At 43.8% G+C, this 288,358-nt stretch overlaps 8 protein-coding genes, 1 long non-coding RNA gene, 19 other non-coding genes and 2 pseudogenes across 34 annotated transcripts in view; 16 read left to right on the top strand and 14 right to left on the bottom strand.

Annotated features, from left to right (window-relative positions):
• The window catches only part of LOC117252939 (zinc finger MIZ domain-containing protein 2-like), a 27,710-nt pseudogene extending 4,385 nt beyond the window's left edge, over nt 1-23,325 (top strand). Inside the window, exons 2-21 of the transcript XR_013492103.1 lie at nt 5,835-5,937; nt 6,071-6,185; nt 6,291-6,499; nt 7,368-7,527; nt 8,047-8,289; nt 8,584-8,743; nt 9,620-9,738; nt 9,888-9,980; nt 10,662-10,851; nt 11,129-11,270; nt 11,632-11,710; nt 12,820-12,951; nt 13,074-13,179; nt 13,497-13,654; nt 13,897-13,964; nt 15,337-15,405; nt 16,496-16,776; nt 17,492-17,668; nt 18,338-18,535; nt 18,666-23,325. The product of XR_013492103.1 is annotated as a zinc finger MIZ domain-containing protein 2-like (transcript). The remainder of the gene's footprint in view (nt 1-5,834; nt 5,938-6,070; nt 6,186-6,290; nt 6,500-7,367; nt 7,528-8,046; nt 8,290-8,583; nt 8,744-9,619; nt 9,739-9,887; nt 9,981-10,661; nt 10,852-11,128; nt 11,271-11,631; nt 11,711-12,819; nt 12,952-13,073; nt 13,180-13,496; nt 13,655-13,896; nt 13,965-15,336; nt 15,406-16,495; nt 16,777-17,491; nt 17,669-18,337; nt 18,536-18,665) is intronic.
• Nucleotides 23,326-31,176: 7,851 nt separating this feature from the next.
• ppiaa (peptidylprolyl isomerase Aa (cyclophilin A)) lies at nt 31,177-36,339 on the top strand. Its single transcript, XM_033620237.2, has 4 exons — nt 31,177-31,338; nt 34,285-34,404; nt 34,509-34,681; nt 35,874-36,339. Exons 1-4 carry the CDS (start codon nt 31,270-31,272, stop codon nt 36,004-36,006), a joined length of 495 nt encoding a protein of 164 aa, XP_033476128.2. The 5' UTR covers nt 31,177-31,269; the 3' UTR covers nt 36,007-36,339.
• Nucleotides 36,340-40,642: 4,303 nt separating this feature from the next.
• On the top strand, nt 40,643-50,159 carry LOC144464381 (uncharacterized). The gene is made up of 4 exons (XR_013492104.1): nt 40,643-40,697; nt 46,165-46,304; nt 48,955-49,103; nt 49,369-50,159. It is a non-coding gene; the product is annotated as an uncharacterized LOC144464381 (long non-coding RNA).
• On the bottom strand, nt 41,109-50,937 carry LOC117252565 (uncharacterized). Its single transcript, XM_033619588.2, has 5 exons — nt 50,883-50,937; nt 48,949-49,140; nt 46,160-46,276; nt 45,662-45,794; nt 41,109-42,216 (listed from the first exon to the last, which is right to left on the bottom strand). The coding sequence occupies exons 2-5, from the start codon at nt 49,057-49,059 to the stop codon at nt 41,918-41,920; spliced, it is 660 nt and encodes a 219-aa protein (XP_033475479.2). The 5' UTR covers nt 49,060-49,140; nt 50,883-50,937; the 3' UTR covers nt 41,109-41,917.
• Nucleotides 50,938-54,590: 3,653 nt separating this feature from the next.
• On the top strand, nt 54,591-70,089 carry slc18a1 (solute carrier family 18 member A1). Its single transcript, XM_078171152.1, has 17 exons — nt 54,591-54,636; nt 59,177-59,275; nt 60,668-61,041; nt 61,127-61,251; nt 62,539-62,597; nt 62,746-62,829; nt 63,164-63,256; nt 64,132-64,221; nt 64,789-64,832; nt 64,957-65,017; nt 65,150-65,245; nt 65,559-65,637; nt 66,072-66,123; nt 67,148-67,211; nt 67,385-67,504; nt 67,690-67,823; nt 69,400-70,089. The coding sequence occupies exons 2-17, from the start codon at nt 59,179-59,181 to the stop codon at nt 69,508-69,510; spliced, it is 1,683 nt and encodes a 560-aa protein (XP_078027278.1). The 5' UTR covers nt 54,591-54,636; nt 59,177-59,178; the 3' UTR covers nt 69,511-70,089.
• Nucleotides 70,090-83,193: 13,104 nt separating this feature from the next.
• tti2 (TELO2 interacting protein 2) lies at nt 83,194-95,787 on the top strand. Its single transcript, XM_078171154.1, is given in 13 exon segments — nt 83,194-83,271; nt 83,274-83,675; nt 83,884-83,995; nt 84,036-84,081; nt 84,193-84,250; nt 84,596-84,724; nt 84,837-84,929; nt 85,141-85,340; nt 85,442-85,585; nt 87,961-88,120; nt 88,225-88,422; nt 91,673-91,804; nt 94,943-95,787. Coding segments are annotated over 11 exon segments (1,509 nt in total). The 3' UTR covers nt 88,312-88,422; nt 91,673-91,804; nt 94,943-95,787.
• Nucleotides 90,880-145,078, bottom strand: cntrl (centriolin). 2 transcript variants are annotated; one of them, XM_033620226.2, is made up of 40 exons: nt 144,866-145,078; nt 142,412-142,490; nt 142,210-142,316; nt 141,081-141,211; nt 140,038-140,179; nt 139,688-139,874; nt 139,425-139,597; nt 136,696-136,815; nt 136,180-136,378; nt 129,538-129,629; nt 129,169-129,345; nt 120,388-120,541; nt 120,093-120,181; nt 119,322-119,444; nt 118,607-118,762; nt 118,387-118,482; nt 116,441-116,673; nt 110,994-111,315; nt 110,763-110,834; nt 108,296-108,475; nt 107,602-107,856; nt 107,278-107,428; nt 106,956-107,173; nt 106,665-106,777; nt 106,327-106,456; nt 106,110-106,198; nt 105,878-106,018; nt 105,572-105,635; nt 105,351-105,461; nt 104,632-104,749; nt 103,851-104,236; nt 102,373-102,467; nt 102,162-102,277; nt 95,569-95,642; nt 95,372-95,452; nt 95,107-95,206; nt 94,784-94,992; nt 94,604-94,690; nt 94,082-94,144; nt 90,880-91,783 (listed from the first exon to the last, which is right to left on the bottom strand). In XM_033620226.2, the coding sequence occupies exons 2-40, from the start codon at nt 142,464-142,466 to the stop codon at nt 91,625-91,627; spliced, it is 5,568 nt and encodes a 1,855-aa protein (XP_033476117.2). In that variant the 5' UTR covers nt 142,467-142,490; nt 144,866-145,078; the 3' UTR covers nt 90,880-91,624. The 2 variants fall into 2 exon arrangements, with proteins under 2 accessions (XP_033476117.2, XP_078027274.1); XM_078171148.1 differs by having other exon boundaries at nt 106,956-107,170.
• Nucleotides 111,980-112,052, top strand: trnaa-agc (transfer RNA alanine (anticodon AGC)). The gene has a single exon. It is a non-coding gene; the product is annotated as a tRNA-Ala (tRNA).
• Nucleotides 112,648-112,720, bottom strand: trnaa-agc (transfer RNA alanine (anticodon AGC)). Its single transcript has one exon. It is a non-coding gene; the product is annotated as a tRNA-Ala (tRNA).
• Nucleotides 113,001-113,073, bottom strand: trnam-cau (transfer RNA methionine (anticodon CAU)). Its single transcript has one exon. It is a non-coding gene; the product is annotated as a tRNA-Met (tRNA).
• Nucleotides 113,923-113,995, bottom strand: trnam-cau (transfer RNA methionine (anticodon CAU)). The gene has a single exon. It is a non-coding gene; the product is annotated as a tRNA-Met (tRNA).
• trnas-gcu (transfer RNA serine (anticodon GCU)) lies at nt 114,495-114,576 on the top strand. The gene has a single exon. It is a non-coding gene; the product is annotated as a tRNA-Ser (tRNA).
• Nucleotides 115,353-115,434, top strand: trnas-gcu (transfer RNA serine (anticodon GCU)). The gene has a single exon. It is a non-coding gene; the product is annotated as a tRNA-Ser (tRNA).
• On the top strand, nt 119,649-119,720 carry trnae-cuc (transfer RNA glutamic acid (anticodon CUC)). The gene has a single exon. It is a non-coding gene; the product is annotated as a tRNA-Glu (tRNA).
• trnaa-agc (transfer RNA alanine (anticodon AGC)) lies at nt 121,912-121,984 on the top strand. Its single transcript has one exon. It is a non-coding gene; the product is annotated as a tRNA-Ala (tRNA).
• On the bottom strand, nt 124,077-124,149 carry trnaa-agc (transfer RNA alanine (anticodon AGC)). Its single transcript has one exon. It is a non-coding gene; the product is annotated as a tRNA-Ala (tRNA).
• Nucleotides 125,713-125,785, top strand: trnaa-agc (transfer RNA alanine (anticodon AGC)). Its single transcript has one exon. It is a non-coding gene; the product is annotated as a tRNA-Ala (tRNA).
• On the top strand, nt 127,566-127,638 carry trnaa-agc (transfer RNA alanine (anticodon AGC)). The gene has a single exon. It is a non-coding gene; the product is annotated as a tRNA-Ala (tRNA).
• Nucleotides 130,254-130,335, top strand: trnas-gcu (transfer RNA serine (anticodon GCU)). The gene has a single exon. It is a non-coding gene; the product is annotated as a tRNA-Ser (tRNA).
• On the bottom strand, nt 131,588-131,669 carry trnas-gcu (transfer RNA serine (anticodon GCU)). Its single transcript has one exon. It is a non-coding gene; the product is annotated as a tRNA-Ser (tRNA).
• Nucleotides 134,144-134,225, bottom strand: trnas-gcu (transfer RNA serine (anticodon GCU)). Its single transcript has one exon. It is a non-coding gene; the product is annotated as a tRNA-Ser (tRNA).
• Nucleotides 140,262-140,333, top strand: trnae-cuc (transfer RNA glutamic acid (anticodon CUC)). Its single transcript has one exon. It is a non-coding gene; the product is annotated as a tRNA-Glu (tRNA).
• Nucleotides 145,079-146,535: 1,457 nt separating the features above from the next.
• On the bottom strand, nt 146,536-175,618 carry c5 (complement component 5). The gene is made up of 42 exons (XM_078171149.1): nt 175,463-175,618; nt 170,623-170,818; nt 170,385-170,538; nt 170,144-170,214; nt 169,935-170,032; nt 166,945-167,027; nt 166,746-166,836; nt 166,546-166,654; nt 166,294-166,426; nt 166,084-166,199; nt 165,816-166,004; nt 165,506-165,709; nt 165,207-165,419; nt 164,415-164,564; nt 164,194-164,320; nt 164,009-164,074; nt 163,475-163,666; nt 163,209-163,293; nt 162,986-163,068; nt 162,299-162,438; nt 161,956-162,189; nt 160,087-160,147; nt 159,895-159,984; nt 159,033-159,245; nt 158,866-158,941; nt 158,543-158,702; nt 158,342-158,446; nt 157,959-158,130; nt 157,715-157,839; nt 157,239-157,319; nt 156,988-157,140; nt 156,128-156,190; nt 155,958-156,042; nt 155,738-155,777; nt 154,232-154,334; nt 153,225-153,299; nt 152,766-152,871; nt 151,667-151,750; nt 150,809-150,898; nt 150,452-150,544; nt 146,888-147,026; nt 146,536-146,805 (listed from the first exon to the last, which is right to left on the bottom strand). Exons 1-42 carry the CDS (start codon nt 175,528-175,530, stop codon nt 146,664-146,666), a joined length of 5,058 nt encoding a protein of 1,685 aa, XP_078027275.1. The 5' UTR covers nt 175,531-175,618; the 3' UTR covers nt 146,536-146,663.
• On the top strand, nt 154,534-155,464 carry LOC144464325 (heterogeneous nuclear ribonucleoproteins A2/B1 pseudogene; annotated as a pseudogene).
• trnat-cgu (transfer RNA threonine (anticodon CGU)) lies at nt 171,253-171,324 on the bottom strand. Its single transcript has one exon. It is a non-coding gene; the product is annotated as a tRNA-Thr (tRNA).
• Nucleotides 175,619-179,691: 4,073 nt separating the features above from the next.
• LOC117252323 (PR domain zinc finger protein 12) lies at nt 179,692-193,606 on the bottom strand. The gene is made up of 6 exons (XM_033619121.2): nt 193,022-193,606; nt 189,293-189,358; nt 187,501-187,625; nt 186,017-186,172; nt 183,994-184,108; nt 179,692-183,140 (listed from the first exon to the last, which is right to left on the bottom strand). Exons 1-6 carry the CDS (start codon nt 193,275-193,277, stop codon nt 182,683-182,685), a joined length of 1,176 nt encoding a protein of 391 aa, XP_033475012.2. The 5' UTR covers nt 193,278-193,606; the 3' UTR covers nt 179,692-182,682.
• Nucleotides 193,607-208,498: 14,892 nt separating this feature from the next.
• On the bottom strand, nt 208,499-240,341 carry LOC117252567 (far upstream element-binding protein 3-like). 5 transcript variants are annotated; one of them, XM_078171141.1, is made up of 19 exons: nt 240,183-240,341; nt 230,961-231,069; nt 228,357-228,390; nt 227,950-227,996; nt 226,019-226,090; nt 225,733-225,790; nt 225,466-225,628; nt 225,275-225,373; nt 224,866-224,967; nt 224,644-224,761; nt 222,420-222,520; nt 222,169-222,307; nt 215,768-215,928; nt 215,222-215,292; nt 214,810-214,895; nt 213,821-213,889; nt 213,528-213,599; nt 212,839-212,936; nt 208,499-212,212 (listed from the first exon to the last, which is right to left on the bottom strand). In XM_078171141.1, the coding sequence occupies exons 1-19, from the start codon at nt 240,273-240,275 to the stop codon at nt 212,204-212,206; spliced, it is 1,701 nt and encodes a 566-aa protein (XP_078027267.1). In that variant the 5' UTR covers nt 240,276-240,341; the 3' UTR covers nt 208,499-212,203. The 5 variants fall into 5 exon arrangements, with proteins under 5 accessions (XP_078027267.1, XP_078027269.1, XP_078027268.1 ...); XM_078171143.1 differs by having other exon boundaries at nt 224,644-224,746; XM_078171142.1 differs by having other exon boundaries at nt 228,357-228,387.
• Nucleotides 240,342-249,859: 9,518 nt separating this feature from the next.
• On the top strand, nt 249,860-249,941 carry trnas-gcu (transfer RNA serine (anticodon GCU)). Its single transcript has one exon. It is a non-coding gene; the product is annotated as a tRNA-Ser (tRNA).
• An 8,480-nt stretch (nt 249,942-258,421) lies between these two features.
• Nucleotides 258,422-258,503, bottom strand: trnas-gcu (transfer RNA serine (anticodon GCU)). The gene has a single exon. It is a non-coding gene; the product is annotated as a tRNA-Ser (tRNA).
• A 1,061-nt stretch (nt 258,504-259,564) lies between these two features.
• Nucleotides 259,565-259,646, bottom strand: trnas-gcu (transfer RNA serine (anticodon GCU)). Its single transcript has one exon. It is a non-coding gene; the product is annotated as a tRNA-Ser (tRNA).
• Nucleotides 259,647-288,358: the final 28,712 nt, after the last annotated feature.

Raw genomic sequence — 288,358 nt, 5'->3', positions numbered from 1 at the left:
TTAGCGGCTATCATAGTGTCTACATTTACTCATCTACGATATCGTATGAAAGATGTAACTAGACGGAGAAGCTCACCTTCCTTTAGTCATTTTCTAAGGGGAGACTTTTTACACAAACTTCCAACAAAATTGTTTCAAGTTTTAGTGACAGTAAAACATTTCCCTCTCTGTGTTCAGTCCTTTAAGGGTCAGTGTAACTGATAGCAATAATAATTCTGTAATGTCGCAACATCAAAATATTTTCACATTATTTTCACTGTTAATCAATTAATAGTCTTAAATACATCCCACTTTCTCTGAGTTTTGTTCAACCAACAGTCCAAACTGATTCAGTTTACTGTGATTTAAACCAGCCATTAGTTTCATTATTCATTAATCTGCTCATTCTTTTCTTGATTAATCATTTTGTCAGTAACATGTTAGACCATAGTGAAACATATCCTGCTGTGTCTGAGGTGACGTCTGCACATGGTTTATATATCTGACCAACAGTCGAAGAATCCCAGACTGTTCAGTTTATTATCATGTGCCACAACGACAAGCATCAAATTGACAAATCATTGGAGTCATTGTTTCAGCTGCACTCACATCAGAATCAGGATAGTTGCTGATTAATTGATCGGCTAATTGTCAGAGCTCTGAGACAAAGTCATTTTTACTGCAGTTATTCAGTGTTTCACAAGAAAAAAGCAAACATTAGAGAAAAGTTGTTAAAACGCACCAAAATTTTCTGCAACAAAAAATAAATATATTTAATTGTCTTGTAACCCTCCAGATTTAATTCAGGAACCCATGAGGAGAACTGCACCTGATTGGCTTTAATTTTCTGATACTAACATAATGATATTGATGGGTGTATCTGGTATTAATAAGATATATATATATATATATATGTATATATATATGTATATATATATATATATATATATATATATATATATATATATATATATATATATATATATATAAAGTCTTAAAAACAAGTGTTCAGACTTGAGTTTCCCTGAAAGAATCCTGCTGTATATTTCCTGTTTTTCTGTCCGTGTGTGTTACTGTCGCCCAGCGAGCATCGTGCCAAAGTCCATTCAGAAATCTGGTAATTAAATGTGACCTTTATCAGCAGCTACACGCCCAGTAAAAGTGTCTCCAGACATGTTTGTGTCGTCAGTTGTTGTTGTTGTTGTGCGGAGGCAGACAGATGAAGACTTTTATTTGAGTGGCTGAAGTTAATCAGCTGCAGTTAATTAATACTGTCAGCTGGTCAGTTGTCTGTGTTCTGGTTAATGTGCTCTGTGTCAGCTGCTGTCTGCTTGTGATCAGCTGAAGATGGTTTATCAGAGGAGGAAGCATCACTCTGGATTATTTTAACATTTCAAACAAGAAAAACAAGCAGAGCAGTGAGTTATTACACTGAACTGAATGTTGAAATTATTTAGAGACAGTGTCAAACACAAATCAGCTTCACTATAACTCGCAGCATTCACAGACAAACATTTGTCTTTATCTGGACACGTTTTCCCCACAAATACAACATGCTAACGTTATTAGCACAAGCCTATGGCATTTTACATTGTATAAATTAGCCTAGCAGCTAGCAGAGATTTGCTCTGCTCATATTTCAGCCAGGATAAATCACACACAGTGTGTGGAGGCTTTATTGTCTTCACAATTTATTGTTTCTTATCTGTGAAATTAAAGTGTAGCTACATTTCTGTGGAGCTGCACGTCAGGCTACAGCGTAGGGTCTTTGCCTCGATGTGGAGCCCACGCAGTCGGTACGGCGTCGATTCAATGTAGAAGTATAAATTGTGAACACGTTAATGTCTCTATCTAGAGTCAGTGTTTGGTTTGTCCGTTCTGGGCTACTGTAGAAACATGGCGGTGCAACATGGTGATCTCTGTAGACGAGGACCTGCTCCCTGTGGAGATATAAACGCAACCAGAACACAACCATTAGATTAGATTCACACACTGCAGCTTTAATCAATCACCAGTTATTTGCAACTTTTCCTCTTTGTGTATTTCTGTGTCAGATTATTCATCTTCTCACTTTATGTCGTGATACATCAGGTTTTTCTCTGTCTTTAAATACTACAACACCCATGAGCCTCAGCTGCTGCTGCTGTGAAGGAGAAGAAAGAGAATAGGAGTGGGAGTGGATTCAGAGAGTTTCATTGTTAAATTTGAGAGGATAAACACATTGGCGCCCAGTGGCTCAGCAGGTGGAACGGGCGCCGTGTGTACCGAGACTGTGTCCTCGCTACAGCGACCACAGGTTCGATTTCAGCCCGTGGTCCTACACTGCATGTCTCTGCCCCCTTTTACTCTGAGTCTGTCCTGTCTGTTAAAGGCAAAAAGAAAAAACCCACATTGCCATTGTTACTGAATTTGTACCAGAAGTGATGCACAGTTCAAAAGTAAGTTATTTCAGCTGCAGGTTGTGAAGTCAGTGATCTTTACCCTCCACCTGCAGTGAACCACTGACACAGGAAGCGTTCAGTAACACTGCAGTGCTGTGACGTCTCTGCAGTGATGTTTCATCGTTCTATCAAACCTGAGCAGAGTTTCAGTCGTGACTCATTCAGAGGAAATCCAAACATCAGAGTGATGGTGAAGGTGATGATGCATTTAATGACACAGTAACATCCAGGAATGTTGAATCATCCTGAAGCTGAGTGAGTCACCAGACTGCAGCTGCTGCTGGTTCATTACAGAGGAGAAGAATGAATGAATTACAGTTTTAGTTATTTGAACTGTTTATTCATTCAGTTTTTATTCATTGGTAAAAGTTATATACAGTTTGATACCTGAGCAGGTAGAGGACAGTGTACCTGAGCAGGTAGAGGACAATGTACCTGAGCAGGTAGAGGACAGAGTACCTGAGCAGGTAGAGGACAGAGTACCTGAGCAGGTAGAGGACAGAGTACCTGAGCAGGTAGAGGACAGAGTACCTGAGCAGGTAGAGGACAGAGTACCTGAGCAGGTAGAGGACAGAGTACCTGAGCAGGTAGAGGACAATGTACCTGAGCAGGTAGAGGACAGAGTACCTGAGCAGGTAGAGGACAGAGTACCTGAGCAGGTAGAGGACAGAGTACCTGAGCAGGTAGAGGACAGAGTACCTGAGCAGGTAGAGGACAGTGTACCTGAGCAGGTAGAGGACAGAGTACCTGAGCAGGTAGAGGACAGAGTACCTGAGCAGGTAGAGGACAGTGTACCTGAGCAGGTAGAGGACAGAGTACCTGAGCAGGTAGAGGACAGTGTACCTGAGCAGGTAGAGTACAGAATACCTGAGCAGGTAGAGGACAGTGTACCTGAGCAGGTAGAGGACAGTGTACCTGAGCAGGTAGAGTACAGAATACCTGAGCAGGTAGAGGACAGAATACCTGAGCAGGTAGAGGACAGTGTACCTGAGCAGGTAGAGGACAGTGTACCTGAGCAGGTAGAGGACAGTGTACCTGAGCAGGTAGAGTACAGAATACCTGAGCAGGTAGAGGACAGAATACTGAGCAGGTAGAGGACAGTGTACCTGAGCAGGTAGAGGACAGAGTACCTGAGCAGGTAGAGGACAGTGTACCTGAGCAGGTAGAGGACAGAGTACCTGAGCAGGTAGAGGACAGAGTACCTGAGCAGGTAGAGGACAGTGTACCTGAGCAGGTAGAGGACAGAGTACCTGAGCAGGTAGAGGACAGTGTACCTGAGCAGGTAGAGGACAGAGTACCTGAGCAGGTAGAGGACAGAGTACCTGAGCAGGTAGAGGACAGTGTACCTGAGCAGGTAGAGGACAGAGTACCTGAGCAGGTAGAGGACAGTGTACCTGAGCAGGTAGAGTACAGAATACCTGAGCAGGTAGAGGACAGTGTACCTGAGCAGGTAGAGGACAGAGTACCTGAGCAGGTAGAGTACAGAATACCTGAGCAGGTAGAGGACAGTGTACCTGAGCAGGTAGAGGACAGAGTACCTGAGCAGGTAGAGTACAGAATACCTGAGCAGGTAGAGGACAGTGTACCTGAGCAGGTAGAGGACAGAGTACCTGAGCAGGTAGAGTACAGAATACCTGAGCAGGTAGAGGACAGTGTACCTGAGCAGGTAGAGGACAGAGTACCTGAGCAGGTAGAGTACAGTGTACCTGAGCAGGTAGAGGACAGAGTACCTGAGCAGGTAGAGGACAGAGTACCTGAGCAGGTAGAGTACAGTGTACCTGAGCAGGTAGAGGACAGAGTACCTGAGCAGGTAGAGTACAGTGTACCTGAGCAGGTAGAGTACAGTGTACCTGAGCAGGTAGAGTACACAGTACCTGAGCAGGTAGAGGACAGTGTACCTGAGCAGGTAGAGGACAGAATACCTGAGCAGGTAGAGTACAGTGTACCTGAGCAGGTAGAGGACAGAGTACCTGAGCAGGTAGAGGACAGAGTGGTGATACCCAGCCCTGATCATATCTGAGGTTAATTTCTAGTTTATCGGTCTAATATTGCCGTATTGAATTGTTAATGCACCATAACAGCACCGCCTGCAGTGTGTTTGGAGTCTGAAACGTTTGGTCTCCTCAGACTGGAGCTCAGGAGCAGAGGCTCTGATGGTGCAGTGATAAATGATGAACTACACCTGATTAAAACAGTTCACCGGGAGAAATAACAGTGTTTTTGATTTACGTGGAAAGTTGGAGGTCAGATCCAGGTATGACGTCACACCTGAGCTGATTGCACTCCAGGTTAATTCAGTGAACTGAGATGATGTTAGCAACACCATTTCAAACCAGGTTAGCCACCGTTAGCAATATGAACACATTATGTTGTGTATACAAACACATGTTCTGAGACAGACGTTGGACAGGACTGTGTGACCGTTTAGTGAGACACATCTGAGACAGTTACTGTTGATGGGCAGAGCAGCCATATTGGATTTTTACGTCAGGGTTGGTGAGGTTCCTCTGACTTCAGACTTCAGGTGACATAACACCAGTATCATTTTTAATATGATATGAAAAATTCATATCATGATACTCGCAATATTTCCACTTGTTGACACATTGATGTCATACAGTTACCCACGGCAACAACAAGCATGGCTGACAGTGAGATGATGATGGACTCTGTGGCGATTCCAAAAAGAGGAGGAGCTTCAGTAGTGTGGGATAAAGTGTGGCGTCAGCTCAGAGGGAACTCATTCAGCAGCTCCTCTGGCAGCAGCACAGTGATTCTGTCTCCTGACAGCCTGATGACTGGAGATGAGTTATATATATACATATAGGTCCCAGAGGACATTTGTTTAATGTGTGATTAGTTGAACTATTAATATTGTGACAGAATCTGACTCTGACTCTGAGTTACTGTTGTTGTTCGCAAACTAAAGAAATGACATCATCATTTTTATTTAATTTTTACTGAAGATTTGAAGCAAACTGTGAAACTGCATCACTGACTCTGTGGCAGTTTTATCCTCTTAAATTCATAATAGCATTTTTTTTGCTAATTTGTCATCAAGAACATCGTTATCGCAAAGATACCCTGAAATATCACAATATTATTGTAGGGCCATGTCGTCCATGTCTAGTATAAATATACCAAGTGGGTAGAAAACCAGTCAGAGAACTGAAGCAACTGGTTGAGATGGTTAGTGAACCAGTCTGAGTGACTGAAGTTTAACAGGAAGTAAGAACTCTGCATTTTCTAGTTTCAGTAGTTTTTCTGTCAAGTTTGTCAGAAACCAAAAGAACAAACGAGATTAATGGATCACTCACACATCTGTGCTGTGGAGGCATGATGGGAAATGTAGTTTGTAACTGAGTTTGTACACTGGAGATAATGACTCTGTCTGTCTGTCTGTCTGTCCTCCAGGAGTTTGTCTGTCTGTCTGATTGGACCCCGGTGGACCACCAGCCCCTCCCATCATGAACCCGCTGAATCAGATGAAGGCTGGACTGGCCAACAACCCACACAGGTAAATACACACACACACACACACACACACACACACACACACACACCCCTCTGACACTGATCAACCTCACAGTATTGATCTGTTAAATGGTCGTAGTGCATCACTGAGCTGACGCCTCTGTGTGTGTCTGCAGCGAGGGTTCGTACCCCTACGACCCCTCCAGCTGGCAGCAGCCCAACAACCAGCCCACAGGATCCCTCTCCGTGGTAACCACCGTCTGGGGAGTGACCAATCCCTCGGCCAGCCAGGTATGACATCACCAAACAGGAAGTAAAAGAAGAAGACGGAGATTGATTTATAAACCTTTAATGAAGTGGTGTGTAAGAAGCTGTGTGTGTCTCTGTGTCTGTCAGGGTATGGGTGGAGGGGTGATGGGGCCCGGGGCCAACCCAGGAGGGGGGCCCATGATGCAGGGCCCTGGGGGTCCGGGCATGGCCGGTGGTCCCGGAGGCTACATGGGTCAGCAGGGCTACGGAGAGCCCAGCAAAGGCTACATGAACCAGGGCATGTACGGCCGGACGACTGGGGGCTACGCTGGAGGACCAGGAGGCTACACTGGGAGGTGGGTTTGTTTGTTTGTTTGATTGTTTGTTTGTTTTTGTGTGATTTTGTAAATTTTTGTGGGTTTTTTTTTTATGTGTTTTTATTATTATTATTATTTTGTTGTTGTTTTGTTGTTGTTTTTTTGATTTTTGTTTGTGTGTTTCTTTTGTTTTTTTGTGATTTGTTGTTCTTTGGGGAGTTTTTTTGTTGTTTTTTGTGGGTATTTTTAAATATGTTTCTTTTTTTTGTTTATTTTGTTTATGGTGATTTTTTTCCTTTTTAAAATTCTTGTTTTATTTTTTATTATTATATTTGGGTTTTTGTGGTTTATTTTGTTTTGTTTTTTTGTAATTTTCTTTTTTAGGATTGGTGTTTTCTTTTAGTTTTGTGAGTGACAGGTTAAAATAAGTCTGTAAAACTTTATCTAACAGCCTCCTAGTTTGCAATAATTCCTAAAATGAACAGAAGTGGAACTTCTTGAGAAAATTCTTGAGAACATTTTATGCTTCAAACTAAAGGAAGAAACAAAGATAAATTAAATCGAGTTATTTCCAAGTATAAAAAGAGGCTTTTTGTCATTTAAGTTCATCACATGTTAGTAGTAGTAAATTGAGTTCTGTCAGTTTCTCAACATGAAGAATTGTTCTGCTGAGGGACAAAATATCAGAGAGCTTATGATAAATAAAGATACAGAATATTGTTTTGACTGTATGTAGACTAAACTTTATCACAGGCTACTTCTCATAAATAATAAATCAATAATGAAATCAAATAATTTTAGTATTTTCTATCATCATATAAAAACACCACGTCACATTGTTACTGTGCAGAAAATAAAACAAAGTGATTAAAATCTGAAACTGACCCTCCTCTCTCTCCGTCTTCAGTTACCCATCAAACCCCGGCGGCTCCAGAGGTTCAGCTGACTTCACTCAGGCCGCTGCAGCCGCCGCCGTCGCTGCTGCCGCTGCCACGGCAACCGCCACGGCCACGGCAACTGTCGCCGCCATCCAGGAGAAACAAAACCAGGAAATGAACTATGGACAGGTGAGGAGGAGGAGGAGGGAGTTAGTGCTCCCTCTGCTGGAGACTTCAGGTGTCATCGTGGTTATTTTAATTAATCATGTTCCTGCGACCTGACCTGGAGGTCATGTTGGAGCGTCTCTACGTGTAACGACACAGGATCCGTACGTCCACATAAATGAGTCTGATGATGTGAAGTCACTTCCTGTGGTGTGTGGAGGTTTTAAAGCTACAGTCAGGACGATGAAACGTGAAGATAAACGAAGTGTATTCTGGTGATGTCTCACTGACATCACGTCAGTCCGTCCCTCAGTACCGTCTCACTTCCTGTCTGCGTCTCTGCTCCGAGCTCTTTGGTTCCTGCTGATACTGATCAGTATTTTCCCTCAGAACAAACACACAGGAGAGAATAGGTCACCTGTCAGGGACTATTTTCAGCGGCGGATTGATCCACATTTGGTGCTGTAGTGAGTATGTGTAAAAACAGATGATGTAATCGTGTACAGAGTAAACATGTTATTATTTGTTTGTTGTGTCAATCAGATGGGAGGTCCGGCCTACAACAACCAGTTCATGGCCCACTCTGGCCCCCGCGGCCCCCCTGGCATGGCTCCTGGAGGTATGGGCCCCGGGCCTGGACCCACCAGGGGCCCCCCCTCAATGGGCCCCATGTACGGCCCTGGTGGCGGCCCCCAGAGGGTCCCTCAGCACCCAAACTACGGCCCCGGACCACAGCAGGGCCACTTGAGGCCGCCACAGGGCCTCAAACGGCCTTACAACTCTGAGGTGAGGAGATTCAATCCGAGTCCACAGTAATCAGATTAAACCTGGTGTAATCTGATTACATTTAATGGGATTACAGTAGACTCTTATATAGAGAAAAAAATAAATAGAAAGAAATAGAAAAAATGATTTAAAACAAAAGTACCTAATGCAATTTAAAATAATAACAATAAAATAAATAAATAATTCATCATCATTATTATTATTATTATTATTATTATTATGATTATTTCAACATAATTAAAATGATGTAAATTAATATACAAGTCATTTCACATCCTTCCTTTTGTTCCTCAGTCTTTCCCAGGAATGTCTCAGCAGTACGGCGTTCCCGTTGGTCCCAGTGTGAACGTGATGTCAGGTCCTGGTGGCGCTGGTGGTTCAATCCCAGGGTCAGGCGGGGGCAGTCACGGCGGCCCCGGTCCGTACGCCGGCCCCAACATGCAGTATCATCCAGGTGGAGTTAATGTTACTGCAGGGTTAAAAGCTGCTGACTAAACTGCTGTTTTGTTTGGTTCATATCAAAATGTTTTATTGATATGTATATATTGGATTTTTTTTTTTTTTTAGATAAAAAAAAAAACATCCATTAACGTTGATTAATGTGTTTATAATGTGATGGAAGGATTGTTTTGAGTCAAAGGTGAAACAACAAAGATTTGATGGGTTATAGTTTGATTTGACGCCTCGGACACTGTCACTGATGTCATCACCTGTCATTCTGTTAAAGTTCCCTTAGCTTAGCACAAAGACTGGAAGCAGGGGGAAACTGTTAGCCTAGCTTAGCACAAAGACTGGAAGCAGGGGGAAACTGTTAGCCTAGCTTAGCACAAAGACTGGAAGCAGGGGGAAACTGTTAGCCTAGCTTAGCACAAAGACTGGAGGCAGGGGGAAACGGTTAGCCTAGCTTAGCACAAAGACTGGAAGCGGGGGAAACTGTTAGCCTAGCTTAGCACAAAGACTGGAAGCAGGGGGAAACTGTTAGCCTAGCTTAGCACAAAGACTGGAAGCAGGGGGAAACTGTTAGCCTAGCTTAGCACAAAGACTGGAGGCAGAGGGAAACTGTTAGCCTAGCTTAGCACAAAGACTGGAAGCAGGGGGAAACTGTTAGCCTAGCTTAGCACAAAGACTGGAGGCAGGGGGAAACGGTTAGCCTAGCTTAGCACAAAGACTGGAAGCGGGGGAAACTGTTAGCCTAGCTTAGCACAAAGACTGGAAGCAGGGGGAAACTGTTAGCCTAGCTTAGCACAAAGACTGGGAGCAGGGAAACCTTCATCCAGGTTCGGGTGTGTTGGTCAGTGTTTCAGGATCTTTTCTGTCTGTGTACCTGCAGGTCCTGGTGGTCCAGGTCCCGCCCCCCAGCGATCAGGCTCCTCCCCCTCCTATCAGACCCATAAGATGCCCCTCCCACAGTACCCCCCCTCTGGACCCCCCAACTCACAGTACTACAAGGTGAGGAGCTTCAACAGAGCTGGTTACAGTCAGTCAGCATCGGGAGGCTGCTTCCTGTGTGTGTGTGTCTGTGTGTGTCTGTGTGTGTGTGTGTGTGTGTGTGTTGTATATTTGAACATAAACATGTTGTTGTTTGTGTGTTGGTGCAGCAGGAGCAGTTTAACGGTCAGGGTGGAGGTTTGAACGCTCTGACAACAGGGGCCGCCGGTGGAGTCTACAACTCCTTCAACCAGCCGTCTGGGGTGAGTCTGACTCTGTGTGTGTGTGTGTGTGTGTGTGTGTGTGTGAGCAGTTTTCACATCAGATTAAATGACCAATCGTTGCAGCTCTACTTTAATGAGATTAAACTAAGTTTATAAATAAGTTTTAAAATTAGCTCCACGTGAACTGACATTAAGCTCCGCCCACATGTTGATGCATCAATTATTTTCCTGTGTTTTGAGCCTTGAAATCAGCTAATTGATCTCAGAGAGTTTATACATATTATTACTGTAATTCCTGATTCATGGTAATCTATTACATGTCCATGTTACAGAGTGGCAGGCCGTGCTGTGTAGCATGTGTGGATAATGACTCTGATGGCGGTGAACATGAGGTGGAACCACTTACATTAAATCTGTAGACCTGAACTCTCTGACCTCAGTTTGAAAATCACTCTGACGCCATGGGTCCTGATCATGTGATGATGATCTTCACAGTGACACAGTTTATGTAACGTTGTCAGACAGTTTTATAAGAGGCCGTAAAAACAGCTGACTCCTCTCTCTGAGGAAACGTCTCGGGTTTCAGAGGGTTAACACGACTCTTCATGTTCACAGAAACGACCTTTGGATAGATAATGAAAATATTTCCTGCTCCGACGGTTCTGGTGTCTGTAACAGTGACGATAATCATCTTCCTCTTCCTCTTCCTCTTCCTCTCAGCCTGGTCGAGGGTTGCCAGGTTACCCCTCCTCGCCTGTTCCTGGAAACCCGACCCCTCCCATCACCCCCAGCAGCTCCATGGCCCCGCCCTACATGTCGCCCGGCAACAGTGACGTCAAGCCGCCGCCCTCCTCTTTCCTGCCTGACATCAAACCCAACATGGGCGGACTGCCGCCGCCGCCTCCCACAGGTATGAATATACACACATAAACAAACACACAGCAGGTTATTGTCAGAAGAATAATCAGATTAAAGATGATGTCATGTGTTTGGTCGTTACGTCTTCACTTTGTTGTATTTAATATTTAGATATTTTCTGTATCTGTTTTCTGTCTCGCTCTCTGCCGTCAGTCTTCACACATTTTAATCAGTTTGAAAGATGAAATATTAATCTGACTGTATGGTGCACTACATCAGATCTGAGACACAGCCCAGGTGTCTGACCCGTGTCGACTTCCTGTTTACAGGTAACCCCAGCGACGACCTGCGGCTGACCTTCCCGGTGCGTGACGGCGTGGTCCTGGAGCCCTTCAGATTAGAGCACAACCTGGCGGTCAGCAACCACGTCTTCCAGCTGAGAGACTCTGTCTACAAAACACTCATCATGAGGTGAACACACACACACACACACACAGAGGGCCCTGACAAACCAAGCTGACAGTCGGTCGGTCGATGTCAGGCTGTCAGCGCAGTGTGTTCCTGTGAGACTTTGAACACTGGAATATTTTGTGTTTTTGTGCCTCACACACACACATGGTACGAATTGTTCACTCAGTTCACTCTTGTGAAGAAGCATGTGACACGATCACGCTGCTCACTTCACTCGTGCATCTTAATTTGTGCACTTTGTGTCATTGTGTCACCTCCATCACGTCTAATGACATCTTTACATTTACTAACTGTAACTCACTCAAGTCTGGTGTGAACACATGATGATCAATAACTCTGTGTGTGTGTGTGTGTGTGTCAGACCGGATCTGGAGCTCCAGTTTAAGTGTTACCACCACGAAGATCGACAGATGAACACTAACTGGCCCGCCTCCGTCCAGGTACCTCCTCGTCCTCCTCCTCCTCTTCATCTTCTTCTTTTGTCTCAACACTTTATTTCTTTTTTTATTTTTTTGTTTCAGAAATGATGTCTTTATGGAATATATTTTAATGGGATCATTGTTATGAAACTTTTACTTTCTGCTAAAACAGGAAAATAAATCAGAATTAAATAAGAACAATGAAATAATAACACAGTTGTTGAAAACAAACAGAACCAGAATGTTGATGAAATATGATTCACACCTCATTTCCACTTGAAACTGAACAGGAAGTTCAGTCATTCCTCATCATGGGAATCTCTCTGGTATCTGATGTGCCTGTGAAGCTCCTCCCTTCAACTTTTACGGCAGATTTCGGAGAGATCGTATGACAGTGTGCTAGCTTAGTTTAGCTTAGCTTAGCTTAGCTTAGCTTAGCTTAGCTTGATTGTCAGGTGAGTTTGTCTGATTAAATATAACTTGTTTATCTAATTTAACATATTGTGAATCTGAGTAATGTTATTCTGTTAAAATATGGTTATTCATTATAAACAGTCAGACATTCATTTGTATTTTTAATTAAATATTTTCCATATCGTGCCGTGCACCTGGCAGGTCAACATCTTTATTTATTCATGCAGTATTGGTCCTGTTTCTGTCTCGGTTATGTTCAAAGCCAATATTCCACAAGCAGACTAAATAAGCCCCGCCCCCACGGCTGCAGGTAGTTTCTATCAGGTTTCTGTCCATAAAGAAATGACAGAGGCGTCATCTGTATATTTATGGATCTACAGACACCAGTCACAGACGTAAATGGAAACGAGGCGTCACTTTGAAATTCAAGATAAAGACAAATAAACTGGCATCAAACAAACGATGGTGACACAGGTGGTGTCAGATCTGATGAAGAACATTATCCTTTAGTCCCAAAGATAAAAATAATCTCAGGAATCAACTGAAGGTGTTTTTGACACGTTGTAGAGACACTGAGAATCAGAAAATATATCTGACACAAGAAGTGACACTTTCTGGAGGCGGGGTTAATATTAGGTCCATCTGCAGAGCTGTCTTTGTGTTCTGTCTTTATTTACCTCCTCTTATCTCCTCCTGCTCCTCCTGCTCCTCCTCAGGTGAGCGTGAACGCGACTCCTCTCACCATCGAACGAGGCGACAACAAAACTTCCCACAAGCCTTTGTACCTGAAGCAGGTGTGTCAGCCGGGCAGGAACACCATCCAGATCACCGTCACCGCCTGCTGCTGCGTAAGAGCTCTCACACACACACGCATGCATGCACGCACGCACGCACGCACACATCATATCTTATACATACAAAGATGTTCACACGTGGTTATTTTAACATACCTGTCTGTGTCTCTGTGCAGTCTCACCTGTTTGTCCTCCAGCTGGTTCATCGTCCGTCAGTCCGTTCGGTGCTTCAGGGTCTGATGAAGAAGAGGCTGCTGCCTGCCGAGCATTGTGTCACTAAGAGTGAGTTTAATGACTCATTAATTTATCTCACTGTCAGTCAGCATCTTAATAACTCCACCAGCCCTCGGTGTAGGCAGTGCAGGTGAATGCTTAGGGCGCCGTCATCTATAGGGGGAGGGGTTAGGGGAGCCCCCCCACACTCGCCTAGGACACCAGATGTGTTGGGGCGCCACCTGACATCACAGCCTCTGATCAACTAGAATCCACTGAGTTGCCTGTTGTTGATTGATTCTCAAGCTTTTGTAAATATTTCACATTCCTGTATTTGACTCTGATATTTTTCATATTAACTTCAATTATTTCCGTCTGTGTCTCAGTAAAGAGGAACTTCAGCAGCGGTTCGATCCCCGGGACTCCCGGGTTAAACGGAGAGGACGGCGTGGAGCAGACGGCCATCAGAGTGTCGCTGAAATGTCCCATCACTTTCCGCCGCATCCAGCTGCCCGCCAGAGGTCACGACTGCAGACATATACAGGTCAGAGGGCCACAGCCAATCAGGACGCTCCACACTGTGATGTCGGAGCGCCAGCCCCGAATTTACCAGAGACTGTCACATTTTTCTAGAATCAGAAAAAACATTAAAATCAAGAAGCTTTAATAACATAAAGAGTGCACATGAAAAAAACACTGATCGATTACTCTGTCTGTCTGTCTGTCTGACTGTCTGATTGTCTGTCTGTCTGTCTGACCGTCTGACCGTCTGACTGTCTGTCGCAGTGCTTTGATCTGGAGTCGTACCTGCAGCTCAACTGTGAGAGAGGAACATGGAGGTGTCCTGTGTGCAAGTACGTCTCTCTCACACGAACACACTCAGTCAGGGCTGGACCATAAAACGACCTCGACAGGCGGTCGGGGTAAAATTTATGTCGATAACGATGATAAACTTTTGACATTTCCTGATATTAAAAAGACCGAACAGCCTGTCACACATCGGAAATAAACACAACAAGCAGCAGCCAGTCTGTCTGCTGCTTCTCTCTCTGCTCTGATTGGCTGCCTGTCTGCAGGAGGGCGGGGCTACGTGGACAGCAGCGAAGGCAGTGAAACAGACTTTAGGACATATTTTACTGGAGTCAGTGATCACAGAGCTCATGATCCCTCAGAGCAACAAATGTGAGACAGTGTGATCGATTAATCAAACACATGTTGAACATGAGGAACACAAACTTACAGAAATGTGGCGTCTTCGGGTTGTTGTGCTCGCAGTAACTTCCTGTCTCCTCTGAATCCACACCTGGTGTGTTTCACAGCCACAGAGCTCGATATGCTGAGGCTGTTCTCATGAACCGTTCGTACGTTTACTACAAAAAGAACCAAAAATTGGTACATACACAAACCACGTAATCATGAACCAGTCATTCGTGCATAACCTACGTATTTTGGAAAGCTATGATCACATGACCAGTGTGCTGACAGGACTGAAGAGTAAAGCAGGAAGTGGTCTGAGGCAGGATCAGGTGGTGGACGGGTCACAAAGCGCAGGACTTTCCCCAAGAGACTGCGTTCGGAACCGGACTTTGAGTTAATCATTTTTAAGTACATCGTCTCCATGTTTCCTTCCCTAACCTCCGAAACTTTATTTTGCTAACTAACCCACGTAACGTCATTCATGGGGCGCTGATTCATAGGATGTCATACTTACTGTTGTACGAGAATACGTTGTTACGCCAAAGTGCTGAAAGTGAACCGGTGTTATCGTCTAAAGTTTAGAGACTGTTGACAGAAAAGCTACAAACACTGCGTCACATATACCGAGGTCAGACGCACCAAAGCTCAGAGTAAGACGGTCTGCAAGATATTCAGTCAGTCGGTGCCGACCAAGACAGGAAACACACCTGAAAAGGTTCCAGCTCAGCGACCACACCATGAATTTATTATAAGACGAGCTAACATGTATATTATATATGCTGTTCTTCTAGTTTATATTTAAATAAAAATGTTGTAAAGTTAAACTAAAGAATCCTTCAGGCTCCAGTCATTAACAGGGACTCTTCATACTGTCGACATCATCAAGTTATATTTTGGGATAAATATTGATCTTAGTTTTTCCTCATCGTCCAGCCCTACGTTCAGAGTCTTTCTACACAATTCTTATGTCCTTTATAACTTGTAACCGTGTGTGTGTGTGTGTGTGTGTGTGTGTGTGTGCGCACGCAGTAAAACAGCTCTGTTAGAAGGTCTGGAGGTGGATCAGTACATGCTGGGAATCCTCATCTACGTTCAGAAGTAAGAAACTTTATTTCTAACTCCAGACTTTATCTTGATGTGTTCTGATGATCTGAAGCACTTAAACTGTTTGAAGGAGGCTCAGGTGGTGTACTTAGACACTTAGAAATCTCAAAGGTGTGATTTTCAATAGTCAAAAATATAATGCCTCCTCCTCCTCCTCCTCCTAACACACTGATGTAGAGATCATGTGTGGAGGTGATGTGATGTAGTGCACATCATGAGCCAGCAGAGGTCAGTCTCTTCTGGTGGAACAGGAAACTGAGCTGAGAAAGATGGCGACTGTGAGTGGTGGGGATAACGTTACAGGACTAGTCAAGTAGAAATGTGCCACATATGATTTTATCTTAAGACTTCCTCTGTCTGTAAAAGCAGTTTATTTGCCACAAGATTCAACTCAACACATCGTCTCAGCCCGCTGATGGATCGGCTTCTGCTGCGAGTCTAATTTGAAGTAACTTTGCTGCAGAGTGAATCACATCAACGTTACTTTACTGTTGATTTTTATGGGTTTTTTCCAGACATCTTCTGACCTCTGCACTGTTTTAGGTCTCATTTTTACCTGTAATGTTCTTTTTATTCATATATGCAGAGCATTGTTTGAGCAGCCTGAGATCTAACAATGATTTCTCTGATGTGAAGATGACATTAAAAAACTTTAAACTTAATTTATCATGTCTGTAAAGTGTCAGACATTCTTGAAACTTCAAGTGGCGTCGTCATGTCTTGTATTCTCCGATCAACAGTCCCAAACAGGAAGAGATTCAGGTTCATGTGATATAAAACAGATTGTTGGCACAGTTTTGCCTTTAAAATGAATCGTTTTGCTCTTTATGAGTTGAGTTGTAAAATCAAGGTGAAGAGCAGCTCAGTGAGGACGTCCCACTCTGTGAGGACAGTGACCTGGGCGCCTCAGACTGGAACCAGTTTGGAACCAGTTAGTTGGTCCCAGTCAGATAATAAACTGAAACCTGGAGGAAGAAAACGACGCTCAGTTACTGAGGAAACAAACTGTTTGCTTCATGTTTGTGATTGTTGACTTGTCACTTTCTCCTCCTCCTCCTCCTCCTCCTCCTCCTCCTCCCCTCAGCTCCGAGTACGAGGAGATCACCATTGACCCAGTGTGCAGCTGGAAGCCGGTTCCTGTGAAGCCCGACATCCACGTGAAGGAGGAGTCAGACGGCCCCGTGTTGAAGCGCTGCCGGACGCTCAGCCCGAGTCACATGGTCCTGCCCAGCGTCATGGAGATGATCGCATCACTAGGCCCCGCCCCCACCTCGGCCACCACCTCCTCCTCCTCCCCAATGCCCTACCCTCCCGTACCTGCAGGGGGCAGCAATAACAGCAACACACCGGACTACCCCGGCCCAGGTACGCAGGGTGGAGGGAGCCACAGCCATTAAAGTTTACACTTTATATCTGATAGAAGAAGACATGAGGTCACACACTGTTTGTCTGACATGTTTTTATACAGTGTGTTTTATTCAGTGTGTTTTATTCAGTGTGTTTTATTCAGTGTTCATCTGAGAATGATTTTATAAATCTGCAGCGCTGAAGCAGAAAAACATCTGTTGGTCAAATAGATAAAAACACAGAACACATAAAGTGATAAAAAGACGAAAAGTTAATGAAACACAAATAAATAAAGGTTGTAACGTCTTTTATTATTATTATTATTATTATTAACAAATTTAAAATGTCTCTTTGATAATAATTTATCTTGATACTTTATCAGTGTGTCGTTGTTGTTATTTGCTGGTGTTCAGGTTGTTTCCTGTCACAGTGTTTAATGGATTTAAAGAAAGACTTTACAGGAACGTAAACAACAACAACAACAACAACAAGTCGTCCGTCCATTACTCTCCACTGAATGATTGATTATCGGGCGTGTCCATCAGTAATCAGTGAGGTCATCTTCCTGTTGACGGAGGAGCTGATGAATCTTTAATGAGCTCATGTCTCTGTTGAAGGTTCAAATAATCTTTATTGATACAAACCATCGATCGATCAGGATCAAACTCTGAATGGATCAATCAGAGGACTGATGACTGTATCTGATCAGGTGTATTGATCCGTGTGTCCTCAGCTCCGTCCTACCCCAGCAGTCAGTCTGCAGGCTTCTCAGACTTCAGTGGTCCTGGTACTCCTGGTGTGGGGGGGGACTTCTCCTCCCCCGGCCCCCCCCCCCCTCTCCTACCAGTCTGAGCTCTCCAGCGCCCTCCTCACCCCCGACAAACCCCCGCCTCACCCGCTGGCTGGACAGGTACAGTGACATCATCACCTTCATCTTCATCATCGTCATGTTTTATTGGTTCAGAACAGAAGGTTCACCAGTTCTCCTCCTCTACCTCCTTTCTGTTCGTTCTGTCTTTCCTTGTCTCCTCTCCTTCCTCTTCCCTTCCTCTCCACTCTCCCTCCTTTCCATCCTCCTCCTCTTTTCTTTCTCTCATTTCCCTCCTTTCCTATTTCCCTTTGTCCTTCCTCTCCTCTTTACTTTCTTCCTTCCTTCCTCTCCTCCTTTCCTTCTCTCTTCTTCTTCCCTCCACTCCTACCTTCCTACCTCTCCTCTCCAATTTTCTTCCTCTCTTCCCTTTCTTCTTCTTTCTCTCCTCCTTTCCTTCCCTCCTCTCCTCTTTCTTTCTGTCCTCTCCTCCTTCCTTTGTTCCTTCCACTCCTCCTTCCTTCCTCTGATCCTTTCCTTCTGACCTTCCTCTCCTCTCCTCCTTCCTTCCTGCTCTCTTTTTCTTGCTTCCTCTTCAATATCCTTCTTCTCTTCCCTTTTGTCCCTCCTCTTCTTTTTAACTTCATCTCTCTCCTCCTTCCTTTCTTTCCTTCCTTTGTCCCTTCACTCCTCTTTCCTTCCTTCCATCCTCCCTCTCCTACCTTCCTTCTGACCTTCCTTTCCTTCCTTCCGTCCTCTCTCCTCTCTCAGATGTCAGTCTCGGGCCGTCTGGACTCCACTTCCCATGGTGCTCCTCTCTCCCAGCAGCAGTCGCAGGGTCTCCACGGCAACTCCCAAATGGGGAGCGGCAACCAGATGATGCAGCGTAGCAACCAGAATCCCCGTCTCCAAGGCGACAGCTCCTTCACTCTCGGGGGGTCGTCGGAGGTTCCTGAACCTTCTCTGGACGTGAGTACAAACCAGTAATTAGACCTCACGTTACACTGCTGCATCATGGGTAATTTGAGTTTGACTGGTGTTTTAAACTGGTTCCACTGGTTCTGTGTCTCCATCGTCTCTTCTCTGTGTGTTGCTGCAGTTGCTCCCGGAGTTGACCAACCCGGACGAGTTGCTGTCGTACCTCGGACCTCCGGACCTCCCAAACAACAACAACGACGACCTGCTGTCGCTGTTTGAGAACAACTGAACACACACACACACACACACATATACACACACACACACACATATACACACATACACACACACAGAACTTTACTGTAACATACAAACTCTTTCTCTCCTCGCCCGCCAACACGAGTGGCGGTCCAACATGGCCGCCGCCGTCTGCACAGGATGGAGTGGACGATATGAAAAAAAAATCATCTTTTAAATATGAAAACTCTTTGATGTGTGACGATGATGATGGTAACTTTATTTTATTGTTTTTTATCTTTTAAACTGTATTTTGATGCTTCATCCTTCATTCCCTGTTGGAGCCGACGGCCGCGCTGCTCACAGGAAGCTGCAGGCGATTTAAAGATGGCGACGACCACGCGGCTGCCGTGACGACAGCTGACTGTGACGTGTGGTCGATTAAATCCAGAATGTTTCTGGTCCAAATGAGTTTGAAACGACGAGCTTTAAGGAGCGTCTGTTCTCACAGACAGGATGTGAAGGTTAACGCCGTTTACACTCAGCCACGGCGCCTCAGGGAGCATCAGCGCTCCTCCTGTGATGAGTTTATTTCCCAGGATTCAAAGTTTTAAACAGAACTGCAGATGATTCATCAGAAGGTGACATTTTGCTCTGATCCTCTGATGTTGTTCACGCGTGAGGTCACATGGTCACAGTCGGTCCCTCCAGGAGGTCGTGATCACAGTTTCAGCCAATCGCTGTGAATTCTGAGCGACTTAATTTTGTCCGATCACCGGAACTCAACTGCAGATTTGACTCTTTAAAACAGGTCAAATCTGATTTTATTGCAGAGCTGCGTGCAGCGTATTGATTCACTCAGCCCGTCAGTGACAGAGCTAACTGTTAGCATCACAAAGCTAACGTTACCAAACAGTTATTAACGTGTTTAAAGACAGAGTCGAGCTTGACCTCACAATTTTTAGTGCAAAACACGCCCATAAACATCACAACATCCCAGCTGCCACCAGACATCAATATAAAATTAGAGAGGCGTTGGACTCTAACGTCGCACAGATCTTGAAAACGTTCATATTTCACGTTGCGTGGATGTTAACAATATGATGTTTTGTTCTCAGCACCTCAGCATCTCAGTTATTCTACGCCTGGACATCGTCGGCAGGAGACGTTTGGAAGACGTTGGATTTTGGTTACATAACAAGACCTGAAACCAACGAAATATCAACGTCATCTGCTGTTAGTATTCTATGTCAAACTGATGTTGGAAGCAGACGTCATCCTGACCTTGAACTTTGGTCACGTGACGTAACAACCTAAATTTAACCAAATATCAGCATCTGATGGCGGCAGCGCGGATGCTTCACAATTTTTATTTTGTTTTAGAAAAGCTGACAAATGAGACAGGCCGCAACAATCCTAAAAACAGCTCACAGAATCCTGGAGGGACCGAAGTATATGTTAGTAGAACAACAGTTCATCTGTTTTAAATCATCTGATCAGTTTCAGGACGTCTGATTGGTTCAGTCACAGCGTCAGGAAGGAAATCATCACGTTTCAGTGTTTCTAGATCTTGTGTTCACTCTAAAACTAAAATGTTCGGACTGCTGACAGAAAAATAACCAGCAACTATTTAGCCTCTGAAATTAAACAAAGTTTCCCAGAGTTCACTGTGACATGTTCAGAAGTCTCGTTCTGTCCGAGCGACGGTCCAAAACTCAAAGTGACTAAACAGAAAATCTGAGACGTTGAAATCAGAAAATGTTGATTTGTCTTTTCACTGTTTTTGATTAAAAAAAAAAAGGAGTTCAGTGTTTCACCTCAGTGTCGTCCACGTTACTGTCAAACTGCTCTCACCACACTCCTGATGAAGAAGAGGTTTTCTCCTTGGAATATTTTGTTAGGAAGTTTGTTTAAGTTCACATCTCAGAGTTTCTGTCTCTTTGGCTGCTCCTTCAGTGAGCAGCTCATGGTGCGTTTCTGAATGTCACTTCCCAGATATCCAAACAGTGTCACTCGTGTGACGTCAGTTTGTACGAGTTTTTGAAGTTTCATCTGCAGTTGTCGCTCTTTTCTGTGTTTGTTCGACCACAGTAACCATCGACTTGCAGCAGAGAACCCTGACGTTGCCAACTGTCATCGTGTAACAAGAAAAGCTTCTCGTACAGTGTTGAAAGATTCTCAGACATCCAGGTCAGGGAAGTTCTCAGTGCTTCATCGTAGGCAGCCGGACGTGTTTGAGTTTCTTGAAGACGTTTTATCTCTGAGCCATGAGATGGTTGAGAGGTGAAACCTACGATACAGCATTCAGAACTCCTCATGCAGACTCACCCTGCCGCCGTCCCTCCCTGCAGAGCAGCAGGCCGACATGTTTAGACGCAGCGTGTTAAAACCAAGACAGATCCGATCAGACGTGACCAGACGGACGACGAATCACAGTGAAATCTGAGTATGTGAGTCGGTACAAGACGAGCTGCTCTGACGCTTTGATGAACACGATGTGAACGATGTGACCGTCACGCTCACACACAACTCACAAAGGAACATCAGGACGTTCCTTTAAAGTCGCTGAGTGTGTTCTCACGCGTGTACCAACACCCTGCTGTGATCAGTTTCATCTCTGACACAAACTGATCCTGCGCCTCGTGAACACCTGATCCAGGTTTCTGATCTTTCATTCATTTACAATGACGACATTAATCAGCGTCACTGTGAGCGTGCCTGTGTTCACCAGCTGAGGTGAGACGCTCTGACACACGAGCACAGTCCATCCTCTGTTCATGAGGCCGTGCAGACATGAAGCGTCAGACAGAGCAGCAGGAAGACGTCAGCAGTCACGACGGATCTTTGTAAATGCTAAAAGAAGCAGTGAGACGTCAGTGAATCAGAGATTTGAGACGACAAACACGAGCTCAGAGCTGCTGGATCAGAAACCTGGATCCTGTCACATGATCCTGACGATCACAGAGACGTGAAGACGTACGTTTCCTCATGTTTCATTGAAACATCACGTCCTGAATGTGATCACACACACACACCACACTACAGGTGCAGTCTGAAGGTTCACAGCTTGGATCTGATCAGTTTGATCTGTGACAGGTCGTCTGTTCACAGATTAACATTTCCAACATGGCCGCTGTCAGAGGATCTGTACAAACGGTCGCCAGCCGGTTTTAATGTCACTGCTCACAGAGTGAGGCCGGACGCTCGCAGAGGAACAACTTACTGAGGAGTTTATTTGTAGAACAGCAGATTTAAAATGTTTCACACACGAGACACAAAGACGTTAAAACAAAGTTTAAATCTCTATAAAAAGACAGAAATAAACTTTAAACAAAGTCAGAGAGAAACGAACATGTTGAGTTTCACTGAACGTGTGGCTGAGTGTAAACGCACCGCGAATCAAAGCACATCTGGATTTTATCAAAGCTACGGAGGCTCGTTTGTGCCAAAGTGATGGAAACACAGATCCTGTTGGTCACTGTGATGAGAAACCTTCTAAAGATAATGAGTTACTAACTCAAAAAATACTACTATACTATATATGCATCTCATAATAAGAAACTTTATCAACATAATTACATATTTAAAAATAAAGACTTGTCTAGAAATAATGAGTCAGTAAAATTACTCAAAGTAAGTTTTCTCAAATGAATGAAAAACGTCCTTAAAATAATGATTTAGTTTCTTATTTTGAGATATTTTCTCAAGATAATCAGAAACTTTCTCAAAGTTATGAAGAATTTTTTTTTGATAATAAGTATCCAAAAATTATGAGTTTTTGTCATCATAATAAGTTGGTGTCTAAAATGATTTAGTGTCTCAAAATAACAAAGTTTCTCAAATTAATGAGAAACTTTCCTAAAATATAGATGTAGTTTATTATTTTGAATTCTTTTTTGCAAGACAAATAGAAACTTTCTCAAAATAATGGGGACGTTTGTTTTTTTTTGTGATAATGAATTATTATCTCTGAAACAAAGCTCTTAAAATAAAAATGTTAGGATCTTTATTTAAAGATATGAACTCATTATTTTGACAAAGTTTCTCGTTATGATGATAAACAGGATTTTTGTTGTTTGAATGGGCCTCTGTACATTTGAGACACCTGATGTGAAGGTCACTCGACACATGACAGACGTGTTTGTAATGTTATGAGACTTTAATGTTAAACTCTGGAGCTTTGGACGGTCGCCGCCATCGTCATCGTCTGCATTCGAGCCCTCAGTGAGGTTTAACTCAGTGCCACAGATGACGATGACGACGACCGACTCCAGGGAGCTGCGACATGAAGAACAGGAGAAGAAGACGTGTGCTGACATCACAGAGCTCCATCGACACCAGTTTGTACATGTGATAATTACAGAGGGTTCATCTTCATCCTCGTTATCCTCCTCATTACTCTGTATGTTGTAAAGTGACTAGAGTCCAGACAGTCGTGGTGTCTCCGTGTCCCGGTGAGTCTGCTGGCATCAATAAATCTGTACATGATCACACTGTGTCAATCAGTAATGATGCTAATAACAACAACAACAACAACAACAACAATAATAATAATAATAATAATAATAACCTTTGTAATTTAATAAACACACACTGGAAAGACACAGCGCACAACCTGTCATGATTTTACACACACACACACACACACACACACACACACAGTTAATGATGTATGAAGTGTTGGGTGTGACGGTGAGAGTGACAGGCTGGAGGAGGAAACATGAAGAATAATCAACACTAAATATCAGTTATTGATGTTTAGTTCTGACAACTTAATGACATCATCAGACATTCATGTAGATCATCAATAATGCACTGATGACCTGTGGAGCCTGGCTCTGAGATGATGATCTCAGGTCTGACTCTAGAGGCGACTGCTGCAACACCCTGAAATGAAGCTCTAACTTAACTCAATCAGCCTCTTGAGACGACACGTCGCACAATGAAACACGCTCCTCAACAATGTAGAAACATCACAAGTGACAGTTCCTCCGGTGATGTTAAAAACTGGATTCTGGGCCTCAGACGGCGATGGGGGTCGGCGACGTGCAGCTACAGAGCAGCATGCAGCTCTTCAGACCCTCTCCATGGGTCTCCCTGTGGCTCTGACAGAAAATGATACGGAAATGTTTAACAGTTATTTTTTAACATTCACATTTTCCTGTGTCACTGCTGGAGGCCTGAAGTGATGACTGCATTATACACCTGTGTGCAGCCTGAACATCGAGCTAAACAAAGCTGTAACGTTTCATCGACTAAATTGTGCGTCTACGTTTGTATGTGTCTGAGCTTAAGTAGCGGCGTCTGTGTGGCGTCGCTCCAGCTCAGCTCGCTGTAGATCACACATCCAAAAAGGAAAAGTCTTGTAGGATTTATTAGTGAGTGGACAGATTCATCAGCTGTCACCACCAACACTGTGAAGTTATAGCAGTAAATAATCATAAATAACTCTCTGCAGAGGAGCCGCCTCGCAGGTCAAGTCATGTTAATGAATGCTCCTATAGACCTGCTCATAATGATGGTGGGCTGTCTAATCTTTACTCAGGTGTTTCATGGCTCCAGACAATTTTTTGGCCAACACTGGCTCCTTTAAAGTAAACATTGCTGAGCCCTGGCCTGGCATTTTCCACTTGGTAATCAGTCTGATATTCAAGGGATAGTGCACCCAAAAATGTAAATTCAGCCATTATCTACTCACCCATATGTCGAGGGAGGCTCAGGTGAAGTTTTAGAGTCCTCACATCACTTGCAGAGATCCAAGGGGAGAGGAGGTAGCAACACAACTCCACCTAATGGAGGCTGACGGCGCCCCAGATTCAAACGTCCAAAAACACATCATTGAAACCACAAAATATCTCCATACTGCTCGTCCGTAGTGATCCAAGTGTCCTGAAGCCCCGACATAAAAAGCTGTTTGGAAAAACCTCATTTGAACTCTGTTTTTAGCCTCATTGTAGCCTGTAGCTCTGACTGCCTCTCTGGGCACCGAGCTTTTCCATCGACTGACTGTGGACAAAAGACTCATACAACTCCACTGCAAAACATCTGAACTGTCCCTTTAATCTGGGTTCACCCTACAGCAGTGGTTACCATGGTGATCTGACCAGGCAGCTACAATATGATCCAGTAAAGACGAAGAAGAAGAAGGAGAAGAAGAAGAAGAAGAAGACTACAAACACAGTCTGACAGCTGATTGGTTCACTGGTGCACCTCAGAGTTTCACACTGAACTTACACAGTGGTGGAAAGTAACTAAATACATTTACTCAAGTACAAATCTGAGGTCTCTGAGTATAGTTACACTTCTGCTGCTCGACTTTTACCTGACAGCTTTAGTGACATCACAGACTCAGACTGTAGCCGTGTTTCCATCAGCCTGTTTATATGCACATCTAGAAGTATCGCATCGGAAAATTATGATGGAAACCCCAAAAATCAAATTCAAATCCCCTGATTCGCACAAACTAAAATACACTCGCTTTAGCCGGGTTTTGGTTGATTCGAAAAAATGTTGATTCACAAAACGGGGGATGGAAACAGTTATGTTCGAATTAAGTCTGACGTAGCGCACCTCTCTCCATGGTGATATCCACACTCCAGGTCGGGAAGGTGATAATGCATTTACAAGCTGGTTGCCAGCACCAGAAAACGTAGAAGAAGAAGAATGCGGGACTTGTTTTGTTTCCGGTTCTGCGGAAAACTCACGCGAGTTCATAGTTTTCACCAAAGTCCGTACATTTAATGGAAACACACAGGATTCATATTTCTTTTAATGCACATTTCCCAATGATTCCAATCACTTTTGGATGGAAACACAGCTAGTGACTTTATTGTGACTTTATTGTGACTTTACTGAGACTTTATTGTGACTCTACTGAAACTTTACTGAGACTTTATTGTGACTTTACTGAGACTTTACTGAGACTATATTGTGACTTTACTGAGACTTTACTGAGACTTTATTGTGACTTTACTGAGACTTTATTGTGACTCTACTGAAACTTTACTGAGACTTTATTGTGACTTTACTGAGACTTTGCTGAGACTATATTGTGACTACTGAGACTTTATTGTGACTCTACTGAGACTTTACTGAGACTTTATTGTGACTCTACTGAGACTTTACTGAGACTTTATTGTGACTTTACTGAGACTTTACTGAGACTATATTGTGACTACTGAGACTTTATTGTGACTCTACTGAGACTTTACTGAGACTTTATTGTGACTTTATTGTGACTTTACTGAGACTTTATTGTGACTCTACTGAAACTTTACTGAGACTTTATTGTGACTTTACTGAGACTTTACTGAGACTATATTGTGACTTTACTGAGACTTTACTGAGACTTTATTGTGACTTTATTGTGACTTTACTGAGACTTTATTGTGACTCTACTGAAACTTTACTGAGACTTTATTGTGACTTTACTGAGACTTTACTGAGACTATATTGTGACTTTACTGAGACTTTACTGAGACTTTATTGTGACTTTACTGAGACTTTATTGTGACTCTACTGAAACTTTACTGAGACTTTATCGTGACTTTACTGAGACTTTACTGAGACTATATTGTGACTACTGAGACTTTATTGTGACTCTACTGAGACTTTACTGAGACTTTATTGTGACTCTACTGAGACTTTACTGAGACTTTATTGTGACTCCACTGAAACTTTACTGAGACTTTATTGTGACTTTACTGAGACTTTACTGAGACTATATTGTGACTACTGAGACTTTATTGTGACTCTACTGAGACTTTACTGAGACTTTATTGTGACTTTATTGTGACTTTACTGAGACTTTATTGTGACTCTACTGAAACTTTACTGAGACTTTATTGTGACTTTACTGAGACTTTACTGAGACTTTATTGTGACTTTACTGAGACTTTACTGAGACTTTATTGTGACTTTACTGAGACTTTATTGTGACTCTACTGAAACTTTACTGAGACTTTATTGTGACTTTACTGAGACTTTACTGAGACTATATTGTGACTACTGAGACTTTATTGTGACTCTACTGAGACTTTACTGAGACTTTATTGTGACTTTATTGTGACTACTGAGACTTTATTGTGACTCTACTGAGACTTTACTGAGACTTTATTGTGACTTTACTGAGACTTTATTGTGACTCTACTGAGACTTTACTGTGACTTTATTGTGACTTCGTTGTGACTTTACTGAGACTTTATTGTGACTTTATTGTGACTACTGAGACTTTATTGTGACGTTACTGAGACTTTATTGTGACTCTACTGAGACTTTATTGTGACGTTACTGAGACTTTATTGTGACTCTACTGAGACTTTATTGTGACGTTACTGAGACTTTATTGTGACTCCACTGAGACTTTATTGTGACTCTACTGAGACTTTATTGTGACTTTATTGTGACTCTACTGAGACTTTATTGTGACTTTATTGTGACTCTACTGAGACTTTATTGTGACTCTACTGAGACTTTATTGTGACTTTATTGTGACTTTACTGAGACTTTATTGTGACTCTACTGAAACTTTACTGAGACTTTATTGTGACTTTACTGAGACTTTACTGAGACTATATTGTGACTTTACTGAGACTTTACTGAGACTTTATTGTGACTTTACTGAGACTTTATTGTGACTCTACTGAAACTTTACTGAGACTTTATTGTGACTTTACTGAGACTTTACTGAGGCTATATTGTGACTATTGAGACTTTATTGTGACTCTACTGAGACTTTACTGAGACTTTATTGTGACTCTACTGAGACTTTACTGAGACTTTATTGTGACTCTACTGAAACTTTACTGAGACTTTGTTGTGACTTTACTGAGACTTTACTGAGACTATATTGTGACTACTGAGACTTTATTGTGACTCTACTGAGACTTTACTGAGACTTTATTGTGACTTTATTGTGACTTTATTGTGACTCTACTGAAACTTTACTGAGACTTTATTGTGATTTTACTGAGACTTTACTGAGACTATATTGTGACTTTACTGAGACTTTACTGAGACTTTATTGTGACTTTACTGAGACTTTATTGTGACTCTACTGAAACTTTACTGAGACTTTATTGTGACTTTACTGAGACTTTACTGAGACTATATTGTGACTACTGAGACTTTATTGTGACTCTACTGAGACTTTACTGAGACTTTATTGTGACTACTGAGACTTTATTGTGACTCTACTGAGACTTTACTGAGACTTTATTGTGACTTTACTGAGACTTTATTGTGACTCTACTGAGACTTTACTGTGACTTTATTGTGACTTCGTTGTGACTTTACTGAGACTTTATTGTGACTTTATTGTGACTACTGAGACTTTATTGTGACGTTACTGAGACTTTATTGTGACTCTACTGAGACTTTATTGTGACGTTACTGAGACTTTATTGTGACTCCACTGAGACTTTATTGTGACTCCACTGAGACTTTATTGTGACTCTACTGAGACTTTATTGTGACTTTATTGTGACTCTACTGAGACTTTACTGAGACTTTATTGTGACTTTATTGTGACTCTACTGAGACTTTACTGAGACTTTATTGTGACTTTACTGAGACTTTAATGTGACTCTACTGAGACTTTAATGTGACTCTACTGAGACTTTATTGTGACTTTACTGAGACTTTAATGTGACTTTACTGAGACTTTGTTGTGACTTTATTGTGACTCTACTGAGACTTTACTGAGACTTTATTGTGACTTTACTGAGACTTTATTGTGACTTTATTGTGACTCTACTGAGACTTTATTGTGACTCTGCTGAGACTTTACTGAGACTTTATTGTGACTTTACTGAGACTTTATTGTGACTTAATTGTGACTTAATTGTGACTCTACTGAGACTTTATTGTGACTTTATTGTGACTCTATTGAGACTTTATTGTGACTCTACTGAGACTTTACTGAGACTTTATTGTGACTTAATTGTGACTCTACTGAGACTTTATTGTGACTTTATTGTGACTCTATTGAGACTTTATTGTGACTCTACTGAGACTTTACTGAGACTTTATCGTGACTCTACTGAGACTTTATTGTGACTTTACTGAGACTTTATTGTGACTTTATTGTGACTCTATTGAGACTTTATTGTGACTCTACTGAGACTTTACTGAGACTTTATTGTGACTTTACTGAGACTTTATTGTGACTTTATTGTGACTCTACTGAGACTTTATTGTGACTCTGCTGAGACTTTACTGAGACTTTATTGTGACTCTACTGAGACTTTACTGAGACTTTATTGTGACTCTACTGAGACTTTACTGAGACTTTACTGTGACTTTATTGTGACTTCGTTGTGACTTTACTGAGACTTTATTGTGACTCTACTGAGACTTTACTGAGACTTTACTCTGACTTTATTGTGACTTCATTGTGACTTTACTGAGACTTTATTGTGACTTTACTGAGACTTTATTGTGACTTTATTGTGACTACTGAGACTTTATTGTGACGTTACTGAGACTTTATTGTGACTCTACTGAGACTTTATTGTGACGTTACTGAGACTTTATTGTGACTCCACTGAGACTTTATTGTGACTCCACTGAGACTTTATTGTGACTCTACTGAGACTTTATTGTGACTTTATTGTGACTTTACTGAGACTTTATTGTGACTTTATTGTGACTCTACTGAGACTTTATTGTGACTCTACTGAGACTTTACTGAGACTTTATTGTGACTTTACTGAGACTTTAATGTGACTCTACTGAGACTTTAATGTGACTCTACTGAGACTTTATTGTGACTTTACTGAGACTTTAATGTGACTTTACTGAGACTTTGTTGTGACTTTATTGTGACTCTACTGAGACTTTACTGAGACTTTATTGTGACTTTACTGAGACTTTATTGTGACTTTATTGTGACTCTACTGAGACTTTATTGTGACTCTGCTGAGACTTTACTGAGACTTTATTGTGACTTTACTGAGACTTTATTGTGACTTAATTGTGACTTAATTGTGACTCTACTGAGACTTTATTGTGACTTTATTGTGACTCTATTGAGACTTTATTGTGACTCTACTGAGACTTTACTGAGACTTTATTGTGACTTAATTGTGACTCTACTGAGACTTTATTGTGACTTTATTGTGACTCTATTGAGACTTTATTGTGACTCTACTGAGACTTTACTGAGACTTTATCGTGACTCTACTGAGACTTTATTGTGACTTTACTGAGACTTTATTGTGACTTTATTGTGACTCTATTGAGACTTTATTGTGACTCTACTGAGACTTTACTGAGACTTTATTGTGACTTTACTGAGACTTTATTGTGACTTTATTGTGACTCTACTGAGACTTTATTGTGACTCTGCTGAGACTTTACTGAGACTTTATTGTGACTCTACTGAGACTTTACTGAGACTTTATTGTGACTCTACTGAGACTTTACTGAGACTTTACTGTGACTTTATTGTGACTTCGTTGTGACTTTACTGAGACTTTATTGTGACTCTACTGAGACTTTACTGAGACTTTACTCTGACTTTATTGTGACTTCATTGTGACTTTACTGAGACTTTATTGTGACTTTACTGAGACTTTATTGTGACTACTGAGATTTTACTGAGACTTTATTGTGACTTAATTGTGACTCTACTGAGACTTTATTGTGACTCTACTGAGACTTTACTGAGACTTTATTGTGACTTTATTGTGACTCTACTGAGACTTTATTGTGACTCTGCTGAGACTTTACTGAGACTTTATTGTGACTTTACTGAGACTTTATTGTGACTCTACTGAGACTTTACTGAGACTTTATTGTGACTCTACTGAGACTTTATTGTGACTCTGCTGAGACTTTACTGAGACTTTATTGTGACTTTATTGTGAGTCTTCTGAGACTTTACTGAGACTTTATTGTGACTCCACTGAGACTTTTTTGTGACTTTACTGTGACTCTACTGAGCTCTTTGGGACAGAAACAAACTTGTCACATGAACTTTGTGTGTTAACTTTGTTCTTCATGTGGAGAACCGGACGGACCGCGCCCTGACCGCGTGACCGCGCTCTCACATTTTCCCCCTGACAGCGGGAGCGCGCGCTGACTGCGGGACTTTTATTACGTTCACTCCTCCGCGTGCGCTGCACGTATTGGACGCCTGGGTCGTCAATGATCGGTGGCGCGCGCTGCTCTGCTACTCGTGAGCTCACGCTTTTCGTACGGGGACAAAGACGCGGGGGCGGTGTCACCTGCCTCGCGCTTTCTGAGAAAACCTGAACTGGTACAGCGGTCTGCTCTGGTGACCGAATCAAACACACCGTGAAATGTCTCCGTCCATTCAGAGACCAGTCAAAACGGAGGGTCCGCTATTCTGGCGGCTGATTGGCCAAACTGGCTGCCAGTCAAACACTCCAGCGTTCCCCATTGGCTCGCTGTGTTTCCACACTGCCCACCGGCATGTTATATAAAATTAATCCACATACCTCCATCTTTTTCGGATCCTTGTGGCCGCTCGAGTCCTCTCGCCGGGAAACCCGTTCAGTCCACTCTCTGCACTTCAGCCCGCTGAAATGGCTAATACCAGAGTCTTCTTCGACATCTCCTCTGACGGTACTCCAATTGGCCGGGTGGTGATGGAGGTACGGTAACGTTACCGCCGGGAGTATTCACCGTTACACACGCTGCCTGGTGTTCGCTCCGTTAATTCGTCTCCGCCGGGATTCATCTGCCCCGCTGCTTTTTATCTATCTGTCCGTTAAGTCACTTTGTGCCGCAGAAAATAAAACCCGATCTCGGCTCAGCACCGTTTAGAGGTAGCATGCACGAGCTAGCTGTAACGGAACTATCATGAACACAATTGTCTTGAAGGGACCATGTGCACGTGTGTGTGGCTTCGAGCCAGCGCATCTAACGGGACCGCATAGCGGAATTTTATGCCCCGGTGCAGGTGTTGTAACTGCGGAGGACGGGCTCTGTAATTAAACTGTAATTAATGTGTTTTTCACGAACTGCCACGTGATGTTAACGAGCTCTAATATGATTATCTGGGCACTTTTATATGTAATAATCCGAATTTAATGACAGCCAATCACCCATCGCCTCTCACACTGAAGAGGAGCAGAGCTTAACTGCTAATTAACGTTAGCTGTCGTCACGCTGAGGCCCACAGAAGGCCCGCGGCCCATGTGTGAGCCGTGGAGGGGGCACGCTGCCCGGACAGGAGTTTGACCACAGCTAGCTAACGGTCTCTGCTAATGCTAACGGGTTTAGCTAATGCTAAGTTAGCCGCGCTGTTCTTTGTTGCAGCGTTTTACGGTCTCGTCACAAGCCCGGGAAATCCCCGCTGCTGTCAGTGAAAACCACATCCACCCTCAGGCTGTGGTTTTATTCAGTCTCTTTACAGTAATGGCGCTGCGGTGCTCTGGATGAAGTTTAATGAAAAGAAAGTAATAATAATGAGACAAAATGTACTGCCTGCGGCGGTTAGCGTGTTAGCCGCCGAAGCTAACTGCGCCGGTTTCCATTGTAGTGGACGGAGGAGCGGTTCTGGAAAGTTCCACAACGGGGGAGGGGGGGGGGGGGGCTATCTGCATGATAAAAAATGCGGGTGCAGAGAGATGGCCGCAGACACTGCCTTATAGTTCAGTTCCTTCGTGCCCACATTGAGTGGTAATAACATTACATTACACAAAATTAGGATGATCGTGGCGCCATTGTCTCACACACTATTTATACCCGCTCATGTTTTTTACGGCAGGCTAAAAGCTGCTAACACGTCCAGCCATTTTGTGCACGTAGCTGTGCCCCGTTATGGGCGTTCCCGATATATATCAACATTTGAACCCGAAGACCTCCAGATTAAATGGTGCACAGATCCAAATCTGCAGTCCTCAGGACAAATGGAAAAGATTATTTATTTATTTTTTGGCCATGTATGCGTGTAAATAACTGAAGCTAACGGTTCTCACATTAAATAGGGTCATGACTTTGTTCCCAGGGTCCTGTGTTAATGATATAAATGAACTTTGTAAGAGACTGGTTATAATGGAGATAGATTTGTGTTAATATTGTTTGTGTGAAATGATAGGAAATCTGCATGTAAATGTGTAATCTATAAACAAACACTTTCCAGTTACAAAGATTTGTGAAGCTGCAAATTCAGGATTTAAAAAATGTGAATGGACTTGTTTTACAAATAAATGAAAAACATTGTCTTTCTCACGTTTACAACATTCATAAATCGCAGTTCTACACTTGTCAATTTGCATCATATGCACTCTGAGTTTTTTTTTTTTTTTTTTTACTTTATTTTTGGAGTTTATGTTTGCAGCTAGATTTGTGTCAAAACAATTTGTATGAACAGATCAGTAATCTGTAAATATATAACACCTTTCACAATTACAAAAAGAGCCGCAAATACACAAATTACAAAATTAAAAAAAATTCAATTCTACACATTCTTTTTTGAGTTTGTGTATTTGCAGCAGCATCTTATTTTTGCAATATATTGTTGTGAGTTTATAAATCTTTTTTTCTGTATCTGTGGAAGGTGTTTAATATCACCATATGTCTTTGCAGTTTAAATTTCAAATGAATGAATGGAGCTGGACTTGGCCACTGCAGTTTGAATAGTAAATCTCCATTCAGCTGCTGTGAGATATCAGTGTCCAAAGGAGGGAGGAAACTGTCCTGCCTGCAGATTTGAGGGCACAGGTTTAAGAAGTGTAACAGCTGTTAGGTTTTAAGCATTAGATGGATGATTTAAACATATTGACCCATCGCTGAGAAAACCATTTGAAAAGTCTTGGTAACATGTCATATTAATCTGGGGAACATAGGACCTTGGGAACACATATGTTCCCGTCTTAAATTATGAATATCTGGTTTCTGTTACTGCTGAGCAGGTGGAAGGCTGCACAGAGCTGCTCTGAGATCAGCTGCAGCTCTCGCTTGTCTGCTGCTGCTGCAGCCTCCCCGTCCCTCCTCCTCCTCCGAACATACTTGCATGGTAGCGTCACTGCTGTGCAGGGCATGCAGATATCTCAGTGTGGTGCAATGCTGCATTCCTGTTTCACCATGACACAGCACAATTACCACACACTAATCACATAATAACCTGATCCATGTGTGACGGGCGAGAGCAGCTGCCCTCAGGCTACACAAAGTGCTCCTGAGATTTATTTAACTCCTTATGTTGACTTTAAATGTCAAGTAGAGTTCAGTATCTGTTGAAGCCTGTATGGAGCTAAATTTAGCTTAAATCTGCAGATGTTTTAAAATTTATTCAGATTGTGAGACGCTCCGTTTACCTCCTTACAGCTGGACTCTAAACCACGACGTGCTGATTTCTCCTGTGTAGATGGAGTTACACAATGTCTTGCTTCACAGAACAAAGTGCACAGTATCTGGTGACCTGCCTTTGGTTTTGGCTCTGTGCCTGGATGGCAACGAGCCAGATGTTACTTCACTGACTTTTACCCCCTCTTAATTTTTTATCACAGTATTAGAAACGAACACTTGACTTAACTCCCTGTTTGCACGTAATAACTCACTGACTTTGAGTGTGTTCATTTTGTGCTCTGCAGCTCCGTAACGACGTGGTGCCCAAGACCGCTGAAAACTTCCGCGCCCTCTGCACCGGCGAGAAGGGCTTTGGCTACAAGGGCTCCATCTTCCACCGCATCATCCCCGGGTTCATGTGTCAGGTAACGTAGCCTGTGTTGGGTTTTTCTTTTTCTTGCACAGTGGTGCCTTCTCTCGGACAGTTTGCTCCGTGTGGGTGTTAAATTGTTGTTTGTTTAACACGCAGGGCGGAGACTTCACCAACCATAACGGAACTGGTGGAAAGTCTATCTACGGCAACAAGTTTGCTGATGAGGACTTCACCCTGAAGCACACTGGTCCAGGTATCCTGTCCATGGCCAACGCCGGCCCAAACACGAACGGATCCCAGTTCTTCATCTGCACAGACAAAACAACATGGTAAGATCTCTCTCTCACACACACACACACACACACACACACACACACACACACACACACACACACAGGTCTGTTTCCAGCTTTTTATTTCTGTTTGTCAAAATGAGTTGAGCTCTCCTGCATAAAAATCCACATTTCTGATGTTACAAATCTTTAAACCACTGAACCTAATAGACCCTTTAGGGCCGACATCACGATGACATCATGTGATCACCTGGAGGTGCAGCTGCCTCTCCCCCACAGGGCTGTAGGCTCCATAGGAGTGTTAAAATGTGTTTGTCTTGTTGTGTTATTGGGAGCCAGAATAGAAGGAGTCATGGCTCAAAACCAGCCGCCACTGCCCGTCAACAAAAACAAAGACAACTATGGTTAAATGTGATAAGACCAAAGGACTGGACGGAGGCCATCATCAAAAATGCTCACATGTGCAGCGCACACTTCATATCAGGTTAGGGAAAAAGTATTTCCTGTTGTAGGGATGAATAAGGTTATGTGTATTAAGGGTTATCATGTCCACCTCATCAGAAACTGGGGAGGGATTAAGAGGAAGATTGGATTTCTCTGCAATGCTAACTTTTTAGCACATTAGCTAACGTTAGCTTCCATAGCAAAACAAACAAGTGTGGTCCTCCTTTGTAAGATTGGCTTCCTGTGACATCATCCATCCACTGAGTGAGAGCATACGGGTCGGCCAGTCTGGTCCCGTTGGTCAGTGTTTACAGCTAGCAGAGATTTGCTCTGCTCATATTTCAGCCAGGATAAATCACACACAGTGTGTGGAGGCTTTATTGTCTTCACAATTTATTGTTTCTTATCTGTGAAATTAAAGTAAATCAAAGCTTTGTTTCCACTGAGGGAAATGGTTTCAGCTTACAGAGACAGACAGGAGGTCTGCGTCACTGTGACGTGGAGTCAGTCTCTGGGGAGGTGCACGTCAGACAGTGGTGTAGGTTCTACGTCGATGTAGAGCCTACACCACTGGTACAGTGTCAGTTCGACACAGAAGTATAAATCCTGCATTACTTTTATATCTACAGGAAGACCTGGACACAGCCACAGGGTGGTAATTGAGTTTTTCTCTGAGCGCAGCGTGGCCCTCCTGAAGTATAGTTTGCTGGAGTCCACCTGAATCCTCAGCATGTTTGTGTGTCGGGCTGCTGGTTGTTAATGTTGATGATGCGTCTCTCCGCAGGCTCGACGGGAAGCACGTGGTGTTCGGGTCCGTGGTCGAGGGGATGGACGTGGTCAAGAAGATGGAGTCTGTCGGCTCCCAGAGCGGCAAAACCTCAACCAAGATCGCCATTGCCGACTGTGGGCAGCTCTGAGCTCCAGCACTTAACCCTTTCTGCTCGTCCTGTAGCCACACCCCTGTAGGTTCCACCACCCCCCCCCCCCCCCCCCCCCCCGCCCCTCCTCCACCTCTGCCATTCAACATTCCTATTGATGGAGATTCAACTGCCCGCTCCCCGCCCCCTCTCCCGCCCCGTCCCTCGCTCCTCGTCCCTCATTTTTTTTATTCTGTTGTTGAAATCATGTTGCTGCATTTGTGACTTTGAAAGTTTCTTTTGCATTAACGTTTTTTTCCACACATCCCAACGGTTTTTTTGTTAAGTCAAAAAAAATGAAGAATAAAACAAAAGTTGCCTTGACAATTTAAACGTGTGTTTTCTCTTTTTGATTTTAACCGAGGGTTTTCTCTAAGATCGTCTCAAATCTGTGTGAATATGATATTTAATATTTATCACCTGATCATCATCACGTCCTCATGATTAAAGTCAGGATCAGAAAGTGAAGTGAAACATGACTCAAAGTGACTATTAAATGAATAAATATTTAGAATAAATGTTGAAATAAATGAGGTAAGGATATATACATGAATAAATAAGTTATTTTTGTGTCTGGATGTTTGAACACGGTCAGACACATTTAAATAAAAACATTCTGGTGTCGTCACACTGACACAAAGAATAACACAAAACACTGGAGTAGTAAAATAAATGAATATAAAACATTTTTAAAAATCTAAAAAACATAAGAAATATATAATTCATTTTAGAAATCCATTGTTTTTTTTTTCAAGTTGTTTTTCCAAAGACTTCTGACTGATTCTCACATTAAATGGGGTTAAAAAAAAAAAAAAGAGACAAATGCAACTATTTTTATATTTTAATGAACAATTACGACGCGATGCCTGTCTGCAAACTGTATGATAGTCCTATATGTGAGGTGAAGGGTAAATCTTGCCCGATTAAGCACTATTGTGTAAAGGGCGAGGTGACGTCAGCTCGGTCACATAAACACAGTAAACCTGCTCATCAGATCAAAATCATCCACAGAGGACACACCTGAGAGGACATGTCCACACTGTCCAGATGACGTCATCTGCAATGAGCCTGCAGGTGTTTAAAGTGTCCAGCAGAGGGAGCTCTTCAGCTGCGCAGTGTTCAGGTCAACAGACATTTAACCAACAAAGATGTTGGAAGATAAAATATATTTGTTTAAATCCTGTTCAGCGTCTGAGGGTTAGAGAGGCTTCAGTGTGAAATATGAACCGAAAAGACGTGTTTTAAATTTCTACTTCACATTAACATGAATTTATCAGGACAATAAAAAGTTCAGATTGACAGGTGAACATCACTGTCAGGTTGACTCAGCTACACTTCAGGAGGAAATATTGTGTGTTTGACTCACTCAGCTACGTTTATGACATGACTCAGGTGCTTTGAGATAAACATGAAAAATAGTTTATTTGTGCTTTTGCCTTAAATGACAGGACAGCTTCATATAGACACAACATGCAGATGACGTGCTGCAAGGACTCAGCCTGTTATTGGGTGCACACCTGACCAGGTGAGCTACAGTGGTGGTTTTCAAACTTGTGGCCAAAGCACACCTGTATTTATATCTGTGCACAATAACTTCCATAAAGTGTAATATAAATGTTTTATTGACTAATATTAAATAACATCTGACAACAACCATTGCTCATGAAATATTTATTAACAATATGATTCAAGAATTCATTTTAAGCTTTGAAATTAAACCAAAGTACCAATAACGTCATTCAATCAGGAAATAATGTGATGTGTCACACACTTGATATTCCCTCGCGCAAATGTTAACAAACAGGTTCCACAGGAAGGTTTATTAAATTGAATTGAATTAAATTAAATTAAATTAAATTAAATTAAATTAAATTGAATTGAATTGAACTGAATTGAATTGAATTGAATTGAATTGATTTGACTTAATTTAATTTAAGATAAGGCAAGGCAAGGCAATTTTATTTATATAGCACCATTCATACACAAGGCAATTCAATGTGCTTTACAAGAGAAATATGTTAAAATAAAACATTAAAGGAACAATAGATCATTAAAAACAAAAGCTAAAAGAAAGAAAAACAGTGCAGAAAATGCATTTAAAAAGCAAACATAAAACAAAAGCAACAGCAGACAAATATAAAAACAATAGCTACAGATTATCCTAACAATAAGCTACATATCTAGTTCACTGGTAAGCTGCAGTAAATAGTAATGTTTTAAGCCCTGATTTAAATGAGTTGACAGTTTCAGCCGACCTCAGATATTCTGGAAGTTTGTTCCACAGGCGGGGAGCATAGAAACTAAAGGCTGCTTCACCTTGTTTGGTTTTGATCCTGGGAACACTGAGTAAACCTGTTCCAGATGATCTGAGGGGTCTGGATGCTTCATAACGTACAAGTATATCAGAGATGTATTTAGGCCCGAGACCATTTAGTGCTTTATAGACAAGTAACAAGATTTTAAAGTCTATCCTTTGACACACAGGAAGCCAGTGCAGTGACTTAAGCACTGGTGTAATGTGCTCCACTCTCTTGGTGTTGGTGAGGGCTCTGGCAGCAGCGTTCTGGACGAGCTGCAGTTGTCTGATTGATTTTTTACTCAGGCCTGTGAAGACACCGTTACAATAGTCCAGCCTGCTGAAAATGAAAGCATGAACAAGTTTTTCTGTATCTTGTTTAGACAGAAATTCTTTTATTCTTGCTATGTTTTTAAGGTGGTAGTAGGCTGATTTAGTCATTGTCTTAATGTGACTATTGAAATTTAAGTCTGAGTCCAGAACTACACCAAGATTTCTGGCTTGATTTGTAGGTTTTAGTGTCATGGCGTCAAGGTGAGCACTGACTATTGATCTTTGTTCTTTGGGACCAAAAACAACTATCTCAGTTTTTTCTGTGTTTAGTTGTAGAAAATTCTGGCACATCCACGTATTGATTTCGTCAATGCACTTATTTAGCAGATGTAGGGGACTGTAGTCATCTGGTGACACTGTTATGTAAAGTTGTGTGTCATCTGCATAAGTATGGTAGGAGATGTTATGATATTCCATAATCTGAGCAAGAGGGAGCATATAGATGTTGAACAGAATAGGCCCAAGAATGGACCCTTGAGGAACTCCACATGTAATCTTTGTTCACACAGATTCATAATTGCCAAGTGACACAAAGAAATCCCTGTCTTGTAAATGAGATTTAAACCAATTTAGCACAGTGCCAGAAAGTCCCACAAACTTTTCTAGTCTGTCGAGCAGTATGTTATGGTCAACTGTGTTGAATGCAGCACTGAGGTCCAGTAATACCAGAACCGAAATCTTTGATGCATCACTGCTCAGATGAATGTCATTTAAAACTTTTACAAGTGCAGTCTCAGTGCTGTGATGTGCTCGAAATCCAGACTGAAAGGCATCAAAGGAATTGTTTTGCTCCAAGAAGGTGTCAAGTTGCTGAAAAACAACCTTTTCAATGATCTTTCCTAAAAATGGTAGGTTTGATATGGGCCTGTAGTTATTTATTACTGAGGCATCCAGATTAGGCTTTTTTAAGAGAGGTTTAATGACTGCGGTCTTCAGGGCCGTTGGAAAAAGGCCTGACTGAAGAGAACAGTTGACTATCTGTAGTATATCTGATGCTATGCAGTTAAAAACATCTTTAAAAAAGCTTGTAGGCAGAGTGTCAAGGCAGCAGGTAGTGGACCTAAGGTTTCTAACTATGTCTGTCAAAGTAGCATAATTTAATGGGTGAAAAAGTGCCAAATTAACTGGAGTAGTCTTATGAGGCACAGGTGAATTAGCCACTGTGTTGGAGTTACAGACTGTCTGTCTTATCTTTAAAATCTTGTCTGTGAAAAAAGAAGCAAAGTCATTGCATGCCTTGGTGGATAGCAGTTCAGGAGGCACTGACGCTGATGGGTTTGTCAGTCTGTCAACAACAGTAAATAAAGTCTGTGCATTGTTGTTATTTTTATAAGATAATAGAGTTTACCTCTTTATTAGGGAATGGTTGTGCACAACATACTGAAACAGTTGATTAAAAATTCATTCCTAACTTTTTGTATCGGCCCAATTTAATATTGCAGTAATAATGTGTGGTTATCACCAAATCCCACAGCACACCTGGATTAGCATCACGGCACACCATTTAAGAGCCACTGAGGTTAACCTGTAAAAAACAGTCTCATGACATGTGACACGTCACCAAAAGCCAGCGTAGCTGCAGTATATGTTCCTGCTCGTCTGTGGTGACAACACTTTGTATTAAACAGCTCAGTGTTGTGTTGATGTTGTCAGACTGACTGTTGGTGCTTATAAAATATTTACACAAAGATATCTGATCAATAATCATCAGTCCTGATGTAATGACTCACAGATGAACAGCCATGACGTGACATCACTGTAATGCAGCGTTTAAAACCAGGAAAAGACACCGAACAAACTCTGACAGGGTGTGTGAGCTCACCTCGTGACATCGACATTGATTCTACTTTAATTAAAGATAAATACGTCGGCCAGCTCTCAGGAGAATGGACCTGAGGAAGTGTTTAACCCTTTACTTTGGGTGGTTACACCTGTAGCCCCGCCCCCACACAGGTGCACCAGATGAGCTGTCAATCAAAGCCAGTCTGTCAGTGACACACCTGAGAGCAGCTTTGATCACCTGTGTGGAGCTGTTGGATCTATTTCCAGCTGACAGATGAAGGTTTGTTCACATTGCTCTTTATGAAGGTGGAGAAAATATTTTTAAATATGATATTGAAGTGTGAGGTAATATTTAGAAGCAGGAAGACGTCCTGCGACAGGAGAGCTAAAAATATTCTGATATATTTATATATATTTTCATGATTAATCTTAAATATTTTTACTGCAGTTACATTGTCAGTGAAGGACTCTGACTGTAACAGAGTATTTACAGAGTGGTGTCAAAGGCTGTGAGCACTCCTCCACCACACACTGTGTGAATAACAGATGTAGCTCAGTCTGTAGTTCTGACGCCTCGGTGTCTCTGATGTCACACTGTTAAAGTGTTCTCGTCTTTCACTTTGTGACCCGTCTGTAATTTGATTCCAACATTAAAACAGTCAAACTCTTTATTTTCATAAAGTGACTTTTATTGACTAAACTCACAATAATGGTGGAAACATTTAATCAAAGGCGTCGCTGCAGCCTCGTCACCAGGATCCATGTTGGCATCATACGTGTCTGTAAATCATCTGTACGTCACATCACATATGTTTCAACAGTAGTTAAATTTAGATACAAAAAACATTGTGTCAGTAGACCTCAGCAGCACACACTGACGCACAGAGACACCCTTTAGCAGCCGTATACATCATCATCCTCACTGTGACCTCGTCACATGTCCACGTTTGGTCATGGACTTTCCACGTCCACATATGACGTCCAAGGTACCCTGGGTGTGTTGGTTGTTGACGTTCTGGGACGCCGTGTCAACTTCAGCCTGTTACATGCATTGTCTGTTTTCAAAATACACTTCTGTTTTCACAGGAAATGTACAGTTTGATACAGTCTCTTTCAAAATAAAAGCACTACGTCAGCGCAACACCACCAACTGATGTTTTTCCTTCAACAACACACACACGTGGTTACGTTACAGCAGGCGTTTCACCGAGGTGTCACACCATCCCTCCACCTGCTGATACAGAGTCACTGTGTCACTTTAGAAATATGTGGGAAACATACAGATGTGACATATCTGTGCTTTGCAGAGACGTACACTGCCAACATTGTGTTCTGGAGACTAGACTGAATCACTGAGGGGCCCCAGACCTCAGTGTGGGGCCACTGAGGGGCCACTGAGGGGCTCCTCTTACAAACGTTCATCACAGCAACATTTTCCTACGAACTGAACCAAACTTTAAATTAACGCAAACAGAAGCTACAGAGTTTATAAAGAACACGTCAGCAGCTCGTCTCCGCCGTCCTCCGCTTCTTCCCAGAATGCCTTGTTTGCCTCTGGCTCTGACCCTGGCGGGGCCGACACACCCCCTGGCCCTTGGCCTTCCCTGACTCGGCGGTGCAGGACAGCCCGGTGTCACAGTCGCAGCGTCCCAGCTTCCTCCTCTGCTTGGAGGAGCCTCGCAGCAGACAGGCCTCGCCCTCCACCGGGATCCTCTGACACCGTTTACCCGTCAGATAACGGACGCAGCACAGACCGGCCGCACAGTCGCCTGAGCGCACGCAGCTCGACATCTCTGGAGCTGAAACACACACAAACACACATTACTATTGATACACAGCCTGTACTCCTTGTGGTCACTATCTGTCTCCTTGTGGTCACTATCTGTCTCCTTGTGGTCACTATCTGTCTCCTTGTGGTCACTGACTGTCTCCTTGTGGTCACTATCTGTCTCCTTGTGGTCACTATCTGTCTCCTTGTGGTCACTGACTGTCTCCTTGTGGTCACTATCTGTCTCCTTGTGGTCACTATCTGTCTCCTTGTGGTCACTATCTGTCTCCTTGTGGTCACTGACTGTCTTCTTGTGGTCACTATCTGTCTCCTTGTGGTCACTGACTGTCTTCTTGTGGTCACTATCTGTCTCCTTGTGGTCACTGACTGTCTCCTTGTGGTCACTATCTGTCTCCTTGTGGTCACTATCTGTCTCCTTGTGGTCACTGACTGTCTCCTTGTGGTCACTGACTGTCTCCTTGTGGTCACTATCTGTCTCCTTGTGGTCACTGTCTGTCTCCTTGTGGTCACTATCTGTCTCCTTGTGGTCACTGACTGTCTCCTTGTGGTCACTATCTGTCTCCTTGTGGTCACTGACTGTCTCCTTGTGGTCACTATCTGTCTCCTTGTGGTCACTGACTGTCTCCTTGTGGTCACTATCTGTCTCCTTGTGGTCACTGTCTGTCTCCTTGTGGTCACTATCTGTCTCCTTGTGGTCACTGTCTGTCTTCTTGTGGTCACTGACTGTCTCCTTGTGGTCACTATCTGTCTCCTTGTGGTCACTGTCTGTCTCCTTGTGGTCACTATCTGTCTCCTTGTGGTCACTATCTGTCTTCTTGTGGTCACTGACTGTCTCCTTGTGGTCACTATCTGTCTCCTTGTGGTCACTATCTGTCTCCTTGTGGTCACTATCTGTCTTCTTGTGGTCACTGACTGTCTCCTTGTGGTCACTATCTGTCTCCTTGTGGTCACTATCTGTCTTCTTGTGGTCACTGTCTGTCTCCTTGTGGTCACTGACTGTCTCCTTGTGGTCACTATCTGTCTTCTTGTGGTCACTGTCTGTCTCCTTGTGGTCACTGACTGTCTCCTTGTGGTCACTATCTGTCTTCTTGTGGTCACTGTCTGTCTCCTTGTGGTCACTGACTGTCTCCTTGTGGTCACTATCTGTCTCCTTGTGGTCACTGACTGTCTCCTTGTGGTCACTATCTGTCTCCTTGTGGTCACTGTCTGTCTCCTTGTGGTCACTGACTGTCTTCTTGTGGTCACTATCTGTCTCCTTGTGGTCACTGTCTGTCTTCTTGTGGTCACTATCTGTCTCCTTGTGGTCACTGACTGTCTTCTTGTGGTCACTGTCTGTCTCCTTGTGGTCACTGACTGTCTTCTTGTGGTCACTATCTGTCTCCTTGTGGTCACTGACTGTCTCCTTGTGGTCACTATCTGTCTCCTTGTGGTCACTATCTGTCTCCTTGTGGTCACTGTCTGTCTCCTTGTGGTCACTATCTGTCTTCTTGTGGTCACTATCTGTCTCCTTGTGGTCACTATCTGTCTCCTTGTGGTCACTGACTGTCTTCTTGTGGTCACTATCTGTCTCCTTGTGGTCACTGACTGTCTTCTTGTGGTCACTATCTGTCTTCTTGTGGTCACTGTCTGTCTTCTTGTGGTCACTATCTGTCTCCTTGTGGTCACTGACTGTCTTCTTGTGGTCACTGTCTGTCTCCTTGTGGTCACTGACTGTCTTCTTGTGGTCACTATCTGTCTCCTTGTGGTCACTGACTGTCTCCTTGTGGTCACTATCTGTCTTCTTGTGGTCACTATCTGTCTCCTTGTGGTCACTATCTGTCTCCTTGTGGTCACTATCTGTCTTCTTGTGGTCACTATCTGTCTCCTTGTGGTCACTATCTGTCTCCTTGTGGTCACTATCTGTCTCCTTGTGGTCACTGTCTGTCTCCTTGTGGTCACTATCTGTCTTCTTGTGGTCACTATCTGTCTCCTTGTGGTCACTATCTGTCTCCTTGTGGTCACTGACTGTCTTCTTGTGGTCACTATCTGTCTCCTTGTGGTCACTGACTGTCTTCTTGTGGTCACTATCTGTCTCCTTGTGGTCACTGACTGTCTCCTTGTGGTCACTATCTGTCTCCTTGTAGTCACTGTCTGTCTTCTTGTGGTCACTGTCTGTCTCCTTGTGGTCACTATCTGTCTCCTTGTGGTCACTATCTGTCTCCTTGTGGTCACTGTCTGTCTTCTTGTGGTCACTGACTGTCTTCTTGTGGTCACTGTCTGTCTCCTTGTGGTCACTATCTGTCTTCTTGTGGTCACTGTCTGTCTTCTTGTGGTCACTGTCTGTCTCCTTGTGGTCACTATCTGTCTTCTTGTGGTCACTGTCTGTCTCCTTGTGGTCACTGTCTGTCTCCTTGTGGTCACTGTCTGTCTTCTTGTGGTCACTGTCTGTCTCCTTGTGGCCACTATCTGTCTTCTTGTGATCACTATCTGTCTTCTTTTGGTCACTATCTGTCTCCTTGTGGTCACTATCTGTCTTCTTGTGGTCACTATGTGTCTCCTTGTGGTCACTGACTGTCTTCTTGTGGTCACTATCTGTCTCCTTGTGGTCACTGACTGTCTCCTTGTGGTCACTGTCTGTCTCCTTGTGGTCACTATCTGTCTTCTTGTGGTCACTATCTGTCTCCTTGTGGTCACTGACTGTCTTCTTGTGGTCACTATCTGTCTTCTTGTGGTCACTGACTGTCTCCTTGTGGTCACTGTCTGTCTCCTTGTGGTCACTATCTGTCTCCTTGTGGTCACTATCTGTCTTCTTGTGGTCACTATCTGTCTCCTTGTGGTCACTGACTGTCTTCTTGTGGTCACTATCTGTCTTCTTGTGATCACTATCTGTCTTCTTGTGGTCACTATCTGTCTCCTTGTGGTCACTATCTGTCTCCTTGTGGTCACTATCTGTCTCCTTGTGGTCACTGTCTGTCTCCTTGTGGTCACTATCTGTCTCCTTGTGGTCACTATCTGTCTCCTTGTGGTCACTATCTGTCTTCTTGTGGTCACTGTCTGTCTCCTTGTGGTCACTGTCTGTCTCCTTGTGGTCACTATCTGTCTCCTTGTGGTCACTATCTGTCTCCTTGTGGTCACTATCTGTCTTCTTGTGGTCACTATCTGTCTCCTTGTGGTCACTATCTGTCTCCTTGTGGTCACTATCTGTCTTCTTGTGGTCACTATCTGTCTCCTTGTGGTCACTGTCTGTCTCCTTGTGGTCACTATCTGTCTCCTTGTGGTCACTGTCTGTCTCCTTGTGGTCACTATCTGTCTCCTTGTGGTCACTATCTGTCTCCTTGTGGTCACTATCTGTCTTCTTGTGGTTGCTTTGTGTCGTTTTTTTGTTGTTTGGGTCTCTTTGAGGTAATTTTGTGTCTTATTGGATGTTTCCTGCAGCAGTGCACTCTGGGACTTATACTTGACTTCCAATCACTCACCTTTTGTCCTGTTGAAGCCGTCCGTGTTAATCTGTCCATCCGTCTCTCTGTCCACCTCTCTGTCCACTTGTCTGTCCACCTGTCTGTCCTGCGAGGACGGTCTCCTCTGAGCTCTGTTACTGCAGCCTCCCGTCTGAGAGATCAATAGACAAATCGATGATTATTGGATTGACAGGATGTGAAGATCTTTGAGCGTGAGAGAAGATTTTAGTTTTTGATTAAACTTTTTAACAAGTCTATCTGAAACCATCTGAAACTGTCCGTCCATCAGTCGACTGACAGAAATTTAATATGAAACTGTTCTGATAATGATAAAAAGTCCAAATGTTATTGAGGTAAAGATAAGGCCTCATAAAGTAATCACGGTTATTGAATAAAGTGCAGCAGAAGTATAAAGTAGCTAAAAATGGAAAATTCAAATAAAGTACATTTACTCAGTATCTGAGTAAATGTGTGTGTGTGTGTGTGTGTGTGTGTGTGTGTTTCTGTCTCACTGACCGCAGGTGCGTTACAGTCCGGTGTAGAACACGCAGGTGTTTGTCCTCGGTTGGAGTTGGACGTCGTCTCTGTCCGGCGCTGTGCAGGATGCTCCACCTGGTCGCCATGGGAACGATCCTGATGGACAGGTCATGGTGATGTCACAGTTAAGACCTCAGATAATAAAGGTTGATGTTTGTAAAGTTCACCCTAAAATGAAAACTACGTATCCTCCCTCTGCCTGTGGAGCTGTTTGTCTGTGTGCATAGTTTTGGTGTGAGCTGCAGAGTGTTGGAGACACAGAGACGTCTGTCTGTCTGTCTGTCTGTCTGTCTGTCTGTCTGTCTGTCTGTCTCTCTCTCTCTCTCTCAGCTTGTGGAGCTCAGAGCGCCAAAAAACTACATTTGAAAAACTCAACATTGATGTCTCTTTGCAGAAATCATGACTCGGTTACTCCAGATACTCCACAGACCTTGTTGTGTGCAGTTTCATGTGGGAACTATTTTTGGGAACTATTTGTGTCACTGCACTGAGGGAAGCGTGCATCGACTGTTAGCTCAGCCAGCACCTCACAGCTAGCTAACGTTACAGCTCAGAGAGGAGCACCAGCCTCTCGTCCAGGAGTAGATGCACACTTCCTTCTGTGCAGTGATACGGTGAGCGGGTGAGTCAGGTCAAGGATTAAATGTTTTTGTTTTTGGCACTTTGAGCACCACAATCTGAGACTCATCTAGTTCCATGATATTAGAGCGAAGGCAGATGTCTCCAACACACACCAAAACTTTCTAAAAAAATATCTAAAGTTAAAACATGCTGCACACGGCCCTGCAGACGTCCTCATGTCCTCTGTCTCTGTCCCAAACTGAGGGGCCTCTGGGGCCACAGTTTGGGAACCTTATGTGAAATGTTAAAAAAGATCTGCAGCCGTGCGCTCTCACAGCTCTGTCTGAGGCTCCAGAGGACATCATCACTCTGACTGCAGGACAGATCACAGTCAGGGGTGAAAACATGACTGTCACAGTAAAATCCTGTGAATCTTTCCTGCTGTTATTTCTGTCTCTTCTTTGAAACACTGGCTGTTTGTATCTCTGCAGCGTCTGTGAATCGTCACCATGAAACAGTCGGACTCTTCAGTGAATCTGCTCGCAGCTCATTTTCACATCTTCAGTCACAAGACAAAAAGGTTTCAGTCCGCTGGTTTAATGTTTCATGGAGATTCCTCAGACACAGAAACCATCTGAAAACTAAGAGTTGCCCTTAGCAACAAAAACTGTAAGAAAATTCTTAGAATTATGACATTTTCTTAGAATTTCCCCTTAAAGTTAAGACTAGATCCTCGTAAAGATAAAAGTTTTTCACAGAGCATCTCAGACCTAAAAAAAGCTCCTGAGGTGAGAAACTGTTCGGAGCAGAGAGGAGGAGTTTAGAGGAGAAAATGTTGGAAACACAGAGGTCGGAGAAACATTCTCCAAAAACCTGTCAAGAGTTGAGTCTGTCTCAACCTCTGTCACAGTCTGCAGTTCATCTCATGTCCACTGGGTGTCCTCACACCTTACAGGCTCACAGAGGGGCGTGTCTCTGACAACCAATCACATCACACCTAACAACAGGGTCGACCACACCTCCTCAGTAAGGTAAAAGTTTCTCAGGATGTTTGTGAAAACGACCCTCGGCTGCAGCTGACGATTATTGTCACTGTTGATCAATCTGTCAGTTATTTTCTGATTCATCGATTAGTTGTTGGGTCAATGTCAGAAAATGTTGATGAGTGTTTCCTAAAGTCAAAGACGACATCCTCAAATATCTTGTTTGGTCCTCAACCCAAAGATTTTCAGTTTAATAATTATATTATCAAAATAGTCATTCATAAATTTGTTTGTGAAATAATTTATTAATCTATAAATTAACAGAGTAAATTACAAAGTTTACAAATTCATTTCATTTTTATTATAATGGGCGATAAAAAGAGGAATAATAAAAATATTTTCAAATTAAATAATAATCCATCAATAAATAGTTCAATTAAAAGAAGGATTTAAAAAAGCAACATAAGAGAGTTCATCATTAAATGGATGTGGATGGATTCATATTATTTGTAAATTCTTTTTATAACTGAAATTATTACCCAGTAAAATATCATATGATGAATAACTTTGTAAATTAGTCTATTTATGTATAGATTAATGAATTAATTTACAAAAAAGGATTCAGATGGTGTAATGTACGGTGTATACAGAAGTGTCAATACTACATGAATTAGTCTTTTTATTTATAGATTGATAAAAACAATATTAATGCTTATTTTCATACTACAATTATTTATTCTTTAATTAAATGCATTATAACAGTTTCCGTGACACTTGTGGTCCTCTGTAACCAGAGTGCAGTAAAAGTATGACTGTGTATTAATGTGCGTGTAGATTCATGAAGACTACATAATTTAGTCTATTTATTTATTGATTAGCACATTTACAAACAAAAAACAAACAAAATGATCAATACCTATTTCAAAATTATAATTAATCATTTTGTTTTGTTTCAATTTGTTTATAATTTAATTATTTACTTCTACCTGCTTTATACTGGGCGGCACTCTGCTGTACGGAGGACCATCAGTGTCATGAAAACTGTAATAATGCCTTTAATGAACGAACGACTATTTTAATAACACAATTATTGATTAATTTATTAATGCAATTTTACAATTTTTGTGACACTCGTGGTCCTCCATGGTCACACAGATGCAGTCAGACAGTGTTTAATGTGAATATAGAATATAAATACCACAGTAAATCATATCTGCATCTCACCTGCAGCTCGGAGCTCTGCTGCGTCGTCTCTTTGGAGGATCTGATGGTGTTGGAGTCCAGAGCCAGACCGCAGACCAGAGACACACACAGGACGCTGCGCCACACCCACATCCTCTTCCTCCGATCAATCGATCAATCAATCAGTCCTCTGTCAGGTATCGATCACTGATCCTCTGACCTGCTGCTCTCGCTCTGATCAGATGAAACCAGCTGTCAACATTTACTGCTGTAATTTCTTTTCTGGTTTTAAGTTTTAAAATAAATTTAGTTTGATTATTGATCTGATTATTAAAATAATTCCTTCCAGGATCTTTAAAAGTTTCCTTTAATTCTGTCACTAACTGCTGAGTCTGAAAATGAAATAAATTCAGTTGTGTATTTTCCTGCGTCTGAGTGTCTCTGCTCTGTTGCCTCCCTCAGGTGCGCTTGATTTTTATACCCCTCCCCTCCCTCTGATCCGTCCCGTCCCTCTGAAGTTTTGAAGGTGTGTTTGAAGCTCGACCGCATCAGTCGGTGGAGACTTCCTTCCTGGAAGCCCCGCGGGCGTCCTCAGGCGAAGGCGGGACGTTTGATACATGACACCGCAGAGACCACAGAGAGATGAAAACACACCTGGAGACACGAGACAGGTCGAGCTGTCTGTGTGTGGTGGTGCTTGATGTGGTCTGAGTGTGGGGATAAAGACTCATTAGAGCCTGAGCTGTCTCCGTCAGGAGGTGTGTGTGTCAGGATGTGTGTGTGTTTACAGGTGATTAAAGCTGATTAACAGTTTCACATGACGACACCAGGTGAAGAGTCTCACACTGATCCACCCAATCGCTCTTCCAATAAAGCCCTGTTTCAGATATGTCCAGGTGTGTTAGTGTGACGGACAGGTCGTCCCGGCCAATCACAGAGCTGTCCAGGAGAGACACCAGGACAGGTTCATATGGTGTCCTCAGGACCAAGACAGGAAGGTAAAACCAAGACCAAAGCTGTGGACGAGATCTGGGGTTAAAGTGTTAATCTGATGCTTCTCTGTGGAGGCTGAGAACAGCTGTGTTGGCAGTTGTTCTTTAAAAGGCTGTGTCAACTCAGTGTTTCGAGTTAATGAGATAATTATCACAAGAAAATGACTTTTGCGACCTCAAGTTAAAAGAAGTTCATCATCTCTACGTATCCGCCTCATGTTTTCCCAACAGTCTAAGAAATTAAACCCTTATTATGGAAAAATCAGCTTTGTTTTGTCAAAATACTGAAACGATTAACTTGTGATAACACAAAATAAATAAATAAATAATAATAATAATAATAATAATCACAACCTCGGCTGTTTTTGACTTCCGTACATTCAGACTTTGACTGACGGAAACAACTGTGTGAGAGAGAAGTTAAATCTCAGAGAGCTTTGGACTGTTAGTACGACTAAAACCTAAAGATGTGTCTCGTCTCTCTGACTTTAAAATGTTAATCAGCATTTATCACTGGACAGTAAGCTGACAGCTTTTAACTTCTCGTCAGCTGTGAGGTTCAGATTTCAGATCTTATGAGATAATAATCGATGATTCAGAGACTCTATGTTTCTGTCGTCTTTTTTCACTGAAGACATTTTGTCAAAGTGTCTGTGCAGGAGAAGCTCAGGTGGAAATAATGAAACAAACATTCAGCACTGTACTGAAGTGAAAAGGTACTTGAGTCTTTGTACTCCACTACATTTATCTGGCAGCTTTAGTTACTTTACAGATTTTACACACAAACAAGAGTTTATCAAATCTGACGTGAGCTTCAGTTGATCCAAGTTAAGATGAATCTTTACAGATTTTACTTTTAATACTTTATAAACATCTTCCTCATTTTACTGAGCTACATTTACTGACGTAACATTTTCAGTGCACTCTTACTTTCACAGTGTGGTATTAGTACTTTTACTGGAGTAATCTGAATACTTGCCCCACCTGTGATGTTGGAGCCGCAGCAGATCAGTCAGACAGATTATTACAGGAAACCACCTGCTCCCAGTGATGAGAACAAAAGACCTCACAGGTGACAGGAAGTAGCACAGGACAGGTGTCACGTGACAGAAAAAACAAATAGCACACGTCACTCACCTCGCGACCCCCAACCCTCCGCCTCCTCATGAGCCAGCAGACAGCTGTCAGAGAGAACTCAACTCACAATAAATGTTCACATGGACACGACATGAGCGTCAGTGTCATGGTCTCACTTTTTTAGTCAGTTTATTGAACATGTTAAAATCATACAAACACATAATAAAAACAAAAACAAACAGGGCCTCACAAACATATAAGAAACAAATAATATTGTCCGTGTCAGAAGAAGCTGAAAACGTCTCTGAAGAGTTACTGCTGGGGGCCCTTGAGTTACTGCTGGGGGCCTCAGAGTTACATACAGTTTCCTATGTTATGCACAGTCCAGTAGAACAGACCACTGGGTCATTGAAGGGCCCAAGATTAAAAAAAACATACAGATAAATATATATACAAAAGAAAAAAGTAAAAAGTATTTTTACATCCAATATTATAAGAATGTGTAGCCTGTTATTTTTGTTATTTGATTCGTGGAGAAAGTATGTTGAGCATTTTAAATACAATTACTCCACTCAAAAGTATTTTGTTACAAATTACATTTGCTTTTTATCGGCCTTATCAAATACAAATTACAAAATACTCAAATGTAACTGAAATGCATATTTTACACTGAACAAAAATATAAACGCAACACTTTTGTTTTTGCTCCCATTTTTCATGAGCTGAACTCAAAGATCTAAAACATTTCCTATTCACACAAAAGACCATTTCCCTCAAATACTGTTCACAAATCTGTCTAAATCTGTCTCTTTGCCGAGATAATCCATCCCACCTCACAGGTGTGGCATATCAAGATGCTGATTAGACAGCATGAATATTGCACAGGTGTGCCTTAGGCTGGCCACAATAAAAGGCCACTCTGAAATGTGCAGTTTTGCTTTACTGGGGGGGTCTGGGGGGGTCAGAAAACCAGTCAGTATCTGGTGTGACCACCATTTGCCTCACGCAGTGCAACACATCTCCTCCGCATAGAGTTGATCAGGTTGTTGATTGTGGCCTGTGGAATGTTGGTCCACTCCTCTTCAATGGCTGTGCGAAGTTGCTGGATATTGGCAGGAACTGGAACACGCTGTCGTATACGCCGATCCAGAGCATCCCAAACATGCTCAATGGGTGACATGTCCGGTGAGTATGCTGGCCATGCAAGAACTGGGATGTTTTCAGCTTCCAGGAATTGTGTACAGATCCTTGCAACATGGGGCCGTGCATCATCATGCTGCAACATGAGGTGATGGTCGTGGATGAATGGCACAACAATGGGCCTCAGGATCTCGTCACGGTATCTCTGTGCATTCAAAATGCCATCAATAAAATGCACCTGTGTTCGTTGTCCATAACATACGCCTGCCCATACCATAACCCCACCGCCACCATGGGCCACTCGATCCACAACATTGACATCAGCAAACCGCTCACCCACACGATGCCACACACGCCGTCTGCCATCTGCCCTGAACAGTGAAAACCGGGATTCATCCGTGAAGAGAACACCTCTCCAACGTGCCAGACGCCATCGAATGTGAGCATTTGCCCACTCAAGTCGGTTACGACGATGAACTGCAGTCAGGTCGAGACCCCGATGAAGACGACGAGCATGCAGATGAGCTTCCCTGAGACGGTTTCTGACAGTTTGTGCAGAAATTCTTTGGTTATGCAAACTGATTGTTGCAGCAGCTGTCCGGGTGGCTGGTCTCAGACGATCTTGGAGGTGAACATGCTGGATGTGGAGGTCCTGGGCTGGTTTGGTTACACGTGGTCTGCGGTTGTGAGGCCGGTTGGATGTACTGCCAAATTGTCTGAAACACCTTTGGAGACGGCTTATGGTAGAGAAATGAACATTCAATTCACGGGCAACAGCTCTGGTGGACATTCCTGCAGTCAGCATGCCAATTGCACGCTCTCTCAAAACTTGCAACATCTGTGGCATTGTGCTGTGTGATTAAACTGCACATTTCAGAGTGGCCTTTTATTGTGGCCAGCCTAAGGCACACCTGTGCAATAATCATGCTGTCTAATCAGCATCTTGACATGCCACACCTGTGAGGTGGGATGGATTATCTCGGCAAAGGAGAAGTGCTCACTAACACAGATTTAGACAGATTTGTGAACAATATTTGTGAGGAAATGGTCTTTTGTGTATATAGAAAATGTTTTAGATCATTGAGTTCAGCTCATGAAAAATGGGAGCAAAAACAAAAGTGTTGCGTTTATATTTTTGTTCAGTGTAAACACAAGTAATAGAAATACTGCCCGTCCCTGCTGTTCTGATTGTCTCCTCTTTTCTTTGGTATAATATTCAGCAGCAACCTGCAACAAAATATTCTCATTTTCTTTGATATTTTTGTCACATACAGGTACGCAGTGATGAATGGTGGGTAAAATGTATGTTTGTGATGTCTAATGTCAAGTCTGTGTTTGATCATGTGACAAAAGACGAGCTGAGCTCCTCTACGGTCCAGAGAGCAGTCATGACTTTGAATATAAAAGAGGCTAAAAGGATGGCTTTATTAAACATGTCCTGTGTGTGTGTGTGTGTGTATGTGTGTGTGAGCTTTATGACCAGTAACTAGCCTGCACTGGGGCCCATGGTAACCACCATACACCACTGCACTGAGCCATGCTACAACTGCTGCTATATAAATACAATAACGCTATAATGTAGCTCCGCCCCTCTGTAACTACAGGCTTCTGAACGTGATTTAAAAGAATTACACTCATAGATGATTTTGTGTGGTGTGTGTGTGTGTGTGTTTGCTGCAGGACTCATGTTTGTTTGTACTTATGCAAGTTGACCCCCCCCCCCCCCCCCCAACCACGCACATACACACCCTCCATCATCACCATCATCATCACCATCATCATCACCATCATCATCACCATCATCAGCCTGAAACGTGCAGCTGCCTGAAGGAAGGAAGTCTGTAACAACTGATGGATGATTTGGAAAAATGATCAGCAGTGACGTGGAGACAGACGGCTGGTTTCTGATTCACACACACACACACACACACACACACACACACACACACACACACACAGTTTAATTTGTGAATGTTCTTTGTTTTGTGGATTATTTGTTCATACGTGAAGTGACTTCATGTGTTCGAGGACAAACAGACATGAAACAGTCTCTTCACACAGAGCGACAGTGTAAACAGACCTGTGTGTGTGTGTGCGTGTGTGTGTGTGTGTGTGTGTGTGTAGATGTGTGTGTGTGATAAGGTCTCCAGCCTGCAGGTTGTTCCAGGCTTCAATAAAAGGACAGCAGATGCTCACAATTACTGACACACACACACACACACACACACACACACACACACAGGTCAGAGGGTCTATCATTTGCGTTGCTGGTGTGTAGATGTGTGTGTGTGTGTGTGTGTGTCTCCATATTGTCTGTTTTTATCAGAATAAAAGAGGAAACATCCACCTCCTCCCTCCTCCTTCCTTCCTTCCTTCACTCCTTCCTCTTCTCCTTGCCTCCTTGTCTCCTCTGTCCTCTCCTCTCTCCTCCCCTCAGATCAGATATATAGTCGCTCCGTCAGCAGCCTAAAGAACCAGAAGAAGAAGAAGAAGAAAAAGAAGAAGAGCATCAGAGGTTCAGGTAGGAGCCACCTGTCCGTCTGTCCGTCGTCACATCACTGACGTCTGTTCAATTTTATTTTAATTCATATGAGACTCTGTGAAAATTTAAAGTCCAAATCAGTCTCGGTTTATTTACCAGATTTATTTGAGCTTTTATTTAGCGAATGTAAATGAAATATCTGTAATATGTATTCAGTTGAAAAGAGAACAAAGAAAAAATATTTAATTTATTTTATTTAGCAGATGATCAGTTTGTTTGGCTTTTTCTTTTTCAATGATATACTTTTTTATTTCAGCTACATTTGTCAGTTTCAGAGGAACTAAACTATTAAAGTATTAATTACTCATGTTTCAGCACTATATATGGTGGTGTGATGGTATATAGGGATTTTAATTTCTTAAATGTCTGAGTTGTTAAGATGTATTTTATTTATTTTTTTGTATTATTTTAATCTATTTGATTTATTGTATTCTGATTTATATTTACTATTTATTATATTTAGTAGGTATAAATCAGATTATTTATTTATATTTATTTTCTTGAGAAAAAAAATCAAATGAGCTTTTATTGCTTGAAAGCGTAAAATTTCTTTTGTTTTATTTTTAATATTACTTATTGTTTTATTGATTTTATTAAATATATTTTAGATTTATTAACCTCTTTTCTTATTTTCCTTAATGTTTACTGTCAGCTGAGCTTCATATTCAAACAGGAAATATGAAGATTTTATTTATTTATTTTACTTTATTTCATTTTATTTCTGTTCTTATTAGTTTTGATTTATTTTTGAGTTTAGTTCAATCCATGCTGCTGTTGTATCTGCAGCTGTTTCACATGTACTGATTATATATCACATCAGCTCAGGTGTTGATCGTTGATTATCATCTGTTTCTTAGCCAGCGTCTGTCTGTGTTTATTTTATTTAACTTCCATGAAGCGACCAAGAATCGACATTAGGAGACGTTTTCACTGACATGTCTCATGCAATAATTCAGAATATAAACTGAATATAAAACAGATGATCTCAGACTGATGATGATCTGCAGGATTTTTTTTCTAAAGAAACAAAATTAAATTTCAGATCAATTTTCCATCAAACAGGAGAGGAGAGGAGAGATGGAGCGAGATAAGAGAATAAAGGGAGGTGTGTGTGTGTGTGTGTGTGTGTGTGTGTGTGTGTCTGTGTCTGTGTCTGTGTGTGTGTCTGTGTGAGAGAGGTAACTGTGTTAGTGAGGGAGGAAAGAGCCTGTAAACCAATCAGCAGTCAGAACAGACAGTCTGTCGCTCGAGTTCACGCTAACGAGGAAAAATCTAAAAAACACCTGCTGAAAAGTTTTTATGTTTCTGTGATATCACGTCGACTCATCTCTGAACTAACGACACAAACTTCACTGGAACAATAGAAAACAAACAGAAATAGGTAGAAGGTGTCATGTTTGCCATCTTAGCTTGGCATATTAGCGCATTGCTAATTAGCTATCATCACAAAGTCTAGCTGAGGCTGATGGGACGTCTTTAGTCCTGCAGGTTTTTGTCATAAATTAATAAATAAATAAAACACTGGACACATTAAAGTAAAACATTATCGGTGTCAGGACAACCCATCCTCACTGTGACCTCGTCACATGTCCACGTTTGGTCATGGACTTTCCACGTCCACATATGACGTCCAAGGTACCCTGGGTGTGTTGGTTGTTGACGTTCTGGGACACCGTGTCAACTTCAGCCTGTTACATGCATTGTCTGTTTTCAAAATACACTTCTGTTTTCACAGGAAATGTACAGTCTGATACAGTCTCTTTCAAAATAAAGGCACTACGTCGGTACAACACCACCAACTGATGTTTTTTTTCCTTAAACAACACACATTTAGCCTGTCATCATCACGTTTATGTTTAGCTGACACACACACGTGGTTACGTTTAGCCGACACACACACGAGGTTGGTTTTAGGAAAAAAGAACAGGGTTTGGCTTTACAATCTTACAGGAAGTGACCACTGGCCTCTCGAGTGAAAGTTGGTGGTTGTTGGACCCATCCACCACCCTTCCCTCCCACCTGTCCTACTGGGACTTTTGCCGCCTTAATCTACGTTGTTGTCCCACCACGTTTCCTCCGATGCTACCGGGCATCATTACAGAAGAACAGCGACTGGTCACGTATAATTCAATATGGATTCCGTCCTGGTGGTGGAGCAGTGGAGCAGCTCTTTACCCTTGCAAGGCTGCTGGAGGGGTCGTGGGAGTTTGTATATGGTACTGGGTCATTGCTACAAGCCATCCAGTCCCTGTATGACCAAAGTGAGAGCTGAGTCCGTACACTCAGCACAAAGTCAAAGATGTTCTCTCAAACATGGATCTCAGGGTGCAGCTGGAGGGAGGAAGGGGTCTGGTCTCTGCTCTTTGCAGATGATGTGGTTCTGTTGGCTTCATCACACCGTGACCTCCATCATGACCTGGGGCAGTTAGAGTGTGAGGCAGTCAGGATGAGAGTCAGCTCCTCCCAGTCTGAGGTCATGGTTCTCTACTGGTGAACACTGGATTTTTCCCTCTGGGTTGGGAGAGAGTTACTGCCTCAAGAGAAGGAGGTCAAGTATCTCTGGGTCTTTGATTATAGATCTCATCTGGTCTGGGAACGCCTTGGGGTCCTCCAGGAGGAGCTGGGAAGTGTTGCTGAGGAGAGGGATGTCTGGAGCTCAGCCTGCTGCCCCCAGACCTGGCCCTTGATAAGAGAATGAAAATAGATGGATGAATGGTCGTGTGTAATGTTGATGATAAAGGATGGCTGTGTTGTCAGTGTCTGACGCCAAAAATCACTGACCAATGACCATCTGTATTCTCAGTGTAAACATGTTGACCTGATGATAGCAAGAGGAAGTCATTACAGTTCATCCTGAGGGGAACATGAACAATGAGCCATATTTCATCACAATCCATCCAGCACTTGAAGGCGTCCAGATATTCTGCAGACTAACAGCTGGTGTCCAGTAACACCCCAATAAATGTAGTAACGCTCCAACAGCAGCAGAGGAAAAGAAGAAGAAGACAGACGGCTGGATGTAAACACTCAGTGTGTCTCCAGTCACAGTGAAGTGGAGCTCCAGTCCCAGCTGGACGAGGACATCTAACTGGCCTACTGTCCTTGTCCCAGTATACAAGCACGGGAGGGGAATCCATTTATTGAGCCAAGTATGTGCGACTCCTCTACGATAGGTGGAGATATGCCCCCTTTCAGCTTGTTAGTATTGGACCTTTTTCCTGTTGACCTATTACGTCACAGACCAAACAATGGACAAACAAGTTAGCTACGGTTAGCTAGCAGCTAACTGCTACCATGGTGGACAACTTTACAGCTCTGTACATTTGGTCCGTCCAAAAAGTCACGGCTCTGGATGTAGATTTCTCCATGTTGTTACCGGCTTCTTCTTCTCTTACACATTTAATGCTATTGGACTTCCGGGTCAAAGCCCGGGGCGGAAACTGTGGAGCATGCTCAGAGCGCCTCGGCCAGTTTGACTCTGATTGACTGTATACATGCAGGAGTCACATGATCTGGGTGTGTTAGTCCCACTGTGACACATTCACTGCAGGACCATTTCACTCACACTGACATGTTTACAGGGATTTATATAAATCAGTTTTCTCCGATGTCATGGAAACGTTCTGATTTGCAAATGTTTCATGAAGAAGAAAAATCATTCAACAGAAACAGAACAAAGACGACATGTCTGCAGGAGAATCAGTATCTACATCTGTGTGCTGTAATAAAGAAGCTCAGTGAGAGCTCCTTCATATCACGTCTGATCTTTAATAAAACAACAGGACGCTCTGTTATTATCACACACTCCAGATATTAGACTGAGCCGTGCTTTAACACGAGCTGTGGATCTGGCTGTGTTTTTGGATTCTGGACAGAGCTAGTTTGGCTGTTTGCTGCTCAGCTAACCATGATTATATATTCATGTATTCATTGACATTGGCAGTCTCCTCTCAGCTCTGTTTCAGGCAGGAATCAAACATCACCGAGCAGACGGCAGCACTAACACAGAACAAGAAGCATTTTTAGCTGCAGTCTTCCACATTCATGTTCCTCTCAGGATGAACTGTAATACAGTAGCTTTGGTGATCCTCTGACTTTTCATCCATGCAGACTGTTCTCATGCACAGCTTGCACACCAAAACCTGTACCTCCATCCATTCATCTTCATCCTCTTATCTGGGTCTCGGGGGCAGCAGGCTGAGTAAAGTACTCAGACGTCCCTCTCCTCAGCTCCGTCCTCCAGCTCCTCCTGGAGGACCCCGAGGCGTTCCCAGACCAGATGAGATCTATAATGTTCTGAGTGACTTGTTCTTCCACTGATGTTCAACCTTCAACATGTCGCTGAATAAGACACGAAGTGACTCTGATCAATCTGCAGATGTCTCTGTTCCCCAGAGGGCCGTCCTCTCATCGTCTGTCCAAGAAAACAGAGACAGGAGGTGGAGACAAAGATGCAAAAACAGAATATAAATATATGAGAAATGCTAAAACGTGTGTGTGTGTGTGTGTGTGTGTGCAGACATGGCGTGGCTCCATCAGAGTCGAGGTTCTCCAAGACTCGTCCTGGTGGTGGTTTGTGTCGCTCTGCTGCTCGACAACATGCTGCTCACTGTGGTCGGTGAGTAAACACACACACACACACACTAATGCACACACACACACACACACACACACACACACACACACACACACACACACTCCACTGTTGAGGACATTACATTGACTTCCATTCATTTCCTGGAGACTCACTCTGAACCTAACGAGGTGTTGTTGTTCTTTGACTTCAGTTCAGTTTTACTTTGTTTTAAGAGTGAACACGAGGTTTTATTGTTATGTTTTGTGAGTAATTGACTAGTTTTAGTTTAGTTTTTATTTTGTTTTAGTTTTTCAGTGAGGAAAACCTTGACTTAGTAATAACAAAACATTTGTAGCTATAGTGTTTATGCAGTTTTGGAAAACTGGTGTTTTTAGATTTTTATTTAAGGTAATGAAACACTGTCACATATATGGTCAGTCAGCCACGTACTTATGTCCATGTGTTGTATCCAGATGTGGTTCGATATCAGATGGTTCTCTAATGTTCCTCCTCAATGAAGTCTCAGCTGCTCCAAACTGATTTTGTGACGCAACTAAAAACCTGGAGGTCAAAACTGTCGTCAGCAATTAGACTCAGAGCTGCATGTAAAGGCTTCAGAGGTCACACACACACACACACACACACACACACACACACACACACTGATGACCTCCTGACCCTGAACTTTAAAGGGTTCGGTCTCAGTTCATCGTTGTCTCTTTCGGTCTCTTCTCAGATGAAATCGTTCTCGCTGCTCTTTTCTCCTCTGATGGTTTCATGTGTCGTTACAGGATCATGATTAAATAGACAGTTTTCACCTCCTAATTAATTAATCGTGATTCACTAATCAGTTTCATTTGGATGTAAAATAAAAATATTTAAAGACGTACTCTGCAGGATTTATAGAAACTAGTGCTGTGGGCTAATGGGCATGTAGCTACTTCCATGTTTCAGATGATACGTCATGTTTGTAGTCGACCAATGAAGATGAGTTTACATATCACCTTGGGTTCGTCCTTCACCTTCTCAAAATGATCCCACACTTTGGATTTCCTGCCCGACATGTTATTAACTAGCCTGTGGAATAACCGCAGGTACCAGCCCTGGAAATTAGGGGCCATGTTAGTTAGCTAGCACTAGCTAATGTTCTGTGGAGAATTGTTTTACCTCCAGCTGAGCCCCGCCCACCCAAAAACATCATACTGTTTACTAACGGTTGAGACATTTCTCTGTCAGAGCAAATTTTTGTTCTTCACTTTGTTTTCTGCCTGAGAAGGTCAGCGACCGTCAGCTGAGGTCATCTTTACATAATTTTACCTGGAACAAAGTTTAACCCCTCTGTGACTGGAACATTCAGGCTCCCAGAGACATTTATTACAAAACAAAATGACACGTTAACTTTTTCAAATCAATCAATCAATGTTTCTCTTCCAGTGCCGATCATCCCGACCTTCCTCTACGCCAAGGAGCATCCCAGTCCAGAGCCCCCGACCGCCCAGCCCTCCCTGCTCCCTCTGCCTGGCCTTGGTGCACCACATTTGGGCACAGTGCCCTCACAGCCCCCCGCCCCCAGGTCAAACCTCCAGACCTCCAGCTGGACCTCCCAGCTCCCTCTGCCCAGCCACAGTGCACCTGTCCTGGGTACACAGTCAGAGCAGAGCCCCCGGTCGTCTCCTCTGGTGTCCCTCTTTGACAACACGACCTTCAGTCTGCAGGAACTCCTGACTGAACCGACCCCGGACACCAAGCCCACAGACCAGACGAACCTGACCACAGAGCTGCAGATCAATGAGACGACTGATGCCACAGTAGGTGGAGAATGATGTTCACCTGATGGATGAGTGTTGACAGGTGAGTTCATATATTGTCCTCCCCTCTGTCTCTCTGCTGCAGGACGCCTCCTGTCTTCAGGACAGCGTGTTTCTGGAGGAGGAAAATGTTCGTGTTGGTTTGTTGTTTGCCTCTAAAGCTCTCATCCAGCTGCTCGTCAACCCCTTCGTCGGCCCACTCACCAACAGGTAACTCAGAACTTCCTGTCTAAAACACTTTGACCCGAGCTGCAACCAACGGCTGAAGGCTTCTGGTGCTGTGATTAAAGATGGACAAAAACTACAACCATTAAAACATTAAATCAGCCATCAGTCAGCTGCCATGCTTGTGTCTCTACAGTCATACTGTCAGAGACAGATGGTTCAATTTCACCTGGAAATCACAACATATCAGTGAATAAATGTGCAGTGTTTATTAAGTATCTGCCTCTTGATACAGCCTAACACTGTAATGTAGTGATTAAAACTTCAGAGACCATGGGGCGAAGGAAACAGTCATAATCTGTACTTTCGTTCGCTTTTCCCATCACAATGAGGGGAGTCAGGACCGCAAACAAGCTGGCGGCCACAGCAGTGAGGGTTGTAATGTGTGTAACTGCATCAACAGAAAGTTTGTTGATCTGACAGGCACGCAGGGTGGTTGAGCGGGCAGTCTGACATCAGACCCACAGCACTCAGTTGTGCTTTGACTGAATTCGAGTTTTTACAGGGCGCTAACTGAAGACTGTCTCTGCAAAATGTTTTCATGTATTTTTCATTGTGTTGTGGTGGGTGCCGTTTATTTGTTGACATTAGTGGACTCATTTCTTTGCTAACATTGCACAATGTTAGTGCTGTAGTGGAGCCAAAGAGAGGCAAGACATTCAAGGTAGATTTATACTTGTGCGTCAGTTCTACACTGTAGCCTACACTGTTGTGAGCATTTATACTAGTACGGTGGTGTGTCTGTGTCACTCTGCAGTTACACCTCCAAAACACTAGTTGGCAGGGGAGTTTCTGTGAAGTGCTGTAAAGTTTAGTTGATTCAAAACACACATTAAACACACATTAAACATGTCTTAATAGAGACAGTTTCAAACACAGATCAGCTTCACTATAACTCACAGCATTCACAGACAAACACTTGTCTTTATCTGGACACATTTTCCCCACAAATACAACATGCTAACGTTATTAGCTGTCAGGCTGCGGCGTAGGGTACGGCGTCGATTCAATGCAGAGGTATAAATCCTGCCTCAGGAGAACACATAATGTGACATCCTTTGGATTTTCCTGGAAAAAAAATTGTGCCGAGTTCTCTACATAGACGTCAGTTCACAGGCTGTTTGAGGTAACTAAAAGTTGGGGAAGATACAAACGTTTTTCAGCCACTGATAAATGATTTACACCTGCACAAAGTGACACACACACAGAGGACCTTTAAATATGTGAACATTTCAATAAATGAAGCATCACTGACGGTCTGTGTCTCTGCAGGGTCGGGTATCACATCCCCATGTTCGCTGGTTTCATCATCATGTTTGTGTCAACCATCAGTAAGTCATGCACACGCACACGCACACACACACACACACACACACCCACACACACACACACACAGATGACAACGTGTGTATTCTACGAAAACATGTCTTATAATTTACATGTGTGTGTGTGTGTGTGTGTGTGTGTGTGTGTGTTCAGTGTTTGCGTTCTCAGGGACATACGCTCTGCTGTTCTTCGCTCGCTCTCTGCAAGGAATCGGCTCGTCCTTCTCGTCTGTGGCAGGTCGACGCCTCAAACATCAAACATTCCCTCACACACTGTGAAGCCCCTGATCCACCTATCACACAAAATACTAACTGTAGACTCACACAGAAGTCCCAGACTGTCAACATGACATAAAAACTTTATGTTAAACTGACATCAACTTCCTGTCAGATCAGAGTCATGTGACACATTTACTTTGTGTCTGCTGAACTCAAAACTTTTATGTTACTGTGCTAAACTTAAAATTTTGATGTTTCCAAAAAAATTTAAGTTGAGAGAGCACATTGTTGTGTGATGGAGAAACTGACTCGTGTGTGTGTGTGTGTGTGTGTGTGTGTGTGTGTGTGTGTAGGTCTGGGTATGTTGGCCAGTGTGTACACTGATGACGAGGAGAGAGGCATCGCCATGGGCATCGCACTGGGAGGACTGGCTATGGGAGTCCTGAGTGAGACACACACACACACACACACACACACACACACACACACACACACAGACACGTTTATGCCTCAGCTGCTACTTTTACTCATTGTACTTTACTCAAAGAGAATTTAAGTACAGCTTTGCAGTACTTACTGTACTTGAGTATTCTCTGCTCCTTCGCTCCACCTCAGAGGGAAATGAAGGTAGCCAGTAGCTTTATAAACAACACAGCTCATACAAAGACACAGATACACATATGGATAGAAAAAATAGGTAAGAAGAATAAAAACATAAGAATAAGTTACTTTACAGATTCAGATTAAGGATGTCACTGGTTGACTGTTTACTGGTTAATCACCGAGAGTATTTCTGAGCGGTTACACATGTCAGTCTATAGATTAATTTTTCCCATATTTCAGTTTACTGCACTGTGCACCACCACGGTCTGGTGGGAGCTAACAGCAGCCAACAGCACTGCTCATTTGGGGATTACCGCTTGTGACGTCGTCCCAACCCAACAGTGTAGCTGTGAAAACATGGTGTCCACTCCACTGACCTCCCTCCAGGTCGCCACACAGAGTAAGCAGCTCAGTTTTGAGCCACAACCCCCCCTCAGCATTGTTAGCCACTGTTAGCTCTGTTAGCTCTGTTAGCCACTGTTAGCTCTGTTAGCAGTGTCAGCACAGCTAGTGGTGCTAACATTTAAAAAATGCTGAACAGGGTTTTGTAGCTCAAAATGAAGCCACTTACTCTCTGAGGCCACCTGGGGGAGATCAGAGGGTCGCCACCATGAGCCGTGTACTTTATATATATTTCAATGGTAATATTTATGCAATATTCTGGTTGCAGGACACGTATACTCAGATATTTGTATGTGTGTGTGTGTTTGTGTTTCAGTCGGAGCTCCATTCGGCAGTGTAATGTACGAGTTTGTGGGGAAGCGAGCTCCCTTCCTGATCCTCGCCTTCCTGGCTGTGTTTGATGGAGGTAAATTAAGAAGTCTGAACTACCACTAAGACTCATGGGAACTGGAGTTTTTATTTAATGCTAACAAAAGTAATTAGTGTTTTTTTATGTGAAGTCATCTTTTTATTTTATTTTATTTACATTTTATTGCTTTTGTTGTTTTTGCTCTTTTTATTTAAATTAACTGATGCAGACATTTTGCGTCCTCTTGTTTTAACATGATCAGAACTCTACCTTAGTTTAGACCGGCTCATATTTGATACGACTGTTTGTTTTATCGCCTTCTGAGTTCCTGTTTCTGCTTTTGCTTTGTTTGTCACAGCACTTTGTAAACTCTGTTTTTAAAGATGCTTTATAAATAAAGTTTTTATTATTATCATTATTATTATTATTATTATTAAACAGACAAAGTGTTCAGATTGTAGATGATATTTATTTCCATTAGAATCATCTGTGATAAACTGTGTCAATAAATGATGATGTCACTGCTGACAGGGGGGTTTGAACCTGTGACTTCCTGTGTACTTGTTGATGATGTCACACTGATCAGTAAACATGTCGTGGTGTTTGTTTGTTTGTTTGTTGCAGCGTTACAGCTTTTGATCCTGCAGCCTTCAAAGATTTCTCCTGGGGTGAGTCCACCTTAAAACCAGTAACCAGTCTGACTCTGATCTGATCCAGACTGGTCTGATACTGTCTGATCCAGACTGGTTTTGTTGTGGACCAGTATGACCAGTTTCAGTCTGTGTGTTTCAGAGTGTGGAGGGGACCCCGTTACTGACGCTCTTAAAGGATCCGTACATCCTGATCAGTGCAGGTAAGAAGACGTCTCCTCACTCTCACCTGTCTCTGCCACGTTAGTCTCAGCAGGACTCACCTGGTTACACACTGGTTAAATAAATAACCTGTCTGTCTGTCTGTCTGTCTGTCTGTCTGTGTCCATCTACAGGTTCTCTCTGTTTCGCCAACATGGGCGTGGCCATCCTGGAGCCGACGCTGCCCATCTGGATGATGCAGACCATGTGCTCCCCGAAATGGCAACTTGGTACGATCCACCGTCTGCCCTTCCTTTTTTACTTCCTTCCTTCCTGTCTTTCCTGCATGTTCCTCCTTCCCTTCCTTTCCTTCCTTCTGTTCTTCCTTCCTTCTTTATGGTCCTTTTTCTTTTCCTCCTTCTTCCTTATGTCCCGATGTTCCTTCCTCCTCTCTAACAGGTGTGTGTGTGTTACAGGTATAGCCTTCCTTCCTTCCTTCCTTCCTTCCTTCCTCCCTCCCTCCCTCCCTCCCTTCCTTCCTTCCTTCCTCCCTCCCCCTCCTCCTCTCTAACAGGTGTGTGTGTGTGTGTGTGTGTGTTACAGGTATGGCCTTCCTTCCTGCCAGTGTCTCCTACCTGATAGGAACAAACCTGTTTGGTGTTCTGGCCAACAAGATGGGACGGTCAGTGTGTGTGTGTGTGTGTGTGTGTGTGTGTGTGTGTGTGTGTTCAGACCTCGACAGTGAGGAGATTTTGTTGAGATGTTCAAAGGACTGTTTGAGGGTTCGGGACTGTCAGTTAGAGTCCTCACAAGTATAGAGGCAGAGGTGTGTGTGTGTGTGTGTGTGTGTGTGTTCTCAGAGGAAGACGTTCAGTCAGCAGATTAACAGATTAACTTTTCTGGAAACTCTGAGTCCTGTTCAGACCTGAACCTGAAGACTGCTGGGAAACCTGTAGCTGTAGGACAGACAGACAGACAGGCAGACAGACAGACAGGCAGACAGGCAGACAGACACACAGACAGGCAGACAGACACACAGACAGACGGACGGACGGACGGACGGACGGACGGACGGATGGACGGACAGGTAACTGATGGGTGTCTCTGTGTCTCCAGGTGGCTCTGCTCCATGTTAGGGATGTTTATTGTTGGCATCAGTCTGCTGTGTGTAAGTATGACATCATTCATTCACTCATGTATTCATTCATTCATTCATCACTGATCCATCCAACCAGTCACTGTGGTTTATGATGTTGCAGTTACACAAGAAATCTTTTCATAAATGTCATAAACACTCATTTACAGAGACACTGTCCTTGTCACAGTGGCCGCAGGTTCAATTCCAGCCTATGGCCCTTTGCTGCATGTCATCCCCTGTCTCTACCCCCAGTCTGAAAAAAAAGACAAAACAAAACAAAACAAAACAAAACAAAACACATTAGCCCCGTCTCCACCAAACCCTTCCAGTCCAGCACCTTTGGAACCAGCAGTAAGCCTTCAGACATGGTACCTAGACCCTCGGTGTGTTCAGACAGTCCTCTTAAATGTGGGCGGGGTTGTTGTCACTCACTGCTCCGTCCAGCACTCGCTGTATTTCCTCATCAGCGGTGACACAGATGGAAGTCTGCACCTGGTTTATCGTCCACAGAACGAGGCTGCACGCCCACATTTTCACAACAAAATAGAACAGGCTGCAGTGAGAGTCTCTCTCCATGGGATATTTAAAAATAGCAGCTTTGTGCATTTAGTCCTTCTCAGGCAAGCTCAGGGGTTTAGTGTTGCTGTAGCCCACAGGAAGTGAGGATTAGAATATATGACCTTCACATAATCCGCTCCAAATTAATCTATATTTTTAAAGTCATTACTAAAAGTGTGTGTCATATAAAAACTAAAGTGATGGTCAAAGTTGTCACAGTGAAATTTAAGGTGTGCTGATGGATTCACGTCATCAACTCATGCATTGAGTAACATTACAAGTTAACGTTCCACCTTAAAAGTTGCCGGCAGTCGGCCCAGTGAATGAAGTTATTTTTTTCTCTTTCATTTTATAGTTGTAGTTTACTGATGTATGAACAGAGGTTACATAAAACCAGAAAAACCACTGCACCTTTAACCAGGACAACCAGCAACATTATATGGTACTGTGTGTGTGTGTGTGTGTGTGTGTGTGTGTGTGTGTGTGTGTCACACAGGTTCCTTTTGCCACCAGTATCTATGGTCTGATTGGACCAAATGGAGGTCTGGGCTTCGCTATAGGTGATTATGTCATTACCTCACTGACTCTCTCTCTCTACTCACTATTAACGGTGTTTTTAGGTGAAGTGACGCAGACAAATTATTTGATGTTTTATTATATAAACTGTGAAACTATCATCCTGATCATTTACAGATGTTAAAAACTGTTGACTCGGATGATTTTTGTCCGTCAGGTATGGTGGACTCCTCCATGATGGCCATCATGGGTTACCTGGTCGATATCCGTCACGCCTCTGTCTACGGCAGTGTCTATGCCATCGCTGATGTGGCGCTGTGTATGGGGTTCGCTATCGGTAACACTCACATTAAAACAATTTAAAAAGTATAATTTTAGGAAAGTGAAATAATGATGCTGTGATCTTGAGATTATAAGATTATCATTACAAATCTTTCTCTGTGTATCTGCACATGTTTCTGTCTTTGTGTCGCTGCAACTCTGGAACAATAAAGACTTATCTTATTGTATGTGTTGTTCCAGGTCCGTCCACAGGGGGCGCTCTAGTCCAGGCAGTGGGGTTCCCCTGTCTCATGGTGTTCATTGGAGTGATCAACATCCTGTATGCTCCGCTCTGCCTCCTGTTACGTAACCCTGCCGTCAGAGAGGAGAAGATGGTAAATACACATCTGAGAACACGACAGACCAGGTCACGCTGGGTGGTGACACTAGTGTGATACATAAGTGGCTCGTTACCATGGTTACTGAGAATTCTAGATTCTGATTGGCTGGCAGGTGTCCATATATTTCTAGTAACCGGGCAGTTTAACCAAGCAACAACATCAGAGGCTGAAACACGAAGCTGAAGTGTCAAAACCTGCAGTTCCTCTAATGTCCACTAGAGGCTGGCTCCAGGAGTGAGTCAGTCCCCACTGACCTCCATGTTCACACATAGAAATAAACATGTTTACAGCCTGGCACAAAAACACTTTGATCTCTGTAGTTAATTTCAACATTCATGACGCCTGTACAGCAGTGTTAATTATGACAGCTATTTTAGATTTAGTCTCAGTCTTGGGACAAAAATGTTTCTTAGTTTTAGTTATTTTTGTCCTTCATAGTTTTAACCGACGAAAATTCAAAATGTCTTTGTTGACAAAAATTCAAACATTTTAGTCTACAAAACGCTTTAGTCAGTGAAAATTCCAAACATTTCAGTCGATGAAAGTTCAAAATGATTCAGTCAATGACTAAAAGCACGACCATTCTCAGCGTTCAGTGTCCAAAAGTCCACCATGAACATTTTCATCACATCTCGTCAACAAAAATGAAACCTGGATTTTGTCTTAGTTTTTATTATCAAGATCTATTTTTAGCTCGTCTCATTTTTGTCATGGAAAAAAAAAGGTTGTTGGTCGTTGATAAAAAAATTGTCGTCATAGATTGTATCAACGAAATTAACACCGTTTCACGGAGGCTGAATTTATATATACATATATATATATATATATATATGTGTGTGTGTATATACATATATACATATATATATATATATATACATATGTATATATATATATATATACATATGTATATATATATATATATGTATATATGTATATACATATATATATATATACATATATATGTATATATGTATATACATATATACATATATATGTATATACATATATACATATATGTATATATTTTTTTATTTCTTTTTTTTTTTTTACCTATTGCACAGCTTTTTTTGGGGTTACCTGTTGGGTACCCGTCCTGGTGCAGGACTCTGGTTTACACTGATCCAGGTCGGGGTCCCTGATGTGAAAACCTTCTTATTTACTGTCAGAAACTTGAAAACGCTGCGCTTCTGTTAAGAGGAAATACAGATGATGTCAGCGGGTTTACTTCAGAGCTGAACAGCTGCAGAGTTTAATGTGGCTGCATCCTGAACAGATTCCCCCAAACACTCTGTGTCAACACACATATACACACACACACATGGCAGGTCCTGACACAGCAGCAGGAAGTGTGTGTGATGTTGAAGCCAAAGTGTGTGTGTGTGAAGTCATTACACAGTGATTAGACTGATCACAGATCAGAAGCTGCTGCCTTCAAAGCTGCAGAGGAAACATTTCTACTTATTAAACCTCAATTACACACAGATTACTCTTCATTGATCCTGTGTGTGTGTGTGTGTGTGTGTGTGCGTGCGTGTGTGCGTGTGTGTGTGTGTGTGTGTGTGTGTTGCAGGCGATCATCGACCAGGAGTGTGTGATGCACAGGAAAAGCTACAACACACAGAAGGAGAGTCGTGAGTTTCCTCTGAGTGACTACAGCGAAGAAGAAGAGACGGAGGAGTGACACACACACACACACACACACACACACACACACACACACACACACCTGAAGATGTTCATGTTGTGATGTTGTCTTCTTCAAACACCTTCATCATCAGACTTCCTGTCATCACACAGTCAGAACAGAAACAGACACTTTTTAAAGGGACAGTGTTGGCATTAAAGCCCCATACACCTCCTTATTAATTAAATCTAATTAATCATCATTTCAGAGCGTCGTGGTTCTCTAAGACATGTTGTCATGAACTCACAGACGCTGAGGCAGTTTACAGAGTTACTAATGTGATCACATTTATGCAACTTCCATTAAAAGACACCCGATTTCCTCCTGCTGGCCGTTTGCTAGGCCCCGCCCCCCCTCAGTGTGTCTCCAGTCCCAGTAAAGTGGAGCTCCAGTTCCAGCTGGACGAGGACATCTAACTGGCCTACTGTCCTTGTCCCAGTATACAAGCACGGGAGGGGAATCCATTTATTGAGCCAAGTATGTGCGACTCCTCTACGATAGGTGGAGATATGCCCCCTTTCAGCTTGTTAGTATTGGACCTTTTTCCTGTTGACCTATTACGTCACAGACCAAACAATGGACAAACAAGTTAGCTACGGTTAGCTAGCAGCTAACTGCTACCATGGTGGACAACTTTACAGCTCTGTACATTTGGTCCGTCCAAAAAGTCACGGCTCTGGATGTAGATTTCTCCATGTTGTTACCGGCTTCTTCTTCTCTTACACATTTAATGCTATTGGACTTCCGGGTCAAAGCCCGGGGCGGAAACTGTGGAGCATGCTCAGAGCGCCTCGGCCAGTTTGGGTCTGATTGACTGTATACATGCAGGAGTCACGTGATCTGGGTGTGTTAGTCCCACTGTGACACATTCACTGCAGGAACATTTCACTCACAATAACATGTTTACAGGGATTTATATAGATGAATTCGGCGAGCGATTTGTGTATGCCGCCATCTTGCGGCGGCGCCATTGCTGCGGTGACGTGTCAGTCATCAATTCATTATGCTGTCATTGTGAACTGACTCTCTACAATGACAGCATCATGAATAGCTGGACTGATGATGTTAGACAGTGGCCTCCGGTAACTGATGAAGGTATCTTAAATGAGTACCAATATTAATTTAGAAATTAATCATTTGTTTGAGCGATAAGCAGGAAAGATTAGAGGAATAGGGAGATAACAGACTGTATCATTAAACACTGTGTAATATAACGTTAGCATACGTTACGTGTGCTGACGTTAGCAAGCTAGCAGCGTGACATTTAATCATTATGGACAGGCTACGTGACCACATCATATTGAAGGCAATGATCGCCTTCAATATGATGTGATGGTCACGTCATCATGGAAACAGACTGAGTGTTGCTACAACAGTCCCAGATTTAATATTAAAGACTTCAGTTATTTATGAAACAATGAGTTCTTGATTTCAGACAGAAGCAAACAAACTCATTTTAAAACTATGACTCTGTCAACTGGCTGAATGATTAATCATTTAAGTCTTTTGTTTTTTACATCAAAAATGTACTGGTACCAACTTCTCAAATATGAGTTGCATTACATTGACTTCTGTGAAGCTGTGATGAAACAACAATGAGTCAAAGAAATTAATCTGCAGATTAATTGATAATAAAATGAACTGTAAGTTTCAGCCTGACTTGCAGTCACCCACTGGCTGGCTCCATAGAATGAAAATGAAAGTCTCTGGCTGTCTGGTGAGCAAACGGGTCTGGAATAAGCATCTGATGGCTAAATACACGTTAGCTTGCTGACTGAGAACTGTGTAAAGATGCAGTAAAAACCTGTCCCAGGTAAAAAGAAATATCATCCTCACCACCGATGAGTTACTCATTGACATGGGAAAGAACATTGTACACGTATTGCAGGACAGAGTTGCTAAAGTTAGATTTAGCTCTGATAGCATCCAACTCAAACACAGTGGAGGTTCCCGTCCTGGGCGGGACTTTTTAAATTTAACCTGTAACCCACCAAAATAATGGAGTAAGCTAACGCCAGCGGTGGAGCCAAATTATTGCGTGTGTCTCAAATCACATACTTCTGTTAGTGCACTTCAGTGTAGTACACTTTGAACACTACGTACTTCCTGTGTGGTGCATTCATTTCAACAGGGTCGTGTTGTCTCACACATAAACCAAACTTACACCATGATGTTAGTGCTGATTAAAATGTGCCGCCGTAGCTAGGAGCAAGTTAGCTAACGTTAGCTACTCACATTATTGTTCATGGTACCAAATCATCACAGACCCAACAAACATCACTGACGGCTTCTATTCAACAACAGTTTTGGTTCTTAGTGTAAAAACATGACAAACTAACATCTGTATAACACGGCGGTGTTCACTGTAGCCAGCTCAGGCTCCTTGTTGTCTTCAGCCGCCATGTCAGAAGATGAGACGTTTGCTACGTCACAAAGATGGCGACCAGTGAGGGTGACCGTAGTTTAGGACCATTTTAGTAATACACTGTTTTCCTGTACTGTGCAGTGTGAACACACTTAGTGCACTCAGAATATCAAGTGTTTAGTACAGAAATATGAGATTAGAGACACACTGTTTCACAAGTCACAAGTAAGTCTCAAGTCTTTGCACTCAAGTCCCAAGTCAAGTGCCAAGTTCAAGTCTTTCTCTAGTCATAATGAGGTTTTTTTTTTAAACAAATGTAATGTCACTTTAATAACATAGAAATAATATTTTAAATTTACAAAAATCATGAATGCAAATTTGTTAAAACAAGTTTTTTAAAAAGTTATCAAGCTGTTAAGCTAACGTTTGCTAAGCGTTAGCTTGCCAACTATGTTAAAATTAATCTCAGCAACTTTAGTGTTTATAGGCATCACATCTAGTTTTTTTTAGTGGAAAAACCTCTCAGTTGAATTTTCATATTTTAACAAAAATGCTGAACATGTGGGGATTTGAGATGAAGGTTGAGTTTGTCATCATTTGTGGAGTTTGTTTGATGTAAAAATAATCATAATAATTAGTTTTTTATTTTTATAAATCCCTTAACTATTTTAAGGGGTTTTGGCATTAATTAAGGAGGTTTCCATGTAAATGTGATTTTGTTTTAAGGAACTCTTCAGTCATCAATAATCTTTTTTTTTTGTCAACCTCAGTGTTGAGATGTGAAACTGTACCTGAGTCTGTATCTGACCTCTGACCTGTGTCACCATTAAACCCTGCTGTTACCATGACAATACCTGTGTGTGTGTGTGTGTGTGTGTGTGTGTGTGTGTGTGTGTGTGTGTGTGTGCGCTCGCGCATGTGTGCTCACCAGGACTCAGTGTTCACATGTTACATTGACGACTGTGAGGCTGACAAAAGGATGTGGGTGGAAACCTGCGTATGTGTGTGTGTGTGTGTGTGTGTGTGTGTGTTCACATGCTTCTTATCTGTTCTTTAATTTCCTGGTGGCTCGTTTGTTCGTCAGAGAAAATGACAACAGGACAAATAGAAGCTCCGTCAGATGGAAACGTAAACAGGAAGTGGATGAAAAGCTCCCGGAGACATCAGGAAGAATCGTGTCACAGGAACCAAACACACACTCTGATGTTATTAGCGTTAGCTCTGATACGAGCCGCCAGAATACAAAAGACACGATGTTACATCACACAGGACGAGTCATTGTTCAGTCAGCGGATTTGAGTTTTTTAGCTGTAATATTCATCACTACTGAAGACACGAGGAGACAGTGTGAATTTCCATCGACTCTCCGTAATCTCTTTCACACAGAGATGGTTCCACAGAGTCGCTATAAAATCCCTTCTTTATGCCGCCTTTGCTGGTTCACACAGAACCAAATGAAAGCAGCATCATGTGGCTTCAGTGTGTGATGTCAGACAGCATGGCAGCATTGTGGAATCAAAAAGGCGTGACATAAAACACAACAGTGTCGGCCTCCAGTGTGACATATAACATACGTGTCAGCAGGTCTTTATAAACAATAACAATGACATCACATGTCAATAACAATCATTTAGTGTCCCTGTTATATGGCGGCTGATCTCGTCCTCTGCTCGGAGGGTAAGGAGCTCCTGGACCTCATTGTTTGAGTTAGTCGCTAACTGCTAACAGCTGCTGTTCTTCTTTTTTGAGTTAGCTACTATCGCAGTTTTACAATTTCCTCCAGGTGCTCTGATATGTTCTCCCTGTGTCAGCGTGGGTTTCCCCCAGGTGCTCCAGCTTCCTCTCACAGCCCAAAGACATGCAGGTCAATTGACCTATGGCTAAGTCCCGCCCTCAAACGCGATGAGCCAATCACAGTGCGTATAGCCATTCCCATACACTGGGACATTCTCTGCCTGGACGTCCATTGAAATGCATTACAGAAAGTCAGTTTGTTCGGTTTTATGAGCTTTTTCTGAGATTTGAAGTTTAAAAATGGTCAAACGGTGTGCATGGGGTACATGCAACTCTGACACAAGGTATCCTGAGAGGCTGGGCGACCAGGTGTATTTTTTACACTTTAAACCACATCTCAAGCGAGAAAAGTGTCTCCTTTGGATAAAGTTGTGTGGTAACGTTAGACCACAACATCAACTCAATGTGAATAAGATTAACAATGATGTCTACATCTGTTCTAAAGTAAGTCAACAACAAAGGTTCTATGTTCCCCACTTACACAAAAAAAGGTTCTATGTTACCCACTTAACCAAGTGGGAAACATAGAACCCTTTTTGATTGAGCGGGGAACATAGAACCCGGGAAACATAGGGATGACCCCCTCAATGACATCTGATCGTTATGTCCCCAAAAATCATCAGTTGCCTCCTGTGAAATGCCGTGTACTGTGACACCTGCCATAGCGCCGCTCACTGAATGTTGATAGTTTGTCTGAGTGAGTGGAGGGGGCGTGGCTTAGCCATAGGTCAATTGGTGACTCTAAATTGTCCGTAGGTGTGAATGGTTGTCTGTCCCCCAGCATGATAAGCAGTTACGGAAATGAATGAATAAATCTGTCTGAAAAACTGAAACAAACTAAAATGAAATAAAAACTAATTGAAAATTTAAAACTATTCTAATGTGTGTGTGTGTGTGTGTGTGTGGTTAATATAACTGAGTGAGTGTTAATAACATCCTCTGACAGCAGCTTCAAAACATTTCCTCCTACTTTGAAATGTGAATAAACGCAGCTAATCTGTGTGTGTGTGTGTTTGTGTGTGTGTGTGTGTGTGTGCGTGTGGTCATCAAAGGTGTGTGTGTTTGCTCTCTGATGTGGTGTGTGTCTGTGTAAACAGGTCGGGAACTCTTCAGTCTTTCTCTCAGTGACTCTCTGATGCTGATTTATGGTAAACAGGAGAAATAAATCAGATTTTAAATGTGTTTTTAATCTGCTGCTAATCTTCCCACAAACACCACAAACACCTCAGCAGTCCGTCTGATGTCAGTCTGTCACTGTGACTCTGTTTGATATCACACCGTCTGATCCGTCCAACACGTCTCAACATGGACACTGAGCTGAACTCAAGCCTCTTCAGCTGTGACATCATCATGGTTTTTAGATATTTTAATCACATAATTCATTTTTTCAGACACAGAAATAAATCTGTGTTGTTAATTAGGATGTTTTAGTTAAAGTTTAAATTCACAGGTGTGTGTTTTGTCTCATTTCGTGTTTAAGCAGCAACACAAAGACCCACAAAATTTTTATTCCTAATTAAAGAATTCTTTTTTTAAAGATTTTTGTCTTTTGTCTTTATCTGACAGGACAGTTTTAAGCACTCTAAAGTTGTCAAATACTGGTGCTCAGTCAGTCACAAAAGCTGTCCTTTCATGTCGACATGATATGCTGCCGATTATGTAAATGAAAATGCAGTCGGGCAACAACGTAGGTTAAGGTGGCAAAAGTCCCAGTAGGGTGGACCACACCACCCAGGAGGCCGGTGTTCACTTTCTGTAAGATTCTAATGCCTAACCCTGTTCTGTTTTCATAAACCCAACCACGTGTGTGTGTTGTTGAAGGAAAAATTCATCAGTTGGCGGTGTTGTCCTGACGTAGTGCTTTTATTTTGAAAGAGACTGTATCAAACTGTGCATTTCCTGTGAAAACAGAAGTGTATTTTGAAAACAGACAATGCATGTAACAGGCTGAAGTTGACACGGCGTCACAGAACGTCAACAACCAACACACCCAGGGTACCTTGCACATCGTATGTGGACGTGGAAAGTCCATGACCAAACGTGGACATGTGACGAGGTCACAGTGAGGATGATGATGGGGGACGACCTGCAGCAAAGGGCTGCAGGTTGGAATTGAATCTGTGACCACTGTGGGGATGACTTCACCTTTTTTCATTGGACGCCACTCTACTCACTGAGCCACCGGGCACCTTAAAGAATGAACTATTTTCTCTGTGCCACTGTCTCAATATGACCACAGAGTTGACTCCTTTTTTTAATTTATACTTTAATTTATTTTAATTTAGTTAAATTTTAAGCTCCAGTGTGTCAATTTAAAGTGAATCAAATCTAATGGTTATGTTTTCTTTAATCATTTTAAAATCTGAATTGTTGTGTTCTGGTTCCCTCAGAATGAGATGTTTATATCTACATAGGGAGCTGAATGTAACTAAGTACATTACATTACATTACAGTATTCAAGTACAAGAACAAATTCAGTTCTGGTGGTTCATCATCCTCAACAGTTGAGAAAAAAAAGCAGAAAGTTTGGCTAGCTGGGAGATAAATTCTGTCTAATAATAGGGTTAAAGAGGTTTCATGCATCAAATATAGTGAGCAAAAAAAAAAAAAAAAAAAGACATCGGAGAGATTTAGACACGATATTAAATATTATTGTTCTTATTTCATCACTGTGTGTAAACCAGAATATTTGGGGTGAAAGTTTATAACTTTATATCAGAAGAAAACCAGGCAAACAACTCAGTAACAGACATAAATAAACATTTTTTGTGTTTTGAAAGTAATAAAGCAGAGACAGATTTCTTTTGCACAATTAGTTTTAGATAATTTTTGTTTTAGTTTATTTCAGTCATTTCCAACTTATAAAACTCAAATACATTGATAGATAGACAGAAAATAAACATTATGTTAATTTTTTTTTTAGCACTAAAAACAAAAACGGGGCCAACAGGTAAAGGCTGAAGCTTTAGTTCATTACACTCACCCTTTAACACTGATAATTATTGTCAGCTCCCTTTAAATGACACAGAGCAATAAAAGAAAGTGACATTAACTAACAATAAATAATTGATTTTATTTTCCTGAAAAAGAAGTATGGTTACTTCTGTGTGTATATAATATTAATGTACTTATGTTTGCTCAATCAAGAATAAAAAAATATTTAAAAAAACATTTCCGGGAGCGGAACCTTTCACATGGAGCTGATACCGGCCGGAAGTATTAAAGCGAACACACACTTCCGCTCGGTAAAACTTCCGGAAGTTTCAGTGTGTTTGCCGCGAATGTGACGAAGGTTAATGAAGTAAAATCTGTTGTTTGTTGTCGATGGAAGAAACATCAGCTGCTCGGTGAGTGAATGAATTTAAAATGTTTACACAAACAAACAAACAAATAAACATTGAAGCTAACGGTCCGTTTAATACGAGTCTAAACAACCAGGGTTGTTGTTTACAACCTGGAAAATGAGACACGCTTGTTTGTTTGTTTGTTATGTGTGTACTGAGGTTTGTTTGTTTGTAATGTTTGTCTCGGAGTGTCTGAAGCTAACGTTAGTTTAGACCGTTAGCTCCGTTAGCTCAGAAGCTAACTCTCAAACTGAGCGTGTTCCAGGCTCATTCTGACGTCACTGCACTGCGACTGTGTGTGAGCACATCTCTCAGGATTCATACGAGATTTACAGTTTAACAAAACTTCATCACAGAAGGCTGCAGAAGGTGACCCGAGCTCAGTGTGATGCTGAATATATTAAAGTGTGTGGACCTCACACTGAGGAGAAACCTGGAGCAGCTGAGCCACTGGTTTAGGTTCAGCACTGGTTCAGGATCCATGTCAGGAAAACCCATTAGAACCAGTGAGGACAAAGATCATCTGAGGAGCCATGACGTCACAGTTTGACAATAAAACAACTCATTTGACCGATGGCGTTGTTTTTAATAAATGTTTTCAGTCTGAGCTTAAAATCAGCAACTGTGACTGTTTTAATGAGCGTCTTCCTCCTCTCCTCCCATCATCCTCCTCCTCTCCTCCCATCATCTTCCTCCTCTCCTCCCATCATCCTCCTCCTCTCCTCCCATCATCCTCCTCCTCTCCTCCCATCATCTTCCTTCTCTCCTCCCATCATCATCCTCCTCTCCTCCCATCATCTTCCTCCTCTCCTCCCATCATCTTCCTCCTCTCCTCCCATCATCCTCCTCCTCCTCTCCTCCCATCATCCTCCTCCTCTCCTCCCATCATCTTCCTCCTCCTCTCCTCCCATCATCTTCCTCCTCTCCTCCCATCATCTTCCTCCTCTCCTCCCATCATCCTCCTCCTCCTCTCCTCCCATCATCCTCCTCCTCTCCTCCCATCATCTTCCTCCTCCTCTCCTCCCATCATCTTCCTCCTCTCCTCCCATCATCCTCCTCCTCTCCTCCCATCATCTTCCTCCTCTCCTCCCATCATCCTCCTCCTCTCCTCCCATCATCTTCCTCCTCTCCTCCCATCATCCTCCTCCTCTCCTCCCATCATCCTCCTCCTCTCCTCCCATCATCCTCCTCCTCTCCTCCCATCATCTTCCTTCTCTCCTCCCATCATCCTCCTCCTCTCCTCCCATCATCTTCCTCCTCTCCTCCCATCATCTTCCTCCTCTCCTCCCATCATCCTCCTCCTCCTCTCCTCCCATCATCCTCCTCCTCCTCTCCTCCCATCATCTTCCTCCTCTCCTCCCATCATCTCCTCCTCTCCTCCCATCATCCTCCTCCTCTCCTCCCATCATCCTCCTCCTCTCCTCCCATCATCTTCCTCCTCTCCTCCCATCATCCTCCTCCTCCTCTCCTCCCATCATCCTCCTCCTCTCCTCCCATCATCTTCCTCCTCTCCTCCCATCATCTTCCTCCTCTCCTCCCATCATCTTCCTCCTCTCCTCCCATCATCTTCCTCCTCTCCTCCCATCATCCTCCTCCTCCTCTCCTCCCATCATCCTCCTCCTCTCCTCCCATCATCTTCCTCCTCTCCTCCCATCATCTTCCTCCTCTCCTCCCATCATCTTCCTCCTCTCCTCCCATCATCCTCCTCCTCCTCTCCTCCCATCATCTTCCTTCTCTCCTCCCATCGTCTTCCTCCTCTCCTCCCATCATCTTCCTCCTCACCTCCCATCATCTTCCTCCTCTCCTCCCATCATCCTCCTCCTCTCCTCCCATCATCTTCCTCCTCTCCTCCCATCATCTTCCTCCTCTCCTCCCATCATCTTCCTCCTCTCCTCCCATCATCTTCCTCCTCTCCTCCCATCATCCTCCTCCTCCTCTCCTCCCATCATCCTCCTCCTCTCCTCCCATCATCTTCCTCCTCTCCTCCCATCATCTTCCTCCTCTCCTCCCATCATCTTCCTCCTCTCCTCCCATCATCCTCCTCGTCTCCTCCCATCATCTTCCTCCTCTCCTCCCATCATCCTCCTCCTCCTCTCCTCCCATCATCTTCCTCCTCTCCTCCCATCATCTTCCTCCTCTCCTTCCATCATCCTCCTTCTCTCCTCCCATCGTCTTCCTCCTCTCCTCCCATCATCCTCTTCCTCCTCTCCTCCCATCGTCTTCCTCCTCTCCTCCCATCATCTTCCTTCTCTCCTCCCATCGTCTTCCTCCTCTCCTCCCATCATCCTCTTCCTCCTCTCCTCCCATCGTCTTCCTCCTCTCCTCCCATCATCCTCCTCCTCCTCTCCTCCCATCATCCTCCTCCTCTCCTCCCATCATCTTCCTTCTCTCCTCCCATCATCCTCCTCCTCTCCTCCCATCATCTTCCTCCTCTCCTCCCATCGTCTTCCTTCTCTCCTCCCATCATCCTCCTCCTCTCCTCCCATCATCTTCCTTCTCTCCTCCCATCGTCTTCCTCCTCTCCTCCCATCATCTTCCTTCTCTCCTCCATCATCTTCCTTCTCTCCTCCCATCATCCTCCTCCTCTCCTCCCATCATCTTCCTTCTCTCCTCCCATCGTCTTCCTCCTCTCCTCCCATCATCTTCCTCCTCTCCTCCCATCGTCTTCCTCCTCTCCTCCCATCGTCTTCCTCCTCTCCTCCCATCATCCTCCTCCTCTCCTCCCATCATCTTCCTCCTCTCCTCCCATCATCCTCCTCCTCCTCTCCTCCCATCATCCTCCTCCTCCTCTCCTCCCATCATCTTCCTTCTCTCCTCCCATCGTCTTCCTCCTCTCCTCCCATCATCTTCCTCCTCACCTCCCATCATCTTCCTCCTCTCCTCCCATCCTCCTCCTCCTCTCCTCCCATCATCCTCCTCCTCTCCTCCCATCGTCTTCCTCCTCTCCTCCCATCATCCTCCTCCTCCTCTCCTCCCATCATCTTCCTCCTCTCCTCCCATCATCTTCCTCCTCTCCTCCCATCATCCTCCTCCTCTCCTCCCATCATCCTCCTCCTCTCCTCCCATCATACCTCCTCCTCTCCTCCCATCACTCCTCCTCTCCTCCCATCATCTTCCTCCTCTCCTCCCCACATCCATCCTCCTCCTCTCCTCCCATCATCTTCCTTCTCTCCTCCCATCATCTCCCTCCTCTCCACCCATCCACCTCCTCCTCTCTCCTCCCATCATCTTCCTCCTCTCCTCCCATCATCCTCCTCCTCCTCTCCTCCCATCATCCTCCTCTCTCCTCCCATCATCTTCCTCTCTCCTCCCATCATCCTCCTCCTCCTCTCCTCCCATCATCCTCCACCTCCTCTCCTCCCATCATCTTCCTCCTCTCCTCCCATCATCTTCCTTCACTCCTCCCATCTTCTCCTCCTCTCCTCCCATCATCCTCTCCTCCTCTCCTCCCATCATCTTCCTTCTCTCCTCCCATCGTCTTCCTCCTCACCTCCCATCACCTCTCCTCCTCTCCTCCATCATCTCCTCCTCTCCTCCCATCATCCTCCTCCTCTCCACCCATCATCCTCCTCCTCCTCACCCCATCATCCTCCTCCTCCTCTCCTCCCATCATCTCCTCCTCTCCCTCCCATCATCTTCCTCCTCTCCTCCCATCATCCTCCTCCTCCTCACCTCCCATCATCTCCTTCTCTCCTCCCATCATCTTCCTCCTCTCCTCCCATCATCCTCCTCCTCCTCTCCTCCCATCATCTTCCTCCTCTCCTCCCATCATCTTCCTTCTCTCCTCCCATCGTCTTCCTCCTCTCCTCCCATCATCCTCTTCCTCCTCTCCTCCCATCATCCTCCTCCTCTCCTCCCATCATCCTCCTCCTCTCCTCCCATCATCCTCCTCCTCCTCTCCTCCCATCATCTTCCTCCTCTCCTCCCATCATCTTCCTCCTCTCCTCCCATCATCCTCCTCCTCTCCTCCCATCATCCTCCTCCTCTCCTCCCATCATCCTCCTCCTCCTCTCCTCCCATCATCTTCCTCCTCTCCTCCCATCATCTCCTCCTCTCCTCCCATCATCCTCCTCCTCCCTCCTCCCCATCATCTTCCTTCTCTCCTCCCATCATCTTCCTCCACTCCTCCCATCATCCTCCTCCTTCTCTCCTCCATCATCTTCCTCCTCTCCTCCCATCATCCTCCTCCTCCTCTCCTCCCATCATCCTCCTCGTCTCCTCCCATCATCTTCCTCCTCTCCTCCCATCATCCTCCTCCTCCTCTCCTCCCATCATCCTCCTCCTCCTCTCCTCCCATCATCTTCCTCCTCTCCTCCCATCATCTTCCTTCTCTCCTCCCATCGTCTTCCTCCTCTCCTCCCATCATCCTCTTCCTCCTCTCCTCCCATCATCTTCCTTCTCTCCTCCCATCGTCTTCCTCCTCTCCTCCCATCATCCTCTTCCTCCTCTCCTCCCATCATCTTCCTCCTCTCCTCCATCATCTTCCTTCTCTCCTCCCATCGTCTTCCTCCTCTCCTCCCATCATCCTCTTCCTCCTCTCCTCCCATCATCTTCCTCCTCTCCTCCCATCATCTTCCTTCTCTCCTCCCATCGTCTTCCTCCTCTCCTCCATCATCCTCTTCCTCCTCTCCTCCCATCATCCTCTTCCTCCTCTCCTCCCATCGTCTTCCTCCTCTCCTCCCATCATCGTCCACCTCTCCTCCCATCATCTTCCTTCTCTCCTCCCATCGTCTTCCTCCTCTCCTCCCATCATCCTCTTCCTCCTCTCCTCCCATCGTCTTCCTCCTCTCCTCCCATCGTCTTCCTCCTCTCCTCCCATCATCTTCCTCCTCTCCTCCCATCATCCTCCTCCTCCTCTCCTCCCATCATCCTCCTCCTCTCCTCCCATCATCTTCCTCCTCTCCTCCCATCATCTTTCTCCTCTCCTCCCATCATCTTCCTCCTCTCCTCCCATCATCTTTCTCCTCTCCTCCCATCATCTTTCTCCTCTCCTCCCATCGTCTTCCTCCTCTCCTCCCATCATCTTCCTCCTCTCCTCCCATCATCCTCCTCCTCTCCTCCCATCATCTTCCTCCTCTCCTCCCATCATCTTTCTCCTCTCCTCCCATCGTCTTCCTCCTCTCCTCCCATCATCCTCTTCCTCCTCTCCTCCCATCGTCTTCCTCCTCTCCTCCCATCGTCTTCCTCCTCTCCTCCCATCATCTTCCTCCTCTCCTCCCATCATCCTCCTCCTCCTCTCCTCCCATCATCCTCCTCCTCTCCTCCCATCATCTTCCTCCTCTCCTCCCATCATCTTCTCCTCTCCTCCCATCATCCTCCTCCTCTCCTCCCATCATCCTCCTCCTCCTCTCCTCCCATCATCCTCCTCCTCCTCTCCTCCCATCATCCTCCTCCTCTCCTCCCATCATCCTCCTCCTCTCCTCCCATCGTCTTCCTCCTCTCCTCCCATCATCTTCCTCCTCACCTCCCATCATCTTCCTCCTCTCCTCCCATCATCTTCCTCCTCTCCTCCCATCATCCTCCTCCTCCTCTCCTCCCATCATCCTCCTCCTCTCCTCCCATCGTCTTCCTCCTCTCCTCCCATCATCTTCCTCCTCTCCTCCCATCATCCTCCTCCTCCTCTCCTCCCATCATCTTCCTCCTCTCCTCCCATCATCCTCCTCCTCCTCTCCTCCATCATCCTCCTCGTCTCCTCCCATCATCCTCCTCCTCTCCTCCCATCATCTTCCTCCTCTCCTCCCATCATCCTCCTCCTCCTCTCCTCCCATCATCCTCCTCCTCTCCTCCCATCATCTTCCTCCTCTCCTCCCATCATCCTCCTCCTCCTCTCCTCCCATCATCTTCCTCCTCTCCTCCATCATCCTCCTCCTCCTCTCCTCCCATCATCTTCCTCCTCTCCTCCCATCATCCTCCTCCTCCTCTCCTCCCATCATCTTCCTTCTCTCCTCCCATCGTCTTCCTCCTCTCCTCCCATCATCTTCCTCCTCACCTCCCATCATCTTCCTCCTCTCCTCCCATCATCTTCCTCCTCTCCTCCATCATCTTCCTCCTCTCCTCCCATCATCTTCCTCCTCTCCTCCCATCATCCTCCTCCTCTCCTCCCATCGTCTTCCTCCTCTCCTCCCATCATCTTCCTCCTCACCTCCCATCATCTTCCTCCTCACCTCCTCCTTCAGTATGGAGCTTTCATCTTTACTTCATGACCTTCATCTCACCTCCTCCTCCCCCTCAGAGAAGCCCCTCCCCCCTCTCCCTCCCTTCCTCCAATCACAGAGCTCCTCTCTCGGCTGCAGGAGAAGCTGATTGGTTCGTCCTCCGACTCTGAAACGAGCTCCCTGATTGGTCGTGTTGAGCGTTTCTTCCAAGTAGCAGATCCCCATTGGCTGTTCTCAGCCAGTCAGGATGATGGGTGGACGGAGCTTCAGGTGGCGTACAGCTCTCTGGTCCGTGCTCTGATTGGCTGTGCAGCTCTGCCGCTCTGCGAGGACGACTGTGGCTCTCTGCCGTCCGCAGCCTATCAGAGCGTCCCAAGCAGAGCTGGAGCAGTATGCTCCGCCCTCACAGCGCTGCTGGGAACTCTGGGAAACAGAGGCAGTCAGACTGGTGTGCTGCTGGCTGTGGCTCCGCCCATCTGTGTGTTCTCTGTCACTCATTTCCAGGTGAGTCTGACGGGAAAACAGTACAGGTGTGTGTGACACGTTCAGGGTCTCTGCTACGAGTCAGGTGATCCAGTGACTCGTGTGTCGAGTCTTTTCTTACGTTTCAGACAAAAGTTGGTTTCTAGTCATGTTTATACTGATGTAAAAGTCAACGAGCAGGAAGTCATTGTGTGTGTGTGTGTGTGTGTGTGTGTGTGTGTGTGTTCAGGTTCAGCCGTGGACCAGCTCCTCGTCCAGAGTGGCGGCTCAGAGCCTGCAGGAGGCGCTGCTGAGGGCAGGGGGCTGGAGAGACTCGGCCCACCTCCTGATGGGGGACAGGAGTCAGGAGGAGGAGGAGGAGGGGGGGAGGGAGGAGCAGAGGAATTCTGGGAGGAGTCCTGGACGTCCTGCAGCCTCAGCTGACAAAGTGAGGATCTGACATCACAACGTTTGAATTTCTGTTTGTCCTCCTGGAGACGCTGTCCTCACTTCCTGTTTACAGTCTGTGTGTGTGTGTGTGTGTGTGTGTGTGTTTCAGGGAGTCGTGGCAGCGCTGTGAAGCAGTGAAGGTGGTGTTTGCGTGGACGCTCCTGCAGGTCAGTTTGACCTTTGTTCAGCTGTGATGTCATCAAGACTCAGTAAAGTTCAAAGTAGACGTGTTGGGAGGGAACGCACATGTACGTCACACTCTGAGAGATGCTGGGTGCAGCACTTCCTGTCTGAGCAGCCCACACACACACTGCTCATTAGGAACAGTTGAATAAGACACTGTGGACACAGGCCCTCAGAAGTCTACAATCTGCAGTACTGAAATGTAACTGAGTACTTTTACTCAAGTACAAGTTTAAAGTACTTGATTCTTTTCTTTATATTCCTGTTTAAACTTCAGCCTGACTGAAACCTGAATGTGTGTGTGTGTGTGTGTGTGTGTGTGTGTGCAGGTGACTCGTCCCTCTCTGTCCCCTCACCTGTCCCACCTCCTCCCCCCCTCACTCCTCCTCAATGACCACTACAGACCAGAGAACTGCATGCTGGGAGTTCGCTGTCTGCACCACATCGTGCTCAACACGGTGAGAACACACACACACACATGTTTCTGACACTGAACAGGAAGCAGCTCTGTCACTTTCATTTACATGATTGTAATGCATTTGTTGATGAAGATGATGATGATGTGTTCAGCCTGCTGCAGACCTGCGTCAGTTCAACAGAGCAGAAGTTCTCTACCAGGCCTTATTCAAACACCTGTACATTACAGAGGCTGCTGTCATCCAGGTAACACACACACGCGCGCGCACACACACACACACACACACACACACAGTATATCAACTTACAGCTGGAGACATGTTGAGTTCACAAATCGACCTCAGACAGGTTTGATATTTCTTCACTTCACCAACATGTAAATTTATCAGCTTCATATAAGGATCCATCCGTCTGTCTGTCTGTCTCTCTGTACCTGTCTGTCTCCCTGTCTCTGCAGTCTGTTCTGTCCTGTTTGTTGGACCTGTTGTTGGTTTTGGAGAAGCCCCCCTCGTCTCTTGCCCCCCCCTCCTCCTCCTCCTGCAGGAAGCCCTGTCGTCATGACGATGTGCTGCGTCTAGTCCTGACTCACATGGAGGCGGAGCACAAGGTGGCGCTGCGACATGTCTACGCCACCGCTCTCCCTCCGTACATCGACAGGTAGGAGCGTTTGACGTGCACTCCTGGAGGCAGCAGGCGGGTGGAGTCAGCTGTGTTGCAGCAGAGTCTCAGGGTGTGTTTGTTTTGTTGTGTGGGGTCAGGATGGGCGTGGCCGTGTGCAGACACCTGCGGCGGCTGGAGCGGGTGGTGCTGGGATACCTGGAGGTCAGAGACCCACCTGAGGAGACGAGTCGACTCAAGATCCTGGAAGTCCTGGAGAAAACCATCAGAGCAGCATGGCCACGGTCAGAACACACACACACACACACACACACACACACACACACGTATCTGTGAGGACCCTCAGTGACATCATTGGCTCGCTTTGTTTACATCAGAATGTCACCAACGTGATGTCAGAATAAACTGCAGGGTTCTCTCAGTGACTCCACCTACGTAAAGAAAAATACAAAATACACTGGCAGCTGCGGCTGCTCTTTGGAGATGATGAGTCACAGTCCTGATGGTCGTGAGCTCGCCAGCCCTGGTCATGAGACAAAAAGTCTGTCATTTGTAGTTTTAGCCTCCAACCACTTCATCCTCCGCTCCGTAAATCCACCAGCAAACAGTCTGTCCCCGAGAGATCAGCTCCTCCAGGACACTTAATACAAATTCAGCCCGTCCCTGTGAATGTGGCGCAACTAAACACTACGGCTGCCCCCCCGACTGAGACTGTTCCTAGTGGACCAACAGTCCTCATCAGGGTCCATCAGTGGACCGGCGGTCCTCATCAGGGTCCATCAGTGGACCGACGGTCCTCATCAGGGTCCATCAGTGGACCACCGGTCCTCATCAGGGTCCATCAGTGGACCAGCGGTCCTCATCAGGGTCCATCAGTGGACCGACAGTCCTCATCAGGGTCCATCAGTGGACCACCGGTCCTCATCAGGGTCCATCAGTGGACCGACAGTCCTCATCAGGGTCCATCAGTGGACCGACGGTCCTCATCAGGGTCCATCAGTGGACCGACAGTCCTCATCAGGGTCCATCAGTGGACCGACAGTCCTCATCAGGGTCCATCAGTGGACCACCAGTCCTCATCAGGGTCCATCAGTGGACCGACAGTCCTCATCAGGGTCCATCAGTGGACCGACAGTCCTCATCAGGGTCCATCAGTGGACCAGCAGTCCTCATCAGGGTCCATCAGTGGACCAACAGTCCTCATCAGGGTCCATCAGTGGACCAACAGTCCTCATCAGGGTCCATCAGTGGACCAGCAGTCCTCATCAGGGTCCATCAGTGGACCAACAGTCCTCATCAGGGTCCATCAGTGGACCAGCAGTCCTCATCAGGGTCCATCAGTGGACCAACAGTCCTCATCAGGGTCCATCAGTGGACCAGCAGTCCTCATCAGGGTCCATCAGTGGACCAGCAGTCCTCATCAGGGTCCATCAGTGGACCAGCAGTCCTCATCAGGGTCCATCAGTGGACCACCAGTCCTCATCAGGGTCCATCAGTGGACCAACAGTCCTCATCAGGGGCCATCAGTGGACCGACAGTCCTCATCAGGGTCCATCAGTGGACCACCAGTCCTCATCAGGGTCCATCAGTGGACCGACAGTCCTCATCAGGGGCCATCAGTGGACCGACAGTCCTCATCAGGGTCCATCAGTGGACCGACAGTCCTCATCAGGGGCCATCAGTGGACCGACAGTCCTCATCAGGGTCCATCAGTGGACCGACAGTCCTCATCAGGGTCCATCAGTGGACCACCAGTCCTCATCAGGGTCCATCAGTGGACCGACAGTCCTCATCAGGGTCCATCAGTGGACCAACAGTCCTCATCAGGGTCCATCAGTGGACCAACAGTCCTCATCAGGGTCCATCAGTGGACCGACAGTCCTCATCAGGGGCCATCAGTGGACCGACAGTCCTCATCAGGGGCCATCAGTGGACCGACAGTCCTCATCAGGGTCCATCAGTGGACCAACAGTCCTCATCAGGGTCCATCAGTGGACCGACAGTCCTCATCAGGGTCCATCAGTGGACCAACAGTCCTCATCAGGGTCCATCAGTGGACTAGTCTCCTGCATGTTTCTGATATGAATGTAATGATTAAATGATATATTTTGGTGGTTTGAGTTGAAGGTGTGAGAAAGAATAGTATCAGTAACATTGTTAACACTGTGCTACATTACAGAGAAATACAAACCGTACTAATGAACCTTCATTAATATAGGCCTATATTTTATCTCCAAGTGCACGTCACACACTGAGCGAGCCGCCTGTTAATGACGCTGTGGGCTAATGGGCATGTAGCTACTTCCATGTTTCAGATGATACGTCATGTTTGTAGTCGACCAATGAAGATGAGTTTACATATCACCTTGGGTTCGTCCTTCACCTTCTCAAAATGATCCCACACTTTGGATTTCCTGCCCGACATGTTATTAACTAGCCTGTGGAATAACCGCAGGTACCAGCCCTGGAGATTAACCTGACTCCTGTCTGACTGCTGAGCGTGGACACTTCCTGTGTCTGTCCTTTCAAAGTAAAGTCACACATGGTCTACAGGAGGTGTTTTTAAATCTGTGGAGATTAAAAACACAAACTCAAGTCTGACCTCTGCAGGCCGAACACAGGAACTGCTGCTGTTTCTAACTCTGTCTCTGTCTCTCAGGATGGAGTGTCGAGTTGGCGTGTTGCTGCGTTGCCTGTTGAAGTTGCTGGTTGACGTGTCCTCAGACTCTGAGCTCAGTGACTCAGTGAGACAGAAGCTGATGAATCAAACGTCTCTCTGCCTCAAACTGCTGGATGCCTGTTGTCATGGAGACCTGCAGGTGAGTTTACCTGCCCACTGCTGTTTGTCTCAGACCAACTGTCCTCTCTGAAGATGCTCACCTGTCTGTCTGTCTGTCTGTCTGTCTGTCTGTCTGTCTATCAGCCTTTCCTCCAGCAGGTCGACAGCAGCTGCTGCAGCTCCGAGGTGCTCAGTTGCCTAGCGACAGTCACTGTGACGACAGAGAGGTGACGCAGCAGCAGCACACCTGGAACACCTGAGAGTCCGACTGTGAGACGCACTGAGAGCAGAGCTGCTGCTTCCTGACAGACAGGACTGAGGGCTGAGAGCACAGAACAGCAGGTGTGTTTGTTTCGTTCAACAGGAAGTCTTTAATATCATCTTCATACATTCATATTCATATTTATACAGCCAATATTACAAAATCTGTTTTGTGTTCATGAAGGCACCACAAGCTTCCGCTCAGTGCTGTTGCATTCACAGACGTCAGAAATATTCAGTTACAGTCACAAACAGTGATGTTAATGCTGCGTTCATGTCACATGAGTGACTGTAATTATTAGAGTTCACTTCAGCATCCAACATCTGACACAAGCATCAGTCTGACAAATACAAAGTTCTCAGTGTTTTTAACTCTGCTGTCGTCATCACCTCTCTGAACCTCCACCATTTGTCCCATTTGACTTGAACGCAGCATCAGCGCTTTGCCTCCCACAGAGACACAAACCTGCTGTAACACAGGTGTGAAATGAACCGTTCATCTTCATCACTGAAGACTTTTCTCTGGTACATTACATGAAACCTGTGATAATAATAATAATAACACTCTGTATATTTATTACATCAGTCCGACCTGTCGCTCATCTCACAGGTTAGTGTCACAGTTTTCACTCATTGTTGAGAATCTGGGATGAAACATTTTGTTTTTACTCCTCAGTGAGGCTGAAAAATATATTTGAAAAGATCAAAATCTATTAAACCAGACAGTTAAACAGTTTTTTAATATCAGACATGATGGTTGTCAGAGGAAGATCAGATGAGGGAGGGTCTGATGAGGGAGGGTGGGTCTGATGAGGGAGGGTCTGATGAGGGAGGGAGGGTCTGATGAGGGAGGGAGGGTCTGATGAGGGAGGGTGGGTCTGATGAGGGAGGGTCTGATGAGGGAGGGAGGGTCTGATGAGGGAGGGAGGGTCTGATGAGGGAGGGTGGGTCTGATGAGGGAGGGTCTGATGAGGGAGGGAGGGTCTGATGAGGGAGGGAGGGTCTGATGAGGGAGGGTCTGATGAGGGAGGGAGGGTCTGATGAGGGAGGGAGGGTCTGATGAGGGAGGGTCTGATGAGGGAGGGTCTGATGAGGGTGGGTCTGATGAGGGAGGGTCTGATGAGGGAGGGAGGGTCTGATGAGGGAGGGTCTGATGAGGGTGGGTCTGATGAGGGAGGGTCTGATGAGGGAGGGTGGGTCTGATGAGGGAGGGTCTGATGAGGGAGGGTGGGTCTGATGAGGGAGGGTCTGATGAGGGTGGGTCTGATGAGGGTGGGTCTGATGAGGGAGGGTCTGATGAGGGAGGGTCTGATGGGGGAGGGTCTGATGAGGGAGGGAGGGTCTGATGAGGGAGGGTCTGATGAGGAGGGAGGGTCTGATGAGGGAGGGTCTGATGAGGGAGGGTCTGATGAGGGAGGGAGGGTCTGATGAGGGTGGGTCTGATGAGGGAGGGAGGGTCTGATGAGGGTGGGTCTGATGAGGGAGGGTCTGATGAGGGAGGGTCTGATGAGGGAGGGAGGGTCTGATGAGGGTGGGTCTGATGAGGGTGGGTCTGATGAGGGTGGGTCTGATGAGGGAGGGTCTGATGAGGGAGGGTGGGTCTGATGAGGGTGGGTCTGATGAGGGTGGGTCTGATGAGGGAGGGTCTGATGAGGGAGGGTCTGATAAGGGAGGGTCTGATGAGGGAGGGTCTGATGAGGGTGGGTCTGATGAGGGAGGGTCTGATGAGGGTGGGTCTGATGAGGGAGGGTCTGATGAGGGTGGGTCTGATGAGGGTGGGTCTGATGAGGGAGGGTCTGATGAGGGAGGGTCTGATGAGGGAGGGTCTGATAAGGGAGGGTCTGATGAGGGTGGGTCTGATGAGGGTGGGTCTGATGAGGGAGGGTCTGATGAGGGAGGGAGGGTCTGATGAGGGAGGGTGGGTCTGATGAGGGAGGGTGGGTCTGATGAGGGTGGGTCTGATGAGGGAGGGTCTGATAAGGGAGGGTCTGATGAGGGAGGGTCTGATGAGGGTGGGTCTGATGAGGGAGGGTCTGATGAGGGAGGGTCTGATGAGGGAGGGTGGGTCTGATGAGGGAGGGTCTGATGAGGGAGGGTCTGATGAGGGAGGGTCTGATGAGGGAGGGTGGGTCTGATGAGGGAGGGTCTGATGAGGGTGGGTCTGATGAGGGTGGGTCTGATGAGGGAGGGTCTGATGAGGGAGGGTCTGATAAGGGAGGGTCTGATGAGGGAGGGTCTGATGAGGGTGGGTCTGATGAGGGAGGGTCTGATGAGGGAGGGTCTGATGAGGGAGGGAGGGTCTGATGAGGGAGGGTGGGTCTGATGAGGGAGGGTGGGTCTGATGAGGGTGGGTCTGATGAGGGTGGGTCTGATGAGGGAGGGTCTGATGAGGGAGGGAGGGTCTGATGAGGGAGGGAGGGTCTGATGAGGGAGGGTCTGATGAGGGAGGGAGGGTCTGATGTGAAGCTAAAGTTTTAATAAACTGAGAGATGTCTGTAAAGTCTCTGATCAGCTGCTCAGTCTGAAACCAAACGTCTGCAGAGTTCATCATGCTCATTTATTTCCTCAGGACCTGAGAGGTCGACTGGCTTTCAGACAATCAGACACATCATATCGTTTGATGTCATACAGACAGTATGATGTCATACAGAGTAACAACATTACAGTGACAACAAACAAAAACAACAAACAGTTAAACACAAACCGTAAATAAATCCAAGTGTTAAAGGACACAAAGACGCTGATGTTCATTAATGTCACTGTAAACATCAACAAAAAATAAGATATTTCAACACTGTAAAATAAAGAGGTGTCTGCACACAGTGTGACACACGTCTCAATACTGAGTTCTTCATTCTGCTGCATGAAGCCTGAACAGACTCGTTACTGCCCCCCTGTGGTCTGAGTGTTTGTCCATCAGTCACTGAAGTAATGAGTCTGTGTAAGCAACAAACAAACTTCACACACACACACACACACACACACACACACACACACAGGTGAAATTTATCTTCAGTGTTTCAGCAGAGAAACGTCTTCAGTGACGAGGAGTTCAGGTTAACCCTAACCCTCTGTGATGTAATGTCGGCGCTCTGATTGACTGCAGCAACAATTCAGGAAGCATAAAGTTGAGACTGAAAGTTCAGTCTTGACCTCAGAGAGTTGGCTGATAGACTTCACAGCTCCGCAGCAGCGACTGAACGACTTCATGTATCGAGTTTCAGACGTGTTTCATGAGTTTTTCCTGATAAACAAACCTGGATGTTTCATATCTGTACAGTCTCTAATGTGACTCGTGTGTGTGTGTGTCATGGTGTGTGTGTGTGAGCAGTGAGTCCAGCTGGTCCAGTCTGTGCTTCAGTCCCAGTAAACTCTCCTCAGCCTCCAGTCGTCTCACCTTCAGATTCTCCTGCTGGTTCCACAAACTGCAGCGAAGACGAGCCTCAACGAGCAACAACACACAGTCAGTCAGGTTTATTCTCTCTGACATCACCCACACTCACACACACACTCACACACTCACACACCCACACTCACACACACACACTCAGGCTCTGTTTACACCTTTACAGACATTTATGAAAACAGATATTCTCCTCTATGTTTTGACGTCTCGTCCACACAAAGTGAGATTTGAAAACATCTTAAGTCCAGCTGTAACTCACCAGATTCATCACCGTATATGATATCATATCGAATCTTTGGACAACCAAACTATATTTGCAGATATCACAAAGTCTGCCTTGATATGATTTGATTTGAGAAGAAGAAGAAATCATCTGAGCATTTCACCCAGTTCTGCTCGTCACCTGTTATTAGCTCTAACACTTTTACGCTGCATGGTTTAGCCTAGCAGCTAGCAGAGTTTTCTCCACTCTTAACTTCACAAATTACAGGTATTGTTTATATATTTTCTTCCTCACTGTTGGTGTCAGTCTCTGCGTCCCCTGACACAACTGCTCGGTTGAATTTCGGCCTGCGTGCATGTTTTTTGAAACGTTGAAACAGAGCAACTAAAGCCGAGTTGAGACTGCACGGTATCAGCCTGATTATAACCTGACGCAGCTGTCGCACAATGTCGGCTCTGATCATGAACGAGTGTTGTGCGTGATAATGCATTGTTTATCCCATGTAGTGTGTCATAGTAGACCACAACTGATGCTGCGTCTGGGACGCCTTACGACTGAAAGGAGGCAAGAAAGACATTTTAAAACGAAGGTCGTGTGGACAGAATTTTTTATCTTAAATGGAGGAAAAATATCTGTTTTCAAAAATGTCTTCACACATGTAGACAGGAGCTGTTTCTGTTCTCTGTCTCACAGTCACATGTTTCAGGTGAATGTCCAGTTTAGCTTAGCTTAGCACAAAGACTGGAGGTAAAGGGAAACTGTTAGCCTAGCTCCATCAGAAGAGACAACATCTACCTTCAGACCCGTCTGAGTCACATGTTGTTTTATTGAACAGGTGCAGACACACAAACGTAAAATGAGACATTGAGGTTTTAGCAGCAGTTAGCATTGAAGCTATTTGTTGGCGAACAACCTCTGGAAGCAGTAAGGCTGTTCTTTACTTATCAGAGGAGAGGGGTGGGTCTGCAGTGTGACCCTCCCTGAGTGACTGGAGGAAAATCCATGACCTTCCCCCTTCATGAATGACTGATTAGATTTACATACTCTTTGATGTTTGAAAGACAACATTTTTAAGATGAACTCCTGGAGTTGAAAAAAGCCTCAGTTGTTCACTCTTGTTGTGCAAACGATTTATTTTTGATAACATTTTAAATGAGGCGTAGAATAAAGTGATTTTGATGAAATATCACTACTTCAAGCATTCGTCGCACATGATGTGTCCAAGCACTGACGGAAATTTGAAAATCCAACAGTAAGTTTTATAGTTTTACAGTTTCTGGCTGATAAATTGTCATTTTGTCAATTTTTTTTTAAAACAAACCATGCCTGCAGGGTTTGGAAGGCATGTTGTCTTTAAAGATCAGTGGTAAAATAACACAAAATACATTTCAGTACAATCAAAAACAGTCAAAATTATTTGTCAGGATTCCCCCTCTTTGGACCACCCATCCCCCCACATAAATAACGAACAGTCCCTAACCTCTCTAAAGTCCAGAACTGCCAACCCGTTTGTTGGCTAACAGGAAACATGTTGGTCAACAGATAGCTCCAATGCTAACTGCTGCTAACAACATCTCCTTTTTATATATCTGTTTCCTGTTCATCAAACAACAGGTGAATCAGACTTTGAGTTTTATGAAGGTAGATGTTGTCTCTTCTGATGGAGCTAGGCTAACAGTTTGCCTTTGCTTCCAGTCTTTGTGCTAAGCTAAGCTAAACATGTCTCTGTACAGGAGGGATAAAGGTTATGTCCATCTGAAACATGTGACTCTGAGACAAACAGACAGACGACAAGAGGATTTACATTTTTAATCTCATACTGAAGTCAGAACTCAAGGAATAGTCTGAATATATATTTAATTATTTTTAAACACAAAGTTTATACTAACTGGTGATAAAATATCAGACTGGATCATCTGGATATCATCGGGGTTAAAGTTTGGACATGTTACTGTGTAACTACAAGAGTTCAACAAAAAGCTATTGTGTCAGTGATTTCTCTCATAAGCCTCCAAACTTCTCATTATAAGTCTGACTGTATTTAAACTGCTGGTTTGACTGAAGCTGAAGAGTTTGTTTGATATCTAAGTTAATAATAAAATATTATTTACCTTCAGTCGGTCCTCTTGTTGTCTCAGTTTTTCTTTCTGCAGTTCCACCTTCCACCTGTCCTCCTAAAAACACACACAGTTATGTGATTAACCACTTTAGATCTTTAAACTGTCGACACAAAGAATGAGAAACACTGTTGTTTAAGATCAGGACTGTTGACATACTGTAAAACTAAAAATACATGAATGGATGAAAAAGCAAATTTTATAAAACAATTCACTCTAAAAATATCATGAAAAAATCCATATTACACTTTGCTATCAAAAATCCTATAAAGATGTCAAACTATAGTATCTCCAATCATCAAAAACCGTCACTGTATAACATGTAAAATAATCCTCATAAGTCGTCAAAAACCACAAAAAACATCATAGTATAGCATGTCATATGAAATCATATCTTAATTCAAAAAAGTGTGAATTCATCTCAGCATCCATTTATTCATGTCCATGGATAATTAGAAGTTATTAATGAGATCAGTGATGTGAAGCAGAACAAAGTGTTAACATGTCAGGACTCACCTCAGAGCTGAAGGCAGATCTCAGACCAGCTGTAGACAGGTAGAAAGACTCCTCCTCCTCTTCCTCAGACGCCTCCCTGATGTCCTCCTACAGACACACATTCAACAGCTTCTCAATTAATTCATTAAGACGTGCATTTATTGATTATTTATTTATTTATTAATCATTGTTGAGCTTCACCTCTTCTGTCTCGAGACATTCGTCCTCACGAAGCTCCTCACGTTTCTTTGTTAGCCCCTCCCCTTTGAACTGTAACACCTCCTCCTGGTATTTTAGCTCCTCCCTCTGATGTTTCAGCTCCTTTTCTTTTAACTGTAGCTCCTCCTCTGTCTGTTTCAGGACCGCCTCCTGGTGGATCAGCTGTTTCTCTCTCTGCCACAGATCCTCCTCTGATTGGTCGCAAAGAATCAAACACAAACATTTGATGTTTAAAAATGTGTTTGTATAAATTTGTATTCACAAATATCAGAAAGTATGTGGGACATGATAAAAGATGAACTGACTGAGCTGATGGAGCTGCTGCTGCTGCTCAGAGATACGGCGCCCCCTGTCCTCCAACTGACACACTGCAGTATTAACTTCCTCCAGTCCAACACACAGAGCCTGAGACAGAGAGCACGAGTGAGGACGGGCCTGTTTACAGTTCTGGGCCCGACATGTTTGTGTGTCACTCTGTTGGTTTCTGTGACGACTGTAATAATAATAATAATAATAATAATAATAATAATAATGATAATGTTGTAGTGTGTGTGTGTGTGTGTGTTGTACCTGTCTGTCTTCTATCTGTCTGTCCAGCTCCTTCAGCTGCTCTGCTCTCTGCTGCTGCAGCTGACCGGACACATTCAGCTCCTGCAGGACACAAACACACTCATCACTATTAAACACTTCGTTCAGACAGAGGACAGGCTGTGTGTGTGTGTGTGTGTGTGTGTGTGTGTGTGTGTGTGTGTGTGTGTGTGTTTCACCTGTTCCAGGCTCTGCAGGTGTTTCTTCGTCTCCTCCACCCGTTCACTGAGCAGAGACAACAGCTCTGAATTCTCTGAAACACAAACATGATGAAACTTTGATGCATCTTTTCTTTGTCCAGTTGTTCATGTGTCTTGTTTACCTTTAAAGTCAATACTTGTCTATATGTCATTGTATATGTTGTGAGGAAATAAATAAACAAAAAAACGTCAAAAAAAGTCTAGATTTTTTTCAAACTTCATTCTTACTATTGATACATGCTATACTATGACTTTTTTTTTTTACAGATGTCGGACGACATACTATACTATGACTTTTTTTTACAATTTCAGGCGACATACCATACTATGACTTTTTTTTTCACGATTTCGGACAACATGCTATACTATGACTTTTTTTTTTTTTTTTACAGATATCGGATGACATACTATACTATGACTTTTTTTCATGATTTTTGACGACATGCTATACTATGACTTTTTTTCATGATTTCTGACGACATGCTATACTATGACTTTTTTTTACAATTTTGGACGACATACTATACTATGACTTTTTTTACAATTTCAGGCGACATACTATACTATTACTTTTTTTCATGATTTTTGACGACATACTATACTATGACTTTTTTTCATGATTTCTGACGACATGCTATACTATGACTTTTTTTTACAATTTTGGACGACATACTATACTATGACTTTTTTTTTTACAATTTTGGACGACATACTATACTATGACTTTTTTCATAATTTCGGACGACATACTATACTATGACTTTTTTTACAATTTCAGGCGACATACTATACTATTACTTTTTTTTTTCACGATTTCGGACGACATGCTATACTATGACTTTTTTTTACAATTTTGGACGACATACTATACTATGACTTTTTTTACAATTTCAGGCGACATACTATAACTTTTTTTCATGATTTTTGACGACATACTATACTATGACTTTTTTTCATGATTTCTGACGACATGCTATACTATGACTTTTTTTTACAATTTTGGACGACATACTACTATGACTTTTTTTTACAATTTTGGACGACATACTATACTATGACTTTTTTCATAATTTCGGACGACATACTATACTATGACTTTTTTTACAATTTCAGGCGACATACTATACTATTACTTTTTTTTTTTCACGATTTCGGACGACATGCTATACTATGACTTTTTTTTACAATTTTGGACGACATACTATACTATGACTTTTTTTACAATTTCAGGCGACATACTATACTATTACTTTTTTTCATGATTTTTGACGACATACTATACTATGACTTTTTTTCATGATTTCTGACGACATGCTATACTATGACTTTTTTTTACAATTTTGGACGACATACTATACTATGACTTTTTTTTACAATTTTGGACGACATACTATACTATGACTTTTTTCATAATTTCGGACGACATACTATACTATGACTTTTTTTACAATTTCAGGCGACATACTATACTATTACTTTTTTTTTTCACGATTTCGGACGACATGCTATACTATGACTTTTTTTTTTTTACAGATATCGGATGACATACTATATGACTTTTTTTCATGATTTTTGACGACATGCTATACTATGACTTTTTTTCATGATTTCTGACGACATGCTATACTATGACTTTTTTTTACAATTTTGGACGACATACTATACTATGACTTTTTTTTACAATTTCAGGCGACATACTATACTATTACTTTTTTTCATGATTTTTGACGACATACTATACTATGACTTTTTTTCATGATTTCTGACGACATGCTATACTATGACTTTTTTTTACAATTTTGGACGACATACTATACTATGACTTTTTTTTTACAATTTTGGACGACATACTATACTATGACTTTTTTCATAATTTCGGACGACATACTATACTATGACTTTTTTTACAATTTCAGGCGACATACTATACTATTACTTTTTTTTTTCACGATTTCGGACGACATGCTATACTATGACTTTTTTTTACAATTTTGGACGACATACTATACTATGACTTTTTTTACAATTTCAGGCGACATACTATAACTTTTTTTCATGATTTTTGACGACATACTAGACTATGACTTTTTTTCATGATTTCTGACGACATGCTATACTATGACTTTTTTTTACAATTTTGGACGACATACTATACTATGACTTTTTTTTACAATTTTGGACGACATACTATACTATGACTTTTTTCATAATTTCGGACGACATACTATACTATGACTTTTTTTACAATTTCAGGCGACATACTATACTATTACTTTTTTTTTTTCACGATTTCGGACGACATGCTATACTATGACTTTTTTTTACAATTTTGGACGACATACTATACTATGACTTTTTTTACAATTTCAGGCGACATACTATACTATTACTTTTTTTCATGATTTTTGACGACATACTATACTATGACTTTTTTTCATGATTTCTGACGACATGCTATACTATGACTTTTTTTTACAATTTTGGACGACATACTATACTATGACTTTTTTTTACAATTTTGGACGACATACTATACTATGACTTTTTTCATAATTTCGGACGACATACTATACTATGACTTTTTTTACAATTTCAGGCGACATACTATACTATTACTTTTTTTTTTCACGATTTCGGACGACATGCTATACTATGACTTTTTTTTTTTTACAGATGTCGGATGACATGCTATACTATGACTTTTTTTAAAATTTCGGACGACATGCTATACTATGACTTTTTTTACAATTTCAGACGACATGCTATACTATGACTTTTTTACAATTTCGGACGACATGCAATACTATGACTTTTTTTTACAATTTCAGGCGACATACTATGCTATGACTTTTTTTTTTTTTTTTTTACAGATGTCGGATGACATGCTATACTATGACTTTTTTTAAAATTTCGGACGACATGCTATACTATGACTTTTTTTACAATTTCAGACGACATGCTATACTATGACTTTTTTACAATTTCGGACGACATGCAATACTATGACTTTTTTTTACAATTTCAGGCGACATACTATACTATGACTTTTTTAAAAATTTTGGACGACATGCTATACTATGACTTTATTTACAATTTCGGACGACATACCATACTATGACTTTTTTTTTTCACAATTTCGGACAACATACTATACTATGACTTTTTTCATGATTTTGGACAACATGCTATACTATGACTTTTTTTTTTTTTTTTTACAGATGTCGGATGACATACTATACTATGGCTTTTTTCATGATTTTGGACGACATACTATACTATGACTTTTTTTCATGATTTCTGACGACATACTATACTATGACTTTTTTTTACAATTTTGGACGACATGCTATACTATGACTTTTTTTTACAATTTCAGGCGACATACTATACTATGACTTTTTTTTACATTTTGGACGACATACTATACTATGACACACCATACTATTACTTTTTTTTTCACGATTTCGGACAACATACTATACTATGGCTTTTTTCATAATTTTGGACGACATACTATACTATTACTTTTTTTACAATTTCAGGCGACATGCTATACTATGACTTTTTTACAATTTCGGACGACATACTATACTATGACTTTTTTTTCATATTTTCGGATGACATACCATACTATTACTTTTTTTTTCATGATTTCGGACGACATGCTATACTATGACTTTTTTTTTTTACAGATGTCGGATGACATACTATACTATGGCTTTTTTCATAATTTTGGACGACATACTATACTATGACTTTTTTTTTTACAATTTCAGGCGACATACTATGCTATGACTTTTTTTTTTTTACAGATGTCGGATGACATACTATACTATGACTTTTTTTTAAAATTTCGGACGACATGCTATACTATGACTTTCTTTTACAATTTCAGGCGACATGCAATACTATGACTTTTTTTTACAATTTCAGGCGACATACTATACTATGACTTTTTTTTCACATTTTCGGATGACATACCATACTATGACTTTTTTTTTTTCACAATTTCGAACAACATGCTATACTATGACTTTTTTCATGATTTTGGACGACATACTATACTATGACTTTATTTTCAATTTCGGACGACATGCTATACTATGACTTTTTTTCATGATTTCTGATGAGATACTATACTATGACTTTTTTTCATGATTTTGGACGACATGCTATACTATGACTTTTTTCACGATTTCTGACGACATACTATTCTATGACTTTTTCATAATTTCGGACGACATACTATACTATGACTTTTTTTTATAATTTTAGACGACATGCTATACTATGACTTTTTTTTTTTTTTTTACAGATGTCGGATGACATACTATACTATGACTTTTTTTTACAATTTTGGACGACATACTACTATGACTTTTTTTTCACGATTTCGGACGACATGCTATACTATGACTTTTTTTCATGATTTCTGACGAGATACTATACTATGACTTTTTTTCATGATTTTGGACGACATGATATACTATGACTTTTTTCACGATTTTGGACGACATACTATTCTATGACTTTTTCATAATTTCGGACGACATACTATACTATGACTTTTTTTTACAATTTCAGGGGACACACTATACTATGACTTTTTTTTACAATTTCAGGCGACATACTATACTATGACTTTTTTTTTACAATTTTGGATGACATACTATACTATGACTTTTTTTTTCACGATTTCGGACAACATGCTATACTATGACTTTTTCTTTTTTTTTTTTACAGGTGTCGGACAACATACTATACTGTGACTTTTTTTCACATTTTCGGATGACATACCATACTATTACTTTTTTTTTCACAATTTTGGACGACATGCTATACTATGACTTTTTTTTCACGGTTTTGGACAACATGCTATAGTATGAATTTTTTTTTTTTTACAGATGTCGGATGACATACTATACTATGGCTTTTTTCATAATTTTGGACGACATACTATACTATGACTTTTTTACAATTTCGGACGACATACTATGACTTTTTTTTCCACATTTTCAGATGACATACCATACTATGACTTTTTTTTTTTTTTACAATTTCAGGCGACATACTATGACTTTTTTTTCCACATTTTCAGATGACATACCATACTATGACTTTTTTTTCACGATTTCACACGACATGCTATACTATGACGTTTTTTAATGATTTTGGACGACATAGTATTCTATGACTTTTTTCACGATTTTGGACGACATACTATTATTCTATGACTATTTTTAATAATTTTGGACGACATGCTATACTATGACGTTTTGTAATGATTGTGGACGACATGCTATACTATGACGTTTTTTTATTGATTTTGGACGACATGCTATACTATGACGTTTTTTAATGATTTTGGACAACATGCTATACTATGACGTTTTTTAATGATTTTGGACGACATGCTATACTATGACTTTTTTTCATGATTTTGGACGACATGCTATACTATGACTTTTTTTCATGATTTTGGACGACATGCTATACTATGACGTTTTTTAATGATTTTGGACAACATGCTATTCTATGACTTTTTTTAATGATTTTGGACGACATGCTATACTATGACGTTTTTTAATGATTTTGGACAACATGCTATTCTATGACTTTTTTTAATGATTTTGGACGACATGCTATACTATGACTTTTTTTCATGATTTTGGACGACATGCTATACTATGACGTTTTTTCATGATTTTGGACGACATGCTATACTATGACGTTTTTTAATGATTTTGGACAACATGCTATACTATGACGTTTTTTAATGTTTTCGGACGACATGCTATACTATGATGTTTTTTAATGTTTTCTGACGACATGCTATACTATGACGTTTTTTAATGATTTTGGACGACATAGTATTCTATGACTATTTTTAATGATTTTGGACGACATGCTATACTATGACTTTTTTCACGATTTTGGACGACATACTATTCTATGACTATTTTACATGATTTTGGATGACATGCTATACTATGGCGTTTTTTAATGATTTTGGACGACATGCTATACTATGACTTTTTTAATGATTTTGGACGACATTCTATACTATGACTTTTTTTTATGATTTTTGACGACATGCTATACAATGACTTTTTTACATGATTTTTGACGACATGCTATACTATGACTTTTTTACGTGATTTTTGACGACATGCTATACAATGACTTTTTTACGTGATTTTTGACGACATGCTATACTATGACTTTTTTACGTGATTTTTGACGACATGCTATACTATGACTTTTTTACGTGATTTTTGACGACATGCTATACAATGACTTTTTTACATGATTTTTGACGACATGCTATACTATGACTTTTTTACGTGATTTTTGACGACATGCTATACTATGACTTGTCTTTACGACATGCTATATAATGTTTTCTCACGATTTTGACGTGTGATAATATGATGTTTTTTCACAATTTCGAGAACGTGGTGTAGTATGACTTTTTTCGTGATTTTTGACATCATGCTGTACCATGACTTTTTGTCATGATTTAGTCTAAATGTCGTGTTACACTGTATATGTTGTAAGTAATGATGTCATACCGTTAAGCTGCTCCTGAGTGGCTGCCGTATCTCTGATCAATTCCTGTTTGTGGAGCTGGGCGTGGCTTTGCTCCTCCCTCTTTTTAGTAAGCTCCTCCTCCACCACTGACAGACTCCTTACACACACACACACACACACACACACACCAAACGGTTTTGTTTGAACAAACATTCCTCTTGATTCCTCCAGATGGTGTATTGCTGTTCGTACCTGTCAGCGTGCCTCCGTCTGGCCTCCAGGTGTTTACACTGCGCCTGCAGGCTGCTCCTCTCCTCCCTCCTCCTGCTCAGCTCCTCCTGCAGGTCCTGCACACCAAACATAATAAACAATAATCAGCACATATCAATATACCTCTTAGTCACGATGCACAATAATGAATAGCGGTTACTGTGTCTGGTTGTTTGACTGGAAGAATAAAACTGGAGAAACTGGAGTTTGTTTTCTGTTCATACTGCGACCTGTCACACATTCACTGGACAGTTTTGCACATTTCGGCAGAAAACTACAACCTATAAAAACTGCACCGCTCTTTCACTTTTTAGATATACATGTATACATAAATGTAAAGTTTTTTTGTCTCATTTTATATTTGATTATATTTGAATTTTGCATATTTTTGATTCTGCTTTCTACTGCTGTTTCTATTATGCACCAATATTCTGAAGCAAACTGCTTGTATGTGAACACCTGCTTTACTTGTCAGTAAACCAGATTCTGATTGTACTGTCTCTGTGTTTCCTGATTTTCTTTTAATAAGAAAGTTATCAAAGGCATATTAAGAGTTTTCCTAACCTCAACACGCAGCATGGATCGAATATTATTGGTTTTTAAAGAATTCTTCAGCAGCAGAGAATCAAAGAGTACACACACACACACACACACTGATGTGTGCATGACAACAGAACGATGTTCGCACAGTTTTATTCATGAAATACAAACGTACGATGTAGAAGAGATGAACTGATCCTTTTTTTGGTATTGACCCATTTGACGCTAGGATCAATTTCCAGAATGAAAACGTAGTATTGACAGTATCTATATGTTAAGATCGAGCTGTCCTCCCCTACCAAACTATGAATTACAGATTTTATTATTTTTATATGAATTTTATGTAGTTGGCAGTGAACATATATAATATCAATATCAGAAAGCTCCAGAGCGTTTTTGAGCAGGCTTTTAGCACCGGCCAAAAAACCCCAGAAACAATGAAAAACTGACTGATGGTCTGACTCCATAATTCAGTACGACACAGTTCACACAGTCTGTTCACATGTTTTCTAGCAAGAAATAATTTAATATAATAATAATAATTTAAATAATTTACTCAGATTTTAATAAAAACGTAAAAACCAACAGAGAAACCATGAACTGAAACTGAGGACGAGAATTCAGACACATAAATAACTGCATGATGTTATTTTTTAACATTTTTATCTGATGTTCTGTGAACCAGCTCAGAGACAGTTAAGAAGGTTGTTTCTAGTTTTAATATTAGAAATTTTCATTGGACGCTGTCTGTGTGTGTGACGCAGATCTGACTCTAGATTTCTGTAGCTTTTCTGAGAAAGTTTCAGGAACTTGTTGGTTTGTTTTTAGGAAACTATGAGACACACAAACACTTTCCCTCCTTATTAACGTGCAGTAACAACAACATGAAGGTTTTAGTGTTTTAAATATTTCCCACTGACCTGCAGGTGAGTCTGTTGTTGTTTCATCTCTTTAAGAATGATCTCTGCTTCTTTGCTGTGAGATTCAACTTCCTGTTTCAGCTCAGCCAGCTCTTCCTTCTTCCTGTCCACTTCATCCTTCTTCCTGTCCACTTCCTGCTGCGTCCTTTCCAGCTCTTCCTTCCTCTTGTTCACTTCCTCCCGTGTCCCGTCCAACTCATCCCTCATCCTGTCCACCTCGTCCTGTAGTCTGTCCAGTTCCTCCTTCGTCCTGTCCACCTCGTCCTGCAGTCTGTCCAGCTGATCCTGCTTCCTGTGGAGCCGCTGGAGACTCTGGGTGCGTTTGGTTTTTACTTCCTCCAGCGCCTGCTGCTCTGTGAGTAACTCCTGAAGGACCTGTTTCAGATCTGGACACAAACACACACATCGAGCTGTGATCTGAGACACGAGGCTGCGGCCTCTTCATCATCGTCTGCATCAGTGTTCCTGTTAGTTTTTGTCAATGGGGGAGATGATCAAACATGGTTTCAGGTTTTTGAATGGACGTCCTGTTTCCTGGAGTTTAGGTTTACATCTCACTGCTCTTTGTCAGTTACTAAAGCCAGAAATCAGATTTTAAAGGTTCCACATGTTTCTGTCAGAAACTCTTCATGTACAGTCTGTGTCCACAGAGCTCTGCAGATTTACATTTTGGATCATCACTAAAAACAGTTTAAAAATCTGCAGACTCTGTTTGGGGCTGGTTATTACTGTGTGTGTGTGTGGTTGTGTGTGTGTGTGTGTGTGTGTGTGTGTGTGTTACCTGCTCTGTGTGTGTTGAGTTCAGACTGCACTGAGATCAGTCTCAGCTCGTCCTCTCTCAAAGCAGACACTGTTGAGCTCCTCTGACTCAGCAGCGCCTCCTGCTGCTCCGTTAGCTCCTACACACACACACACACACACACACACACACACACACAGCAGGAGGCTCAGAAACATTTCCTCTCTCCGCTGCAGCATCTCAACAACCTGTAACCTGGTTCGTCCTGAACAATAATAAACAGGAAGTCGTCATGTTAAAGTTCTGTTTCAGTGATGTCAGCTGGAGTGAGACAGAGCACCACAGAAGAAGAGTTAGTGATTATCGCTCATGCTCAGTCTGAATCCAGCTTCCTGCTGAGATGGGAACAAACACCCAGCGTGTCCAATAGTATCAGAGTTTTACACTTTGATCTCCTGCAGCACTGTGAGTCTCTACGCTGTTATAATGTAGTTACATGTTTGTAAACGTGTGTGTTGTCTCCCTGTTTCTGTCTCTACGTGTCACAGACTCTACGTGTCACAGACTCTACGTGTCACAGACTCTACGTGTTGTGTTTGTTGTTGTCGGGTTGCTGCATCTTAGATTTAGTGTCGCCTCCTGAAGTGAACAGAGATTAAGTGAATCAGAAGAACTCATTGCGGCAGATGCAAGTTAAGTTCCTGCAGTGGAGAAGGACAGTGTCTCCTTCATCTTCTCCCTCGTCTCCTCCCTCGTCTCACCTTGACTCTGTCCTTCAGTCGCTGCTCCTCCTCTCTGACCTCCTGCACTCTGTTCACAGCTGTTTGATGCTCCTCCCTCCTCTGAGCCAGCCTCTGCTCCTGCTGCTCCACCTGCAGGGAGGACACACTGATTTACTGAGTTCATGTTGACACGAGAAAAAACAGGAAACACTTTGTTGTTTCAGATATGAACAGACTCTAAAACTGAAGCTGAGGTTTACCTGAATATTGAGTGAGTTTAGACTTGACTGAGACTCCTGGAGGTCTGACAGCACGTCAGATAACCTGCTCACACACACACACACACACACACACACACACACACACACACACACACAGGAAGTTTGAGATGTTTTATTGTGAAGCAGTTTGAGGTCTTTTATTGTGAAGCAGCTGCAGGGGCAGGAAATGTCCACAGACATCTGATAGAACTTCCTGTCTGATGAAAAGAGGTCTGACTGCAGCAGAGTAAAACTGACAAACGAGGATCTCTGTAATGAAACATTCAATAAAAACTTTATTGGTACCTGTCTGACGCTGAGTGTAGTTTTGTTCCCAGCTGTTGGAGCTCCTCCTTCCTGCTCCCCAGCTCCTCCTCCAGCCCCATCAGACTCTGCTCTTCCTCCTGTCTCCTCCTCCTCAGCTCCTCCACCTCCTCCTGCAGCACTCTGCACATCAGTTCATATGATGATGAGGATGATGAAGAAGAAGAATCACATGCTGTTACCTGGAGGTCAGAGGTCACCTGTGACAGTTTACCTGATGTGCTGTGTGGCCTCCATAACACAGGTGGCGCCGTCCTGAGCCGAGCGCTGCAACATGTCGACGTCCCGCTGAGTTGAGCTGGCCTGGAGGAGACACAAGGTGACATAACGTACATGTGTGTGTGCGTGTATGTGTGTGTGTGTGTGTGTGTGTGCGTGTGTGTGTGAGAGAGAGAGAGAGAGAGAGAGAGAGAGAGAGAGAGAGTGTGTACCTTGTCCCTGGTGGTGTGTATGCAGCTCTGAGCCTCCAGCAGCAGTCGGTCAGCCTGTCGGAGTTCAGCTCGTCTCTTCAGCAGAGTTTTCTCTACACACTCCACCTCATCACACACCTGCATCACACTCCTGCACACACACACACACACACACACAAGCCATCTCATAATGTGTAACGTAAACCCAAAAACCAGGTCTTAAAGCTCCAGTGTGCAGAATTCTGGGGGATTTATTGTCAGTCAGAAGAAGAAGAAGCAGATTCACACACACAGACAGTTAAAATGGAAAGAGTTAAACACTGTGTGTGTGTGTGTGTGTGTGTGTGTGTGTGTGTTACCTGTGTTGTCTCAGTGTGTGTCGTAGCTGTTTGGTTTCCAGTCGTAGTTTCTTCTTCTCTTCCTCCAGTCGCTCTGCTTCTTTGTGCACACACTCACACACAGACCTGTCTCCCTGCAGACACACACACCCACACACACACACACACACACACACCCACACACACACACACACACACACACACACACACACACACACACACACAGGCTGAGGTGAGATGATGATGATCATCAGTGGTCAGGTTAATGTGTCTCAGTGTTTCCTGGTATCACAGTCTGATTCAGACGCTCACCATGTCTCTGTGTTCGGGGATGTTACAGTGCAGCACAGCGCCTCCTGCAGGAGAACCACAGAGGAGCCAGCCAGGTCCGACCAGGGGAGTCTGACCATCAGAGACAGCTGCAGCAGGGTCAGGAGGAGGAGGAGGAGGAGGAGGAGGAGGAGGAGTCTGTCCTCTGGAGCCCCTGTCGATGTCACTTCCTCCTCCGCTGTCCCTCCACTCTGCTGCTGCTGAACACAGGTTACATCAGTCTGAGGCTGATCAGCTGATCTAAACACGTCTGTGTGTGTGTGTGTGTGTGTGTGTGTGTGTGTGTGTGTGTGTGTGTGTTTACCTGTGTCAGAGTCGGTGTGTGTGGGGGGGATGTAGACCCAGTAGCCTCCTCCTGTGGGCGGTCTGTCCTGCTGTCGCCCCCTCTCAGGAGAACTGAGGTACTGCAGCCCCAAACCAGAGTCCTGAGTCCCCAGAGAACCCAGACTGGGAGCCTGACGGAGACAGAGACACTTTTATCTTCCCATGATGCTCTCAGGTTTGTTTCCAGCCTGAAGGAGCAGTGATGTCACTCATCTTTAATCTTTATATTTCTGTCAGTGACATCTAAATCAGCAGGAAGCTGCATGTGAACAAACTCTCTATCAGTCAGTTTAAAAAGTCTCACACTGTGTCCTGGAGGGACGAAACACCACCGTCCTCCATCTCTGCTCCTGCTCCTGCTCCTGGTCCTGCTCCTGGTTCTGATCCGGTCTAGTTTCTGTCTCAGCCTGTGTGTGTGTTTCTGAGCGTTGTCCAGCTCCGCCCTCAGCTCCTCCACCATGTGTGTGTGTTCACACTGCGGTGTTGGTGTGTGTTCGCTCCGTCTCTCTGAGCTTCCTTCAGGTTGGTGAAAGCTGCCGTCGATCTCCTCCACAGCGTCCTGACAACAACAACAACAACAACACAACAACAACACAAACAAGAAGTCAACTTTATCGATACAGTGCAAAGTCACAGCGTCTGTCCTCAGAGCTCCGTTCTGATAAAGAAAAACTCTACAAAATAACTTTATTGAGTGGAAAATATAAGACAGAGTCACAGAGCAGGACAGTCTTCAGGACGCAAAATTTATTTTCCTAGGATGGCGATGGCGTGACACACCCTGCTTGCCCTCTGATTGGCTCACACTAGCTGCCTTTGTTGGTTTGGTTGGTCAGGTTTAGGCACGAGGGTGAGACTAGCTGTTGTTAGGGTAAAAATGTCAGGATAAACCAATCACAGCTGGAGCGAGGCGGGTCACACCTTCACCACCCTTCAGGACAGACAGACAGGAAGTAGATGTTGAGTGTATCTGTGTGTGTGTGTGTGTGTGTGTGTACCTGCTGTGCATGTGCGTGCAGCAGCTCCACCATGTGGTTCAGAGCTCTCAGCTGTTCAGAGGTCGCCCTCAGCTGATCTGCAGTCAGCTGATCAGAGTCACTCATGGACCTGCTGAGCTGCCGTAGTTTCCTGTTGAGACGTGCGAGGCTCCTCTGGTGACCTTCGCTCTGTGAACGCAGCTGCATCACATGATAACTTTTTACCAACATTTTAATACTAGTTTTTGAATATTTTATTAACTTTTTCAGACATCTTGTTGTTATTTTTTGGCCCTATTTTTTTTTTTTTTACTTTTTTTTTCTGACATTTTAATAATATTTTTTGGACAATTTATGAATCTAATTAATGATAATAATCATTTTATTAATGTGCCCCTCTATGTTGTGCTTCACAGTTGGAGAGGTAATAACCCGTGCAGCTGTTACATCATACAGTACAGGCCAAAAGTTTGGACACACCTTCTCATTCAATGCGTTTTCTTTATTTTCATGACTATTTACATTGTAGATTCTCACTGAAGGCATCAAAACTATGAATGAACACATGTGGAGTTATGTACTTAACAAAAAAAGGTGAAATAACTGAAAACATGTTTTATATTCTAGTTTCTTCAAAATAGCCACCCTTTGCTCTGATTACTGCTTTGCACACTCTTGGCATTCTCTCCATGAGCTTCAAGAGGTAGTCACCTGAAATGGTTTTCCAACAGTCTTGAAGGAGTTCCCAGAGGTGTTTAGCACTTGTTGGCCCCTTTGCCTTCACTCTGCGGTCCAGCTCACCCCAAACCATCTCCATTGGGTTCAGGTCCGGTGACTGTGGAGGCCAGGTCATCTGCCGCAGCACTCCATCACTCTCCTTCTTGGTCAAATAGCCCTTACACAGCCTGGAGGTGTGTTTGGGGTCATTGTCCTGTTGAAAAATAAATGATGGTCCAACTAAACGCAAACCGGATGGGATGGCATGTCGCTGCAGGATGCTGTGGTAGCCATGCTGGTTCAGTGTGCCTTCAATTTTGAATAAATCCCCAACAGTGTCACCAGCAAAACACCCCCACACCATCACACCTCCTCCTCCATGCTTCACAGTGGGAACCAGGCATGTGGAATCCATCCGTTCACCTTTTCTGCGTCTCACAAAGACACGGCGGTTGGAACCAAAGATCTCAAATTTGGACTCATCAGACCAAAGCACAGATTTCCACTGGTCTAATGTCCATTCCTTGTGTTTCTTGGCCCAAACAAATCTCTTCTGCTTGTTGCCTCTCCTTAGCAGTGGTTTCCTAGCAGCTATTTGACCATGAAGGCCTGATTGGCGCAGTCTCCTCTTAACAGTTGTTCTAGAGATGGGTCTGCTGCTAGAACTCTGTGTGGCATTCATCTGGTCTCTGATCTGAGCTGCTGTTAACTTGCCATTTCTGAGGCTGGTGACTCGGATGAACTTATCCTCAGAAGCAGAGGTGACTCTTGGTCTTCCTTTCCTGGGTCGGTCCTCATGTGTGCCAGTTTGGTTGTAGCGCTTGATGGTTTTTGCGACTCCACTTGGGGACACATTTAAAGTTTTTGCAATTTTCCGGACTGACTGACCTTCATTTCTTAAAGTAATGATGGCCACTCGTTTTTCTTTAGTTAGCTGATTGGTTCTTGCCATAATATGAATTTTAACAGTTGTCCAATAGGGCTGTCGGCTGTGTATTAACCTGACTTCTGCACAACACAACTGATGGTCCCAACCCCATTGATAAAGCAAGAAATTCCACTAATTAACCCTGATAAGGCACACCTGTGAAGTGGAAACCATTTCAGGTGACTACCTCTTGAAGCTCATGGAGAGAATGCCAAGAGTGTGCAAAGCAGTAATCAGAGCAAAGGGTGGCTATTTTGAAGAAACTAGAATATAAAACATGTTTTCAGTTATTTCACCTTTTTTTGTTAAGTACATAACTCCACATGTGTTCATTCATAGTTTTGATGCCTTCAGTGAGAATCTACAATGTAAATAGTCATGAAAATAAAGAAAACGCATTGAATGAGAAGGTGTGTCCAAACTTTTGGCCTGTACTGTACGTCGCAGCCTCCAGGACTCCAGCCATGACACTTTGCAGCCCGAGGATGAGGTGGCAGCCTACATGGAGTTAGGATCCTTTGGAGGTTTGATGGTGGTGGAAGGAGCATGCTAACATGTTTCCTAACCTGGCAGTGATTGAATGTTTTCACCATCCAGTCAAAGAGACGTCCAACTCAAGAACGGAGAACCAGCTTCATGTGTTTCTCAAAGTCAAGGATCCTTCTTTGGGTTGCACCCTGTGTGTGTTTAATCACAGGGGCGGGTCGTGGGACTTTAATTAACTGGTGTGGGCGGGTCCAGCTTTGACTTAGACATACTAACGGGTAACGGGTCGTTCTGGTACAGAGCTTTACAGATATGGACTCTGAGTACAGGAGAGAATAAACTGTATGAACGTCTGACCTGCTGTAGCAGCGTGTCTCTCTCATGCTGGACGTCCTGAAGCTGCAGACCGCTCTGCTCCAGCTCTGCCTCCTGCACAACAGATCAACATTATTTTAATATTCAGAGACAAAACCTCGATCTGACCTCTAATAATCACTGCGTGTGTGTGTGTGTGTGTGTGTTTGGTTCGGTCAGGATGAGGTTCTGGTGCTGTTCTCTGAGTGACCTGGTTCGGACTCAGACACTGACCAGTTTGTGTTGGATGTGTCTGTTGCTGCTCTGAGACGTCTGCAGTCTGACTCTCAGTGTCTCCAGCTCCTCCTTCAGCCTCCAGTCTGGCTCCTGCTCCTGCTCCTGCTCCTGCTCCTGCTCCTGCTCCACACCGGCGAGCCCCCGGGCCTCCAGCTGGGCCTCCAGCTGGGCTATCCGGTCCTGATCCTGGGCCACCTGGGCCTGCAGTCTGGCTACCTGCTCGTGGCTGTGGTGATGGTCTTGTTGGTCTCTGCTGGTTCTGGTCTGCTGGATCGCCCTGCAGAGCTGCTCCACACTCCTGGACAACATGTCTTCAGGACTGCAGGGGGACAGGACAGACAGCAGACATGGACACAGCAGCCTTCAGTGTAACATCTCCTGTAACCTGTAACACTTGTGTTGTAAATGTGTCACATCAACAGTGTTATGAGACAGTAACGTGTCCCGACCGTGTGCAGCCTGCATCAAACAGGACATACTTTTTAAGACCAGCTGCAGGACCTACTGAAAGTAAAAAGACAAAGAATGTGATTTGGACACTCAGACTCAGATTTCAAACCTACAGCGAGTGTTTGACACTCAGAAGGTTTTCAGCGGAGTCATGCTGCTATTAATACACAGCTACTGACAGTGGACACCACAGAGCCTCAGCATGTTTTATATTACAGTCTGTCCTCTGAGCTGCTCACAGAGTCAAGTTCATACAGACGTCTTTCTGCTGTTGTTTCATCTCCAAAACCTGAAGGATCAAATAAGAAACACAGAGAGGAGCCAACACGCTGAGTGGAGCTGATGTTTCTGTGTTTCAGTGTCAGCTCTGGATTTTCTTTCCTCTCTAACAATTCACCAGTTTCACAAACACCTGACCTCATCTGTTAAACATGAAGGAATCCACTCTGTCAGCTTTTCTGGAGAAAAACACTTAACAACAGAGACAAAAGGAGGGACAAACTCACTGATGTTTATTGGTGTCTTCATTTACAGGGGAATTAGCTCAAATGGTAGAGCGCTCGCTTAGCATGCGAGAGGTAGCGGGATCAATGCCCGCATTCTCCAGAGGACTTTTGCGGTCACACTGTCTGACAGCACAGACTCACACAGGTAACCAATGCCTCCTCATGTCCTCCCTCCCCCGTGACCAGAAAATCCTTCCCCCTCAGTCATCATGGAGGATCCTTCATTTGCATAAATGCATCTTGAGGAAATGAGGAGGAGCCCAGAGTGAGGCAACGTGTGTGGTGTTCCGCACGGTGTATAAATAGTGCACCTCTACATATGAAAACATTACGTTCACCGGCACATTGACGTGTTGTAAAATACTGAGGCCAGCTTAGCATTCGTTTGTAGCGTGTGCGTGTGTGTGTGTGTCAGCAGCAACAAGTGTTTGGAGCTGTTCAAACACAAACACTTTCCTCTGTCTGCGTGGCGCCCTCAGCTCAGAGAGGTCAACACTGAGTCCAACAGACTGAGGTTAGGACCTCCCTCCTCATTAACATACAGACAGAAACAGAGAGCTGCAGTAGGGGCTCCCATAGTTGGTTTGCTATCATATGTTTGATATGATGTATGTGCTGTATATTGACTGTACTGAGCAGCCTCATCACATTTTGTCTGTCTCTGTTCTCAGATGGTGGAGGGAGGAAAAGTCCTCTGGAGAATGCGGGCATCGATCCCGCTACCTCTCGCATGCTAAGCGAGCGCTCTACCATTTGAGCTAATTCCCCTGTGAAAGACAGGTCCTCTAAACATATCCTATGACGTGTGTGTCAGTGTGACTCTGCTTCAGGACGTCAGTTTGTATCTCTGCTCAGGTTTCTCCTCAGATGTCCGACCAGTTGTCCAGTTTAACTCTCGCACTGACTCAGTGTCCTGAACAACAGTCAAAGCTTTCTACCTGCATGTGAGATGAAGGGATGTCGGTGCTGCTTCCAGGATGAGAACACTTTGCCAACACAGCTGTGACTCTGACTGCAGGTCATTGAGACAAAACACACACCAAAACTCTGCCCCGTGTGAGGCTTGAACTCACGACCTTCAGATTATGAGACTGACGCGCTGCCTACTGCGCCAACGAGGCTCAAAACTTTACAATTCATGAGTGAAATTGAAGACAACTGATTGTCCTTCACCTTAGGCCTGTAATACGTGCAGTAATAACATGAATACTATACTGAACGTACAACTACACTGACAACACCAGCACAGAACTGTTCAAACACAAACACGTCTGTCCTGGATATTATTTCCTCCTTGTTCTGTCTGCATGGCGCCCTCAGCTCAGAGAGGTCGATAGGGTGGAGATCCCTCACTGTGTCAGTGTAACTCTGCTTCAGAAGGAGCACCACAGACACATCAGCAGCAGCATCAACTCGGTCACATACAACATCTCCAAACACGTAGCTATGATCTTGGCTCCTCTGGTTGGCAACACTCCACGCCACGTCAAGAACTCTCTGGATTTTACCAACAAGACCAGAGAGATAACTATGGTATCATACGACGTCACTTTACTTTCACCTGTATTCCCACCAAAGAAGCAGTTGAGGAAACGTTAGCTACAGGACAGCTCCCTTCCCAACAGGACCAACTTCACCCCAGATCTCTCCCCAGACGACTTCACACCCATTCACAGCTGGTCCCACCTGACCCTAACCACACACGATTGTCAGGTGGGTCAACGACTCATGTTGTGACCTTAACGACTCTGAAACTAGGAGCTCACATGTGACCTCGACAACTCTGTAAGAGTTCACACCCACACAGAGTTTAAAGCCTGCGACCCCGCACCAGTCAGTCAGAACTGAAGAAGCTTATTGGATGAGAGGTGAAACGTCTTCAAGAAACACAAGAAATTCATTCAACACAGTATGTACAATACAACGCAGCTGTGACTCAGATCACTGAGACAAAACACATACTAAAACGCTGCCCCGTGTGAGGCTCGAACTCACGACCTTCAGATTATGAGACTGACGCGCTGCCTACTGCGCCAACGAGGCTCGAAATACAAAATTGAAAAACAGTCATGACTGAAATGTCAAACGACTGACTGTCACTGGCTGGTTACTGGGATTTTCACCACAACCATCTCTAGGGTTTACAGGGGATGGTCCCAAAAAAAGAAAATATCCAGTGAGCCAAAATGCCTCACCTATGGTCATGAGCTCTGGGTAGTGACTGAAAGAATGAGGTCACAGATACAAGTGTCTGAAATGAGTTTCCTCTGTAGGGTGTCTGGGCTCAGCCTGCTGCCTCTGAGACCTGGCCCCGAGTGAGAGGATGAAGATGGATGGATGGGCAGAATCTCACATGTACGCAGTGATGACTTAAAAGTTCAAACTAAACAGCAGAGCTCTCCTGGTGAATGGTGTTTTATATCTCCAGGATAACATTAAGCAAGCAGGTCAAAGTTCGAGGCCTTATCTTCTGATGCATCAGGATGTCTGTCTGTGTGCACACTCCACACAACAGTACGCTCTAACAGCCATGGGACCAGCAGACGAGGTGGCCGAGTGGTTAAGGCGATGGACTGCTAATCCATTGTGCTCTGCACGCGTGGGTTCGAATCCCATCCTCGTCGGGACAGATTTTGAAGCCGCAGTGAGAAACCAGGACGAGGTCTGAAGACAAGTGTCCTTCCTCAGAGGACATGTGTTAGAGGGACAGATGTTTGTCAAAGTAAAGGATCCTTCTTTGGGAGGACTTGGCAGCATTCAGTGAACACAGACTAACAGGTGTCCTCATGTGATCATCATTATGAGTAATGGAGTAAAGACAACAGCTGTTCTAAATGATCATTAACAGTATGAACACAGAATCACTCTCATTTCACAGTGATTCATACTTTCTTTTCCTTCAGCGGGTCGATGACGTAGCGTGCTTCAAGTTCAGCCGTTTGAGGATCCTTCCTTGACGTTTGGTCTCCAGAAACCAGAGAACGTAGGGAGGAAAGACAGCCACTGTCACAAGTTGCCCTCTGTTTGATGTTTGGCTGGTATCACATCGACTTGCTGTCTCACAGATAAACATTTCATTCACTTTAAACCAGACAGAAATGTACGTCAACCTCCAAACCACCAGCTTCATTCCAGGCAGTGATGTGAGCTTGTTCACATTATGTGACTCTGTCCATCAAACTTATGTCTTATATGTCACTGTTTCCACTCTGTATGTCCTCAACTGGAACTAAAGTCTTGTGGAGCACGTGGACATTGGTCCTGATCCCTCTCACACACTCTGCCACCCCTGTGAACACTCAGACAACACACTGCACCAAAAGCTGAGTTAGGGTCAACGTTGTTTGTGTTTCAGGGTCGATCCACGTTACAGGCGGCACCTTTGAGTAACCACACAACAGACGAGGTGGCCGAGTGGTTAAGGCGATGGACTGCTAATCCATTGTGCTCTGCACGCGTGGGTTCGAATCCCATCCTCGTCGGAACAGATTTTGAAGCCTCAGTTTGATCTGATTACATTTCAAAGGAAACAGAAGAGAGATTTGACCAGAAGGAGATGTGATGTGTAAAATATGTATGACCTTTCTGTCTGTGTTGACTCAGCGTCCAAAAACACTGTCAGAGAGCAATGTGTCATCTGATATCACCACTAAATGATCAAACTATCATCAGGAATCAACGTGCAGACCAACAGCTGGACTGTGGGGTGAGGAGATATACTGATGTCTTATTGGCTGGTTAAAGGGAAACTGTGAGACCCTCAGGAATCAGAGAGGTCACTATGTGAGGTGGGTTAAATAAAAAGTTTCTACACCACAACAAAAAACCATGACCAAGAAGGAAGCATTCAGAGCAGCACGAAGTGTAGAGAGACATTATGTGGAAACATTTAAACTGGTCTCATCTGTCAGACACGTCTAAAGTCCAGTTCAGACCAAAGACTGTTGACGAGATGAAACTGTTTCAGGACGCTGCAGAGAAAAGTGTCAGCGGTGTGAACTGGCCGGTCTGAGCTCGACTCAAGCCGGCTGATGGTGTCACCTGACACTCAGCTGGTCAAATGGCCGGCGGCTGGTTTTAAAGCACGTCACCTGTTTCAACAGCCAATCAGCTTGTAGTGAAGTCAGCTGGTCAAGTCAAAATGACCACAGATGGCGTGTTGGCTTGCTGTGACGGCTTTTTACAATGTTACAGAACGGAGCGCTGACAGTGGTTGTTTGGTACAAGTCGTCTCATGGTGAATCTTTGGTCTGAACTGGACTTGACGAACTCCTCCTGGAACATCTCCTCTGAGTCTGTTACATTCTGTTTCTTAATAAACTGTTTGAGGTTTAAATGAAGCTCCAGCAGTTTACTGAAGTCACAGAGGAAGGTGACGCACATCTGTATTTTCAACAGACCGTTTCTAACGTGACCACAGAAACATGTTAAGGAGGAAGGAAACAGGGACCAATGAAAAGGTCTACAGTATTACTGCAGCACTGGTACCTGTACTGGTCCTCATCCAGCTCTTCTGGTCCACTCTGAACCTCCTGAGAATCCAACAGAGCAGCTGTGATCTGGTCCAGCTGAACTCTGCTCTGATCCACGTGGGTCCTGCTGTCTTTATACTGGTGCCTGGTCTGCTGTAACTGAGTCCTGGTCTGCTGTAACTGAGTCCTGGTCTGGTCCAGCTGGACCTGAAGTCTCTGGACTGTTTCCTGAAGAGATGATTTCTCGTCCTGCAGACAGACAGACAGACAGACGGACACAGACAGGTTTTTAACACTTAGAGACAGAGCTCTGATTCTCTGCATGAGCCCGACTGAACCTGACTCACTCCGCTGGGGTCAGGACGGGTTTTGTTTTTATCTCCTGAGTTGACAGGTTCTCACCAATTTACTGTTTTGGTTTTTTTAATCTAGCAGCACTGGTGTAAATGGCGAGAGTTTTAAAGGACTGAATCAAGACAGAAAGTGACAGAACATTGGAGTCAAACAGAATGTGTGAGAGAGGGATGGAAAACAAGAAACAGAGAAGGGGCGGGGCCTTCGAGGTGACTTGCTGGCAGTGTTTGCCTTGAGCAGTGATTATTGTCTGTGCCTGTCATCACCGTGTGCACTAGACACATCAAGGGGCGCAGCCTGTTCTGCTACACCTGTTGTGCACAAGGTGACAGACGACTGAAACAAGGAAGAGAAGAAGGAGGAGTGGTGCGAGGAAGCATGTCAGCCCTTCAGTAAGTGATGGCGCCCGGCGAGGTGTTCATTATCACTTTTTAACAGTTGTCGTGGAGATGTGAACTGTTGGATGCACAGCTGCAAAGGCTGTTAAAAAGTGACACCTCGTCAGGCGTTACCCCGTATACCACAGTCACTTAACAAAGAATCAAAAAGGAAGAATATTCATTCATATTTTTTGCCGTTCGGAGTCAAAATCTGAGGTTTTTCACAAGCCATAACTCGGTTTCCTTGGTAACACCTGAGGGTTTGTCTAATACCTGGAACAGCCGTTACTACACTGAACGCTACACTGAAATCACACAGCCAGTAATATTTAATATTCATACTTACATCATGTGTAATAACTTTATTCATTTATTTATTTTATGTGCAAATAATTTTAACTTATTATATGTTCATGGCATATTTTGGCTTTGTGTGCACTGTGTAGGTGTGTATGTGTGTATGTTCAATGTGTGTGTGTTTAGAGTATGAATGAATGATATTTTATCCTTTAACATTTATTTATTACTTTTTAATGAAATGAAATGAAGTGAAATTTATAAACTGAACAATTATTAGGGCCTGTCAGGTTCTTACACAGTGTAAACATCATTCACTACTCCAGGAAATATGACAAACGTTACATACGATCTGGCAACAGGAGATAATCTGACCGCTCAGCTGATGGAACCCTTTGGCACAGCTGTTAGCCAGAGAGCTAATGTTATGCTAACAAGATTCAAAGTTAGTGGCAGTTGACAAACTGTAAATATAATTTGACGTTTAACAACAACACAGTGAGCTTTCAGCCATGTCACCGCCCCCAAATCAATATCAGGATTTTCACCAACAAACGATACGCCATGTGTGACGTTACTGTCGGCCGCAGCCTGAAGCAGCGAGTTGAACAGCGGACAGGATGTGAGATGATTGTTTAAGTTCAGAGGGGCGGTGTCGTACCTGCAGGGTGTTGCAGTGAACAGACAGTTTCACTGGGACTGCTTGGTAGGTGTCCGTTATCAGTTTTTAACACCCTGCAGCCAGTCAGACTTTTATTCATGTTTTAATAATAAAAAATATAATTTATAAAATATAAAACAATATTTTTATCACAGTGGAAATTCACGATTTTTAACTGGGCTCAGGCATTAAACTGCTGCTGTGGGTCAGGCCTGCTCTGTTTGGAGAGTGTGTGTGTGTGTGTGTGTGTGTGTGTGTGTGCGCACTGACCTGCAGTGTGTCGATGGTTGACTGCAGCTCAAACTCTCTGATGTCTCTGCTCTGTTTCTCTTTGTGTGCAGCTTCCTGCAGAGACTCACACTGCAGCTGGATACAAACAGACAGACAGACAGACAGACAGACAGACACACACACACACACACACACACACAGTGTTATCTGGATGAAGGTCAGTCTCAGAGGATGATCTACTGTATGCCTGACGTGTTACCTGTCCCTCTGTGGTCTGTCGGTTTAGCTCCTCCCTCAGCTGCTGGAGCTCCGCCTCCAGCTCCACCTGCTGTCTGCTGCTCTCCACCTGTTGGTCTCTGAGAGTCTCCGCCTCCAACCGCAACAAAGACACCTCCTCCTGCTGGACAGACATGTCCTGAAGAGACAGACAGACAGACAGATGGATCAACCAGGGGAATATGGGTTTGTGACCTGGAGTCGATCTCAGCGCTCCATCTCAATCTCAAACAACATATTCTCACAGAACACTTCGTATGATCTCCAATCAAAAATAGTTGCCCGACAGTTTGTATGACATCTGCAAATCAGTGCCCAATGAATGACGTCACGTTCTTAATGTACAGGTGCGTAATTAACATAAAAATATAGAGGTTCAGTTTAGGAGAAGAAACATGGCGGTGCAGACACACCGCACCAACTAGGGTGACCGACAGCCAACCTTCAGCTCAGTGTGTCAGGACTTTAACTCCACTTCTGTCTGGCTCATGTTCGATTGTTTGACCCTGTTGATCTGAGTTTCCTGTTTGTGTTTGTCAGGAGCACTCTGTGAAATCTGTTTTTACAGGTCAAATATAGATAAAGTATTATTATCTCAGGTGTGTGGGACTAATACAAGGAGAGGAGGCGAGGAGAGGAGGCGAGAAGAGGAGGCGAGGATGTAACATCTTAATGATGGGACAGGCCTCCTCACTGACCTGTGCGTGTGTCCTGACGGTGTCCTCCAGCCGTCTGCAGTGTCTTTGAGTGTCCTCCAGGTGGAGCTGCAGACTCTGATTCTCAGCCTGCAGACTGTGAACCTGCTGCTGAGCACGACGAGCCTGCCACACACACACACACACACGCATACATACACACACACACACACACACACACACACACACGCATACATACACACACACACACACACACACACACACAGTTTACTCTTTTGTTTGTTTGTGTTTACTCTCTTGGACCTATTAAAAAGTGGCTCCTGTGTTTTTGAAAACTTGAAAACATAAAGGTTTTGTTGCTTCATACAGTCCCTGGTGGTCTAGTGGTTAGGATTCGGCGCTCTCACCGCCGCGGCCCGGGTTCGATTCCCGGTCAGGGAACATCTCATATTGCATTCCAGGAAGCGACTCCAACCCCCGACAACTGACCCAAAGCTCCAGTGCGTAAGATTCAAATGGAATATTTTACCTGATCCACAACCTCTGTGTGGTGACAACATTTTGTACAGTTTGTGTTGTTGCTGTTTCACTGAGTGCTCATGTTTTTGTAAAAATACAAAAACTCAAATATATAAATAAATAAATTAAATAAAAAGTCAGTGTCTCAAATCTCCTTTTGTCTGATCTTTAAACTGTAATGATTGTTTTGTCAATAAAGGTTTTATAACCAGTGTTAAATAGAAAACACTGAGACATCTCTGCAGGTTAAAGGTTTTTAAAAAGAAGTCGACACGTCTGAATCTTTGTCTGTACCTGCTCTCTGAGACCTCTCAGGTACTCCTGAAGACCAGAGATGATCCCCTCCAGATCCCTCTGGAGAGCTTCGTTTGCCAGAATCTGACCTGAAGGAGGAGGAGGAGGAGGAGGAGGAGGAGGAGGAGAGGAGAGGAGAGGAGAGGAAACAAGGAAAGGAGAATGAGGAGGAGAGGAAACCAGGAGCAGAGAAAAAGAAGAAGAGGAGGAGAGGAGTGTTATTTTATGACACTATCAGTCAATCAAAGGGCTCCTGTTTTAGAGACTCTCTGTGATTGGTCGGTGGTCTGCTCACCGTCGGTCAGCTGTTGCTCCAGCTCCGTGATCTCCTGCGTCTCCATGGCGATGCGTGACAGCATGTCGTCGAGGCGACCCTCCAGCTCGCTCTGCTTCCCGCTCATCCTGTCCAACAGCCGTCTCCACTGGGACAGCCGGGCGGTCACATGGGCCTGAAGGAGAGACGGCGGCCAATCAGAGCAGGGTCACCACACGCTGATCTCCTATTGGTTACTCAGTGTTATGATATGAGATTATTAAGGTCACACATGAGTAAATGCAGGTGAGTGACCGTCACCTGACGAGGCCCAGGTGATGCTCAGGCTGTAAACTGATAACACTGAGTTTACATATGTTGTAATGTTTCAGTGTTCTGATGGGTCACACTTCATGTTGTGGTCAAAGACATTTTGCATTCATATTCAGTTAGTGACCTCTGACCTGTGATATCAGACTGTCTGACAGGAAGCTGTGCTGAGGTGAAATAAAGAGCACTTCCTGGTTCAGAGTTCATCTCCTTTGTCCCACATGTCAGGTTTTCAAGGTGTTCTGTCCATAGTCCACCATTTTGAAAAGCCAGTTCTTCCTTGTGTGGTTTGCTGAAAGAGTGCAGATGTTTCCAGAGATGATTTGAGTCTTTGATTAAATCAAGTTGGTGCTGCACACGTTGTTCCTTTTTACTTCTGAGTGTTCATCTGTATATCTTCAGTGTTTCCCAGTATCAGAGGTGAAGCTCAGGATCATCAGGTCGTCCGTGTTGTTGATTTGATACGTTTCTGAGTGATCTGACTCGACCACTTTTTATTGGCTGATTTTTTTTTGATTGGATAAATCTGCTACCTTGTCACATATACAGTTAATGTCCTTGTTGTCACTGAGGTGGTGAGGTTGGAAGGAACTGGTATAATTGTGATTGACTTGTTTGATGTCTGTGGCTTTCTGGTGGTTATCCTCACTGCTGTTTGTCCATGTGTTGGGTTGGTTTGTACAGTTCAGTTTACTGGGTTCTGCTGCTTGAGGGCCTGCTACTGTCTTCCTGGTCTAGGTCTGTAATGGCTCATCTGAGAAACCTCAGCTCAACACAATATATTTTTATAGTTCAATGAAATTAAGAAAAAAATGGTTGTTAAATGTGTGCTCAATGTTTTTACCTTCACATGACAGAATTAAATGCTCAAACAACAAAAAGAAGTCATGTTAGACTGACATAAACTTCCTCTCATGTGACTCTTTCATTTGTGTCTGCTGAACTCAAACATTTTATGTTACTGTGCTAAATCAATCAATCAAATAGAAAAATCCTGTTGGCTGTTCGTCAAAGTAACCAGGGCGATGCTGACTTCAGGGTCGACCTGCGCTGTGTGAAGTCGGACGATCTCCTCCTCTGCTGCTCCTCTGTTTTAGAGTCAGTAGGGTTATTTATACCGACCCTCTCAGCTCAAACTGTGACCTCCACCTCAGATCTGGATTTTACAAATTAATCTCACACAGCAGAGAGAAGAGAGAGCTGAACACTTTCCATGGAACTGCACTTTAAACACAAGGGGAATTAGCTCAAATGGTAGAGCGCTCGCTTAGCATGCGAGAGGTAGCGGGATCGATGCCCGCATTCTCCAGAGGAATTTTAACCCTTTCCTGTCTCACACAGAGCAGTGACATGTAACTGTGCAGTCTGCGTCTGTCTGCAGGACTGAGACAGGCTGACATGTAGAAATGTGACTGACATAAACCAGAGGCTGTATTCACAAACATCCGGAGAACACTCTCAGAGCTTCTCCTAACCTTGTCTGAAACTGTTCATTAAGGAGTCTGAACTCAGGAGTGATTTAGGAAAGTTCTCAAGGCTCATTTATGCTCCCTTTACGTATGAAAATGTATACGTCCGTTTCAAATGATGTTACCGTCACTGCCCACATACTTCCATGCGTCCTTTACGTTGGCATGGATGTTAACCAATATATCCACCAGGGGGCAGCCCAGCGTCAAAAGTTTATGACAACAACAAACTCAAAAACAAACATTGCGACTGTGGAGGAGATATTGATAATGTACCTCTTGCATAAAAGACAAAAACAGAGGCAGCGTTGTAGGAGGCGGTGGTCGGTGAGGCCGTTAAATACATTGCGACTGGAGGACGGAGAATTATTATCTCGCACAGACCTCCACTTCTCCTTCACTACCGACCAACTCACATTTAATTCCCTTCCAAACTCCTTCCAGCTGTTCTGTAGCATGTGTTTGTCCTGGTGTCCAGGAGAAGTAACATCATAGAGATGTTTAGTTTCTAACTAACTCGCACAACTTTTCCTCAAAAAGTTCCGCCATTGTTATTTCTTCTTCGTGTCTCACTAGAGCTACGTATCGGGTAGTGACAGCAACACTGCCCCTCGGTTCCCGGTGGTACTGCTCCGTTTGGCCTGTATCCGTAAACTTTATGGAAACGTGCAGAAATACGGACTAAATGAACGCAGAGCACGGACAGAAGGCTCCGTCCGTATCCAGATCCGTATTTAACGTTGAGCATAACTGGGCCTTCAGAGCAACTGAGCGATGAAGGGACAGAAACTCTGACCTCAGTGAGGAGGTGTGGTCGACCCTGTTGCTAGGTGTGATGCATTATTTTAACAAGTGTGATTGGTTGTCAGAGACACGCCCCTCTGTGAGCCTGTAAGGTGTGAGGACACCCAGTGGACATGAAATGAACTGCAGACTGTGACTGTCAGTGTGATCACTGCTGATGAAGGTTGAGACAGACTCAACTCATCACTGCTGGGTTTTTACTGTTTATCTCAGTGATGTCATCATTTTATTTCTGGCATTATTGCATTGGGCAGGAAATGTGTGCATATCTGTGATGAGGGACATTTCATGTCCTCACTGTAAGTCATTGTTTGGAGAATATTTCTCTGACCTCTTTGTGTCATAGTTTCTCTCCTTAGGAGCTCTTTTAAGGTCTGAGATGCTCTGTGAACAACTTCAATCTTTACAAGGACCTAGTCTTAACTTTAAGGGGAAATTCTAAGAAAACCTCATAATTCTGAGAATTTTCTCACTAGGAGCAACTCTCAGTACGAGGAAGCTTTGTTAATACAGCCCCTGGTCTGAACACCAGTTATATGCTTTATAATAACCTCTCATATGAAGGGACTGTCAATGCTGCTGAGGTCACAGAGAATTTACATCTAACCAACAAGCTCAGTGTTTGAATCCTGCAGACACAACACTGACTGCACAGTTATATGTGGTGCTGTGAGCTACTGGGTGACTAAATGTCCCTCTGGATCTATCAATATATGTCACTACTCTGTATGACAGATAGGGCTGCAACTAACGATTATTTTCATTGTCGACTAATCTGTCGATTATTTCTTCGATTAGTCAACTAATCCTTTCATCGAAAAATGTGTTAAAATGTTGAGAAATGTCGGTCTGTCTTGCCCAAACCCCAAAATTACGTCATCTAATGTCTTGTTTCATACTCATGCCAAAGGGTTTTAGTTCACTGTCATGGGAGAGTGTGTAAAGCTGCCAATATCTGAACGTAAGAAGCTGCAGTAAGAGTATTTTGGGTACTTTTATAGTACTTTTCTATGAAAAATGACTCAAACCGATTAGTCGACTACTAAAATAGTCACCCATTATTTTAATAGTCAATTAATCAACTAATCGTGGCAGCCCTAATGACAAAGGAAGAGGTTAGAAACCCTCTGGAGAATGCGGGCATCGATCCCGCTACCTCTCGCATGCTAAGCGAGCGCTCTACCATTTGAGCTAATTCCCCCTGAAGGGTGAGTACAGTCTGCTGAGAATGTGACGTTTGACCCTCCTCTGTCTGTCTGTCTGTCTGTCTGTCTCTCCTCTCCTCTGCTGGAAACAACTTCATCAGAACGTGCTGCAGATGAACAATAAAGTTTGTCAGTTTGAACATTAAATATCTCTGGACTGGATTCAATCAAATGAAGGTCAGAGAGGATTCACACATCACTGCATCCTCTTTTTATTGACATTTTACACAGCACACCAACTTCTTTGGAGTCAGGGTTATAAGTGCCGTGAACACAGCAGGAAACTACAAATGTCTCGAGGTATGTGACCGTCAACAAGACAACAAACTCATCCTGAAGTAAACAACAGTTTGTTTACCTCTCAAACTTTTCTAACACCCAGACTCACAGTCGGCACCAACACACTGATGTTCACCATGTCACTGTAGCATGTTAGCATGCTAACATTAGCAGTTCACACAGAGTCCAGCTCAGGCTGATGTGTCGAATGTGTTGATGTGATGAAGAGTCGGAGGATGACTAAAGTTATCAGAGTTCACCCTAAGGGGAGCGTGAACGATGATGTCATCACACAGGTGCTGCTAACATTAAACACTCCACAGAGACACATCAACACCACAAAGGGCTGTCCCACCACCGTCCATAGTTTCCATGTTTTCCAGCTGTGAGTGGCTCCTCTGTTTCCTCTGCAGTGCATTCTGGGACATCAGAGTCCACCCACAGCACGCTCAGACAAACAAGTGGCTTTAATCTGACTTCTTTTCATGATTCTTCATTTAGCCAGTGAACACATCGCAGACTCAGAGAGCTATCAGTGTACTCACAGTCTAACAGTCCTGCACCCCAGGGACCACACGGGCTGCTGGGTAACTCCACGTCCTCCTCCTCCTCCTTCTCCTGCTCCTCCTCCTCTCTAACTCTATCAGTTCACAGTAAACATCATCACCTCACCTCCTCTCTGCTATAATAAACAATTTCTCCTCCATCTCTCTGTGTTCTTCTCTCCGTTACAAACTTCTCTTCCTCTCCCCCTCTCTTTGAATCAACACAGGAAATCTGTCTCCCAGCCAATCAGAGAGCAGAGCTGCAGAGTGACAGCTCACCTCCTGTCCAATGGGAGTGGGTTAAGACAGAGGGGGGGTTCCTGGGGGGAGGAGTCAGAGGCTCTTAAAGAGACGACCACCTGTTGTTTCTGCACACAGAAGATTTACTGCCACTAAACAGATATTCACAGTTTCTACTGAGTTTATTCCTGAAACTAGATTTCAGCTGAAACACAGACCAGAGGATTTAGAGAGAAACCTGCTGCTCTGTGTTCAGATTACAGCTGCATGCTGTCCTGAGAGGAACATGGAGAGTGAGGAGGGAGAACCACATTCAGTTTTCATTATAATATATATATGTACAGATCATCAGCTGGTCAAAGTGAGTAGTTTCATGTGAATCTGTGACTCCTGCTGTCCCGTAAATACAAAAAGTAAAATACATGAAAATATTAAAGCGCAGCAGCCACAGTGTTTATGAAGGAGAGATTCAGGGGAGTGGACACTGCACTCAGAGGGGAATTAGCTCAAATGGTAGAGCGCTCGCTTAGCATGCGAGAGGTAGCGGGATCGATGCCCGCATTCTCCAGAGGAATTTTAACCCTTTCCTCTCTACACTATGTAGCAGAGATTCATACATGCAATCGGTGATCTGACTGCTGAGTTCAAACTATGAGAAAGCTTGGTGTCAATCCTCCTGTGACTTCGGCAGCACAGTGTGTTAACTGGTTATACAGAGGATGGATGACATTAGGAACAATAAATGTATGAGTATAGGACAACAATCAAAGGGAATGGATTTCTACATTTCTCCCACTACTCGTAGGAACAGGCGTCAGGGTCGGGCGCACTCATTCACAAACAGTGTTAAACTCATGTTTTAGTAGAAATCTGTTCATCAACAGTTTCTTGCCTCAAGTTTTTCATATTCTGCCAACAAATTTAAAACTACCTCAGACAATACTAAAGCACAGATGAAGGTCTAGCTGTCTTAGAAAATGTAAATTAAAACAAGATATATTAAAACTGTTATTATTTAAAAATGTTTTAATGGACAATATTTATATTGTTAATTTACTAATGCAGAGGTCAAATAACGATGAATACGACACCTTTTCATCCTCATCAAATATCAATTAAAAACTCATCTCAGTTTTTATTTTATAGAAATTTTGCATATGTTCATTTGTAGCAAAATGATCAATTTGTAGCCTATCAATAGGAATGCAGGGTAAATTATATTTGTATATTAAATTTGAATGAAACATTAAAGTTTCCTTAGTGCAGCTTTGAAACAGAATGCCACATAACTAAACCAAGCACAAAAAGTAATGAAATTTGTGTTTGGTAGATTATTTCTTTGTTGTAACGAAGCTTCTTGGCAATAAATCTTATACCGTTGGAAAGCCTGTTTATTTCTCTTTTAATGGAGCCACATCCGAAAGGAACATGCATTTGTGGGATGAGCAGCAGAGCTGAGTCTGTGGGTTGTGCCCATGAAAAATTTGCCAGCTTTTTTTTGCTGTTGACTCTTGTTTGATGGACTGGATGATTGAAGTCTGAAGAAACAACACATATTGGCAATTTAACAATTTCTTCATTTAACAAACAGGAGCCTCAGTCACGTGAGGAGGAACCATACACAGCCACAACAGCCTGGCACCTCCTCCTCATGCTGGTCACAGCCTGGTCACACACTGCTGTGGGATGGCATCCCATTCTTCAACCAGCATTTGTCACAAGTCAGGCAACGTGGTTGTGTTGGTCACTCTGGCACCAACAGCATGCCCAAGCTGATCCCACAAGTGTTCAATGAGGTTGAGGTCAGGACTGCTGGCAGGCCAGTCCATCCTCTCCACTCCCAAATTCTGGACGTAGTCTTTGATAAACCCCGCTCTGTGGGGGCGAGCGTTATCATCTTGGAGGATAGAGTTCAGTCCCACACTGTATACCGGACGGTACCAGAAGCTCAAAACAAGAGTCAATAGCAACAGCACAAAAAAACCTGGTTTGGCATTAGCAGAAAAGATTTGGCAAATGTTTCATGGGTGCAACCCACATACTCAGCTCTGCTGCTCATCCCACAAATTAATGCTCCTTACAAATATGGCACCATTTAAGTTAAGTTATCAAGTCACTGGTTTTATCTTAGCTGGCGATGTTTGTTGAACATCATACGCTTTCATTTAAAAAAAATATATAGATATCCAAGTCTCTCTAAGGGTGTGTCACCACATAAAAATCTATAACCATGCACGTAATCCTTGAACATCTGCTAAGAGGAAAGTTAAGGGTACAGCAGACACAAAGCCTGCAGAATTTAATGTTTAACACACACGGGTCTCAATGGCGTGCTCTTCACTCTCAGAGGGGAATTAGCTCAAATGGTAGAGCGCTCGCTTAGCATGCGAGAGGTAGCGGGATCGATGCCCGCATTCTCCAGAGGACTTTTAACCCTTTCTCTCTCACGGACTGACAGCAGAAACTGAAATATGCAGAATGTTAGTTTGTTGTTAAGTCTCTGACATGTAAGGAATATCACACTCCTGTTTGTGCTGTTAAAATGAATATCAGCGCAGCTTTGACTCAGTTGTAGTCTCAAGACTGAAGGTGGAAAACAATCTGAATAACAGCACAGCTGTGAATATCCTCAGCACTCTGCCTGCACCCTCATGTCTGCGTCCATGTCTCAGCTGCGCTCTCAGCTCAACAGCACCGCCCCCAGTGTAATATCGCTTTTAGTGTTTCTGCAAACACCGTTTATGAACAGTAACAGTAAACAGATTATGATTTGTTTGTTTATTTATTTAATGACTTAATGACACGTCAGCACAGGTCAGATTCTTTGTATCAGCTACATTTATCTGTGTGGTTCCATTTACCAGTAGTCCACCATTGTTGTTGTTGTTTCCAGCATTGGCTCATTACCCAAACTCTGTGTTTTACACGTCCACACAAATAAATAGCAGACAGAGTCCAGATTCTCCTGAGAGGGTGTTTTAAAAAATATCCATTTTAGTGACGTGTGGACGAGAGGCCTGAACATGTGTCTGTGTACGTACAGACAGGGCCTGAGCTGATGCTGGACGAGGACGGGGATTCAGTGAGGTAACATTAGTGATGTCATTCTTCTCTGGCAGAGAAAAAACTTACTGCAGTTTGCAGAGTTTTTTCAGATGGTTTAACAAGTTGGCTGCGTTGCTTAGCAGCGAAGGGAAGTTTCATGCACTTGTTGCTCATGTTTCTTTCTCTCTTGAATCCAAAATACTTCCAAACCATGGGAAGAAAAAATTAACCTCATGCAGTGGAGCAGGAACAGAAGCATTTGAATTCCGTTAAAAAGCCAAAATTGTGAATTAAAGCTCTACCAGAAGGCCTCACAACCTTTAAGACTCGGTGATAATAAAACAATAAAGTACATAACAATATATCAGCACCAAAGTTAGAGAGTACCTTTAGTTGATAAAATGTTTGTACAGTTTATTCATTTTTCAGATTTTCAGATGGAGTACTTTTGGTCCCACTGAAGTGTTTCAGGTTTTCTACTGGAACACAGACAGAATAAAAAGGTTAACAGCTCTCTGGAGAATAAGGGAATCAATCCCATAAGGTCTTACAAGCAAAACCAGCACTTTACCATTTGAGCTAATCCCCCTGTGTTTAAAGGAACAAGACACCACAGACTGTAATGTGACTCAGTGAGTCGTCGTGCAGTGTTGGAATAAGGCTCTGCTTCAGTTTTTAGGTTGCATAGTGTTTGTGAAAAGCAAAGTTTCTCCAGAAAACTGCACTGAGCAGATTCCTTCATGTTTGGTAGATGAGGTCAAATCTTTCCTCTCCAGTTTTAGTGGAGAAAGAAAATCCATGACCAAAGTTTTGGAGATGAAACACCAGCAGTAAGACGTCTGTATGAACTTCATGTTGAGTGGACTGTGTCAGCAGGACAGAGGACAGACTGTAATCATGACTCACATGTTGAGGGTCTGTGGTGTCCAGTGTCAGCAGCTGTGTCTCCAGCTCTACTGTCTCTCTCTCTGTCCTCCTGCTCTCATCTGTCTGTCTGTCCATCTGTCTTCGTGTCTCGTCAGCTTCGTCTCTCAGCTGCTCCAGGACAGACAGCTTACTGAGGAGACGACACAGCGCCTCCTGCTGACAGGAGCAACATGTTGATTCAGAAACAACTCAGGACTGAAAACAGGCTCACAAACTGTTTGTGCTAAAGACTCCTGTGGTTTTGACAGAAGTGTTTTGGACAAAGAACTGACTTAAACTCCACATTTTCTGGCTGAGGTTGGGAACAGTTTGCCACGACACTGCTGGATAAACTGATGCATCTGTTACCTGTCTGTGTGCTGTGGTTGGCTCAGGCTCGGGGTGTTCTGCTGCTGGCTGCTGCTCGGTCTGATGGGCCCACTGCAGGAGCTCATCCTCATCTACACACACAGAAACATCTGTATTAAAACAACTATCAGAATATTGATGATGACACCGAGACTACAGCCTCAAAAACTGTGACACCAAAGATTACGCATCAGATCAACCAGTGACATGTAAACTAGGGTCGGGTACCAAACTCAGTGCTTCTAAAGTCTGGACTGATTCAGGTTAAATCCATCAGTGCCAAATGTTGGTGCCTGAGAGCACATCTGGGTGAGAACGCTGAGTTAAGACAAGAGACAGAAGCATCAGCTCCATGGTCGGCAACAGAGACCTGCTAGGTTCAACATCACACAGGAGACAGACGCACCCTGAAGCTGGGAGGCATCTGGTCTGTTGTCTTTCTGTATTATGACAGTAATGGCTCAGTATCACTGCTAGATGAGTAGACACACACACATAACCAAACAGACACACAAGATGAGATCAGTGTGTGATTAGAGGTGTTTCAGTCGACTATGTCTCCTCTGCAGTTTGTTTAAAAAAAATCAGACTTTTGTTATAACAGTGAAAATATAAAAAAAAAGGTCCTGATGGGACCAGTACTGAATTCCAGGTGGCCAAACTGGTTGTTTGCTTTCATGGTACCACAATTGAAATTCACCCTAAAAACACACCAAGACGAGGTGGCCGAGTGGTTAAGGCGATGGACTGCTAATCCATTGTGCTCTGCACGCGTGGGTTCGAATCCCATCCTCGTCGCAGGTTCTTTAGTCTGTCCTGAATGTGACATGTCAACAAGATAACATGCTCCATTATCAGTGAAACAATCAGCTCAGATCCTCCAGACCTCGTCCAAAGCAGCCATCTGATATCTAACATACAGTTTCCATGTGAAAACAACATGTGTCTACACCAAAGTTTACTGATGGCTGCATTAAAGAGCTCTGAACTACAGGAACACTGCTACATCTCAACTTCATCCTCTGTTAACATGCTACAAAACTAAACTGGGATCAGAAACCAACCAATCAGCTCCAGGCAGGTGTTGAGATATGGAGCCTTACTGGCAGATCCAGAGAGCGCATCTTCAGAGAGCCACAGTACAGCTTTGAAGAGAACCATGAACAGCTGATCAGCCGTCTGACTGACAAGACAGCTTTTACTGCAGCTGTGACATTCACTGGAACCACATCTGAGTCACTGAACGCACCACACACACACACACACACACACACACACACACACACACACACACACACACACACACACACACACACACACACACAGGAGGTGGGCGGAGCTACATGAGACATTCATTCACAGGGGAATTAGCTCAAATGGTAGAGCGCTCGCTTAGCATGTGAGAGGTAGCAGGATCGATGCCCGCATTCTCCACAAGACTTTACTTTCTCCTGAGTTTGTGATTAAAGTGACTGAACTAAAGAACACAGTGGGACTGGTCAGGGTCGTCTCAGTCGGGTTGAACTCATCCCATCTTCTGTTACGTTGTGAAAACCTCCTCATCAGCTGAGGGACTTCACTCAGTGATGCTGAGCTGTTGTTGGATATAAAAGTGTCATCAGCATACAGGCTCATGTTAGACTGTATGGAGCTGCTCTGGAACCTGCTGATGTCAGAAGAAGAGGCTTTTAGCTGCAGGCTGTGGAAGAACATGAGAGATCGATGTAAAGCTAAACACAGCGTGATGCAGAGAGTGGTGACCCACAGGAACAAAGAGGTTTGAGATCATTTCTACTTGGAGGTCAGAGGCCGTGATAATTACAGTACACAGATGTCATGTTTGACAGTACGTCTGGTTACTGTTGCCAGGCAGCCTGTTTTCTGGTGACGTTCTCACAGTAACACTCGCTGACTTCTTCCTCATCCACAGAAGGTTTTGTTTGTAAGCAACCTGACATTCATAGCGTTCTGCAACGAGCAACACAATGAGCATAAACGCCTTTTGTCTTCTATGGAGGCCTGTGCTACGGCAGGAAAGTAAAGTTGACTGCGACGAGGATGGGATTCGAACCCACACGTGCAGAGCACAATGGATTAGCAGTCCATCGCCTTAACCACTCGGCCACCTCGTCTCTGCTGGGGTGTGTTCAAGGTGACGACTGAGCATGATGTCATGAAAAGCAAACACTGTTGACTCTAACTGGACTTTTGTTGTCAGAGTATCGATGCCCACATTCTCCACCAGACTTTATTCTCAGATGATAATGAGTGAAAGACAGAGAGACATCAGACAGACTGACATACAGGTGGTGTGAGCTGACCTCTGACCCTGATGATGAAACTAAACAGTGACATCAGCAGGTTCCAGAGCAGCTCCATACAGTCTAACATGAGCCTGTATGCTGATGACACTTTTATATCCAACAACAGCTCAGCATCACTGAGTGAAGTCCCTCAGCTGATGAGGAGGTTTTCACAACGTAACAGAAGATGAGATGAGTTCAACCCGACTGAGACGACCCTGGGTGCGTCCCAAGTCTCTTAAAATTACTGCTAACCACCTAACCTAGCCACCTAACTGTTTAGTCCCTCCCACTTAGGAAAACATGTAAGGAGTCAGGAGTGAGGAGTTAGGAGTGAGGAGTGAGGAGTGAGGATTGCTGATAAGAGACATGAGATGGCCTCACTCTGAAGCGTCACGTGAAGCGACGTCCTGTCCTGATGACGGCGGCACAGCTGGATCTGCTGCATAACGGAGCCAGCATTTGGCGTACATCCCAAGTCCCATTATGTTCACTGATCAAAGCCGTAACCCCCCCCTTACCATTGTTATTGAGTCATTTGCCGAAGTTTGTGGCAATTAAAGAACGGTCTGTAGTCCTGCCACTGTCACTGTGATGAGCATCATTATCATTATTATTATCATCATTATTATCACTATTATTAAATCCACTCGCCATCATTGAACAAGTCAGCTGCTGAGTGAATAAGACATATCAGACCTGTCAGTCTGCCTCAATCAATTCAATTTTATTTATAAAGCCCAATATCACAAATCACAATTTGCCTCACAGGGCTTTACAGCATACGACATCCCTCTGTCCTTAAGACCCTCACAGCTGATCAGGAAAAAACGGTAGAAACCTCAGGAAGAGCAACTGAGGAGGGATCCCTCTTCCAGGACAGACAGACGTGCAATAGATGTCGTACAGAACAGATCAACATGATAAATTAACAGTAATCCGCATGACACAATGAGACAGAGAGAGAGAGAGACAGAGAGAGAGAGAGAGAGACAGAGAGAGAGAGAGAGAGAGACAAAGAGAGATGCAGGACAGACAGTAATGACAATAGCTTACAACAACATTAATGAAAGTAATAATAATAATTAATATTAATATTAATAATTACCTACAGCCTATTAAACATTATTCCACTCACATGACATGCAGGACTATTAATGATGGGCAAATGTGTTTGTGTATGTGTGTGCGTGGTGTTATATCACTCGAGCAACTGCACATTTAACAGCCACGCATCACAGTCCGCTGAACAACGCAACGGGTTGTGAATGAAATAAACTTAATTACAACATGACAGTCTTGCACGAAATATCATTAACGTTACTCTTTGTAGTCACGTAGGCATGTGAATTACAGCGTGTCATTGCAAAGAATGCATGTAACGGGTACACTTGCGCTGTTTGTCCGCCATCTCGTTCAAATGAGACAGATGTAGGGGGCAGGTATTTATACGTCAGGGCCTCAAGCTGAAAAAGACTTCCTGTTAGGAAGCTCTCGTGTTACCTTACTCATCGCACCTAACAGATCCCTCCTAACTCCTAACACTAACTCCTTACTGGCAGGAATAAGAGACATGAGACGACCTTAAAGATGGCGGACCTTGAACGACTTCCGGTTAAAGTAAGGAGTTAGGAGTTAGCAGTATAAAATAACAGACTTGGGACGTACCCCCTGAGGAGTCCCACTGTGTTCTTTAGTTCAGTCACTTTAATCACAAACTCAGGAGAAAGTAAAGTCTTGTGGAGAATGCGGGCATCGATCCCGCTACCTCTCACATGCTAAGCGAGCGCTCTACCATTTGAGCTAATTCCCATGTGTGTGTGTGTGTGTGTGCGCGCGCGCAGTGTGTGTGGTGCGTTCAGTGACTCAGATGTGGTTCCAGTGAATGTCACAGCTGCAGTAAAAGCTGTCTTGTCAGTCAGACGGCTGATCAGCTGTTCATGGTTCTCTTCAAAGCTGTACTGTGGCTCTCTGAAGATGCGCTCTCTGGATCTGCCAGTAAGGCTCCATATCTCAACACCTGCCTGGAGCTGATTGGTTGGTTTCTGATCCCAGTTTAGTTTTGTAGCATGTTAACAGAGGATGAAGTTGAGATGTAGCAGTGTTCCTGTAGTTCAGAGCTCTTTAATGCAGCCATCAGTAAACTTTGGTGTAGACACATGTTGTTTTCACATGGAAACTGTATGTTAGATATCAGATGGCTGCTTTGGACGAGGTCTGGAGGATCTGAGCTGATTGTTTCACTGATAATGGAGCATGTTATCTTGTTGACATGTCACATTCAGGACAGACTAAAGAACCTGCGACGAGGATGGGATTCGAACCCACGCATGCAGAGCACAATGGATTAGCAGTCCATCGCCTTAACCACTCGGCCACCTCGTCTGCTGGCTGCTGTTGTTTACAAAGTCTAATCCAGGTCACCTTCCAGGCCTGGAAAGTCTGGAAATGTGTGGAATGTAGAGTATGTATGACCATGCAGCATGGTAACATGATAAGCATTGGTAACTCAATTTTTGTTGCCATGGCAACACACAATCATACACAGGGGAATTAGCTCAAATGGTAGAGCGCTCGCTTAGCATGTGAGAGGTAGCGGGATCGATGCCCGCATTCTCCACAAGACTTTACTTTCTCCTGAGTTTGTGATTAAAGTGACTGAACTAAAGAACACAGTGGGACTGGTCAGGGTTGTTTTACTGATGGCTCTATTATGACAAATTCAGAGTTTTCGGTTCCAGAACAGCTGATCAGAATCAGTCCAATCAACTCTGAGTATGCTCAGCCTGAGAGAAGCGCGTTCACAGTGAACACCAAAAGACGTGGAGTGCAGATAACATGATATTCAGTGGCAGAAAGCAGAGTTAAAACCAGAGCCACTTATTTCATCCCATTCAGATAAATGATATAGTGTGAGGTCAAACAGTATCTTTCATACAGACACTCCTCCAGAGAGACATCCACACAGGCTCTAATCACCTTCTCCTTACACAACAGCCTCTGAATAAACTGGGCCTCAACCTCCACCACTTCATTCACTAAAGGACACGCCATGTTTCTACTTCCTGCTACACGCTCAGCGAGCGATCAGCCTCAGGCTCAGATGAAGCAGGTTTGCCTCACAGAGCAAGGTGCCATAGTAACTGACTCAGGGTTACGCTGAGCTGGCTTTGTGAAACAGAAAAGTCAGAGTTTCATCTCAGGCTCAGAGTTTTCACTGATCCTGCTCTCTGAAATAGAGCTCTGAACTACAGGAACACTGCTACATCTCATCTTCATCCTCTGTTAACATGCTACAAAACTAAACTGGGATCAGAAACAACACACAGCTGTAACTTTCTGTTTATCTGGTGGAAGACGCCCCACTGTGTGCTTTAATTCATTCACTTTAATCACAAATTCAGGAGATAATAAGACCCTATGGAGAGTGCAGGCATCGATCCCACTACCTCTCACATGCTCAGCGAGCGCTCTACCATTTGAGCTAATTCCCCTGTGAAAGCAATCACAGTATATAAAGACATGAAAAGACCCACAACCACTCACTGATGACATCAGACACCATTGTTAAAGGCTTTGGGCTTTATCAGGTTTTTCTTGCTACGATCCAACATCTTCATGCTGCAGTCGTCATCCTTTTTAAGTGCGCTGCCCAGTTGAGGTTTGTTCGCTAACGTTAGCACTCACAGGAAAAGACAAACTTTATTTTGCTCTGTAGTTAAACCACTCCACAGTCTGTGAGAACATCCACAGTACCTGTGCACAATATCATGACACACACGTGTTTAAATGTCTGACTGTTTTTTATAACTGACAACTTTAAACCTCAGTGTGCGTTGTGTCCTTCAGCTGGATGTACATTAGCTCGACGCTACGACTCTGTAGCCATGTGGTGCTGTGAGGCTGTATCGATGTTTAGCAGAAGACAAAAATGTCCACTGTCTCCTCTGCTCTTTGAACTAACTGGAAACTGAAATGTCACTTCCATCTGTGTCACTGCTGATGAGGAAATACAGCGAGTGCTGGACGGAGCAGTGAGTGACAACAACCCCACCCACATTTAAGAGGACTGTCTGAACAGACCGAGGGTCTAGGTACCATGTCTGAAGGCTTACTGCTGGTTCCACAGGTGCTTTACCAAAAGTTTTTTGTGGAAACGGGCTTTAGATTAGTGAAGTGTCTCTCCTGAACCCGGCTCGTCTCCCAGAGGACAGAGCGACCTCAGCAGAGGTCAAATGTTTTAACCTGTCTCCAAACTCTTTGGCTGATCTGTAGAAACGTTTTCTGTCACCTCTGAGGAGCGAAGGAGTCATTACAGCAGAAATCTGTCTGTCCTCACCTTTACTCTGCTCTGTCCTGCAGTCCTCCAGCAGGGGGCGTGATGTCTCCATGTCAGTGTGAACGTCTGAACCCTCGTGGGTCTGCAGGGAGGAGGAGAAGGAGGAGGAGTTTCGGGGGGTGGAGGTGATGATGTTCCTGACGTGTCGAGCCTTGCCGATGTACGGACTCTCAGCCACGGAGTCCACAGAGTCCACTTCCTGTTGAGAAAGACGAGTGTGGACACCTTGACACATGTTTGAATATTGTATTTGTGTTTGTTTGATAATCAAACCCCGTGTCAATGAAAGTGAACCAATCAATCAATATATCAACCAATCAATGACCTCAGCTGAATCAGACGGATTGTGATGAAGGCTTATATTTTCAAACCACACTCAGTGAAGCTCAACTGATCTGTTTGTTGGAGCTCAACAGAGCCTGAATATTACCTTCACTTTCAAAGACAACATGTCCCACAAAGGTTCACGTCATAGCAGTGTGTGTGTGTGTGTGTGTGTGTGTGTGTGTGTGTTACCTGCAGGCTGCCGGCGGGCAGGGGGCTCAGTTTGGTGTCGATCTTGTAGAAAGCCAGCTCCTGCTCCAGCTCATACAGTCTGTGAAAGGCTCGGGTCAACTCAACTGTCGTCTTCTCCAACTGGAGACACACACACACACAGGAGACTTTTACTGTGAAAGAATCTACAGGAAGTGCTTTAACCTTTTTATAAAACACAGCAAACACAAACTGAAAGACATATGAAACGCCATTTGTTTCTATTAGGGTGAAATTTAATATCTGAGAACATGAATGACTTCAGCACTGAGTCACTGACAGGAAATATAAACACACTGAACACTGCAGGTCAAAACACACACACACACACACTCCTCTGAGTGTGGAGCTACCTGGGGTCACACAGCAGGAGTCTGAGGGTCTGAGGAGCTAAGGATGATGGGAGATTCAAGGTTAATGTGATGTCAGAGTACCTGATAGACCACGCCCAGCAGAGAGACAGGGGGGCGGGGCTAGATGCACAGAGACAGGTGACAGAGGGAAGAAGAAGAGGCCACAGTGAAAGCAGGAGGTCACACATGTTACAGTTATTAGGACTGTGATGAGGTCAGCAGTGACGCAGCCTGACGACTGTCTGATTCTGATGTTGACATGTGACAGGTTAAAGGAGCGAACACACGCTGAATCTTCAGCCACCTGGAAAACGAGCAGTCGAGTGCTGAGTGCTACTTTTGTGCCTTTTCTGTGCCAGCTTTAAAGAGCGCTAAAACTAAAACTAAGACCCAAAGTTTTTGAAATGATTGTTGCTACTTCCTTCCAGCAAGTCTGAGCAGAAGGACACGACAGTAAAACATGACTTCTCTACGTTCCCTCCAGCAGCAGAGCCGGAGCCCAGTTTGTTTAGACTTGTGTTTGGACATGATGAAAAATCAAATCAGCCATTTGACGTTTTAATAGTTTTATATCGCCAGCTGACACTTACAAACATGGTTGCTGCGCCTTTTCATCGTTGCCAAGCAACCACCCCATCACCTCCTCACCCTCACCTAATGTGTAAATGAAAATGAAGGAGTTTCTGGTGTTTCAGTGAAACCTTTCTTCCTTAAATGATTTCAGTCTGTTGCTCATGATAAACGTCAGAGCCTGATTGGTCGGCAGTGTTTGTGACTCTACCTTCAGCAGAGAGGAAACGACTGAAGGAGAAGAAGAAGAAAACAGGACAGCTCTGGAGAACAGCTGCAGGAAACAACAGAGAAGAAGAAGAGAGACAGACAGGAGGACTTTAGAGGTCACACACTTTTTCTCTCAGGATGTCAGTCTGTCCAGCGCTGGATCAAACCTACAGTTATATACACGTAATAATCAGGGATGTTCCTCGTGACTGATTTCCCTGATATTTAAACAGAAGTTCAAACTATGACGAGTCGTACTACTGAACTTTTCCATGATTTTTAAGAACCTGTGACAAAACCTCTGAGACATTCACAACATAAAGCATAAACAGAAGCGTTTACTCCAAATGAAAAGTAATTAGCAACATTTTCCAATCTCTAATAGTTGGTTTTGTTCATATTCATATTCACAGGCTCTTCCTGAACATCAGTCTGCCTTAAAGCATGAGGGAAAACTGAAATGATTATACCACCGCTTTCTTAAACAATGAAAGCAATGCTGCAACATAAGAATGTAGCTTTACTCTTCTTTAGGCCCTGGAACTGGATGTGGAGGGTTATCTATGGAAGATTACTGTAACATGTTTATTGCAAAAAAATTGCCTGATTTTTCCAAAGCTTTCAGTCATGACCGTTGTAATATCATCTTAACAAATGATCCATCTTACTTCACGTGCTTCACAGAAAGCAACATGTGTGCTCAAACTTACAGGTGTATATTGTATAACTAACAGCTGTCGACTCTCGTCATATTTCTAGCCTGTTACATGATTCACGTCATGTTGACTTTGTCCCTTCTCGCTCACGTGATGAACAGGAAATTAATCCAAGGATTTCCCAAAAAGGTGTCAGCCTCTACCTGGCGTCAGAAGGCACCTTGCTCATTCAGCCTAGCAAGAAGACGTCCATCCAACGCCAATCTGTGTGAAGCTCAGACAGACGCTGCTTCCAGATTAAACGTCTACAGACTGCTGTGGTGTGTCACTGGTTCCATCCAGTGAGTCTGATGTTGCGTTCACACTGAGAGCGAATAAAACCATTTCAGTGAATTACATGTAAAGTCACTGTAAAGACGCGATTAGACGCAAATCCCACCGGGAATTTTTTCACAAATTACGCAAAATATGCAAATTAAGTGGCATGAATGAAGTGAGCAGCACAATTTCACATCATTTTGAGTTGAAAAACCTGAACTTCAGCGACTGATCTGTGCTGCGTTAGCCAATCAGCATTGAGATCCTCTGGGGATGTATGACACTGAGGACGTACCAGCAGAAGTTCATTCATAGATTCAGCATTTTCACATGTTTGAAGTGAGCCAACACAAAATGCTCTGGGGTCCAAACTCACAAGAGTAACACCAGACGAAAATTCGCTTCACGTTCAGTGTGAACACAAAATGAGACGGAGAGCTGCTGATAGTTTTCCTCTGAGTTTCTTGATAAGTTAAATCGAATTCTGGTTCTGACTAGGGAGGGCAGCAGTGTTTAATCGTCTAGTTGACTGATTGCACACAACCCTACTATACAGGTATAGTTCGTGTGTGTGTGTGTGTGTGTGTGTGTGTGTGTGTGGTACCAGCTGACTCTTGGTGTGTAGCTCTTCCTCCAGCAGTGTGTGTTGCTGTCGTTGTGTTTCCGTGCGAGCCGTTAGTGTTCGGTTTGTCTCCTCCTGCTGGTGGAGTCGAGTCACTGCAGCCTGCAGCTCTGATTGGCTGCTGTCCACCTCCCGCTGCAGACGCTCCAGCTCCTCTGATCACAAACAACAACAATAAACAAACCGTGTTTGTGTCTTTGTGATTTGAGTTTTTCGTGTGTTTTTGTTGTTATGAAATGTCGTACCGGTGCTGAACCGTTGGTGGGCGTGTCCTCTCTCCTCCTGGGTGACCAGCAGGTCGTCCAGCCTATCCAGAGTCCTGACGTGGTAGAGCAGGAAGAGGCGGGAGTGTGGCAGCGAGGAGGCGGGGTTTCCTGACACAGACAGCTCTGATATGCTGCTCAGAGAACGCAGTCTGGACACCTCGTACAGCTGATGAGACACAACTGAAGCTGTTTTCTGATCATCAATCAGTAAGTTCAGCTATTTGTCGATCAGTCTCAGGTTCTGGCTTCTCCAGAGTGACACGCACACACACACACACACACACACACACACACGCACACACACACACACACAGCCAGCCTGTACTCACAGAGGTGATGAGGTTGTGCTGCAGGTGGAGTGTGTGCAGTGAGTGCAGTTTCTTCCCGAGCCACGCAGGAACGTGGTCGATCCTGTTGTGGGACAGATTCAGATACTGCAGACTGGACATGAGCTCCAGTCCCTCGATCCTCCTGAACACACACACACACACACACACACACACACACACACACACAGTGTTCACACGTCAGCCAATTTAGGCTTTGCTCACAGTCCCTGGTGGTCTAGTGGTTAGGATTCGGCGCTCTCACCGCCGCGGCCCGGGTTCGATTCCCGGTCAGGGAACTCCTATTGCTGCATTTGAGGGAGCTATTGCTCTCCCCTGCCCCACACACTAAATTCGCCAATGTGTAAGATATAAATGGAATAAAATACCTTTCTCATACTGACCCAGAACCTTTTACCTAACCCAGAACCCTTTACCTAACCTAGAACCTTTCACCTGACCCAGAACCTTTCACCTAATCCAGAACCTTTCATCTCACCTAAAACCTGCAACGTGAGCCAGGACCATGAAAACATGGATGCTTCACACACAGCAGATCTATACAATCAGCAGTTTCAAGATTAGAGTCACCAATTCAGTATCTGACCAAATGTCTCCCCTTCTGTTCCTGAGATATGACGTTAAAACATGATGATGTCACAGTCAAGCTGACCTTTGACCTTTATTATTTTATCCTGTTAGACATTTGTGTTTTGTCATAATTAATGTGTCAATTCTTCAGTTATGGACAAAAACATGTTTTGTGAGGTCACACTGACCTTTGACCTTCGACCACAAAATTGACCAGTGAAACAGAAATCATTTTTCAATCCTGTTTGAATTGTGCTGTGAATTACACATATTATTTTTGTCAATGTAAAAGATATTTTTGAAAGTTATGGAAAAACTTTTCAGTCTGCAGTGATGTGTTTGTTCAAGGTGTGCAGGAAAATGTCTCACAGATCCTGAAGATAAAGGTGATGAAGGTTAATACCTTCTGTGTGTGTGTGTGTGTGTGTGTGTGTGTGTGAGAGAGAGTGTCTCACTGGATGTTGTTGTGTGCCAGCTGCAGCTCTCTGAGCTGAGTCAAAGCACTCAGTCTCTCCATCCTCTGGATCAGGTTATTGTTCAGGTTTAAAACCTGCAGACGCTGACAGCCGTGGAGGTTCTCTATGAACTGAAACACACACACACACACACACAGATTAAAACTCAGCTCACACAGAGGTAACAACAGCAGGGGTAGAGGAAGTATCTAAATCTAAATCTATAAGCTCTGTCTAAATCTGTACTGAAGTACAGCACTGCAGTAAATGTAATTAGTTACATTACATCACTGAGACGGAGCAGTAGCAGTATTAGTTCTAGAGGTAGCCGTGGACACTGAGCTGCAGCAGTAGCAGGACTAGATGGACAGGTAGCCGTGGACACTGAGCTGCAGCAGTAGCAGGACTAGATGGACAGGTAGCCGTGGACACTGGGCTGCAGCAGTAGCAGGACTAGATGGACAGGTAGCTGTGGACACTGAGCTGCAGCAGTAGCAGGACTAGATGGACAGGTAGCTGTGGACACTGAGCTGCAGCAGTAGCAGGACTAGATGGACAGGTAGCTGTGGACACTGAGCTGCAGCAGTAGCAGGACTAGATGGACAGGTAGCTGTGGACACTGAGCTGCAGCAGTAGCAGGACTAGATGGACAGGTAGCTGTGGACACTGAGCTGCAGCAGTAGCAGGACTAGATGGACAGGTAGCTGTGGACACTGAGCTGCAGCAGTAGCAGGACTAGATGGACAGGTAGCTGTGGACACTGGGCTGCAGCAGTAGCAGGACTAGATGGACAGGTAGCTGTGGACACTGAGCTGCAGCAGTAGCAGGACTAGATGGACAGGTAGCTGTGGACACTGAGCTGCAGCAGTAGCAGGACTAGATGGACAGGTAGCTGTGGACACTGAGCTGCAGCAGTAGCAGGACTAGATGGACAGGTAGCTGTGGACACTGAGCTGCAGCAGTAGCAGGACTAGATGGACAGGTAGCTGTGGACACTGAGCTGCAGCAGTAGCAGGACTAGATGGACAGGTAGCTGTGGACACTGAGCTGCAGCAGTAGCAGTAATATCATGAGTAATATCAGCAGTAACACCTGTTATGTAGTATGTGTAATATCAGTTTGTCCTGACCTTGATCTGTTTGTCTCCAGCTGAGGACAGATTGAGGGAACGAACCAGAGACAGAGACTGACAGCCTGTCAGCTTCAACAACAACTCCTCCGTTATGCACCTGATACCTGAGAGAAAGAGAAAGAGGAAGAGGAGTGATTGAAAACTGTACCATTATGTGAGTAATAATGTCCTGTTAAAGCTTCAAGGTTTCCTCCTCCACCTCCTCCTTTCTGCTGGGACTCTGCACCTCCTCCTGTCTCCCTCTGCTCCTCCATCTCTGGAGCACACCGCTGGACAGGCTGAGGACAGAAAGAGGACAGGATGAGGACAGGCTGAGGACAGGATGAGGACAGACAGGATTGAAAGAACTGTTTTCATTTGGGGGACATATGAGTGTGGTGACATTAGTTATTAAAACACATCAAATCTGTAGTACAACATGAGGTGCATGGAGTGCTGCTGGGTGTAGAAAAAGTGTGCTTCTGGTGCTCTTCGGTGTGGGGATCAAAAAAATGATAGGAAATGTGAAATGTGACAATGTCGACATTTTTAATCAGAACAAAGCCATGACTTAATAAAGGCTTTTTATTTTTCTACTCCCTGAGTGCCTCGGTTTTTTGAATTTTCTTCCTAACATCAAATCTGTATTTTAAATCAATGAGATGTAAAAACTGTGGAGAAAAAAAGTAAACATTAACATGTAGATGTACACTACTGACGTCATGTACAAGTTTATAAATTGATTTGTTATATTTAGGGATGCACCGATCAGATATCTGGATCGAATATCGGGCCCTATATCATCAAAATAGATGGATCGGGTATCAGAAAATGCGACCTATACCTGAGTCGATTTTTCCCTTTGAATCTATTGTGACGTGAGCTACGTCACACGTCATGGAGTGAAGGAGAGAATCTGCTGTGTGAAGGTATTTCACACTATTTCAACTGCTGCTGCACAACTGTTTATTTTTGTTAAAAATAAATAGTTTATCATTGCACTAATCTGTTTCATCGTGTGTCATTTTATCTTAGGAAAGAACTGTGTCATCATCAATGCCTGATGCCTCTCGTCTTTACTGTTCTACATGTAAAGGTATATAGCTTTTAGCTCAACCATGGTATCTGATCGGTATCGGGTATCAGCTGATACTCAATGTCACAGCATCGTGATCGGAACTGAAAAAGCTGGATCGGTGCATCTCTTGTTTTGTTTTGATTGTTGATGTAAAGCTATTTATTGTATAGTTATTAAAGAGTTCACCACTGTGAATCCGCTTTTACGTCTGGAACCTTCCGTCTACACCGGGCTTGAGATGCGCCCTCGTTGAGGACTTGGCTCAGACTCCAGAGTTACTCTCTCACCCTGAGGCGTCCTTGAGGAATCTGACCCTGTTTGACTCAGTGGTGGGAACCTCCTGCAACCGTGTGCCTTTGCTGATGTCAGCCCCCTCGGCAGGATTCAAGCCCTGGGCCTTCCACATGGAGGACAGGTGCTCTAACCACAACACTACACTAGGAAGGCCCCCCCACTACAGTAGGGAGGGCATGCTTACATGTTTCGGTGATGAAATAATGGATTGTATTAAAACGTGTGTACATGTTAATAACACACATTTTGTGTGACAGCCACTTCAGCATATGGAAGTGCTTTGTTGTTTTATATTTCTAATTAAAAATGTGTCACGGTAATGAATTTATTTCCTCACAGTGTCACTAACATGTGCACATGGATAATACATGTACACTGAATGGTGAAATCAGATCCTGTTTCATATACAGCAGAAACAATATGTGTATAAACTGAGCTGTAGTTTTTGCTTGGAGTTGGACCATGTTCATGAGAATCAAACCACAAATGTCTCAACTTTGTACTAAAGTCCAGGACTTGAGTAAAAATATACATGCAGTAAAAGTACACTATTTACCTCTGAGATGGAGTGGAGTATACAGTAGTATGAAATAAATTTACCTCTGAGCTGGAGTATAGGCTACAGTAGCATAAAATAGAAATACTCAAGTAATGTACAAGTACCTCAAATTTGAACTTAAGTCCAGTATTTGAGTAAATGTACATGTAGTTAAAGAGTATATACTAATATGAAATAAAAATACTTAAATGTTGTACCAGTACCTCAGCTTTGTTCTTCAGTACAGTACTTGAGAGTAAAAGTACTCAGTTACATTCCACCACTGCTGATATGAGTTACACTCAGTGCACCAGGTCAGAGAAGTTCCTGATGAGCTCTCAGTAAACTGTGAACACCCAAACACTTAGCGGCTAGTTAAAACTAGCGGCTAATTCAAACTAGCTAACTTAACTCGTTAGTTAAACTAAACCAGTCTTTAAGGGGTTAACCGGTGGCTGTCACTCCAACACACCAACACATAACCAGTACAGTGTCGTACTGGTCAGACTGGGATAGTTCACTCACACTGACTGGCTGTAGTCCTCGGTGTTGTTAGCTTTAAGCTAGTTAGTAAAGTTAACTGATAATTAGCTTTAGCCTGGTTAGCTTGGTTACTGTTCGGTCACCATAGAAACCGACAGGACGAGCTAACGTTAACTGGCGCTAACTTTAAACTGCGTTAGCTAACAGCTCCGGTCAGACCGGCTCCTCTACCGCAATGAACCCGGTGACCGACACAGACTGACGGTTACCGGTAACTTTACCTTTGCTAACGTTAGCCAGGTTGGGTTAGTTAATCCTCGGTCTCCATGGAAACCTGCTGATACACACCGGGTTAAATGACGTCAGTTTGTGTCGCTGACTCAGAGGGAAAACAAACATCTGTCCGAACCGGAAACACTTCGAGAGTTTGTTTAACGGCAGAAACACAAATATTAAAGTTCCCGTTAAAAGCCGTCACAGCTGTTCACCGAGAGCACGAGCTGCAGGTGGATGCTGCCTTCAAGGTCTCCGCTAAAAGTCGGATTCTTCCCTTTCAAAGCCTGAACTCCTCAGATAAGGGACTGTTCTTTACTTACCAGAGGAGGGCGGCTGAGTGTGAGCCTCCCTGAGTGACAGGAGGAAGATCCATGAGCCTCCCTCCTCCATAAATGAGTTAGTAGATCTTTAAAACTTTGACGTTTGAAAGTTATAAATTTGAAGATAAAATCCTGGAGGTGAAAAAAGCCTCAGTTTTTCACTCTTGTCGTTCACGATGGTTTATTCAAGCAAAAGGTTTATTTTTGGACGAATTTTTGATGAGACATAAACTGATTTTAAGTGTTTGCACACGATGTGTCCAAGGACCAACGGAAATTTGAAAATCCAGCTATAATTTGTATTTTTACAGGTCATGATAAATGGTGTAAGTTTGTAATTTTAAAAACAGCTGTAATTTATCACCAAAAATTATTTCCAAAAATTAAAATTTATTGCCAAAATTTAGAAGGCATATCTTTTTTAAAAAACAATCTGCAGTAAAATAAATACAAAATACGACCATTTAAATCTGTATGCCCCTCCCTAACCCAAAATAAAAAACATGAATCCCTCACCAGTGCTTGACAGTTATTTGACACACCTCCCCTTTTCGCACCACCCCCCTCATAAATAACACATAGTCCCTAAACCCAGGGGCAGGTTTGGAGCCCTGTGTTCTTTAAAAGATACCAAAATTTACCGCCAAAAATTATTGCCAAAATTTGGAAGACATGTTTGTTTTCTTTAAAAGTTGTCGGTAAAATTAATACAAAATACAGCCATTTAAATTTGTATGCCCCTCCCCTTAGCTGAAAAAAAAGCCCCTCCCAGTGCTGTGAGGGTCCAAAGGACAGAGGGATGCTGTATGCTGTAAGGCCTCTGAGGCAAACTGTGATTTGTGATATTGGGCTTTATAAATAACAATTGAATTGTACTGAATTGCTTGAAAATATCTGACATGCCCCCTATAAGTAATGAACAGTCCCTAAGATAAGACAAGACAAGACAAGACAAGATAACACAGATCAATGTTATTAATTTTATTGTTTGTTTTTTTAACAGATTCCATTGTTTTTTAAATTCAGACCTGCGTTTACAAGCAGCATCTAGATTCCTAAAATCTGCCAAACAATCTGCAGCCACAGACTCTGTACAGGTGATAATGTAGAGCAGTAATAGTGCAGTAATCTTCTGACATATCACTGAGAGGAAGTTTAAAGTAGCATGAAGTAAAAAATAAAACTAATTTTCCATTTTCCATGAGCGTGTGTTTGGATCAGCTGTCTGCAGGTGACATCTTGAAGCAGCAGAATACTTATGGACCTTATTTATGATGTTTTACACCAGACAAACCACCTCCAGGATAGAATGCCCCCAGTGTTCCCAGTGTGATGTATCAGAGACACACAGTGAATTTATTTATCTTTTTATTGTCAGATTATGACATGGAGACACAATTTAGAAAAGCAGGAATACAATCTTTTACATTCAAACTGTGAGATAACAAAGCTCCCCGAGCTAACGACAGTCTGGCGTGCTGCGTTACGATGCGTCGGGGCAGCCGGCTAACTGCAGGTCCAGAGAGAAGTCATCCAGGTTAGAAATGTAGTCCAAACACTCGGGAGTATCACAGTCTGTTGGCCACAGCTCCACCAGCGCCTCCGAGTCCAGAGGAAGACGATACCTGCAGGACAGAAGGCAGCAGGTCAGAGTCACAGGAAGAAGAAGAGGAAGTACAGGTGAGAGACAGCTGGACAGACACTGACTTGATGCTCTGGCCGAGTTTGACCTGTGACCCGCTGGCTCCCATCACCAGGTACTGTTTGTTGTTCTGGATATCCACAGCGCTGCAGGTCACCTTCTTTACCAGCTCCACCTCTGTCCCTGAACTCACCGTCTCAAACTCTGCAGGAGATGAGAGGAGATGTGATGTCATGATGCGCATCACAAACAGGAAGTAACTTGATGAAGGTAACAGAAGGTGAGGTGAGGCTGACAAACAACTACTCTGAATTTCTTACCAATAAAATCCAAAACAATCTGTAGATTTTGAGGCTTTCAATTCAATTGTTTCCTTTAATAGCAGAGATCTGAACTCGTGAATATTCCTGTGTTCAAAGATAAATGTTTTTCTTTTTGTTGTTTTGGTTTTATTTTTAAAGGAATAATATTTATTTAACCCTTTGAAGCCTGAGCTAAGTGGCTTGGTTTTTTTGAAAAAACATGGAAAGAAGGCAACGAGCAACGAAAGAAGAAATGACCAAAAAAATTGCAAAAAAATAAGATTAGTTTAAAAAAAAAAAAGAAAATAAAGATTAAAAATATGAACAAGGATATGACCTGGAAATGTGTTTTAAAATATAATAACTTTGTAACTAATAAATCATTTTAAAATGTAATAATAATAATAATAATAATAATAATAACAAATATGCTTTTTCCCCACCTTTTTTTCTTTTTTCCCTTAAAAAAATATTATATTATATTATTATATTATTATTTTAACAGGTTGTGGGACATTTCTTACCAAGTTGCTCGTTGCCTTTTTCCCATGTTTATGAAAGAAATCGCACCAGAGTTCAAAGGGTTAAATACTAATGAGGATATATACAGTAAATATCCTCACAAAGGTAAACCCATCTGTCATGGTTTACTTTTTTCTTTGGTTAGTAACTATCTAAAACAAACTAATATGCTTTTTCTATATAAGCTATAAAATCTGTCAAAATAATGTGTTCATTTCAATTAATTAATCACAGAAAGAAAAATTAACACTGATTAATGGCGTTCGCAATTAGTGACTGTTTTTCCTCTGTTCTTTGAGGGCATCACACACAAGTGGTGTCAGATCCAGAGCACCTGGGCCGAGTGCTCCTGGGGAATAAATGCCCAGCGCATGTGCTGCTCTGAATCTCTCTTCAGTTGGACTAAACGCCCTCTGGTGTCGACACACTTTGGCCTTTGTTTGGCTTCACAACACCTCACTCTTCACTATGTCCACTCACATCTACAGTCAGGTCCATAATTATTTGGACAATGATACAGTTGTCATCATTTTGGCTCTGTACACCACCACAATGGGTTTTAAATGAAACAATGAATACCTGCTTAAAGTGCAGACTCTCAGCTTTCATTTAAGGCTTTTTTCAAAAATGTAGTATGAACCGTGTAGGAATTACAACCATTTCTTCACACAGTCCCCCGACTTTAAGGGCTCATAAGTATTTGGACAAACTAACATAATCATCAATTAAACAGTCAGTTTTAATACTTGGTTGCAAATCCTTTACAGTCAATGACTGCCTGAAGTGTTGGACACATAGGCATCATCAGATGCTGGGTTTCTTCCCTGGTGATGCTCTGCCAGCCCTTTACTGCAGCCGTCTGCACTTCCTGCTTGTGTTTTGGGTGTTTTGCCCTCAGTTTTGGCTTCAGCAAGAGAAACACATGCTCAGTTGGATTCAGGTCAGATGATATGACTTGGCCATTGCAGAACATTCCACTTCTTTGCCTTAAAAATGTCTTTGGTTGCTTTTGCAGTATGCTTCAGGTCAATGTCCATCTGCACTGTGAAGCATCGTCCAATGAGTTTTGAAGCATTTGGTTGAATCTGAGCAGATAATGGTGCCCCAAACACTTCAGCTTTCATCCTGATGCTCTTGTCAGCAGTCACATCATCAATAAATACAAGAGAACCAGTTCCACTGGCAGCCATACATGGCCATGACATAACAGTACCTCCACCATGCTTCACTGATGAGGTGGTGTGCTTTGGATCATGAGCAGTTCCTTCCCTTCTTCCTTCTCTTGTCTTCCCATCATTCTGGTAGTTGATCTTTGTTTTATCTGTCCATAGTATGCTGTTCCACAACTGTACAGGCTTTTTAGATGGTTTTTGACAAACTCTAATCTGGCCTTCCATTTTTAAGGCTAACCAATGGTTTGCATCTTGTGATAAACCCTCTGTATTTATTCTAGTGAAGTCTTGTCTTGCTTACAAGAGCAGCAGGATGAAAGCTGAAGTGTTTGGGGCACCATTATCTGCTCAGATTCAACCAAATGCTTCAAAACTCATTGGACGATGCTTCACAGTGCAGTTGGACATTGACCTGAAGCATATTGCAAAAGCAACCAAAGACATTTTTAAGGCAAAGAAGTGGAATGTTCTGCAATGGCCAAGTCATATCATCTGACCTGAATCCAACTGAGCATGCGTTTCTCTTGCTGAAGCCAAAACTGAGGGCAAAACACCCAAAACACAAGCAGGAAGTGCAGACGGCTGCAGTAAAGGGCTGGCAGAGCATCACCAGGGAAGAAACCCAGCATCTGGTGATGCCTATGTGTCCAACACTTCAGGCAGTCATTGACTGTAAAGGATTTGCAACCAAGTATTAAAACTGACTGTTTAATTGATGATTATGTTAGTTTGTCCAAATACTTATGAGCCCTTAAAGTCGGGGGACTGTGTGAAGAAATGGTTGTAATTCCTACACGGTTCATACTACATTTTTGAAAAAAGCCTTAAATGAAAGCTGAGAGTCTGCACTTTAAGCAGGTATTCATTGTTTCATTTAAAACCCATTGTGGTGGTGTACAGAGCCAAAATGACAACAACTGTATCATTGTCCAAATAATTATGGACCTGACTGTATATCACTGAATCCCTGACGGGCCACACTCCAATAGTTTGGTGCTTTAAAATGAAGATCATCCTCTGCAGTATTTGTCACGGCCGAGGAGCTGGGTTATGACACACTGCACTGAATTTGAAAGTTTTGTCAGCATCTTTAAATCATTCTGTGACACTTACACCGTTTGAATAAATCACTTCCTCTACATGACGTCTCTCATTTCTCTCTACAGGCGCTAAAAACTGACTATGTGTGTTCATGAAGGCGGGATGAGAAAAATACAAAGTGATGAAGGTTCAGTAGTCGAAAACTTGAATCTGCTTTTACCCCTGATAATTACCAGGAGTCTCATTTATAAACACTGCGTACACACAAAACGAGGCCTGAAAGAGGCGTACGCCACTTTCCACGCCAAAGTCGTGATCTATAAAAACAGACTTGATGGGAGAAACTCTGACCCGTGCTTACAAACATTTTGGAGACGAGAAATTGGCGACCCAGACGGTGAGGTGGAGCCTGATTGTAGAAATTGTTGAATATTTTTTGGCACACGCCATTTTTAGGTTTCATCCATATGTACATTTTGGATTTTGGAGTTTGGATCCTTCGCACTGTTTTATAAATGAGAGCCCCGGGTCTGAGAGCATCACACTGACAGGATGGAGACGTGTCAAACACGTGTGTATTATATTATTTCACCTTTATCTGTGTTCTTCAGGACTTCAACTACGGAGGCTGTGTAGGTCATAAAGTCTCCCTCTGCTGCTGAAGACATCACCGTCACCTTGTAGGCTGTGAGGAGACAAACAGTGGCGTGTTGTTATTTGTGCGGCTGTGTGACGTCTTATATGAGTTCCTCAATCCCAAACACACACAGAGACGCTGCGTGTCTTCAAACAGACCTCTGATCTGTTTCTGTTTCTGTGACTCACCTGACTCCAGTAAAATGGGAACAGAACACACCTGCAGGTCTGTGTTCGTGCTGCAGCCGGCTGTACGGTGGCTCTGAGAGGTCACACCCACACCTGAACCTGAATCACTAAATCTCATCCTCACCGTATTTGATGTGCGGCTTGCAGGTCTCATCCGTACGTTTGGCTGCTGTCAGAGTCAAGTCGTTGCTTCCTCTGTAGGCGGCGCATGCAGCTAAACAACAACAACAACATCATGTGACTTTACAAATAAAAACATAAACATCATGACACATAAACAACATGTAACACACAATACGTAACGCCCCATGAAAAGATCATAAAAAACAACAAGAACTAGAATTACAGTCTTGCGGTCGTACGCCTCCATGAACCAGAGAAGTTACAGTTACAGTTTGTACCACGTGTGTCCAGACTCACATGACAGAGACATGTCAGAAGGTGAGGCTCAGATATGTATGTTGTTTCACAAACGACAAGATTAGAGTCACCAATTCAGTATCTGACCAAATGTCTCCCCTTCTGTTCCTGAGATATGATGTTTAAATATGATGATGTCACAGTCAAGCTGACCTATGACCTTTTGACCTTCATTATTTTATCCTGTTAGACATTTGTGTCAAGTTTGGTCAGAATTAGTGAATGAATTCTTCAGTTACAGACAAAAACTTGTTTCACAGGGTCACAGTGAACTTTGACCTTGAGTCTAAGTGGACATTTGTGCCAAATTTTTGGAAACGCTCTCAAGGCCTCCTTGAGCTATCACGTTCACGACAAGTCACAGAGACCATTCACCTTTGACCACCGAAATCTAATCAGTTCATCCTTAAGTTCAAGAAAACGTTTGTGCCGAATTTGTGGAAATTCTCTTTTATGATGTCCTTGAGATAATGTGTTCACAAGAATGAGATGGACAGACAGACAATCCAAAAACACATCGGCACAGAGGCATAAAACCAGATTAACACAGAGCAGATGTTACCTGTCATACACTGGCACTGTTCGTCCACACAGAGGCGCTGCAGCTTCTGAGGCTCATAGGAGAAATGTTTGGTGCATTCACTGCCTGCAGGAGAAAAGAAAGAGACAAAAATTTAAAGGAACAATCCAACATTACAAAAAAACAACAACTCTCTGTGTCTGTCTGTCTGTCTGTCTGTCTGTCTCCAGACTCACTTTATGTGAAGTTTCTGTAAATCAGACAGTCTTGGACGTCTTCTGATTGAGCTAGGCTAACAGTTTCCCTCTGCTCCCAGTCTTTGTGCTAAGCTAGGCTAACAGTTTCCCTCTGCTCCCAGTCTTTGTGCTAAGCTAGGCTAACAGTTTCCCTCTGCTCCCAGTCTTTGTGCTAAGCTAGGCTAACAGTTTCCCTCTGCTCCCAGTCTTTGTGCTAAGATAGGCTAACAGTTTCCCTCTGTTCCCAGTCTTTGTGCTAAGCTAGGCTAAACTGGTCCAGGACCTGTCTCTGTGTGGATGCTTCATTCTGACAGCACAAAAATAAAAATGAATGTGAGGAATGACGATGATAAAAACACTCACATGTGAAGATGTTAGGTCACACTATGAGCACTTTTCTTAAATGATTACTGGTGACACTAACAATCAATTAATCAATTAATTGTGATCTCAAAAACCCATAAAAACATTTAGGACTTGTGGACCGCAGACTGAATATAAAGATGGACGACGTGTCTCCTCCTCCCACTGGACAAAAATGAAGCCAAAATATCTGTAGCTGATGATGTTCCCACCCACTCATCTGTCTGCCTTAATTGCGAGTCCTCACAGCTGACAATCGTGAGGTCACACCGGTGTTAATTTCGTTAATGAAAACTATGACGAAAAGTTTTAATCACATAAACAAACATCAGGCCTAGAATGACCTTAAATGATAGAAACCATCTTTGGGGAAAATCTGATGTGTGAGTCTTTAGTTTGTCCCATCCAATGATGTGGAGGGGGCGGGGCTTATGGTCTGTACCACAGCCAGCCACCAGGGGGCGATCCAGATGTTTTGGCTTCACTTCCAGGGAGCTGTCATGTCGTCCATCTTACATACTGTCATTAGTCTTCACTCTCACCTTTGTCCTGAGGCTCATAGACAGTAAACAGGGACTTGCTGGCTCCGCCCACCCTGAACGTGGTCGTGATCCCAAAACCAATGCACATGAAGACGTCCGAGGGAACCTTGCAACCAGACAGGAAGTTATCATAATACAGAGGGACAGATCAAACACAAACTAACATTAATGAAGTAGAATATTACTGAAATGACATGTTTGACTTTCTAAACACAAATCAAATAAACTTCATTATAATGCTTTAAATGTTATCACCTTTATTTATCGTCTTGATTTATAGCTGCAGTTTTCCTACACAAAGAGTTTTCTAAACTTTAACAAACAGCTCACTGAAGCCACGACAGGTTCTAGGTTAAGAGGACAAATATAGATGAGAGGAATCTGACTGTGTGGTTGGTGGTATATCAGCGTTTGGCGTTTGTTGAAGGTTCAGGTGTTGCTGGTGTTTGTGTTACTCACGGAGTCCATCTGAATGATCACAGTGTTTCCTTCCTTCCTGTAGTCGGAGATGGTCGGCTCGTCTGAGTCTCTGAACTGCAAAATAACAGCTCAGTAAAATGATGAACAGAAAAATCATCCAAATAAAACCTGACTGAATGTTTGTGTCCATCCACTCCTGCGTTTTGTGTGCGGGACGAGTCGACAAAATTTGAGTCTTCAGCTGAAAAAAATATTATTTAAGAACAAATGAAATGACTGAAAGGTTTAACAGTCAAGACTTTGATCTATTGAAATATATTTTCCAGCCTGATTGAAAAGTAAAATCAAAAGACCAAATAAACTGAGCACAGCTGATCTCAAGCAGCCAATCAACTGATGGATCAGCTGATTGGTGAAAGGAGTCAGCTGATACATCATATGATTCCTTTCTATGCAACCAATCAGCACATCTCATTCAGGGGGCCCTATTTAAACTGCTCTGGCCTGCCTACTGTTGCTGCTTCCTCTGCAAGCTGCTTTGTAACCTGCCTCCACCCCAGCTCCTCCTTTGCATGTTGTGTCTGACATATCAATGTCATTTCTGTTTGTCATTGATGCTGCTCTGTTCTGTTCCCGGGGGGTCTTTGCTGCTGCTTTCCCTGCCTTAGGCTTTCCGCGTATGCGTGTGGAAGAGCGGAGAGGTGTACTTTCTGCCTTAAAGCTTTCAACGTGGGCATGTGGACGGGCAGAGAGGTGTGCTCTCCACCTTAAGGCTTTCCATGTAGGCGTGTGGAGGGGCAGACAGGTGTGCTCTCTGCCTTAAAGCTTTCAACGTGGGCATGTGGAGGGGCAGACAGGTGTGCTCTCTGCCTTAAGGCTTTCCATGTAGGTGTGTGGAGGGGCAGACAGGTGTGCTCTCTGCCTTAAGGCTTTCCATGTAGGTGTGTGGAGGGGCAGACAGGTGTGCTCTCTGCCTTAGGCAACAGAAAAAAAAGTTTTCTTTGACTAAATTAATTTATTTAAAAGTTGAGCTAAGAAACGTTCACCTGTCTCAGGTCCTCATAGGCAGCGTCCACACCTGTTGGCAGCTGGATCTTCATCACCGTCAGACTGGACTCTGTGAACACCTCGTTAGGAGGAGGTTTATACCTGAAACACACAAACATCGTTATTTAACGTCAGCTAGTTTTCACTTTTAAATGATTTTTTTTTTTTTTTTTTTTTTTTAATGAACTGATTGGTCCTCAGAAGATTTTAGAAAGAATTTTGGCTCGTCTGATGCAGATCACTTCCCTCAGGTCAGTTCACAACGAGTCATCAAGGACTCACCTGTAGAAATGGCTAATAATGTCCCAACAGCAAGAGATCCAGGGCCTTTGGATTTGTTACTTACTCATCAGCAGATGAAGTTGATGCTGCCATGGCTGCCCGCCCTCATAAGGTTAATGGGAGAGTTCTTGAACCTAAACGAGCGAGGACTCAAACAGGCCAGGTGCCCATGTAACCGTGGAAAAGATCTTTGTTGGGGGCATCAAGGAAGATACAGAGGAGTCGTACCTGCGAGACTGTTTCACACAGTTTGGCAAGACTGAAGTCACTGACATCATGACCGACCGCAATACAGGAAAGAAGAGGGGAATTGCATTTGTTACCTTTGATGATCACGATTCAGTCGACTCAGAAATATCACACTATCAACTCCCACAACTGTGAAGTACGGAAGGCCCTCACAAGACAGGAAATGCAGACTGCAGGAATGAGCATGATCGGTCGCAGCACTGCTGCACTGCAGCAAGGCCCTATGACTGCAACAGATTCAGTCAGGGTGGCAGAGGCAGATATGACGATGGTCCTTACAATTGTAATGGGGGTGGTGGCTATGGAGGTGGTCCTGGCGCTCCTGGTTGATACGATAATGGTGGCTTCAATCAGGGGTTTAACCAGGGCTACAGCCAGGGTGGTGGAGGAGGCGGCGGAGGCAATAACTACAACAACATGGGCCACTACGACTCACAGGCCTCCAACTCTGGCCCAATGAAGAACAACTATGGTGGCGGTGTTGGCAGGAACTTTGGTGGCAGCTACGGAGGTGGCTCCAACAGCAGTGGATATGGCTGTCAAGCATGATTTTGAAATGTGAATTGGACTGAGTACTTAGAAGAGGAGAGCAAGTGACGTGACAGGGCAGCTGCAGGTTCACCTCCTAAATCTGCTCAGCCAAACAGTTGTGGCAGGTTACAGCTACTGCAAGGAGAGATGTACAGTAGATAAATCATGGAGGGTCTTCATTTAAACGTTCTGTGTTTTCTTCATCTAAATGTGTTTCTGGAAAGCTAGCACTCCAGTGAGCTTTTTATGTAGATTGTTTTTTTTCTGGTTTTTATTTGTAACTGCATCCAGTCAAGCTGAAACAACCCATCTTTCAGTTTAAAAAGAAAGAATTTCCAAGAATGACAAAAACACAACCACTCTTATTTTCAAAAAAGAGCACATTATATTAAACTGCATTTCTGCCAATATATCGTTTCAATATATAGTTTCAGTTTACTCACTTTACACAGGCGACCAGGTGAGGAGAACGCATCGTGGAATCTGAGGAAGAGAAGAAGAAATGAACTCTGGAAACTGTCCGACAGGTCGATGCACACAAGATGCTCAACTAACTAAACAGTTATGTCATTATGAATACTTTAATTATTCTAGCGCTCTTGTGGAGGACAGTGTGTCATTGTACACAAATGTAACGATGATAAAGTTGAATTGAATACTCACTGGTGTCGGGGCCGACCGCCTCGATGGTGAGGTCAAAGTTACAGTTCAGTGAGGGCGGGGTGGTCTCATAATAAACTGTCCTCATCTGGAGGCACAGTCGGGGAGAGTCAGATGGCATTCTGGGACATTTTCACATGGATAAATGTGACACCGTATTAAACCACACCCACCTTCACTTTGGACACACCGCTCCCATAACCTGTAGATACATCAATGACATCATCCGTCGTCACCTGAGAAACAAAAAAACAGGAAGACAGTTCAGAAGAGTTTTAAAGACGTATTGCAGTAGAAATAAATCCTTTTGAAACTGGGGCGGCATGAGCAGAGAAAACACAGAGAAAGGGTGGTGGCATTCCCTTTGCTCAAGAAGTGAAAATCCTACAACTACCAGAATGCACTGCAACGGACCAGACCAGTAAATGCTCATCAGTAAGTTTAAATATGTTTCTGAAAACATCTGAGGCGAGAAACAGACGACGCAGCAACAGAATCCAGGTTCAGATTTGATCAACTCTGCTTAGTTTTACTGTTCGATCTGCGTTAGAGAGAAAAAGGGGCGGGTCTCTGTCTCAATCAGCTTCCATAATCTTTGTGTCTGTGGTGGCAGGCATACTAAAAAAAGAACTACAACCTGTAGCTCAAGCAACAGTCTGAGAGCCAGCCCGAGACAGGCCGAGAGCCAGCCCCAACACAGCCTGAGAGCCAGCCCGAGACAGGCCGAGAGCCAGCCCCAACACAGCCTGAGAGCCAGCCCGAGACAGGCCGAGAGCCAGCCCCAACACAGCCTGAGAGCCAGCCCGAGACAGGCCGAGAGCCAGCCCCAAAAAAGCCTGAGAGCCAGCCCGAGACAGGCCGAGAGCCAGCCCCAACACAGCCTGAGAGCCAGCCCGAGACAGGCCGAGAAAGTTTGAGAACTAGCCAATCTTTTCACTAGCTCTCAGGAGATGGTCGTAACTCTGTGTCTCTTTAACCACAGCAGAGTAGCAACCAGACCTGTCTCCCTGTCCTGCACCTGTCTCATCCTCACCTGGATGGGCGTGGCCACAGGTCGGCTCTGGCTCAGCCTGACTCGTTCCAACGCTCCTTTCCTGCCTTGGCGGACGTTGATCTCCTGATTGAGGATGGCTCGAGGGACGATTCTGCTGTACTCTGCCACTGCCTCCAGAGTCAAGACTGTGTCCTGGAGACAGACAGAGAGGGACAGGGACAGGTCAGAGATCAAAGGTTAACCAATCAATATCTGTGTGTCTGTGTGTGTGTCTCTGTGTGTGTGTGTACCTGTACAGAGTAGAAACCCTGTCCGTAGTGCTGATCCTGGGTCAGCCAGGACAGGATGGGGTTGGCATAGTGGATCCTCCCCTTCAACACAAACAACACGTCTCATTTCAAACACCAATAGTCAATAATGTTGATGTGAACACTGAATCTGATCGATCACTGATAGATATAAATATACAACTTGTTTCTGGTCCTAAAGTCTGTTTACATGTTTACATTTATCGGGCCTGTGAATTATTATTATTTTTTGTTTAAATTAAATAAACAGCAGGATGAAGAGTCTGTGGTCGGAGGTGATGCACCTGAAACCACCTGACTGTGATGTCACGGTGTACCGACACGCCCGGCAGTACATTGTGACATCACTGTAACAAGGTGAGACATTAATGAGACGTTTACCTGCTCAGTGATGATGTGAGAGAAAAGGTAAACAATCGACAGACAGGAAATAAACAATCAACAGGAAGCAGCAGCACCTTCAGCAGTGTAGTCAGCAGGACGTACGCCGTCGTCTCCACCGTCTGACCGCTCGTCTCGTCGGGTCTCAGCCAATCAGCTGTCACGCTAGACTCCTGCCAGTACCTGAGCACAGCAGGATTACCTGCGCACACACACACACACACACACACGTTTTATAAATGAATATGAATAACGATATAAACATTGAATCCTGCTGGTTCTAGTAACAACAAACAAACAAACAAACAAACAAAGCAGCACCTTTGTTTCGAGCGAGTTTCTCCAGACTGCTGAGCAGCGTGGACGCCGCCATGCTGTTGGGGTCATGAAGGGTCAGTGCGTAGGTCGCAACCGCACGCACATACACACTCTTCACTCCTGGGGCATGCTGGGAAATGTAGTTTGCTGCAGACTTCATGCTGTCATCGTGGAACTGAGGAGAGGAGAGGAGAGGGGAAACAAGGAGGGAGGAGAGAAGGAGAGCAGCGAGGAGAGGACACAAGGAGTCAGGATGTAATTTAAAATCATGAGTAACACACACCTGTTGATGTGCTGCAGGAGGACTGAGGTGAGGAAGAGGAGGAGGATGAAGACATGAGAAGAGGAAGAGAAGGATAAAGGAGAGGATGAAGGTGTGTCCTCACCCGGAGCTGCAGGATGGGATCTTTGATGCTCGTCGCTCGGTGTAAGGCGATCAGCACGAAGGACGTCACATACACTGATTGGTCGACCTCAGCTGTCCCTGCGGCCTGCAGCCAATCAGAGCACAGCAAAGTTTAGTCAAAACCAAGACAGGAAGGAGGAGGAGGACGAGAAAGAGGAGGAGGAGGAGGAGTGTCTCTTACCATGATTTTGTTGGGTTTGTAGGACGAGTTGTCACTGAAGGATCCGTCCTGCTGCTGAGAGCTGCGGATCAACCAGGACACTGAGTCTGACAGAGACTGATGGTCCACAGAGACCACTGGGTCCACCAGAGACAGAGTCTTCACCACCAGGGCCGTCAGCCTGACAGACAGGGACAGAGATAGAGACAGGGACAGACAGGTATCACCGGATGGAGCCAAAGTAGTAGAAATAAATCCAACACAAACTGAGTCTGAGTAAACTCTGATTAAATATGACGGTGGGACTCAGTTTGAAGGTTACTGTTTTGGGGTGATGTCCTCACCAGGTGCTGGGTTCTCTCTTCGTCCACATGCTGTAGCTGAAGTCTTCATGTCTAAATGAGGTGATACCAACCAGACCTGCACACACACACACACACACACACACACACACACACAGTCAGTACCCTCCTCAGGTCTCATCAGCGTCGTCTCTTCATCGTGTCCTCACCTTCTCTGATCTTCTGTTTCAGATCATCAGAGTTCTTACGGATGTCCGTCCCCAGGACTCCCCAGCTTCCTGTCGTCTCCAGGTACTGGTACACCTGGACCAGAGGGAGGAGGCCACCGAGCTCCGCCTCCGCCGAGCCAGCCGGCAGGTTGACGAGCTGTCGGAGGCCCTCTGGGCTGTGCATCACTGATATGACATCACCAAGAACCTCACCTGGACCATACAACACACACACCTGTAGTTAAACTGACGGTCAACCTTCATTTTCAAAATATCTGTCCACACGAAAACGCAAAAATGACCCCAAACATTTGGCGAGCCAGCAGGAGGCGATAAAGGCTACGTATACGTTACGTCATACACCAGAGGAGATTCTGAGCATGTGCAGTGAGCTTATTTTACTTTTTGCTTTATTTCTTATTTCTTTATCTGATGTTATTTATTCAACATTTTCCTGGTACACGACCCGAGGAGCTGTGGAGAAATCAGAACGTGATTCATGTGAACTGGTCGTCTGCTGTTGTTGTTTTTAGAGCATGTTCGTTACACAAAGCAACAATGGACATGTGTGAACTGGAGAGATGATGCCATGGTTTTCACCTGGATACAAAGTAACTGGAGTTTCTGAAATCTGCACCTTAGACTGCGTCTTCATGACGTGCAAAAATACTTTCAAGGCTGGAATCAAACCTGTGACACTCTGGTGGAGCTCAGCTTTTATACCTCTACTCTGTTGGCATCATGTGACCTCTCCTCAGCTTCTGAAATTAACTGCACACAGCTCTGTAGTTCTGTAGCTCTGCAGCTCTGTAGTTCTGTAGCTCTGCAGCTCTGCACCACAGTACATCTGTCCACATCTTACCACTGATCATGATCATCCTCTCCACAGCTGTGTTTGGAACGATGTTGGTCGGCAGGTTGTTCTTCAGCTCCACTGTTCTCTTCTCCGAACCTACAGCAGCAACACAGAGAGGAGAGATGTCAGCCATCACTGTTCTCCTGTCAGAGCAGAACAGTTGAACACAGAGCAGCTGACAGGACGGAGTTAATGTACCGTAGAGTCCCTGAGGGTCCAGTGTTCCTCCAGAAAACACCTCCTTCTTCAGTCCTTCAGGCTGAAACACGTAAACAACATACAAAAGGTCAGTTCACTGGTTCACATCAAAAAAATGTTCGATACCTGTGTCTGATGTTTCTGCTCTCTGATTCAACTCGTCATGGGGACATTGATCCTTTCTCACAACCTGATCTGTTTCTAAGACATCAGAAACTTTTAAAATCCACGTGAACATGTTGGTCTGACTGAAATCGTACAAAATGGAATTTCTTGAAGTAAGACTCAGGCTGCTTTCAGACCTAGAGTTGTCTCCTTTGTATTAAGACCACCTCTTCAAGAAGGTCTCATTCCGGTTGTTTCACACCTGCATGAACGAACCACACTGAGGGGGCAAACCAACCTGAGTTTGACTGAACTGAACCATGCAGGGCAGCTGTGAAAGCAGCATTACGTTAATCATTCAAGACAATAGGCCTATTTTGCTACGTAGTTAACTAACTTTGTACGTGACAGCAAGCTAATGTTAGCTAACAATAGCTTGCTGATTGCTTTGTAATGTTAGCTGATAAAATAATTTACAAACAGTAAGCTAGTTAGTATCATAGAGCCAACAGTATGATGGCGGTTGGTCACACTCAGTGTCATTGTCTTGGTCGATGCTCCGGTGCTCGGCTCACTCTTGGCTACAGAGTGCGCTGGATGTTTTTAACCTGAAAATCACCAACCCTGTGTCCCTCATGATCGCTCTGGGTTTATAAACACTTTTACTGTCACAGTATGATGTTTGTTGGTGGGCGGGGCTTAGCTGGAGGCAAAACAGTTCTCCACAGACATTAGCTAGCGCTAGCTAACATGTTCTGTTGTCTTGTTTTAGACGATGGAGGAAGATGATGTGAGTGGTGCGTTCAGAAACACTCATTGTGAGTGTGGGAGCGCACTCTGACACAAACTGGAGCGTTGATAAATTGGGAGCGCTGTCTGAATGTAGCGTTGGGTTATCCAGAGCAGCGCACTCTCAGAGTGGCAGAGCGCACTCTGGACACTCTGTCTGTGGAGACGGAGCAGCAGAGCGCCGAGCGGAGTGAATGTGTGATTAACTTAACCGTTGGTTCATTCATGTAGAAATATAACGCTGCGTTTCTTCCACCAACAGGGCTCTCATTTTAGTGTAGAGCGTCAGACTGAATTTACCAACGCACCATGTCAGGTCACTCACTCTCTGGGACCGCCAGTGTTACTTGAATAAGTAAACACTGACCAACGGGACCAGACTGGCCGACCCGTATGCTCTCACTCAGTGGATGGATGATGTCACAGGAAGCCAATCTTACAAAGGAGGACCACACTTGTTTGTTTTGCTATGGAAGCTAACGTTAGCTAATGTGCTAAAAAGTTAGCGTTGCAGAGAAATCCAATCTTCCTCTTAATCCCTCCCCAGTTTCTGATGAGGTGGACATGATAACCCTTAATACACATAACCTTATTCATCCCTACAACAGGAAATACTTTTTCCCTAACCTGATATGAAGTGTGCGCTGCACATGTGAGCATTTTTGATGATGGCCTCCGTCCAGTCCTTTGGTCTTATCACATTTAACCATAGTTGTCTTTGTTTTTGTTGACGGGCAGTGGCGGCTGGTTTTGAGCCATGACTCCTTCTATTCTGGCTCCCAATAACACAACAAGACAAACACATTTTAACACTCCTATGGAGCCTACAGCCCTGTGGGGGAGAGGCAGCTGCACCTCCAGCTGATAACATGATGTCATCGTGATGATGTCATGATGTCAGCCCTAAAAGGGTCTTTATATCTACAGTTCATACTCCATTCATTCATTCATTCATTCAGTCATCTGTGTCCGTACCACCACCCGCAGCTTCTTCTCCAGGATGTCTCTGTCTCCTTGGCGTGTCCTCAGGGTGAAGGTCAGGGTGTGTTCTCCAGCCTCCAGGCCCAGTAGAGTGAAGGTCACCTTCCCCACCTCGCCTGCAGGCAGGAGCGTCCAGCTGCAGGAAGTGGAGTGCAGCCCCGTCCCACCAGAAGCCGGCTTAGACTGCTGCAGGCACAACGCTGGGCCGACCGTCAACGTCACGCAGTACTGAGGATGACACAAGTGTTAGCACTCCACTGTAAACTACAACTCCCAGCAGGCTCTGACAGAGAGCCACAGAGGATCACAGCATCGTGTAGTGGACTGCAGCTGGTACCGAGATGCTGTCGACCTGCTGGTTGTACACGGAGCCCTTCAGCTCCAGCTGTTCTCCTCTGACCACCTGATAGGGCAGCGGGACGTCCACGCTGAGCGGCAGACTGACTGACACCTGGACCGGCTCCGCAACACATATACCTGCAGAGACAGAGACAGGTCAAACACCTCAACCGGCTCTGATCAGTTTTATAATCTAAAGCCTTTTTTCACACATCAGGTGTTTTTTGAGCAGAAGAGCTTTTTATCGTGTCTGTGCTGCAAGAACCAGGAATGAGCCAAGTTTTTAAAAAGGCTTTCTGAGGGACTATTTCGGCATCCAGCACAAGAGGAACCACAGTGACCTTAAACTCTGACCTTTGACCACCAAAATCCAATCACTTTATTGTTTAGTCTGAGTGAACTTTTGTGCCAAATTTGAAGACATTCCCTTGAGGCGTTCTTGAGATCTCACGTTCACAACGATGGGACGAATGGCTGACGAATCAGCTCCTCTCAGCTGCAGCTCCTCCTCTGAGTCGGCGATGGACGAAACACCACCTACCTACACAGGTGATTTAATGTCTCACAGGTCCTCCGCCACTTTGTCCTCAGCTGAAACTGAAGTCTTGTGAAGAACGCGGGCATTGACCAGCTACTTCCTGCATGCTAAACAAGCTAACTCCCCCTGAGTCTGAAGGAAACGTACCATTCTTGAACATGCCGACGGCCTTGATGTCCCAGGTGGTCAGAGAGTCTGGTAGAGACATGATGGCTGATATCTGTCCGACCCTGAAGACACAAAGTACAAAGACATTTAGGAAAGTCCTCGATACTGAGATGGGTGGACGTCAAACAAACAAACAAACAAAAAACAAACAAACAAACAAACACATAAACAAAGAGGTGTGGGTGTGTTTGATTTGAGTCACCTGACAGGATGAACCTCCCACAGCCAGCTCTCCGGAAAGTAGCTCCGAACGAGAGAAGGAGCGACATCGAAGTCCGCACCCAGCGCTGCGCTCGCACACACACACACAGACACACGCACACACACGCACAAACACACACCCAGTGTTATTTCATCTTATCTCATCTCTGTGTTTTGGCGCCCCCTACAGGCCACTAAGGTTGACTTCTCTCTGTGCACTTCCTGTGCTGTCACAGTCAGTGTGTGACGTGGTGGGCGCAGACTGACCATGGCGTCCCAGCACGAGGTTCTGGTCCTGGTCCAGGTGCTGCTGGATGAACTCGCAGCAGGCTTTGAAGACGCGTTTGCAGCGAAGATGTTTCCTGAAGGTCTGCTCGGCGAACTGATCACATGTCACGCTCTTCGGGATGTACTTCATCCCTTGTTCACAGCACGTCTTCAAGGGACCGTAACTCTGTGCTGGACAGACAGACAGACACTCCTGTTCAGTGACATCACACACACTCCGCAATAAAAAATGATGTGAAGGTAATCAATATTCTGATCCAGTGATGTCACGATGACGCTGCTCTTTGAAACATTTTGGATGTTTTTATTCTGAAGACAGTTTGTCTCATGGTCAGGATCTCATGTCAGAGGTTCTTTAAAACGACCTGTCTCCACATTCTCATGTGTAAATTCACCTGTCAGAAACCGTACAGAAGAAGAAGAACCTGCTGCAGACGTGACACACGTGTTCATGGTGTCATGTGACGTTCAGACTGAACCAGAGAAGAAGAACATGTCGACAGGTGAACTCACCTTTCTTTGCCTTCGCTTCCTCAGTCAGAGCCCGCTTTGCACGCACGGCTGCTGTACACGCCTCACCTGCACGCACACACACACACACACACACACACACACGCACACATTAATTCAACACAGCTCATTTCAAATTAAAACACAGTGACTAAATGACAGACAGATAGATAGATAGATAGACGTACTGCTGGCCGACGGGTGGGCGTTGGCGTTGGTGATGAAGGTGAGGCCGGCCAATCGGAAGACGTCAGCGCTGTCTTTGCCGCCGCCTCCGCCGCAGCCCTGATCACTCTGTTCCAGGTGATGCTTAACCTGCAGGTCACCGTACCTCCTGTTACCACTGTTTCATCTCACTTCAAACTTTATTAACAAATTGTACTGTAAACAGAAATGTTTTCTGTGTTACCATGGTAACAGGGTCCCTGTAGTTTGGTCGCAGTGTGTAGAGGGCGGAGTCCACCGCCGACAGAGCCACCAGACCGACCTCATTGGTCCGGATGTCCAGGCGGAGTTTTTCCTTTGGTTTGTAGACGCGACTACGATAGGACAGGTCAGTCTGACGCACACACACACACACACACACACACACATTAAGAACAAAACATACTTTATACACAGTGATGTGGAAATTATTTCATTGTTTTTTCTTTCTTACACGTTTTCTTGTTGCAGTGCTGAAACAAAACCAGCATCAGATGGACTGTATTCATAATCAATACACCACAATAATATAAATAACCAGCGCCAATTCATCAGTCAGTGAGAATGTGTGTGTGGGCGGGGCATAAGCACATACAGCCAGCAGCAGCAGCGACCCACCGTCTGACACCGGCACACCGTGAGGACAGAAACAGAGGGCTCTGTGGGGACGGAGCACCTGCTGCAGCAAGCCAACACGCCGTCTGTGGTCATTTTGACTTGACCAGCTGACTTCACTACAAGCTGATTGGCTGTTGAAACAGGTGACGTGCTTTAAAACCAGCCGCCGGCCATTTGACCAGCTGAGTGTCAGGTGACACCATCAGCCGGCTTGAGTCCAGTTCACACCGCTGACACTTTTCTCTGTGACGTTCTAAAACAGTGTCGTCTCATCGCTGATCTTTAGCAGGACTCTGAGTCGTTTATCGGAAATCAGTAAAAATGTAAACAGTGAAATAATAAAGCTGTCTGTCTGTCTGTCTGTCTCATCTCATCATACCTGGAGTCCGTTGACACACTTGTCTCTGATGTCCAGCCAGACGGAGTCGGCCACCAGCTCGGACGTCCCCTCTCCGTACAGGATGTAGTAGACCAGCAGTCTGATGGACGGGACCATGGCGTCCGTCACCTCGAAGCTCAGGCTCTGTCTGTGGTCACCGCTGGAGACGAACTTCTGACTGCCGAAATCCACAACCTTCCCTTTGGACAGCACCTGAGGGGACGCAGCAGTGATTTCATCAGTAACCACGGAAAGTGGACAAATACGGATGATGCGAACCACCAGCCGTGTTTCCTCACCAGGTAGCTGAGGGCTCTGATGGGCACGTAGGAGGGCGTGGCCGAGTACACCTTGATGTTGGCGAAGCGTCCCACCTGCAGGCCGTGGCCGGGCAGCGGTGGGTCGATGTACAGGTAACGTTGGTTCGGAGAGTGATACGCCACCGGCGCCAGACTCAGAGACGCCTGACTGGCTGCTGGGAGGGCGGGGTCTGCTGTCTCAAACTGTAAACAACAACAGGAAGAGGACAAGTAAACAACAACATGTAAACAACAACAACAGCAATGAGCATGACTGACTCCAAATCCTCCTCCTCCTCCTCCTCCTCACCTTGAGCACGGCTCGAGCTCCTTGGCTCGGCGTGTTGCAGATGAAGACAGCGAGGCCGTCTGATTGGGTGTTGGCGCTGTCAGGACATGGCAGCTCCTCGCTCTCCGTCCCCGTCCTGAACAGCTTCCGCTCCACCAGACGCACCTGAACCCGGTTTACTGGTTTGTCCAGGTGATCCTTCACCAGCACCTGCAAGGAGGCCATGACATCACCGTGTTAAAGGTCCACTCAGCTGTTCTGTGAACAGGTGTGACGGGCCAACACACACCTGGATGTTATAAGGAAGTCCAGGTTTGATGAAGGGCGGCGTCGACACCAGACTCAGACTGTACGGTGACTTGACGAACTTCACTGCAGCAAACTCCGCCTCCTGAGTGATCCCACCTGAGGGACAGAGAGGGGGGGGCGGGGCCACCTGTGAGTGTGAACACGTATCTCTGACCTCATGAAGGGTCAGGGTCAACAGGTGTGTGTGTACCTGTGTCCTCCTGCAGCAGCACAGCGATGTACAGGTACTTCCCCACCAGACTGTTGAGGTCTTTGGGCCCGTCGTGTTTGGACAGAACCTTCTCCATGTTCACCGTCACGTCCACCTCACCTGTCGAGGACAACTGAAGGACATGGACACTGCTGACATCAGAAGGTCAAACTACACACCTGCTGAGGACTCAAAGACTTTATGATATTAATGTGATCCCAGGCTGTGTCCATCAGTGTCCATGTCTCTTACTGTCTCTCTGATGACGTAGCTGGGGATGATAACCGGAGGATTCTTCCCGCTAACGTAGCCGTAACGCAGAAACACCTCGCCATCGGCCACCGGAGCTCCGTGGCGATACCTGAGACAAACACACGTCCGGTCTCAGTCACAGGTCAGAGAAATAATTTACATTGTGGATGTGTGAACGTGACCTCGGCGTGTTTCTTCACCTGGCTGAGACTTTGAAGCTGAAACTGCTGAAGCTTCCGAAGCTGATGTAGTTCGCTTGTGGTTCCACCAGGATGGAGAAACTGGGAAGAACTGAGACCGAAGAATTAAACATTTACATCTGACACTTAACTCACATGTGAACTCTCAGCACCGTGTGGTCGAATCATCATATTTGATAAAGTTTTCTTGTGTCGTTACCGTATTCTTTAATTTCAAAATCTGTTCTCGCTGTTGTGGTGAAATCATCAGAGTAAGAAGCTTCAATGGACCAAATCCCCAACCTGGAATCACATTGACATCATTATAACCAACCTGGAATCACACTGACATCATTATAACCAACCTGGAATCACACTGACATCATTATAACCAACCTGGAATCACATTGACATCATTATAACCAACCTGGAATCACACTGACATCATTATAACCACCCTGGAATCACACTGACATCATTATAACCAACCTGGAATCACACTGACATCATTATAACCAACCTGGAATCGCATTGACATCATTAAAACCACCCTGGAATCACATTGACATCATTATAACCAACCTGGAATCACATTGACATCATTATAACCAACCTGGAATCACACTGACATCATTATAACCAACCTGGAATCACATTGACATCATTATAACCACCCTGGAATCACATTGACATCATTATAACCAACCTGGAATCACACTGACATCATTATAACCACCCTGGAATCACACTGACATCATTATAACCAACCTGGAATCACACTGACATCATTATAACCAACCTGGAATCGCATTGACATCATTAAAACCACCCTGGAATCACATTGACATCATTATAACCACCCTGGAATCACATTGACATCATTAAAACCACCCTGGAATCACATTGACATCATTATAACCAACCTGGAATCACATTGACATCATTATAACCAACCTGGAATCACACTGACATCATTATAACCACCCTGGAATCACATTGACATCATTATAACCACCCTGGAATCACATTGACATCATTATAACCAACCTGGAATCACACTGACATCATTATAACCACCCTGGAATCACATTGACATCATCATAACCAACCTGGAATCACACTGACATCATTATAACCAACCTGGAATCACACTGACATCATTATAACCAACCTGGAATCGCATTGACATCATTAAAACCACCCTGGAATCACATTGACATCATTAAAACCACCCTGGAATCACATTGACATCATTATAACCAACCTGGAATCACATTGACATCATTATAACCAACCTGGAATCACACTGACATCATTATAACCAACCTGGAATCACATTGACATCATTATAACCACCCTGGAATCACATTGACATCATTATAACCAACCTGGAATCACATTGACATCATTATAACCACCCTGGAATCACATTGACATCATTATAACCAACCTGGAATCACATTGACATCATTATAACCACCCTGGAATCACATTGACATCATTATAACCAACCTGGAATCACATTGACATCATTATAACCACCCTGGAATCACATTGACATCATCATAACCAACCTGGAATCACACTGACATCATTATAACCACCCTGGAATCACATTGACATCATCATAACCAACCTGGAATCACACTGACATCATTATAACCAACCTGGAATCACACTGACATCATTATAACCACCCTGGAATCACATTGACATCATTATAACCAACCTGGAATCACACTGACATCATTATAACCAACCTGGAATCACATTGACATCATCATAACCAACCTGGAATCACACTGACATCATTATAACCAACCTGGAATCACATTGACATCATTATAACCACCCTGGAATCACATTGACATCATTATAACCACCCTGGAATCACATTGACATCATCATAACCAACCTGGAATCACATTGACATCATTATAACCACCCTGGAATCGCACTGACATCATTATAACCACCCTGGAATCACACTGACATCATTATAACCAACCTGGAATCGCATTGACATCATTAAAACCACCCTGGAATCGCATTGACATCATTATAACCACCCTGGAATCACACTGACATCATTATAACCACCCTGGAATCACATTGACATCATTATAACCACCCTGGAATCACACTGACATCATTATAACCAACCTGGAATCACATTGGCATCATCATAACCAACCTGGAATCACACTGACATCATTATAACCACCCTGGAATCACATTGACATCATTATAACCACCCTGGAATCACACTGACATCATTATAACCAACCTGGAATCGCATTGACATCATTAAAACCACCCTGGAATCACATTGGCATTATTATAACCACCCTGGAATCACATTGACATCATTAAAACCACCCTGGAATCACATTGACATCATTATAACCACCCTGGAATCACATTGACATCATTATAACCAACCTGGAATCACACTGACATCATTATAACCACCCTGGAATCACATTGACATCATCATAACCAACCTGGAATCACATTGACATCATTATAACAACCTGGAATCACACTGACATCATTATAACCAACCTGGAATCACACTGACATCATTATAACCACCCTGGAATCACATTGACATCATTATAACCAACCTGGAATCACACTGACATCATTATAACCACCCTGGAATCACATTGACATCATCATAACCAACCTGGAATCACACTGACATCATTATAACCAACCTGGAATCACATTGACATCATTATAACCAACCTGGAATCACACTGACATCATTATAACCAACCTGGAATCACATTGACATCATTATAACCACCCTGGAATCACATTGACATCATCATAACCAACCTGGAATCACACTGACATCATTATAACCACCCTGGAATCACACTGACATCATTATAACCAACCTGGAATCACACTGACATCATTATAACCACCCTGGAATCACATTGACATCATCATAACCAACCTGGAATCACACTGACATCATTATAACCAACCTGGAATCACATTGACATCATTATAACCACCCTGGAATCACATTGACATCATCATAACCAACCTGGAATCACACTGACATCATTATAACCAACCTGGAATCACATTGACATCATTATAACCACCCTGGAATCCCATCAGTAACATTACAAACAGCCTGGAATCAGATCAGGTGTACAGATGTCTCAGTCGTAGTCTGATCTGAGGTCTTACTTGGGTTTGATCGGGATCTTAAACGGGTTCTGCATCGACGGGATTCCGTTGTTGACATCGATCATCTCCACGATGTCCACTGTGGTGTGATCCGGGTCCTGTCGGGGGACGAGATCACTGATCTCAGATCACTTCGACATCAGAGAAATCACCAGACATGTTGTGATGTGTTGCTGCACCCTGCTGGTCCTGCAGGTCATTACACTCACCTTGAAGGTCAGGAAAACGCTGCGATTGGCCGGCGCCAGCTCCTGGTTCAGGGAGAACGCCCTCACCTTGACTGGACAGGAAGTATAAAGTAATATAAAACACAAATACCAGATAAAGTACAAGAATGTGAGTAAAAGTACTCAGTTACTTTTCACCACAGATACAGTGAGTAAACAGTGACAGGTGTGCAATGGATTGTGGGAAACAGAGGATCTGTTGTATGTAGTTTAAAACTCTCACCGCTCTGATGGGGGGTGTACAGTGGTTTGTCCGTCTGGATGAACAGGAAGCCGTTGGTGCGGCTGACGGAGACAGACAGGTGCTGGTTGACCTCTGCTGATTGGACGTGTAGGATCACATGACTCACACTCTTATCCAGCTGACCTGGGCGGAGCTACACACAGACACACAACAGGAAGAGATGATTAAAACCTCGTCCTGAGATAATAACCTACAGCTTCTGTGTGTCACATCTGACCTTGACTTTGGCAGCGGCCTGATGGTTGTTCTTGGTGTTGAGGGTCACGACCTCCCGAGCCAGAACCACATGATCCGGAGCCATGGAGGTCTTCAGGAACACATAGACTGTCACCTCATCCGTGAAACCAAACAACTGCAGCAACACTGTCTCCACGGCGTCCAGACGAAACGAGAGAGGCGCTGTGATCAGATACCTGGGGGAGGAGGACACGCCTGGTCTTAACTTAGGAGGAAACAACTTCCTGTGCTGCAGGAAGTTTATGTTTTCTAATGCTGATGTTGCAGAACAAGGTTTGGCCTCAGAGAAAGATAGGGATGGAATAAACTCTGACATTGTATCAGATTATAAAACATTAGCAACATTACAAAGACTCTCTGAGGCGTACAGATGGACGACGGTTCATCTTCACCTCCTGACACTCAGAGTCTTTCAACCCTCCGCTCTGCTCCACACAATAACAGACGTTTGATAAAGATGGAACTGTGTGACATCACCATGTCTACGTGCATTACTTCATACAGTCTGTTAACATAGAAGTGCTCTGATCCTGGTGGGACATGTCACAAAAGCATTTTGTTTCTGAATACCGATCACAGGTAGCTTCAATCACAAGTTACCTGTGAGCTCAGGCATGGATGGGGGTTGAACCCATGATCTTTGGTTTACGAGACCAACGCCTTACCACTTGGCCACCACGCCTCACTTCAGGAGGTACTGACAGCTCCAAATATACCGAATATAAGTTCATCGTTAGCATCATGTATGCTAACCTGTGAGCAAAACCCACAATCCTGCAACCAAAACATTTAATTAAACATTTTTTGGCCACTTTTGTTTTATTTTTTCAACATTTTCTCTGATATTTTTAGTAACAGTCACCACAGTCCTGCAGCTGTGACACCAACAGTCACCACAGTCCTTCGGCTGTGACACCAACAGTCACCACAGTCCTTCGGCTGTGACACCAACAGTCACCACAGTCCTGCAGCTGTGACACCAACAGTCACCACAGTCCTGCAGCTGTGACACCAACAGTCACCACAGTCCTGCAGCTGTGACACCAACAGTCGCCACAGTCCTTCGGCTGTGACACCAACAGTCACCACAGTCCTGCAGCTGTGACACCAACAGTCACCACAGTCCTGCAGCTGTGACACCAACAGTCACCACAGTCCTTCAGCTGTGACACCAACAGTCACCACAGTCCTGCAGCTGTGACACCAACAGTCACCACAGTCCTTCAGCTGTGACACCAACAGTCACCACAGTCCTGCAGCTGTGACACCAACAGTCGCCACAGTCCTTCAGCTGTGACACCAACAGTCACCACAGTCCTGCAGCTGTGACACCAACAGTCACCACAGTCCTGCAGCTGTGACACCAACAGTCACCACAGTCCTGCAGCTGTGACACCAACAGTCGCCACAGTCCTGCAGCTGTGACACCAACAGTCACCACAGTCCTGCAGCTGTGACACCAACAGTCACCACAGTCCTTCAGCTGTGACACCAACAGTCACCACAGTCCTGCAGCTGTGACACCAACAGTCACCACAGTCCTGCAGCTGTGACACCAACAGTCGCCACAGTCCTGCAGCTGTGACACCAACAGTCGCCACAGTCCTTCGGCTGTGACACCAACAGTCGCCACAGTCCTTCGGCTGTGACACCAACAGTCACCACAGTCCTGCAGCTGTGACACCAACAGTCGCCACAGTCCTTCGGCTGTGACACCAACAGTCGCCACAGTCCTGCAGCTGTGACACCAACAGTCACCACAGTCCTTCAGCTGTGACACCAACAGTCGCCACAGTCCTTCGGCTGTGACACCAACAGTCGCCACAGTCCTGCAGCTGTGACACCAACAGTCACCACAGTCCTGCAGCTGTGACACCAACAGTCACCACAGTCCTTCGGCTGTGACACCAACAGTCACCACAGTCCTTCGGCTGTGACACCAACAGTCACCACAGTCCTGCAGCTGTGACACCAACAGTCACCACAGTCCTTCGGCTGTGACACCAACAGTCGCCACAGTCCTTCGGCTGTGACACCAACAGTCGCCACAGTCCTTCGGCTGTGACACCAACAGTCGCCACAGTCCTGCAGCTGTGACACCAACAGTCGCCACAGTCCTTTGGCTGTGACACCAACAGTCACCACAGTCCTTCGGCTGTGACACCAACAGTCGCCACAGTCCTTCGGCTGTGACACCAACAGTCGCCACAGTCCTGCAGCTGTGACACCAACAGTCACCACAGTCCTTCGGCTGTGACACCAACAGTCACCACAGTCCTTCGGCTGTGACACCAACAGTCACCACAGTCCTGCAGCTGTGACACCAACAGTCGCCACAGTCCTTCGGCTGTGACACCAACAGTCGCCACAGTCCTGCAGCTGTGACACCAACAGTCACCACAGTCCTTCGGCTGTGACACCAACAGTCACCACAGTCCTTCAGCTGTGACACCAACAGTCACCACAGTCCTTCGGCTATGACACCAACAGTCACCACAGTCCTTCGGCTGTGACACCAACAGTCACCACAGTCCTTCGGCTGTGACACCAACAGTCACCACAGTCCTTCGGCTGTGACACCAACAGTCACCACAGTCCTTCGGCTATGACACCAACAGTCACCACAGTCCTGCAGCTGTGACACCAACAGTCACCACAGTCCTTCAGCTGTGACACCAACAGTCGCCACAGTCCTGCACCTGTGACACCGACAGTCACCACAGTCCTTCAGCTGTGACACCAACAGTCGCCACAGTCCTGCAGCTGTGACACCAACAGTCACCACAGTCCTGCAGCTGTGACACCAACAGTCACCACAGTCCTTCAGCTGTGACACCAACAGTCGCCACAGTCCTTCAGCTGTGACACCAACAGTCGCCACAGTCCTTCGGCTGTGACACCAACAGTCGCCACAGTCCTTCAGCTGTGACACCAACAGTCGCCACAGTCCTTCGGCTGTGACACCAACAGTTGCCACAGTCCTTCGGCTGTGACACCAACAGTCGCCACAGTCCTTCGGCTGTGACACCAACAGTCGCCACAGTCCTGCAGCTGTGACACCAACAGTCACCACAGTCCTTCGGCTGTGACACCAACAGTCGCCACAGTCCTGCAGCTGTGACACCAACAGTCACCACAGTCCTTCAGCTGTGACACCAACAGTCACCACAGTCCTGCAGCTGTGACACCAACAGTCGCCACAGTCCTTCAGCTGTGACACCAACAGTCACCACAGTCCTGCAGCTGTGACACCAACAGTCACCACAGTCCTTCGGCTGTGACACCAACAGTCACCACAGTCCTGCAGCTGTGACACCAACAGTCACCACAGTCCTGCAGCTGTGACACCAACAGTCACCACAGTCCTTCAGCTGTGACACCAACAGTCACCACAGTCCTTCAGCTGTGACACCAACAGTCACCACAGTCCTTCAGCTGTGACACCAACAGTCACCACAGTCCTGCAGCTGTGACACCAACAGTCACCACAGTCCTTCAGCTGTGACACCAACAGTCACCACAGTCCTTCAGCTGTGACACCAACAGTCACCACAGTCCTTCAGCTGTGACACCAACAGTCACCACAGTCCTGCAGCTGTGACACCAACAGTCACCACAGTCCTTCAGCTGTGACACCAACAGTCACCACAGTCCTGCAGCTGTGACACCAACAGTCACCACAGTCCTTCAGCTGTGACACCAACAGTCACCACAGTCCTTCAGCTGTGACACCAACAGTCACCACAGTCCTTCAGCTGTGACACCAACAGTCACCACAGTCCTTCAGCTGTGACACCAACAGTCACCACAGTCCTGCAGCTGTGACACCAACAGTCACCACAGTCCTTCAGCTGTGACACCAACAGTCACCACAGTCCTTCAGCTGTGACACCAACAGTCACCACAGTCCTTCAGCTGTGACACCAACAGTCACCACAGTCCTTCAGCTGTGACACCAACAGTCACCACAGTCCTGCAGCTGTGACACCAACAGTCACCATAGTCCTTCAGCTGTGACACCAACAGTCACCACAGTCCTGCAGCTGTGACACCAACAGTCACCACAGTCCTTCAGCTGTGACACCAACAGTCGCCACAGTCCTGCAGCTGTGACACCAACAGTCACCACAGTCCTGCAGCTGTGACACCAACAGTCACCACAGTCCTTCGGCTGTGACACCAACAGTCACCACAGTCCTGCAGCTGTGACACCAACAGTCACCACAGTCCTTCGGCTGTGACACCAACAGTCACCACAGTCCTTCGGCTGTGACACCAACAGTCGCCACAGTCCTGCAGCTGTGACACCAACAGTCACCACAGTCCTGCAGCTGTGACACCAACAGTCACCACAGTCCTTCGGCTGTGACACCAACAGTCACCACAGTCCTTCGGCTGTGACACCAACAGTCGCCACAGTCCTGCAGCTGTGACACCAACAGTCGCCACAGTCCTGCAGCTGTGACACCAACAGTCACCACAGTCCTGCAGCTGTGACACCAACAGTCACCACAGTCCTTCAGCTGTGACACCAACAGTCGCCACAGTCCTGCAGCTGTGACACCAACAGTCACCACAGTCCTGCAGCTGTGACACCAACAGTCACCACAGTCCTTCGGCTGTGACACCAACAGTCACCACAGTCCTGCAGCTGTGACACCAACAGTCACCACAGTCCTTCGGCTGTGACACCAACAGTCACCACAGTCCTTCGGCTGTGACACCAACAGTCGCCACAGTCCTGCAGCTGTGACACCAACAGTCACCACAGCCCCTCACACTACTTCATTTAATTTACCACAGAGAATAATTCGACTTACGATCTGGCGTCGGCCTCAGTCCTCGGACAGAAAAAGCTCACACACATCAGGAGGACCCACACCTTCATCCTGACGATGAGGAGGAAACACACTCTGACTGAGAAGACTGACCCACTGACAGCAACACATATATCAACTATTGGTTAATACCTGTGAGTCATCACAAAACAGGACAGGGGGGAAGTTCCCCTATCTGTGTGTGTGTGTGTGTGTGTGTGTGTGTGTGTGTGTGTGCGTGCGTGTGTGTGTCCCAAAGGTGAGTTTACTCAGCCTGTGTTTTCTGATCTTACCTAACAGCATTGTTGACTCAGCTCATCAGTCAGACGTCCAGATTCACTCTGTTTGTTGTTTTCTCTTCACTCTGCAGGAAAAACATGAGTTACATGTGTCAGGAACGTTTTTATTCACACTGAATTCAAAACGCTGCACGTCCATTTACACTGACAGAGTGGAGTCCTGCCGGCGTCACCCACAGGCTGCAGCATTCAGTACAGTCATCATTATACCTAGTTTAAAAAAAAAAGATAATCAGTCATGGAGCTGAGTGTGTAGTTGTGTGTGTGTGTTGTTAGTTTAAAATTTAAAAAACATCAACATGATCGTCATGGCTTCGTTCCTGCAAAAATAAAGTTAGAAAAGCAAACTGAGATCATTTCAGTGGCAGAGGAATTACTGACATAAAAGCAGAAATATCATAACTTACAAAAGTCTTGCAAAACCTTACTTAGGTTTAAAAAAAAAAAAAAAACGAATAAAAAAGAATTAAAAAAGAATAAAATTAGAGCACTCAGTTTGGAGCCAGTCATATTAAATTATTATATAGCTTATTACCTATTAAAATATTATTATTGATGCATTAACATTAATTTAGGTATTTCAGTGTTGCTGTCTGCAGCGGAGCGATTTCTACTCATTATATTTACTGTACGCTGGTTTAATTTGCTGCATTTTTATTCTATTTGCTCATTATATATTTTTTTTAATCTTTATTTACAAGATAACCACTAACTCAGCTGTCTCAGTAATGTACCAAGAACCTCAAAATTGTACTTCCCCAGGTCGCCAAAATGACCTGGCCCAGCACTGGTTTGAACTTGGCATGCTGAAAGGAATAAGTCGAGCCACATCTGGTTGCCCGACTCAGCTGAGACTCGGGATGAATGATGCCCCAGAATCAGGTCAAATAAACTTGCCAGATTCCGGCTGTCGACACTGCTATTACTGAGCCGTTGCATAAACAATCTGGGCTAGCAGTGGCCTAAACTCAGATTGCCGGAAGAAATATTTGGGGCACGTCCAGTTGGCCAACTCAGCTAAGACTTGTATGAATGATGCCCCAGAATCGGGCCACATAAACTTGCCCAATTTTAGCAGCCTACATTGTGATCACTGGGCCGTTATCACAAATGATCTGTTCTAGCAATGGCCCAAACGTGGCATGCCAGAGAAAGTAACTTGGGGCGCGTCCAGTTGGCCGACTCGGCTGAGACCCAGGATGAATGACTCGGCCGTGTCAACAGCTGGAATCTGGCGAGTTTATTTGGCTCAATTCTGCAATCACTGGGCCGGTACATAAATTATCTGGTCTCGCATCGGCCCAAACTCAGAATGCCAGAGGAAATACGTTGATATGATTGCTTGATTCTAGCTGCTGAACTGGACTGTTATCACAAATAACCTGATCTGGCATCAGCCCAAACTCGGCCACATCTGGTCACCAGCTTGGCTGAGACTTGGGATGAATGATGCCCCAGAATCAGGCCGAATAAACTCACCCGATTCTGGCTCTCAAACTGGGCCGTAAGCACAAATGTCCTGGGGCCTCATGCACAAAGGGTGCGTACGCACAAAAACGTGGCGTACGTCCTTTTCCACGGCAAAGTTCAGATGTATCAAGAGTGAAATGACCGTGGAAATGTGCGGTGCCTCACGCCAACTTCATGGCTGACGTACGCACGTTTCTACAGCTGTTGATCCTTTGGCGACACTTAGAGGTGATGCTGGGAAACTGTTATAATAAATAAATGTGAAAACAATTAGTCCTCAGAGTGATGTGCACATCAGAGACACATGAACAATTAACACTGATGAACAATTAACACACCCACGTGTTTGCTATTAGATGAGTGGATATAAAAGCATGCGCAAAGTGGTGCCAAAAATACCGTTAACAACGTTTTAGCAGTATTTGCCGCATTGGTTCCCGAGGGCAATCCTCCTGGAACTGTGCGCAGAGCTGCGGCCGACCTTGGAGCGTGATACAGCGAGGAGCCATGCGCTGCCTGTATCCATACAGGTGCTGACCACACCGGGACTCCTAGCAACACAGGCATTCCGGAGGGAACTGGCCGACCGATCGGGAGTGTGCCAGTCGACCCTGAGCCAAGTCATGCCAGCTGTGTGGGACGGAATTATCCGCATGTCAGCCAGGTATATCAAATTCCCATATGCAGCTGAACAGGCCAACATTAAAGCGCAATTTGCAGCGAGAGCCGCTTTTCCTAATGTTACCGGAGCTATCGACTGTACACACATTATAAAAGCGCCAACGCAGGATGAATTTGTTTTTGTCAACAGGAAGCATTTTCATTCGATCAATGTACAGATCATATGTGATGCGCAAATGCAATTAACCAACATTGTGGCGAGGTGGCCTGGTTCATACATACACTCAGATTCATACATTCTGAGTAACAGCATGGTTGGGAACAGACTACAAGCTGGCACTGTGCGCGATGGGTGGCTTCTTGGTGAGTAAATAATTTATTCCTTTAATTGTCCTAATATCAGTCCCCATGATGCACACTGAGCATGTGCGCCCCCAAATATTATCCTGCCTTCACAGCATCAGTACTAGTCAGTGGTTAAAGTTAGTGACTTGTTGTTTTTTAAACTACAGCTTCAGAGCTTTGGAACAAGCCCCTGATTGTCTCTGTGTGTAAAGTACTCATGTCAATAAACCCGTGCGTAAAGTGCGACATTTCCTAATGAGCCTCCCCTTTTCCCCGGCGCACTTCTGCATTCATTTACAACAATAGACAATAGTGTGTGATCCGTCTAAGTGGTGTATAAAATTAACAAATATAAACTGTAAATCCAGTTCACATAATTAATTGTCGACTCTCTGTTCAGACGGGTGAGCTCCTCCTCTCCTGTCCCCCCGCCTGTTTTGGCCACACTTTGGCGGTGGGCAGCCGTCCTCTGCTTCACGTCCACCTTAATGTCGGACCACTTCATTTTTAATTGTGCGTGTGTACGCTTTTCTGACCCCACTGCATTGACAGCCTCACACACACTCTCCCACTCACTCCTCTTGCGTTTTGTATTGATGCCGGAGGACTGTGTGCCAAAAAGTACATCTTTGCGCGCCTCCACTTAAATGAGTAGCGTTTCCAATTCGCATTCTGTGAAGATTTTCTTTTTTCCCCGTCTTATTCATTCTTTTGTTTTAGTTTTCTGATCGCGCAGAGAGGGGAATCTCAGGTGCAGGGTTCATTTAAATATGATTTGCATATTTAAATGGGGGCGTGGACAGGGAGGGGTCGGGTACTCCAACATGGGTGCTCAATTCCACGTTGATTGGGATGTACAAAGGAAATGTGCTTGGATTCATGTGTATGCACAGATTCATACATCTGGATATTTTTGTACGTACGACGTTTTCTGGATTCAAGCGTACACCATGTTTCAGTAGGAAATCCACGCAGGTCTTTGTACATGAGGCCCCTGGTCTAGCATCAGCCCAAGTTGGGCATGCCAGAAGAGATAAGTTGGGCTGCATCTAGTTGCCCTACTTGGCTTGTAAGACTTGTGATGAATGACACCCCAGATTTGGGCCAAATACACTTGCTAGATTCCAGCTGCTGACACTGCCACCACTGGGCTGCAATCATGCCAATTGCCAAAACCTTCCCGGGTATGGCCCAATATGGTTAAATTCCAGCTGTCAGTTAAAAACTGACATTCGTATTTCGACCACAATCATGCCAGTGAATTGCCCAAGTATGCAACTTCATTATCAGGCAGCAGCGTCAGTGGTGGCTCAGCATGTAGTGAGAAGAGCCTTTAAATGCAGCTGCAAACACAAAACTGTTTTAGGAACTACTGAACAGTAACTTACATTGACGTGGTAGATTATTACTGTAGGCTACCTGGTCACTTTCCACCACTGGTCCCTATCTGAAGGCTGGATGTGCAGTACGTACAGCAGACTGACAGCAGAGCAGAGGTTAAAGGTGAAGTCACACTTTATTAGGAGTATAGGCTCAAATACATTGTCCTTTATAGAAGTCAACATAGCATACTTCATATACCGATACATGTGTCATATATGACCTTATACATATACAGAGATAAAGTGACAGTTGAATTATATTCTGGGCATAAAGCACATCTCATGTTTATATTCACATTCTTTTCTTTGACACTTTATTTATATCACACCAAGAGAGAAAGCCCGACACACAGCCGCCGGCTAAATAAGAGACTCGTCAACTAAATTACTTTTCTCATTACTTTGATTATTTAACAACATATTTATACAAAAATCAGGGAAAAACAAACATGTAAAAACATCTACAAAGATTAGAAACTTAGATTCTAATATTTTCTAACAGGTGTCGACTCAACCTGCCCGAGACCCAATTTGGGCCTCGACACACAGCTTAACAACAACAGACATTAAGGTCAATAATAATAATATTAATAATAATAATAATAATAATAATTTCAGGCTCTGTCTATTTTAATAAGTGATGAGCTTCTTTAAAGGAATCTGGTGAGTTTTTAGTAGATTGAGTGTTGGTCAGTAAAACAAACACACAAATTCTGCTAACATGTTAGCATCCAGCTAACATTGAGTAAAATCCCAAATTTTTTTTATACATCAGCTGCACACAAGATAAAAATATATCTTTTGGGACTTTGGCGCTTTGTACCATGCAAATATGTTAGCTAACGTATAACCTGGAGTTTGATATTATGGTGTATGCTCACGTTAAAGCAAAAGCTACCTAACAGTAGTCAAGCTAATGTAAACCTAAATGTTTATTACTTTAAGTTCATATTACTCCACATAGTTTATGCTAAGTGTTAGCATTGAGCTGACTATCACCTTACATTTAAATTATTTCTAAGTGGAAAAAAAAAATCACTGAAGAAGGTGTATGCTAAAGTGCTAGCGTGGAGCCGACTGTAACTCAGCAGGCATAGCGAGATAATACCACGTATGGACATGAACTATGACACCAGTTTACTGTCGGCACACAGTCATTGTGCCGACAGTAAACTCGTGGTCATTAATTGTGGACTGTAATGAATGTGCAGAATTCAATATTGATGGAAAGTGTAATTTGAGCTTTAACCCACATGATGTAAGCTATAATGCTAATGCTAACACTACCTGCTGAATCAACAAATTTAGCTTAGTCTGGTTTCAAAAAGAACCACCGTTAGCAGTTAGCCACCAAGATTACTACTACTACTGCCACTGAGACTAACCACAGACAGTCAGTGCAACTAACGACTTCCTCTGTGACACCGCAAGTTTTACCCTTAATCATTTCTACAGTAGTGCCATTAGGAAGAAGGTGGATAATTTGAGCTTTACTCAACATGGTGGAAGCTACCTTGCTAATGAAGCTAGCTAGCTTGGTCGCTAATGGCACAATTTTTAACAGTTTAGAGTTGTATTGGTAGCATTGACTCCTCACTGTGTGTAAATAGAGATGATGTATTATATTAAAACCAGTTCATTTGAAGCGTTCATAGACTACGCACACGTTCACACCTGCACTTGGTGAATACAGAAAGCTACGAAGACACAGAAACTATCATCTGAGCTTTAGCATCATGTATGCTAACCTGTTAGCACGTGAACAACAGTACTATGGATGTGTCTGTTAACGGACCAACAGGACGATTTACCACACACTCAGCAGATTCCTCTGAAGCAGCCTCAGTGCTCAGACTGTAGCGCCTCCTAGTTTTCAACACACATGTTACAACCCTTGCATGCAAACCAAAGCACGACATCATCGTCTCACAGATACGTGATTTATACTGGAGTCACAGACTGACGCTGTGTCCCATCATGCAACAGTTTTATGATTCAGTATCAGAGTTTCAGTGTCTCCTCGTCCGGATGAAGAGACGCTTAAAGTCTGTGTTTGTGTGAGTGTGTCTGTTGTCTAATAAATGAGTGTGTGCATGCATATAATGTACAAACATCTGAGGGACTGGATGTTGTCACCTCAGCTAACAGACATTCAGCTGTTACAGTGTGGCGTCTTGTAAATTATTACCCAGGTAGCCTGAATCATAGTCCAACAGGGCCCTGACATGGAGCCAGAGATGGGAAATGAAACTGTTTAAATCAATGTGCTAAAAAGGTTCATTCAGTCCAAGTGTTGGGGAATATCTGCTGGACGGAGTTCGTTAGCTCATATTATTCAAGGACAGAACAGGAGCAGAATATAAGTGAGCTTACTGTCGTCATCATCAGTGTTTTATTCAAGAAAACCATTCGAACACTTTAAGGATCAGATTTTAAATATTTGTGGCAGACTGAAGATTAAGTCATGTTTCCCAAATCAATAAGAAAAGTCTCAATATATTTTTGCTGCGATGCTGTTGTAGAGCAGTGTGTTAATATTTTAAACGCCTGGTCCTGGACTCATGACTTCCTAAAATCACCCCACGTAATCTGGTCTGAGTTCAGGTTGTGACTCTGGCGAGTCCGGTCTCACCCCGAAATTGTTGAAATCTGGCGCTTGGGCAGAGACTTGCAGTGTCAGAAACCAACAAATAAAGGCATCCTTTTACGTCAGCATGATACATGGACGGTTGGACAACCAACACACCCAGGGTACCTTGGACGTCATATGTGGACATGGAAAGTCCATGACCAAACGCGGACGTGTGACGAGGTCGCAGTGAGGATGATGATGCTCTGACCCAAATGTGGCCTGAGTGCTGCTCACTGGATCTGGTTCTCAGCCCAAATCTGGGTCACATGAGGGTCAGAGTCAGATCACAGCTGCTGCAGGAATCGAGCGACCAGAACTCAGCCAAATGTGCCGACGCTGAGCCGCAGTTGGCCTGATTCCTGTGGCTACCTGGGTAACATGTTCCTCCAACCTGTCAGGTTCCTGTCTGAGTTAGTTTGGATATTTAAGCTGTCTGTCTGTCTGTATTTGGTGTGTCTGTCTGCCTACCTCTCATCACAGCACCATGGTGGGTATATGGTGAACCAGTGATGCCGGGTGAGGCATGGCGGTCAGCTGCGGTGGGTGAGGAGGAGGTGAGTGAGCAGCGTGCACCACCACACCTCCCCCTGCGGCGACGGCATCTCCGGTGGGCCGGTGCCTGGCGCTCTTCTGGTGCGCCCGCAGGCCCGCCAGCTGCGAGTACGCTGACTGGCAGACGTGGCACTTGTAGGGGCGCTCGCCGGTGTGCAGCCGGACGTGGTTCCTCAGCGTGGACGACTGGCTGAAGCGGCGGTTGCAGAAGCGGCAGACGAAGGGTTTGTCCAGCGTGTGGATGCGCATGTGGGAGCGCAGGTTGCTGCGGGAGTTGAAGCCGCGGTGGCAGATGACGCATCGCATGCGGCCCAGGGTGGAGGAAGAGGAGGAGGAGGAGGAGGAGGAGGAAGAGGAGCCTTCACAGGTGTGAAATTCATCTAGAAGGAGGAGGAGGAGGAGATAGTTGTTAAAATCTGGTGATAGTTTATATTTAATGTAAATATTCAGGACGTTCTCGCTCCCAGCTCGTCACATAAGGAGCTTCATCACCGCTTCAAACTACGACACTCTGTGTGACTGTAGTGACCACGATGGGAGCAGAGGAGGAGGTCAGGTGATGCAGTGTATGGCGTGGATGTATAAAGAGACCTGGATACAGCGTTGGAGGCGGGACCCTGTTCATTTCTACCAAAGTTGCTCAAAAAGCTGTGTGTCTGTGGTACGAGATCGATGCTGCTTCCGCATCATTGCGTCCATACACACATTAACTGTCAGTAAAGAGTATGACATGCTTTGGTGGGCGGGGCTTAGCTGGAGACATTAGCTAGTGCTACCTAACAAGTTCTGTTGGTTTGTTTTAGACGATTGAGGAAGATGTTTTATTACTATAACTGAAACTTGAAACATTTTGTTGATGAAAGTTTGTAAAAAGTCTCTTCTCAGAAAATAACTCAAATAAAAGATTCAACGTCCAGGTGTTTGTGTTTGTGTCAGTATCATAGATTAGTAAATGTACTCATCATGGTATTCCTTGGAACCAGTATATCACTGCACCCCTAGTCACGAGTCACTGGTGTTAAAGTCCAAGTCGAGTTGCAGGTGTTGACTCGGGTCTAAAGTCATCAGGTCATGTGACTGGAGTCCACACCTCTGGTTGAGGTGCAGAGCCACTGTTGTGTTTAAAATCAGAGTCAAACATCTGCTGTAGGTTTAGACTTGTGGATGAATCCACAGATCAGTTATCAGTAATCTTTACTGGTGAGTAATCAATCAATAATCAATAATCCGTACCGGTCTTGGTCTTCTTGCTCTGTTCTTCGTCTCCTCCAGGAATCCCAGGGATTCCCAGGAAGGTGTTGTGGGAGTTTCCATACCAGACCAGCAGCTCCTGATCCGGAGGGATCGTCTGAGGAGGGAAACATGGAGGGTTAAGCATCAGCGGGGAGGACGTTAAAGTGTCAGATATAGAATATAAATAAGATCAATGTGTTCATTTATCACTTTGAAAACAGACGTTACAAAGTCACAAGACAATAAACAGTTCAGTGAAGCAGTAGAAACACTGAGGGCTCTGTAAACTGAAGAGGTTAAAAAAAAGTCACAACAACAAATAAATAAACACAAGTGTGTATAAATATGTACAAACATCAACATAAACAGGCACGTACATGAACACACACACACACACACACACACATGCTCTGTGCACCAGCTTTTAGCACACGTCTGCACTGAAATAGATGTGCACATATACAGACACTGAAATTGGGACTTGTTTTAAAATGTTTTTTAAAATGTTTTTTAAAATGTAACTTTATTGTTCACCAGGGTGGAAATGTGTCTGTGAACTTCCCACAGACGTACGTCAAGCTGCTTTCAAACACAGGCGACGTTTAATGATCCTCAACATGTGTAACGTTGGACACTCCGTTGTGTCAGTGTCACTGAGTCATGTTACATTCAGCTCTGTTGTTGTTGTTGCTTCAGTTTGTCATCGTCTGCTTTCAGCATATTTTCTGAGCAGTCAGAACCTGTGAGACTTTTCTGGAGAAGATTTATTATTGTTTTGGATTATTGCAATGATCATTTGTATGAAGTGAGATTATGTGTCTGCTCCCATGTTGATAAGAGTCTGAAAATCATCCCTTTAATGTTACTTTAGAAGAACAGATAAAAAACGTGTGATGACTTAGCTGTGAACAATCATGTGATTAAATATTTGAATCAATAGACAGCCCTGATTTATATTTGTGTGTGTGTGACATTTCCACCAGAGCTGCACCAAAGTATTTAAAGTTTCATCATGTCGTGGCCTCCAAGTGAAACTGTCTCAGTGTCTCCTCTGGTTTTGCACATATTATCAATAGCTCTTGTTATTTCCTGTCTTTAAACCTAAACAACAAATACATGTGTATAATAAATGTTGATCTGAACCAATGAACACTGTGTGAACACATGATGTGGAGACGACTCTGTGGTTCAGCTCTGGAGTCAGAATCAGAGGACTGAATGTTTAGTATTTGTCCAGCAGAGGGCGACACACACCTGAACTCTTCTTCATGACCTGCTGCTCAACATGACTCCTCCACCCCCGAAACACTGGAACACTCTCACTGTTGTTTCTTCTTCATCATTTTTTTTGGTTTAGCATCTTTATGAGTCTTGTATTCATTGATCCAACTTAAACTGTCTGAATTTAATTCTGCTTTATTTAATGTCTTGTTGTCTCAAAGTTCATCGTTTGACTGGATTTTATTTTGAATTTATTTCATGTATTGAGCAGATTTGCCTCTAAAAGTGCTCCAGAAACAAAGATTGTTATTGTTGTTATTACACTGAATAAAATCAAATATGGAGGCCCTGACACGAGACTGGAAAACACCTTCCAACACCTGCAGCTGCAGAACGACCTGTCGGCAGGTTCTCCTCAGAACCTGAACCATGGAGAACGTTTGTCTCTTTAGTTTGAGGTTCTTCTGATGTTTCAGACATTTATATTGCTCAGTGTGTCGGCTGCTGTCCAACTCCAGCAATGGAACTCAAATACATTCACTTAAGTACTCAACTTAAGTACAAATCTAAAGTACTTGTACTCGAGTAGTATTTCCATGTTCTGCGCCCTGCTCCTCTTCTTCATCTCAGAGCTCATTATTGTATCATTTCCTGCGCTTCATTTGTCTGACAGCAGCTATCAGAGTCAGAGCACTTCTCCCCTGCTGTCGGACAAACAACAACAGAAGAAGAAGAAGAAGAAGAAGCAGCAGTGGAGCTGATGTCACAGACTCAGCAGTCAGAGCGTGATGCGTTCACTGACCTCCACAGCCTTGTAGAAGATGCTGCTGCCAATCTGAACCACCTCCAGGTTCTGCTCCTGCTCGTTCCTCGCACACTTGATGTATGTCATCCAGCTCCTCTGGTCCTCCTGACTGGCGTCGATGAAATACCTCACCGTCCCGTCCTCGTTAAACACCTTAAACAGGGGAGGACACGTGGACACTTAAATCTCATCATATCGTTTTATCATCCAACAGTTCCATAATGAGTCGGCCGCTCAGTTTGTTTACTGTGTGGATCCTTAAGAAACACTGTGCAAAACAAACTAACCAAACACCTCCCCAAGTATGGCACTTAAGGCTTTATTTCCCCTTAGCTAGGGGACATACTTAAAGTTGAAAATCCCTTAAAATATTTCCCTAGTCAAGTACAAACATTAAGGGCATTTACTGCAGTGGGACAGATTTTAGTTTCCATGTGGACTTTTGCACCTCTGATAGCTAAGGTCTTTTGGGCAACAGTTTAACTGACTCTAAGGGATTTCTTAAGTGTAACCCCAAAATAAGGAGAAAACCTTAAATACCTATGTGGACATTTTAAGATAACCTTAAGCATAAGACTGAAGGGTGCTGGTTTTATTTAAAGGAAGCCTTAACTCTGACTTTAAGGAAAATCTTAACTTAAGCTGTTTAGTGCAATGGTTTTACTAACTTTAAGGGTAAGCTTAAAGTTAAGAGAAAACCTTAAATATATTAAGTGAACATGTTAAGGAAAAGACTTATGGACGTTGTGTCTTTTATTTTGAGGAAGCCTTAACTCAGACTTTAAGGAAAATCTTAACTTAAGGTGTTTCATGCAATGTCAAGTTAAGGAATTTCTTAAGGGTAAGTTTAAGGCAAAAAATAAAGTCTTAAATATTTAAGTGAACATTTTGAAAAAAACCTTAAGGAAAATACTTAAGGGTACTGTGTTTTTTATTTCAAGGAAGCTTTTACTTAGAATTTTAGGAAAATCTTAACTTAAGGTGTTTTTTGTAGAACAGTTTAACTAACTTAAGGGGATTCTTAAGTATAAGACCAAAAAATAAGAAAACCTTAAATACTTCAAAAATAAATCATTTTATGAAAAACTGAGGGAAAAGACTTCAGGGTGTTGTGTTTTTTTATTTTAGGGAAGCCTTTTCTTGGAATTTTAATTTAAAAAAGTCTTTACTACGGCGTTTCATGCAACAGTTCAACTACCTTTAAGGGATTTCTTAAGTATAAACCCAAAAAATGAGAAAACCTTAAATTGATAAGTGAACATTTTAAGATAACCTTAAGGAAAACAATTAAGGGTGTTGTGCTTTTTTATTTTAAGGACACCTTTACTTGGAATTTAAGGAAAATCTTAACTTAAGGTGTTTTGTGCAACAGTTAAACTAACTTTAAGGGATTTCTTACAGGCCTCAACATAAGTGTAAATAGAAATATGAATGTAAATACAAGTATAAACATATTTAGTGTTAAGTGATTTTGAACGCACCTCCCACATGAGGTTGTTGTTCTTGTACAGGTCGATGTGTTCAGGTGAGATCAGGCGTCCTGTGAACGGTCCCATCTCTGTTCCTGCTTTGATCCATGTTTTAGAGAAAATCCCCAAACCTTCTCCTGAAACACACACACACACACACACACACACACACAGACGTGTTAGTGCAGTGTAAAAACACAAACAGGAAGTGACTCTTCTCTTTCAAACCTCAGGTCCTGTTTCTGAGGACAGGAAACACTGGGCTCATGAATCCATCTGCACATTGTTGCACATGTCAGATTCTGCATATCACTGTGAGCTGAGATTCACCCTCGCTCATCACTGTACGTTTTATTCCAGGGCTGGTCGGCCATCTTTGACCCTCTGTCGGCTCAGTCACTGGTATTTGTTCTTTAATAAACTCCTCTCATACATTTGCACTTTGAACAGAGATCTGACTGAAGCTACTTTAGTCACTGTGAGGCGACTCATGCGTGAGTGACATCAAGCTGTTGTTTATAATGCAGAAAAAAGCAAAAAGAATTATTATAATTAATTATATTTGTGTCACTAACAAGTTTCAGTCAGTTGAAAACTAATTTTAAGAATTTGATCAAAGTCAAAACATTTTGACATTTTTCAGTGGGACGGATTCAAAATAAATAAGTTAGAGTAAGTTAAATAGTTTGACCACTAAACATCAAAACAACTTTCAATAAATATTAAGTTGGTTCAACTTAATTAAGTTTTGTTAGGTCGAAGAAAAACTAAACTAATTGAGTCTGTCAGATTATAACTCACTAATGCTGAGTGTGGTCGACTCAAAGAGACGCAGCAAGTTGTTGAACCAGTCGTTTATTGTTTGGGTGCAGAGTGAGACTGTTTCCTGCTCACTGCGTCACTGAGCATGCGTCAGCTGATCTGACTGTGACTGTTGTGTTTGCAGCAGGATATATAATAACAATAATATAATATAATGCAGTAACTTAATATCTGACTGTCCTTCAGGTGTCTGTCAGAGTTGAAATGTTTCGTCTTCTTTACTATGTTAATCATCATCATCATCATCATCGTTATTAAAAAACATCTGAAAATATCTGGAAATCTAATTTACACACTTCACTGATTCATTTGTAATTTGTTTGTTGTTGTACGTCTCTGACATATTTAATCTTTGTTTTTATCTGTTTTCTTTTTATGTCTGATTGTTATTTAATATCTGAGGTGTCTTCATGCTGCACAGTGTTTTAAGTTTTTATTTCCTTTTACACGTGTGTGTGTAAATAAACTAAACTAGTGTAGTCGCTGACACTGAGGAGAAAACTGCTGCGTAACGTCAGCTGGATCGAGGCCACGCATCACTCTGACAGTATCAGTATATTTAATATTCACCTTCACAGAGTCGAGACGAGCGACGCACACAGGTCCACAGCACAGAGCTTACAGCCTGAGCTCATTTTAAAATCACCCAAAATAAATATTGATGGGCCTTTAGACAAAAAAAGATACAAATAAAAATGTAGTGAAACATATTTCACCTGATAATTATTTGATCATCATGACTGATCGCTTTTTAATTCAACTTTAACTGTTTTAAAATGAGTTTAAATAAGATTCAGAATCAGCAGCTGAGAGTTTCAGGAGAGACGACGTGATGTGAGGAGGTAAAAATCCAAAATGAATAAGATTAAAATGAACAAATTATTGAATAATTTGGTTGATATTTTCATGCTCAGTAATGAAACAGAGCCACAGAGACATGTCGACTCATGAAACCACGGAGACATAGAGAGGGAGAGTTTACCTGGGACTGAGCTCTGAGCGATGATCACCTCGCTGGGTAAAACCAGACTGGACAGTTTCTGCACCTCTGAACACAAAAACAGTAAAATATATTTATTCATTTTCATTTTTTAAATAAAGATATATAAATAAACATTGATGACTGGAAACACAGAACAAAGACAGGGAGGAGAGAAGATCTGAAATGTGACAGTAAGAAATAAAGTCGTGCGTTGAACTGCAGTTACATTTCTGCAGATGTGACAGTGCGTCGTCAGAGGGTCAGTGTGTTGAGCTGCAGCTCTGATCAGAAACATGATGGAGAGGTTTAACTCCTCCTAACTTACAGATGTACTTTTGGGACGCCTGACTGAGGACACTCAGTGTGTGGATCTGTGGTGACGAGGACAGGCGGTGGTTGAAGATGAAGAAATCTGTGTGACAGCATGAACTAACTGAGGACTCTCTTTCCCAAAGAGATTACAGTGTGAATAAATGGACTGAAATCACATTAGAAACTTGGAAAGAAGCACAAAACACTTCTGATTCACGCCGACATATTTGAGCTCTCACTCCCATCAGGTCCACGAGGGACGCCGTCCATCTCTCTCAGACACAGACTTTAGGAAGTGGTCAAGATTTGGGTTGTTGCCCTCTCGGCCAGGCCGCACTTGAAAGAGAGATTTTTAACCTCAGTGAGGCTTTTACCTGGTTAAATAAAGGATATACTCATCGATCACTTTATTAGGTACACTCAAAAAGAGCAAATATCCAGTGAGCCAAAATGCCTTGTCGATGCCAGAGGTCAGAGGAGAATGGCCAGACTGGTTCAAGATGATAGAAAGGCAACAGGAAGTCAAATAAGCACTGGTTCCAACCAAGGTGTGCAGAAGAGCATCTCTGAAGCAACAACACCTTGTCCAACCTTGAAGCAGATGGGCTACAGCAGCAGAAGACCACACCAGGTGCCACTCCTGTCAGCTAACAACAGGAAACTGAGGCTACAATTCACCAAAACTGGACAATAGAAGATTGGAAAAACCACATTCAGATGGAAGCATGGATCCATCCTGCCTTGTATCAACGCTTCAGGCTGCTGCTGCTGGTGGTGTAATGGTGTGGGGGAGATTTTCTTAGTACCAACTGAGCATGGTTTAAACACCACAGCCTACCTGAGTATTGTTGTTGAGCGTGTCCATCCCTTTATGACCACAGTGTACCCATCTTCTGATGGCTACTTCCAGCAGGATAACGCACCATGTCACAAAGCTCACATCATCTCAAACATGACAATGAGTTCACTGTACTCCAATGGCCTCCACAGTCACCAGATCTCAGTCCAATAGAGCACCTTTGGGATGTGCTGGAACGGGAGATTCTCATCATGGATCTGCAGCAACTGTGTGATGTCATCATGTCAATATGGACCAACATCTCTGAGGAATGTTTCAGCACCTTGTTGAGTCTGTGACACCAAGAATTAAAACGGAGGTCCAACCTGATACCAGCAAGGTGTACCTAATAAAGTGGCCTGTGAGCATATTTTGACTCCCGCTATATTAAGTCCTACTCCTACTGATGTAATCTGATTACAAAAACCATGTCTGAAAAAGACCACTCATGACCTGCAGACAGTAACATTTGATAAATGACAGAGAGCTGTTTCTGCTTCATGCTGTGTGTTTATTGATCCTGTTGTTTAAATCTGATTTTAGTTTGACTTTTGATTTATGATCATTATTTATCCTCCAGGTGCTTTTTAGGTTTGAACATTTCCTCCTCTGCACCTTGGACATGAAACAATCTTCAAAGAGATGTAACATCAGAAACACTGATATCCACTGATGGATTTAAGGACGTCATAAAGAAAGTGTGTGTTTGAATAGTTGTTGTTTGATTGTGGAGTTTTGGATTACATGTTGTATTTGTTGCATTTTAAATGTGTTCTGATTGGCTGCTGCCTCACCAGGCCTCTGTGGGAGAAGAGAATTTCAATCTCAGCGGGACGTCCTGGTTAAACAAAGGTTAGGTCAAATAAAATAAAATAAATTATTATTGTTATTATTATTATTTGTCTCTATTATTAATGTTACTTTTACTTTTTCCAACCATGGAGTGCAGGGAGATGGTGTGAGCTGGGTGTGGATGGCAGTGACACTGAAGGTTTGCATGTTTTAATACGTGAATTTTGAAAACAAAAAATGAGTTCAAAGCAAAAAAGAAATGACGGGACGTTCGGAGTGTCGTAAAGCTGAAGTTTCCCACAAACAGTGAAAGCAGCATGAAGCCGAGCCCTGAAAAAACGAGGTTAAACGCTCCTTTTCTCCTTCAATGGGCGCATTATGTCCTGACACCTCCTCACTGCTCCTCACTGCTCCTCACTGCCCGCTGAGCACAAATCTTAATTCATGATGTTTCAGGTGACACAAAACTCAACCTGAGACTGAGTGTGAGACAGAGACAGGAGGAAGAGGAGGAAGAGGAGGAAGAGGACAAAGTCTCCGGACACGTCACAGAAAATAAAAACATGCAACAAATGAAATAAAGTTTAAAATCAAAGAGAGAAGAAGAGAAACGTCACGTCGCGTTTCACGCTCGGTCCTGGGCGTGAAACGCGACGTGACATAAAGGAGCAAAGAGATCTGTGTGCACATAAAAGTGGAAGATTATCTCAATTTAAAACCAGAGAAGAAGAAAAGAAAAAACTCATAAATGCCACGAGGGGAGAGTTCAGAGGATTCAGTTCACACGACGGAGATTTAAATTCCTGCAGAGGGAAATTAAGCAGAAATAATCCGGTCAAAATGAACCGGGAGGGTCAGGACACCGGGAGACGGCTCTCACGGCTCCTCTGAAATTGTTCCGAACGAATTCTGATGAAAACGGAAACGAATTTCAAAATAAAATTTAGCAAAAATGAAAAAGAAACAGAAATAAAAAAAAAAGTCAGAAAAAAGGCCGCGGCGAAGCTTTGCTTCATTCTGGTGACAGTTTGAGCTTCAGAGTCAGACAGCACAGAAATGATTTATTAACATCAGTCTGCATATTTTCAGGACTGATTATCGATCAACAGGTGATCAGCTGATTCATTAATTGTAAGACTTTAAATGATTTATTGGAAATTTGCGGCGCGTCAGAAAACTCCAACTGATCCGTTAGATCACGGAGTTCAAACGGTTTGATCGGTTATTGATAGACTAATTAATGAACAATAATTAAATGAACTTTGTGTCGGCAGACTGACGTCATCCAAATTTATTTTACACATTTTTATCGTGAAAAAGAATTTTAAATGATGCAAATACAAATAACGCAGAAACACCTGCAGCACTTTAATGTTTCAGCGGGATTATTTTATTCTTGTAAATTGTTTGTTAGTTAATAAATAATAATAATAATAATAATAATAATAATAATAATGAATCAGCACGTTTATAAGATAATTAATATTTTCATGGGTGAAAAACAGCAAATGAAACACAAACTAAATCAATAAAATCCGAAGTAAAAGTTGAAACTGGTGTAAAATTGAAAAAGTAAATGAGTAAAAGTAATTTATTATTTTCCACCATCAGTGAAACATTTAATAATAAATTAAGATCAGTTATTGATCAGATTTTCTGTGACCTTATTGATCCGCGGCAGGTGAGCGGAAGTGATGAGGAGATACATTAAGCATTTAAGGCTTTAAATTAAGGGATAATTTAAGGCGTGCAGAGTTTAATTGGTTGATTCAAGTGTCGTCACTGACCTCCGGAGAAGGACTGCGCGAGCACCTCGGCGGTGAACGCGGTCTTGGGGCTCGCGCTCGGGGCGGTGCGGTCCTCGTGCGGCAGGTGATGTTGGTGCGGCAGGTGGTGGTGCTGCTCGCCCAGCACGTGCCTCCAGCGGCCGTACAGGAAGCTGTGCAGGATGTCCGAGGTGATGATGTCCGCCAGAGAGAGCGGCTGCTGCGGCTTGAAGCCCGACTTCAGGCCCAGCGAGGAGCCGGGCAGCACGGAGCCCATGGCGGGGCAGAGGGAGCCGGGGCCGGGCAGGAGATGCAGCGGGAGCCGGTGTCAGGGGACCGGAGCAGAACAAGTCCCTCAGGTGAAGCAAACTTTTTTTTTTTTTTTTTCTTAAATCCTCCAAAATCTTGGAATAAAAACTCCTCTTGATGTTTTTCCTTTTTAAATTTAAGACAAACTCAGATTAAAAACACAAACTGAGTGTTTAATGTCGCTGCAGGTTTTTTTTCTTTAAACGTTAAATGAAGTTAAAACGCTGAAAATTAAAAGAGTGTGTGTGAAGAGAAGTTGTTCAGAGAGCTGATGGTCAGAGCAGAGTGTGTGTGTGGGTCTATATACACCCTGTCTGTCTGTCTGTCTGTCTGTCTGTCTGTAATGGGCTGTAATCACCTCCTCCAACATTTCTATAAAGAGAGGAGGGAGGAGAGAGAGAGTGTGTGTGTGTGTGTGTGTGTGTGTGTGTGTGTGTGTCCTCCACGCGCTGTTGGCTCCGTTTACAGCTCTGTTGGCTCGTGACACCGTAGAGACACTTAATTAGGACTTAATGAGAAAACAACAACAAGAGAACAGAGCTCAGCTGAGCTGTTAGAGACCTGCAGGATCCTGGTCCAGGATCAGCTGGACCAGGATCCTGCAGGTCTCTAACAGCTAAACAGATTTAATTTATTTAAAAAGAACATCTAAAATATTTCACACATCCTGTCGTGTCCTCTGAACCAGCAGCAGGAAGCATCAACACATAATGTCGGGATGATCTGAAATAAGAAGGTTTGAATTCAGGACTTTGACTTTCAGTGGAATATTTTTATGTTAAATCTCCAGAGTGTTGATTTAAATCTGATCTAATGGTTGTGTTCTGGTTCCCTCAGAATGACACGTTTATATCTACACAGGGAGCAGGCCCTCGTCTACAGAGGTCACCATGTTGCACCGCCATGTTTCTACAGCAGCCCAGAAGGGACAAACCAAACACTGACTCTAGATAGAAACATTCATGTGTTCATGATGGACATCTTAGTAGCAGCTCCTCTGTGACGCAGCGTCAGATAGATTCTGATTATTTTAATGTGAACCTGTTTTACTGTTTAAACGACACACAAAAAATGTACGTTAAGGATGTAACTGTACGTTAAGGATGTAACTGTACGTTAAGGACGTAACTGTAAGGATGTAACTGTACGTTAAGGACGTAACTGTACGTTGAGGACGTAACTGTACGTTAAGGACGTAACTACGTTGAGGACGTAACTGTAAGGATGTAACTGTACGTTAAGGATGTAACTGTAAGGATGTAACTGTACGTTAAGGATGTAACTGTACGTTAAGGATGTAACTGTAAGGATGTAACTGTACGTTAAGGATGTAACTGTACGTTAAGGATGTAACTGTAAGGATGTAACTGTACGTTGAGGACGTAACTGTAAGGATGTAACTGTACGTTGAGGACGTAACTGTAAGGATGTAACTGTACGTTAAGGATGTAACTGTACGTTAAGGATGTAACTGTAAGGATGTAACTGTACGTTAAGGATGTAACTGTACGTTAAGGATGTAACTGTAAGGATGTAACTGTACGTTGAGGACGTAACTGTAAGGATGTAACTGTACGTTGAGGACGTAACTGTAAGGATGTAACTGTACGTTAAGGATGTAACTGTACGTTGAGGACGTAACTGTAAGGATGTAACTGTACGTTGAGGACGTAACTGTAAGGATGTAACTGTACGTTAAGGATGTAACTGTACGTTGAGGATGTAACTGTACGTTGAGGACGTAACTGTAAGGATGTAACTGTACGTTAAGGATGTAACTGTACGTTAAGGATGTAACTGTACGTTGAGGATGTAATTGTACGTTAAGGATGTAACTGTACGTTAAGGATGTAACTGTACATTGAGGACGTAACTGTACGTTGAGGATGTAACTGTACGTTGAGGATGTAACTGTACGCTAAGGATGTAACTGTACGTTGAGGATGTAACTGTACGTTGAGGACGTAACTGTACGTTGAGGATGTAAGTTCACTCATTGGGCACTAATTTGAAGGATATCATACGAACAGTTCTGTGAGAATTAGTCATAATGTTAACGTCTACACATTGTGAAACCGTTACGTCATTAGACATTTAAATTATCGTCAACAGGATTCTTATTCCAACTAAAATTCTGTCTGACGTTGAGCGTTTGTCTCTCTGACGTCAGTTTGACGTTGGCTGGGTGGATTTGACTAAATCAGATTTAAAGGGCAAACATATGTAACAAATAAATGAATCTGTATTTAAGTAAATATTATATACGTACGGTATTTGCATTTGTGTAGACATGCTTTTGTGCACACACACACACACACACACACACACACACACACATATTGTTTTATAACTGAGGGTCACAATCAGCTGTGTGAACAAGAATCTGACTCCACATTTTACCTGAACGATGATGTGTCGGATAATTCATCAATGACAGATAGAGAAACTAAACATGTGTGTGTGTGTGTGTGTGTGTGTGTGTGTGTGCATGCATCAGTAGAGTTTACGTTCAATATATGGCCAAAAGTATGTGGACACCTGCTGCTCAGGAGCTCTGATGAAAAGAAATGTTTTATTGTGATGAAGAATTTGAGTGGTGGCAAAACAGCTCTGAGATGATCTGGATTTATTTTGATATTCTTGAATAATATTTTCTGAAAAAGGTTTAAAAATTGAATCTTCAGCTGTGGAATGTGAGCCGAAGAGGAGGAGGAGGAGGAGGAGGAGGAGGAGGAGGTGGTGGTGGTGGTGTGCACTGCAGCAGTGTGAGTGACAGAGCAGGAAAACAGATTAGAGGACAGATTACCAAGACAACAGCTGCTTTCTTCATCCCTCCTCCTCCTCCTCCTCCTCCTCCTCTCGTCTCTCAACAGGATTATTATTCTCTCTTTCACTCTGATCTGTATTTATGAGCTTTTAAACATTTATTGTCGACACTCGTGAGCGAGACACACACACACACACACACACACACACACACACACACACACACACACACTCTCTCATTGTCGCCAGTGTGTCGGTTGAAACATCAGAATTAATTTAATTTGGTTTTGATTTATAAACGATGATTTTCAAACTGTTGAGAGGAAATCTTCAGCCTTCAGCTGCAGCCAGGAAACAATAATAATAATAAAAAGTGATCTGAGAGAAATAAAATGTTTCAGCTGCAGTTTAATAACTGAACAGGAGAAATCTGATGAAAAGACTTAAGAGTTTATTTTATAGTTTTTTATTGTCTGAAAATTAAAATAAAATCTGATGATGTTTCTGGACTAGAATATTATATATGTATGTGTGTGTGTGTGTGTGTGTGTGTAATAAACCTTCATCAGACAGAAAGAAGAAAATATTTCAACCTGCAGAAACATATAAAGTGATTTTTCAGCAGTAAATATCTGCAGACACAGCTCAGTGTGACTTATTAAATATCATCACAACATGTTTGAATCTGAAAAAATGTTTTGTGTTTTATTTTCAGAAAAACACTTTTTTTTTTATCTCATCTATTTTTTTTTTCTCTTTTCTGTCTTGAATATTGTTTTATGTTTAATATGAAATGATTCATTTAGAACAAAGAAAATAAATATCAACATTATTTTTCTGCAGCTTCAGTTTTTCTTTCCTCCTCTGAGCTTCAGGCGGCGGCTCGCTGACTCCTCCAGCCGGCTCTAAGCTCTCCTCCAGCGGCTTCACCCCCGGCTCTCCCCCGCCGCGCTCCCCGGAGCTCCGTGCGTAACGGCTCCGTGCCAAACACGGAGGCTGCGCGCTTTTGTCCCGCGAGACAGAGGCGAAGAAAGGAGAGAAAATCCGGGAATAATGGCAGATTTGCAAATGTTTTTCAATTGATTTGACTCAATGAACGCTGGACTTTCTTTTCTCCGTCTCTTTCTTTCTCCAGCAGCGGAGTTTGGCTGCAGCCGCCGCGCACGCGGGCCGAGCGGGAGTTTATTAATGGAGAGGCGCGTCTTTATTGAAGGAGGACACGCTTTAATGAGCTTTGGACAACAATAAGCTCTCAGTGAGTGTGTGTCCTCCTCCCCCCCGTCCCCCCTGTCCCCCCTGTCCTCTATACCCCCCCCCCCCCCCCCCCCACAGCCAATAAGAATCCACTTTAACCCTGAAAACACGACGGGAAGTCAGAAGGAGGAGGGAGCGGCAGGTGACTGGCACGCGTAAAGACAAGAGGAGAGGAGAGGAGAGGAGAGGAGAGGAGAAAAAGTCAGGTGGATGAGCTGATGGAGAGGAGGTGAATGGTAAAGAAAGAAGTGAGGAGAAGGTGATGGAGGAGGAGGTGGAGGCAGAGGAGGAGGTGATAGTGGTGGGAATGGAGATGATAGAGGAGGTGTATGAAGTAGACGAGGAGAAGGAGATGATGGAGGAGGAGATGATGGAGGAGGAGATGATGGAGGAGGTGGTGGGAATGAGCCCAAATGGCGCGCTCATATTGTCCGCGTGACGTGATGAAGTCTCGCGCTGCGGCCTCATTAGTATTCATGTTAATAATCCTCCTTTAAAAAGCTTCACGAGGAAACACAGAAGCTGTCAGCTGCTCCGGAGGACAAATCTAACGCTCCTCCTCCTCCTCCTCTTCTTCTTCTCCTTCTTCTTGTTCATGGGTTCTTTTTTTTATCAGCAGCCGTTTTCTCGCTGCTCTTCATCATCATCATCATCATCATCATTATGTTTTAATTGGCCTGAGAAACTTCAGCTGCAGTTTGTTCTGAGACACGTTGATTTATTCATTTATTTATTTAAATGCGCCACAGATACAGATCAGTAGTTTCTTATTTTTTTTAAAGAATTTTTTTTCAACAAGAAAATTATTTTTTACAAGAACACTTTTTTTTTTTTTTTTTTTTTACAAAAAAGTTTCCTGGTTTCTTTTTTTGTTGTTGTTTTTACAAGTAAAGGTTTGTTAAAAATAGTTTTATATTTTACTAGAAAAGTACTAGAAATTTTTTACAAGGAAAAAAAAATCTTTCTCTCAAGAAACGTCCCATGCTGTAACCTGACACTGATATTTTATGTTATTTTATTTTTACTTATTTTTATCTTTTTTTCTGGTGTGGCATCAAAACGCTTCTGTAATATTTAATATTTATAAATGTGTGAAAACATGTTGTCTGAAATCTGTCGTTAAAACCTGAACTTGTTAACAGCTGAATTAAAAACTAAATTCATATTTAAATCATCTGCATGTTGAAGGTTTATTCATACGAAGAATCTGCTGCACAACAGATCAGTTATTTTGTTTTTAAAAAAATCCAGAGGAATTTAAATGAAGATAAAATGAAAGTGCAGGACGTCATAATTTAACCTTGTTTTTATGATCATGTGGAGTCAGTGATATAAATCATGTGTGTTATATATTTCATTCAGACACGTTGTGATGTTTCTGTGTTAAACTGTTAATCAGACTGAGATCAGCTGATTAATGAGGAGTCTAATTAATGTGTGAGACAGGAAGTGATGACAGTGACACCAGTTACAGCTGATGTCAGTGTTAAATACCTGCTGACAGTCGGGGGTTTGACTGGGAGCTACTGGTCTGTAAACTGGTCTGAGTGATGTGGATCAAATGCTCTGTGTACAAATTATATTCAAAGTTAAATCTTTATGTTGTGACTTATTGAATTTAACTAAGAAAGTGTTTCTGGACGGAAGAACCTGATCTGTCTGTTTTTAAATATTCCAGTTAATTAAATTCCTGACAAATTAAAAGTATTTCACCATAAATCACTTCTGATTATTGACCTCCAACATTTTTAACACAGAGGAACTAAAGGAAGACGAACTGAAAATATTCAGTGGTTAAAACACAGCTCTCAGAGAAATACATGAAATGGACACAAAATATTACATTACAAGGTGGTTGGCACCAAATATGTTAAACTTTCATACTGACAACACAGAAACATCGGCAATGCGGAGTCAGCGAGGGCGGTTTGTTGTGGTGGACACATCGATGAAGTATGACCTTTGAACCCAAACCTGTTTTTGTTTCCCTAAACTGAACCAGACCAGAACTGTTTCACACCCAAACTGTGGACGTACGTTATAAATGGCATTATTGTTGTTTTCGTGCTGCTTACATGTAATATCATCACAGTTTGTGCCCACCACCACGTAATGTGTTGTTAAAAGGCAACGTATCCTCATAAAAACGTAACATAACACCCAATGAACAGCCTCATTACGTTACTCACTTAACATACAGTTACATATTTAATGTAAATTCATAGAGGTCAGGTTTAGGCGAGTAAAGTTAAGGTAGGTTTAGGAAAGTAAAGATAGTTAGGTGCTGTCACATTATGTGCTTTAACAAAGTTACGTAGGTTAGGTTCATGCACGTTAAGTTACGTAGGATAGTTTTAGAAGACAAAACATGACTGAGCAGCGTCACCTTACTTTAACGTGAGGTTTTGTAGGTTAGGTTTAAGAAAGTAAAGTTACGTAGGTTAGTTTTAGATGAAGAAACATGATTGGGATCGTTGTCATGTTACGTACTTTAACGTGATGTCAGTTTGGTTTAGGCAAATAAAGTTATGTAGGACAGTTTTAGGAAAAGTAACATTATTGGGCGCTGTCATCTTACGTACTTAACATTAAGTTATGTAGGTTAGGTTTAGAAAAATAAACATGGTGACGGTGTACCTTAAATTAACTCAAAGTTCACTTGGTTTTCAACGGGACGTGATCGCTGGTCTCCTGAGATAAAGTCCTGTGTTTGTTTGACCGACCTCCTGATGCGGATTTTATTCTTCATACTACATCCTTCTTTACATGTTTCAGCATTCAGCATGTTGGTGAAGTGATCGAAACCTTCATGATAATGTGAATTATTTACGAATTACTGTCTCATGATTTTGTGGTTATACGAAGTCGGGTGGTGGCTAATATCCGGTGGGTAATGATGGTCTTTGGGGGCAACAGCTGGTTATGACTGGATGGTGGTTATTAGTTGGGAGATTTACACATTTTATTCTAACTAATTCTGACTCCTGAAAATGACATGTCTTTGTAACTAATTAGCATTAGTAAATATGTTTTGTATGAATGTAAATGTCACCAGGGTTACATCTCATTAATGCAACAAATGGACAAATCAGAGAACACATTTTAGTTTTTGTCCGTCACCATCTCCTGACAGCTGAACCCTGACTCAGAGCTCTGGTTTAAGGTTCAGAGAAGATGGTCTTTGGCTAAATGTTCAAACACGAGACAGGAAGTGTTGACTTACTCTGTGCTGAACAGAGTCCGCCATCTTTCCTGAACCAAAGTGTTTGAGTATTGTAAAGATAACAGCACCTCTATAATATCCTGTGTACGTTAGCAAAGCATGTTTGTACTATGAACAGGAAATGGGATTTTTCCCTCAATAATAAAAATGATTCGTCCTATGGAGAGCAGGAATATCCACCACAACTTTCCTGAAAATCAGCCTGGTAATTTTAAAGATTTTAACAAAACTGAAAGTAAAGAATAAACTGAGTGTGAGTTGTGTCTCCCTGCTGTATGTCTGTTGTCATAGTGACAGCAGTGTGTTGTTGTACCTGGAGTCAGTTGACACACTCGACACAGCTCAAACGTCCCCTCTTTGTACAGGATGTAGCAGATCTGCAGACTGATGGACGGGACCATGGAGGACGTCATCTCGGAGCTCAGAGTCTGTCTGTGATCAAACTTCAGCATCCGCGAGTCCATGAGTCCATCACCTGGTCCAGTTCGTCCTGATGTAAGTACAAAAAGTCTTAAAATCTAAAGGAGATCATCCTCTGAGGAGCAGGAATGTAATCTGAACATCTGATGAAAAATAATCCGATAGTGCTAACCTGATAGTGGACGGTTCATCCTCTGACCCCGCTGGAGAACAGTGACAGGTAGCTACAAAACGCAGTGATTGGTGCCTGAAGTGTTCAAATCAAATCAAACACAAAAACAGCTTTTTGTGGCCCACAAGCCTTTTATTTATTTATTCATCTATTTACCAAGATGTTGCTGTATCACAAGTTTTAGGCAGTAAATGTGAGTGTTTTGTAGTGACCTGCCGCTGTTCTTCCTGCCAGGATTGTCCCCCAAACAGTGTGTATTTTAAGCCAAAACATGATCTTGTGCGAATTATAACCAAGTGGTATTTTTTCCTAATCCCAACCACACGTTACCCAGTGTTGATGAAACGTAAAATTACAAAGAATCCACTACCTAACAATATTTAAACGTAATATCTCTGTGGTTTCGTATGAAATTCGTAGGAAGTTTCATACGACTATTAAAACATGTTTGTGATTTAGCCCTGAGAGCATCAGAGGAGGCTGTTAATGAACACAGAGTCACATCATGTGGTCAGCCGTCCACATACTTCTGTCCACGTGCTGCGGTTGATTGAGACAGACAGTTTATTGCTCCTGTTGGTCCCAGAGCATCATGGGAACATTTGGACTGGATCCAGATCGCCATCACTTTAATGTTTAATCAGCTCTGACACACACACACACACACACACACACACTTCATCTGTACTTACAGAGCTGCTTCCTGTACTTTATCACCACCGCAACACACACACACACACACACACACACACTGCCAGTAACTCTCTTCACTCTTTAGTTCTTGTTGTTTCCAGTCTGATTTCTGCATCAGTCATTATCTCCATCATCCCTCCATCTCATTCCTCCTCTCCTCCATTTCACCCATCTTTCACAATAAAAGTCCTTTTACCTCTCTGTCTCCATCAGCTGTCATTTTAATCTCTGTCCTTTCAAAATAAAAGTCCCCCAGTAGTAACTAACTCCTCCTCCTTAGGTAAGGAAAAATCACTTACTGTGTTGAAAGAGATTTTACAGCAGTAACAGTTTCCATGGAGACTGTTTGTTTGTGACACCTGTTATCGTCTCACAGAGTCGTCTCACAGTTTGAAAGTGAAAAACTGTCGTAAGAAAAGACGAAAACCAGACAGAGGAGGAGCAGATGAAACTGACGGATGAATACAATCAGAGAAAGAACAAACTACAAAGTAAATCTGATCCGAAAACCAGGAATCAGAAACTGAATTCAGTCAAATCTAAAGTGTAAAATCAGAAGTGTATCCGTCAGGTTCTCCTGGTCTCAGAACTCTCTGCTCAGGGCGTGTTAGTGATTTATTTATCACCATAAACTCATGTTGCAGTTAAGACAGAGTCAGAGGGACCTTAAGGGTTTTTTAACCTTGCTTTGGTTGCTAAGGTCTTTTGTGCAAGTCAAGGGATTCCTTAAGTATAAGACCAAGACAAGGAGGAAACCATAAATACTTAAGTGAACATTTTAAGGAAACCTGGAGGAGAAGACTTAAGGGTGTTTTGTGCAACTAACTTTGTTTTGAGGAAACCTTAACTAGGATTTTTAGGAAAACTTTTAACTTAAGGTGTTTTGTGCAACCAGCCCCAGGAGTCCTGACCTGCAGGTTCAGTCACAGCTGTTAGCAAGGTGCATCAGTAACTCATGTTGAATCATTTTATCCCCATTCAAGTTAAGGGAGTGCTAAATCACACGGAGCCACTTGGTTAGTGGATTCTTTAATGTGGCTGACGATGTGGAAGCAGCGCCGATCTTTCAGGTAATTTATTTGTTATTTATTTTATTGAGCTTTTTTGGCTTCATGCACCACTGATCAACTTTCATAGGAATGAACGAGGCCCCGCCTCCAGCGCTGTATCCAGGTCTCTTTATACATCCAAGGTTTCTCTTGTTTCCAGTCTTTATGCTAAGCTAAGCTAAGCTAACTGCTGGCTGTAGCTTCATATTAAGTGTACTTACCATAGACTGTAAAACACAAGTGAGCGTAGCCATTGTGACATCACAGGTCGGTTTGTGGACTCGTGTTTTGAACCCTTGAGTTCAGCACTTACGATTTACAGAGCCAGAAGTGACCACACTTGGAGAGGAGGGATGAGCAAGAGTTATCAGCTCATGTTAGTGCTAGCTAGCTAGTTTGGTTAGCAAGCTGCATCCATAACTCATGATAAGTGTGATATTAACTGGGATGCTAAGTTTAGCTAGCAAAATTAAGATAAAATGTTCTTACCAGAAAAAATGAAAAGCAGACAAACTTCAAACGCAAAGAGGTGAATTGACGTGACTTCACGCTGGGCAACATGAATAGATGAATATGAATGTGTGTACAAACGAGTTGAAATGTTTTAACTTTAGCAAAAAATGAGTGCAGAGCTGATCGACACTGCAATCTGGTTGTGAGTCTCCTGAGAGAATCAAAAATGGAGGACAAATTATCGCAGTCTGAGGACACCCAGAGCATCATCAACTCAAGGTCAGGGTTTAGGCAACAAAAACATGTAGCTGGGTTTTGGAAAAAAACAGGAATTGGCTTCACAATCATACGGAAAGCAAACACCGACCTCCTAGCTGAAAGTCGGTGGTTGGTGGACCCTCCCACCCACCGTACCTGGGCCTCTGCCGCTTTAACTTGCATTGTTGTCCAGCCCTGTTCCCCCCCGACGCCACTTGGCGCCATTAAACAATAACAGCAATGGGCCGCGCATCATGCCAATGTGAAAGGACGGCTTTGTTTGTCAGTCTGACGCCAGAAGTCACTGACAAGGTGCCAAAACTGACATCATTAATTGAGACCGTAAACTCGTTAGGAAAATGTTACTGAGGTCATAAAACATGTGACAAGTATTTTCTCACTGACATCTATCCGAATAGACTGGAGTCGCCCCCTGCTGGACATTAGAATGAATGCAGGTTTAAGGCACTTAAAGGCTTTGTTCACTCCTGTTATAGAGTCCGTGGGTCAGACTTGAGATTGACATCAATCTGAACATCTGACTCTGAGAGATACTGACTCAGGTGTGACACATTAACCTGAGTCAACACCAGGCTGAACTAACAGAAACCTTCAGGAGCTGCAGAAGAAGAGCTGCAGGCTGACAGTTCGTCTTCCTCTCTCTCTGCTGTTTCATTGATCCCTGGAGGTCAGTAGGTGTGTGTGTGTGTGTGTGTGTGTGTGTGTGTGTGTGTGATTACAGTAATGTCTTAATGACAGATGACATCACACCCTCAGTCAGACCATCTGTCTCCGCTCTGGGAACATGAATAAATGATTAATCCCACTTTTCATGTAGGAGAGATGCTGCGATGGCAGCTCAGACACACTGACCCTGAGTCAGTCTGCACACACACACACACACACACACACACACACACACACACACACACACACACCTCTAGCTGGAGAGCTAACTCTTAACATGCTGACACTCGTCGGCCACAGAATCTCTGAGCTTCTCGGTGCTGCTCTGTTCACTCCGTCACATTTTGTCCTCAGGATTGTTCTTCGTTTCATTAAAACCTCCTGTTTATACTCTTCATAAAGTTAAACTCATTAAATAAATAGAATTTTTTTCACTCGCTCAGAGGTTGGCTGTGTCAGCACTCCGAGAGGCTCAGGGTTGGAGATGGACGAAGCTGTCTGTTTGTTCTCTGTATTAATTATGTATCACTATTATTATTTTTAATAAGAATTATAATAATAATATTAATTATTATTGCACATATTTGTGCACATTTTCTGAAAGCTTACGGATACGGACAAGACGGAGCAGAAGCACTGCAGATTGTGAAGGCAGTGTAGCGTAGTTCAGGCGAGATGCGACTGTAGGAGGTGACAAAGAAATTTAAATAATGGCAGAGCAGAACAAATTGCTGATATATATAGTCTGTCCACGTGCATGCATGGTGTGTCCATCCATGTTTGCTTTTCCCCGCTTTGCCAGAACCGCCAGTGAGTCTCTCTATCTCTCTAGAGCCATTCCCCTTCGCAAGTTAGCATGCTAAACAAGCTAGTTGTCAGTTAGCTAACACTCAATCTGGAAATCCATCGGTAAAAAAATAAATTAAAAAATTTTTTTTTTCCTCTTTACCTCTGGAGGCACAGCCCGGAGTTTTTCAACTAACCGAAGTGCAGGGGCCTCGGCGATTGATCACGCCCTTCACTTCCGGCGGTTCCCCCAGGGAATCAGCGTGTTGTTTACAAATACTTCGGGTAGAAAACCAGCAGAGTTTAGCTATATATCACATTTTTCATGTCACTATATCACCGTGTAGACTAATCTGATGTTTGTTAAGTCTATAAACACAATGACTGAACAAACGCTACTATTTCCGTGTGCACGTTTTGTAATTAACATGGTTATCGTAGATTAGCTGGGCTAACCGTTAGCTGTGTCTGTAATAACCATAGACTGTATAAATATAAGGTAATAACTCAATAAACGGTCCGTGAATAAAATATTTTTTCTAGCGGATATCTTAGTTACAACATGATTGAGCTAGCAAAGCAGTTTTGTGTTGCTATGTGTGGTATTTATTCAGTTTTGGGAAATCACGATGTCTAGAAAGCATCAGTGGCTGCAGCTGACAGGGACAGTTAGCAAAGTTAACATCAGGACGTCATCTGTTAAAAGCCTCCCGTTGTTGGATTATGACATGAAACTACTCCAGTTAGCTCAATCATGTTGTAACTAAGACATCCGCTGGAAAAACTATTTTTTTTCCACGTTGACGAGACAGCGTTTTGGGTGGAGCGGTCGCTATGGACGCGGAGCTTGGTACACATTTCCTGGGGACACCTGCACGTCTCAGCTGCGCCCCCTCCATTGTGATTGGCTAAAGCGCAGCATCGTTCAGACTCAAAGCCCCACCCCCCCCCCCCCCAGTTGTGTTTCACACATGGCTGCCGACAGATTCTCCAATGTAGATTGCAGAATCTGTCTTGAGAGATTAGCTAACACTATACAGGTGTGGAACGAGCCAAAATAATTTGTTAGCTGGGCTAAACAAGTATCTGTTAGCTGGGCTAAGGGACAGTGTGGGGGGCTAGTTAGCAAGCTAAAAAAGCTTGGATAGTGACGTCCTGGTTAAGGAGTGAGCTAACCCCCTGGTGGATCATTAAGGCGCTAGCGAGGGTAGCTAACAGCTTTGATGAGGTTAAGTAAAGAAAGACTGAAGAAATGAGACTGTGTCTTCCTTCGTCTGCAACAGTAGATCTTGCGAGGACGTAACCTCCAAACGTGTCGTACCGACCAGAAGGGAACACTCTGAGAGGCAGATTTCAATTAACGAATGCACTCTAATTATAATATTCATTTATTATGATATTCACTTATAATAACATCTCATTTAGCCACTTGTTAGCAACTGCCTTTTTAAGACATATTAAAGTTACAATGTGTAATTTACGTGGTTGTTTATTAGCAAATATCAACTGTTGCTTTCATAAATATATATTTAATAAAGTGTAATGCAATTCACATACAAATGGAAGCTTTCTCATAGGCTTAGAATGATTTCTCTATATATACACAGGCAGGGCGCCGTCTGCTGGAGGCTGCCTTCTTGCGTCGGCATATTTGAATACAGTGGCTGAAAGGGATATACGCACTTCGCCTTCCTCATTTACCTACAACTTGCCGTCACTGGAGACGGTTAAGGTGAAGCTCAATCCGGGGCGCTTCTGCGTGAACCTGCTTTGTACTTTTATGATTCTGTTGCACTTTAAATGGAGGATCACACATATGTTTTGCCCCGTAAGAGGGAAACCACGCCACCAAATAAAAGAAAAAGATCAGATAAGCGAGGACGGGACAAAACGTGAGTGAATATCGGCGTTGCTTATTCCAGGTGGAAAGAACTCGTGAAGGAGAAGGATTTCACAAGGGATGTGGAGGTTGCCTGCTTTCTGCTAGACAGGTAATTCAATCTGATGTTTTAAACTCATTTTGGCTTCATGTTTGCAACTACTTTTCCCTCTCGTCTGAGTGACAGCTACATTTACGTGCTAACGTTATCCCAGAGCTACAGCTACATGGTTAGCCTAGCCTACAGCCTAATCTGTTGATTCCTCTCACGCTGCTGCGAAGGCTGCCATCCTCTCCACCCTCTCCACCTCCTCTTCCCTCTGGGGAGCCGAGACACACCTCTTCCCCTGGCCGTTCCTGCACCGCCTCTACCCTCTCGCCCCCTTCCTCTCCCTGGTCTTCCTCCTCTTCCTCATCTCCCTGTGTCCTGTGGAAGAACACTCTGGAGACGCATATATTATAATCGTACCAACCTATATTTGCCGCACTGTGCCGTGACTATCACATAAAAAGTTATTTTAGCATCACTGTGCTAATGTTTGCTCGTGTTACCAAAACAATTAGAAATAAAACGCTCCTAACATATATCTCACAGATAACTATATCTCACTGGTAAGCTTTAACATATCGTAACATGGTTTAGATTCCTAAATAAATATTCACCTTGTCGCTAGATACTCATGGAAAAACTCTTATCTGCGCAAGGCTTTTTGTTCTACGAGGCCACCGTCACTTACCCAACGGGAGGGGTGAGTGAGTGAGCGCTGCAATCTAGAATTTGACCGCTGATGTCACTGTTAGTCACCATTTTTACACACTGAGGCTTTAAAGCTTCTAAATTCACAGTGGGGTGTTCACTGAGGAAATTTCTGGTGTAGAACAAAACTTCTCTTCAACATCATTCTCTCTTAACAGGAAGTGCTCACATGCTAACTCTTTCCTGGGTTTTAGGACTCATAAAGTGCCGAAGTCACGCCCCTTCCCTTCAACAGTTTTACCACAAACTATGACTTTCTTGACCTTAAAATTTATGTGTTAAATTCATTAACGACATATTTGGATTTCATGTCACAACTCAAATGGGACCAAAAGATAATATTTCTCTCCTCATTCACTGCCATTCATATTTTTTCCAATCTAAAGTCCCATGAGCTTCAGGGGCGTGACTTCGGCACTCTATTCCTAAAGCGCTCTGTTGGGATTGGACCTCTGACTTAATGTAACGTCAGTAAGATGAAAACAGACACAGAAGTCAGTCACCATTCAGAGACTTATGGACGTCTGGCTTCAGCTTACTGACTCTAAAGTAACTACACGATTAAAAACATAATTTGTTTGTCTTCAGCTTTATGTCGTCCTCAAACAGAAGAAGCTTCTGTGGGGACACTGGATAGAAACAAGTTTAGGAATTCAAACAGTCATGTGATCATTTTGTTGCACATGAACAAGTTTTTCATTCTTTGGGCCACGTTAGCTAAACCCCAGAGCGTTTTACTTCCTATCTTCAGTGTTTCTGAATCTTTGGTGAAATGGATAAAAACACAGCCAGTCAGAAAGAATGAGCCTGTTTATTAGCCCTCATGTTAATCATCATCATCATCCATCTTCCTCTTCCTCGGCCACCGACAGTCTTGTGGCTCGGGTTCATACACAACTCTATCTGTCAATAGAATCTAATAGAAAAATCTGCAGGTTACAGTTAGGACATCTGTCCATTAGAAAAACAACAGAAACCAAGAAACCAAAAAGCTCCCCGCCACCCCTGCAGGACGAGGGGTCGGGACTAGGAAGATCTAAACCAGAGTGGACGGGTGACGTCGTGTCCAGTCCTGGTTCTGGGATGTCTCAGAGGCTCGGTGTGATTGGTTTGGACCCAACGCGGGTTCAAACAGTCCACACTGAGCTTGACCTGGGGCTGGACTCCAGGACACCGTCCACTCCAGTGATTTATAATTATTTTTCGGGGAGTAAAACCCCCTCACTACAGCTCTCCTCGTCTCGGAGCAGCCACGTTAACGAGCTGTGGGACTGTTCAACACGCCTGCGACGATAACGCTCAGCTGTAATCACATGGTCCGATTACAGACGTGTTGAAAAGTCGCCAACTTTTTAAATGTGGCGAATTCCAGACGCATGGAGACAGACGGACAAGAAGAGATAGAGACAGTTAGCCTAGCAGTCTTGAGAAAATAACACATACTCAGCTTCTCTTTGCAAATCGGTTAGACACAACATGTGAATTAAACAATATCATTTTTAACAAAGTACATGTTTAACTGGAGAGCACCCGCCAGAGAGTGGAAATTTACACAAACCATATTATCTTATCCACAAACTGAATATTCAAAACTGGATAAAGAGATTTAAATAGACCCCTGTACAGGAGAACTCATTATTATCGTCGTCATTATTATTATCATCATCATCATCGTCACACATACAAGAAGAAGCAGAACCACTGATTCAATATTCAACTCAACAACCGCCAGATCTCCCTCAACGCAAGACAAACCTCTCTGTGGTCCGACACAACGCTCAGATAACAAACACACAACTCTCAGATAACACACAATGCTCATTTAACGTACACACAACGCTCAGATAACGCACAGACAACAAACGCACACTCCGGTAACAAACACACAACGCTCAACAGATGCACAAAAAACACACCAGACATACGACCCACGATGCTAACATACATACATACAGCTCAGGCTGGATTACATCTCTACGAAGATACGAAAACGTCTCTGTGAATTTACGATGTTCTGGGTAACTGTATTCTAACTAGCAACTTTTACAAATTCTAAACATAAACAAGTTGATTCGTAGATTTACAAAAAATCCTGTTGGTAAGGAAAAGCTAAAAAATACTTTCACAGTCATACATGTAAAAAACAGCCACGAAAACATCTCCAAAATCACAAATGTGCATGTTCGCAAGTGTTACACGTTTTAAACAAGCTAACTGGTAAATCCAAAATCCCGTTCAGAGGTGGGTCCGATAAGGAAAAGCAAAAAATTCCCCGTTTCCATTTGAATAAAAAATTACCATGACGTTTTCTTCGTGAATCTTATCTAGCCTCAACGGACACACAACATACAGCTAACATACACACCGTTTGGCTAACACACAAGTTTAGCTACAAGTTACCACACAAAATAATCAAGCTAATGAACATGCACCATTTAGCTAATGCACATTCAGCACCATTAAGCTACTAAACACAGTTTTGCTAACGTGTAGTTTAGCTAGCCTGTTCTTGTTGCCTGCACACTAGCTACTGAATATTCAGCTAATGCTGCATCGTGCCATGTGGGGAGAATCAGGGATCAAATTAAATTATTACAAGGTTGTTGCTCCCTTTGTTAGCCATGTCGTTACAGTAGGTAAATGGATAGAAGCCTAAATAAGCTATTTTCCTATTGTTTTACATTGTTACGACAGATTGTGTAAAATTAGATGCTATCACACAACTTAAAGTAGATTTTTGTTCAGAAAGTCACAGAAACGAAAATTGATGTTTTGAAATCTTTTGTTTTTACAAGTATGTTTTGTTGTATTGCTGCGTTTTGTGAAAATTAATTATTACACTATTATTCATTGTTTTGTTTCACTTCACATTTAACATGTGTCTCATTTTACTGACACCATTTAATTTTAATTTTTATTGTTTTTGTGTGGTCCTCAGGACGACTGGCGACCATTTTGTGGAAGCAAAGAGGGATCCAATTATAAGAATAAATTCACGTTAATTGAATATTTCAACGTTAATGGTAGTGACGGTTCTTTGGAACAATAATTTAATGTTTCTCTTCTCTAATCATAATGTGGAATATCTTAGATCTACAAAATTCACAATATCTCCAATCCAGAATTACAACTACGAGGCTGACATGAACACGCAATGTTGTAAAATGTCACAACTGTGGCAAATTTAGTGCACATTTAGCTTACAGCGACACAACCAGCAGACTCTGCTAACAAAAGGAAACAGTTCAGCCTCTATTTTCATTCAGCAAACAAAAATCTGTAATGTGCATGTTCAGTAAAAGCTAACTTTCACCGCTAAGCTAACGCATACAGCTAACATTAACACATATTGTTCAGACGACATCTTTTCACAAAGAGACACCTTTCAGCTAAAAAACACCGCTAACTGAAACAGTTCAACCACCACACATTCATCCAGCTAACAAACAGTTGAGGTAACGCACATCTTTTTGCTAACAAACATCGTTCGTTGAGCTAACTAGCGCGTTTAGCTAACACGCTAGTTTAGCCACTACATTGCTAACAGAATCAATAACTTCATTGTTCAGCTCCTAACACTTCTTCTACAAACACATCAGCAAAGTAGAAATGCAGAACTAAGATACAACAACAATAATAAAGTTTCACTTTGTAAGAAAATAGTCTTTTCCCCAGTTTTTGTAATGAAAGTTGAGGCGGGGAAACGCGGTGTCGGCTGGAGGTTTAAATCCTGTGTAGGACACAAACTGTTTGACCACAGAGAGATCTGGCTTTAGACAACGCAATATAAATCGTCATTTATTCATCATTACATCATAAAAACTAAAGAATCACTATAAAGATACAGGAATAAGAACTATCATCAAACCAAAAGAAAACAAACGCGTCATTGCACCTCCAAGATGGCGACTAAACAGGTAAAATTAGATAGAGAACAAACAGACCCAGCGAGCACAAATTTAGTACAAAAAACAGTTTTGTCTTTGACGGTAAAACATTGAATTTCCATCTGACGCTATTAAAATATTTCTATGCCAAAATAAAAAAAAATAATAACTGAGAGTCAACACACACAATCTGACGCATGCTTTAAAACATTATCATAAACAAAATAATAATAATAATATCTGATTTTCTTACTCAAGACTGCTAAGCCTTATACCGTTTTCTTATTGGAAAATAAACTAGACAAAATATAGATTATACTGGATTTTTTTTGTTCAAAGCCACACTGATACATCTTTAAGTTCAAGTTTGATAAAAAATAAAACAAAAAGAAAAACCAGGTCTACACTGTGGAGAGACCAGAGGCTAGTCCAAAAAAATCTGCCCGACAAAATATCAACTTTGTAAGGTTAAAAAACAGAAAGAAAAGAGTTCGTGATTTTTCAGTTAATCCTTAGTTTTTCTCTACAAAAGGAAGGAGGAAGCGGCAGAGCGTTGCTAGGAAACCCCGATTCGGTTGCCGTCGACGACCATCCGATGAGGGAGGAGCCTCTAGTGATCCTGAAGAGACAGGAAATTACATCACTGTTACATGTAGAGTTGTTTACATGGTGCAAAAATGTCATCATTACATTCTAAACATGATAAATATAACACTGAATTTATCGAAAACTTTTTGATGATGTGTGTTATTACAAACATAAATACAAAATAAAAGTTAACACCAATTTCACTGGATTTTCATTTGACTCTAAAGAACATATTCAGACTCAAACTAATGAACACTGAAAACAGTAATGAAATGAAGAATAATGTGTTTCTCTAAATTTAAGTGATAAGTTTATCTAAATGATTTTTAAAAATGTATTATTTTAAAATATTTATTTAAATTCCTATTCTTGTTTTTGTTTTTAAGTACATGTTTGCAAACTGTTTTATATGTCGATGCATTTCAGTAAAGATGGAAAAAAAAGTGACGTTTATGTTAAAACTCCTCCTATGGTTTCAGCAGAACTTTCTTATTCTGTATTTAACATTTTACAACACTGATCAAAACACACACAGTAAAACAGGAGGAGAAAAATAGAAAAGAGTAATGCATAAGAAATAACAATAACAGCACAAAGAGACAAACCAGGGCCTGTATCAGGTGAGGTACAGGTGTGCTGCAGCTTCCTGTGTGTTACCTGTATCTGGGCGGGGTTCCACAGGTAGGGCTGCTGTCTGTAGTATTCTGCTAACGCTGCAGTGTAGTCTGGCACCGAACTCTGCTGAGACGACTGACCTGCAGACACATTCATGGACATGAGGACACGTCAGCGTCTCTGCTGGTGTTTTAATGAATAAAACAATCTGTGAACACCTGAACACATCATCACCTTTAAGGTAACATGTCGAACATGTGATTTAACTGTTAATTTCCTCATCCAGCAGCTACAGATCAACATGATGATTCATCAGGACTCTGTGTTTGTGTCACCTGATGAATGTCAGTCCAATATTCTCTCTATTAGCTCTGAGTTTGGTCTCCACCAACTCCTCAGATAAATATCTGTTTATGTAGCTGCTGAAAGCTCCACCAGCTACAGCGTACCTGAGCAGGTAGAGTCTCTGTGAAGCTGAGGGGAGCAGTACAGCACATACATCAATTTGAAATAGCATTGGGCCTATGGTGGCTCAGAGGAAGAGCAGGTCGCCCACTAATCAGCAGGCTGTTCCATCGGTGTGTGAGTTTGATAAATGCTGCCTTGTATGGCAGCCTCGGCCACCAGTGTGTGACTGTGTGTGTGTGTGAAAAAAAAAGTGCTTTGAGAAGTCAGATGACTAGAAAGGTGCTATACAAGTGCAGACAGACAGACAGACACAGGTGTCGTACTCTGTTTCTTGTAGTAGTCCTCCCAGGCCTTACTGTAGTCTGTCATCAAGCTCTGCGGCTGGCTCTGCTGACCTGCAGACACACAAACACACAGACAGTCTGACAGTGTTCATGTCCTGGACTGATTCCATCATCTCCCAGTTCATCCAGCGCCAAACCTCCAAACCAGTCACACCAGTCCATCACAAACAAACACATCAGTCATTTCTGCCAGCCTGCTGGGACTACTGTGTGTGTGTGTGTGTGTGTGTGTGTGTGTGTGTGTGTGTGTGTGTGTGTGTGTGTAGACTTGCCTAGCTTCTTATAGTACTGCTCCCATGCTTTAGAGTAGTCCATCTGTCCTGTCTGAGCCACACTGTGACCTACACACACACACACACACACACACACACACACACACACACAAAGAGAGTCTTAATTGTAGGACTCAAAACCAGTGTGTGTTTAAATATGTGTGTGTGTGTGCATGTATGTGTCTATGTACAGTCTACTGTGTGTGTATGTGTAGGTACACACCTCAGTACACACTGTGCAGCTCCTTTTATTGTATTATTCTTATAGACACACTGACTGTCAGTAAACAGTATGATGTTTGTTGGTGGGCGGGGCTTAGCTGGATGCAAAACAGTTCTCCACAGACATTAGCTAGCGCTAGCTAACAAGTTGTGTTGTCTTGTTTTAGACGATGGAGGAAGATGATGTGAGTGGTGCGTTCAGAAACACTCATTGTGAGTGGTTTAAAGAGCTTGGTTGGTGGTTGTACTTTGCACAGTGCATTGTGGGATACCTTGAGTCCACGAGGGTACGATAACACTCACTATACATCAGAAAAGCACTAAACAAAATCAGGGGTTGGTTGCACAGAACACCTTAAGCTAAGATTTTCCTTTAAGTCCTAGTTTAGTGTGTGTGTGTGTGTGTGTGTGTGTGTGTGTGAGAGAGATAATGTAAACAGGTGCTCTGGACAGATGTGCACATGTTGATGATCAGCCTCGAGCGTGTTTCACCACTTTGACTGCTGAGTGCTTCTGTTCTTATTCAGCTGTTGTTCAGACGGATCTTTGTCTCTTTGCATCAAATCATTGTTCAGCATTTTGTTCTCATTTTACTAAACTAAATAATATCTGTTAATGAAGACGAGTTTCTACTGAGCACATCAGAGAGCATTCAGACATCTGGACACATCTTGGACCACAGCAGCTCTGTGACATTATTCACTTTACAACAACTTACATATATAGATATGTGAGTGAGTGTGTGTGTGTGTGTGTGTGTGTGTTACCAGGGTCTTGTTGTCCAGGGTTCTGCCAGCTGGTCTGATAGGTGTTTCCCCAAACGCCAGTCAGGAAGGTCTGACCGCTGCCACAGCTACACACACACACAACACGACAAAACACACACATCAATAAAACACACTGCTCAGAGTACAGGTACTCACACACACTGCAGGGTTAATATCCGGTGACTGCAGCTACAGACTACAAACCAACCAATCAGAACACAGCAGGAGGCGGAACAGAACACACACGGTGACGAGACTTTAAAGACTTCGCCACTGAATCAAGTTTTAACAGAAAAATCTTCTGCAGTCAGATATTTCTGTTGAAGCCTCACAATTCAGCTGCATTCATCATCATCATCATCATCATCATCATCACATCTCAATCAGATCAGTATGAGACGTTGGATCTTACTTCTGGTGTGTGGCGGGGCCCTGGGTGAAGGGGCTGAAGCCAAACCCTCCGTTACTCATAATACCTGAACCCTGAAGAGGAGAAACAGGAAGTACAACTGATTAACACATTCCACCTTAAATCTGTCACCTCTCATCATCACATTAACATCAACTGTACCTCACTGTAACAGCTGTGAACTGGAGAGACCTTTTTATTTATTCATACAGACTGATATTTGTTTTTGCTGATAAATCATCACTGAAATTGTCTGCTTTGTGGGTGGAGCTTCACGCTCACAGCTGAGCTGAAGGTGCTCGGGCCCTAATAATGAGGACACTAATAAAAACAATGCAGTCAAATTCATCACAGCACTCAGAGGGTCTGCAGCTGTGAGGTGTTTCAGTCAGAGAGCTCAGGTTTCAGACTGAAGTCAGACTCAGCAAACATAAACCTGGATCATGATGAGGTCACACTGGGTTGATTTAAGACTCAGCTGCAGAGGTACTAGCTGAGTAGACAGTTTGAGATGGTGTCTCTGTGAGGAGGTGCGTTTGTTTTGCGTACCCCGATCTTGTCGTCTATGAGCTGGCGGGCCAGGTCCATCTGCTGGGCGGTGCCTCTGATGGTGAAGACTCTGGTGTTGGGGTCGGTGGAGGGGGGCGGGTTCCTCTGCAGCTCCACGTGAGCTCCAGACTGCTGGTTAATACTCTTAATGGTTTCTCCACCTGTGGACAAACAGACAGGAACTCTTTATATACAGAGGAGGCGCTAGAGAGCCGCTACGACGTTCCTTCATACTGCCTTTACATTTTTACACAAACGATGACATCATCATGTGGCTCCAGTGTAAAGTCAGACAGCAGAATGACATCACAGAATCAAACAAGGCGTGACATGTAACACAACAGCGTCAGCCTCTAGTGTGACATATAACATACGTGTCAGCAGCTCTTTATAAACAATAACAAAGACATCACATGTCAATAACAATCATTTAGTGTCCCTGTTATATGGCGGCTGATCTCGTCCTCTGCTCGGAGGGTAAGGAGCTCCTGGACCTCATTGTTTAAGTTAGCTGCTAACAGCTGGTGTTCTTCTTCTGTGAGTTAGCTGCTAAGTGCTAACAGCTGCTGTTCTTCTTCTGTGAGTTAGCTGCTAACTGCTAACAGCTGCTGATTAAATCTCCCGCAGTGGGTTGCACACGTAACACGTTGTCAAACGTCACACCCGTCCTGCCCATGATCCCGTCCTGTAGGCTGTCCCTCTAAGACATCATTTCAGTGCTGACAGCTTAAAAACGAGATAACTCCGCCCCCACATTCTGCGATCGGAGCTTTTACAAAGACCAATGAGGTGGAGTAATGGTGCAAAATTCTCACAAAGAAAATCTGCACTGTTTTCAGTCTTGAATTTTGCTCCTGTGTAGATGTGAAAGTCTCAGCTGGTCTGACTGAGATGAATCAGTGTTATGTTTAATGACATGTTCTGTTTTTATGAACAGTTCTCACAGCGTCCCTGTGCTTTCTGGAATTGGGGTTGTTTATTAACTAATTTTTACTTTTAGCTCCAAGAACATTTTAGTTCCTCTTTTAACTGAACAGGAGGCCATTAAGCACAACATATTTTAGGGTTAATGACACGTTTGAGATTTCTGTGAACACCTTAAACAGGCCGACCTGTAGAACAGTCTGAGGACAGATTCAGTGGGAGAGACTGTTTTATGTCTCAGGAATATAATCTGAAGAAGTGTTAAAATACTTAACCTGCAAAGTGTCACAGTGTTGAAAACATTTGATTGATATTTAAACAAAAATAAAAGATTTAAGGGAACAATAGTTTGATCTGCAGCCTGAAAACTGGACGCTGAAACCTTTAAACCTGAGTCAGATGATGGTTGAACCAGTGAGTCTGAAACCAGGGCAACCATCACCACCTCCTCCTCCTCCTGTTCCTGCTCCTCCTCCTCCTCCTCCTGCAGGTCAGCAGAATAGCCTGCCATCATTAACTCTTTGTTAACCAAATGAGGAGACGTTAATGGACCTTTTATGAGGCAAGAAGCAGAGCGAGTCAGTGAGCAGGATATTTAAAGGTTTTTAGAATAAATCTCCTCATTGTTCAGACTTCATCCGTTTATATTTGTTCTGCTTTTAGTCCTTTAAATTTCAACAGATTTTATTTTCAGCACCAGTGTTTTACATTTTAGGTCCTGACTGTTGATCGGTTCTGAGTTTACAAAACACTGATGTGTCAATTTGAAGAAACTTAAAGTCAGATTTTACCTGACTAAATTTCCATTTGTTTTAATTTCAGAATCTTAAATCCTTTTATATTGCATCACTTTTGCCTGAAGTTTTAACACCGAATCCCACATTTAATGATCGTTACATTCATGTGATTAAAAATCATGTTAAAATCATTTTTGTTGACGTGTTCAAAGTGTTTTAAACTGTTCGCCCTGTTTTCTTTTTCTTTTCTTTTTTTTGGTGTTGTTTTGTTTTGTTTTTTTGTTTTTGTGCTTTGTTGTATTTTAGGTAGTCCTGTGTAACATCTCAGCCGAGGGACGACAGATGAAAAACAGCCATTTGGCTAATTGTGGCATTTTTATACATCTGTATTTATTAATTTGCCCTGTTCATTCTTAAATAAACTACACTAAACATGTCATAAAAACTCTGAATACATGTATCTGATGTTTCTGTCTGAATATTATTCCAATGGATTGTCTACATAATTAAAGGACAAGTCAAATTTTACTTTAAAGATTTATAATTATTAAACTAATTCTTAGTTTAAGTTCCAGTTAAAATATTTGTCATATAATCCTTATTCTGTTTAATCTTACTTCAACACTGAATCTGATGCCTTGAAATCAAAAATCATTTGTTTAATTTAGTTTAAATGTGCTGTGAAAAAGCTGCAGTGTGTGTGTGTGTGTGTGTGTGTGTGTGTGTGTGTGTGTGTGCACAGACAGTAGGACATTCACAGGTCCAATAGAAAGTCCCGGTGAACAATGGGCCACCAGACGCACACACACAGACCATATGGTGTCTAAACATCGGGTACTTGACATTTCTTTTTTTTTTTCAGTTGCTTTTATTTTGGAAGCTGCTGCTCGACCCTCTTGACCTCCACACACACACACACACACACACACACACACACACACACACAGATGAATGGTTGATGTTTCTAAATAGAGATGGAGCGAGGCTGATGGGGCTCGTTGTTCTTCAGTCACGTGACTTTGTTCTCAGCTGTTTTCAGAACACACTGAATCATCAGCTGGATCAGTACGGCTGATTATTAATGAGAAAACTGCTGAACTGCACAGAAACAAAAAACAGTTAAACTACTGCCGAAATAATCACACAAATGTGTTTATTTACGGCACTCTACTAATTCTTTACTTTTGTACTTTCTTCCTCTCTACTGTGTTTTTTACTGCACCGTACTGTGTTTTACTGCACCGTACAGTGTTTTACTGCACCGTACTGTGTTTTACTGCACTGTACTGTGTTTTTTACTGCACCGTACAGTGTTTTACTGCACCGTACTGTGTTTTACTGCACTGTACTGTGTTTTTTACTGCACCGTACAGTGTTTTACTGCACCGTACTGTGTTTTTTACTGCACCGTACTGTGTTTTTTACTGCACCGTACAGTGTTTTACTGCAATGTACAGTGTTTTACTGCACCGTACTGTGTTTTTTACTGCACTGTACTGTGTTTTTTACTGCACCGTACAGTGTTTTACTGCACCGTACTGTGTTTTTTACTGCACCGTACAGTGTTTTACTGCAATGTACAGTGTTTTACTGTACCGTACTGTGTTTTTTACTGCACTGTACAGTGTTTTACTGCACCGTACTGTGTTTTTTTACTGCACTGTACAGTATTTTACTGCACTGTACAGTGTTTTACTGCACCGTACTGTGTTTTTTTTACTGCACTGTACAGTATTTTACTGCACTGTACAGTGTTTTGCTGCACCGTATTGTGTTTTTTTTACTGCACTGTACAGTGTTTTACTGCACTGTACTGTGTTTTTTACTGCACCGTACTGTGTTTTTTACTGCACTGTACAGTATTTTACTGCACCGTACTGTGTTTTTTACTGCACCGTACAGTGTTTTACTGCACCGTACTGTGTTTTTTTACTGCACTGTACTGTGTTTTACTGCACCGTACTGTGTTTTTTTACTGCACTGTACTGTGTTTTTTACTGCACCGTACTGTGTTTTACTGCACCGTACTGTTTTTTTTACTGCACTGTACTGTGTTTTTTTACTGCACCATACAGTGTTTTACTGCACTGTACTGTGTTTTTTACTACTGTTTTTTTACTGCACCATACTGTGTTTTACTGCACCGTACTGTGTTTTTTACTACTGTGTTTTTTATTGCACCGTACTGTGTTTTTTACTGCACTGTACTGTGTTTTACTGCACTGTACTGTGTTTTTTTACTGCACTGTACAGTGTTTTACTGCACTGTACTGTGTTTTTTTACTGCACCGTACTGTGTTTTTTACTGCACTGTACTGTGTTTTTTACTACTGTGTTTTTTACTGTACTGTGTTTTTTTACTGCACCGTACTGTGTTTTTTACTGCACTGTACTGTGTTTTTTACTACTGTGTTTTTTACTGTACTGTTTTTTTTTTACTGTGCCGTACTGTGTTTTTTTACTGCGCCGTACTGTTTTTTAGTGCACCGTACTGTGTATTTTTACTGCGCCATACTGTGTATTTTACTGCACCGTACTGTGTTTTTTACTACTGTGTTTTTTATTGCACTGTACTGTGTTTTTTACTGCACTGTACTGTGTTTTACTGCACTGTACTGTGTTTTTTTACTGCACTGTACAGTGTTTTACTGCACTGTACTGTGTTTTTTTACTGCACCGTACTGTGTTTTTTACTGCACTGTACTGTGTTTTTTACTACTGTGTTTTTTACTGTACTGTGTTTTTTACTGCACCGTACTGTGTTTTTTTACTGCACCGTACTGTGTTTTTTACTGCACTGTACTGTGTTTTTTACTACTGTGTTTTTTACTGTACTGTTTTTTTTTTACTGTGCCGTACTGTGTTTTTTTACTGCGCCGTACTGTTTTTTAGTGCACCGTACTGTGTATTTTTACTGCGCCATACTGTGTATTTTACTGCACCGTACTGTGTTTTTTACTGCGCTGTACTGTTTTTTACTGCACTGTACTGTGTATTTTTACTGCACCGTACTGTGTTTTTTACTGCGCCGTACTGTGTTTTTTACTGCACTGTACTGTGTATTTTTACTGCACCGTACTGTGTTTTTTACTGCGCCGTACTGTGTTTTTTACTGCACTGTACTGTGTATTTTTACTGCACCGTACTGTGTTTTTTACTGCGCCGTACTGTGTTTTTTACTGCACTGTACTGTGTATTTTTACTGCACCGTACTGTGTTTTTTACTGCACTGTACTGTGTTTTTTACTGCACCGTACTGTGTTTTTTACTGCACTGTACTGTGTTTTACTGCACTGTACTGTGTTTTTTACTGCACTGTACTGTGTTTTACTGCACTGTACTGTGTTTTTTACTGCACCGTACTGTGTTTTTTACTGCGCCGTACTGTGTTTTTTACTGCACTGTACTGTGTATTTTTACTGCACCGTACTGTGTTTTTTACTGCACTGTACTGTGTTTTTTACTGCACCGTACTGTGTTTTTTACTGCACTGTACTGTGTTTTACTGCACTGTACTGTGTTTTTTACTGCACTGTACTGTGTTTTACTGTGCTGTACTGTGTTTTACTGCACTGTACTGTGTTTTTTACTGCACTGTACTGTGTTTTACTGTGCTGTACTGTGTTTTACTGCACTGTACTGTGTTTTACTGCACTGTACTGTGTTTTTTACTACTGTGTTTTTTACTGTACTGTTTTTTTTACTGCACTGTACTGTGTTTTTTACTGCAATGTACTGTTTTTTTACTGCACTGTACTGTGTTTTTTACTGCACTGTACTGTGTTTTACTGTGCCGTACTGTGTTTTTTACTACTGTGTTTTTTACTGTACTGTGTTTTTTACTGCACTGTACTGTGTTTTACTGCACCGTACTGTGTTTTTTTACTGCACTGTACTGTGTTTTTTTACTGCACTGTGTTTTTTTACTGCACTGTACTGTTTTTTTTACTGCACTGTACTGTGTTTTTTACTGCAATGTACTGTTTTTTTTACTGCACTGTACTGTGTTTTTTACTGCACTGTACTGTTTTTTTTACTGCACTGTACTGTGTTTTTTACTGCAATGTACTGTTTTTTTTACTGCACTGTACTGTGTTTTACTGTGCCGTACTGTGTTTTTTACTACTGTGTTTTTTACTGTACTGTGTTTTTTACTGCACTGTACTGTGTTTTACTGTGCCGTACTGTGTTTTTTACTACTGTGTTTTTTACTGTACTGTGTTTTTTACTGCACTGTACTGTGTTTTGACTGCACACTGTTGCATGTACTGTGCAGTACTGTTCCTTGACTACACTTACTCCATAGTTCTGTTTATGAGCATCATTTAACGAACTCAGTATCCCATAAGCCCCAGACATTCCCCTGCTAAACATCAAGGCTCAACAGAGGAGGTGAGTCCAGAGTGTCTGTGGTCAGTTCTTGTTTATATAAACGTAATATTTCAACAGACTGAACATGTGACCTCTGTCTACACCATCATCACACAAACACACCCTGTAACACTGACACACACATTTCATCACACCCTGATGCTGACAGTGATAAACGCTCCTGTCGTCAAAGAGGTTTTACAGATATCAGAAAACATGACCACATCAGGAACACGACACCAAAACAAGCCGTTAGCATGTTCTGTCAGACTTTAGTGGACAGAACACACAGACGAAGGTGTGACACTTTCAACAGCAGCACCTCAAGTTTTCTGATCGTGGTGAAGACCGACATATTTCTTCTCCTACCTTTGCCGATGACCAGGCCGCACTTGTCAGCAGGGATGGTGTAGGTCACTTCCTGTAGCGGACCTGGAGAGCCCATGGTCCAATCACCACGACCTCTGACCCTCCCACCCCGCAGGGCCGAGCCGAAACCATCACGCTCCTACGAAGACACGAACACACAGAATGAGGAGAGGACTGAGAACAGCGTCACACCGAGACTCAGACTCATCTGTAGGTGTGTGTGTGTGTGTGTGTGTGTGTGTGTGTGTTACCTGTGCGGTCTGGATGAGCTCGTTAATGAGGTGGACAGCATGCTGACAGCGGTCTGGCTGACCCATCACCATGGCAACACGCTCTGGACTGATACCATCATCTGGACATAGAGAGAGGTCAGAGGTCAAATAGTGGTCGGGTCAACTTCCCTTAATGGTGTAAACTAATGTAAACAGACCTGCTTTAAACTGGATTCACTGGTGTAAACGGACCTGCTTTAAACTGGACTCACTGGTGTAAACGGACCTGCTTTAAACTGGACTCACTGGTGTAAATGGACCTGCTTTAAACTGGACTCACTGGTGTAAACAGACCTGCTTTAAACTGGATTCACTGGTGTAAATGGACCTGCTGTAAACTGGATTCACTGGTGTAAACAGACCTGTTTTAAACTGGATTCACTGGTGTAAATAGACCTGTTTTAAACTGGGTTCACTGGTGTAAACAGACCTGCTTTAAACTGGACTCACTGGTGTAAACAGACCTGCTTTAAACTGGACTCACTGGTGTAAACGGACCTGCTTTAAACTGGATTCACTGGTGTAAACAGACTTGCTTTAAACTGGATTCACTGGTATAAACGGACCTGCTTTAAACTGGATTCACTGGTGTAAACAGACTTGCTTTAAACTGGATTCACTGGTATAAAGAGACCTGGGCCCTGTATCACGAAGTGAGATCAACCTTTCCTGGGTTACCCAGACCTATCCTGGGTTGACTAACCCTAACAATGGCAATCAGGATAATCGGTATCACGACGCTGGATATCAACTCGGTAACTCAACCCAGAGTTGCTTTATCAAGAGCCGTGAACGCCCACGCAGCGGACCAATCACAATCATGAGAGAAGCGCAGCGTCACTGAGCGTCACTGAGCGTCCTCACAGAGCGCCGTATGTGAGGGGAAAAAAGTATTTCTCATGTGAGGATCAAAGATTAATTCTACTAAAATATGAGGAGGAGAAAAGCAACATTAGAGAAAAGGCCAACACCGTGGCAGCTGCAGGAGGAGGAAACATGCGTGGCAACGCATAACGGGATGAATAATGTTTAGTTTTAGTTTAGATTAGTTTATTTGCACATAATGTTAAAAACAGACAATATAACATTTACAAGATTAAAAAAAGAAAAGTGCCGGAGAGGTTAGAAGCCACTAAAAGCTTATCAAAGAAATTCCCCTGTCAAAACATCAATGAAATCACATAATAGAGAAGAAAAAGAAACGGGTGAGGAAAGAAGAAATAGAGGAGGAGAGAGGGAAAAATCAAGACAAAACAAGGCAGCAAATAAAATGATGTGTAGGTTAAATGACTCATCACTGGTTCAAGTAGCTACAGTACCTGTACCTGTACATCTGACACTGATCACACCCTTGAATCCCATGAAATCAATGCTGCGCAGATGAATTGCGTGTATTACAATTATCGTCTAACATCATTGCGTCTGATAAATTGGTCTTCTTTGTCATAACGTTATATATGCTACAATAAAGCTTAAAGCTGACGCCACAATTAAATCATATCAACACCAAATTGATAGTCTGAATAAAATCATCCTGATATTGAGCTGTGTTAGAAATTAACAGCTGCACAAAAATATAGCTAGTGTCCCTCTTTAAAAAACAAAAAGGAAAATCCCTCAAACACCATGAAGTGTAGACATGATAGGCTACTTTCCACATTTCCAGCAGCAAAGCTGTCAATTAGGCCCATTATCTTTAACAGGGATCATTTCCTCCAACAAAACAAAATGTTGGCACTAATTAATGGTGCTATTAAGTGTCTGCAAATGATCAGTTTCTTTCTTATGAAGGGGTGGGATGAAAGTTCCACTTCTTTCCACTCCTTTTTGAACAATCTTTTCATTGTCTGTTGTTGTTGCTTTCTTTTCTGTTTTAATGTTCAAAATAAACTTTCAAATCAAAATCAATCAAATGAATTAAACTTCCCGTCATGACTGGGCTGCATTTCTGTCAGCCATCAACAGCTGATTGGCCAGTGGGTGGTGCTTTTTATAGGATCAGATTCAACCCTGAACTTACCCTGCTCCGGAGCAGGATAGCCGTTCAGAGTAAGTTACCATGGTGATCTACCCCGATAAGAACTGAACCGGCTTCGTGAGACCGAAAACCCAGGGTTAACTCTGAAGTTACCTCGCTAAGACATTAATCCTGCTTCCTGATACAGGCCCCTGCTTTAAACTGGATTCACTGGTGTAAACAGACCTGCTTTAAACTGGATTCGGACTCCTGCATCATTCTGGATCTTCTTGATCATCTCTCCGTTCCTGCCGATCACAATGCCGACAGCGAACCGGGGGACTGGGACCTGCAGAGAGACGGACTAGACATGAATGTACCGTTTAAAAAGGGATTCAGAGGACGCTCATACGTGCTAGCTGCTGCTAACGAATGCTAACAGTGTGCATTTGTTTGTGTTTGTCGTACGTCCAGACTGGTTCCTCCCAGGCGGGCGCTGAAGTCGTTGCGTCCCGACCTGAAATCTCCGTCCTTCTCTCTGATCACCTCCAACACCAACTCCCTCGCTGCCTGCAGGTGGAGAAGAGACAACGTCAGCGTTTAGATGAAGAAGGTTTGAGTGTTAGATTTAACTTAAGTTAAAGTATGTTTGTACTTTTGTCTCTGAAGGGACTCCTGAGTTTTAAACCTGGAGACTAAGGACATTTTTAAAGAGCTCTGATTGGTCCAGACTTGGTTTCAGGGTTTTGAATGACTGTAGGTTTAGGTTAGCGTTAGCTGCTACGATACTATGTCAGTGACGGTGTTTCTTGATAGTGATACATGCACCTAGAACACAGAGAAGGTTCAGTCCAGAACACAAACTGTGTGTTTGTACCTGCACTTTGTACGGGTCCCCAGAGATGCGGAGAGGTTTGTCAGCGCCCGTCGGCATCGGACCGTCCTGGATCATCATCATCTTCACCCCCGCTCGCTCCTGACACACAACACACAACGGAGATATTAAAGACACACACACCTCAGCAGAGTCATAACCCCGCCCCCTGCTGCAGCTGTCAGTCACTCTACCTGCAGCTGTTTGATGGTGTCTCCTCCTCGGCCAATCACCAGCCCCACCTTACTGGCCGGGATCAGCATCTCCTGCACAGAGGCTCCGCCTTCACCATCGCCGTGGAAACCTGGACCATTTCTACAGCGATCCACGATCTGGACCAACAGCCGCTTCGCCTGCCTGGAAACACAAACACACGCACACACACAGAGGAGGTGAGTGGCAGGTGAAGGTGAGCAGTGATGTCATCAGAGCAGGTGAAAGGTGAGTGTTTAGAAACTCACTCGATGCTCTCTGGAGTTCCAGTCAGGGAACATGGCCGCTCCATCAGACCTCCGCTGTCTGCACACGCACATGCACACAGACACACACAGACGTTTGTAACTGTTTACTTGCAGTAAGTCAACATGTGTCCACACTGCCTGTTATCTGTCTCAAACACACCCGGCCGGTTGGTCGTTGTTCTGGAAGGCGTCTAAAGTTTAAGCATCAGTTTTATTTTCAACAACTAACCAATCACAGGAGAAGTCACTGAGGAGCAGAAGTCAAAGAGTCAAACACCAGACTCACCTGCAGCGATCTGGATCTTACAGCCAGACTCCAACTGGATCCTGGTGATCTGTTCACCTCCTCTTCCAATAACTGCAGAACAACCAGAGGACAGAAACGTTACGTCACTGTTACAGAGCAACAAATTATACTTAAAGGTCCAGGTTTAGGTGTCTAGGTTCCGGTTAAAGGTTCTAGGTCAGAAAAAGAAGGTTCCAAATCAGCTAAAAGGTTCAAGGTTATAGAAAGATGCAGACTCACAGTTACTGGTTACAGGTTACTAGTTACAGGTTCTAGGTCTGGTAAACGGTTCTGGATCAGGTTAAAGGTTCTAGCTCAGGGGAGAAAAGGTTCTAGCTCAAGTTAAATGTTGCTCAGTTGCAAAGGTTTAGGTTGGGTGACATGTTGTAGCTCGGACATAGGATCCAGGTCATCTTAAAAGGTTCAAGGTTGGTTTAAAGGTTCTAGGTCAGATAACAGGTTCTGGATCAGGTTAAACTTTCTAGGTCAAGTAAAGGTTCTGGCTCAGGTTTAAGTTTCTAAATCAGGTAGAAGGTTCCGACTTAAATTAGAGGTTCTAGGTCAGTATGAGAAAGGTTCCAAATCAGCCAAAAGGTTCAAGATGATAAAAAGATGCACGCTCAGAGTTACTGGGAAGCCAGGTGCGGGGATTTACATTACATGACAAGGTTCTATGTCATGTGGAAAATTTAAGTCAGGTAAAAACGTTCTAGCTCAGGAGAGAAAAGGTTCTAGCTCAGGTTAAATGTAGCTCAGTTGCAAGGGTTTAGGTTAGGTGATATGTTCTAACTCAGACACAGGATCCAGGTCATCTTAAAAGGTTCAGGGTTGGTTTATAGGTTCTATGTCAGGAAAAGGGCTCTGGCCCAGGTTAAAAGTTCTGTCTTAAATTAAAGGTTAAAGGTCGGGTAAAAGGTTCTGGCTCAGGATAAAGCTAGGTCATTTGAAGACTTTAAGTCAGCCAGAAGATTCTTGATCTGTACAACAGCTGCTAGGCTTGTAGGATGACCCTTAGGTAGTAAAAAGATTGTACATCAGGTGAAAGTTCTAGATCAGGGAAAGGGTTCTAGGTAAAGTGGAGGGTTCTGGATAGTCTTAAATGTTGTGAGTCAGGTAAGAGGTCCTATATAAGCTCAAAACGCTCTGAGACAGGAAAGGTTCTGGGTCAGAAAGAGTTCTTGTTAAATGATCTAGGTCAAATGGAAAGGTTCTAGGTCAGATTTAAAGGTTCTACGTGGCATGATTGTTCTAGGTCAGCTGAAAAGGTTTCAGGTCATCGGAGAAGGCTCTTGTTTCGGATAAAGAGTCTGCGCTCGGTGAACAGGTTCCTTTTTGGGTAAAAAAAGTTCCATCTCAAGTGAAAATGTTCTGGCTCAGATGAGGAAAGGCTCTTGGTCAACTGACAACGTTCTAGCTTTGGTTAAATATCAAGAATAGGAACAAGGTTCTAGAGCAACTTAAAGGTACTAACACAACTGGTAAGACTCTAGTTCAGGTTAAATGTTCTAGCTCAGGTTAAAGGTTCTAGGTTAGGCAGACTGTAGGTTATGTGAAAAAGTATTACACCAGGTGAAAAGGCTCTAGTTCTGGATAAAGGTTCTCGGCTAGCCAAACACAAATACAGCTCGAGCTACAGGCTGTAGTTCAGATTAAAGGTTCTAGCTCAGGTAAAATGTCCTCCGTCAGGTTAAAGGTGTTAAATCAGATTAAAGATAAACAGTTCTAGAACAGGTAAAAAGGTTCTGGATTAAAACATCAGAACTGACACATAAAGGATGACAATGATAAACAAAATAAGGTAAACTGAGAACTGGAACTCAGTTGGTCCAGACCTCAGATCAGCTGCTCTGTACAACTAAATCTGATTGGACGGTGGAACCTTCAGACACCCTACCAGCAGGAAGCACTGAGAGGTCGGAGATCATACTCACTGAAGCCGACCATTCTGTCGGGGACCTTGTAATCCTCTGTGATTACCCTGCAACACAAACACACACATTAACATCCCAGTCACACAGTGTGTGTGTGTATGTGTGTGTGTGTGTGTGTGTGTGTGTGTGTGTGTGTGTGTGTATATACACACACACACACACACACACATACATATATATATATGTATGTGTGTGTGTGTGTGTGTGTGTGTGTGTCCACATGTGTGTGGATAAGTGATTATGCTGATGCCAACTGCAGGAGAACAGATCTATAAACACTTATCTATGGTTACACTCTGACACACTGGTGTCTATTTGCAAACAGGAATATGATGCTGAACACACGTCAGTATGTGTGTGTCATTATCACCCTGCTGAGTGGGATCAATACGAGCTGCTGATCGTACCTTTGATGGCCCATGGCTGCTAGCTGGTTACCTACTGAGAGACAGAGACACACATCAGACATGAGGACATTTGTTCTGTCCAGTTAAAGTCACTTAATGGAGACAAAACTAACAGACGTGTTTCTGCACCACAGAAGAAGAAACAAGAGCAAAGAACCTATCAGAGCCAGGCTGGTATTACTCTGTTCTTAACAACAACCCATAAAAACACCCAAACTAACAAACTGTTGGTCCGTCTCTAAATACTGTCTGACTCCCACGAGCTCACTGGTTCCTAGTGAAGACAAAAAAAATCTTTAAAAACACACATATACAGTTTCATGTTTGGGGAAAAAAATCAATCGAGCACAGTGTCGTTTCACTGCCTGTGGGAGTGTGTTGAGATCAAAACATTCTGTAGGTCGGTGCTGCAGTTTGGGTCTGAGATGACCAACTGAGCTCTGCTGGAACACGGTGTCGCCCCTCTCTGGGCCGCTGGTTGAAGGATTTAACAGACAGTTTGGCTCTTGAAAAACTCACCTATATAGTGAGAAATAGAGCCTCTGAGTTTATTGATAATTGGGAAATGTTTTTGGAATTTGTAATAAATGGTGACATTGAAGATGCCTTGAAAAGGCAGTAGCTCAGTCCATAGGGACTTGGGTTGGGAACCGGAGGGTCGCCTGTTCAAGTCCCCGTTCAGACCCAAATATGGAGCGTGGACTGGTAGCTGGAGAGGTGCCAGTTCACCTCCTGGGCACTGCAGAGGTGCCCCTGAGCAAGGCACCGAACCCCCAACCGCTTGGAGCGCCTGTCATGGGCAGCCCCCTCACTCTGACATCTCTCCACTTGGTGCATGTATAGGTCCAGTTTGTGCATGTGTGTGTTCGGACCTGTGTGTAATTGACAACAGAGTGAAAAAATTTAATTTCCCCTCAGGGGGATTAATAAAGTGAATAAACTTAAAAAAACAAACAAAAAAAAAAACCCTAATGCTTAGATAAAGCATGGAGGATAATGTGCTGTACCTGTGCTTGAACTGTGTTTTTTGATTTACTGTAGCATTATTATTATCGTTATCGTTATGTAGCTGTTTTATGATTTTACAATTATTATTATGATTATCATTTTAATAACTATTATTCCTTTTTATATGTAATGCCATATGTTCATGTACGTTCGTGCATGTGTTAAATGTTTAAAATCAATAAACATACATTTACAAAAAAATACAGCACAGTATCACGATGTTTCGTGTGGCAATATTGTTTTGTTAGACAACAAATATGGATTTTTTAATTGTATAACTTAACTTTATCTTGAACACTTTATCTTCTTTGATAACAGACGCTGTCAAAGTTTTTCTTTGGAGACTTAATTTCCAAGTGAAAAAGGTAAATACCATTATATGTTATCACAAAATGTTTAAAATCAGTGTTGTATTCTGATTTGTGATAATGTTGTATCATAGGTTCTCTGGTGATTCCCACCACTGGTAGTTTCCTAAAACAGCGGCCGATGTAGCCTGTAGTCCCCCAGGTCAACAGTTGTAGGTGAGATTAAAAGGTTGTATATCAGGTAGCAGATTCTAGACTGGGTGCTGAGGGGGGCAAAATGAAAAGGTTCTGGATCAGGGGAAAAATGCTTTATCTTAGATTAAAGGTTTAAAATCAACTCAGGTTTGAGGTTCTTGGTCTGATGGGAGGTTCCTGGTCAGGTGAGACAAAGTTCTAGCTAAAGCTTGAGGTTCTAGGTCAGCTGAAAATATTTTTGACCAGGTGGAAATTTCAACCTTATGAAAAAAGGAAAAAATGTACCAGCTCCCATTGAAGGCTTTTTTATTTGTGCTAATTTCAACCTTAGCCAACCTAAAAGGTTCAAGATGAGGTGATATGGTTCCAGATTTTAGAACAGTCAGAAGGTTCTTGCTCTGGTTAAGATTCTTGGTCTGGTGAGAGGTTTCTAGTCAGGCTAAAAGACTCTATGATCAGGTGAGAACAAGCTCTTGATAAAGCCCAAGGTTCTACGTCAGCTGAAAAAATTCTGGACCAGGTGGAAAGTTCAACCTTAGCTGGGGGGTTTAGGTTAGCCTAAAAGGTTCAAGATGAGGTGAAAGATTCTAGCTCGGATGAAAGGTTTTAGATCAGGTGGAAGGCTCTTGTCTTGGTCTGGTGGGAGGTTTCTGGTCAGGTCGAAAGATTCTAAGACAGGTGAGAAAAGTTCTCGCTAAAGCTCAGGGTTCTGGGTCAGCTGAAAATGTTCTAGACCAGGTGGAAAGTTCAAACTTATTTGGAGGGGTTTAGGCTAGCCTTAAAGGTTCAAGATTAGGTGAATATTCTAGAACAGTTTGAATGTTGTTGCTCAGCTGGAGGGGTTTTAGTTGGCTGAAAGGGTTCTCAAAATACAATGAAAAGGTTCTAGCTCAGATATAAAGGTTTTAAATCAGGTGGAAGGTTCTTGGTCAGGTTTAAGATTCGTGGTCTACTGGAAGGTGCCTGGTCAAATGAGAAAAAGTCCAAGCTAAAGTTAAAGGTAGATGGTAGATCTGAACAAGGCTAAAAGGCTCTTGGTTGGGTAGAACCCTCACACCCTCCTCCTCCTCCTCCTCCTCCTCCTCCTCCTCACCTCCGTCCTCTCCTGGTCGTTTCTGCCCGGGGTAGTACAGCGAGGGCTCGACACTTCCTGAGGAGCTGTTGAGGTGAGACATTGCTTCTCCGCCCATCTTCCCCACCATCTGACAGACAGAAACAAACAGCTGTTAACACCTGTACCTATTAGAACAGGTAACGTCCTGACGGGAGGAGCAGCTCGGTGCCAACACAGGATGGAAACACGTAATGACTGAGCAGGTGCAGGTGCAGGTGCAGGTACTCGGTACTACAGGACTCGGATTGGGGCTAAAGACTTGATTAGAATGTTGATGATAAACACCACAGATGACATGTTTATCATATTTTTCGCTGTGTTTTGGTCTTTCGTCCATGCAAACTGTGTTTCCTGTCACTTGAAACAGACCTTTTGTAAAACTGTAAATGATGACGTGCAGACGGGAAACATCTGAGCATGTGCCATTATCTCCTCTGTGAGACTTCACAAAGGAGGTGACATTTTGTTCAGTGGTGGACGTGATGCTGGCTCTAAGCTTGTTAAGAGCACTTTTTTACCTCTGCTGACACCACAGCCCCAAAGTGTAGTGACATTTTGGAGGAGGCTACGTGGTGGCAAAACCTCAGAGCTGACACACAACAACAGACACCACAGGTTGCCTGTTAATGCAGGTGTATAAATCCATCTTTAGTTTTGAACTAATCCAGGAAACCTCCAGGAAAAACAGATGTGATGTGTAAAGAGAAGCTGCTGAAGTGGATATCAGGGCTGCGCAATTATATCCATTTTTAATCAGGATTTGGGCCTCCCACAATTACACGAACGTGATCAGCTGCAATGTTTAAAATGCTCATAGAAAACTGTGCTGCACATTAAGTCAAGTGCTCCCTGAACTAACAGCTGACCGCTGCATGGTCACCCTGCAGCAGCAGCAGCAGCAGCAGCCTGTGACAGACAAAACAAAAATTATCCATCATCAGATGTTGTTGAGGAGTTTTTTTTGGATTTAGGAGAGAACAAATCAAAGCCAAGAGTAAATGACATGTGTGTCTGCACCGCAGAGCAACACAACCAACCTGTTCAACCGCCTGAAAGAACGCCACAGCCTGCAGTATGATGAACACATGAAGGCTGAGGAGAATGTCGCTAACGTTACCTCCCTGGCCCTAACCAAGACATCCATGACAGCAATGTCACAGTACTGTGACCGCTGTAAAATAAATAAATACAGCAGCATTCATATCCATAAGAGATGAACTGAATTCAGGTGATAAAGAATCTTATTTTAAATCTTATTGTGATGCAAAGATCAGTAAATTAGCAGGAAGGTAGTACAACATGAGGTGAACGCAGAGCTCTGTTGGTTTAAATGTGAAACTGCAATAAAATTATTTTGCCCCTGAAAACAAAGAATAATTGTGATCTCAACATCGATCAAAATAATGCTGATTGTCACTTTGTCCATAACGGTGCAGCTCTGGTGGACGTCAGCGTGATGAAGACGGTGACGACAGCCTTCAGTTTACAACTAAAGCTGAGATGCAGCGATGTTCAAGAGACGATCTGATGTGTCATCAGACATTAATCTTCTATTAATGTCATCTTCTCCCTTTGAAGGACACTTATCAGGTTGTCAGTTATACGTTTATCAGGTTATCAGCGTCTGGTTGCTGGATTCACTCCGAAATATGTCTGAGTCAACAGCTCCTTCACAGCTATCAGCTTCAAGCTGCAAGCTGACCTCACCTTGACTGACAACACAATGAAAAATACAGCCTGCCTACGCAGACACACACACACACGCACAGTGAGGTAACCTTGAGCGTCTTCATGATAAAGAGAAGAAAAGAGCAGCAGAGTGAAGGAATCTGCTGCAGTCACACACTCACACAGGACAACCTAAATCAATGATACACCTGTACACACCTGTACACACTCGTACACACCTGAGCTGAATTATCCTCAGGAGTCTCCTCCTCTCCAAATCAAACAGACGAGCTGATTTAAACCAGGAAAACACTGAATAAAACAGTTTCATGTTATTATCTGTTTTTCTGACGCTGCTCGTCGTGAAGGAGCTGCTGACTACTGTGGCCGCCGCAGAAACATGAATATCTCTATCTAGAGTCAGTGTTTGGTTTGTCTGTTCTGGGCTACTGTAGAAACATGGCGGTGCAACATGGTGACCTCTGTAGACGAGGACCTGCTCCCTGTGGAGATATAAACGTGTCATTCTGAGGGAACCAGAACACAACCATTAGATCAGATTTAAACTGACACACTGGAGCTCTAACTCTAACACATGAAACACGCCTCACATCTCTACTTCCTGGTGATTTAAAGAGTTACAGGATACCCACACATTTTAACTATTAATTTTCATAACTTTTCCACAATATTTTGCCCAACTTCCATGACTTTAAGTAGTTTACAGCAGCCTGCCTGAACACGCCTCTGACAACAGGTGATTTAAAGTAGGGCACATTTCCAAGCGTGCAGAGGTACGCTCACTTTGTTACCCTACAATTACATTTGGACCCTGTCCTGCACCAAAACATCAGACGTCCTGTCACAGAGTGTCTGTCCAGTGTGGTGAGGGCCTCTCTCTGGAGCCATGAATTCAATTTGCCATTTGGAAGCCATACATTATTAAACACACACGTCCAGGTACTTACAGATAAGCACACTGCTAGCGCTATCTAACACTAACGATCTGCACACACCAATGTGTATCACATGATACAGGTGACATTTCCACAGTCACACAGCACAGCACTTGATTTTAAATCAGTAATACAGGGAACATATTTTGCATATTGTCAGGGTTTCCCACACGTTCAGTTATTTGTGGCAGCCCGCCATGATTAAAACTTCTGCTGCCACATTATTTGTTTCTATTTGTGGAGCTGAGCCATTCATTAGGAGCTCTGCTGGAATATGTACAGCCTGGATATCACTGCTCTGCACTCAGCACAGAGCGACTCTGGGCACAGGCGGAGCAGCAGATCGTCACGGGCAGTGAAAGTGAAAGCTTAGTGTTCGTAGCGCTGGGTCAAAGTTTGCTTTCACTCACAAACAGTTGCTTCTCACTTCCATTGATCTGATCAGATCAGCTGTGACTGGATCGATTGATCAGTTATTTGACCCGGAAGTCCAATAGCATTAAATGTGTAAGAGAAGAAGAAGCCGGTAACAACATGGAGAAATCTACATCCAGAGCCGTGACTTTTTGGACGGACCAAATGTACAGAGCTGTAAAGTTGTCCACCATGGTAGCAGTTAGCAGCTAGCTAACCGTAGCTAACTTGTTTGTCCATTGTTTGGTCTGTGACGTAATAGGTCAACAGGAAAAAGGTCCAATACTAACAAGCTGAAAGGGGGCATATCTCCACCTATCGTAGAGGAGTCGCACATACTTGGCTCAATAAATGGATTCCCCTCCCGTGCTTGTATACTGGGACAAGGACAGTAGGCCAGTTAGATGTCCTCGTCCAGCTGGGACTGGAGCTCCACTTCACTGGGACTGGAGACACACTGAGTGACTGATACACAGGAGGCGGCAAGAAAAAGAAACGGAAAGTTGGTGGGCGCCCACCGCCTCCACCTCGTCTCCAGCTACCACCACACACAGGATCTAATTCTAATTCTAAGGTTTTGGGATATTTTTAAACATATTTTCAAACAACAGCCAAAACAACTAATATTCAAAATGTCCCCAAACATTCTGTTAACTACAAACCATTTCCAGGCCTGGAAAACAGTTCTTCTCTTTTTATAACTTTTCCAGAGAATTCCATGACCGTGGGAACCCTGGAGTTACAAATATTCATAGAAATATAAACTAACACCGTCAGATGTTGGTGAGGGCTACGCTTCACACTTCAAACTGCAAATAACTGAACAGATATGAAAGTTTTAGATGCAGTTTTGTAAAATGGGTTCAGCTACTGTGGAGACATCAGTGTGCAAAGTCAAGAGCACTACAAATCTGAAGGCGCAGGTCTCAGTGAGCATAACGTCAGTTGGCTAAAGACCTTTTTATGGCCGACGTCACAATGACATCATGTTATCAGCTGGAGGTGCAGCTGCCTCTCCCCCACAGGGCTGTAGGCTACACAGGAGTCTTAAAATGTGTTTGTGTTGTGTTATTGGTAGGCTTGTCACGATCCCACAATTTCAGTAGTTGATACCAATACCAGTGAATTTCCACGATTCTCGATACTCATTCGATATCATGATAAAAATCAAATGACAGAACTCATGTATTTCTAAATTCACTACTTTATTAAAACTGTTTCAAACTTAAACTTTAACTCTAAGGCCTCATTTACACCACAAGTGATGCAGCAGCACACGTGTATTCACACCAAAACCGAACAGACACGTCGCGCAGCGGCCACTGCTGTCCCGTCAAAATGCACCATGTTTGCAAATCTCCAATAAACCCCAAAGAAGAAGAAGAAGTGAGTTTGGACCCAAAGCCCAGGGTGGACAGGTTCGCGCACCAGTGATTATTCCAACACTTGGAGAATTAATATTTAGCGCTACAAATGGTTAAGTACATGAAACATGTGCCTGTCAGGTCTCGCTTGGTCAAGGGGGAGATGTCTACGGTGGCCGAGAGAGACTCGCGCAAAAAAGTCAGCGTCTCTTCTATTTTCGAGCTTGCTTGCGAAAGCAGCGTGACTCGAGCAGAGCATAGAACGGATGTGGTGTGAATGAATGCAAGTGAATGCTCTAACCTGTTAACATGCTCGCTGAAATGAAAACAGAAACCGTTCGCGAGCGCTATGCGAACGCATCGCTTGCGGCGTAAATGAGGCCTAACCCTAACCCTCTCCACACACACAACTCCTACTGCCTGGCTTTTTAACAAGCCGAGGTGTTGTGGCTCCAGCACCAAAGCCATTGTTTCTAGCAAAGACGATGGAGAACAGGCGTTCTTCTTCGGCGCTCGTCCTCTGCACCGACTGACATGCGTATACTGCCCCCGTCAGTTCCGACATGAATCGACACGGCCCGCTGAGGGCAAAGTTGTATCCTGTACTTATGGTACCGAAAAAAAAAAAAACAGGTACCAATGTATTTTTTGCGTGTTGGCATTGATTTGGTAACCAAGTAACGCTTCTCATGACAACCCTAGTTATTGGGAGCCAGAATAGAAGGAGTCATGTCTCAAAACCAGCCGCCACTGCCCGTCAACAAAAACAAAGACAACTATGGTTAAATGTGATAAGACCAAAGGACTGGACGGAGGCCATCATCAAAAATGCTCACATGTGCAGCGCACACTTCATATCAGGTTAGGGAAAAAGTATTTCCTGTTGTAGGGATGAATAAGGTTATGTGTATTAAGGGTTATCATGTCCACCTCATCAGAAACTGGGGAGGGATTAAGAGGAAGATTGGATTTCTCTGCAACGCTAACTTTTTAGTACATTAGCTAACGTTAGCTTCCATAGCAAAACAAACAAGTGTGGTCCTCCTTTGTAAGATTGGCTTCCTGTGACATCATCCATCCACTGAGTGAGAGCATACGGGTCGGCCAGTCTGGTCCCGTTGGTCAGTGTTTACTTATTCAAGTAACACTGGCGGTCCCGGAGAGTGAGTGACCTGACATGGTGCGTTGGTAAATTCAGTCTGCAGGAGGTTGTTGGTGTCACGAGCCTGTTTAAATCTGTATAAAATTAAAAAAACCTTAATAGCTAAAGCTTCCTTTTTTTAGCAGCAGGAAGCTGAGGTTTCTGTCTTCTGTGTCATGATGCTGTACGCTCTTCATGGCGTCATTACATTATGTCACGTGCAGTGCAAAACTATGGAACGTGGACTGGTTCTAAATGTCTATTTTGATGTTGGTATTAATAATCAAATTTGTTTGCGCTCTAGGCGTTCAACTCAACAAGTTTACAGTTGGTAAACAATGGAGGAGAAACTGGTGGTAGTGGTTGCTGGATACCCAGAGCTATACAACTTTACAAAGCACAGTTAGCACCATGTCAATAGAAAACAGCAGGTAAGTGCAGTACTGTAAACGTCCATGATGGAGGAGAAGCTCCTGGACCAACTGGTGGTACTCCCCATGATCCAGCCTCTTTTTTAGGGTCTCATGTACCCACACAGATCTCTGTTTATCTGCTGACAGCCTCTCTTTTTGCCTGTGGCATTAAATAATAAATGAGGTGCGCCTCACGTTTTGCAACCTGCAAAATGTTTCCTGTGTGATCAGGGCCTAAAAGTCCATTCTCACTGAGGGCGAATATCCGCACGGATTATTCTCGCGGAAAAATCTAAAAGTTGATTTCATGGGTTCTTATGGAAGTTTGCAAACAGGGCGGAACTTTCGTGCAGTGAAAAAAGTTTCCGCCCAGACTATGACCCCCCGCGGAATTCGCTGGTGAAACTTCACAGCTGGGCCAATGAAATTGTTTGTTTATAGTCGCGCAGACCCGGGAGAGTCTAAAATCCAGTCAGGCAGGACAGTATGGGAGAAAGGTTGATCCACCTCGTTTCACAGCACCCCGTCCTTTTTGATAACAGACGGGATGATTTTATGAACAATGAATTAAAGGACAACGTCTGGCAGTCCATTGTCCAGCTTGGTGGCTGCGGTGAGAGTGGTAAGTGCTAAAGAAAGTTGATGTTGACGCTTGTTGAACGTTAGCTTGCTAGCCCACTGCTGCTACTACTCTCGTCCATGTTCACCCACACCCGTTCACACTGCGCGGAATTGGAACACAACAACGCGAAATTCCGTGCTGCGCCTGTGTGTATGGTTTAAATGCGAAATCCGTCCCGCATTTCCGCATTGTGGCAGTGAGAATGAACCTTAAAGCTTCCACATCATTGATTGGTGTCAACATACTCGCCCCTTTGTGGCGTAGCGACTGCGTTGGCCAATGTGATCTCCTATTAGTGGGTGCGATTTGGCTACGTAACGATCACATTTTTTCTACACAACTTTAATTTAGTATTTAGTATATGATATGACACACCCCTATCACACAGTGTAGCTGCACTATGAGAGAACTAAAATCTGTCGGAGGCTTTAAACATGTAAACAGCTCAGTAGGAATATGATCTTTTCAGAATGAGCGCAAAACCAAGAATATTTAGTGCGTGTAAACGTCGCCACCGACCAATCAGAGCAGACTGGACTTTTTCTTTTCCTGTCTGTCTCGGTAAGCTGAAACCATTTCCCTCAGTGGAAACAAAGCTTTGATTTACTTTAATTTCACAGATAAAAAACAGTAAATAATGAAGACAATAAAGCCTCCACACACTGTGTGTGATTTATCCTGGCTGAAATATGAGCAGAGCAAATCTCTGTTAGCTGCTAGGCTAATTTATACAATGGAAAATGCCATAGGCTTGTGCTAATAATGTTAGCATGTTGTATTTGTGGGGAAAATGTGTTTAGTATCAGACAGTTGTTTTGTCAGTGAACCTTGTGAGCTGTAATGGAGCTGAATTTTGTAATGTTACCTTTGTTAAATGTTGCTGTTGTCCCTGGCTTCATATGAGTAGAGAGAAGTCCGCTAGCCGCTAGGCTAATTTATACAATGCAAAATGCCATAGGCCTGTGCTAATAACATATCAGTATCATTGTGAACGAGATGATGTGACACACCTCTATCACACAGTGTAGCTACACTATAAGATCACTTTAATCTGACAGTCTGTGGGAGGCTTTGAACATGTCAACAGCTCAGGGAGAATACTGTCTGACAACTGAAATATTTAGTGTGTGTAAACGTAGCCACCGACCAATCAGAGCAGAGGAGGAGGGTTTAAAGATAGAGGAGCTAAGACGCAATGCTTCAGACAGACGGTGAATACATGAATATTCTTAAAGACGGTACGAGTTAAAATAGTGTTTTTGAACATTAACTGATGTAAACATGTCGTCATAGAAACCACAAATATAAGAATGAACCTGGAAATAAGTGTCATACGTGCTCATTGTCGCTGTGGGTGACAGTGTGACGTCAGTATGTCAACACATGGGCTCTTGGAAGATTAGCCAATGACTAAAAGAGACCCAAATAAAATAAAACCAACAAGTTCAAATATTATCACAATACAGTGCAAATTTTTCATATCATATTAAAAATGATGTCAGTGTTATCGTGAACGAAAGGTCAAAAAACAGAATGTGTAGTGCGTGTACACGTCGCCACCGACCAATCAGAGCAGACTGGACTTTTTCAATAGGAGGGTTTGAAGGAGAGAGTTTCAAACAGACGATGAGTACAGGAATATTCAAACAGACAGTACGAGGAAAAATAAAGTGTTTTTGGACATTAAATCGTGTAAACATGTTGTCATAGAAACCACAAATACAAGAATGACGCTGGAAACAAGTGTAACATGGAGCTTTGAGAGGAAACAGTCTGTGTGGCACAGATATGAGTTCATAATAACATGACACAGAGAGTTAGACACCTGCAGAGGTGCATCAGAGTCAAACCGTGCTGCTGGTTAAATGTCCTCCCTGTCTGTCTGTCTGCGTGTCTGTCTCACTACCTGTCTGTGTGTCTATAGGAAGCAGACACACCTCCAGCCGGCTGTATATGGCTGTGAGGCTGTTGCATAACGTCAGCCTAGTTTCTAACCAACTTACAGTAAACAGCAGCCTATAAGGGGAGGGGAGGAGGAGGGGGGGCAGCTCTCACTTTAACTGTTGCTCAGCGGAGAACTCTCCACCAACACCCGCATATGAGCGCTGTGGCCCCGGCCTGCCCGGGACACTGGCCCGGCTCCCCGGAGCAGCGCACAGAGGGGACTCGTTGTCCTCCTCGGTGGGTTTTCACCGTGTTTCTGTCCCGCAGCCCAACAGGTTGTCTGCCTGCCTCAGTGACACGTGTGGACAAACTTCTGTCCTGTCCTCCCCCACCTCCTACACCTCCTCCCCCGGTCCCACTGCGCTCCCCTCCGGGTGACAGCTCCACAAACTCCCCCTAAACTAATTCCCGGACCGTGTCAGGCCGGACAAAGTGTCCCAAAGCGGCCACAAGTCCGACTCCGAACTGCTTTCTGAGCTAGTTAGCATGCTACTCTCTGAGTGTGTGTGTGTGTGTGTGTGTGTGTGTGTGTGAGTGTGTGTGTGAGTGTGAGTGTTGACGGAGCGCATAAGTTAGGAGTTAGCAGCAGAGACAACACGGGTGAATCCGAATAAAAGTGCTTTGGCTCGATGGAAACGACCCGGAACGGAAGTGTGCGGAGCCCCAGTGTTGTTGTTACCTGCCGGGCCCTCTGTAAAACATCGGCCAGGCCGTCAGACTTCAGCCCCGGCTGGTTCATCGAGGCCTGTCCCTGCACCAGCTCCGCCATCATAGCGCCACTAGCTAGCCGTTAGCCGTTAGCTGCTAGCCCGGATTAGCTGGGGCTGCTAACTGTGCTCAGAGAGCGCAGAGAGCGGACAGAGGTCTCACTCTGACCACGTTTTCACACACCGGAGAGGAAGTAGAGCTCTGACACTGGTTCCACTGGTTTGACCGGTCCCAGTATAACTCACACTGCTGCTGCACGTGGACACTGACTGAACTGGATTTAGTTTCATTTATATGGAACTTAAAAAACAGGTTTTGCACCAAAGTGCCGAACAACAACAGATATAAACATATACACAGGCACAGATGAGTTCAGCAAGATAAAAACAAAACAAGTTAAAACAAGTTCAAATTAATTAATTGAAAACCAGAGAATAAAAATGTGTCTAAAAAGCATCAACGGACTGAGCCTGACCTCATGACAGAAAAATATAAAATGACATAAAGATGAAATAAACATTAAACTTCAACACTGAGACCTCTGTGGACTTGTCACTGGTTATATCTTTAAATACATCACGTGCTTATGGGAAATGTGGCTTTTAGTTTCTTCAGAAACTCAAGAAAAGATGATATATATTTCAATAATTAACACAAATTTAAATACAAATTTTAAAATATTAAATTAATAATGATGCTGACAAAATTCACACTGACAACACATGAAGTGGAAATTAGGAGAAAACAGATTATTTAATTAGTTAATCGCAGGTAAAACTAACAACAACTTTCCTACAAGTGATCATTAATTTCATGTTTCAAGCAAAAATGACAAATTCAGGCTGCAGCTTCTCAAATGTTCAGATTTCATCTGTTATATTAAGAATTAAATATCTTTGGATTTTGGACCTATGGTCAGATTAAACAAGACATCTGGAGAGGTCACCTCCACTGTGACAGGATTTTATCACTGTTTTAATATCACATAAACCAAACAGTCTATAAATGAAGAACAGGTGTAACTGGCAGATTTATTGATAACTGATAATAAAATAAATCTACCTGCAGCTCAGAGTTATTAAAACATGATGACAGAGTTTATTGTAAAGAAACATTTAAGAATATTAATGCGCTTTAGGTTTTATTCACTTCATACTTTTCACACATTCTGTTACATACTGTGAACTTTTGGTCCTGCTTGGACGATATTCTGCACAAAACAGCCAAAACTGTAGTTCTTTTATTTATATTTACACATATTGCACAGATTTTATAATTCTTAATATTCTTTGTGATGATCTTCTGCTCTGAATTTATGTTCGCAAATTTTGTGATACGTACATTTATTTTTTATTTCATTGTCTCTTCACATGTTCATGTTTTGCACCAAAGTAAAAAAAAACAAAACAAAACAAACATATTCAGATTCTGAGTCAATAAAATGAAACGGAACAAACAAACAGAGGTTTCAGTTGTTCACCATGGAAACAGTGTGACATATAGAGGTTATTCTGTCTAATATAATCTGCTGAGGTGGAATATAAATAATAAGCACTTTTACTTCTGCTATAGTATAGTATGTATATATGTAAGTATATTTTCATGTCAATACTTTAGTATTTTCACTTCAAGGTTTGATGAGTATTTCTACTCTGTGCTGTCTGTAGTTTTTCTGCAGTAAAATCAGATCAGAGTTCTTGTAATAACTCCACAGTGAAACATTTAACCCTCCGTGTTTAACATCAGCTGTTTCTGCCGTTTGGCTTTGTGTCACTTTATAACCGCAGAGTGAGTCCTGCTGTCCATAGAGGATCTCCGCCGCTGCTCAGCTGTTGGCAACTCGCTGCTCTGTTTCCGCTTCCGCGTTCAGTCACGTGCTCCGACCAGCTCCACAGGTGGAGAGCGGAGTGAACTTTTACAAGGAGAGGAGGAGGAGGAGGAGGAGGAGGAAGAGTTTGATGAGTGTGATCGATCAGTTATGAATCAGCTGATGTCCACTGTGACGTTAGTGTGGTGTTTGTGTCAGTGACCTCTGACCTTTGACCTCTGTGTTGTTGAAACTGCTCACAGTGACTCTGGGCTCAATTAACACAGTTTGTTGTGTAACTCTGAGATCAAATAAAGTCACAACTTTTATTTTCTTCATCTATTAATCTGCTGATCCTCTTTATTTTCTTTCTTTATCACTTTATTAATCAAACACAGTGGTGGAATGTAACTAAGTACTTCTATTAAAGTATTGCACAGTCTGAGGTGCTTGTACCTCACCTGAGTGTGTCCACAGCTGAGTGTGTCCACAGCTGAGTGTGTCCACAGGTGTCGGACAGCTTCAGTTGATTTACAGAATTAAAACATATCAATAGTTTATAGAATAAAACTGATTAGTGAGAAACAGTTGATCAGAGCAGCTGAAACCATCGGGCCAAAAATCAATCAGTGAAAAAAAGAAATGTGAAACTATCTTCATCCTGTAAAAACATTTCATGGTTCCATTTTCATAAACCTGTTCTGTGTTCAATGTTAATAATCAATAATGTTAATATTTGTAATGTATCAATAATAATGACTAACATATTGATCACTGTGTTAATAATCGTGATGTTGTGACATCATTTCTCACTATTTTTTTTAACCATTTTTCAAACCAATCAATCGATTAACGGAAAAATCAATTCATAATGAAAATAATCATCAGTTGAAAACGAGCTCCACCTCAACAGTAAAATCCTGCTTTGACATTAATGAGTCAGAATCATGTGATGACATCACAGATATAAAACAGTCACATTAATGAGTGAAACAGTGAAGAACTTCACACAGTGAAGCTGAAGTCTGATTTAATCTGAAACATGGAGGATCAGTTAAACTCTGATGACCTGCAGTGACCTGTGACCTCACTGTGACCTCAGATGACATCAGATGACCTCTGTCTCATGCTCACACACACCTGGCAGGTGGTGTCAGATGTTTCCTCCTCCTGACGGAGCTGAAAACACAAACGACTGTTTATCAGTCATTCAGGACTTAAAGGAACATTACACTAATAATAATTTTATTTGCGTCAAACTGCTGCTGACGGTGATGTCACGTGATGTCATGAAATAGCTTGACATGTTTCTTCTTCTTCTGATGTAGTAACTGTTTTCAGTTTTAGTTCCTCAGACTCACAGACTCAGCGTCCACACTCACGGACTCACAGACATCCGTCAGATCATAAACTACATGAGACTCGCCTGTTGTCGCAGATATTTTGAGTCCTTCATGAACAGTCTGTATCTCTGCAGCCTGAGGGAATCACCCACAATTCATAGCTCTGTGACATCAGAACACTGCGTTACCACAGGAAGTGTTGAAGAATAAGCAGTACAGAGGGAGGACAGCGTGACGGGTGTTCAGCCTGGAATATTAACTATGCACAGAAACATCAACATAAAGGCTCCTGTTGACCTGCGTGATATGGTGACAGTGTCTCACAGCTCAACTGTCACTGTTTTATTGTGTCCAGCCTAAGGCACACCTGTGCAATAATCATGCTGTCTAATCAGCATCTTGATATGCCACACCTGTGAGGTGGGATGGATTATCTCGGCAAAGGAGAAGTGCTCACTAACACAGATTTAGACAGATTTGTGAACAATATTTGAGGGAAATGGTCTTTTGTGTGTATAGAAAATGTTTTAGATCTTTGAGTTCAGCTCATGAAAAATGGGAGCAAAAACAAAAGTGCTGCATTTATGTTTTTGTTCAGTGTAAAATATAATATATATACCTGAGAGCACAAAAGATTATTGGCAAACAGCTTCTGTTTTAAAATCCCACACCTGAAAAGAGACACAGAAAAGTACTTTGTAGTTATTGACACTCAGTCACAGGGTGTGAAATATTTTGGTAAAAATGAAAGTGTGGTTATTTCTGAGTCATCATTTATGAATCTTGATCCAGAACCTTCAAAGTGCTGATGTGGAGACATAACTGTCTTTATTCCAGGGACAGAACTCTGCTGATGTTAAAGGTCCAAGGTGGCTGGTCCAGGTCACGTCGTGGTCCTGATGTGGAAAACAACAACAAAGCTTGGATAAGACCTTTAATGTTGCAGAGCCGTTATGACCACACGATGTTACACAAGGATGTGTTGTGACAAATGTCCAATAAATGACAGCTGAACACAACAAAGTACAGTATTTGGAATCCGTCCATCCTGGGCCACTGCCATGAGCCCAGGTGTTTCAGCAGGCGTTTCTGTGCACCTGGGAAACTGACCATGTTTAGTTTAGTTTAGTTTTAGTTTATTTAGTTTATCAAGGGACAGTGTGCAATAGCATTAATCATTTACAAGAGATGAGGAGATGGTTGCACCAGATTTAGCAATAACTGCTAATTTCCGTCTGTAGTCCCAACATATAATTTACAATATACACAGACCACGATCTAAAATACAAAAGAACCTAAAATACAGATGAACAGCACAGAGACAATACAGACATACAATTTCGACATTTAAAATAACCAAGTTGTTAGAGTGCAGGGAGGAACAACTTACAAAACACTAAAAGGCAGTCCAAGTAGCAGCTCCTGATATAAAGTGCAAGGCAGGAATGTGCATAGTTAAAGTGTTGGTGTTGTTGTTGGTTGTTGACAAAGTGCTCGTAGCAGCAAAAAAAGATTATGTGGATTATCTTTTACCTTTGAGCTGAGAATATGTTGAGTTGTTCCTGAGCGTGCTGCAGAATGAAAGGTAAAGTCCTGAGAACTGCTCCAGCTGCTACTTCACCTGCAAACAAATCAATTAGTCTGTTTATATTCAATGAAAATAAAGTTCACGACCAAGGTAAAGAAAAAAATAAATAAATCAACATCTAAAGACGTTGGCCAGCTGGGAAATGTACCCGTGCCCATCTGTGTGCTCATCTCGCAGGTGTGCAGGTCTTAAGATGAGGTGTGGTCAGGTGCATTGTTGGTGTGTTGCTATTCTAAGGCAACAGAAAGCAACTGATTCATTGACCAACAAAAACACAGTCTAAAGTCGGATCAGAGCTGTATTTTTCTATTTAACGGACAAATTATTCAGAGAGTCAGATGCACCTCTGGAGGCAGGTTCACAACCCATCATATCCTGCTTGTTACACAGAGACGAGCGGATGGGTGAAATAATTCAACATTAAAGAGGAAAATCTGAACGACATTCTGTAAAATGTGAACGTAGCAGAGATCAGAGCAGAGCTGTCGTCTCCACACTAAAAGAGACACTGTGCGCCTTAACGCACAAGGAGCAGCGTAACTTTATTATTTCAGAGGCTAAGTGTTTAGTTCTGTTTCCTCTGTCAAGTTTATAACTGCAGTTTTAGTTTTGATATTTGCTGCAGTGACATCAGCGCTCTGACTGCTGCACGCTCAGCAGGAAACTACTCACCGCTCCAATCTGCAGAATCCGTCATGTATGTGTGTCAGCTGCAGACACACCTGGGGCTCAATCTCAAAATGATGGCCACTGTTTTGTGGTTTCCAGTTTGTTTCTTTGGAACAGTATGCAACTGGCTTTGAGGTGCGTTTTCTGATTTGGCGGGTGTGTCAGAGGTGTTAGCCAATCAGCAGCGCCTTGTTCATAAACCAGATTCTGAAAGGTCTTTTCTTACTGTACTTACAGTTTTGTTTTTATTTCACACTTGCTTTGGTGATGGAAACACAAGTTTCCTGTGCAGATAAAACCTCTTTGAGTCAAACTGAATGAAACACTGCTGTATCAAAAGGCCACAACATGATGTTTAAGGCTCCACGTCTTTGGTCAAATAAAAGTTTTGCCACGTTTTGGCTGAACGCAGCCCTGCTTGGTTAAGGGAGTAGGAGATGACACTCTGCGCTGGTTATTGAATGATGCATAAATACAACCCCTCTGCTCCTCGTGTCTTACTTTGGTCCAGATTCTGCTCCGTTAGACCAGATACAGAGTTGGAGACCCCTAAATGACCTTTATGGGCCCAATGTTCAGTGAGTGCGGGCCCCGGGGTCGGCTGCTGTTACCTCTGACTCTTCATCATCTTCTGCTGCAGAGCGCAGCGACCTTCTGACAACCAAGATCAAATTCATGTCATCCAGTGCTGGAGACAGTGAACGCAGTATCTTCTCTGATGCTGCGTTCACTGTCTGCTGCGTTCACTGTCTGTTATGTTTTTCCACGTGACAGAGTTACAGATCTCACAGATGCAGAGACTGAAATTTTCCTCCGTTCTTCTCGACAGTGAACTCATCACCATCGTGTTCAGTCTGGAGGAGAATCTGATAAATGTGTGTTTGTGGTGTTTCAGAGCGTCGAGTTCAGATTCTGACTCACTGACCTTCGTTAAGACCTGATGATGGTGATGGTGATGATGATGATGATGGTGATGTCAGGAAACACTGAAACATCATCATGTAAAGATGATTTATGTACAAATACAGATGAAACATCTCTGTTCAGATTCTCTCTGCTGCCTGCCTGTGTGCGTGTGTGTGTGTGTGTGTGTGTGTGTGTGTGTGTGTGTGTATTGTGTGAGTGTGTGTGTGTGTATAAAGAGCTCTGCAGAGTGGAAAATGATTGCTTGTGAAGAGGTTGTTGTTGGATGTCAACAGGAAACACTAACATCCTTAAGTGGCATTAAGAGTTTGTGTGTGTGTGTGTGTGTGTTGTAATAATGGGGGTCCTGTTTGTTGGACCATCTGGGGCTTTTCTCTCACACACACATTAAAGCAACTTAATAGAAAATATAGGACTGTGTGTATGTGTGTGTGTGTGTGTGTTGGAGACAGAAGCAGATAACTATAAAAAAAACATTTAAAGCTCCAGTGTTTCAGATCTAAAGTGAATCTGATCTAATGGTTGTGTTCTGGTTCCCTCAGAACGACACGTTTATATCTCCACAGGGAGCAGGTCCTCGTCTACAGAGGTCACCATGTTGCGCCGCCATGTTTCTACAGTAGCCCAGAACAGACAAACCAAACACTGACTCTAGATAGAGACATTCATGTGTTCATATTGGACACTGTAGTGAGAAACCGGTTTAAATCAGCTGGTGTGTGTGTTTCTGAGAGGAAGAGACCTCTGAGGATAATTCAGCTCCTCAACAATCAACACTGATGGAATTCTGACCAGGAGCAGTTTCAGATGGTTGTAATCTGTAATCTGTAATCTGTAATCTGTAATCCTCACTGATAGACGACACTGAATCCTCCTGAGTCTGACACACTGGACCTTAAAATTCTGAGCGTTTTTTGTTTTGTTTTTTTTAATTTCAGTTTAGGTTTGAGGACATTGTGACATGTAAAAAATATACATAAATTTAGGGCTATATATATATTTGCAACATTTGAGCAAAACTTGAGCAAAATTTGGAGCTATATATGTTTTATATTTATGCAAAATTTGGAGCTATATATGTTTTATATTTATGCAAAATTTGGAGCTTTAAATGTTCTACATTTGGGCAAAATTTCAGGTCTCCTTCCAGAGTGATTACATAGACCTGGACGGTCTGGAAAAGAGTGGCATGGAGGAAAGGAGGAGCAGATGAGGCAGGTGAAGCTACACCTATACCATTACTTTCTCCTGTGTCTGTAGCTGTGTCTCAAATCACATTCTTCCATTAGCACACTTCCATGTAGTATACTGTGTGCACTATGTACTTCGTGGCATAGTAGGCAAATTTCGACAGGGTAGTGTTGTCTCAAACCAAACACGGTCGTTGTGCACTCATCGGAAATGAGGACCGCAAATTAGCTAGTTAGCAAACTAGCATTAGCATTCACGTTATCGTTCGTGGTACCAAATCATTACAGACTGAATTAACCGAGTAAACACACTGCTGGCTTATACCTGACAACAGTATAGTGGTGCTTAGTGCAAAAACATGTATTTGTACAATGCAGCAACGTTCACGGTCGCACAGTCCTCGGCTGCCATTTCCAGTTTGAAAAGTGGTCCCTCCCCTTCCGCTACGTAGCCAAGATGGAGACCATTGAGGGCGAGAAGTGTCCATAGTTCCACACTCAACTTCTTGACCGTTTTGAGTGCACCATCCAGGTACTGACAGTGCACTGCATTTTCCATACTTCTCAGTGTGAACACACTTATGCACTCAAAATATTAAGTGTAAGTACAGAAGTACGAGATTTGAGACACAGCATAAGATTAAAGTGACTGAATTAAAGTACACAGTGGGACTCATCTGGTTATAAAGTTAAACCGTAGCTCAGCTTTTGATACAGAGAACCTCCTCATCAGACGAGGGGCTTCAGGCAGTGACACTTGAGGTGTTGTTGGATATAAAAGTGTCATCAGCATACAGACTAATGTTGGGCTGTACAGAGGTCACTGATAGCTGCATGAAACAGCTCTGAACTACAGGAACACTGCTACTTTTGGAGATATATTTGTGCTCTTATGTCTATTTTTCCAAGAGTTGGTGGTGCTTTTTGTGGCTGGTGTTAGAGTTACATTTTATTTTATCATTAAAACACTTTGTGACCTCGGATCTAAACTCAGTGAGAAAAACCTTATAAGTGACGGTCGCAGCAGAGATAAGAGAATAAACCTGAATTATCCTTCAAATCATTTCAGTTCATTTCAGTATCTCAGAAAACACACACACACACACACACACACACACACACACACCGAGGCTTTCAGTTCACGGACCATTTGACTTTAATACTCCCTCCTCTTTATCTTTAACCCCCGCTGAGCTCAACTCGTCTGAGCTGCTGATGGAGACACACAGACACGTGGCCAAAAGTATGTGGACAGCTGACCATGTGTGTCCATCCCTGTGCTGCTCTGACAGCAGAACGTCAGAGAGGTCCAACCGTGATGACAGTGATCAGCATCACAGTCTCTGCTCCGGTTCATCTCAGAGGCTCAGATCAGGACTCTGTGCAGACCAGTAAACTTCCTCATCAACAAACTGGAAACCATTAAGATTCAGTCCAGACTCCAGAGTCCTCAGACGTGCGTGGACGAGGCTGAACTCAGGCAGGCGGTGATCAGAGCGTCTGTATTACTGCAGGCTGCTGCTTTTAGACGACTCATTACTGCGACCTCCTGCAGACTGAATCCATCACACATCTAAATGTATGGAGCCTCAAACTTTCCTCCCTCAGTCCACTGAACGCGCTCACAACACAGTACACGCAGCGCTGCGAGGTGATGATGATGAAGGTTATCAGTCGACACAGAGACAGAAAAACATCTGCAGGTTTTCTGTTCAATGTCAAGACAACATCAGATTTAAAGATTAGCTTCATGTCTCAGGTGAACTCTCCAGAGTCACATGTCTCATGTCTGAGGACAAAGACACATCCAGGACACAGACAGACGTCATATTGATGATGGTGGTGGTGATGATGATGATGATGATGATGAGGTCAGGTGTAACTTAACATGCAGCACTAACAGGAGACAGTTGGTGCTTCAGAAAGTCAAGGAAGGACCCAAAGTCCACAGGTTAGAAAGTGTGAGGTGCACTGTGCTGACTGTTTTTAAAACAACTGAACGCCACCGGGAAAAAAAAACGCTTGCTGCTCCTCTTTATTGTTGCCAGGCAACCACCCCATCACCGCCGTATCCTAACCTTCCCGTGTGATGAGTTGGACTTTTACCGTAAACAACAGCAGCCAGCAGACAAGGTGGCCGAGTGGTTAAGGCGATGGACTGCTAATCCATTGTGCTCTGCACGCGTGGGTTCGAATCCCATCCTCGTCGCAGGTTCTTTAGTCTGTCCTGAATGTGACATGTCAACAAGATAACATGCTCCATTATCAGTGAAACAATCAGCTCAGATCCTCCAGACCTCGTCCAAAGCAGCCATCTGATATCTAACATACAGTTTCCATGTGAAAACAACATGTGTCTACACCAAAGTTTACTGATGGCTGCACTGAACGCAACACACACACACACAGGAGGTGGGCGGAGCTACATGAGACATTCATACACAGGGGAATTAGCTCAAATGGTAGAGCGCTCGCTTAGCATGTGAGAGGTAGCGGGATCGATGCCCGCATTCTCCACAAGACTTTACTTTCTCCTGAGTTTGTGATTAAAGTGACTGAACTAAAGAACACAGTGGGTCAGTATATGAATGTCTCATGTAGCTCCGCCCACCTCCTGTGTGTGTGTGTGTGTGTGTGCAGTGTGTGTGGTGCGTTCAGTGACTCAGATGTGGTTCCAGTGAATGTCACAGCTGCAGTAAAAGCTGTCTTGTCAGTCAGACGGCTGATCAGCTGTTCATGGTTCTCTCTGAAGAACTGTGATCACAACCAACACACAGCTGCAAGTTTCCCGTCCTGTCAGAATCAGAACACCTTTATTCTCATTGTATCATTAAAAAACACGACAGCATTAGGAGTGCTGCTGCTGTCAGGTGCTGACAGTTAAAACCTCTTCCTCTATACATTCAACCATCCAATCCATCTAATGAAGCAGGATGTGGAGTTACGAGGTAACTTCAGGGTTAACGCTAGGTTTCAGTTCTGTGAAGTTGGTTCTCTTTTTCCAGGGATAAATCACCATGGTAACAGATGCTGAACAGCTGACCTGCTCACATCCTGTCAACATCCTGACCTCTGACCAATCAGATCACTGAAGACAAAAGTATCCATGGACAAAACTCTGCAGTCTCAGGTAACAGGGAGAAAGTAAAGTCTTGCGGAGAACGCGGGCATCGATCCCGCCACCTCTCACATGCTAAGCGAGCGCTCTACCATTTGAGCTAATTCCCCTGTGTGACGGATTAGCATCCATGCTACACACCCAGTCTCAAATCTCGTGTCTGCACTAATTGCAGTGCTTCATGTTACTAGCCAAGTTTGAACACTAGAATATTTTACGTTGATGCGTGTCACACACATGAATCGATGAATGAACTTCCTCCAGTACGTCCTCGGCGTCATACGTCCCCAGAGGATCTCAATGCTGATTGGCTATCGCGGTGCGAATTGGCGCTGAAGTTGAGATTTTTCCACTCCCACGAAAAAGCGTATGACTCAAAATTGTGCTACTCGCTTCATCTGCACTGCTCAATTTGCATATTTCACATAACTTGTGTTCATCACACCCTTCGCGCTGCCTGGCAGGAATTTGATCACGTCGTTACAGTGACTTTATGTGTAATTCACTCACAGCAATTGTTTTATTTGCGCCTGGTGTGAACACGTAACATATGTCATTTTGTGAGTTGTTGGCAAACAAGCTATGTTGTGTTTTGTGCATGAGGACGTGTCGACCTCCTGACACAGACGGGGTCGTATCAGACAGCAGGAACAAATGTGGTCGTACAGGTTGAAGGTCTTGTTGACGGTTGTTGGTGTCAGTGTTGCTACAGAACAACAATTTGTTGTTTCCAGAATTAATTTCAGACGGTATAATGTCAGACTGATGGAGGATGAAGACAGAGGGACAGAGGAGGAGGAGGAGGAGGAGGAGGAGGAGGTGACGAAGAGGAGTCATGTTTATCTGATGGATGTCAGACTGAATACAAACAGCCTGATTTCACACAGAACCAACCATCAGCTCCCGTGTGTGTGATATTAAAGGAAAGTCTTTACCTCCTGCAGAGACCCCTCACATCATCACACGATGTCATCATGTTGCCGCTCTTTTTCAATCTCCTCCGTTTAAACGTTTCTGCTGCTGGCGAGAGACAGAAAATATAGATCTGAGACCGACAACAACAACAACATTATCGCAGCTCTCAGACACACTGTGGGGTCCTGTCCTCTCACTGCTGTCCTGTCTCTCATTCAAACTGCACTTCTCTGCAGCAGACGGACACATTCATCTTTATATCTTTCTATCAGACACGTTCAGCGAGACAAATCTGAAACCTGAGACACAATTTAAGTGTCACATTGTTTTCTGAGTTTAAAGCTGCGTTCAGTCATTTCTGAGCCCGCTGACATTTTATCATCTCAAACAGTATTTAATCTGCGTCCTCATCCAGCAGTTACAGACCAACATCACGACTCATCATCGTCTACAGCTTGCTTATTTTTCAGAATAAAACACAATAAAGAGATGTGCAGTATCTGTGTAATATTCTGACAGTTCCTTTTATTTTAAAAGTTGCCCGAGGATGAGGCTGCAGCCTACATGGAGTTGAAGACACCCAAGGAGGATCCTTTGGAGGTTTGATGGTGGTGCAAGATGGGATTTAAATCTATTAAAAAATGTCCCTTCTTAAAACTTTAATCACAGAGCCTTTCCTGATTTGATTTAGCTTTAACTTCGCTTAGACGGCCTTCAGTTTCCTCTGTGTTTATACACTGAACTGTTTTTTTTCCTAAAAAGAGAAACTTTGTGAGGCTCTGATCACACAGAGAGAGTTAGACTGAAGCTTTGTGCTCGCTCCTATTTGTCTGGTTTATGTCCATTATATGTATTTTACACTGCCCTTATTGTAAAGACCTTTGTGCAGCATGTCTTGTATGACAGGTGCTAATATACATCAAGTTTATTATCCTATACAAAATGCATCCGCAAGAGTTGGTATCATCTCCTACGAATGACGTTACATCCTTAACTTACAGTTACAGAGAGTTACAGAGGTCAGGTTTAGGAGCAGAGACATGTTGAGGACGTTCCTTAAAATGACTTAAATTTCAAAAGTGTGTGTCCCATCCTCCACCCCGACCTGCCTCCTCACAGTCGCTCAGAGTTGCTTCCTTGTTTACTGCTGTCAGCTCAGTGGTCACCTGATCGCAGCCGTTCAAAATACGTGAGATACGTACGAATGTAAGCGCATTGCCTTCCATAGGAAAACATGAAAAATTAGTGAATGCACTGCACGCACTCCTTCCTGTTTTCCTCCGTCAGTGTTGGTTTCTTTAAACTAACTTTAACCAGGCGATTCTTACTGTAACCATGACGACAAAGCTCTCCTAACCTTAACCACAAAGTGTGTTTATCTGAAACCAACTTCCACTCACTCAAACTGAGTCGTAAAGCAACCAAACCTCATCAGAAAACAGTTGTATTGTTGCCACAGTGACTGAAGTTACTGATGAACGACGACAGAGTTTTATTTTGGAGAAAAAGCAACATGTTGGTGTGTGAAGATGTGGAGAGGGTGAGACCTGAGACAGACAGGCAGACAGGCAGGAGGCCGGCCGACAGGCAGCTCACCGCCTCCGTTCACTCACACACTTCATTTATTTCAAGTTTTAATCTAATTATGAAGTATTTTGGGGGGGCGGGCTCTTTGTGTCGCAGCAGGCCCGGTGCTGAGGGGGTGTCGCTGACAAAGCCCCCTGTCCAAAAACATTTAGTCCGATGTTTTGGTGTCATTTAAAGGTGCAGTGGGGGGGGACGCAGGGGGACGCAGGGGGACGCAGGGGGACGGCGGTCATGAATACGAGCAGCAGCGGCAGCAGATGGATGGCAGATTAGCACCACCCGTCACTACCCATTCTCCACACTCTCTGCCTTTCTTCTCCACAAAAGTTTCTCTCTTGTCTCCCTAAATCCACCCTCCGCCTCTCCCGACTCCTGTCACCCCTCGCCTGCCTCCCCCGTCCCCCCTGTCCCTCCCATCACCTCCCTTAAGTCTCTTTTATTGCTCATTTCAGCGCGATAAAGACGAGGCAGCGCGCCTCCTCGGCCAGAAAGCAGCCGTAATGAATTCATGGGCTGTAAAGGCCTTGATCCTCCGCCGCCCCCCCACCACCGCCAGGGGAGGGGCGCTATTGTTTAGGAGTATATTGGCTTGTCTATTACCTACACACACACACACACACACACACACACACACACACACACACACACAGCCGCTGAAAAGAGCCATTTGTTGCAAAAGAGCCATTTCATACAGACAACCCCCCCCCCCACTTAAAAACACACTTTCATTCATTCAAACACACACACACACACACACACACAAGCACACACACACACACACACGGTTACAGAGCTCGACAACAGTAACAGAAGGTGGCGAGCCTGTGACAAAGACAGGCCATGAAATTCAATTAGCAGTTTTGAATCTGAGTTTGTGTGTGTGTGTGTGTGTTCGGTGTGTGTGTGTGTGCGTGTGTGTGTGTGTGTGTGTGTGTGTGTGTGTGTGTGTGTGTGCACTCAGCAGGTCTGGATCACTTGTCTCTCTAACAGCCTCACATCAGCTGTCATGTGTCTGCTAATGGGGCGAGCTGTTCTCAGACCGGCTGAAAAATATGTCGACCTTCTTCTCTTTTTAAATAATATTAATAATCATCATCATCATCATCATAATAATAATAATGGTTCCACTTCCTGAATGGCGGCCTTTCAGGGTCTCCGCCCGGCTCTGGAGGACAAAGTCAGTTCAACAGCGTCAGAAACATATTCTTCTTTTCTTTGTGTGTCGAGGCTGAAAATGAAACTCAGATGATGTCGGGGTGAAAACTGATGATTGAAAATGATTCTTTACAGATTAAATAAAGATCATGAAAGGATAATAAAAAGATTCAGTTGGACAGAAGTCAAACTGAGACTGAGCATGTGCAGTTTGTCCTGATGGTGGCGCTGCAGGAAACATCATCAACATGTACAGAGCTGATCTTCAGGAGAGCAGGAGGCTGATTCAGGATGTGTTTGAAATATTTCTTGTTTAAAAAGTTTCTGGTGACTGAACAGATGCATCACGGGATTTTCTAACTTCAGACAAACATCAGGTTTAAAAAATATTCTTTGTTTTTATCTGAAATCTTTTTGTTCTGTAAAGTTTGTTTCTGCAGACACAACAGGGACATGAACGCCTCGAGCTCCACAGGATCCATTTCATGCATGTAGAGCATCGACTGTAGAATAATATTTTCATTACTGATTCATCTGCACAATATTTTCTCCATTAATGGATGAATATTAACATGATGCTGATATGATAATTGAAATGTCCAAGACCGTTTGTTTCATCTGACAAACAGTTGAAAAATCCAAAACTGTTCTGTTTGTCATCAGGTATGAAAAGCCTCACATTTAAAGGGACACTTCGCAAATTTTCAACCAGGTCTGTGTCACAGCAGTGTGTGTGTGTGTGTGTGTGTGTGTGTGTTCCTCACAAGTTAGTCGACCAGAGAGGTCATTAGTCAGCAAGATTTCATTGGTCGCTCAGCCATAGAAAAATAAATAAATAAATAAACATGAAACTCTATGAGGAGCTGCACCTTGTCAAAATAAATCCAAACCTTTATGACTGGAGCATGTGGAGCTTTACTTTGAAAGGACAGACACAGGAAGTGTCCACGCTCAGCAGTCAGACAGGAGTCAGGTTAATCTCCAGGGCTGGTACCTGCGGTTATTCCACAGGCTAGTTAATAACATGTCGGGCAGGAAATCCAAAGTGTGGGATCATTTTGAGAAGGTGAAGGACGAACCCAAGGTGATATGTAAACTCATCTTCATTGGTCGACTACAAACATGACGTATCATGTGAAACATGGAAGTAGCTACATGCCCATTAGCCCACAGCGTCATTAACAGGCGGCTCGCTCAGTGTGTGACGTGCACTTGGAGATAAAATATAGGCCTATATTAATGAAGGTTCATTAGTACGGTTTTGTCTGACAGACAGGTGGGGAGCTCCGAGAGCTGCTGGCTCGGGGGAATATAAACCCCGCCCACAGAGCGGTGACACACCTGGTGGAAATATCGACTGTAAATGTAACGCATGCAGCCACCGTAGCCTTCAGCATTTCAGCCGTCACCATCTCGGTCTTTTGGGTGAGAGGGTGGAGCTGTGGAGGAGCACGGGGGGGATCCACTGCTGCCCCGAGCGCACACAAGACGGGTCGCGCTGCACAAAATCATTAAGATCTGAACTTCCTCCTCTGCATCAGCTTTAAATCATCTGCAGACAGATGCTGATCAAAAGTGATTTCTCTCCTCTGAGTGTGTTTGATAAATGTTTATTAGAAGTTTAAGTCAACAAATAAATGACCTGCAGTCACCTCCTCCTCCTCCTCCTCCTCCTCCTCCTCCTCTCTGTCAGGAGGTGTCTAACATCACTGCAGCAGGTACTGAGCACCAGCTGCTCTTTGTGCTGCTACAATACAGACTGTGTGTGCGTGCAGTCGTGTGTGTGTGTGTGTGTGTGTGTGTGTGTGAGATGCATTTAGGGTCACACTGTAAAAATGTGTGAGTGCAGTCTCAGTCTACAGCTGAGTCCTCAGAGGGGAGGAGTGTGTTGATGTCCACAGTCACATATGGACCAGTTAGAACATGTCACTGGTTTCAGCTCCACAGCTCCCAGTGTGCTCCCAGTACTTTCCCAGTATGTTCCCAGTACGCTCCCAGTGTGCTCCCAGTATCAATCAATCAATCAATTTTATTTATAAAGCCCAATATCACAAATCACAGTTTGCCTCACAGGGCTTTACAGCATACGACATCCCTCTGTCCTTATGACCCTCACAGCTGATCAGAAAAAACTCCCCAAAAAACCCTTTAACGGGGAAAAAATGGTAGAAACCTCAGGAAGAGCAACTGAGGAGGGATCCCTCTTCCAGGACGGACAGACGTGCAATAGATGTCGTACAGAACAGATCAGCATAATAAATTAACAGTAATCTGTGTGCTCCCAGTACGCTCCCAGTATGCTCCCAGTAAACCCAGTATCTCTGAGAGCACGTTAACGTTCTCTGACTTATGTTTAGAGGTTCACCCTCAGTCGCGTGGGTTCGAATCCCATCCTCGTCGCAGGTTCTTTAGTCTGTCCTGAATGTGACATGTCAATGAGAAGAGAACCATGAACAGCTCATCAGCCAAGACAAGACAGCTTTTACTGCAGCTGTGACAACAGGCTCGTTGGAGATGAACTGCGCCTCGCCTGAAAAGTAGACGAGAGCAGGCGGCCGCAGCGGGGGGCGGTGACAAAAAGCTGCGGTGAAGTCGGACAGTTTCCCGACAGTTTCCAGCAGCCTTCAGTCCGTACAGGAAGTCACAGACACACTAACATCCTGTCTGGAATGATGTCAGTTCATTAAAAAAGTGATCAGACCCATATATCAGTTTGTTTTCACCATCAGTCACACAACATGTTTTCTGTTCACAGAATAAACCTTCACATCAGACAAATACAATCTGAATCTCTAAAATTCAACAAAAATGAGTAGTTTATCTAAAACGTCATCTTGTTGAGTCGACATCTGAACCAATCAGCTGTTAGATCAGGTGAGAGCCAGGCGGTGCAGTCAGTGGAGAGCAACTGCAGCGCCTGGCTCTAAAAACTGCGGCCGCCTCGCTCTCGCGGTTTTATCACCGTCCACTTTTGTAATATGTCAGAGCAAGTCGGGATGAAGTTGGACACAAAACTAACCGGCATGCATTGTGCGCTGATCACCGGTGAAAGAATCTGCACAGGCCTGGCTCATCTTGAACGAACCTATTCATTGGAACCACATCTGAGTCATTGAATGCACCACACACACTGCACGCACGCATGCACGCACGCACGCACGCACGCACGCACGCACGCACGCACACACAGGAGGTGGGCGGAGCTACATGAGACATTCATTCACAGGGGAATTAGCTCAAATGGTAGAGCGCTCGCTTAGCATGTGAGAGGTAGCGGGATCGATGCCCGCATTCTCCACAAGACTTTACTTTCTCCTGAGTTTGTGATTAAAGTGACTGAACTAAAGAACACAGTGGGACTCCTCAGGGTCGTCTCAGTCGGGTTGAACTCATCCCATCTTCTGTTACGTTGTGAAAACCTCCTCATCAGCTGAGGGACTTCACTCAGTGATGCTGAGCTGTTGTTGGATATAAAAGTGTCATCAGCATACAGGCTCATGTTAGACTGTATGGAGCTGCTCTGGAACCTGCTGATGTCAGAAGAAGAGGCTTTTAGCTGCAGGCTGTGGAAGAACATGAGAGATCGATGTAAAGCTAAACACAGCGTGATGCAGAGAGTGGTGACCCACAGGAACAAAGAGGTTTGAGATCATTTCTACTTGGAGGTCAGAGGCCGTGATAATTACAGTACACAGATGTCATGTTTGACAGTACGTCTGGTTACTGTTGCCAGGCAGCCTGTTTTCTGGTGACGTTCTCACAGTAACACTCGCTGACTTCTTCCTCATCCACAGAAGGTTTTGTTTGTAAGCAACCTGACATTCATAGCGTTCTGCAACGAGCAACACAATGAGCATAAACGCCTTTTGTCTTCTATGGAGGCCTGTGCTACGGCAGGAAAGTAAAGTTGACTGCGACGAGGATGGGATTCGAACCCACGCGTGCAGAGCACAATGGATTAGCAGTCCATCGCCTTAACCACTCGGCCACCTCGTCTCTGCTGGGGTGTGTTCAAGGTGACGACTGAGCGTGATGTCATGAAAAGCAAACACTGTTGACTCCAACTGGACTTTTGTTGTCAGAGTATCGATGCCCACATTCTCCACCAGACTTTATTCTCAGATGATAATGAGTGAAAGACAGAGAGACATCAGACAGACTGACATACAGGTGGTGTGAGCTGACCTCTGACCTCTGACCCTGATGATGAAACTAAACAGTGACATCAGCAGGTTCCAGAGCAGCTCCATACAGTCTAACATGAGCCTGTATGCTGATGACACTTTTATATCCAACAACAGCTCAGCATCACTGAGTGAAGTCCCTCAGCTGATGAGGAGGTTTTCACAACGTAACAGAAGATGAGATGAGTTCAACCCGACTGAGACGACCCTGAGGAGTCCCACTGTGTTCTTTAGTTCAGTCACTTTAATCACAAACTCAGGAGAAAGTAAAGTCTTGTGGAGAATGCAGGCATCGATCCCGCTACCTCTCACATGCTAAGCGAGCGCTCTACCATTTGAGCTAATTCCCCTGTGAATGAATGTCTCATGTAGCTCCGCCCACCTCCTGTGTGTGTGTGTGTGTGTGTGTGTGTGTGTGTGTGGTGCGTTCAGTGACTCAGATGTGGTTCCAGTGAATGTCACAGCTGCAGTAAAAGCTGTCTTGTCAGTCAGACGGCTGATCAGCTGTTCATGGTTCTCTTCAAAGCTGTACTGTGGCTCTCTGAAGATGCGCTCTCTGGATCTGCCAGTAAGGCTCCATATCTCAACACCTGCCTGGAGCTGATTGGTTGGTTTCTGATCCCAGTTTAGTTTTGTAGCATGTTAACAGAGGATGAAGTTGAGATGTAGCAGTGTTCCTGTAGTTCAGAGCTCTTTAATGCAGCCATCAGTAAACTTTGGTGTAGACACATGTTGTTTTCACATGGAAACTGTATGTTAGATATCAGATGGCTGCTTTGGACGAGGTCTGGAGGATCTGAGCTGATTGTTTCACTGATAATGGAGCATGTTATCTTGTTGACATGTCACATTCAGGACAGACTAAAGAACCTGCGACGAGGATGGGATTCGAACCCACGCGTGCAGAGCACAATGGATTAGCAGTCCATCGCCTTAACCACTCGGCCACCTCGTCTGCTGGCTGCTGTTGTTTACAAAGTCTAATCCAGGTCACCTTCCAGGCCTGGAAAGTCTGGAAATGTGTGGAATGTAGAGTATGTATGACCATGCAGCATGGTAACATGATAAGCATTGGTAACTCAATTTTTGTTGCCATGGCAACACACAATCATACACAGGGGAATTAGCTCAAATGGTAGAGCGCTCGCTTAGCATGTGAGAGGTAGCGGGATCGATGCCCGCATTCTCCACAAGACTTTACTTTCTCCTGAGTTTGTGATTAAAGTGACTGAACTAAAGAACACAGTGGGACTGGTCAGTCACCTGTCCTCTCCACAGAGAGAAGTGTCAGAGAAACACCAGTATTTTTACTGGTTTAAATCAGCTGTTGTCTCATTAATAACTTGACAGTTTGTGCTTTTAAAAACAGATAAAAAAGGACAACCAGCAAAAACATGACAGACACACAGCTGTGTATAGCTGTAAATGATAAATCCTGTCGACTGTACACAGGCTTATCTTGGCACAGCTCACCAGGATGAAACAACAAAGAAACAAACAACAATAAAAGCAGCAAATGTTAGAGCTAAGAGACGCTGCACACACACACACACACACACACACACACTGTCATCTTCTGCAACACAACCAAAGCTGAAGCCAAACTGTAGAAACCAAATGTAGAATTCCAAATAAATACTGTAGCACCAAACTAACGGAGAGACACTCTTGGTAAAGATGGTAAAAAGGCCGTTATCCTTTTCTCATATTCTGAGCCAAAAACCTTAACTTCAGTGGCACTTTAAAGGAGCAATAAGCAGAAATTCATCATTTCTAGATTGAAGGAATTAAAAAATTGCTATGTGAAGAACTAGAGGTGTAATTTCATCTGGAGTATAGCATGACCTCACACACCCTCTCTCTGTGTTGATCTCCAGCCCATTGTTTACAAGCCGGTCCGGCTGCGCATTTATGTACGTTCATGTGAATCACCTCCTCCTCCTCTCGGAGCCCTTGGCCCTCCCTCCCTATAAAAGGCTACAGCCAGTGAGCAATGGCAGCACGTATTTTTGAAGGGAAATGGTGGAGAGCAGAACGAAACGTTCACCTGCGGACGACCAGGATCTGACATTACCTCTAAAGAAACAACAGTCGTTGGCGAAGAAGTTGTCGGATAAAGAAAGGGACAGAACTCGGATTAACATTGGCCTTGCATTTCCAAGGTGGAGAGCACTGTGAGAGCTAAAGGGGCTACAATCTGACTCGGAGCTAGCTCTTCTTCTCCTGGCAGCCCAGCTAACATTTGCAATTAGCATTGTAAAATGTATCCCAGCTAAAACATCGCTCTCACTCACGAAGAGTAGTAACGTTAGCGTTAGCTCCCGGTGTTAGCACTAGCCAGGATCCGGCGATGGCTCTAGCTGAGTCGGCTGCCACCGGCTACTGGAGTAACTTACAGCTATGGAGCGCTTCTACCAGCTCCTCTAGTCACTGAGCCTCGCCTCCATCTCAGCAAATATATTACATTTATTACAGGGACCATCATCATTGAAGTAGGCAGGGGAATAGCTAAACACAGCAGAGACCGAGAGTGAGTGAAAGACATCGCTAACTGTTAAACTAAGTTTAGACATGGTGAGTGGGGGGTGGAGAGCAGAGGTAGAGGGAGGAGTGGCTCATGACACACTTTGTTTTGGTCTACAGGCAGTGCACAACAGCAAACCTAGCGGTGAAACGATTTCGCTTTTTGCCCCTTTAACTTGTTGTCTTTGATGGTGACGGCAACCAGATGCGGTTCACAAGCGTACACTGTGACCTGTAAATTTTGGCTTGTAATTTAAGCTTTTCATCGACCTTCTCAACAATAAAATGATGAATATATCCCTCCAATGCGTAGTTTAGGCCCTTTTGGTTACTTCTCAATGACATCTGATCGTTATGTCTCCAAAAATCATCAGTTGCCTCCTGTGAAATGCCGTGTACTGTGACACCTGCCATAGCGCTGCTCACTGAATGTTGATAGTTTGTCTGAGTGAGTGGAGGGGGGCGTGGCTTAGCCATAGGTCAATTGTCGGGTCGTCCAACAGGACAACAGCAGTATTCATGTTGACACTGTACTTATGTTGATCTTTTCTAAGTTCTTATTATTTATTAGGAATAATCATATAAATGCATATCTTAAGCACATGTCTGTAGCCCACTGAATAATATAGTTAACTGCATTGAATATTATATTTTACATCATCTTTAAACTGATTGTTGTTGAACTGAACTGAAAGTTATTATATTATCAGCTGCTCCTCTTCACTGTAAACTAAACACGCCTTAAACATGTTACTGTCAGTTAAAATAATCACAGAAATATGCTGCGTTTAATGTCTGCAGTAATAAACTGTGAAAGGTGAAACAGTACAGATCCTGTAAGATGACGGCGTACTGCTGACGTCTGTGCTGTTAGTTTACTGTGAAATCATTTAGTCTGTGTGTTTAATTTGTGTGAAATAACCCTTTAAAGTGACGGACGGGTTCAGGTGATGTTCAGGTGCAGACACAACTTCATTTACAGACTGAAGTTCAATGTGTTCTCCTCCTCCTCCTCCTCCTCCTCCTGCTCCTCCTCATCTTTTCTTTTTTCATCAGTGCACACACACACACACACACACACACACCTGAGCTCTTTGTGTCCTTTGTCTGATGATGAAGATGATGATGATGCATTCAGTTGATGAAAAGACCCTGAGCAGCACAAACATCTGTCCTCTTTTCTTCTGTGAATCAAACAATCACAGCTGCGTGTGTGCGTGCGTGTGTGCGCGTGTGTGTGTGTGTGTGTGTGTGTGTGCTGTCATCAACATGTTTTGTGTCTCTTAATGACGAGTGTGTTTATCGCTCATCCTCTGATTCTTCTTTTCATACATAATGACTGTTTGTCTTCGTCGTTCTTTGTGACTTCATCCTGATGAAGAGGAGCAGAGTAATTACTGGGAATGTTTCTGCGTCTCTTCTGTTGTGTCTCAGTCTGACTCTCAGCTCTCACGTTTTCAGTTCAGTTTAACATCATGAAGGTTTTTATTCTCCCGCATCACCAGATATTCACAGACCGCTCACCAGAGGAAGCGTCGCCATCCTACGTGTCTGCAAACTGCTGCTGCTGCCATGTTATAACTGGATGTTTCATATGTATCAGTGTTTCTGAAGTGACGTAGTATCTGAGCTGACCTTGTCGTCAGGAGGTGGAGGTGATGGTGCGGACACTCCTGTTCAACACCAACAACTGAGCTGGTTGTGTTTCACCGAGCCGTCGCTGTGTTTCCAGATGCTTTTTGGCCAGACTGATAATTAGGGATGGGAATTGAGAACCGGTTCCTGTTAAGAACTGGTTCAGTTCATCGATGTCATTAGCCTTTATACTTGACGATTCCATTATCGATTCTTTTCATTACGCCGAATCTTTACGTCGATGACGCACGTCACGCTCATCACTCAGCAGTACGTTCAACTCAACTCAACTTGTCAGGGGAGGAGGGTGGCTGGTTGATTTTTATTTCATTTATTTATTTTATTTTGATCCCCCCTATGTTAATCACTTATTGATGCTGGCTTTGAAGTATGAATAAGTCAATCAATCAATCAATTTTATTTATAAAGCCCAATATCACAAATCACAATTTGCCTCACAGGGCTTTACAGCATACGACATCCCTCTGTCCTTATGACCCTCACAGCTGATCAGGAAAAACTCCCCAAAAAAACCCTTTAACGGGGAAAAACGGTAGAAACCTCAGGAAGTAATTTATTCCATTGAAATATCATTGATGTATTATAGAAAAGTGATTTATCTTTTTATAAATGACAAAAGGCACATCTGCCTCATTTTATCTGTGGTATCGTGACAACACTAACAGACTCTGTAACGTTATTTGATGTAGATGAAAACAAATGCTCTACAAATATTCTTTCATTTGCTCCATTTTAGATGATAGCAGTGCACCAATTTCATGTTTTGTTTACTTGCTTACTTACTTAGCACTAATCTCTTGTTTAGAATAGAAACTCAATAAAATTTATGTTGTTGACACCAAAAACCTGTAAGGTCTAAAATTCACAGGAGGAATCGATAAGCAGAATCGATAATGGCGTTGATATCAATAAAATCCTATCAATTCCTATCCCTACTTATAATGATCATTTTTTGTTAGATTGTTCTGTTATGTTTGGTTTTTAGTATTTTCTTGTCTTACTGTTGTAATTGTCTTTGTGTTCAGTTGTTTGAGTCCTCCTTTAAACTGTGTCTGTGTGTTGCCAGGTGAAGCACTCTGGGCTGCCTGTCTGTATCAAAGGCGCTGTATTAATAACCTTAGTGTGAGATCTGATCAGCTGTCAATACATTTAAACGTCCAGTATTTTTTTTAAATGACAGAATATATTTTATTCTCAATATCTTGAATACTAGTGTTACAAAATGTGGCACAGTGTTCATTTCTGTTTAATATTATTACTTATATTTACACACTTGTGTTTCATGCTCTTATTCTTTCTCCTTACAGTTCAACAGATGAAAATACCATTGGACAAAATGTCTGGTGGGAAATCTGCCAAATAAATAAATAAATTAAAATCATTTTAATTAGCCTGGTATTGTGTCGTCTATCTGACATGTTGCAGAGAAAACTTAAATACAAACAGATTTTATACAGACCACATTTGAGAGTTTTATTTCAGATGGATCTGTTTTTATCCGTCTGTCATACACAGAGCTTTGGGCCGTTAACGCTGAAGGTGTTTTAGCTTCAAATCACCTCAGTGAGCGCACACACACACACTCACACACACACACACACACACACACACACACACACAGGTCTGTGGTGTGACAGGTAGTGTTTTGGACCTCGGTGTTTAGCTCTGACAGCGAGCTCAGCGAGGGCTGTGATTGGCTGAAGAGCTGTCAGCTGTCAATCAGAGCAGGATGTGGAGAGAAGAGGGAGGGTCAGGATCATTTATAGCTCAGACACACACACACACACACACACAGTCAAACATTCAGGTTTAAAGGAAATCAGACGAGAGTTGGAACCACAGAAGAAGAAACAGTAAAATGTTCCTCTACAAAAAGCAAAGCACCCGAACTCATACACATCTCATGTATTTTGAAAGGCTGTGATCATGTGACCAATGAGCTGACGGCTGTAACCAAGGAAACCGTCCTAAACAGCAAGTTACAAGCGAACTTTGAGTAGTTTGAGTCGCAGGGTTAATAACTGATGATTGGATCCGATCTGATCCGATCAGATCAGATCAGATCAGATGGACGAGAGGAGCAGCTGCTGCAGAGGTGAGTGAACAAAAGCAATAAACGGTTCAGCTTCACTGTGCTGATGTTCTGCTGCTCCGTCTGTGCCCAGAGTCGCTCTGCGCTCCGCTGGCTGCTGCAGTGAATCACAGGATCCTATAAAGTCTCCAACAGAGCTCCTGATGAACGGCTCAGCTCCAAAAATAAAAATGAATATGCTGTGTCAGATGCGGACATCATGGTGGGCCGCCATGAATAAATGAACATGGATCACCTGCAAATAATGCAGAGCTCTGTCTGTTCCTACAGTCTGTGTGTCACATCAGCTGATGGTGGAGTCATGAACATGTGCCGTGACCTGGCCGACAGACATAACACACTACATGCTGGTCCACGACCAATCACCACTGGGCGGAGCTACATTTGAAGTACCACGTGACAACTATGACAGTCACTGAATCCTCCACAGGAAGTTCCTGCAAATGTTTCACAATAAAAGCCTTTTTTAGAAAATACTGAAACGATGAGGGGCTTTTAATTTGAAACAGAAACAGGAAGTGTTGAGTGTGAGAATGATAAATGGTGTAGTGTGTTTGAGATGCAGCTGGTAGCCTCTGCAGCTGTGCTGAGTAAAGGCCCAGACACTATCCGTGAGTTTGATTCCTTTCTATCCTCCATTATGAAGAAAGAACATTCTCTGCTAGCTTGATGCTAATGGCAGTACTCAGCGGGTTGATAAAGTGCCTCTGCTGTTTCCTCTTTACTCTGTGTGCTAACGTCCCTACAGGAAATATCTGAAAGGCTGGGCCGTTGTTGTCCTACAGTTTCCACGGCAACAGATTGCTCTGTGTTCCTATTGGTCAAAGTGACGGCTGTGACGGGAGAAGTCGTGGAAATCAAAGGAAATCAAACATGCTAGACTTCCTGTCGGGATGTTGTGAGGCGTCCCAGACGTGGCGTCGGTTGTCGTCTACGATGACACACTACACCAGATGAAACCATGGATTATCACATACGATATTCGTTGCTGTTCACAATTGCGCCGACACCGTGCGACGCTGCGTCGAGCTGTAACCAGGCTGATATCATGCAGTGTGTCTGGAAACCTTAACTTGGATTTGAAGGTAAATCTTAACTGAAGGTGTTTTGTGGCTCCGACCACAGATCTGAAAACAAATCTGACCTGCCTGCAGTCTGAACGTAACCTGACTGACTCTCAGCTCTCATGTTTGTCACGTGATACTTAAATACTGTTTGTTTTTATCCTGTAATTCAAATTTCTATATTCTAATCTCTTTAAATTATCTTGTTTCTTTTTTTAACCCTTTCTGTGTGAAACTCTGACCTGTTATTAAAAGCTGAGGAACAAATAAATCTGCTCAACAGACTCACTGGATATTTTCTTTACCTCCGTCTGCACACAGAATATAAATATAACAGACAGACAGACAGACAGACAGCAGTAATTTGGCTCTGTGGGGTTCGGTCATTTTAAACGGCCTCTTTATAAATGACACAGTAATGAATTCACAGCTACCTGCTCCATTAGAAACCCCTACTGAGACACACACACACACACACACACACACACATACACACACACACACACAGAGTGGTGTAGTGGATGTATTTCAGCTCTCAGGTCAATTAGCAGCTAATTGGTGGACGAGCGCTCATGTTTGATTGGATAATTCACCAATTAGAGCTGACAGGAAGTCACTGACCCTCCAGGTACCACACAGGTACACACCAACTACACACTGAGTACATAACAAGTTCAGACCAGGTACACACAAGGTCTGCACTGTGTACAGAGCAGGTTCACTCTGGGTTTCCTCTCCTCTCCTCCTCTCCTCTCCTCTCCTCTCCTCCTCTCCTCTCCTCCTCCTCTCAGCAGTGTGTTAATTGCAGGGTAGCAGTGGAGGTGGAGGGAGCGTTGGATTTGCGGTGCGGGGCGTCCAGGAGGAGTCAACCCTGTCATTTAGCTCTCTGGCTCTGGGCTCAGACCGGCAGGGAAGCTGAAGATTTTCCCAGCATGCCGTGGGCCAGAGTGGACCGAGCCTCGCCATGGTGGGCGCCTAATGGCAGCGCGCACACACACACGCACACACACACAGTTACACACCACAGTGGGCCTTAATGACAGCTGCCTTTTAATGCTGCACTGAGAGGGAGGTTACCTCAGTGTGTGTGTGAGAGTGTGTATAATGTGTGTGTGAGATAATGTGTGTGTGAGTGTGTATAAAGAGTGTGCGGTGTGTATGGGTGTTTGTGTGTGTGTGTGTGTGTGTGTGTGAGCCGCAGGGGTACTTGTCAGGCTGAAGGGGGATCATTTAGCGGCTGAATGTGAATGAATTCTTTGTGCTTCATTGGAGCAGCAGGTTGGAGGCTGACAGCGCTCCGTTTTACAGGAAACACTCAGAACAAGTGAATTACACCTTTTTGATCAAACCTGCTGCTGCCGCCACTTAACGGTGCGCTGAGCACGCTTCACACGTCTGCACAGCGGCGCTCTGATGTGGAGCTTTATTACAGAGTGACATGTGATAAAGTGCTCTGGCTCACGTCTCTTAATGTGGATGTTGAACCTGTGGTCACGTGACCGCGGGGTGAACGCTGAGAGCAGGCACACCTGAAGAGAGCAGCGACCACAGTCTGTGGAGGTGATGAAGACGTTAACCAATCAGCAGCATCAGAGCACAACGCAGAGCTGTGATTTGTCCAGAGGGTCGTCGATGGTTCTCATCGATGATGTCTGACAGGTTGGTGACATCACTGCAGAGCATCACATCCTGAACACATCCTGTCCAGACTCCGCCCCCTCTTTATATAAACGTACTGTCATGAAGCATTACGACAAAAATGAATAAAGTTATGACACCTGCTTGAGGAGGTCTGACATCATCTTTAAAGAGAGAAACAGGATCTGGAAACACGTGACAGGAAATACGAAGCGGTTCCAAACGGCCGGCTCCGTCAGAATCGTTCACCTTTGAGTTTATCGCTTCTTCTCACTGATGCCAACATATTTTCACTTCATGAAGAGACAGCAGTCTGGTGGGTCAGTCAGGAGGGCTGCAGTCAGGAGGGCTGCAGTCAGGAGGGCTGCAGTCAGGAGGGCTGCAGTCAGGTGAGCTGCAGTCAGGAGGGCTGCAGACAGGAGGGCTGCAGTCAGGAGGGCTGCAGTCAGGAGGGCTGCAGTCAGGAGGGCTGCAGTCAGGTGGGCTGCAGACAGGTGAGCTGCAGACAGGAGGGCTGCAGTCAGGAGGGCTGCAGTCAGGAGGGCTGCAGTCAGGTGGGCTGCAGACAGGAGGGCTGCAGTCAGGAGGGTTGCAGTCAGGAGGGCTGCAGTCAGGAGGGCTGCAGACAGGTGAGCTGCAGTCAGGAGGGCTGCAGTCAGGAGGGCTGCAGACAGGAGGGCTGCAGACAGGTGGGCTGCAGACAGGAGGGCTGCAGACAGGAGGGCTGCAGACAGGAGGGCTGCAGTCAGGAGGGCTGCAGACAGGTGAGCTGCAGTCAGGAGGGCTGCAGTCAGGAGGGCTGCAGTCAGGAGGGCTGCAGTCAGGAGGGCTGCAGTCAGGAGGGCTGCAGTCAGGTGAGCTGCAGTCAGGAGGGCTGCAGACAGGAGGGCTGCAGTCAGGAGGGCTGCAGTCAGGTGGGCTGCAGACAGGTGAGCTGCAGACAGGAGGGCTGCAGTCAGGAGGGCTGCAGTCAGGTGGGCTGCAGACAGGAGGGCTGCAGTCAGGAGGGTTGCAGTCAGGAGGGCTGCAGTCAGGAGGGCTGCAGACAGGTGAGCTGCAGTCAGGAGGGCTGCAGTCAGGAGGGCTGCAGACAGGAGGGCTGCAGACAGGTGGGCTGCAGACAGGAGGGCTGCAGACAGGAGGGCTGCAGACAGGAGGGCTGCAGTCAGGAGGGCTGCAGTCAGGAGGGCTGCAGACAGGTGAGCTGCAGTCAGGAGGGCTGCAGTCAGGAGGGCTGCAGTCAGGAGGGCTGCAGACAGGTGGGCTGCAGACAGGAGGGCTGCAGTCAGGTGGGCTGCAGACAGGAGGGCTGCAGTCAGGTGGGCTGCAGTCAGGTGAGCTGCAGACAGGTGAGCTGCAGTCAGGTGAGCTGCAGTCAGGAGGGCTGCAGACAGGTGAGCTGCAGTCAGGAGGGCTGCAGTCAGGAGGGCTGCAGTCAGGTGGGCTGCAGACAGGAGGGCTGCAGTCAGGTGGGCTGCAGACAGGAGGGCTGCAGTCAGGTGGGCTGCAGTCAGGAGGGCTGCAGTCAGGAGGGCTGCAGACAGGTGAGCTGCAGTCAGGTGAGCTGCAGTCAGGTGAGCTGCAGTCAGGAGGGCTGCAGTCAGGAGGGCTGCAGTCAGGTGAGCTGCAGTCAGGAGGGCTGCAGTCAGGAGGGCTGCAGTCAGGAGGGCTGCAGTCAGGTGGGCTGCAGTCAGGAGGGCTGCAGTCAGGTGGGCTGCAGTCAGGTGGGCTGCAGTCAGGAGGGCTGCAGTCAGGTGGGCTGCAGTCAGGTGGGCTGCAGTCAGGTGAGCTGCAGTCAGGAGGGCTGCAGTCAGGAGGGCTGCAGTCAGGTGAGCTGCAGTCAGGTGGGCTGCAGTCAGGTGAGCTGCAGTCAGGTGGGCTGCAGACAGGTGGGCTGCAGACAGGTGAGCTGCAGACAGGTGAGCTGCAGTCAGGTGAGCTGCAGTCAGGAGGGCTGCAGTCAGGAGGGCTGCAGACAGGTGGGCTGCAGACAGGTGAGCTGCAGTCAGGAGGGCTGCAGACAGGAGGGCTGCAGACAGGTGAGCTGCAGACAGGAGGGCTGCAGACAGGTGAGCTGCAGTCAGGAGGGCTGCAGACAGGAGGGCTGCAGACAGGTGAGCTGCAGACAGGAGGGCTGCAGACAGGTGAGCTGCAGACAGGAGGGCTGCAGACAGGAGGGCTGCAGACAGGTGAGCTGCAGACAGGAGGGCTGCAGACAGGTGAGCTGCAGTCAGGAGGGCTGCAGACAGGTGAGCTGCAGTCAGGAGGGCTGCAGACAGGAGGGCTGCAGTCAGGAGGGCTGCAGTCAGGTGGGCTGCAGTCAGGTGGGCTGCAGACAGGTGAGCTGCAGACAGGTGAGCTGCAGACAGGTGAGCTGCAGACAGGAGGGCTGCAGACAGGAGGGCTGCAGTCAGGTGGGCTGCAGACAGGTGAGCTGCAGACAGGTGAGCTGCAGACAGGTGAGCTGCAGACAGGTGGGCTGCTGACAGGTGAGCTGCAGACAGGTGAGCTGCAGACAGGTGGGCTGCAGACAGGTGAGCTGCAGTCAGGAGGGCTGCAGACAGGTGAGCTGCAGACAGGTGGGCTGCAGTCAGGAGGGCTGCAGACAGGTGAGCTGCAGACAGGTGAGCTGCAGTCAGGAGGGCTGCAGACAGGTGGGCTGCAGTCAGGAGGGCTGCAGACAGGTGGGCTGCAGTCAGGAGGGCTGCAGACAGGTGAGCTGCAGACAGGTGAGCTGCAGTCAGGAGGGCTGCAGTCAGGTGAGCTGCAGACAGGTGAGCTGCAGTCAGGAGGGCTGCAGACAGGTGAGCTGCAGACAGGTGGGCTGCAGTCAGGAGGGCTGCAGACAGGAGGGCTGCAGACAGGTGAGCTGCAGTCAGGAGGGCTGCAGACAGGAGGGCTGCAGTCAGGTGAGCTGCAGTCAGGTGAGCTGCAGTCAGGAGGGCTGCAGACAGGAGGGCTGCAGACAGGAGGGCTGCAGACAGGTGAGCTGCAGTCAGGAGGGCTGCAGACAGGTGAGCTGCAGTCAGGAGGGCTGCAGACAGGAGGGCTGCAGTCAGGAGGGCTGCAGTCAGGTGAGCTGCAGTCAGGAGGGCTGCAGTCAGGTGAGCTGCAGTCAGGAGGGCTGCAGACAGGAGGGCTGCAGACAGGTGAGCTGCAGACAGGTGAGCTGCAGACAGGAGGGCTGCAGTCAGGAGGGCTGCAGACAGGAGGGCTGCAGACAGGTGAGCTGCAGTCAGGAGGGCTGCAGACAGGAGGGCTGCAGACAGGAGGGCTGCAGACAGGAGGGCTGCAGACAGGTGAGCTGCAGACAGGTGAGCTGCAGTCAGGAGGGCTGCAGACAGGAGGGCTGCAGACAGGAGGGCTGCAGACAGGAGGGCTGCAGACAGGTGAGCTGCAGACAGGTGAGCTGCAGTCAGGAGGGCTGCAGACAGGAGGGCTGCAGACAGGTGAGCTGCAGACAGGTGGGCTGCAGTCAGGTGGGCTGCAGACAGGAGGGCTGCAGACAGGAGGGCTGCAGACAGGAGGGCTGCAGTCAGGAGGGCTGATATTGGCAGCTTTACACACTCTCCCATGACAGTGAACTAAAACCCTTTGGCGTGAGTATAAAACAAGACATTAGATGACGTAATTTTGGGGTTTGAGCGAGACAGACCGACATTTTTCAACATTTTAACACATTTTTTGATTAAATGATTAGTCGACAATGAAAATAAGTGTTAGTGGCAGCCCTACATGACAGTCACACAGGATGTGATGTCATGACAGTCACACAGGATGTGATGTCGTGTTTGAAGATGAAGAGATGAAATGTCTTATCTCTGTGTGTTACAGTGACAGAAAACATGATGATGACCTGAAAGGAATCCTGGGAAATAAATTAACAACTGCTGCTGCTGATGAAACCTCTTCTCCTCTCCTCCTGTTTCCTCCTCTCCTCTCCTCTTGTTTCCTCCCCTCCTCTCCTCTCCCCTCCTCTCCTCCTGTTTCCTCCTCTCCTCTCCTCCTCACTGACTCTCTGACTGACAGACTGACATTATAAAGCTATTAGACTCTCAGTGGGTAGAAACTACAGACCAATTACACACACACACACACACACACACACACACACACACACCTATCAGCAGACAGGTATCAGAATAAAAGCTTCAACCCAGAATAAAACACAGAGATCAGACAGAGAGGTATTTAAAGAGAGGACAGGAACAGGAGGAGGGAGAGATGGAGGGAGGAGGGAGGAAGTAAAGGAGAAGAGAAAGATGGAGGAAAGGAAGGAAAGAAGGAAACTGAGGAAAGGGAAGAAAGGATGGAGCGAAAGTTGGGAGGAAGTGAAAATAAAGGAAGAGACACTTCAGGTTATTTCCAGACATTTTATTAATGATAATAATAATTAATAATTAATAACGTGCCCTTCTATGCTGAGCTCCACAGTTGGAGCAGTAATAACCGTGCAGCATCACTCAGTACGTGAAGTTGTTATGTCGTAGCCTGTGACTCAGTCTGCGCTGTCATCGTACAGTCTGTGACATCACACATGAGGTCATAGTTTATCAGATCCATGTGTCAGAGTCGCTGCTCTAAACTTAGACTGACCAGAGCTGCAGGAGACATTACTGTGACAGTAACAGAGAAGTTGTGTTTCTTCTTCTCCTCCTCTGTTGGCACAATAAACTGATCCCGAGCAGCTCTGAAGGAATATTCACCGCTCAGACTCTGATGAAGGCCTAAAAGCTCCGACGCCGTTTTATAGAAACAAAGACGAGACGAGAGAAGTTCAACAACCGCCATTAAAGAGACAGAGCGGTGCAGACGTACGGAGCTCTGCTATTAGCATTAGGAGCTGCTGACAGGTTGCTCTCCATTATGAAGCAAAGTGACTCTGAAGGACGGGACCAACTGAGTGTGTGTGTGTGTGTGTGTGTGTGTGTGTGTGTGTGTTCAGTGTGTGTGTGAACTAAAAGGACCAGTGTGCATCACAAGGCCAACTCCTGCGGCCTTGTACATAATTGTTCGTCACTAATAATGACTTTCCCTGATTGAGCTCTTCATTTAGGAACAAACAAACACACACACACAGATGGAGTGTGTTCTGTACCTGACGGATACATTCAGATGCAGATAAAGAGAATTAAAAGCATCATTGAGAGCTCTCGGCTCTCGCTGGCCTTGTGTCGGAGCCTCAGCAGCAGGTGGATAAATGCTTTTATCTTCATCACAGCGCAGAGCGGCAGGAGACGAGAGGAGACGCTCGCAGCAGGAGGAAACGCTTTAATGAAGATTTACTGAAGATAATAACACAGACTGACTCCTTCAGGCTGCCGCTTCACCCAAACCACACAATAACACAAACATGCTCTGGTTTAACACACACACACTCACACAGAGGGCTGACTTAAAGAAGCACCAGTGACCAACTACAAAAATAAACCTGTAGCTCCAGTCAGGAGTTCAGTCAGTGAACTATACACACAGGCACAGACGTAAACAGTCAATGGATCGACATGGGTTTTAAACAGTGTCCTGTATTTACAGTGTGAAGGATTCAAACTGACAGTGCCCGGCCGCGTATCATGCCGACGTGAAAGGATGGCTTTTTCTGTCGGTGTCTGACACAGAAGTCTCTGCCCGAGTACCAGTGTTCAAAGACTTCTGAATGAGACCGGGTTGGTTATGTCTTTGCTATCGTTTATAAAAAGCTGCTGACACATATGTTATATGTCACAGGCCGACGCTGTTGTGTTACAGGTCACACCCTCTGTTGACATCAGCAGCGGGAGAGCTAGTTAACGTTAGCCATTAGCTGTTAGCTGTTAGCAACCGCTGGAACTAACAGCTCAACAACAATAAGCTCAATTTAGGCCTTGTTTACAGATATCGATACAAATAAAAACGGATTTTTATTTATCCCGTATTAAAAAAAAATAAAAAATCTGGGTTTACACGATCAGTTGTGAAAACAATATCTCTGTTTACACGAAAATGCAAAAACAGCAGCTTTTGCTGCAGTTAGCACGCCAGGCCAGTAGGTGGCAATTCGCCATATGTCAAACACCACAGAAGAACGTTCTGCACATGCACAGTGATTTGTTTCCCTCTTGGCGCTAGTGATAAAAACAATGATAAACTACATTTTAACCTTATGTAGCATAGTAAGGCTGCTATGCACTGACTAATATTGGGCACAGCAGACGTCTTTGTACGCCGATGTAGCGGTGATGTTGATGCAGCAGTGCTAAGTACATTTGTAAGCTCGTAAGTCGTCCCAAAAGTGCTAACAAAACATAAACAACCCTGCATATATCAGCCATTGTTGTTGTGGTTCCCAGGCGCCTAATGGGCATGTGCGAACTGGGTTGCAACGTCATCGTTTTCCAAAATCTCCGTCCATCCATAGAAACGGATATTTTTAAAAACTTTCACTTTGGAAGCCTTTCTTGAAAATCTCTGTTTTCGTCGAGAAAAACACAGGTTACGTGTAAATGACAGGTGCAAACACAAATACCCTTTTTCAGAAATTCACAGAACCGTAGAAACAGACAAAAAATATATATATCTGCCTACTCAAAATACACTGTGCTGTCAGATTAAAATGTTATTAATGTTCATGTAACATTACGTCGCTGTCCGATGAAAAACACGTATCTCCACTTTTGACAATTTTGACTTTCTACAGTGCATGGAGTGTCCATAATATTCCCTAGCAACTGTTAGCATTGGGTATCCAAATGACCAATGGAAAGACATTTTATTACATCAACTATTCAACACGTATCTCCATTTGGTGTCAGAAGTGTCCATCAAAGCGCATAAAAATTCAAAATCATCAAAAGTGGAGATACATGTTTTTCATTGGACAACGACAAAATAACATTTTAATAAATAAAACACCAGATATTTAAAGAGTTTTTAGACCTTCGCCTACGAACCAAACTGATCATGAGACAAATCAGGATCTGAGTTCATCACACTAACCACCATGCTACAACATGCTAACCACTACATGTTAACCACTATGTTAAAACATGCTAACCACCATGCTACAACATGCTAACTACTAGGGCTGTACCCAGATATTCGGATATTCGAATATTCGTTTCTATGGGTAGGTATTCATTATGAAAATTTGGTATTCGATATTCATTTTTTTATTTACTTTTTTTTTTTTTTTTTTTACATATTTTTTGGTGCTAAATGTAGTCTTTTTGTTGTTGGTAAATGTAGGTTATCAATAAAAATCAAAACTTTTAAATTGCATTGTTAAAAATGTGAAAATATAGTATAGCCTACCAACTGAGCTTGTGCGCACGGCAGGCTTGAGCACATCCGTCTGAGGCTGTGGATCAATGCCAAGCTTTACCACTTTATCACTATTCCCTCTAACTTGTAGCTGTTTTTTCGTTATCTTTTGAATTTAATATGAATTATGGAACCGTTTTTGTCAACGTTTGTTTCCCCCGTTTTGTAAAATAAATTATTGTTTAAAGTTTCAACAAGTTTCTTTTGGAGTGCGTGACACATGTGTGTTTTGAAAACGGATGCGGACTGTCACCTGCTCAACACATCAGTACCTTCAGATGCCATGACAGTAATAGCCAATAATGTCAAAATATCATTTACAGACCGATTTAACAGACGATCACTGCTGCCCGACCCACAGGTCCATTTGCGGGACCCGCGGGTTACGGGTCGACCCGCGCATCACTACTCAGCTCAGTCTATAAATGCAGTACACAACAGTAGACATTATATTCTATTCAGGCCGGCAGAACCAGCAGCACATCGGCTCTACAGTGCACGGCACTGCTGATTAACCATTTTATTGCAGCACAGAGTGTCTGCCAGCAACCAATTACTTGCAGAGGCTTCCTACAACTTGTTTCAACGGTTCCGATTTAATCAGAAGACAAATTAAACAGGATCGCCGCTGTGCAAAACTCCGCAATACAATTAGGTCCGAAAAAACCCCGGAGGAGTGCTTTGCAAGGAGTCTTTGCAAGGAGTCTTTGCAAGGAGTCTTTGCAAGGAGCCGAGCCTGGCGTAAAACCGGAGAGAGCAGGCAGCACGGCCGCAGCATGGCCACAGCACCCCCCCCCCCATGGCATTCGGGACAGCCCTACTAACTACCATTCTACAGCATGCTAACCACTATGTTAAAACATGCTAACCACCATGCTACAACATGCTAACTACCATGCTACAGCATGCTAACCACTATGTTAAAACATGCTAACCACCACGCTACAACATGCTAACCATCATGCTACAACATGCTAACCACGCTACAACATGCTATCCACCACGCTACAGCATGCTAACCACCACGCTACAACATGCTAACCATGACCCAGGTTCAAATCAAGATCCCTTTTACTGTGAGGCAACAATGCTAACCACGGCACCACCGTCATGCCCCCATTTAGTATCCTTTAGCATTGCTAACTACGTTAATGCACTAGCCATGCCGACAGTGCTAACAGAGCTAACGATGCTAAAGAGGTTTTAAGCTCAAATTTGAGCTGCTTACGAGCTGGGGGAACCTGGGGGAGACCAGAGGGTGGACGCAACATTTCCACAGCAATGCCGTCCTCTCACCACAGGTTGAGACGGCATTAGCAGTGATAATCGCCATATGAGCTGCAGCTAGCTAACACCTGACCTGTACTGTGTGCAGAGCAGTAAACTGAAGGGTAATGAAATTCACCTGTGGACGGACATGTGTCCCCGGGTTCACTACAAACAGACAAACTGAGGACACGTCAGGTCCTGACGCCACTGTTTCAGCTTCAGATTAAAACATCAGGTTTTCTTCAGCTGATATATTCAGTTTGATTTTAACTGATAAGCGACTTTATTGATTTCGTTTATTTATTATGTTTTGAAAACTGTTTTGTGATTTTATCTGACTGTCTCAGTGTCTGTCTCACTGTCTCTGTCTCTGTCTCTGTGTCGGTGTCTGTCCCCTCCTGTGGCTCTCTGATTGTCTTCCAGATGAACAGGTCTCTGTCTCTGTGTTGTTTCATTGTTTCCGGCTCACTGAAGAGATTGAATATCGACCGCCGCTGACCCCAGACCAGCCGGCTCCGCCCACTTATAGAGGTGGTGGCAGCCATGTTGGTGGTCCTGAGCTCTGTCAACAGCTGTCTGTCTGTCTGTCTGTCACTCCAGTGGCTCTGTAGCTGTTAGAGACAAACTGCATCACCTCCTCTCAGAGTGGAACAACAAAGGCTGCTTTCCTCACCTGGAGATTTTATTTATGGATAAAGTCAGATTACCAATATGACACGGTGGATCAGCTGTAGGTCAGGGTTAGGTTATCTGGACCAGCTGCTTTCTCAGATTCAGTTTAGAGCTCTGAGCCGTGCTGTGGTAAAAGGGTCAAATGAAAAAGCTGAGCGCTGACAGTGGTCGAGCATTAAACAGAGTTAAACAAGAAACCAGAGGAAATAAAATAATTATTAGAATCATTTAACATGTCTGTGTTCCCCTGAGACCTTCAGTGAGTGGGTGGAGGATTGATCATGTGACCTCGAGCAGGTGAAGGTCTCATGGGTCTCCAGACTTTAATTGTTTTTTTTAATCCTGCCTGTGCTGTGTGTCAGAGACATGAGTTCTGTCTCTGTTAGTTCTTTACCTGTGCAGGTGTTTGGTCACTAACTGAAGTATTGGACACATCAACATGTTGATGGGAACACCTGGGGCCTGTATCACGAAGCAGGATTAATGTCTTAGCGAGGTAACTTCAGGGTTAACCCTGGGTTTTCGGTCTCACGAAGCCGGTTCAGTTCTTACTGTGGTAGATCACCATGGTAACTTACTCTGAACGGCTATCCTGCTCCGGAGCAGGGTAAGTTCAGGGTTGAATCTGATCCTATAAAAAGCACCACCCACTGGCCAATCAGCTGTTGATGGCTGACAGAAATGCAGCCCAGTCATGACGGGAAGTTTAATTCATTTGATTGATTTTGATTTGAAAGTTTATTTTGAACATTAAAAAAGAAAAGAAAGCAACAACAACAGACAATGAAAAGATTGTTCAAAAAGGAGTGGAAAGAAGTGGAACTTTCATCCCACCCCTTCATAAGAAAGAAACTGATCATTTGCAGACACTTAATAGCACCATTAATTAGTGCCAACATTTTGTTTTGTTGGAGGAAATGATCCCTGTTAAAGATAATGGGCCTAATTGACAGCTTTGCTGCTGGAAATGTGGAAAGTAGCCTATCATGTCTACACTTCATGGTGTTTGAGGGATTTTCCTTTTTGTTTTTTAAAGAGGGACACTAGCTATATTTTTGTGCAGCTGTTAATTTCTAACACAGCTCAATATCAGGATGATTTTATTCAGACTATCAATTTGGTGTTGATATGATTTAATTGTGGCGTCAGCTTTAAGCTTTATTGTAGCATATATAACGTTATGACAAAGAAGACCAATTTATCAGACGCAATGATGTTAGACGATAATTGTAATACACGCAGTTCATCTGCGCAGCATTGATTTCATGGGATTCAAGGGTGTGATCAGTGTCAGATGTACAGGTACAGGTACTGTAGCTACTTGAACCAGTGATGAGTCATTTAACCTGCACATCATTTTATTTGCTGCCTTGTTTTGTCTTGATTTTTCCCTCTCTCCTCCTCTATTTCTTCTTTCCTCACCCGTTTCTTTTTCTTCTCTATTATGTGATTTCATTGATGTTTTGACAGGGGAATTTCTTTGATAAGCTTTTAGTGGCTTCTAACCTCTCCGGCTCTTTTCTTTTTTATATTGTCTGTTTTTAACATTATGTGCAAATAAACTAATCTAAACTAAAACTAAACATTATTCATCCCGTTATGCGTTGCCACACATGTTTCCTCCTCCTGCAGCTGCCACGGTGTTGGCCTTTTCTCTAATGTTGCTTTTCTCCTCCTCATATTTTAGTAGAATTAATCTCTGATCCTCACGAGAAATACTTTTTTCCCCTCACATACGGCGCTCTGTGAGGACGCTCAGTGACGCTCAGTGACGCTGCGCTTCTCTCATGATTGTGATTGGTCCGCTGCGTGCACGTTCACGGCTCTTGATAAAGCAACTCTGGGTTGAGTTACCGAGTTGATATCCAGCGTCGTGATACCGATTATCCTGATTGCCATTGTTAGGGTTAGTCAACCCAGGATAGGTTGATCTCGCTTCATGATACAGGCCCCTGGAGATGGAGACAGGTAACAAGTCAGAGCATTGATGAACCACATCTATCACTGTCCATCCAACAGGTGATGAGATGAGACAGTCTGGACCAAAGTGAGGGACACACAGAGGGACAGACAGACAGAGAGACAGGTGTGTCTGACTCACCTTACCTGCACTCCTCTGGTCCCTTCTCTCCTTCCTGGAGGTGAGTCTCCTCCTGACCTCTGTTGTTGTTGTGACGCCAATTTGTTTGTTTACTGACGGAACGCGTTTCCCGCCACTTAGAAAAACTTCTTGTTTGACTGAAGCTAACTGTTCCCGCTATTTCACTTCATATAATGAACTTCTCGACACTAACTTCTGTGTGACTCCACAGAGACACCGACCTCACCGAGTCCTGCCCGGTAACAGCTCCAAACTGACGTCACCATCACCGGATCAAACCGATCGATCCGTGACGATCAGAGTTTAATCACCTCCACCTGTGCGCTCCTTCCTCCGGTCTACACTGGAGCTGCAGTACCGAGTCTGGCCTGTACAGAGCCGTTAGAGTCCAGAGGGGCGCTGTTTCACTCTCATACCAAGAGTCTCAGTGAAAACACGAGACAGAAGAAGAACCACTTCTAGATTAATTAAATTAAATTAAATTAAATTAAATTAAATTAAATTAAATTAAATAATAACTTCCCTTCTGATGTAGATAAATATGAATTAGATAGATAGATAGATAGATAGATAGATAGATAGAGTATGCACATATTAAACAAATAGAGAAAATAACCTATATAAATGACAAATTAAACCATAGCATATTCTGTAAGGATAAAGAATATCTATTGAATATACAACACAAAGAATAAACAATAATACACTATAAATAGGCTATACAAAAATACAAATACTAAAATTAAATTTAAACATTTGCAAGTTTTACATACTGTAACATATATACACATATAAGTAGATGAGTATTAAGTAAGGATAAATAAATAAATAAATATGCCAAGAAGTTCAGTAGAGTAATGGAGTCTATAAATATATTTTTAGAAAGTTAATAAATTGATTATCAATAAAAGATTATAAAAGCAATAATAAAAAATTACAGAGGATTTAAAAGAGAAATTGCAGATGGAGATTTTGAAAAAAAAAAAAAAAAAAAAAGGGTTTGAAGCAGGTAAAATGTAGTGATGTCCTGACAGCAAATTTGTTAATTGCAAAATTTGGTCAAGTCCCTTTGAGTCACTCCTATGATATATACATATATATATATATATATATATATATGTCACCCTAACACTTAGGGGATTAAAGCTTGTCATTATAGAAGATTAAACAATAAAAGAATAAAGTTAAATACAACGTTTGTAATGTTCAGGTGTAATATATCTCCACTAATGCCAAATAGATTCTATGTATTTCTTTATTTAGACAGAAAGTTTTTTCTTTACAAATTTAGATTAATGTATATAAAATTTATCAAAATAAAATTCAACAAATGAGCTCAATGAAACTGTGAGCAGAGATTCCTGTCATCATCAATGAACCCAGGCAACGTGTTAAAGTAAATCAGTGGAGGTAGAAATCAATAAATCATGATTATTTCCTCCACAGGTGTTTTGTACGTGAGCGAGACAAAGGCAAGTTCAGCAGCGTCTCTGTGAGCTCACCAGTTTGTGGATAAAACCTGTGAAATATTTGAATGTCTTTGACTTTGTTTGTTCAAAAAACTCCTGCAGCGTCCAATCAGCTCCGTCCCTGCTGTCAGAGACTCTGTGATGACATCATTAGCGAGTATTAGCTTCTGCGCTACATGGTGATGGATAAAGAGCTCTGCCTTATCTGATACACACTCAGGTAACTCCCCAGGTGTGTGTGTGTGTGTGTGTGTGTGTGATGTTATCTCAGTTTCTGTGTGTGACCTCTGTCCTGACCCCTCCCACCTGTGCCATCATCAGGTAACTCACCTGAACACCAGCAGGAGTCAAAGGTCAACTCACTACTTTCCCATGACCCCTGACCTTTGAACCCAACGACCTTTGGACCTGTGTGAGTCTAAATATGAGCAGAGCGCCACCTGCAGCAGTTTCCTGTCTGAACACACTCTGTTGTTGTTTAATTACTTCTCACAAACCTGAAAATGAATGAATCAAATGATCTCTTTATCACAGTGTGTGTTCTGGTGCTGTTCACAGAGAGACACAGGTTCAATAATATATTTATCAGTTTTCACACACAAAGCAAAATAAAACAGATCAATAGACACAGACAGCATGAAGCAGTCTGTAGTTCATCAGTCTGTCACATGATCACATTTCATCATCAGACAGTAAAGTGTTGCCTTCAGGTGCTGCAGGAAGTGTCTTGTTACGTGAGATGGAGTTTGGTGTGTGTGCATTTCCTGAAGGTCATTTAATTAGCTTTAATTATTGAATTACATTCATTCATTATTCCTTTACTTTATTTTCCATATGATTTAAATTGTTCTTTTTATCTGAACAAATATGAACATGTATAAGGCTCATCTGTCCAGTCGCTCCAGGAATTTGTGATGTTCTGATTATAACAACTGATGCAAATTCAACCAGTCTCTGTGAATTCTGCACGACTGTCCGATTTTGTCCAATCATCGCAACTTATCGTCTATTCTGACCAGCCTCCTGTGAGTTCCACCAATCAATCAAACGTAATGGATGCATGTCACCAAATTCACTTCTTTGTTTATGGTATGAAGATGCAGACATGTGATTCTGACGTCTCACATTTACCAACAACAATGAGTGCTACACACTGTGCCAAACTGTTCCCTGATGTTCTTCATGAAAGGCAGAGCTAAACTGTTGTGTGTCCTGTGCAACACTGCGGTGGAACACAAACGCAAATCATAGACTGACAAACACTTTTCTACCGTCAAACATATTTGGAGAATGAGTGAAACTAGCGGACCACAGACCAGACCTCCCACAGTGACTGAAGCTGCTGCATCCAATCTGTCTGAATGAGATTAAATATGAGTGGTTGGACGTAACGTGAGTTTATTATATTTACAATGTGAGAGGTGACCAAGAAAGCAGCTGCTGTTGTCTTTGTCACCTTCATTATAACATCAGTGACTTTACTTGCTCATAATCTCTGTGTGTCTCTTGTTTGGTGCTTCATCTTCATCTTTCCTCCACCTGCAGATAAAAACATCTCTCTGCTGCTCTTTTCCATGTCGCCCTGCACCCTGTCACATATAATACATCCTTATGATCCAGCAGCATGTTGTTGATACACAAGCATTCAGACGTCCTCCTTCATCCTCTTCACATTCATACTCCCTGTCTAAAGAGAAGAAGGAGGAGGAAGACATAAAGGAATGAAAGGAGCTGAAATAAAGCAAAGAGTGAAGGTCACATACGGTGTCAGAGGAAACTGTACAGCAGCTGCAGGTGTGTTGCAGATTGTCGTCCATCATCATCCTCACTGTGACCTCGTCACATGTCCACGTTTGGTCATGGACTTTCCACGTCCACATATGACGTCCAAGGTACCCTGGGTGTGTTGGTTGTTGACGTTCTGGGACGCCGTGTCAACTTCAGCCTGTTACATGCATTGTCTGTTTTCAAAATACACTTCTGTTTTCACAGGAAATGTACAGTTTGATACAGTCTCTTTCAAAATAAAAGCACTACGTCGCTACAACACCACCAACTGATGTTTTTTTCCTCCAACACACACACACGTGGTTACGTTTAGCCAACACACACACACGTGGTTACATTTAGCCAACACACACACACGTGGTTACGTTTAGCCAACACACACACACGTGGTTTCATTTAGCCAACACACACACACGTGGTTTCATTTAGCCAACACACACACACGTGGTTTCATTTAGCCAACACACACACACGTGGTTTCGTTTAGCCAACACACACACACGTGGTTTCATTTAGCCAACACACACACACGTGGTTTCATTTAGCCAACACACACACACGTGGTTTCATTTAGCCAACACACACACGCGTGGTTACGTTTAGAAAAAAAGAACAGGGACACTAAACTATAACAATCAGCTGTGTATCACGCTGATGTCATGGGTTTCCAGTGCCACAGCTCACTGATCAAGAGCCGGATTTCACCGTCTTCAGACTGAGACCAGGCTCCGTCTACAGACCCTGAACACATGATCTATACAGAGAAACATCCCATAATGACCACATAAAAGTTTCACTGTCGATGAGACGCTTAAATTTATTTATTCAAACATTTGTAACATTTAGAATCAGCAGAGAGTTCATCTGCAGCTGATTGAACTATCGGTTAATAGTTTTAGTTTTATGAACTTCAGCGCCTCATCTGATTGTTTGATTTTTTTTGCAGCAAACTGCTTTTTTCATAATCAATAAATCTTCAGATTATTCTCTTGGTTGATCGATTGGTTCGTAAAACATCAGTAAACAGTTCAAAGATGTCAGAGAGACGTCTTCACACGTCTCCTGTTGTCTGTCCAACAGTCCAGAGAAACTCAGTGTGTGATCATGCAGAGAAAAGCAGCACACTGTCACATGCAGAGAGATTAAGATGAGCACCCATCACTCTGTACCCAGCATGCCTTGCTTCACCTCTCACCGCCTCTTCAACATGATTTCTGAGGATCAGTGGGAGCATCGATTGTCTGATTTCATCATCACGTCGACACCTTCGCAGATCGATGCAGCTGAGAGGGAGAGTGATCAGTGTCTAATGGAGACGCTCACGTCAATAATATGATGATTATCTCAGAGAGGGAGGACACACACTGTGGAAATACACACTCACAGTACACACACACACACACACACACACATTCAGTGAGGCGAGATGAACTCTGAAGGAATCCAGCACAGCGACGCGACTGAGATGAGCAGAGTCCTGATGTTCTGATCACTGACTGTCACACACATCACACACATTCAGACTCAGCTCACAGTGTGATGAAGCCTCAGTCTGACAGCGCTGAGCTGATCCTGAGTCAGATTCATTCAGACTCAGCTCATGTGGAGAAGTGACAGAATAATTCCTCTGCACAGAGGAAAGTGAGGAGCTGCAGAAGGTTAAAGATGATGATGATTAAATACTGTTCATATCTCTCACTCTGATTTCTGACAGTTTTCAAATGTTATTAGATTTTTGTCTTAATGTGATGAAGTGCTCTGATTTGTCAGAAATGTCATTACAAAACAAATCCAACATTCCTGTTCATTTTTTTCATTTATCAACTATTTATTGTGTCGGCTAAACGTAACCACATGTGTGTGTGTGTGTTGGCCAAATGCAACCACGTGTGACCAACAACCAACACACCCAGGGTACCTTGGACGTCATATGTGGACGTGGACAGTCCATGACCAAACGTGGACATGTGACGAGGTCACAGTGAGGATGATGATGGGGGACGACCTGCAGCTCTGTACAGTTTCCTCTGACACTGTGTGTGACCTTCACATTTTAGTTTTCACGTTTCAGTCTCAGGTTTACTTTTAATATTAGTATGAGTCTTAGTTTTGGTATTAGTATAAAACTGGGCCTCAGTGCTGTGTTGGAGGAAGATGGAGGTGATGAAGATCAATCAATCAATTCAATCAATTTTATTTATAAAGCCCAATATCACAAATCACAATTTGCCTCACAGGGCTTTACAGCATACGACATCCCTCTGTCCTTATGACCCTCACAGCTGATCAGGAAAAACTCCCCAAAAACCCCTTTAACAGGGAAAAAAAAACGGTAGAAACCGCAGGAAGAGCAACTGAGGAGGGATCCCTCTTAGAGCTTTATAAGTTAACAGTAGGATTTTAAATTCAATTCTGGATTTTACAGGGAGCCAGTGCAGAGAAGCTAAAACAGGAGAAATATGATCTTGTTTCTTAGTTCCTGTTAGTACACGAGCTGCTGCATTCTGAATTAGCTGGAGAGTTTTTAAGGACTTACTAGAGCTACCTGATAATAGAGAGTTACAGTAATCCAGCCTAGAGGTAACAAAAGCGTGGACCAATTTTTCTGCATCTTTTCGGGTCAGGATAGGCCTAATTTTCACAATATTACGCAGATGAAAAAATGCAGTCCGTGAGGTTTGTTTTAAATGAGAATTAAAAGACAAATCTTGATCAAATATTACTCCGAGGTTTCTTACGGTAGTGCTAGAGGCCAGAGCAATGCCATCTAGAGAAACTATGTCATCAGATAAAGATGTTTGAGAGTTATACCAAGGAGCGAACTTTCTTTGCTTTGTTAACTTCTTTTTAAGAGGAGCTACAGAGTCAAGTGTTGTTCGCAGCGAGCCTACGGCGCTATCGACAAGATGATCAATTTGGGAGAGGTTAAAGTCGGTACGGGAAACCTCTGTTACTGAAGGACATGGTATTGAATTTAACGACGGAGGAATCATTTCCTTAAATTTAATGACGGTGATTCACAGTAAAAAAAACAGGAGACTGAAGACAAACACAGAGGCTGCTGGGAAATCAGAGCAGCTCGGGTTCCATCCTGAAAATTCACTGAAGCTTTTAACATTTCACCTCCACACACACACACACACACACACACACACACACACACACACACACACACACACACTAATTGCTGTGAGTAATTAAGAAGAATTAAAGGCGTCCCTGAACCTGTCGACCTGAACGCACTTTCTTCTTCTTTGATGTTAAATCTGTTTTCACTTTAATTTAAACATTTTAATTCGTTTAATCTGAAAACAACACACTGGTCATGAATCAGACGTTGTGATGTGACGCTGGGCGTCAACACTTGGATCATGAAGAACAAAACAACATCATCTGACTCCATATTTCTATTTATTATTAAATAAACACAGTGATTCTTAATCATATTAATAATCAAGCTTTACTGCTGCAGCACGTTTCAAACATTTAGCTTAAATTACACATTAATAAAACATTAAAGAGAACAGAAATGATTTATATATTTTCTATGGAGCGTTTTAGATGCAGGAGGTCAAATAAGGAGCTGCAGAACAGACTCAGACTGATTATTGATATAAATATGTATCAGTTCTGTGATTGGGGTCTATGAACATATTCTGCAGACACTGTTCAAAGTGTTGAATTATAGCGCTGTCAGTATTTACTGAGGATCAGATTCAGTGAGACAGAGATGCTGTTTGAGCTCGTCCACAGACTGAGATATAAAAGAGACAAAGACAAGAGAAGGAAAATATCAAAACTGTGACGATGGATGAAAAAAATATCAGACTGAAATAAATAAATCTGAATTAAATTTATGAGCAAAAAAAAAGAAAAACAGAGATTTGCTGGTGTGGTGTCCAGGTGAAATATCTTCTTTGTGTTGTACGGACGGTGACCAGAAACACATCCAGCATATGAAGATCTGACTGTGACACCAGCTGATCAGGGACCAGACAGAAACAACCTGTGTTTATTTCAGAGGCCGGTACATGAACACATCATTTTAATTGTTACTCTGAGACACAGCAGCAGCAGCAGCAGTGACGCCGAAGTCAGTCTCATGTTGGAGACCAGAGAGTGTTGAGCTGCAGTCAGACGGTGCAGACCTCTCTCTGCTCGCTGTTTCTCAGAGGACACAAACTAATTAGTCAGCTGGTCAATAAAAAACAGACCTGATGAGTTTGGTCTGTGAGTGGAACAGTCGCACAGTGGAACAGTGGCACAGTGGCACAGTGGAACCGTGGCACAGTGGCACAGTGGAACCGTGGCACACTGGCACAGTGGAACAGTGGCACAGTGGCACAGTGGAACCGTGGCACAGTGGAACCGTGGCACACTGGCACAGTGGAACAGTGGCACAGTGAACAGTGGAACAGTCAACAGTGAACAGTGGAACAGTGAACAGTGAACAGTGGCACAGTAGAACAGTGGCACAGTGGAACCGTGGCACACTGGCACAGTGAACAGTGGCACAGTGGAACAGTGGCGCAGTGGAACAGTGGCGCAGTGAACAGTGGCACAGTGAACAGTGGAACAGTGGCGCAGTGAACAGTGGAACAGTGAACAGTGGCACAGTGAACAGTGGAACAGTGAACAGTGGCACAGTGAACAGTGGCACAGTGAACAGTGGAACAGTGAACAGTGGAACAGTGGCGCAGTGAACAGTGGAACAGTGAACAGTGGAACAGTGGCGCAGTGAACAGTGGAACAGTGGCACAGTGGAACAGTGGCACAGTGAACAGTGGAACAGTGAACAGTGGAACAGTGGCACAGTGAACAGTGGAACAGTGGCACAGTGAAACAGTGGCACAGTGGCACAGTGAAACAGTGGAACAGTGGAACCGTGGCACAGTGGAACAGTGGCACAGTGGCACAGTGGAACACTGGCACAGTGGCGCAGTGAACAGTGGAACAGTGAACAGTGGAACAGTGGCACAGTGGAACCGTGGCACAGTAGAACAGTGGCACAGTGAAACAGTGGCACAGTGGAACCGTGGCACACTGGCACAGTGAACAGTGGCACAGTGGAACAGTGGCACAGTGAACAGTGGCACAGTGAACAGTGGAACAGTGGCACAGTGAACAGTGGAACAGTGGCACAGTGGTGCAGTGGTGCAGTGGAACCGTGGCACAGTGGCACAGTGGAACAGTGGCACAGTGGAACAGTGGCACAGTGGAACCGTGGCACAGTGGAACACTGGCACAGTGGTGCAGTGAACAGTGGAACAGTGAACAGTGAACAGTGGCACAGTGAAACAGTGGCACAGTGGAACAGTGGCACAGTGAACAGTGGCACAGTGGAACAGTGGCACAGTGAACAGTGGAACAGTGGAACACTGGCACAGTGGAACAGTGGCACAGTGGAACAGTGGCACAGTGAACAGTGGAACAGTGGCACAGTGAACAGTGGAACAGTGGCACAGTGGTGCAGTGGTGCAGTGGAACAGTGGAACAGTGAACAGTGGAACAGTGAACAGTGGAACAGTGGTGCAGTGGTGCAGTGGAACAGTGGCACAGTGGTGCAGTGGTGCAGTGGAACAGTGGAACAGTGGCACAGTGAACAGTGGCACAGTGAACAGTGGAACAGTGGCGCAGTGGTGCAGTGGAACAGTGGCACAGTGAACAGTGGAGCAGTGGCACAGTGGCGCAGTGGTGCAGTGGAACAGTGGAACAGTGGTGCAGTGGTGCAGTGGAACAGTGGAACAGTGAACAGTGGCACAGTGAACAGTGGAACAGTGGTGCAGTGGTGCAGTGGTGCAGTGGAACAGTGGCACAGTGAAACAGTGGAACAGTGGAACAGTGGCACAGTGAACAGTGAACAGTGGAACAGTGAACAGTGAACAGTGGAACAGTGACAGTGGCACAGTGAACAGTGAACAGTGGAACAGTGAACAGTGAACAGTGGAACAGTGACAGTGGCACAGTGAACAGTGAACAGTGGAACAGTGACAGTGGCACAGTGAACAGTGGAACAGTGGCACAGTGAACAGTGAACAGTGGCGCAGTGAACAGTGGCACAGTGAACAGTGGCACAGTGGCACAGTGGTACAGTGG

Source organism: Epinephelus lanceolatus, chromosome 9 (genome assembly GCF_041903045.1).
Source record: "Epinephelus lanceolatus isolate andai-2023 chromosome 9, ASM4190304v1, whole genome shotgun sequence".
Lineage (NCBI taxonomy): Eukaryota > Metazoa > Chordata > Actinopteri > Perciformes > Serranidae > Epinephelus > Epinephelus lanceolatus.
The sequence above is the reverse complement of the archived record's forward strand: the minus strand, read 5'-3'. Positions and strand labels throughout refer to the sequence as shown.

Coding starts and splice junctions, on each gene's coding strand:
- ppiaa (XM_033620237.2), top strand. CDS start 31,270: ATGGCTAATACCAGAGTCTTCTTCGACATCTCCTCTGACGGTACTCCA. Junction 34,405..34,508: donor TCCCCGGGTTCATGTGTCAG/GTAACGTAGCCT, acceptor TTTAACACGCAG/GGCGGAGACTTCACCAACCA. Junction 34,682..35,873: donor TGCACAGACAAAACAACATG/GTAAGATCTCTC, acceptor GTCTCTCCGCAG/GCTCGACGGGAAGCACGTGG.
- LOC117252565 (XM_033619588.2), bottom strand. CDS start 49,059: ATGTGGGTGTGGCGCAGCGTCCTGTGTGTGTCTCTGGTCTGCGGTCTG. Junction 46,277..48,948: donor AGCAGAGCTCCGAGCTGCAG/GTGAGATGCAGA, acceptor CCTGTCCATCAG/GATCGTTCCCATGGCGACCA. Junction 45,795..46,159: donor CGGACTGTAACGCACCTGCG/GTCAGTGAGACA, acceptor TTGATCTCTCAG/ACGGGAGGCTGCAGTAACAG.
- slc18a1 (XM_078171152.1), top strand. CDS start 59,179: ATGGCGTGGCTCCATCAGAGTCGAGGTTCTCCAAGACTCGTCCTGGTG. Junction 59,276..60,667: donor CATGCTGCTCACTGTGGTCG/GTGAGTAAACAC, acceptor TTTCTCTTCCAG/TGCCGATCATCCCGACCTTC. Junction 67,824..69,399: donor CCGTCAGAGAGGAGAAGATG/GTAAATACACAT, acceptor TGTGTGTTGCAG/GCGATCATCGACCAGGAGTG.
- cntrl (XM_033620226.2), bottom strand. CDS start 142,466: ATGGAGGAGCAGAGGGAGACAGGAGGAGGTGCAGAGTCCCAGCAGAAA. Junction 142,317..142,411: donor GTCCCAGCAGAAAGGAGGAG/GTGGAGGAGGAA, acceptor TCTTTCTCTCAG/GTATCAGGTGCATAACGGAG. Junction 116,674..118,386: donor CAACCATCGACACACTGCAG/GTCAGTGCGCAC, acceptor GTCTGTCTGCAG/GACGAGAAATCATCTCTTCA.
- c5 (XM_078171149.1), bottom strand. CDS start 175,530: ATGAAGGTGTGGGTCCTCCTGATGTGTGTGAGCTTTTTCTGTCCGAGG. Junction 166,655..166,745: donor AGCTTCAAAGTCTCAGCCAG/GTGAAGAAACAC, acceptor TGTTTGTCTCAG/GTATCGCCACGGAGCTCCGG. Junction 146,806..146,887: donor AAACTCGGCCAGAGCATCAA/GTCAGTGTCTGT, acceptor TCTGTCCTGCAG/GTATCGTCTTCCTCTGGACT.
- LOC117252323 (XM_033619121.2), bottom strand. CDS start 193,277: ATGGGCTCCGTGCTGCCCGGCTCCTCGCTGGGCCTGAAGTCGGGCTTC. Junction 186,173..187,500: donor ACAACAACCTCATGTGGGAG/GTGCGTTCAAAA, acceptor CCCCTGTTTAAG/GTGTTTAACGAGGACGGGAC. Junction 184,109..186,016: donor TCTTCTACAAGGCTGTGGAG/GTCAGTGAACGC, acceptor TTCCCTCCTCAG/ACGATCCCTCCGGATCAGGA.
- LOC117252567 (XM_078171141.1), bottom strand. CDS start 240,275: ATGATGGCGGAGCTGGTGCAGGGACAGGCCTCGATGAACCAGCCGGGG. Junction 224,762..224,865: donor TGGGAGGAACCAGTCTGGAC/GTACGACAAACA, acceptor ATTCATGTCTAG/TCCGTCTCTCTGCAGGTCCC. Junction 214,896..215,221: donor GGCCCCGCCACACACCAGAA/GTAAGATCCAAC, acceptor GTGTGTGTGTAG/CTGTGGCAGCGGTCAGACCT.